Raw genomic sequence first — 227,041 nt, forward strand, 5'->3', positions numbered from 1 at the left:
CCTCCCGGGAGGGGTTAGGGGGAGCCTGATTGCTGTGGAAATGTCAGTGATGCTTGGGAGTACGATGAGGGAACCATGGTCCCTGCAAGTGAGGATCTCCCTCCCTTTCCTTGCCAGGGCTCCCATCGCCCTCAGCCTCCCGTCTGACCACTTTTTTCACAGTGTCTCCAGGCCCCTGCTTTTTGTCTGCCTGGGATGCTCCATTGCTGGGGACAGAGGACAGGAGCCATCATCCACCCATGGATGGCATTAAACTTACCATCCCCCACCCCCATCCCTCTACAGCAAGCTCCCTGAGGGCAGGAAACTGTGTCTGTTGTACTCAACCTGGTATCCTGAGTGCCTAAAACAGGCCTTTTCACATAGTAGGTACTCAACAAATATGAATGAATGAATGAATGAATGAATGAATGAATGAATGAGTGGACACCTTCTTTTCACCGTAGTTCTGACTCAGGACCTCCTAACCTTTGGTCAGTCCTCTGTGGACCTTCCCTGAGACCAGTGTTGTGCACTGACCCTCCTGTTCATTTGTTCAGCATTGACACCGAGCGTCTACTCTGTGCCAGGCACCCTGCTGAATGGTGGCAGACATAGAGACAAGGGCACTAACTCAGATTGCAAGGGTTTTTAAAAAATATTTTATTTAAAAATTTTTTTAAAGAATTTATTTATTTATTCATGAGAGACACCGAGAGAGGCAGAGACAGGCAGAGGGAGAAGCAGGCTCCCCACAGGGAGCCTGATGTGGGACTAGATCCTGGGACGCCGGGATCATGCCCTGAGCTGAAGGCAGACGCTCAACCACTGAGCCACCCAGGCGCCCCTTTGAAAAAAATATTTTAAAGATTTATTTATTTATTTTAGAGAGTGAGAGAGCACGATTGGAGGTAGGGGCAGAGGGAGTCTGCTTGTCTCCCCACTCAGCAGGGAGCCTAACACGGGGCTCCATCCCAGGACCCTCAGATCATGACCTGAACTGAAATCAAGAGCCAGGCACTCAACAGACTGAGCCACCCAGGTGCCCCAGGTTGCAGGGTTTAAATCCTGAGTCCCCTCCTGATCACCTTGAACAGACACTTAACATCTTGGGGCCTCTGTTTCCACACCTGAAAAATGGGAAGAGGAGGAGAGCCAGTTCATTTTTGTCGTGGTCATGCTTTCACTGTTGGGTGCTGATGTCAAAACCCATGGGTTGTACCCTTTGTTGATGTCTGCCACGTGTCAATCAATCTAGAATCATAGACCGAGCACTTAGCAGCGGTCCCAGCACATAGTAAATGCTCAGCAGAAATAATGACAATCACAACTTTGTCATTACTACATGTGGTACTTCACATAACCTTTTCAAGGCCCTATGGAGCAGGTGTCAGAGTATTCCCATTTTGCAGGTGAAGCTGAGGCTCAGAGAAGTGAAGACATTTTCTCAGAGTCACATAGTTAGGACACAGAGGAGCTAGGATTTGACTTTTTTTTTTTTAAGATTTTATTTATTCATTCATGAGAGACTCAGAGAGAGAGGCAGAGGGAGAAGCAGGCTCCATGCAGGGAGCCCAACGTGAGACTTGATCCCAGGACCCCAGGATCACACCCTGGGCTGAAGGCAGACACTCAACCACTGAGCCACCCAGGTGACCCTAGGATTTGACATCTTAACTCACTGGCTCTTCCCCATTTTAGAGATGGAGAAACTGAGGTTGAGAGAAGTTAAGCCGCTTGCCTAAGATCACACAGCTGGGTGCATGGCACAGCCAGGATTCAAACCCAGGTTGGCTTCAAGCTAAAACCTGATTGGGAAAAAAATAAATAAATAAATAAAACCTGATTGGATTTTGTGTTCTGCGCTTCTTGGCCTAGCTTGCCCATCACTCAGGCCCCCAGGCTCTGGAGGGAATGGGGTTCTGACCTTCTGACCTGGGCCAACCCCAAGGGCTGTCACACCCTGGACACTGGCCCCAGAAATGCAGCCCTACCGGTCTGGGCAGTGTGAGCCCTGGCAGGGCCCTGCAAGGTGGGGTGGGAGGAAGTAAGGTTGGGTGTTTAGGGGAGGACCGGAGTTTTGGGGTAGGGTTGGGCAGCCTGTCCTGCGGGGATCCCAGGCCTGGCAAGGCCTGTCTGGTCCCACCCAGCTCCACTCTCTGCCCTGACAGCGTGACCTCCTCACTGGGAGGCCCTTACGGCCTGGCTGACAGGCCCAGGGCCGGGCTTAAAATGAGGTGTCCAGAGAGAGGGAGCAGGTTGTCCTGGAAAGCTCTCCAGAGTTCACGGTGAGCCCCGGATCTGCCAGATGGACTGATTGGCTAGTAGCCGGGTCAGAGTGGGTAAGGTCAGAGTGGGTAAGGTCTAAGAGGCCCCCTGCAGAGCTGAGGGTTAACCCCTCAGTGGTTGGGTCCTGGGGGAAGGGCCAGGGCTGCTGGGGGCACCAGGGCCTCAGAGTGGCCGCTGTTCAACCACTGTCAGGAGCCGACCGAGTATTTTGACAACAGACTCAGCTGTTGCAGGTACACGCCAGCATCTGGAGGGAGCTGGCAGGAGGGTCATCTGAGTGGCAGCTCTCCGGGAGGGCAGCAGGGTGGGGCTGCCTGGCAGGCAGTGGGGAGATGGCCAGGATGGGGCAGCCCGCCAGGGGCCCCCAGTGGGTAGGGGCCCGAGGCACATTCTTGGGGGATGACTTGGCAGGCAGAGTGAGTGACTCACCATGGACACCCCCACCCCCACCCCCGCCGCCGGGGTCCAGCCTCCTCTCTGGCCCCAGGGGTGATGTGGGGAGCTCACCAGGCCCCCAGCCCAGGACTGTGTGTGAGTCAGCCCATCTGGGCTGGAGAGCCAGCATGATTTTTCCATCCCTTGCATTGTTCTGCAAGAAAAGTAAATACGTGTTACAAAACACAGGGTGAAGCTGGGCCAGTCCCCTCCTGTCCCCTTGAGGAGTGGGGAGGAGAGGGGCCTCCATCCAGGTGCTGGGCACATATTGTGGCACCCTGGGTCTTCCCCATCTTACGGATGGGGAAACCAAGATCCCAAAAGGCTAAGCCACGCCCTCAAGGGCACACAGGTGGGTTTGTGGCAGAGCCAGGATTCAAAGCCAGGTTGGCTTCAAGCTACAGCCTGTGGGCTCTTTCCAGGTGGGCTTAGACCAGGGCCCGAGCATGTGCTTCATCTGTCTTTTCTCAGCGGGGCTCCTCAGGGTGGCTTCAGCAATGTGGCCGGGGGTGGGGGGACAGCAGGTGTTTGTGATCGTGCAGATTCCTGGGCCCTTCTCCACCCACCCAACCAGGGGACTCTAGAATCTGCATTTTTAAGTGCTCCTCGGGCGGGGTATGAGGTCCACAGTTGGAGACAGGAGATGGCTGTCCACAGGATGGGAGGAGGAGGCGCCGTGGTAGGGAGCAGGCCGCTGGTCCCACACACCCCTCTCTCTGGGGCTAGGGGAATGCTGCCCTTCTTGTTTCAAACTGGTTCACAGGAACACCCCAAGCCAGTGAGTGAGTGAGTGAGCACCTCTCCAGCTGCTTGTGGAAACAATGACAGCAAACAAGGAGGGTGTGGGTGACCCTTCAGAAGGTGGTGGCCTCCCGGGACTCAGCAGCCGGGCCCAGGCTGCAGAGGGGACAGCGTTCAGGGACTGCGGGTGGCCTGGTTGCCAGGGAACTGGGTGGCCCTGCAGGTGCCATCTCTGTGGGTTTAACCATCAAGCAAACCCCAGGAAAGCAAACACCCTCCCCCGAAACCCCACCCCCAGTCGGCAGGAGGATGAGTCACTTGGCATAAGAGGGCTCCACGGAACCAAACAAATCCCATCTGCCCAGAAGAGGATGCACAGGGCCAGGACACAGCTCCCACCCCATCCGGCCTGCCCACAGACGAGTGTTGTGCACACGTGTGTACACATGTGCTCGCACACAGAGCCGCACCAGCTTCAAGTTCAGCTTTTAGAGAATGGAGGGGGAAGGGATGGTGAAGCACAGCCCAGATTCCTCCCTGAATCTGCTAATTCTCCCCAGCTGAGTCAGCAGGAGGCGGGGAGGGTGGAGGTGGGTGGGGGTCCAAGCGCAGTGCTGGAGCAGGCTAACCCAGGAACCAGCCCCACTGGGCACTGGGCCACTCAGGGCCTCAGTGCCCTGCCCTGGAATATGAGATGAGAGAGCTTTGCCCCAGGTGGGGAGGGCTGGCCTGCTTCACGCAGTGGGGGTCCTTGGGGAGAACCAATCAGCTGAGGCATGTTCGGCACATGCCATATTGCCTGGCACAGAGCCTGTCCTCAATAAACGAGAAGTGGCATTAATATCATCAGTGTCATGACTTGTTATCAACAGCCAAGCTGCAAGCAGGCTAACCTGGAGGTTCCTAGCCTGGTCTTCCCAAAGCCAATCATCACTCTTTTTTCTTTTCTCTTTTCTTTTCTTTTCTTTTCTTTTCTTTTCTTTTCTTTTCTTTTCTTTTCTTTTCTTTTCTTTTCTTTTCTTTTTTTTCTTTTCTTTTCTTTCTTTTCTTTTCTTCTTTTCTTTTCTTTCTTTTCTTTTCTTTTCCTTTCTTTCTTTCTCTCTTTTTTTTTTTAGATTTTATGTATTTATTCATGAGAGACACAGAGAGAGAGGCAGAGACACAGGCAGAGGGAGAAGCAGGCTCCCTGTGGGGAGCCAAATGGGGAACTCGATCCCAGGACCCAGGATCAGGCCCTGGGCTGAAGGCAGACACTCAACCACTGAACCACCCAGGTGCCCCTTTTTTCTTTTTATTTAGTTATTGATTTGAGAGAGAGAGAGGGAGAGAGAGAGAGAGAGAACAGGGGAGGGGCAGAGGAAGAAGGAGAGAATTCCAAGCAGACTCCACACTGAATGCAGAGCCTTCCATGGGGCTCGATCCTGTGACCCATGAGATCACGACCTGAGCCGAAACCGAGAGCCAGATGCTCAACTGACTGAGCCATCAGGCACCCCCAACCATCACCTTTCTAAGAGGCATGGGGAAAGCAGATTTGGAAATAGTGAGACGTCTACAGTTTTGACACAATTTGGAGTTCCTGTGACTGTTTGCACCCCTCAGCCCCACAAGCATCAAGCCCCCAGCTACAAATGTACCCCCTCCCATTTATTGAGTCCTCACTAACGGCTGGGGGCATGCTAAGCACTTAACACATGGGGGGCTCACCCTCCAAGGTTGATGCTATGGTTGTGTGCCCATTTCACAGATGAGGACAACTGAGGCTGAGAGAGGCAAGATGACTTCCCACGATCACACAGGGAGGAGGGACCAAGCGAGGATTCCAACCCGGGTCTCTCAGGCTGCTCCTCCCCATCTTTGGAGCCCTGATAAGGTTCTTCTTCCCAGAGTCATCCAGGTGTGCTTTGTAGTTGTAACTCTGTCTCAGTTCTTAGACCATCAGTAGAGCAGCTTCCTGCTTCGGCATAGGTTCTTCTATGCCCTGCCCAAGCTTTGAGTCTTTCATAAACTTTACCCACCAGTATTTCCCAGTCCAGTAAGAAGGTCTGACCTTCTGAGATATGGGCATAAAGCCCGGATTGGGGGGAGCAGAGGAGAGAGGGCAGCAGGGGAAGCTCTGGAAAGAGGGAAGGCCAGACTTGGGTCATTTAAAGATTTTATTTATTTATTTGAGAGAGGAGAGAGAGAGAGCACAAGCAGGGGAAGCAGCAGCAGGAGAGGGAGGCAGGCTCCCTGCTGAGCAGGGACCCCCCTCCCCCCCGACACGGGGCTCCATCCCAGGACCCTGAGATCATGACCTGAGCAGAAAGAAGACACTTAACTGACTGAGCCACCCAGCTGCCCCAAACGTGGGTCATTTTTAAACAAGTTTTAAAAAAAGCAACTGAACAGGCAATTCAACCACATATAAAAAAATCAAGAGATTTTTAAAAATAAAAATATAAAAAATAAAATACAAGTACTGTAAAAGGGTATACAACGAGAATTCATATTTCTCTCTTGTCCCTGCTGAGGGGCCTCATAGCTAACAGGTTCTTGTGGATCCTCCCAGAAGCTTTCTGTGCATTATACACGTGTATATTCTCTCCCTTGCACTTTGCTTTTGGTGTCTGACCACGTGTGTCCACATCTGCCCCTCATTCTCTTCCAGCTGCATGGTCTCCTGGTGTGGACCCACCACGGGTTATTTAACTACTCTCTCCCCATGGCCATCAGGGGGTCTCCAGGGCTGTCTCCATAGCAACCATCCTGTCACCAACATCCCCTAAAGCATCCCATCCCCCCTTAGCTCCCATGTGAGAGCCCCCCTGAAGCGATAGGTAATAGAGGGGAATCAGGAAAGGGTTTCCAGGCAGAGTTGCCACATGCCCAGGAGGGATCAACAGGGTCTCCTCCTGAGCCCCTGGCTATGACCCGCTTGGGCTGCGGGGAGGGGGGTGTGGGTGGGTAAGCTCTGTGCTGCGTTCAGGTTCTGCAGGCCCCGGGTTCCCTCCCCCGCTCCCACTGGAAAACCTGACACCTGTTCACCAGTGCCAGCTGGCTGGATCTGAGTCCTTTGGTGCCTTCCAGGTCCCATCCCTTGAGAAAAAAGCAACTTTGCTGAATTTATTTTTCCTCCTTTTCTTATAATTGTAGCGGAACCAGGCAGCCAAAGCTGGGAGAATGTTAGTGTCTGATGATCCAGTGGATGAAGGAACCCACTGGAAGCAACAGGCCCTCCCCAAGAAAGATGCACATATGGACACACACATTTTGAAAGAAGCTATGAGGGCAGCCGGGTGGCTCAGCGGTTTAGTGCCGCCTTCAGCCCAGGGCCTGGTCCTGGAGACCTGGGATCAAGTCCCATGTCTGGCTTCCTGCATGGAGCCTGCTTCTCCCTCTGCCTGCTTCTCCTCTCTGCCTTTCTCTCTGTGTCTCTCACGAATAAATAAATAAAATCTTAAAAAAAAAAAAAAAAAAGAAAGAAATAAGCTATGAAGAGTCACAAACCCCCATAAGCCCGCCCGTTGACACCTCATTAAGGTTGTCCTAGAGTCTCTGTAACACTGATACTGAAGTCCTTTGGTGGCAGAGACCAGGGATAGTGTAAAGGGCACTGTTTCTCAGATGCTCTGGGGTCTAGGGGCAGTAAAAGCCTTTGGGAATCAACTTCCATGCCAATGTCCTTATTTTATAAATAAAAACATCTCGGGCAGGAACTGGCCTGAGGACTAGGATCCCCTGCCTGCCTCCCCGGCAGACCTCATTGCTCCTCCTTTCCAGCTGGGCTCACACCCCAGCCCCACGGCCCTCTCAGGTAGCACCGAGCCTTGCCAGCGGCCAGGCCCCCTCGGGCTCACTGCCAGACTCCGTTCACTGTCCCTTTTCAACTGGCACGCAGCTAGCCCGGGTGCACGGCGGCACACAATTTAACCTGGGCATTTGCTAGCAGTATTCTGTAACGTCGTTAATTTTGAACCAGAATCCAGCCACTTTTATGACCAGCCATGAAGTATTTCTATCCTGCGGGGGCCTGGAGTTATCAAAGGGTTTTTTTGTCTACCCCAGATGGCCGCACTTCCTGCACATTCGAGCCAGGCGCTTGTGTGTGAATTCTCAACCCTCAGAGGGCAGCCCCGGTGGCTCAGCGGTTTAGCGCTGCCTTGGGCTCAAGGCCTGATCCTGGAGACCCGGGATCCAGTCCCACGTCGGGCTCCCTGCCTGGAGCCTGCTTCTCCCTCTGCCTCTCTCTGTCTCTCTGTGTCTCTCATGAATAAATAAATATCTTTAAAAAGGGTTAGGGGGATGCCTGGGTGGCTTAGTGGTTAAGCCCCTGCTTTCGGCCCAGGGTGTGCCCACATGGGGCTCCCTGCATGGAGCCTGCGTCTCCCTCTGCCTGTGTCTCTGCTTCTCTCTCCCTCTCTGTGTCTCTCATGAATAAATAAATATTTTTTAAAAAGGATTAGAACTCCTTTCTAATCCTTTGGGCTGTGGGCAGTTGTTATCAGTGTTTGCCAAGTAAGGAAACCGAGGCAGGGGGCGGTAAGAAGTCTTGCCAGGTGTCGGCTGACCCTCTGTGGTGGCGGAGGTGGGGGGATCCGAATCAGGCAGGCGGGCTGCGCGGTCTCTTTGCTGGATTGCGACCCCCGTGGAGTTCAGGCTGCCCCCCCCCCGTGCCCCCCCCCACCAGTCTCCGCCACACGTGCACGGGTCCCGCGCGGGAGGGAGACGCGGGGGGCGGCGGCGAGCTGGACGGGGTTCCTCCTGCAGGGGGCGCGCGGGGCCCGGGGCCAGGTGTGCCGAGGGGCCTCGGCGGTGCGGGCCCGCGAGGTGGGCGGCGTCCCCTGGGCCCCGGCTGGGCGCTCCCCCGCTGCGCCCCAGGGGCCTGGAAGCCCCGCCCGGCCGGTGGCCCCGCCCCGAGAAGGTAAGCGCCACCTTCTCCGGAGCCGCCCCGGGAGCTGCGGACCTCGGGCGCCCCGCCCCCCGCGAGTAGGCACCGCGCCGCGGCCGCGGCTCCGCACTAGGGGCCCGCGCGCCGCCCGCTCACCTGCGCCGCCCCCGGTGCCCCGGTGCTCCCGGCGCCGCTCCCGCCAGCGCCACCATGAACTCGCTCTTCAGGAAGAGAAACAAAGGCAAATACAGCCCCACGGTGCAGACGCGGAGGTGAGGGGCGCGGGCGGGGGGACCCGAGCCCCGGCTGGGTCCCCTGCACGGCGCACGACCGAGCTGCAAGGAGGGGACCTCCGCTTCCCGGGGCCGCCCGGCGCCGGGGCTCTCCTGGGCCGGAGCCCGCCGGGGCGGGGGCAGCGGGCGCGGGAGGACGACCCCCGAGGCAGGGGCGCCCGGCCCGGGGGCTCAGGGCGGGAGGGAAGCGGGGCGGAGCGCGCGCAGGTGCTCCCGGCTCGCTGGGGCCGCGCCGCGCGGGGGTCCCCGTGCCACCTGCGGCCCCCGGTAGCTGCCGCACTGCCTTCCGGAGCTCCGCCAGGAACAACCCGCGGGTGTGTGGGGTCGGGGGGGGGCGCCCCTGTTCCCGCGCCGGGGTTTGCGCGGGGCCCGGGCGTCCTCGGAGCTCCGCGCTGCAGGACTTGCCAGGGCTGCGCCCCACCCCCGGCCCGGCCCGGCAGCTGGCCGCGTCTCCGCCGCAGGTTCCCAGGCGGCCTGGGAAGGCGATGACATGTCTCGATGTGTTTGCGTTCACTCGGCGGCGGCCCACGTCCTTTTGATAAGCCTAATGTATTCACTTAATAACCGGTTCAGGGAAGCCTCCTGCAGATGCTGAGATTGAGGGAAGGGGCCGGACTTTGAGTCTCGCAGATATGAGGTGGGGGCTCCTGGCTAGGGAGGGTGCACTTTACCAAGCTTCATTCAGGTGGGAGACTCAGCAAACTGCACTGCCCACCTGCTTGGGAGCATCCACCCTAACGTGGCCTCACGGTGGTCCTCACTCCTGTCCAGGCGCAGAAGAAGGTGAGAAGACCCTGGCCAGGGCTTCCAGCATTCTCCTGTGGTCCAGCCCAGGGAGACCTCTCAGACAGGTGCAGGCAGGCCTGGGCACTCCATTACTGTGAGTTCCAGCTTTTTCCAGAAACTGCACCACCCTGTGGTTTCAGGGTCCCCATCTCCCCTTTGGGCTGTTCGAAGCTCAGAGGCATTTATTTTCCCCCTCTAGAGTCCCCCACTCCCCCAGCCTCCCCAGGCTTTCACAACCCCAGAGATTGGGCAGGGCCCTGCATGCTGCTCCTCTGTGGCTGAGTCCAGCTGGCTCTCAAACCTAGCTGGGGTCCCGTCCAGTCCCGGAGCTGTTCCCTGGAGCATTGCACAATCACACACTCTGTGCCAGCCACGGAGGGCTGTTCTGTTCTCTCCCCACCAAGACTCGGGCCCCTCCAGTCCTTTACACATGCACACACCCACACACCAGGAGATGGGCCAGGCCTCACCCTGCCCTCTGCCTCCCCCATCCCTCCAGACCCCAATCCCTCCAGCTCTCTGTCCTGTCCCTCTAATAGAAGGTTGGATCTAACAAGGTGGTGATGAGCTCATATGAGCTGGGAGGATCTTAGCTTTCCCAGTAGAGGATAGGAAGGAAGGAATTCCCATCCTTTACAGCTGTGTGGACTCCAAGGGCCCGGGCGGCAAAGGAGTCAGGGTCCTCCGCTTCTCTCTCCCCCTTCCCCCTCCCTGCACAGTTCTGGCCCAAAGCAGCCACCCTCTGTCCTTGGCTGACAGCCATTGATTCCAGATATCAGCTTTGAGGTTTCTTTCTCCAGGAAGACTTCCCAATTCTCTCCCCGGGATGGGATGAGATGCTCTTCCCTTGGGCTCCATGGCCTGGCACAGGCACAGCCCTGAATAGGGCCTAGGTGCTTCCCTACCTGATCTCCCCAGACCAGTGTGTCCCTCCACGTCTGCCCCTCAGTGGGGACAAGTTCATAGCCTGGGTTGTGGGCTGGGGGACAGCTTCTTGCTCCATTCTCCCAGCAAGAACCTTTTGAGTGTTACCTGGTGCCTAGCACTGTCCTTCTAGCTCTACGATGTGGTCACTGGTCATGGAGACACTGACCCTTGAGAGTTGCTTTTTCATCCTGAGTTTCTTGGGGGCCTCCTTTGTCTAAGGGAGGGTGGGGTTGCCAAGCAAGACACAGCATGGCAAGGTGGGTGGGAGCTCCGGCCCGGAGAGCAGAATGTTTCCCTTCTGATCCTAGCTTTGCCACTGCTGCTGTAGGCAAGTCAGGGGCCTCTCCCAGGTCAGCTCCCTCATCTGCAAAGTAGGGACGGTGCAAATCTATCTTCTCCATGGGGTCTTGGTGGGGAGCAAATAAATGTGACAGTGGACAGAATGCCCTTAGCATGCAGAAAGTACCCAGATGGAGGGGCAGCATCACTGCCTTCAGCTGAGGGGCCCCAGGACCCAGAAGCCAGGCAGCCACAGAAGAGCCCTCTGTGGAGAAAACTGCCCCTCCCTGTTTGTCAACCTTTTAGCATCTGAAACTGAGGAGGGCCAGGACCTGGTGAACCCCGCTGCTCCTGTCACCCTGGTTCCTAATAACAGGTGTGGGAGCTGATGTTCACACCTGAGCTAATGACAGGGTCAGGCTGATGGTGCAGGTCACTGCAGCTGAGGTTGGGCATCCAGCTCAGCAGGGAAGGTCTGTCCTGAACCACCGCTGAGACTGCAGCCCCTACCAGTTGCCCCTTCCTGATTATGCAGCCTGGGGCGAGCTGCTTGGCCTCTGAGCTGGTGTTTTCGCCTGCGTAGAAAGGGCATAAGCATAGTTCCTGCCGGATGATATTGTTGGCATGAAAATTGAAATAACACAGGGAAAGAGTTCAGAGTTCTAGGAGGCCTCGATCTACGGTGGCTGCAGTGGTTAGAACTATTGAAGAAATGCAGAGAAGTCACTCACCACGCACCTGGGATTGGATTGGATGCCGATGGACAGGCTGTGCACTGTATACCTCCAGGGCTGCCATTCCCGGGGGAGGGGGTGGAGGAGACATTGACTACCTCCTTGTACTTGATGGATTTATGCTTAATTACTAGTGGTTACAGGACTGTGTCCTGGCTGTAGGACATAGAGCTGGATGGACGAGGTCTCTAGCCCGATGGCTCAGGTGCCATTGTCAGGGGACTGGTCTGCAGTAAGAGCTGTCAGGGTTACGGTGGAGACCTAGGAGGTCAGGCTGGACTTCCTGGGGAAGTATCCGACCTGTCCTGGGGAGGAGTGGAATGGTTAAAATCCAGCTCTGGGGTTGGACTGAATCCTGCCTCCGTTTGATTTTGGCAAAGAAATCTGACCTCACTGAGCCTCAGCTTCCTTATCTGTAAAATGGGACTAATTTTGCCTTTCCACCCAGACCTGGGTCCCAGTAAGCACCCAGCAGCCTGGCCTCACCTCTCAACCTCACCTCGATTGCATCCTGCAAGAATCACCTCGCCTTAACAGCACCTCCCTGTGTGAGTGGCAGGGTCCCAAGGCTTTAAGAGCTGGGGAAGGGCTGCGTGGCCTCCTGGAAGCAAGCTGGGGTACCCTGAGCCTCTTGGTGGTTAAGAGCCCAGAGTCTGGTGTCAGCCAGGTGTGAGTTCAAGCCCTCGCTTTGCCCCTCCGGACTGTGTGACCTTGGGCAGGTCACTTAACATCTCTGAGTCTTAGATTCTTCATCTGTGAAGTGGGAGTGATGAGAGCACCTGTGAGGTTGCTGGGTGTGCAGCCCCAGACCTGGTTCACAGTGAGTGCTCGGTAAACCATAGCAGCCAGGACGAGTAGTCACACACTAGTAAGGGTAAGGCGAGTGCTAAGCCCCAAGCCGACCAGATAGCTGGTCTCCTCTTCCCTCGGTGGGCCAGGAGGCCAGCTGACTCTCATCCATCACCTCGGCATCCAGGTGGCCCTCCCACAAGCAGACCCAGGGAGACGCACCTGCACCCAGGGATCGGTCGGTGACAGCTGGAAAGCCTGAACAGTCTAGGAAGGCCTCTGTCTGCAAGGCCCACCTCCAGCCATATGGGTGACTTGTACTGGAGTCGTCCCCGAGGTCGTTTCTCCAGCACCTACTGTGTGCCCGGCATGGCCATAGGTGCTAGAGTGTCTCATCCTGACGCAGTGCCAAACCTGGCCTTGGTGTCTCATTTCACAGACGGTAACACTAAGGCCGAGAGTAAAGGCATTCACCTCAGGCTCATAGCTCACAGGTGGTCGATCCTGGGGGCCCAGGAGCCCCTGGGAAGGGCAACTAGGTCTTCCCACCCACACCTGGGTCTCCTCTCCAGGGACTGCCCCAGGCCAGATGGTGGAGTCACTGGCTTTTGTATTCCCTGACTCCGCCCCAGCAACCCTGTCTGCTTCCCCTCTCTCTGGCTTTGCCCTCACTTGCCCAGCCCTTCTCTTGGCAGAGGGAAGGAGACCTGATAAATTAGATTCAGAACAGAACAGCACAGAACCTTTAGAATGGCTCCTAATGGTGGCGTTTCGAGCATTGTCAGGGGCAAGCATCTGGGGACAGGAAGTTTTGGGGGAGAGGCTTAGTCCAATTCATACCATTTAGCCAATGCCCTAAGGAGGGTAAGGGGCACCCAGAGGGCCCTGGCCACCGAGGCGGGGGATGGGGGTGGGGGTGGGGGTGGGGAGCTGCCTTTAAGAGCATTTCCAAGGCTCCTTGTCAAGAGGGGAGGACCTGTGCTTCCCAGCTCCCTTCTGCTCCAGCCTGCCAGTTCCAGCCTGTCTCTGGAGGGGGAAGAGGGAAATGGCCTCTGGTCTTTGTTCTCCTGCTTTAGGTGGCCCTTCTGTGTTTAAAACCCTTTGGAGGATCCCTGGGTGGCTCAGCAGTTTAGTGCCTGACTTCAGCCCAGGGCATGGTCCTGGGGTCCCCGGATGGAGTCCCACATCAGGCTCCCTGCATGGAGCCTGCTTCTCCCTCTGCCTGTGTCTCTGCCTCTCCCTGTCTCTCATGAATGAATAAACAAAATCTTAAAAAAAAAAAAAGAATAAACCCCCTTGGGCCTAGGGTGGGAGGCCTCTGGTGCCCCAGGTGGAGCCAGCCCTGCGTTTCCCTCCACTTAGCCCTGCCTGCTGAGCTGGCTGCCCAGGCCCTCTTGCCTGCATACTTGCAGTAGCCTCTTCACAGTTCTTGCTTCCACCCCGACACCTTAGTCCCTTCTCCCTTTACAGCCAGGGAGCTCTTTGTAAAATGCAGATCTGCTCCTGTCCCTGCTGCTTAACCCTGTGCCAGGGTTGCCTCTGCTCTCAGGCCCTGGTTGCTGCAGCCCTGCACACAGGAATGTGTGCCCCCTACCCTGTCCTTTCCACACTGCATCCAGGCACATGGCCTTCGTCCACACTCTTTCTCCTGCCTGGAATGCTCTTCCCATCCCTCTTGGCTCATTTCTCCTCCTCTTTCTTGGTTGGTCTCTGTTCCTTAGGGAAGCCCTCCCTAACCTCTCGTCTTGTCCATCTCCTTGGTCCTTAGCTCAGCAGCCATTTGACTCTGGCCCATTGGCCAAGTGGGAATGGATGTCTGTCTCCCCCCTAGAGACTGGCTGGTGTAGCTCACGTGCTGAACAAATGAATGAATGAGTGAGGGTGATCCGTGGGGGCCTGCTAGGATTCTCTCCCTCCTTAAACCTCTCACAGAGCACACACGGGTGTGTGCACACGCACGCATTCCGCATTCCGACCAAGAAGGTGGGGGTGGGACAGAATGTGAGCACCTGAACAGAGAGTGCCGATGACCCCTGACCCCACCCAGCCACCTTCTTCTGTGTGCTCAGTAAACAGGCGGTGATAATGCAGGGTGATGAGTGCTGAGACAGTGGAGGCAGAGGGGCCCTGACTCAGCCCGAGGGCTTCTGGAGGACCAGCAGGAGGTGGGTGGATCAAGGGAGCACCGAGGGGGATGAGGCGGAGTAGGTGTGCAGCCATGTGCATAACATAAGCCTGAAAAGTCATCAGCGAACAAAGCCAATGAAGGATACGTAGAGTATGTTTATGCACATTTTAAAAAACATTCATTCAAAGCAACATAATGTTTCAGGATGCAGACATAGGTATGTAGTGAAAACATGAAACAGGCTTGGGAGGAAACCAGCAGCTCCAAAATTACCCTGCCCCAGAGGAGGGGGCTGCGGGGATAATGAGTGATAACGTTATATTTCTTTGTAAACAAAAATTAAAGCAAATATAGCAACATGGGAACATCAGCTAAGTCTTGGTGATAGGATTCTTTTCTGTACTTTTCTGCGTGCTTGAGCTAGATCATGAGTTTTCAGGTCTTTTAAAGTGAGGAGTGGGGTGGACAAGGAGAGCGGACAGCAGGAACAGTGTGGGCTGGAGCCTGGAAGGGAGCCTGGAGTCCTCTGTGTCTCAGAGTCCAGTCAGTAGTGGGAGAAAGAGGAGGTGAGCCCGGGAGGACCGGTCCTGAGGCCAGAGGAACAAGAATGGAAGACAAGCAGGATGGTGCTGGATTGGGAGACACAATTGGGAAGTCTCAGGAAGGTGGCAGGGGTACTGGGAAGGGTATAAATGTGTGAGAGGCTCAAGGCTGAGTCCTGGCGTGGGGCAGCTGCCAATGATTATGTTGTATTTCTTAGATAACACTACCCTGACCTCTCTTCCAGGTGAGGCTCAGAGTTTTGGTAGCCTGCCCGAGACTCGGAGCTGCCCTAACATGGGCATTCTGAGCTACGAGCAGGCAGGCTGGCCACCAAGTGTCCCAGCTGGCCACCTGGCCCACCTGCCCTGGGTAGAGTGTTTCTCAGGTCTTACAAATGAGCTGCACACCCAGCTGCTCCCTGGCTCGCTGCTCAGCCTGCTGCCTGCTGACCCCGAAAGGCTGCATGGCTGCAGAGAAACAGTCATGTGTGGAATTTCTTGCTGCTCCAGTGGCCTGGGCTCGGATTTCAGACTCATAGCTTTTATAGTTTTCACTTCTCCGTCCTGGGCATGGGGACATATTGGTTCCAACTGAAAGTTGGGGGAAGGTTCTAGGTTTGTGCCAGGAACTGAGAGGGCTCAGTCCTGCTGCTCCAGATAAGGAGCTTGACTCTTCCCAAGTATAAAATGGGCAACCCAAGCTCTCATGTCACTGAGGGGGACACCGAGGCCCAGGGGCAGGTTCTGCGGGCATGGTGGGTAGAGTAGAAAGAGCCTGAATTTGGGAGCCGCAGACTTGCCCTTCAGGCCCAGCTGTGCTGCGTGTGAGCTATGCCCCTGTCCCCTGTGCTGCCGGCCACATTCCCGCCCCTCTCTCGGCTTGATGAAGGCAGGGACTTTGCATGTCGTGCAGTCACTCCATTCCCCCAAGAACGGTGCCAACCACATAGGAACGCTCAGTAAACAGTGGTGGAAGGTCTGTTTTGAATCTGTGGAACAGGAGGAGTGGAAGCTTGTGGAGGTCTGGAGACAATGTGTATAAAACACCAGGCACGTATGGAGATTGTGCTTAATAAATGGAGACTGGCACTCCTGGTCTTGAAGCCAGGATGACGTCTTGACCCTTAAGGGCACCAAGACTGGCTGCAGCCCTATTTAAACCTTACAAAAATCTTCAGGACTAGCACTGATGTTACCCAAGGCAGCTTGAACTTCTGTGTGGGGGGTAATGAGAGCCGGAAAGCACACGCCTGACACGGGCCTGGAGGTAGGGTGGCTTTGCTGGGCGGAAACAGATTAGGCCGGGAAACGGAGCTGTAGTTACTAAGCCAGCAATCTTCTCTGTTTAGGATATACTTCCTCAGGATTAATAGCTGGGTGTGGAGGATTTTACTGTCTAATTACCATGGAAGTTTCTAGTAAGGAGAGTATCAGTCAATTGACCAATCAATCTGGTATTTACTGGATGCTTCCTGTATACTGCTTTCTTATAAGACTTTCTTCCTGTAGAGATCTGGAGATTCTTCCTCAGTCTGCTCCCTGTAATCCTGTGATGCATTACTGTGGTTCGTTTCTGGATTCCCAACCCTGGCTACACATTAGAATCATCTGGGGAGCTTTAAAAGAAATGTCCAGGCTCTGTCGCAGGCTGATTAAGTCAGAATATCTGGGGTGTGGCCCACACTTCAGTCTTTGGATGTGTACCCAGAAGTGTGAACCCCACGTTCACACTGATTACTTTGATCTGTCTTGTTCTTGAGGTACGTGCAGCTTGCTTTCCCTTTTCAATAGCAGCTGCCTGGTCTGTTGTGCTATATTCACTTATTCTCAACTTTCCTGTATCATTCTGTTTCAGGTATGTGTCTTATAAAATGGCACAGAGCTGGCTTTTGTTTTGTATTTGTATTCTCAGCTGAGAGTCTTAGCTTTCAACAGGAGAGTTGAACTCATTTACGTTTATTGTAATGACTGATGTGTTTGGACCTACCCCTGCCATGGTAATTTGTAATTCCTATTTATCATGTTTCCTTTGACTTTTTTCCTGCATTTTATTGGATCAAGCTATATTTTTACAGTTAGGTTAGGATATAAAGTCTAAATAGGACACAGTGGATGAAAATATACTGACCCAGGCAATCTGGATCTTTGCAGTTATAGTCTTCAGGGTGTTTTTCTTCATCCCGCTTATTAGGTTGTAAGCCCTTGGACTTATCTGTCTTGGGGGGGGCGGGTATGTGTGTGTGGTGTGGGCAGTGCCCTTAATTCCAGGCCTTGCATAGGTTTGGAGTTCAACATGTGAACTCCGATTTCAGAGGTAGGTAATGAAGAAGGGCCTGTCCCCAAGGCCTGTAAGAGGGGCAGAGAGATGATAAGGAATTGGGGGCGGGGGTGAAAGTTTATTTGGCAGTGATTGACTATCTAGAAAACTGGCTAGGGTGACAGCAGTCACCAGTCTGGATGCTTACTAGTCCAATGGCCCCAGGCAAGTTGCCCTTCTTCCCTAGGCTCAGTCTGTTCACTGGGAGCAATAATAGTACCAACCTCGAGGGGTTGTTATGAGGATCAAAGTGGAAACATGTGTCAGGTACTGGGGCAGGGTAGAGCCCCGGGAGATGTTCCCTCTGTGCTGATTCTTTCTCCCAAAAGGCCTCCTCAGAGGGACAGATTGGGATCCCCTCATGATGGCATCTTAGGAGAATATCTGAGTCAGTCACCACCACTATGACTCAACCACTGGGATTAATTGTACCAAGTCGGATGCCAATGAGATGTAAATCACTGGGCCTCCCCTGAGTGGTGAACGCCTTGCTGCTTCGTCCTGTCTCCCTGATGTCTCCCTGTCATTTCATGGATTGGTACTGGTCACCCTTGTTCTGAGAAGGTGGCTCTGGAGCCTGTTCAAATCCTGGCACCACCACTTCCCAGCTGTGTGACCTTGGGTGGGTTTCTCATCCCTTCCAAGCTGCAGTTATCTTCATCTGGAAAATGGGGGGATAGGAATTGTGGCCATCCTATCAAATGTCTGCTCAGTTCCATAGCTATTTGTTGAGCCCCAAGCCTATGCAAGGCCTGGAATTAAGGACAATGAAGGGCTCCCTAAAAGATGACTGTCCTGGGGCGCCTGGGTGGCTCAGTCCGTTGAACGTCCAACTCTTGGTTTCGGCTCAGGTCATGATCTTGTGGTCGTGAGATCGATGAGATTGATGAGATCAAGCCCCGTGTCGGGCTGTATCCTCAGTGCAGAGTCTACTTCAGATTTTCTCTCCCTCTCCCTCTTGTTTACTCTTTCTCTCTCTTTCAAATTAATGAATAAAATCTGAAAAGAAAAAGATGAGTACATCCTTACTTGTCCAAAAGTTTATGGCCTAACAGGCAGGATTAAGAAAAGTCCCCAGTGGGGGCACCTGGCTGGCTCATTCGGTGGAGTACAAGACTCTTGATCTTGGGGTTGTGAGTTCGAGCCCCACGATGGGTGTAGAGATTACTTGAAAATAAAATCTTTAAAAAAGAGAAGGGCCTAGGGACACCTGGGTGACTCAGCGGCTGAGCATCTGCCTTCAGCTCAGGGCATGATCCTGGGGTCTGGGATCGAGTCCTACATCAGGCTCCTTACAGGGAGCCTGCTTCTCCGTCTGCCTATGTCTCTGCCTCTCTCTCTCTCTGTGTGTGTCTCTCATGAATAAATAAATAAGATCTTAAAAAAAAAAAAAAAAAGAGACAGAGAGAGAGAATTGCCAATGACTGTAAGGGTGCCTTTCTCCCAGGACGCCAAGATTTCAGTGGGTCTTGTGAAGGGACCAAGTGGGTGATTGGCACCTAGCAGGTGCTTCGTGTTTAGCCATCATTTTCTGAGTGCCTACTATGTGTGCCTTCGCGTCAGAGGCAGGACAGATGTCTGGGAGGGACAAAATGGGGGCCAAGGGACAACTAGCATCAGAGATAAGCCTCTGGATTATCTGGATGTCTGGATGTCTCCAAGGAGCTGCTTATGCCCTGGCTGGCCCTAGAGGCAGGCAGGACCCAGAAGGGGATGACCCTGGCCAGCAGGCAGCTGGGCCTCTGCTGTGGGCTCTGGGAAGGGTGAGGCTGGTTCTGGGGAGAGGTGAGCACTCCTATGCATTCCAGACATTCCAAAAATGATGGCTCCTGCCCACCCTTCCCCTGCTCCTGTGCACACCCACTGAAACAGAATTAACCCCAAAAGGGAGGGACAGTAGACGTGACCAAGAGGGAACATGGGGACTGACTCAGGCCTGGAAGGCAAGGTGGTCCTGGCTGAGGAGGGAAGGCGGTTCCTACTAGACGTGCCCTGTGCCCGCCGCTTCCTGTCTCTACACACAGAGAAAGCTGAGTTGTGATGGATGGGGGACAGAGCGGTTCTGGGAAGACTTATGGCAGGGCTGCAGCACCCCTCTGGGGTGTGATCTCTTCCCCAGAGTGGCAGGTCACGAAAGAGGCCAGGGCAGGAAAGAGGCTGTTCTCCTCGCCTAAGGGGAGGGATGGCTGGGAGCAAGCCAGATGCCCCTGGCTCTGCCCTGTGGCCTGTGGGCAAGGATGCTCCAGCTCCAGGGGCATGGGAAGGGGCCCCGGGTGTGGTTTACCTGGCACTCTATCCCCAGGCTCCATACTCTGCTGGGTGCAGCTGGGAGCTCTGGATTGTTTTGAAGTCAAGGAGCCAGGAATCTGTAGACCTGACCTGGCCTTGGGGCAGGTGTCTGGACAACCTGTGTAGGTCTGGTAAGAGGGTGACAGAGAGCACAGGGATGATCATTTACTGAGTGTCCCTACGTACCAGGCTCTGAGCAGCACCCCTAGGTGCTCTGTGCATCTATGGCAGAACTGATGGGCTGAGAGCAAAGTGGCCAGAAGCCACAGAATCACCTAGAACTGCACCGTAATACTTGGGAGCCACTAGCCACATGAGCTGAGATGGGCTTCGAGTGAAAACTACATGCCAGGCTTTGGAAGGCATAAGATGAACAAGGAATGCAAAATAGCGCATTAATAATGTTCTGTCGACTACCTGTCAGAATAATTTCTTAGATATATTAAGTCAAACCACAAATTGTATAAAAATTAAGTTCACCTGTTTCTTTGGACTTTTCTTTAAAAAAATTTTAAAAAAATTTTTTTAAAGATTTATTTATTTATTCATGAGCGACAGAGTCACGCCTGGAAAAGGATGTTACAGGGCCCGTCATCCCACAAAACTGGCTTAGCACCCTCTTTTTTTTTTTTAAGATTTTATTTACTTATTCATGAGAGACACAAAGAGAGAGAGAGGGAGGCAGAGACACAGGCAGAGGGAGAAGCAGGCTCCATGCAGAGAGCCCGATGCGGGACTCGATCCCGGGCCCCCAGGATCACGCCCTGGGCCAAAGGCAGGCGCTAAACTGCTGAGCCACCCAGGAGTCCCCTCTTGACTTTTCTCATGCTGGAAAAATTTAACTACAAACATGGCTGTCGCAGCCTCTTTCTATTGGGCAGCGGTGACCTTAAACGCAAAGTAGGACAGTAGGAACCTGGGGACGTTTGCCGCTTGTTAGATGTGTCTTTCTGTTTGCCGCTCCGCAGTAGACACCATAACCCTATTTATGGCTGAGGAAATTAAGGTAGGCAGGAGAAATAGCACGTTTGGTTACACCAGACATGGGCGCAGCTCACTGCCTTGTTGCTGGGATGAGGATTGTGCTGGGCGCTGTGGACGTGGCAGTGAACCAGATAGACCAAGGCCCAGCAGTCCTGAGCCTCTGTGACGTGACTGCCACATCCAAGGTACTTTATAAGGATTATCTCCTTGAATTGTGTCAGCTCTCTGGGGTGGGGCAGATTCTTATCTCCGTTTCACACACGAGAAAATAGGCAGGGAAAGGCTAAGGAGCCCACCCAGGGCAGAGCAACACCAGAGTCTATGTCTTTCTCTGTGCCAGGATGACTCAGTTTCCTTCCCTGCACGCAGGATAGAGAGGAAAATGGGTCAACTCGTTCCGCATGACTTGGGCACGGAGAGCTGAAGGCAGCAAGGGAGGCTCTCACTGCCAGGTGGAGGGTTGGCCATTCATGGAGTCCTTGGAGGGCCTAGGTCTCTCCTGGAGGTAGGAGGCCGGGAAGCCGGCCCTTCTGGTGGCTGCTGAGCTTGGGACAGAGATAGACAAACTGAGTGGATCAGTTGGGCATGTGGTCAGTAAACCAAGTCTTAGCCAGGGTGGTCCTAGAGGTGATCTACAAACAGAGACACCGCCCCACCTCACCCCAACCCAGAAGTCACAGCCAGTGCAAAGGCCCTGAGGCAGAAAGGGCTGGGCACAGGGTTGAGATCTGGAGGTCCTGTGGGCCATGGGCAGGAGTATGAGCTCTCTTCTCAGAGCATTGGGGAGCTCTGGCAAGTTCCAGGCTGGACAGTGATAAGATCAGGTGCACTGTTGAAATGTGCTGCAGCTGGCCTGGGCAGCAAGGGTCTGGGCCCAGGCAGATGGTTGGGGGTGGCTGTTGCATTGGTCCAGGTGAGACGTAGCAACCCCGAGCAGGCTGAGACCACAGGGCAAAGGAGGGTAGAGCCAACAGGTCTGTTCCCAGTGGAACGAGGGAAGGGAAAGGCCGGGATCTGGGCGGTTCTGGGTTCTGCTTGAACAACCAGGTAGACGGGCCCTCCCTGCCCTCCCCTTCCGTGGTTTCCCTCCCACAGACAGGAGACGGTGCTCAGGGCGCCAGAACGCCTGTGCTGGAAGCCTTACCCTTCGAATCCCACAGCTGATTCTAAGCTCAAACCCAAGGCGGTGCAGTGGGACCGAGCCTGGGATCCGCATCTTCCCAGTGGCCTCACTGCCCAGGTGTGCACCCAGCCTCTCCCTGCAGGGATCGGAGGAGACCTTTCCAAATACTGAAGTTACCTGGGAATTTCCCATGCCCGGGCGAGGCGATGTCCGAAAGGAGGAGCCACAGCATGTCTTGGCTCCCATGAGGATTAGTGTGAATGGCACGGTGGCCTGGGGTCTTTAATTTTTAATTTTTTCATTTTTTTTTTTAGCTCCCCGGTGCCAGTGCAATCTGCCTTCGGGCTTTTGTCACCCCCTGGACAGAGACCCCATGTGGCAGCAGAGAGCCTAGGCTCTCCATGTGGCAGTGCCCTCTCATTCAACCCTGGCAGAGCCCCGTGGCATGCATAACGGGATGCACCCCCCCCCCCCCCCCCGTGATGGACAGGGAAACTGAGGCTCAGAGAGGCTGAGCAATTCACAGCTTGGGAAGGACTGAGTCAGGATTCCCCTCCAGGCCAGCTGCCTTCCGTCTGGGTGCTTGAGCACCGGGTCATACCGCCCCTCCAGCCGCGAGGAAGAGCAAGAAGCACCTGCACAAAATAAAGCAGGAAGGACTGGGCAGCAGGATGGGGGGGTGAGGGTCCCCTGAGATGCCTCTGTTCTTTTCCTGCCCATCTATTCCCTCCGTGGTCTAGATGACCCGGGTTCCACCTCCGTCCCCACTTCTCTGGACAGCGCCCGCGTTGCTGCTGAGCTCCTGGGTTTGAGCGGCCACCAGCAGAGCAGGTTGGGCTATGGTTATTGAGTTTCCACCTCCTGGTGACAGAACCGGGTACCTGATGCCGTTTAGAGCTCTCAGGCTCCCTCCCTGCAGTGTCCGTGCTCTGACTACATCCTGGGGACACAATGAGGCGCCTGTTCCAGGCTGGTGCCTGCAGGCTCAAACCCAAAAGGCCTTGTTTGTCCCTCAGGGTGTCCTCACACCCAACCCAGGGCTCTGCGGAGATGCCAGGCAGCCCTCTGGCCGGGCTGCACCCCATTTTCCCCAACTAGCGCCAGGAAGTCTCATGTCAACGGGGCTCTTCATCCTACTGAGGACAGGGACCCTGGCCCTCCTGGGTCCGTGCCAGACCTCGGCTTCCTCAGCCCAGGAGAAGAAAATGAGGGCTGGTTCTCTGGAGAAATGGGCCCAAATCTGCCTGGGACCCCCCCCCCCCATCTGGCTTGTGCACCCTGCACAGCAGCAGCCCGGCTGGGTGGGGTGGGGCCGAGGGAGCCGTGGTGGGGACAGGTGAGTCCTGCATCCCACCAGCTTCTACTAGGTGGGGTCTTAGGTCACGGCACCCCACCTCCTCTTGCCTGTCCACAGCTAGGTGTCCTGGATGCCATTCCCATCACCAAGACGTCCCGTAGGGGGTTGCTGGAAAGCCCAGACAACTGGAAGGAAACTTTTCTTTAAAAACTAAACTATAGGGGCACATGAGTGGCTCAGTGGTTGAGCATCTACTTTTGGCTTAGGTTGTGATCCCTGAGGATCGAGTCCTGCATCGGGCTCCCTGACGGAGCCTGCTTCTCCCTCTGCCTGTGTCTCTCTGTGTGTCTGTATGTCTCATGAATGAATAAATAAAATCTTTAAACAAAAATTAAACTATAAATTTGTTTCCAATTCTTCAGTCTCCCCCTAATGTCCTTTCTCTGTCCCACAACCCCATGTCGCACTCCGTGGTCACATCTTCTTAGACTCCTCCAGGCTGACAGTTCCTCAGTCTTGTCTTTCATGATCTTGACACTTTTTTATTTTTATTTTTAGATTTTATTTATTTATTCATGAGACACAGAGAGAGACACAGACAGAGGGAGAAGCAGGCTCCCTGCTGGGGAGCCCAACGCGGGACTTGATCCCAGGAACCCGGGATCATGCCCTGAGCCGACAGCAGGCGCTTCACCCACTAAGCCACCCAGGGGTCCCAGACCTTGACACCTTCGAAGAGGGCTGGTCAGGTGTTCTGTAGGCCGTCCCTCGGTTTGGGCTTGTCTGCTGGCTGCCAGCCCTGAGATGGAGGTCATACATTGAGAAGGGCTCCTTGGAGGCAATCAGGTGTCCCCCCCTGGTACCGGGTGTCAGGTGTCCCACTGTGTTGATGTGTCTTCCCCCTGGGGATGTTAACCTTCTGTCCTCTCCATCAAGAACTTACTGATTTTCAGGAGAAACCTATTTTACAGAACCAAATGCAAGCCGGAGTCCACAGGCAGAGCCCATGCACAGCGGAGCAACGTAAGGGCTCAGGTGCCTTGTGACTGGCACGCCTGTGGGGGCGGGGGGTGTAAAAGTGCCATAAATACGTGTTGTGTGCATGAGTGCTCATCCTCACCATCTGTGCTGAGTGATTCGAGGTCCCTCGCTGAACGGTACTTCTTGACTGTCTCCTGTCTCCTGTCAGGCACTGGTTTTCTGCCCTGAACCTCCAGCTCAGTCCCTGAACCCCAGGGTGGTCTCTGAAACTCAATTCAAATGTTTCCAGGAGGGCCTGACTTTCCTTCCACCCCCCTCACTTAACTACATGGGATGGACAATTCCCATTTTATAGATGGTAAAAGGGAGGTTCAGAAACAAGAGGCTCACACCGATGGCAGGTGCGGTCAGGATTTGAACCCCGTCTGACTGCAGGCACCAGCTGCCTCCTCTGTGACCTTGGGTGGATGCCTTTGCTTCTGAGGGCCTCAGTTGGCTCATCCGTGTAATGAGCAGGTGGGGCTGGATGACTTCCAAGCCACCCTCTGGAACCAAAGGCCACTGCCCAGAGAACCTGTGTCTGTGTTAAACTTGAGTAAGTAGAGGAGGGCTGGGTGTGTCTCTCTACCAGCATGTCGCTCAGCCCTGCCTCCCTCTCCAGGGTGGGGGCACCTTGGCTTTCCCGGCTCTGCTGGTGATCGTTGCCTCCGGGGTGGACAGGACTGGACGGGGGTGGTGGGGAAAGGTGGTATCTTGGTCTCCATCAGTCGGGTTCATGCCCTGTCTGGCTGCCCCAGTGGGTCTTATTAGTGAGATGAAAAGCTGGACTGGCCAGGCCAGTTCCCAGCCGTTTTGGGATCTGCGCCCCCTCCCTCAGGTTCCTGACTTGCCCACATTCCTGCACTCCTGCACACCTGGCCAGAATGCAGGGTCCTGTGGGACGCCTCATTCGGGACCCCAAACCCAAAAGGAAAAAAAGTGTGCTAGGACTGTGGCCCGGAGGCCTGGATTAGAACCCCAGTTGTTGTTTTCTGGCAGTGGGAATTGTGGTCAACTCATTAAATCACTCAGTGCCTCAGTTTCCCCATCTGTAAAACTGGAAAACAGTGCAACTTCAGCAGTTGTAGGATTAAAGGAGTTAATCTTTTTTTTTTTTTTAATGTATTTATTCATGAGAGGCACAGAAAGAGAGGCAGAGACACAGGCAGAGGGAGAAGCAGGCTCCATGCAGGGAGCCCGATGTGGGACTCGATCCCGGGTCCCCAGGATCACGCCCTGAATCAAAGGCAGATGCTCAACCACTGAGCCACCCAGGCGCCCCTAAAGATGCTAATCTATATGTATGTGACTTGCTTAGCACTGGTGGGCACATGCTCAACTCTGTGCGTGTTAACTAGTATCTTCTAGGCAGCTGGGCGCCTGGAGCTGGTCTAGCCTCCTGGAAAATAGATACAAGGCAGGAAGAAGGCTCAAGGGGGTGGGGGAGGAAGAGACAAGCCCCATCACCTAGAAATGGCTCTTGCCAATTTTGAGGATATCAGCTTTTTTTTTTTTTTAATATTTTATTTATTTATTCATGAGAGACACACAGAGAGAGGCAGAGACACAGGCAGAGGGAGAAGCAGGCTCCATGGAGGGAGCCTGATGTGGGACTCGATGCCGGGACTCCAGGATTACGCCCTGGGCCGAAGGCAGGCTCTAAATCGCTGAGCCACCCAGGGATCCCCTATATTTACCTTTTCGAGGAGCTTCCAGACGGTTTTTACAGTTCCCACCAGCTAGCTAGGAGTGAAGGTTCTGATTTCTCCATAGCCTTGTCACCAAATCGTTATGGCCTGTCTTTTTGATTATCACCATCCTAGTGGGTGAGACGTGGCATCCCATTGTGGTCTAGGGCACTTGGCAGTCCATGCCTAGGATGTGCTGGGAGCCCTGCAGGATCGTCAACATGGGGTTGTTAGTGGCATGGACTTGAGGGCCTACCTCGGTTGGAATTCTGGCTCTAACATTTAATTGTTGTGTGACTTTGGGCAAGTTACTGAAGCTCTCTGGTCCTCGATTTCCACATCTGTAAAGTGGGGGCAATAGCATGATTACCCACTGGGCCGACACCTACCTCACAGGCTTGTAATGAAGATTAAGAAATGAGTGGAAAGGTTGGCATGTGGAAAGTAAATACAAGCTCATACTATTCTGGTGATGGTGCTTGTTGCTGTATGTTTGCTTGTGATTTTTCCAGCACCCCTGTGAGCAGCTGTGAGCCTAGTATTTGATGAAGTGGCCTCTAGAACAAGACTGCGTGAGCAGAGTCCTGGCGCCCCATCCACACGGTGTATGACACAGGGTGAACACCATGACATCTCTGAGCCCTGGTTTCCTATAAATTATCTGTTAAGGGGCACACAGACCTCCCCCAGGGCTTAGGAAGAGGATGCTTCTATGGCAGGGCCTATAAAACATATCTGATGTCTGATGAAGCATGTGCAGGAAACGTCAATATTTCCATGATACCTCGGTGGTCATCCTTGTCAACAAATGGAGAAACTGAGGCACCTCGAGGCTAAGGTGCTTGCCTGAGATGGTCCAAGCAGGAAATGGCTCAGCTGGACTTGGAACCCATGTGTCTCTGGCCAGAAGAGTTCTCTCTCATGGAACCCTCCTTTGTTCTCTGCCAGGAGCTCCAGGTTCCCGGACTGGCTGTCTCCCCTGCTCCTTGGTCCCCTTTCTGGTGCTGGCCTTTGGCTGGAATAATGGGCCAGCCAAGGTGGGGACCAGAAGACGCTTTCCTCACTGCTCCAGCCAGTGAAGGGGGGCTGGTTTGGGCCCCGCATCATAGGGTGGGCCTGGGCTGAGCTGGGGGCCCCCACCTCAGCTACACTGCAGGCTCCCGATGATGCTCCAGCAGTCATGGGTTAAATATCTGGTTTGAGACTCGCCGCATCTGCGTGCAGCAGGCCAGGCTGAGCGGCAGTGGTTTGGTGGAGGGGAGGGGCCGGGAAGGAAGCGCTCCCATTCTCCATGTGGTCTGACCTGCCGGGGGTGGGGGGAGTGGGGGGTGGGGGCCGTGGGCTGTGGGCGCAGTCCATGCCCTGGCAGCCCAGCCTTCACCCTTCCTTCCTCGGATCCTCCACACACAATCCCTTCCTCTGAGCCTTCCCTGCGTCTCTCCAGCTTTCTGCACTGCAGGACTGCTCAGAGCCTCTACTGGCTCATGGACTTCTCGAGAGTCCAGGTGTTCCGAGCTGCCTTGACCGGCAAAGCCTTCATTCTGGGAGTGACTTACAGGACTGGGGTTCCTGGGACCCCACTTTGGGAAAAGCTGTCTCCTTGACTGACTGGGCAGAGAGTATAGTTTGGGTCTTGTTCCTTTCCCCCGCCCCCACCCCCCCACCCCCCCAGCTTCTGCACAGCCAGGCCTGGCACAGAGCAGGCTCTCAGGGTTTGAGATGTGGATGGCCAGACTCACGGGTTCTGTTTGCCGTGCTGTTTCTGCCCCCAGCTCCCCCCACCCCCATACCAGCAGGACCTGCTGTGCTGGACCTCAAACTCTGCAGGGTATCAGGGTCCCCTTGGAGAACCTGTAATAACAACAGCAATACCTTTTTTTTTTTTTTAAGATTTTATTTATTTATTCATGAGAGAGAGAGAGAGAGAGGCAGAGGGAGAAGCAGGCTCCCTGCAGGGAGCCCAATGTAGGACTCGATCCCAGGACCCCGGGATCATGTCCGGGCCGAAGGTAGACACTCAACCGCTGGGCCACCCAGGCGCCCCGTCAACAGCAATCCTAATACGGCTTCCTGGGCCCGGCTCTGGAGATGCGGATTCAGAGGGTCTGGGTTAGTGCCTGGGAATCTGAATGTTTTGTGCCACATTAGGTGCATCCCAGGCCTTGATTTGAGGAATTTCACTCTGAAGAAGTGGCGGCCCCCCTCTGCCTGAGGGTCAAGAGCTCTGCCCTGGCCCACCCCAATGGACAGGCCCAGGACCCGCCTTTTTTGTGGCCTCTCCTCACTGAAGCCTTCTGCCCATGAACCCCAAACTCTTTCTCATTCTTCAGGGCCTAGCCACCACCACCTCCTGCAGGGAGCATTCAGTGACCAGTCCCAACCCCTCCCAGCCAGGCAGGAGGCTCCCCTGGGCATCCCCTCGCCACCATGCCTGTCTCCATCTGTGACTATTTCTGTAAATGCTCATTTCCTCCCCATCTAGGGGATGACCTGTCGGTGGGTGAGGCTTTCTCTGTGTGCCGTGCTGGGCCTGGCATATAGTAGGTGCTTAATGAGTGTAGGTAGAATAAAACTTTTTTTTTTTTAATTTTTATTTATTTATGATAGTCACAGAGAGAGAGAGAGATGGGCAGAGACACAGGCAGAGGGAGAAGCAGGCTCCATGCAGGGAGCCCGACATGGGATTCGATCCTGGGTCTAAGGCAGGCGCCAAACCGCTGCGCCACCCAGGGATCCCTTTTTTTTTTTTTCTTTAATTTTTATTTATTTATGATAGTCACAGAGAGAGAGAGAGGCAGAGACATAGACAGAGGGAGAAGCAGGCTCCATGCACCGGGAGCCTGATGTGGGATTCGATCTTGGGTCTCCAAGATCGCGCCCTGGGCCAAAGGCAGGCGCCAAACCGCTGCGCCACCCAGGGATCCCTAGAATAAAACTTCTGAGTGCTTGGCTGCTCGGGCTCTGCCTTGGAGTCAGTACAGAAGGGTTTTCAATGGAGTTTGGGGAATTAGGTGCCAATCTTGACCATTACTGGCCGGCTGGGTGACATTGGCCAAGTTGCACTCCCTCTCTGGTCTTTGTTTCTTCCTCTGTTGAAAGACAGCAACAACAGAGGTAGGGCTGGACACCCCTCAGCATGACCCTGTGAATACGCTAAAACCCACTGAATTATAGGCTTTAAAATGGTGAACTTGATGGTATGTGTATTATAGCCCAATAAAACATATGGAAAAAAAAAAAAAAAACCTCAGTAAAGGCACTGCAAGCTGCCTCGTTTCTGTGGCTTTGGTGGTGTCACCCAGGGTTGGGGCAGGCGATGGGGTGGGCAGCCAGGCCCCCCTCTGAGGCTGCTGGGGTCTTGGCCACCCCGCTGGCTCTGGCCCACCCCCTGTCTTCTGCCCGCAGCATCTCTAACAAGGAGCTGTCGGAGCTGATCGAGCAGCTGCAGAAGAATGCCGACCAGGTGGAGAAGAACATCGTGGACACGGAGGCCAAGATGCAGAGCGTGAGTGTCCCCCCCACCCCCCACCTCTGCACCCAGTGGTTCTTCCCCGGGAGGGGTTGGATTCTGTTCCTGGGGAACATGTGGCCGCATCTGGAGACGTTTGTGGCCGTCGCAGTGGGGGTTGTGGGGTGGACGGGCATCTGGTGGGTGCTGGCGATGCTGACCAACCCCCACAGGGCCTAGGACACCCCCACCCCCAGAGTGGTCCAGCCCCAAATGTCAGCAGCGTGTAGCTGGGGAGACGGCGTTACTGCTGATAGTGTCAGCCCCCCACCCCGGGGGCTAAGCTCCTGCAGCTTATGGAGCCCCGTCTGGAGGAGAACCTTGGTCTCAGGAACCAGGTCCTGCTTAGCACCCCGGCTTTGCCACTTACTGTGTGACCTTGGGCAGGTCACCTTACCTATCTATGCTTGTGATTCCCTCCAACAAGGTAAAAGTGATCATTCCCATCGGCTGGGCCACTGTAAAGATTCAGTGAGATCATTCAGGTGTATCGAAGGGCTCGGTATTATCATCGATGTCCTCGTCCTTGCACTTCCCCTGCCGTTCAGACGCATGTGCTCCAACTCTTTTCAGAGAAGAGAGAGGAAGGAGCTGGGCAAATCATGTTCCCTGTATCTCCTTTTCCTCTTCTTTTTTTTTTTTTTAAGATTTTATTTATTTATTCATGAGAGACACACAGAGAGCGAGAGGCAGAGACACAGGCAGGGAGAAGCAGGCTCCAGGCAGGGAGCCCGACGTGAGACTCGATCCCGGGTTTCCAGGATCAGGCCCTAAACCACTGAGCCACCCGGGCTGCCCTCCCTTTCCTCTTCTGTGACAAGCAGCTCAGAGCCGCAGGGTCTCCTGAGGAGTCTCTACAATGAGGGATGCTGAGCTCCACTCACACCTGTGAGCTGCCAGGATGGTCATCCCTTTGAACCCTCCCCAGGCCAGTGCGGTTGAGCTTAAACCCATTTTGTAGCTGGAGACACTGAGGTTCAGGGAGAGCGAGGTGACTCATCAGTGGCAGAACCAGCCCCCGAAGCATCCCGGAGGTGGGGTTGCCAGATTCAGCAAATAAGAAGACAGGATATCCTGTTAAATTTGACTTTCAGAACACACATAATTTTGTGTCCTAGAGGGATAGCCCATGTAGTGTTTGGGATATACTTATGCTATGAATTATCCTGAAATTTGAGCGTGACTGGATGGTCTCTATTTCATCTGCATCCCTGCCCAGGAGGTGACCGCGAGGCAGGTCCAGAGGAGTGGGGGACAGAAGGGGGACAGGTCGTGAAGGGAGCTCAAGGCCTGGCCCAGCCATGGCTGCCCACCCCCCCTGACCACACAGGTGTCCACCCACCCGAGGAGGGATGGGCAAGGGGGTGGCACAGCCGGGAGTGAGAAAGGAGGTGTGGGGAAGTGGGCAGGAAAGGTGGGTGGAGCCCTCTGTTCCGGCCAGGGGCCCTCCCCCAGCTCCTTTCCAGCCCTCCCCTGGCTCCTGCCACCATCACCTGCCCGGTGCCCCGCTGCCCCGCTGCCCGCTCAGTCCAGGGCCCAGCTCCTCCGCACAGTCCTCGCTCCCCTCCTCTCATGGCGTCGTGCAATTTTCTTTCCTAAGTGAAAACAGCTTTTTGGGTGTGTCCGTTCTTGTCCTAATAAAAGTAATATGGGTTTGTTGCAAATATTTCAGAGCTGATAAACAAGTATAACAAAAGCAAGTTGGAATCGTGTGATTCCACCGCCCGAGAGATTGCTCAGCTATTAACATCTCGGCATATCTGTTTGACCCTTCTCTGGGCACACGTGTGTGCGTGCGTGTGTGTGTGTGTGTGCGTGTGTGTGACTGGGGTCTAGGGCTCTCATTTTTATTTGCTTAGAGTAGTGACTCACAGTAACAAGGATGTACTTGGGGAATAATTTTAAACTGTTTTTTAAATTTAGATGAACCAACCTGAAAATAGAAACTGTGCTTTGACGACCATATGGACTCCTCTTTTACTTTCTTTTTCTTTCCTCCCACCCTTTATCTTCTCAGAAGATGTCTCTATTCATTACCCAAAAGTTCTCTTGAGTTTTCCTGTTTTCTTAACATTCAAGTGAGATTCACATAACATAACATTCACCACTTACAGCGTGCAAGTCAGTGGCCTGTACTACATTCGCAGTGCGGGGCACCCACCACCTCCTTCTAGATCCAAGGCATTTCTGTTCCCCCAAAGGGAACCTCGTACCCACCCCCCCTCCCCGTTGCCCCCTGTTCTGCTTTCTGTGTCTATGGATTTAGTTCTGCATGTTTCATACAAACAGAATTATACAATATATAACCTTCTTTGTCTACCCAGATTTTAAAATATTTTATTTATTTATTTGATGGAGAGAGAGGACAAGTGGGGGGAGCAGCAGGTGGAGGGAGAAGGAGAAGCAGGCTCCTTGCTGAGGGATCCCTGGGATCATCACTTGAGCCAAAGGCAGATGCTTAACCGACTGAGTCACCCAAGCACCCTTCTATCCAAATTTTTTTATTAATTTTTATTAGTTTTTAAAGATTTTATTTATTCATGAGAGATACACAAAGAGAGTCAGAGGCAGAGGGAGAAGCATTCTCCTTGCGGGGAGCCAAGTGTGGGACTCGATCCCAGGACCTTGGGATCATGACCTGAGCCCAAGGCAGATGCTCAACTGCTGAGCCACCCAGACGTCCCCCTCAATCCAAATTTTTTTAATCTTATTTATTTATTCATGAGAGACACAGACTGAAAGAGACAGGCAGAGACACAGGCAGAGCGAGAAGCAGGCTCCCCGCAGGGAGCCCTATGTAGGACCCGATCCCAGATCCCGGCTTCAGACCCGAGCTGAAGGCAGGCACCCAACCACTGAGTCACTCAGGCGTCCCCCAAATTTTTGAACATGCAGAAAAGTTGAAGGAATTTCACAGAGAATATCCATATCCCTACCCGCCCGATTCCACAAGTAACATCTGTTGGATTAGCTTTATCACTCATCCACCCACCAGCGTGTGTGTAATTATTAGATACATCAGCCCCTAAGCGTTATATTTACTCATAAAACCTTTTACTTGAGGTGTAAATTCTGTAAAGTATATAGAAAGTGGCCACATTTAGGGGCATCTGGGTGGCTCAGACTTTGGCTCGGGTGGTGATCCCGAGGTCCTGGGATCGAGTCCCACGCCAGGATCCCCATGGAGAGCCTGCTTCTCCCTCTGCCTGTGTCTCTGCCTCTCTCTGTGTGTCTCTCATGAATAGATAAATAAAACATTAAAAAAAAAAAAAGAAAGCGTCCACATTTGAAGGGCCTTTGCGTCCATAGTTACCCACGTAACCGCTGCTCAGGTCAAGCCAGAGAGCATTTCCCAGAAAGCTGGCCCGTGACCTTCCGATCGATACTCCCCAGAGGTACCGCCGTGCCGACCTCTCGCCATCCATCGAGTTGCCCCTGTGAGCTCTTGAACACCTACGTGGCGTCCCTCGGCTCGATGTTCTTTCTGGTTTTGGCTAGCGGGTTTCGAGAGGGCTTGCGTTCCCACACAGCGTTTGCGTGAATGAGGTAATGATTACTTTGCTTCCCCTCCTGCAGAATTAGTCTCTGACACTGTAACTGCCCGAGAGCTGCAGATCAGCTGGAAATGATGGAGTGGCTGATGTTCCATCCAGGCCAAGAACCCTGAGGCTTTATTGTATTTTTTTTTCTTCCACTGGCCAGCCCCACCCCGGGGTGGAGAGAGCGCCCAGCCCCACTCCGGGCCTCCCCTCCAAGCCTCTCGGGGCGCCAGGCCCCACCTGCCCCCCAGCCTCCCTGGAGCTGGCCGGGGAACGGATGGGCTGAGCGCCTTCTCTTCTCCCAACAGAGGGGTCTGGTCCTTATTCTGGATCAGGAAGCACATCACCTCATTCGCTTCTTTTTGCTTTTTTTTTTTTTTTTTTTAAGATTTTATTTATTTATTTATGAGAGACACACAGAGACAGAGGCCAAGACACAGGCAGAGGGAGAAGTAGGCTCCTATGGGGAGCCCGAGGTGGGTCTCGATCCCAGGACCCCGGGATCCCCCCTGGGCCGAAGGCAGATGCTCAACTGCTGAGCTCCCCAGGTGCCCCTTCTTTTTGCTTTTGCAGCAGGTTTATTAGGTGTATCTGACGTATAAGACTCTTGCTGCCCTGCTTGCCCTTTCGTTGTCTTTCCCTAAACAAGCAGAGGGGGATCCCTGGGTGACTCAGCAGTTTAGCGCCTGCCATTGGCCCAGGATGTGATCCTGGGGACCCGGGATCGAGTCCCACATGGGGCTCCCTGCATGGAGCCTGCGTCTCCCTCTGCCTGTGTCTCTGCCTCTCTCTCTCTCTCTCTCTCTCTGTCTCCCATGAATGAACAAGCAGAGACCCTGTCCCTTCAGCAACACAGACCGTGCCTCCCAAATATCCACCCGCTCTGTCTACTCTCACCATTTCTGCAGCTGCCGCCCCCGACCAGCCACCGTGAGCTCCCACCCGGCCTTGTCACACCGCTGGCCGCCCTCCTGGCTGTGCTCTTGCCCTGTTAGAGCCCTGAGGCATTGCCATTAAGGATAGATGGGGCCTCGTTGCTTTGCACGTCTCCCACCTCCCTCCCCAGCCTGCCTTCCTGCCCCAGGACCTTTGCACAGACTGTTTCCTCTGCCTACAACACTCTTTCCTTTCATCCTTGGTTCTTAGCTTATGTCACCGCCTCCGAGGAGGCTCACTCATCCCCGGATATAAAGCAGGTCCTGCTGTTGCACCTCCGGTGTGTTTCCTTGATAAACACCGACTTGTATGGACTTGTATTTACCTCCGTGAGGTTTCTGTGTTTATCTGACCGGGCTGGGCGGAGCCTTGCCTGTTCATTCAGAGCCCCCACAAGTGGGTACGTGGGCTGTTTGTTGAAGAAAGGGGGGCCCGGGGAGCCCCTTGCTGGCCCTCTCCCCCCGCCCCTCCCACCCCGACAGTGCCCACCGGGTCCCCATCCACTGTCCCCCTTCCTGTCTTGACTCTCTCAGGACCTGGCCCGGCTGCAGGAGGGCCGACAGCCCGAGCACCGGGACGTGACCCTGCAGAAGGTGTCGGACTCAGAGAAGCTGCTGTATGTGCTAGAGGCGGACGCAGCCATTGCCAAGCACATGAAGCATCCCCAAGGAGACATGATTGCCGAGGAGTAGGTCCCCCCGCGCCAGGCCCCTGGGACAGGGCAGGAAGGCTGTAGGCCGCTCAGTGTTCCGGAGCCCAACGCGGGGTTCACCAAGGGGCATGTGCCCAACGGTGTGGTTATCCTCCCTCCTCAGGGAGACTGAGGCTCAGCACTGACGTCCTCTGTTCTGGTCCCAGTGTGACCACAGCTCCCTGACCAGCACGCTGTCCCGCCTCCCAGCTCCTGAGCACGCTCTCCCGCTCCCAGCTTCCCGTGTTCACCGCACCCCCCTCAGCTCAGCTGTGGATAAACTGGCACCCAAAATGCCTCCCAGCTCCTTCTGCACTCCCCACCCTGGCAAGGGCAAGGGCCTCTCTGCGCCATCCCTGTCCTGGCCCAGGCCACCCCTGTGGTTCCTGCTCCATGGTGGGCTCCGGGGAGCAGTGGACCTGCTTGTTTCTTCCAGAACCTTCTATGGTTCTGGGCACACAGTAGGCCCTGGGAATACATTGATAGGAGAAGAAAGGGCGAGGGAGGATGTCAGTGATTGGATGACAAGGCCTGGGTCGCCGTGTCCTTCCAGGCCACTGAGCAGAAAGCCCCGGGGCCAGGGTCTGGGGTGGGAGGCCCCTCCCGGGGGAAGGGGGTGGGCAGTGGGGCTGCCAACCAGCCCTGCCAACCAGGATGGCCACTCTCCCCACTCAGCATCCGTCAGCTGAAGGAGCGCGTGATCAGCCTCCGGGGGAAACACAAGCAGATCTACAACCTGGTGGTGAAGGAGGTGGACCCACAGGTCAACTGGGCAGCGCTGGTGGATGAGAAGCTGGTACGGCCCAGGCTGCAGCTGTGGGCAGGGGGTACCCCGCCATCCAACGGCTTCCACGGTCCCGCCTCACAGAGGGTCACACTCCTGATGGTGCCCGACGTCGGCACCAGTGAGAAGAGCACGGCTCAGAGGTGTAGCGCCTGGCCCAGTGTCCCTCAGCCGAAGTGGTGGAGACTGGGCACCTCCGGGAATGCTCTCCAGCTCTGGTTGTCGGGGCCCAGGCAGGCTAGCCCGTCTCCGGGTTGTGTGTCCCCCGACCAGGCCTCTGTTTCCCCATCTGTGAAATGGAAATGACAACCGTGGGGGCCTCTGAGGTTACAGTGAGATTCAGTGAGATGACACGTGTAGGGCACGGTGGCAAAGGTGACAGTCTCCCCTCCACCCCGCCTCTCTCCCGGGGCCCCTTGGCTCCCTCCTTGGTTCTTGGGGTGGCTGGGCTGCGAGTTCGGGGCCCTCGCCCACCCTCTGTCATGGTCTCTCCGCCCGCCCTCCCAGGACAAGCTGAGCGGCCAGGGCTTTGGGACGGACCTGCCACTGGTGGATCACCAGGTGGAGCAGCACAATATCTTCCACAACGAGGTCAAGGCCATCGGGCCGCACCTGGCCAAGGACGGCGGCAAGGTGCGTGCGGTGGTGGCCTGGGCCTGGGCCTGGGCCCCGGGGAGGAGGGGTCACGCCTGCGGCCTCCCTGTGACCCGCAGCCCGGCTCTATCCGCAGGAGAACAGCGAACTCCAGGCCAAGTACCAGAAACTGCTGGTGAGAACTCGGCCCCCGGGGAATGGGAGGGGAGAGGGTGGGATGTGGGGGGATTGGGGGGACAGGAAGCGTGTGCAGTAAACATTTCTAACAGAATGAAAGGGGTTTGCGTGTGAAGGAGATTGTACCCTGAGCCCCCACCTGAGAGGTGCTGTGGTTTGCTAGTGGAAAAAACCCTAACAGGTCCCCTGGATACAGCCCATCCTACAGTCCACTTCTTATTTCCTCACTAGGCACCATCTGTGTGCCAAGTATGATGCCCTGCGCTTTATAAGCAAAAGTTTTCGATTTCCCTTTTTTTTTCTTTAAAGATTTTACCTATTCATTCATGATAGACACAGAGAGAGAGAGGCAGGGACACAGGCAGAGGGAGAAGCAGGCTCTACGCAGGGAGCCCAATGCGGGACTCGATCCCAGCACCCTGGGATCATGTCCTGAGCCCCTGAGCCGAAGGCAGCCGCTCCACCGCTGAGCGGCCCAGCGGCCCAGGAACGGGTTCCTTGTAAGAGTGCGCGCGGTGATGCGTAAACGCTTCCTGCCACAGCTGGTTCAGACGCCTCGGGGGACGGGACGCAGGGCTCTGGAGCCAGGCGCTTCCATCCCTCGGTGGGGAGACCTCGAGGGAGCCACTTGCCCCTCAGACCCTCGGTTTCCTGATCAGTGTGATGGAGCCCTTGGAGTCCTTGTCGCCCGGGCTGGGCTCGGCTGCAGTGGGAGGAGGGCCCCGCAGGGTCCTGGTCCATGTAGGCCTCAGCTGCCCTCCCGCCCCCCCACCCCAGCTCCTCCCTGCCCCGCACCCTGCACCCCTCCCGCGGGAGGTGGTAGCATTTGCTCCTGCGCCCCGGCCTCTGCACGTGATGGAGATGGAAGTGGAAGCTGTGGCTGCTCACACATACCGAGCACCGTGGGACAGCCTCGGTGTCCCGTGAGATCGCCGCTGCTGTCACCCCCACTTTGTGCCTGGGGAAACGCACGTCTCCACAGAAGAGTTCCGTGCTCAGAGCCCGGAGCGAAGCCCGGCACTTAGGGCACTGGGGACGGCTACTGAATGAATGAATGAATGAATGAATGCACTTTGGACGGTCAGGTGACTCGTCCGGGGGGTCTGGCGGGAAGTGTGGAGCTGGGCCTGCCCTCGCGGCCAGAGGCCCAGGGGAGGGGTGCACGGAGGCTTCAGCCTGCCCCCCCACCCCCACCCCCACCCCCACAGGCGGCGTCGCAGGCCCGGCAGCAGCACCTGAGCTCGCTGCAGGATTACATGCAGCGCTGCACCAACGAGCTGTACTGGCTGGACCAGCAGGCCAAGGGCCGCGTGCAGTATGACTGGAGCGACCGCAACCTCGACTACCCCAGCCGCCGGCGCCAGTACGAGGTGGGCCTGGGGGGCCTCAGGGCGCGGGGCGGGGGGCGGGGGCCCGGGCCGCCTGCTGGGCACTGAGCACCCCCCATCCCCGCGGCCCCCATGCAGAATTTCATCAACCGGAACCTTGAGGCCAAAGAGGAGAGAATTAACAAGCTGCACAGTGAGGGTGACCAGCTGCTGGCCGCCGAGCACCCCGGGAGGAACTCCATTGAGGTGCGTGTGCCCTGGGGGGGCGCCTCCTCCAGGGGGGCCTCAGGGCGGCCTCTGCTGTGGGCCGCCTGGACCCAGGCAGCCAGCCCCCGCGGGGGGGGGGGGGGGTCCTGCATCCTGCATCTGTATGCCTGTCCCTCATGCTGTCTTCCCTTCCTCCGTCTGACCCCATCTCCTCTCACGATCCCATCCTTTGCCACGTCCTGCCATCGCCCCTGGACCTCTGAGCCCAGGCGGTACCAGTAGTTTCCCGGGGCTGGTGTCACAAACGACCACAGCCTCGGTGGCCTGAGACAGCAGGAACGTCCTCTCTCACAGCCCGAAGGCCAGGGGTTCGAAATCACGGTGTTGGCAGGCTTGTTCCCTCCCCAGGTTCTAGGACACGCTCGTTCCTTGCTTCTGGGGGTTGGCTGCCGGCAGTCCGTGGTGGCGTTCCTTGGCCTGGGGCTGCGTCCCTCGTATCTCTGCCTCTGTCTTCACGTAGCCTCCTCCCCTGTGTGGCTCTGTGTGTCACCTCCTTTTCTTAGGAGGACACCAGTCAGCAGACCTCAGAGCCCACCCTAAATCCAGGATGATTTCACCTTGAGATCCTTATTCAGTTACAGCTGCAAAGACCCTATTTCCAAATAAAGTCACATTCTGCGTTCTGGGTGGACATGGATTTGGGGAGGGGAGGGATACCATCCAACCCTCTACAGTGCCTTTGTGAACATTTTATTTTATTATTTATTTATTTATTTTAAAGATTTTATTTATTTATTCATGAGAAGCAGAGAGAGAGAGGCAGAGACACAGGCAGAGGGAGAAGCAGGCTCCATGCAGGGAGCCCGATGTGGGACTGGATCCCGGGACCCCGGGGTCACGCCCCAAGCCAAAGGCAGATGCTCAACCACTGAGCCCCCAGGCATCCCTGTGAACATTTTCTTTTTCTTTTTTTTTTTTTTTTCCTGTGAACATTTTCAAAAGCACTACTTTGTCTGGGGAGATGCAGCCCCTACTTGTCCCTTGTGCAGTGCACAACCCAAGTACCCGTACATGGCATCCCTGCTTGGCTCCTCACCGTGTCTCCTCCCATGCCCAGAAGGAAGCTGGCTGCCTCGGTGGGAGCCACAATCAGGGAGATGCCAGGTGCCCCGTCCCCCACCATTCAGGTCCAGAATCCTGCCATTCATCCCTTGGCATCCCAGGCACCTGCCACACAGTAACCTGCCCCCACCCCCTTCTCTGGGCAGGCGCACATGGAGGCCGTGCACGCAGATTGGAAGGAGTACCTGAACCTCCTCATCTGTGAGGAGAGTCACCTGAAGTACATGGAGGACTACCACCAGGTACCCGCAGCCCCAGAGCATGACTGGGAGCGCTCGGTGCCCGCCCGCCTACCTCGTGGCCTCGGCACCGAGCCTCCAGGAGCCTCACGGGGCTGCCTTCCCAAGCCTGCCCGTGCCCTTGCTTTTGAGGGCGTACGTGGCTGTGCCCCCGAGCTTGCCAGGCCCAGAGAATCGGACTCACCTGTGGGGCCCAGGAAGGAGCGTGGGGTTTTCCTTTTGGTAAAATACATGTAATAGGAAATTTGCCATTTTTGCTGTTTTTAAGTACACAATCCTCTGTCATTTACGACGTTCATGGTGTCATGCAGCCTTCACCTTGGGAAGGTTTATAGGACTTTTCTGTCCCCCCACACACAGGAGTTCTGTGCCCATGAAACGGTCACTCCCTTCTCTGTCCCTCCCCCAGCCCCTGGTGGCCTCTAACCTATCTTTCTGTCTCTGTGAATATTTTCCTACTCTACGTTTTGTGGAGTGGACTCGTGTGTTATGTGGCCTTTGGTGTCTGGCTTCTTTCACGTGACCCTGATCTGTTTGAGCTTCATCGATGTCATGGCATGAATCAGAACTTCATTCCCTTTTATGGCTGAATCACATGCCATTGTGTGGACAGACCAAATTGTCTTTCTCTCCATTCTTCGCTGGTGGATGCCAGCTGGTTTCCGTGGGAATGTGTATTTTTATTTTTTTATTATTTTTTAAATTTTTTTTGGAATGTGTATTTTTAACAAGAGCTGGTCACCTGATTCTTGGGACTGGGGACTCTTGAGCCCAGGTGGCACTCTAATGTAACCCCTGGTTCAGTGTCTGGACCCCGCTGGGCTACGAGCTTCACAGGGATCTCAAAGTCCTGTTCATTGTTACAGCCCAGGGGACAGCTGAGTGATTTCTGAGTTGATGGACAAAAGAACGGGCAAGAGAATGTTCTAGAACAAAGTGGGGAGGCTTGTGTTCCGTTTACCGGGACTTTGAAAGGTGCAGCGTGACGTCAGGGTGTCCCTAGCTCAAAGAGAGCAATGGAATGGAAAAGAGCTTAAAGCTTTAACAGCACCTATGTATGGACACTTACTCTGTCCTAGAGATGGCATCGTGTGGACGGGTGGGAAGGACCTGGCCCAAGAGGTCCCCAGCCGGGGAGGGTTGGGGGTTGTGTCTCTGAGCGGTGGAGCCTGTAGATTCAGGGCGAGTCGGGGTGGGGATGGGGGGCAGCCCTGCCTAGGGGTGGGCGTGAAGCCACCGCAGGATTAGCCCTTGGTGTCCCAGTGGTGTTCTGTCTGTAATAGGGTCATCTGGTCTCCCCTAGTTCCACAGAGATATGAAGGACGCTCAGGAGCTGTTGCACAAGGTGGACTTGGACCTGAACCAGAAATATGGCCCCGACTTCAAGGACAAGTACCAGATTGAGCTGCTGCTGCGGGAGCTGGACGTGAGTGGTGGGCACACCAAGGGCCTCTCCGCACCCCTCCCTGCGGCTCCCACCTGGGGATGGGGGGGCGGTGTGTGGTCTCACCTGGGCCCTCCCCCCACTGCATACAGGACCAGGAGAAGGCTCTGGACAAGTATGAGCACGTGGTGCGGGGCCTGGAGAAGCGAGGGCAGCAGGTTGTACCCCTCAAGTACCGCCGGGAGACGCCACTCAAGCCCATCCCTGTGGAGGCACTCTGTGACTTTGAGGGTGACCAGGTGAGCTGCTGCCCGGGGGCCCAGGGTGGGCCCAGATCTGCCCCTTCCAGGTCACTGAAAAGTCTCGGGAGTGACAAGGCTGGATGCAGGGCCTCATACGTCTTTAGGGAACCTCTGTCCGTCTCTGCAGTTGGGGGTCACTCTCTGCCGACCCCCCGGGCCCCCTGCCCAGGGTCCCACCCGCTGCCCTGACCTTCTGCTCTACCAGCTTAGTTCTGTGTCCTGCCTAAACCAGTCACTGTGGTTGGCACATGCCATTCTCGTTGGCCAGGCCCGCGTCACATGCCCACCCTGAGTAGTGGGGGGCAGTTCTCCAAAGGGAAATCCAGATGGGTGTTGAGACATCAGATCTTACGTGTCTCTTCACGGCTGGACGGTCCCTACTCCCTCCCGTGCAGTGTGCTGGGGAGGGCCAGAGACACGGGCTAGGATTGGGGGGTGGGCTGAGACGGCGACTGGGCCCTGGGTCGCTGGCCAGGGCAGGTCTCTCTGTGCCCTCTGACCGGCCTGCCCCTGCCAGGGCCTGATCTCCCGGGGCTACAGCTACACCCTGCAGAGCAACAACGGGGACAGCTGGGACCTCACAGACAGCTCCGGGAACAAGCTGACTGCCCCTGCCGTCTGCTTCGTGATCCCCCCGACGGACCCCGAGGCCCTGGCTCTGGTGGACAGGTACGGGGCACGCAGGGAGCCAGCAGGGGCCGGCCCCACCCGCTGGGCCCCTCGGGCCCCATGCACAGCCCTGGGCATCCTGACTCAGCCTCAGGAAGCAACTGACACCCCACACCTGCACCCCCTTGGGGGCTCAGGTGGGACGGGGAGCAGACCCTGTTGGCCAGGCTGACTCGCTGAGTGTCTGTCAGGCTGTGGTTGTGGTCAGTGAGCAGTTTCTCTCAACGTGTCTCTGGGCCTTTGCCTGTGCTGTTCCCCTACCTGGACACCCACTAGAGGCCCGGCTGGTTGCGTGGTCACCTCTTCTGTGAAGCCTCCCCTGACTGTCCACTCGCCCTCCACCCTGGCTCAAGCACCCTCTCCCACTGCACATACTGCCCTTCATTAGAACGTTCTGGGTGTCAGTCTGGGAGGTAGGTGGGCTCCTTGAGATTTACTGTCTCCAGGGCCTGGTTCGGTCCCTGGTGCAAAGTAAGTACCCAAGAACTCTGTTAAATGAGTGATTCAAGGAATGCCTTCATTTATTCATTCAGCAAGTATTTATTGAGCACCTACTGTGTACTGCTACCTCAGGAGTAACGTCTTGGTGGGGAAGACAAAGGCATAAACAAGATAACTTTAGGAGGGAAAACCCGGTGTGAAGGAGAGGAGAGACAAGGAAGGGAGGGTCCATCCGAACCCAGAGCAAAGAGCGAGCAGCATTATCACAAACTTGCCACGTGTGCCGGTTTTTAACATTTGATGGGCCTGTGACTGCTCTGGGCCATCTGCCCAGCCACAGTCCAGAGTCCCATGGTGTGGTTTTGGGGGGCGGCGGGCTGCCCCGGGACCCCAGCACATTTCTGCACTCACAGCTTGGGCAGCCAGTACCGGAGCGTGCGGCAGAAGGCAGCCAGGAGCAAGAGTGCGCTCCAGCAGCGGCATGAGGTGCTGAAGGCAGAGAACCCTGGAGGTGGGTGCTGGGGCCACCGTCCAGGGCTCTGGGTGGACAGGGGGGAGGGCACGGCAGGAGGCAGGCAGGGCAGTGGTGGGGGAGGCCAGGCCAGCCCCAGAAGTCCCAGCTGACCTCCTAGGCCCTGCCCTCTCCCTGTGCGTCGTGTCCCCCACTCCGGCTCCCCACTACCACCTGACTCTGCGATTTTCTTCTGGCAGACCCCTCTGACCTTCAGGGGCGGCATCTGCTGGCTGGCTTGGACAAGGTGGCCAGAGACCTGGAGCGGCAGGAGAAGGCTGTCACGGGGATCCTCCGGCCACCGCTGGAGCAGGGCCGAGCTGTGCAGGACAGCGCGGAGCGGGCCAAGGACCTCAAGGTACCACCAGACTGGTCTCATCCCCATGGGGGCCTCCATCCCGAACAGGGACCACCTGCCCCATGTAACCAGAGGGCCTGAGTGACGGCAGTGAGGGGGCCGTTCTGGGCTGATGACCGAGGAGGGGCCTGGGCCCTCATGCCCCAAACACGGCCCTAGGAGAATGGGCAAGCGAGGCTCATGCTGCTTCCACATGGCTTGTCACCTGCGGCCCCGTGGCAGTATTGAGGACACCAGGGACTGGTCGAGCACCTCACCACCCTGCCAAGTGGGTGTTAGAGTTGCTTGCTGGCTGCTTGACCACAGACCTCCAAGTGTTCAGAAACGAGGCTGGGACCGGAGGAGGATGGGCACAGGGGAGGGGGCATGGCTAGGCCCCATTATCCCTGCCGGAGCTGCTTGCAAAGGTCACCTGCGAACGGGGTTTGGGTGGGGGGAGGGAGTACCCACCTACTGGGGTGGCCCCCAGAGATGAAAATCATCCACATGATGTGCACGGAACAGTAGATGCTTGATAATCACCTGTTAACTTCCACCATTCTTGTGGGTCACAGCCCACCAACCCACCATACCAGGATTCGGGGGATGCTCATTATGGGCTGGCTCCCTCGGGGAGGGGGTGCCCAGGCTTCCCTGACAGTTTCCTCTGTCCCATGAAGCCCCTGGAAGGGAGGAGGCTGCCGGACCGTGGCCAACTCCAGGGCTCTGGTCCCCACAGAACATCACCAACGAGCTGCGGCGGATCGAGCCTGAGAAAGCGCGCAGCACGGCTGAGTGCGAGGAATTTGTGCAGGCGCTCCCGGGCAGCAGCAGCACGTCTTTGCTGAAGACCCGGGTCGAAGACACTAACCGCAAATACGAGCGCCTGGTGCAGTTGCTGGACTTGGCCCAGGAGAAGTGGGTGACAGGCGGGCAGCGGGGAGGTTGGGCGGGATCACAGAGCCAGGCGGGCACCCCTCACGCCTGACCCATGTCCTCAGGGTGGATATGGCCAACCGCCTGGAGCAGAGCCTGCAGCGGGGCTGGGAAGCACTGGCCACGTACGAGAACCAGCTGACCCAGGACGACACGGTACCTGAGAGTGGCCATGCCCTGGACAGCAAGAGGCAGGAGCTGGAGGTAAGTCTGGGGCCTCAGGACCCCAGGAGCCTTTTTCTCCAGGTGCTCCCTACCCACCACCTCTGAACAGACGGGAACTGGGCCCCGAGTACCAGGGAGAGTCTCCGGGTTCTGAAAGGCCACAGTGCGCCATGTCAGAAGTGGCAAATGGAGGCCCAAGGCACAAATCCCAGCTGCTCATGGGCTTGTGGAAATGAGGTGCCTGATTTTAAAATGAAGTATCTACACCAACTGCCCAGATGTCCAGTATCTTAAGACGAGCAGATCTGGCCCCCTGGGCCGCCAGGCTCTAGGATCAGGTCAGCAGGAGTGGAGCAGCGATGCCTCCAGCCCCAGCATCTGCTTTCTGGGCACAGTTGCCACCGGGCTGCTTTGTGCATCCACCTGCCTGACTGTGGGGGGCGTTCGAGTCTGTGAGTGCTCGGGAGGCCCCTTACTCACACAGCAGCTCACAGAATCCTTGCTCTGTGCGGAGATCCTCACCTCAGAGCTGTGGCCTTGCCCCCGGACAGCAGCGGGTCCTTCTGGTCCTGGGCACGATGTAGCAGGGCACATGCTGCCTACTGCTGGGTTTTCACATTAGTTTTCCTGGGCTGTGGTCATTGTGATGAAACAGAACGTTGCAGAAATGACCACCAGGTTTAAGGGGAAATGCAGAGGCAAAGCCCTAGTCCCTTCCTTCGCCCAGGCTTAACACTCCCCCCACCCCCCACCCCCACCAAGGCAGGAGGCCCCAAGCAGTTCGGGCGGGAGCTCCGGCCACAGCGCCCTGCCTCTCCGCCCGGGCAGGTCCTGGCCTCCAAGCTGCAGACGCAGAAGTCCCTCCTTGCTGAGGTGGAGCAGAACCTGCAGGCGGCCAAGCAGTGCTCCAGCTCACTGGCCAGCCGCTTCCAGGAGCACTGCCCCGACCTGGAGCGCCAGGAGGTGGAGGTGCACAAGCTGGGCCAGCGTTCTGACAATGTCTGTCAGCAGGTCGAGCTCAGGTGAGGGGCCACGGGTGGACAGCAGCCTCCACCTAGCTGGTCTGCTGCGAGGCTGCCGAAGGCTGTTTATTGTCTAATTTTTTTTTTTTTAAAGCAATACATTGCAAAGTAAAAAAACTCAAGGTGGGGCGCCAGGGTGGGGCTCAGTGGGTTAGACATCTGCCTTCGGCTCAGGTCATGATCCCGGGGTTCTGGGGTCGAGCCCCTTATCGGGCTCCCTGCTCAGTGGGGGATCACTTCTCCTTCTCCCTCTGCCACTCCTCCTGGTCATGCTCTCTCGCACTCTCTCAAATAGTCTTTAAAAAAAAAAAACAACCCGAAACCCTTAGTGATTGTAATGACCAGCCCCTTTCTCCCATGGTAAGTCTGGCTTCCAGTCTGTGTGCCCTCCCTAGATACTGAGGAACCGGCGTAGGTAGGTAACACGAATGACGACACACCACCTCCACCGGTCGTGCTGTTTCCTGTCCTACACTTTGTTGGGGTCAGGCGCCCGTGTGCCCTCCTCTTCTCTGTTCCGGAAGAGCTCCTATTGAATAGATCCTCTTCCTTAAATGCTTGGTAGTGGAGAAGCCACGCAGGCCTACAAGCCATTTGTTTTTGGTGTGTGAGATTTTAACTACAAATTCAACCGTTCTGGGTCATCTAATTCTTGGAGCAGGTCCAGTAGCTCGTGTCTTTGAAACAGTGTGTCCATCTCAAGTGGATGGGTTTATGGACAACACATTGCTCATGATACTCTTATCCTTTCATGGTTTCCACATGAGGGGATGCCCCCTCCCTCATTCCTGACGTTCTATCTTTTCTCACTTTATTCTCTTTTTCCTTCCGGACTGTTGTGAGGTTCAGTCCACTGACCATTTCAAAGAACTGGCTTTGGTTTCAGCCCTTTCTCTCTTGTTCTGTCTCCTCTTTCACTGGCATCTGTTCCTTACAATTTCTTGCTGCTGCTGCTGTTAGCTTTATTTTTTCCTGATTATTACTTTGAGAGCTTCCTCCTTTTCCAATAAAAGCACTAAATACTGCAAGTTTCCCCCCAAGCACCACTTTTGCTGTGTACCTCAAATGTTAATGTTTTTATTTTCAGTGACATCAGGTTTCCTAGCGTTTCCTGTGGTTTTTCCTTGGACTTGTGGTAAATTGAGGTCCTGTAATACCCAGCGGGCATCTCTGCCAGTCACTACGCATGGACCTATCTGTCCACAGAGTATTCCAACCTTCCATTCCGTAATTTTGTTAACCACCCTCTTTTGGGGAAGTAATTAGATTATCTTGTTAGATTACAGTTGATCCCTTTTAAATGAGTGGAGATAATGTCTTTAAAAGGGTATAGGAGGCAGCTGCTGACTGTGGCAGAGGCCTGATGGGCTTTGCCTCCATAGGGCCCAGAGCCTGCAGAGCGCCAGGGCCGCATATGAGGACTACCGCAGCGGCTACGACCACATGCTCCAGTTCTTGTCCCATATCCCCAGCTACGAACCCCAGGAGACAGACAGTCTCAGCCAGATGGAGACCAAGCTGAAGAACCAGAAGGTAGGGTGGCTGCCTCTGTGCTCAAGGCCTGCAGCTGCACGGGGGGCGTGGGGAACATGGGAGGTCGGCAGGCCCACCCATGGAGGGGAGCAGGGCAGTGGCTGCCACCTGCCCTGGTGGAAGAAGGGGAAAGGCCTGGCAGAGCTGTGTCTTCAAGGGGCCAGGCCCAGCCTGCCCAGCAGCATGTAATTCTAAGAGTGGTCTCGCTCCTTCCTCGGTGCCCAGCACGAGGCTTAGCCCCCCATGGACCATCCATGAAGGCTGGCTGAATGAATAAATGGTTGCAGCAACACAGGAGGAGCCCTCATGGTGAAAGGTCCCATGTCCAGAGTTCAGAGTCCTGGTTCCTTGGAAGGCAGCAGTGTCTTGTAGGGACAAGGATGCTGGATCCCAACAGCTTAGGTTCAACCCCTAATAGCCGTGTCCCCATGGGCAAGTCACTGAACCTCGCTGTGCCTCGGTGTCATAAACTGGAGACAATGATGGTACTTACCTCACAGGGCAGCTGGAAGATTAAATGAGTTGATCTAAGTAAGATATGGGAACAGTGCCTGACATCTCGAAGCACCCGGTAAACATTTGTTTCCCGGCAAAGACGATCCTCCTCCTGACCCTTCTTCACAGGGCTGGAGAACTGCCTTCTGCGACAAACAACTGTACACAAGGAAGCCATTCATTAGACTTTGTATTACAGAAGAATAATTTCAGATTCTAAGGAAGCCAGCTACTCTATCAATTTTTTTTTTTAAGATTTCATTTATTTATTCATGAGAACACACAGAGAGGAGAGAGAGAGGCAGAGACACAGGCAGAGGGAGAAGCAGGCTCCATGCAGGGAGCCCGATGTGGGACTCAATCCCGGGTCCCTAGGATCACACCCTGGGCTGCAGGCGGTGCTAAACCACTGAGCCACCAGGGCTGCCCTCTATCAATTTTTTTAAATTTGATTTTTAAAGTCTCTATTGTTTTACAGAACCTGCTGGATGAGATAGCCAGAAGGGAAGAGGAAGTCCACCAAGTCTGCACCCACTCCCAGCAGTACCAGCAAGCTGTCAAGGTGAGCCGCGAGACCCCTGCCTGGAGTGCAAAACAGCAGAGCCTCTTCCCTCCCTGCGAGCTGGACAGAGAAGCCCTGGGCCCGGCAGGCTGTCCTGAGGCACTGCTGGATCCTGTAAAAGGGCATGACCCTTAGGAAAACAGTATGGTACCAGACACTGAATACCAGAAAGGGGATTTCTGCTCGAGGCAGTTAACTGGGAGAATTTATCCTCAAGGAAAAAAAATAGAAAAAAACAATAGAGGATAAATAATCGTTGTAGCAGCATTATTTACAATAGCAAAAGAGAAAAACTAGAATTCACCTACGTGGCCAATAGCAGAGAATTGGCGAGGTATCATTCACCCACTGGATGGATTACAAAGTCGTCAAACTGACAGAGAAGGGGGCATCATCAAGGTGAGATACAGCTTACAGTGCGGCGTTTAATGAGGGAAGCAGAGGGCCACACTCTGGGCCTGGAGGGAGCACTGTTTAGGGCACAATGGGCAAGTGCTGGCATACTGTGTGTTGTGTCCTATGTTCAGGGACACAGCTCTGTACTGCTGACGCACTGACGGTTCTCAAAACCTGCTGGCAGTTGATGCAGCTGCGTAGACCTCTGCAGTCAGCCTCAAGGGGTAGAACATTTCTGACTCAACTGCCTCTGTCTGCTCTCAACCATGTCTCTCTCTCTCACCCAGGACTATGAATTAGAAGCAGAGAAGCTAAGGTCCCTTCTTGATTTGGAGAATGGAAGGAGCAGTCACGTGAGCAAGAGAGCCAGGCTCCAGTCCCCTGCCGCCAAAGTGAGGGAAGAGGTGAGCTCTGTGGGCTGGGCCTTCTTGGAGCTGCCAGGGCCTCTAGGGAGCACAGCATGCAGGCCTCCAAGATGTACACCCAACAGGGAAACTTGGCTGAGAGCCCTCCTGGGTGCAAACAGGTTCAGTAAGAAAAGAGAACTGTTCTCGGGCAGCAGTGCGGATACACCTAGAAAGACAGGCTGCCGGAGGTTTCTGGGCCAGAGCTGTGGATTTGGAAGGCTCTCCACCCCCTCCTCCTAAGTACACATGGAAGACTGATGTTACTAGGTCCTTCTACACATGAGAACATTAAACCACAGAGATGGGGACTTAGTCTTCTTCTACATCCAGTTTTTCCAACAGTTTAGACTGCAGTCCAACTCCAGGTAGCAAGAGGCCAGAGGCCACCCACTGTCCCCAAATGCCAGACTATCAAATACTGTCCAGCTCACTCTTCCTTAGTCTTTTGACTCCTGTTTGTTGACTGCTCTCCTGTAGGAAGCAGCTCTTGTTGCCAAGTTCACAGAAGTCAATGCCATCAACAGACAGAGGCTGCAGAATCTGGAGTTTGCTCTGAGTCTCCTGAGACAGGTAATGGATCTCAATAAGACCTTTTTATTTAAGATTTTATTTATTTTAGACGAGAGAGACGGGGAGGGGGGGTTGCGGCGCAGAGAGGGAGAGAGAGAATCCCAAACAGACTCCACGCTGAGCTTGGAGCCCGATCCCACGACCCTGAGATTACTACCTAAACCGAATGTTTTTTTTTTTTTTTTTTTACCTAAACCAATATTAAGAGTCAGATGTTTAACTGACTGAGCCACCCAGGCGCCCCTTTTAGTAAGACATTTTACTCGAAACTATTCCAGCAGGTGAAAAGTAAGGCTCATTCTGCTTTAAAGAAACAGTCTGTAAGCTAGTGGCACGGCCCCTTGCTAACATGGCTGGGCAGCACAGTCCAGGCACTGGCCCACATCAGTGCTTCTGTTGACATGAATGTGACATGTATGCCATCCAACAAACATTTGCTGAGCGCCCAGGAGCAGGTAACTTATTTTCAGAAACCTACATCTGTCTGTCCACACCGTGGAAAATGAAGTAGCACCACAGTGAATGCTCTCTCTGTACTAAGCGCAACGTGTGGCGAGCAGAATAGGGGACAACCATTTGTGCAGTAGAAATGCACATGTCTCAAAGATGACTGCTAGCCTCTAGGAGGAACAGGATCAAAGGCAGGAGACTGTGGTTTCACTTCACACTCTTCTGTGGTTTTAAGATACGTTAAGTTTTTTAAATGGTAAACTACTCATGAACTCAGCACTGAGGGAGCCTTTGGGATCATAGGACCGCCAGTCTGACCTGCTCATAGGTGACCGAGGTGCACCCAGACCAGCTGGGAACAGGCCACAGAGCGTGCAGCTTTAACCATGCATTGTCTCCTCCTTCCCAGCAGCCGGAGGTGGGAGCGAGCCATGAGACACTGCAAGGGAGCACACCAGGCTCCACAGTGGAGGAGACATGGAAGGTCCAGAAGGAACTGGATGAGGAGACTGAGCGCAGACAGCAGCTGGAGAAGGAGGTCCAGAGTGCCCAGGAGGAAATCCGGACTCTGCAACATCGGAGCCCCCAGGAAGCAGTGATAAAGAAGGAAGTGTTGAAGAAAGTACCAGACCCTGTGCTCGAGGAGAGCTTCCAGCAGATGCAACGGACACTGGTGGAGGAGCAGCATAAGAACCAGCTGCTACAGGAGGAGCTAGAGGCGCTTAGGCTGCGGCTGCACACCCTGGAGCAGGAGACCAGGGACGGGGGGCAGGAGTACGTGGTCAAGGAGGTGCTGCGCATCGAGCCAGACAGAGCCCAGGCAGATGAGGTCCTGAAGCTGAGGGAGGAGCTGGAGGAGCTGAGGCGGCAGAAGGGCACCCGGGAAGCAGAGGCAGCCCTCCTGCAGCAGCGCATTGCAGCCCTGGCTGAGGAGAAGAACCAGGCACAGGAGAAGGTCACCAAGAAGGAGGTGGTGAAGCTGCAGAATGACCCCCAGCTGGAGGCAGAGTACCGGCGGCTGCAGGAGGACCAGCAGCGGGAGGGCAAGCTCAGGGAGGAGCACGAGGAGGAAGTGAGTTTCCTCCAGGACAAGCTCAAGAGGCTGGAGAAGGAGCGGGCCATGGCGGAGGGGAAGATCACAGTGAAGGAGGTGCTCAAGCTGGAAAAGGATGTGGCAACTGAGAGGGAGGTCGGCGACCTCAAACGCCAGTATGAGGATGAGGAAGCCAAGGCTCGTGCCAACCAGAGAGAGAAGACTGAGCTGCTCCGCAAGATCTGGGCCTTGGAGGAGGAGAATGCCCGAGTGCTGGTGCAGGAGAAAGTGCGGGAAATCGTCCGGCCAGACCCTGAGGCAGAGAGGGAAGTGGCCAATCTCCGCCTGGAGCTTGTGGAGCAGGAGCGCAAGTACCGGGGGGCCGAGGAGCAGCTGAAGAGCTACCAGAGTGAGCTGGAGGCACTCAGGAGGCGGGGCCCCCAGGTAGAGGTCAAAGAAGTGACTAAGGAAGTCATCAAGTACAAAACTGACCCTGAGATGGAGAAAGAGCTTCAGAGGCTCAGGGAGGAGATTGTGGACAAGACAAGACTCATTGAAAGGTGTGATGTAGAAATTTACCAGCTGAAGCAAGAGATCCAGTCCCTGAAAGACACCAAACCGCAGGTGCAGACCAAGGAGGTGGTCCAGGAGATTCTCCAGTTCCAGGAAGACCCCCAAACCAAAGAGGAAGTACAGTCTTTAAGGGCCAGGCTATCGGAGGAGCAGAAGAAACAAGTGGATCTGGAAAGGGAGAGGGCCTCCCAGGAGGAGAAGATCAAGCAGAAGGAGGAGGAGCTGTCCCACGTGAAGGAAAAGGTGGTCCAGCAGGAAGTGGTCAGGTACGAGGAGGAGCCTGGCCTGCGGGCTGAGGTGAACGCCTTCACTGAGAGCATAGATGCGGAGCTGCGGCAGATCGATACCCTCCGTGGGGAGCTGCGGCGGCTGCAGCGCAGGCGTGCGGAGCTAGAACGCCAGCTGGAGGAGCTGGAGCGTGAGAGGCAGGCGCGCAGGGAAGCCGAGCTGGAGGTGCAGCGCCTGAAGCAGCGGCTGGCAGAGCTGGAGGAGGAGGGGGAGGCCCGGGAGAAGGTGACTCTCAAGCAGAAGGTCGTGCTGCAGCAGGACCCCCAGCAGGCCCGGGAACACGCTCTGCTCAAAGTCCAGCTGGAGGAAGAAAGGCACCGGCGGCAGGTGCTGGAGAGTGAGCTCGAGACCCTGAGAAAGAAGCTTGTCAACCTGGAGAAGATGGAGGTCAAGGAGAAGGTGGTCTTCTCTGAAAGTGTCCAGGTGGAGAAGGGCGACACTGAACAAGAGATTCAGAAGCTGAAGAGCAGCCTGGAGGAGGAGAGCCGGAGCAAGAGAGAACTGGATGCAGAAGTGAGTCGGCTAGAAGCCAAGCTGTCAGAGCTAGAGTTCTGTAACTCCAAGTCCTCCAAAGAGCTGGACTTCCTAAGGGAAGAAAACCACAGGCTACAGCTGGAGCGACAGAGCCTGCAGCTTGAGACCCGGAGGCTCCAGTCAGAAATTGAAATGGCAGCAACAGAAACACGAGACCTGAGAAATGTGACCGCGGTGGACTCTGGGACAAACCTGAACTCCAGACTGTGGTCCCTGGAGAGAGAATTGGATGACCTCAAGAGGCTCTCCAAAGACAAAGACCTGGAAATCGATGAGCTGCAGAAGCGCCTGGGCTCCGTGGCCGTCAAGAGGGAGCAGAGGGAGAACCACCTGCGGCGCTCCATTGTGGTCATCGACCCTGACACGGGCCGGGAGCTGTCCCCAGAGGAAGCCCATCGGGTCGGTCTCATCGACTGGAACATGTTTGTCAAACTCAGGAGCCAGGAGTGTGACTGGGAGGAAATATCGGTGAAGGGTCCTAGTGGGGAGTCCTCTGTGATCCACGACAGGAAGTCTGGCAGGAAGTTCTCCATTGAAGAGGCCCTGCAGAAAGGCAGGCTGACCCCGGCTCAGTACGACCGCTATGTCAACAAGGATATGTCCATCCAGGAGCTGGCCGTCCTGGTGTCTGGGCAAAAGTAAGCACAGCTCAGCCCTCCATCTTCTTGGAAGCCAGTGGCTGGCTGTCCCCTACCCAGTAGCACCATGTCTTCTCCTCCTTGGCCCTGTGCAGGCTCCTGACCTGCGCCCTCGCTGTCATTCAACCTGGGTGAGGGACCTGCTTCATCCTCTAATCATTGGACAACCGTGATATCCCTCTTCTGTCCCTTCTCCTACACACTTCCATCAATAGACTCTCTTTGTGACATCTGGAAGCAACCCTAAAAACTAAAGCACATGACACAGGACAACTGAAGCAGACAAGCCCACTCTGCGCACTGGCCTTCACACCCCAGGTGGGGGGATTCTAGGGCAGAAAGGCCTCCCTTCCACACACCTTTCTGTACATCAAAGGACTGGGCCCCTCAAGGCTGCTGACCTACATTCACATTCCCCCAGGGTTCTGGCTGAGAGCAGACTTTCTGTCAGAGGCCTCCTGGTGAGATAGATCTGGGCTCTAGGCCAGAAAAGGTGCAAAGAAACCAGAACAGTGTTTGGCCTTCGGTGCTAGAGTGAAGGCTGTCAGCCAGACTGTCCCAGGGGAATGCACCATCAGAGAATGCGTTGTGGTTCTGAAATTATTTTCATAAAGGACTCTGTTGCTGTTAGCCTTAGCTTCAGTGCCTTACAAGTCTTACTAGCTCATTGGTATTTAGGTATACTACACACTTGATTTTCACCAAATGAATTTTAGGTTCTCTGTTATCTCATATATTATGTAACAAAATGGGACTAGGGAACTCTATTTATAGTGCAAAAATAAACACCTGGTGGCTTGATTCTAATTTCAGTGTTTCTTCTTTTGCATGTGAGGCTTATTATTTCCCCTGTTCCCTTTTGGCTTTTGGCCAAAATGGATATTCCACATATACCAGCTCCTGGGGGAAGAAGAATTAGTTGCAAAAAAAAAAAAAAAAAAAGTAGAGAATGAGAAACAATGTTTTGGAAACCTTGAAACAATTTATTGAGTTGCTTTATACAAGATTAACAATTTCCATACCACCCCCCAACACCAACATAGTCGCGCCGCACAAAAGCCACAGCCCCTCTCACACCTCAGGAGCGGCTGCACCAGGGACAGCCCCGCAGCCCTGCAGCCCCAGGCCCCGCTCTGCCTGCCGGCCCGCCCGGCCATGGCTGTGGAAGTCATTCACTCTTTCGTTACCACAAATAAAGCATAAACAAGAAAAAGAAATCTCATAAACTCCCCATCAAAGAAACGTTTCCCTGAGGCAAGAGGCATCACTAGATTCCTAAAAATGAGGGTATTCTGCTCCAGCTGCACACTCAGTGGTACATGGGGAGGAGGGAGCGCTGCAGGGAAGGGACCTTGGGTGTCCTCGGGTGGAGAAGCCTGGAGAGTTCCCACTGCTCCGTGTTCACGGACGGCCTCTGCGGCTCTGAGCTCAGCAATACAAATCTCTTCTTTGGCTCTTTTGCTACTACCTAAGACTATTCTGTAAACAAACTGGAAACCCAAGTTGCAAAAAATAGATATAATGAAGGGATAAGGAATCCACTCTAGCCCGATGTGAAACACATGTTGGTTCTTAACATTTAAAAAAAAAGGAAAGAAAGGAAAACAAAAAAGAAAAGAAAAAAAGAGCAGAGGCCTAGCCGGACAGCTGACAGAGGTCTAGCTCCGCTGGAAACCAGGCAAACCTCTGCATGACTGTGAGTTACTGAGCGCTGTACCCTGGAAGGCAGGAAGCAAGAGAGCTGCCTGTGTCCACACAGGTGTACATTCTGAGGAGGCTGATTACTCGTAACATATTTGCAACCACTTAGCCAAAGCAGTCAGTTCAGACACACCAGGTGGTACACACTTCACAGGACAGGCCAGGGCTTTGACCATCCTTGTGAAGCAGCCACTGGCTGAGTGTGCTCTGGGATAGCTGTCCTAGTCTGTCTCTGACGCACTTTCCGAGCTCATTGGCGCACCACCCTTAAGTCAATGCACAGCCCTGCTGCCTGGAGAGCTCCAGGATGGCAAGGCTTATTTCTACATGGCAGATGCTTCACAGAGGCCTGTTCCTGCAGCTCTGCCTGAGAATGGTTTCTAAAGAAAACAAACTGGAATGTCTGTGACTTGGAACCCCTCATATCCTTGGCCCTCAAAAAGGTGGAGGGCTTTGGGGCTCTGCAGTCCACCTGTATGAACTCTGAAAAAAACCAAAATGGGGGCTCTGGCTGTTGGAACCTGGGATTTGGGGGTCCAGATGACCTTCAAGTCAGGACAGCACAGATCATGATGTGCAACTGTAAAAAACTCAAATTGGCTATGTCTTAAATACAGACATATCTTTTAAAAAAGTCTTCATCTGAGATCCACTCAGAAGGCTGAATGGACGTGTGTCTAATTCTGCTCCACCATAAAGGCACTGGAATTATGTCTTACTATAATATGACATGCGAAAAGCAGTCCCATTCTATCCAATGCATTAATGGTAATGATGAAATCTGGACCAAAATAAGTGTCTTTAAAAATCCTGTCACAACTATTGAATCTACAAAGGTCTTTTTTTCTGAAAGAGCTTCATTGTCATGTTCAGCAGAGAAGCTGGCCCCCACCACAACGAGCAAACATTAGGTGTTCTGAGTACTTTTCAAAAAAAAAAAAAAAAAAAAAGTCTCCCAGCTGTGTGTTAGCCTGGATTTTTGTCCTGTTGAGCACACAGCCTGAGGATGGGACGGACACCATGACCATCCAGGGATCCTGCTGTGGCCAGAAGGAGTCCCTGACCAGTAGGGCACCATGAGGTACTGTGACCAAATGCCAGGGGTCAGGTGGATTTAGAGCACGTGTGCCAACTGCTCCACCCTGACACCAGAGCTTCGTACATGACCCAGCGCGCACCCCAGCCCAGAGTTGCCCCTCCAACGATTGTCCATGACAGAGCCGCGGAGCCTGGAGCACCAGGCCAGTCAGTGCCTCTGGAGAAGCCCAGGGCTGCTCCCCTAACAGAAGGCACATCACAGTGCCAAGAGACGCTCCACTTAGCACTCACACCTTCTCCAGAAGAGAACCAATCGGCAGAAAGAGCATAGTGATTATCCAGTTTCTGAGACCTACTTGTTCAGCTTCTGCCCAGACCTAAGTTAGTCGGGCCTTTCCTCTGAAGAGGTCACAATTTCCGTGGTACACCAGGCCCTTTTCCATGAAGTTGAGAAGCATCTGTAAAAGAATAAGCAAAAACAAAACAAAACAAAAAAAAAACAAAAAACAAAACAAAAAAAAACACAAGTCTTTCAGGATCTCGGATTCCCTTAAGGTAGCAGTAACAAAACCTCAAGGGAATCACTTAAATAGCAAAAGCCCCTGAACGCTGAGTGTTCTAGGGCTCCAATGAGCCCAAAAACCCTTGACAGAGAATGAGTGCATTGCTACTTGCAGCAGCTTGTAGTGTGCATGGCTTTCTGAGCACTGTGAAGGCAGCTGCTTGCTGCATGCCATGCGACCAGAGCGGCTTCTGTTCTCAGCTGCCACCACCATCCCCTGGAACACTGGACTCAACATTGAGGCCTAGAGACCATGCTGCACTCAAGCAGCAATGAGCACTCTCTCAGCATCAAAACCCTCAGGTCCTACAAAGACAAGTTCAAAGGCACTAGCATTCTGAGTCTGCAGGGGAAAGAAAGCAAAGCAGACACAGTCACACAGCTGAAGTAAGCATGCAGCATTTTGTTTACAACCACTCTATATAATCCTCCAACCTGAAGAAGCTTTAAAAGAGACAGAAATGGCACAAAGAAGTTTTTCTTTTCTTTTTCTGAAAATACCACAGGCCAACACCCATGTTTCCAATGGCTTTTCAATTATTTCCTGTTTCAAAGTGTGACATTCCCCAAAGCAAGCAGAGGCAATGCCATCTTTCAAACCACAAACTCTCACCTACGTGGCTCTATAACCCCCCACATTATCCTCTTGCTACAGCAGCAGCCACTAGTTTGCAGAGTAAGTCCACTGCAATTACTGCTTCTCTAGAGGAAAATGGGAGTCACTGTTGGTATAGGCTTAGCCCTTTGCTTCCTTTCTCTAAAGCAGCAAAATTTCCAGTTTGGAAATTTTCAATCCATTCTTATACCCATATGGCCTCTGGCATTCACTAGGAACACATCAACCTCAGGACATGGGGGCCAGAGACCCACAGCAAATCTGGAGGCAGACATAGATTGGGAGGCATCAGGCCACAGGTATGCCCTGCCAGGCAAGCTCCCTGTCTTCCTTCCACCCCACTACCTGTGCACCAGGGCTACCCCAGGCTCAGCTTCCTGAAGAATGGCTCTGCCATGACTGATGTAGCCTTCCTGGTCCTCTCTGGAGCAGGTCTATCATAGTAAGAATAGTAGGCCAAAACCAAAATCCCATGAAGCTTCCTGCCAGTGTTCCATTAGGTACACTTGAGAAGCAGGTTCCATTCCAGTACAGGGTGAGACCAATCACTTACTATGTACTATGAAGGTTACCAGCTGGGGCATCTGTGCTGCATACCACACCCTTTTTCTGAAATCCACTGATCTACGGAGATGAAAAGCAGGAAAAGAAATGGAATACTGCCCCAGGTCTTGCTGTGCTCCTGAACATCTGCCTTCACCCCCGAACTTAACTGAAAGTTGCTCCTGTCTGGCACACATGCTGGCATCACAGGTAAAGGTCCCTCCTAAAACATTGCCACTGTGACCTCACTGCTGTTTGGGGTCTCCCTTTCACTTAAAGTTTTGAGAGGCTTCTGTTAGCTGGCAGCACCTGGAAGGTGTAGCAGCTTAAATGCAAACGCTTTTCAGTGCCCCAATTAGCCCTTGGATATTAGCACCAATGTAAGCACCAAGTTTAGCTCAGGGACTTCCCCTGCCTTGAACACAGGCCACTACCTCCTCCCCCGTGATCACACAGGGTGAGGTTGACCCAGTGGCAGTTCCAAGTGGGGAACGAGGGGAAATTTCAAAGTGGAAGCCTGTGTCAGTTTCTGAGTACCCAAAGAGCCAGAGCCTTGAAGGACAAAGCAGGACAACACAGTAACAACGAGGTGAAGACACTGAACTTCCTGGCAGCAGACAAGGCATCTAGTGGGTGGGGAGCAGAATAGCACATTGTGTGCGTGGCACTCTGATCACCTGGCAATTACCTGGCAGACTTTGCGGGATGTGGGTGGACACGGCAGCGTGTGGGAGAGGCGCTGCACGGGGTGGGCTGGAGTGCAAGCCAGCCAGGAGACCTGAGAAAAAACAGGAGGGGAGAAAAGAACAAAACACACACATTGAAGACAGGAACAAAAAAGCTGCTTTGGTGGTTGAGATCCCAGACAACCTACTGGACAGGTTCCAGGTGAGAACCCCACGGGGAGGGGGCTCAGCATGGTTCCCAGGAACTCTGCCCATGGTCACACACCAAACAAACACAGGAACCCAGCACATGACAACAGAACTCATCAATCATAGCACAGGCACTGGGGAACCTTCTGTCCCTCCAGCATGATGAGAGGAAAGCAACACTTACTATGGTTGAGGCCGTGATGGAATGTCCCAGGAGCAGGACCCGTGACAATAGCATCCTTGGAAACCCCTGCTTTGGCAGAGGATTCGGCGCTGAAGGAGAGCACATGGAGAGGAAACTGGGAGATGATCCCCAAGGAGTTGGAATTCATGGCTCCGGGCAGTTTCGGGCTGCCGGACTTGTACGATGCAGACAGCAGATTTAAGGGCGAGGAGCTGGCCAGCAGCACAGCCCCACTCGTTCCTTTCTAGGAAAGGAAACACAGCATGGTCAGAACGCCAGTCCTGCCCGCAGCTCACTCACAGACCAGAGCTGGTAATGGATGTGCAGGGTGGGGACCCACTGGTAACCACCCCTTAAGAAGGTGAAGGTGCCCCCTGCTCTGTCGCTCCAAAGGAAGGAAGAGGAGTCTCTGACCCAGCATGGAATGGCTCCCAGGACAGTGTTCATTTAAAAAGCCGGGTATAAAATATGCCTTTGTGCGAGAAAGGAAGAGTATCTCATGTAGACAGCAAAACAGATGTAGGCATATACAAAAAAAAAAAAAAAAAAAAAAAAAAAAAATGCTTATGTGTCCATCTTTATATACATAAAACACAAAGTTGTATGTGTTGATCTTTGTTCTTAGATAGAAGCAGGAAAAACCTGAAACTAAGGAATATAGTTACCTTGCAGGGGTGGTAGGACCAGGACACAGGCAGATGAGACCTTGCTGAACATACCTTTCTATAGTTTTGTCTTTCTAACTACATAGTCTTTTTTTTTTCATAGTCTTTTTTAATATGTTGGAAATATGAAAACAACTGCTCTCTCCCATGTTCCCAACCTGCATCTAAACTTCTGTAATTACCCACAGGCAAGCCTCATGAACCACTGTACTCTGTCAAATTGCCTTATCTGACCTACAGAGTCCTTTAAAACCCAACCAAAACCTATCCAAGATACTCATATTCCTGGGGCATGAACATCTCCACAAAACTGATGATCTGAGAGGTAACGCCATTTTCATTTACTTGTTTGGACAGAAGGACAAGTAGGAGGCTATGAAATATGAAAGTAGTTTAACGGCTCGTTCTATGCCACCCAGGATCCCTGCAAACCAGTCCTTTCCTTCTGCTCATCCACAGGAGAAGTTTCAGGATCTCCTGGGATTCCTACCACCAGAAAAGTAAAGACCTGAAAACAGGAAGCCCAGTCCTCCTTCCAATTTCTGGGCTCACTGTTCCTACCTGACCTTCAGTGTCAGATCTCATTCTCCGACCAGGGCAAGGCAAGCGGCCCTGTCCACAAGACCCATGAGGGGTGGGCTGCTGTGCCAGGACACTCACTGGCAAGGAGGTAGACGATGTCACGCTGCTAACCGCGCTGGACTTCAGGGAGGAGGTCAGTAGCTTTGCCACTCCCTGGGTCCCACCGCTGGAGTCTCCATTTGGACCACCTGGAGGGGCCACCAGGGTCAGCTTCTGGGAAACAGGTGGTTTTTTCACTGCAGAGCCTGGGACAGGTCTGCTGGCAGACTGTCCTGTGGAGGGAGGCTGTACACCGGGGAGCAGGTTCCCGGAAGTAGAGCTCTGGACTGGTGTTCCTCCAGAGGAAGAGCTGCCAGAAGAAACCCCATGTTTAGAGACAGAGCTGGCAAAGGGACTATTCTTATAAGATGGCCCTGAAGAGCCGGCTGAGTGCTGTTTTGCTGGATGGCTCAGGGCGGTAGAGGACGAGGCTGGGGTCTTATGCGAGTTGCTGCTGGAGGCTGGTGTGCCTCCTGAAGAGGCCGGCGTGGAGGGATGGAAGCTCTGGCCTTTGGTTGCTGTCTTCACAAGCTGGAGGAGGGAACGATGGCACTGTGGGGAGGAAGGCTTTGGGCCCTGGAGCTTATTGACAAAAGGAGCTGGAGGGGTGAAACCCTTTTGCTGTTGAGTGCCTGCATGAAAAACTTTGACTTGGGGGCCAGGCACAGGAGCTGCTGCCTGGGGTGCGTGAGACGTCCGTGGCAAGCCATGGTGCTTTGCTTTGGACTGGTGCACTTCTGACAGGCCCTTGCTGAGCATGGCCTGACAGGATAGCTCTTTGTAGCCAGAGCTCTCTGGTTTTTTCTCCTGAGAGGACTGCCCCAGTGCCAAAGCCTGTTCAGCCAGAAAATTGAGGGGAGACTGCAGAGAACTAGAGGTTGGCGGGGCAGAAGGGCTGGGCTTTGGAAAGTTCCTCTTCTCTTCTGAGCACCCGACACCCACCATCTTCTCTGCAGGTGCCTTTGAGGGTGCCGGCAGTGGGAACTCAGAGCCCCCACCTGCTCTGCTGTTCAGTACAGCCAGTTCCTTAGACACCACCTCCAAAGAGGAGGCTGAATTACGGATCAAGTCCCCATCCAACGAGTCCTCCAGGTTGATAGGAGCAGGATTAGCAAGGCTGCCAGACGCCTGGGTTGAGAGCTCCCTGTTTGCAGCCCCAGTGCTCAGGCCTCCTCCTGGGTGTTCTGAAGGCAAAGGCAGGGGGCCACCAATCTGGCCTGATGGGACGGAAACCTTTTTATCAGGCTTAGTGGATGATTCCTAAAGGAAAATAGAAATTCTGATGTTTAGAAATGTCCAACAATGCCAACCCTGGCCTTGCAGTGAGGATGCAAATGTGAGAACACCATGAGGCCCAAAGATCCAGGTTTTCTTGTACAATCACAAAACAAGAGAGGAACAGAGCAGTTGCCGTGCCTGCTTCAACTTGAAAGTGCTAAACTCCTTCACCCTCTCTGGTTCCTAGTTGGCTGGCTTGGCTTACCAAGCATACTTTCTTGCTATGTACATACCCACCCGCAAAGAAACCTTCTCTCTCTCTTTTTTTTTTTAATATTTTATTTATTTATTCATGAGAGAGAGAGAGAGAGACAGAGGGAGAAGCAGGCTCCATGCAAGGAGCCTGATGTGGGACTAGATCCCGGGTCTCCAGGATCACATCCTGGACTGAAGGTGGCGCTAAACCGCTGAGCCACCGGGGCTGCCCAAACTTTCTGTTTCTGAAAAAGTAAAAGGCTCAAGCAAAGAGATGGCCTCACACTGTGTCAGAGTATTCCCAGTTGGAATCAGAAAACGAGGCATGGCATGAGAATTGTCTTAAGTTAGCTTTCTTTTCCTCCTTGGTCTTCTTTAGCATCTATCTCCTCAGCTCGTGCAAAGGAAAAGTCCTGTCATAGGAGCGGAAACAGGACCTACCCCATCACTCCCACATCCCAAGTGCTTAATGCAGTTTGTCTTAGACACTGTAGGAGCTTCACAGATACTTAAGAATATAGAATTGACACAGCTTATTCTCACGGACTGTTTATATATGATCAAGGGCACTATAAAGCCTCATGAGCTATTAAAAATTTTGGTAAAACAGCAATTCTTACTACACTGAAAAGTTTCTGCAAGGTCTAACATGGTTTTCAGTCTCTGTTCTCTAGCCACTGTATTACCTTCCATCTCTGCCAGGTAAATACAACAAAGCCACCTGCCCTTTCCAGTGCAGCTCCAGGCTAACCTACACCTGGCTAGCACTGTTCTGCCGTGAGGAGTATCCTCACGCTAGAAGACTTTCACATCTGCAGGGGCTCTTCACTCCTCAGAGAGCAGTCAGGAAGACTTCATTTGAATCCCACAAACACCACCAACAACCCAGAAATGGTCTCCTAGAACTAAGGCTGGAAGGCACTAAAGTAGCCCAGCTCAGGTCTCTGCCCTGCCAACCGCAGGCCCCTGCAATGGGCCAGGCTGCCTCTTTGTATAGCCTGAAGAGTACCATCCTGAAGAGCTGTCACTCAGTCCAGCACGGCTCAAGGAGCTGCTCTGGTCACCTGAGAGGTTTCATATGTATGGCTGAAGAGAGAGGAGAATTCATGACCCTGAGCAGGCTGACTCACCTTCATCTTGATTTTGGAAGAGGCCATGACTTTCTTCTTGGCCCTGTTCAAAGGAATGAACACAGAAAAGGGTTAGAGGAGATCCACAAAGGAGGTGAAAATAACAGTTCTTGAGAAAGTACTGGGACACTCACAGGATTGACGTCAGATGCCCATGGCCTCGTCTGCTCTCCTTAAACAGAGTCCTGAAACAGAAAGAACACTAAGCAGTCTGCATAGACCCCCCCTGAAGGCAAGCACTCTGCTTCTAGAGCTTTCCTAGCATCCTTGGTACTCAGTGACTATTATGCCTTAAATGTCAGTGGCCTGGTGAGCTTAATTCCTAGTGAGAGAGTCTTAAGTGGCTGCACTGGCGACTCAAAAGCAAACAGTCTAGAGTGACCCCAAAAAACTATGGTTCTGTCCCAAAATTTCTCATAGTGATTTCTCTCCTAAAGGCAGAAGTGATTTCCTTGTTGCTGATTCTCATTCCTTCTAAGAGTCAAATGTGTAATGACCACAGTTTCTCTTTTTCTAGGGAAACACAACAAAATTTTCTTTATGCACCTCCCCATACACTTTCAGAAGTTCAATCTGTAAAGAAAAGAGCAAGTCCACCTAAAGAAGGGATACAAAGAAAGGCTCCATGACTTGATTCTAGGAAGATGGTACAGTAGGAAGCACCAGGAACTGTCAACCCACCTGGACAACAACTACACTAATAGAATCTAAAATAATTATTTTAGGCGTACCTGGGTGTGGCTCAGTCAGTTAAGCATCCAACTCTTGATCTCAGCTTAGGTCCTGATCTCAAAGTTGTGAGACCAACCTCCGCATTGGGCTATATACACTCAGCGTGGAGTCTGCCTGAGATTCTCTCTCTCCTTCTCCCTCTGCCCCTCTCCCTGTTCACACATTTGCACTTTCTCTAAAAAAAAAATAAATCTTAAAATAACTATTTTGGAATTCTAGAGTATGTTGAAGGCTTACAGCTTTCAGGGGAGGACCTAAAGAGTAAACTGCTGTCAATTCTAGCACAGTTGCAGCCTCCTGTCCCCAGCCCCACGTCAGGCAGCTGCACACGTGTCCCCAGAACAGTTTGCCCACAACTTGCAGGAACTTGGGAGGTCCTCCAAGTACTGGGAACCTCTGCTCTGATTGCTGCTTTTCATCACAGAGGTACAGACAGAGATGGGCAGCCACTGCTGTCTCTCCCCACCCCATGGCAAGCCCCTGCCCCTTTGGCTGAGGTGACTTCCAGTGGATTTGAAAAACTGTTGTCCTTTTCCCTCCTTCAATGTTCACGTTCTCACTTTTAGGAGACAGATATTTAAAAACAGAACATTCAAAACAACTGCATATATGGGGGAAAGTGAGAGAGCGACTACCCGTGCCCAAGCAAGGACTCAGATAAGACCCAGGAAGACATTAAGTTTACACCACAGGCTGATCTCAGGCAGAGAGACCACCCACAACATTCACAAAAACAAAAATATACAGAATGGGGATAATAGGTAACAATACTGTATTGTATATTTGGGTTTTTGGGTTTTTTTTTTTTTTTTTTTTGTATTGTGTATTTGAAAGTTGCTGGGAGAATCCATCTTTTTTTTTTTTTTCTTTTAAAGTAGGCTCCAAAAATAAAATAAAATAAATAAAATAAAAAATAAAGTAGGCTCCAATGTGGCGCTTGAACTCATGATCCAGAGATCAAGACCTGAGCTGAGATCAAGAGTCTGACACTTAACCAACTGAGCCACCTAGGCACCCGGAAGATAAAAAGTTCTCATCAAAGAAAAGAAAAATTGTAACTATGTGAGGTAAATGATGATCCCTAGATTTACTGTGGTAGGCATTTCACAAATATCAAATGTAAAACCATTATGTTTTACACCTGAAACTAATTCTACGTTGTATGTCAATTATATCTCAAAAAAAAAAAGATAAAAATAATAACAAGAAAAAGTAAACCTGGGGGAAGTGAGAGAATCTGATTTCTGGAGTTACCACATTCAATTCAAATCTAGTGTTCCACACACATGCACAGAAAAAACAAAACATAAGGCAAACAAACAAATAGGAAAGTACAGGCTGTTCAAGGGAAAAAAAATACCCAGAAACTCTCTCCAAAAAAGATCTAATGGCAAATATATTAGACAAAGATGTTAAAGCAATGGTCTTACAGATGCTCAAAGAACTACAAGTAGATGTGGAGAAAGTCAAGAAAGATTGTTGTGAACAAAACGGAAATAACAATAAAGAGACAGAAAACCTAAACAGAAACTAAGAAGAAATTCCGGAACTTAATAAAAGTATAATAACAAAAATGAAAAATTTCCTGGAGATGCTCAAATACAGATGTGTGCAAAGAGAAGATAATGGAAATTACCATTTCCATTACAGAACAGAAAGAAAAAAAGGAACAGAAAGAAAAAAAGACTGAAAAAAAGTTATGAACAGAACAGACCTCAGGGACATGCAGGGCACCATCTCTTGGACCACATGCACACCACATGCTGTAGAAGTCCCAGAAGGAGAAGACAGGGCAGAAAGGGCAGAGAGAACAGTGGAAGAAATATTGGCTAAAGACCCCTCAAATCTGATGAAAAAGATGAATATAAACATCCAAGATGCTCAGTGAACTCCAAGATGAACCCCACAGAGAAACACTGTAATCAAACTTTTAAAACAAAAAGAATCTTGAAAGCCCAAAGAGAGAAGTACATCATCACTTAAAATTATCAGCAGATTTCTCATCAGAAATGTTGGGAGGCCAGAAGATAGTGGGCAAATATACTCAAAGTGCTGAAAGAAAAGGGCCAACAAGAATCCTATATCCAGCAAAACTGTCCTTCAGAAGTGGGGGATCTATGAAGACACTTTGAGACAGACAAATGTTGAAGGACATTGTGACCATTGGACTGCTCTGCGGGAAATGCTCAAGGGCGCCCTTTGCAAATAAAATGACATCAGACAGTACTTTAAAGCCATGTGAAGAAATAAGGATCTCGAAAAAGTAAATATAAGGGCAATTATAAAAGCTAGTTTTCTAAGGTTTCCAGGGTCTCAGTTAAGTGTCTGACACTTGATTTCAGCTCAGGTCATGATTCCACAGTTGTGAGATGGAGCCTCCCAGAAGGCTCCACACTCAGCAGAGTCTGCTTGAGATTCTCTCTCTCCCTCTGCCCTTCCTTCCTATTTGCATGGACACGCGTTTTTTTTCTCTCAAATAAATCTTTAAAAAAACAAGCTAGTAATCTCCTAACAGTGGTTTGTAACTGAACTTTTTACTTTCTACATGATTTAAGAGACTAATATAAAGAAAAAATAGCAATTATTAACATAAAAGCTAATATTACTGTAACTTTGGTTTGTAACTCCAAATCTTGTTTTCTACATAATCTAAGACAGTAAGGCATTTAAAAAAATTATTAGCTTATGTTCTGGGGCTCACAATGTATAAAAATGTAATTTTGTGCTATCAGCAACCAAAGCGGGGACAGAACTGTACGGGAGCAGCGTTTTTATAGGTCATTGAATTTACAGAAGCAATCCCTTCTTTATCAGTAATTACTTTAAATATGAATGGATTAAATTTTCCAATCAAAACAAAGATTGACAGAATGGATAAACACACATGATCTAACTCAATTCTGTCTAAAGGAACTGACTTGAGACCCAAAAACAAAAACAGGTTGAAGGCAAAAGGATGGAAGAAGATACTCCACACACACAATAATCAGAGAGAGAGCAGGGAGGAAGCTATGCTGGTATCAAACAAAACAGACTTTAAATCAAGAAAGATTACAAGACAGGGCACTGGGTGGCTCAGTGGTTGAGCATCTGCCTTTGGCTCAGGGCATGATCCTGGGGTCTGAGATTGAGTCCCACATCGGGCTCCTCATAGGGACCCTGCTATGTCTCTCCTTCTATCTCTCATGAATAAATATATCTTAAAAAAAGATTATAAGACAAAGAACATATGTATTAATAAAAACTTCAAAACAGCAAGAAGACGCAATAATTATAAACATTCCTATACTGGAAGCAAAAACTGACAGAAATGAAGGGAGAAATAGGCAATTCTACAACAGGAGTTGGAGAATTCAGTACCCATTCACAATAATGAGTAGAACACCAAATAGAAGACAAATAAAACAGCAGAAAAGTTAACATAGTAAACCAACTAGATCCAACAACATATACAGTACACTACCCAACAACAAATCATTCTTCTCAAGTGTACATGGGTCATTTCCCAGGACAGACCATATATTAGGTCACAAAGTAAGTCTCAAGAAATTTAGACTGAGGCACTTGGGTGGCTCAGTCTGTTAAGCATCTGCCTTTGGCTCAGGTCATGACCCTGGGGGTCCTGGGATGGAGCCCTGAGTCAGTGGGCTCCCTGCTCAGCAAGGAGTTTTGTTTGTCCCTCTCTCTCTGGACCCCCATCACCACCACTGTGCTCTCTTTTGTTGTCTCAAATACATAAAATATTTTAAAAAAATATTTAAAAAGATAGATATCATGCAAACTGTCTTCCCTTACCTCAAGAGAATGTAGTTACAAATCAGTAACATAAGAAAAACTGAAAAAATTCACAAAATTGTGGAAATTAAACAACACACTTTAAAATTTTTTATTCATTTATGTATTCATGATAGACACACACAGAGAGAGAGGCAGAGACGTAGGCAACGGAGAAGCAGGCTCCCTGCAGGGAGCGCCCAATGTGAGACTCCTCCCAGGACCCCTGGGATCACAATGGAGCCAAAGACAGATGCTCAACCTGCTGAGCCACCCAAGTGCCCCAACAATACCCCTTTTAAACAATCAATGGATCAAAGAAAAAAAGTCACAAAGGAAACAAGAAAATACTTAAAAGATGAATGAAAAGGAAAACACAAATATACCAAAACTTACAGCTCAAAGGATGCCAAGGGGGTACTATAGCTATAAACATTTACGTTTAAAAACAAGAAAAATCTCAAATCAACAACCTGACTTTACAACTTAAGAAACTACAAAAAGAACAAATTAAACCGATAGCAAGTACAGGGAAGGAAATACAGAAGATCAGAGCATAGGTAATGAAGCAGAGAATAAACAGAGAAAAATCAGTAAGAGCAAAAGTTGGTTCTTCGAAAACATCAAGACAATTGGCAAACCCTTAGCTAGATGGACTAAGAAATGTTCAAGAGGATACTCAAATTACCAAAATCAGGAAAGTGGGGACATTACTACTGATTCTAGAAAGAAAAAAGGATTCTAAGAGAGTACTATGAACAATTGCACACCAACAAATGGGATTACATAGCTGAAATGGACAAATTCCTACAAACACAAAACCTACCAAGACTAAATCCCTAAGAATTACAAAATCTAACTATACTTGTAACTAGCAAGAGGACTGAATCAGTTATGAAAAACCTTCTGACAAAGAAAAGGCCTGGAAATGATGGCTTCAGGGTGGATTCTACCAAATATGTAAAGTACTACTACCAATCCTCAAACTTAAAAAAAAAAAAAACTAAAGAGGGAATACTTACAAATTCATTCTATGAAGTTGACATTACCCTGATACCAAAGCCAGGCAAAGATAGCACAAGAAAATTACAGAGCAATATCCTGTAAATAACACTGATGAAAAACTTCCCAACAAAATACTAGCAAACAGGATTCAGGAGCATATTAAAAACATTATACATCACAGACCAAGTGAAATTTATGCCTGGAATGCAAGGGTGATTCAACATACAAAAACTGATCAGTGTAATATACCACGTGAACAGAATGAAGTAAAAAACCCCACATGATCATTTCAACTGATGCAGAAAAGGCACAGGACAAAATTCAACACCCTATCATGATAAAAACACTCAACAAGCTTGTAATACGATTACTTCTACATAATAAAAGCCAAATATGAAACCCCCCAGTGAACATCATAATGGTAAAAAGCTGAAAGTGTTTCTTCTAAGATCAGGATAAAGGTAAGAATGACAACTTTCACAACTTCTATTCAACACAGTACTGGGAGTTCTAGCCAGAGCAGTTAGGCCAGAAAAAGAAACAAAAGGCATCGAAATTTAGAAGGAATAAGGTGGGCTCCGTTTGCAAAGATTATCTTTTATGTAGAAAACTCTGAAGATTCCAGAAAGTTTTAGAATAAATGAATTTTGCAAAGTCTCAAGATGCAAAATCAACACACACAAAAATCAGTTGTATTTCTGTACATGAAAAGGAAATTACAAAAATAATTCTATTCACAACAGCATCAAAAGAAAAAAACAAACAGAAAAACTTAGGAATTAACTTCACCAAGGAGGTAAGAGACTTATACAATGAAAACGACAAAACACTGCTGAAAGAAATTAAAGACATAAATAAATGGAAACACATCCCGGGGGCACCTGGGTGGCTCGGTCGGTCAACCGGTTAAGTGTTTGCCTCGGCTCAGGTCAGTCAACCGGTTAAGTGTCTGCCTCGGCTCAGGTCCTGATTCCAGGGTCCTGGGATAGAGCCCTGCATTGGACTCCCTGCTCAGCAGGGAGCCTGCTTCTCCTTCCCTCTCCTTCTACTCATGTGCACACCAGTGTGCTCTAATAAATACAATCCTTTAAAAAAAAAAAAAAAAAAGATTTCTTTATCTATTCATGAGGACAGAGAGAAGCAGAAACATAGGCAGAGGGAGAAGCAGGCTCCCTGTGGGAAGCCTGATGCAAGACTCGATCCTAGGATCACAATCTGAGCCAAAGGCAGATGCTCAACCACTGAGCCACCCAGGCGCCCCAAATAAATGAAGGAAAGAAAAGAAAAGAAAAATAAGGAAAAGAAAAGAAACACATCCTATCACAGACTGGACAACTTAATATTACTGAGTTGTAATCTCAATATTAGCTAAAGCAATCTATAGATTCAATGTAATCCCCCAAAAATCCTAATGACTTTTTTGCAGAAAAAGAAAAACCCATTAAAATTCATATGGAATTTCAAGAGATTCTAAAAGCCAAAAATAATCTTGAAAAAGAATAAAGCTGGAGAATCACACTTTCTGATTTCAAAATTTACAAAGCTAGATTACTGGATTACTATCCAGCGTGTTATTGGCATAAAGACAGATACACAGATCAATGGAAGAGGACAGACAGCCCAGAAGTAAAACCCTCACATATGTGGTCAAATGATTTTCAACAAAGGTGTGAAGACCAATGAAGGAAGGACAGTCTTTTCAACTGATGCTGTGAAAACTGGATATCCACATGCAAAAAAAAATGAAGGTGCACCCTTTATGTAATGTCATATACAAAAATTAACTTAGCTTCATGACACTGGAGCTGACAATTGCTATCTTAGATATGACACCAAAGGGACAAGCAACAAAATGTAGACAAATTGGACTTCACTAAATTTAAAAATTTTGTACACCAAAGATACCATCCACAGAGTAAAAAAGTAACTCACAAGATGGGAGAAAATATTTGGAAATCACATCTGTCAAGGGATTAATATCCAGAATACAGAAAGAACTCCGAAAGCTCAACAACAAAATATTTCCAATTGAAAAATGGGCAAAAGACTTGAATAGACATTTTAAGAAGGTATATAAATGGCCCATAAGTAAATGAAAAGATGTTCAATGTCACTAATCACTAGGAAAATTCAAATCAAATCTATCGGGAGATACCACCTCAGGTCCATTACGACAGTAGCTACCATCAAAACCCCAGAAAATGTCAAGTACTGGAGAGGAGGCAAACAAGCCCTTGTGCACTGATGGTGGAAATGCAAAATGATATAGCCACTATGGAAAACACTGGGGATCCCTGGGTGGCGCAGCGGTTTAGCGCCTGCCTTTGGCCCAGGGCGCAATCCTGGAGACCCGGGATCGAATCCCACATCGGGCTCCCGGTGCGTGGAGCCTGCTTCTCCCTCTGCCTGTGTCTCTGCCTCTCTCTCTCTCTCACTGTGTGCCTATCATAAATAAAATAATAAATAAATAAATAAATAATAAAATAAAATAAATAAAATAAAATAAAATAAAATAAAATAAAATAGAAAACACTGGTGGTTCCTCAAAAAATTAAACATATAATTATCACATGATCCAGCTATTCCATTTCTAGGCATAAACACAAAAGAACTGAAAGCAGGGTGTTGAAGAGGTATTTGTACACCCAATTTCATAACAGTATTATTCACAATAGCTAAGAGATGGAAGCAACCTAAGCATCAATTGATGCATGGATAACCAAAATGTGGCTTACACATACAATGGAATGTTATTCTGTGCCTTAAAAAGGAAGGCAATTCGGTAATGTGTAATAAAGACAAATCCTTGAGGATATTATACTGAGTGAAATGAGCCAGTTCCACAAAGATAAATTCTGTATGATTCCACTTTTTTTTTGTTTTAATTTTTATTTATTTATGATAGGCACACAGTGAGAGAGAGAGAGGCAGAGACACAGGCAGAGGGAGAAGCAGGCTCCATGCACTGGGAGCCCGACGTGGGATTCGATCCCGGGTCTCCAGGATTGCGCCCTGGGCCAAAGGCAGGCGCTAAACTGCTGCGCCACCCAAGGATCCCAATTCCACTTCTATGAAGTACTCGGATGAGTCAAAATCATAGAAAGTAGAACAATGATCACAGAATCTAGGGTGGGAGGATGTGAAGTTATTGTTTAATAGGTAAAAAACTTCCGTTTTAGAAGATGAAAGGAGTTAAAGGGATGGATGGTTATGGTTGCACAACAATGTAAAGGTATTTAAGATTTTCTTTTTTTAATTTATGTATTCATGAGAGACACACATAGAGAAGCAGAGATATAGGCAGAGGGAGAAGCAGGCTCCCCAAGGGGAGCCCAATGCGGGACTCGATCCTGGAACCCCAGGATCACGCCCTGAGCCAAAGGCAGACCCTCAACCACTGAGTCACCCAGGTATCCCTGTAAATGTATTTAAAACCACTGGACAGGGCAGCCCGGGTGGCTCAGCGGTTTAGCACCTGCCTTCATCCCAGGGCGTGACCCTGGAGACCCCGGATCGAGTCCCACGTTGGGCTCCCTGCATGGAGCCTGCTTTTCCCTCTGCCTGTGCCTCTGCCTCTCTCTCTCTGTCTCCTGTGTATTCTCATGAATAAATAATAAAATTAAAAATAAGTAAATAAATAAAACCACTGGACAGGGCAGCCCGGGTGGCTCAGAGGTTTAGCGCCACCTTTAGCCAAGGGCCTGATCCTGGAGACCCAGGATCAAGTCCCACGTCAGGCTCCCTGCATGGAACCTGCTTCTCCCTCTGCCTGTGTCTCTGTCTCTCTCTCTCTCTCTCTCTCATGAATAAATAAATAAAATCTTTAAAAAAAATGATGGTAAAATTTTAAAAATTAAAAATAAATAAAACCACTGGATGGTGCACCTAAGAATGATTCAGATGGTAAAGTTTCATGTAAAGTGTATTTTCCCACAGTGGGGGAAAGGGGAGAGCACAAGCTCCAGCCAGCTTTCCTATCTGTGGACGGCAGTCATAGTTCCTTCACACGGAAAGCTACACATCACAGAAGTTCAGCCCTTAACTCCAATAAGCAGTCAGCCTGATCCTCGCCAAGTAAGACTTCTGTTCAGAACAGGAAGATATTTCCAAGATGAATCTACCTCTCAACTTCAATGGGGAGCCATTATCTCAAAACAGGTAAGGGCAGACTGAGGTGAGATGTGCATACCCCAATTCAGAGCTGAAGTGGGACAAAGCATGACAAAGACAAAACCCCACAGATAACTTCCTTCGTCAAGGGAAGAATAAGAGCCATTCACAGCAACCAGTACACCCCTAACCACTCCAGTAAGGCTGGAGTTGACTCAGCTAGACGGTGACTCCTGAGTTAAGGGACCCTGTTGGCCTGGCAGAACAGAAGCATTCAAATATTTCTGTACTGCAAGAACGCTCCACCTCATCACCACACTGACCATACTGGCTGCTCACGGCCCTCACCTGGCCTGCATCCAGCCTTTGGGCCACAGAGGTTTGACCTCAGCATCCAGAAAGGCCTTCACATAGTCCTCCCAAGACTGGGTCTTATTGTTCCTCTCCAGATCGTAGCTCTCCAGTTTTATCTTCACCACGTGGCAAAGCAGCTCCCTGAGGGGTAGACAGAAGTCAGAAACTTCAAACTATGCCAAATGCTTCTTTTAAGGTTTCAATCATGTGCTTTCAGCAGCCCTGATTAAAGTAAATGATTCTAACCTTCATTAGAAACACAGGAACATGCTCAGACACTGGCCCCACAAACCCTCCAATGAGGCAAGGTCCCAGTTTGGGCACACCTGATTTCATCATTCCACTGGAACTTCTTCCGGGGTCCCATTATCCTCCTGCCCCCCTTTTCCTCATCTTCTTCCTCATCAGAGCACATCCGTTCCCTCTGCTCCTTGTCCTTCTCCTCTTCCAGCATCCTATAGTGTGAATAGGACCAATGGGACCCTAAGGTCACTACCACAGAAGAACTACTTCCTCCCACATCCACTGCCTCCCCCCTGCCCCAGGCTTCTAAGAGAAGGTGAAAATGCTGCAGAAGAGCAAAAAGTCTCATTTACAAATGTAATAATGGGGGAAAAAAAAAAAGAAAGAATAAAGAGAAGAGGCAGAAGGATGTCATGTGAGAGTGATGGAACACACTTACTTAGCGACCTTGGCTTGTGTGTGTGCCTGACATTCATCCTGGTACTTGGCCATCTGCTCTGGCATTGCCCTTCCAATGGCTTCCTTAAGCTTCTGGAGAGGCTCCTTCAGACGCCCCCCCTGCAGAGAGTAGGACGTATCATAAGATTGGTTCATGCATCACTTCTTTTTTTTTTTTTTTTCATGCATCACTTCTTAACTGAGGATACACTACTAGTAATCACACGAAGGCAGGACAACAGCAGATGTGCATCTGTGAAGACTCAGTCACCCTCTCCTAAAGCCAAGGGACTGCACTCCACAGTCACCCACCTGTTCGTAGAGGTGAAGTTTCCGAGCACGTTTGACCAGGGTGTCCTTGCTGCAGGGCAGGAATGAAGCAAGATAGGCATAGACCCCAGAACGGATTTGGCTACTCAGCTCTCGAGTTTGCACCTCTATGCTGAAAAAGAGAAGAGAGTCATCAAGAGCCCGCAGCTCACTGGAGCTTCTCTCATCATGAGGTCACCCTACCGCAGAGAGGAAAACTAAGAGCCAACAACAGATCAAACCTTATGCTGTCGGTCACGCAATGTAACTAAGTGACCAGTGCAACAGATCCCCAGCAGTCACCAAATCAGAACTCCCACACCTGATAAACTTGGCTAGGTACAGAGAGTCAAGGCCCTCAGGTCAAAGACAAGACCAACTCAAAGGTAGTCAGGAAAACAGAACCTAGGAGAACAAGCTCTGAAGTACTAAATTTCACCAATAAAAAGAACGTAAGAGCTTTCAAAATGGAAAGTGATTGAGTTTCTTTGTGTAGACAGGAAATACTTCCAACAGTGTTTCCTTTTTTCCCCAGTTCTATCCCTAATAAGGAGGTGAGGGAAATCCTCACCCCTCCAGGGTCCCCATCTAGATGAGCAGAAAAATATTTGTCTTCAATCCCTTGATCTATTTGGCAAGCTCCAGTAGGCTACTGTTGGCACAAATCTCTCCTGTGTGCTGACCCTCAGGTGCTCTCTATAGTCCAGGCTTCCTGACCCAGGAGGCCAATCCCCCATCCTGGTCATTTGCTAGAATATCCTCAAGCCTTGACAACTGTTCTTACATGTGCAAAATCCTCAGTTGTTGAGCAACAAGCTTCCTCTGCTAAACAATGCAAGAGAGAAAGAAGCTGGTGAAAAGCTCGAAGGACAGATATCAAGAACCTGGTTTGGATTTATATGTGCAGTTTTTTTGCTTTTTAATCTCATACATACAGAGTAACATCTCAGAGGTTCAGGTATCTGGGAGATGTGCCACAGGATATTTATACACCCTAGCCTTGGGAGCAGAAGTGAGAGCGAGAGGAGAATGATCCCAGGAGAGTAGGCTCCTGTGGCTCTACCAAGTTAGCTCTTATTTTTCTGGATTCTCAAAGACAGGCAAGCAATACTTTTTCTCTCTCTAATCTCCTACTTGCCAAGAAATCCTCTTCCAAATGGCCATGATTATTATATGCAGCGTTCTAATAACACCCGTTTCCTAAAGTTAGTAAGGTCTGTCATTTCCTGGAGACAAGTATTTGTTGTACCCAACCCCCCTTTAAAAAAAAAAGCATAAACAATAAAAACCATTTCTTCCTCTCATAGGTGGCCATTGTTAAGTAGTTCAAGCAGCGCTCATTTCCCCTAGCCTGCTCCAGCCAGGCACGGTAACAGCAGATCCAGAGAAACCAAAGATACTCACTCTAAGAGGGTGCCATTAACATCCTGGGTGAAGAACTTCTGTTTGCTCTCTCCTTCAGCAGCTCTGGCGGCCTGGTTCACAGCAGACAGTAACATCCGTTAGTGCGCTCTCCCCACAGGACTGCACACTCACCCACAGGCACCAGACCAGTCAGTCCCTACAGAACACCTGTCAACCTGATAAAATCCTCGCTGTGCCTTTCCCTATTCAGCCCTAATCCCAGATTAAGTTCACCTATGATCACTATGCGCTCCCCAACTGGTATATCCAGCTTTCTCAAATGCTGCTAAAGCATCTATGGACTGTCCATTCCTCCCGGGACTGGAGACAACAGTCACAGGAAAGACAATCATACAGAGTCAAGGCAATCAGGATGTATTTGATTCAACCAGCTAGTTAACTCCTGTTAACTGTAAGTCAGAATTTCCATACGTCCACAGTACAGAAACAATTAAGAACTTCAACAAAATTACAAAATTCAAAGGCCCTTATCCCTCTAACCCCTAAAAAATAATAAAGTGCTGCTTTAAGCATTTAAGGACATTGTAACTCTTGGGAAATCCAGAATCTACTTACAGTGTATCACAAACTCTGTTACCCAGACCATCTGAACTACTAACACACCTTTCTACTACTGACACAAGTAGCACAACAGGCTACTATATCGCCTTCTGCTTCCCATGAGAACGCAGCAGCACGCTGGATGGCAGCCAGGGCAGGCAGCCAGGAGACGGAGTACGTAAGTCAGGAAAGCAATCATGGCAAAAGTCTGAACCATGGGTTCTCATATTTGGCTTCATGTTGGAATTACCTGGCAGCTTTCCCCACTCTAGAGCAATCGTATCCGAATCTCTGGGAATGAGGCCCAGGAATCTGTTTCTTTAAAAGGAACCCTGGTAACTCTAATGTACAGAGGGGATTGAGAACCGCTGATCTAAACCCAAGAGTTGCTGGTCCAAAGGCTTGAGGCAAAATAAAATATCTAAAATCAGGCTTGATATAGAATAATGACCTCAAACAAAAGCAATACAGTGATTGTCTAAAACAAATGATCAACTTCTCTGAGACTGCAGAGACTGAGAACCACCTTCCAACCTTCCCATCACCCTATTTGCCTTCCTTCATCGTACCCTCTGGGTCCTCTTCCTACCTCAGCTCCCTCCCTGTCTTCTCCATTAACTCCTTACCAGAGATAGAGCTCAAAGTTCTATCTAAAACTATCTTCACCCAATACCTTTTCCTTCACAGCTTCAAAATAACACATAATGCACATAGATCTCTAAAATCTAAACGTCTTGCCCTATACCCTTTTTTCTAAGCTCTGGATTAGACTTTCCAGTTACTTCTGTGAATGGATGATTCTCTGGTATGGATACTCAACTTACCCAAAACCAAACCCACTAGCTTCTGCTCCTCTTTCTGTATTTCCCACTTCTAATAACTACACTCTATTCTCCTGAAATCCTTCCACTTCCTTCTTTAAGCCTTTAGGCAGCTCTCTCCAAGCCCAGAATCAAACTGAAACTCCTTTATGTGGCATTTATGATTCTGCAGGATCTGGCCCCAGCAAGCCACTCCAGCTCTGGTCCACCATGCTCCAGCAGGTACCAGCCCTCCAACAACTCTTTGTCCATCCTCAGCTCTGTGTTCTGGCTTCCTATAAAGGCCATCTCTCTACTGAGCCTGGCCAAATCTGTTCCCTCCAGTCTGATTCCTATGTACCCCAAGAAGCTTCTCTCTTCAAAGCTGGCTGTCCACCTGACAATTTGCTTGGCCACCCAAACATCACAGAGCTTACCTCATTCTACTCTGTCCTACAGCCAGGTGTTTACATGTCTACTTGTCCATTTATAGCACAAGCCCATGGAGAACAAGAAACAAATCTTATTTGTCAATTTATTTCCCACAGCTGCCTGTCATGTAATAGTTAGTAAATGTCACCTGAGTGAATTAATGAAGGAACAAACAGGTATTACTGAAAGAATGCAACCAGAGGAAGAAAGTTGGAACAGAACTTGCAGAGGATATGCAAAACTCAAGCTTCTGCTGACCCCTGGAAGTAGGGAGAGAGGGAAGTGCAAAAGTCCAGGATGAAAGGGGATGAAATGGATGGATGGGTGGAAATGAATAAGGGGCTTTGAATCCATTCATCTGCCAATTTCTTACATTTTCAGGATTCAGAATTCGGCACTTCAAATGATTTTAGCTTGAGAGAAAATAAAACTGAGTCATTCTTTTGCTTAAGCTTACACACTGCTACTTATAAGATCCAGAAGTACTTCCACATTAATTCAATCTAATTACTTTGATATGTATTTCAAATGCCCACTATTTGTCAGGCCTATCAACAAGCTTAGGGTTTCTTTCAAATTTTATTTTTAGATGTCAGCTGGTTTTCCAATGTGTCAGAGGCTTTCTAGCAACATACTTTTTAAGAAGATTTTTTCTGATTGATCCTTTTGAATTGTGTAGGCCATATCCCTGAGGGTCTGGTTTTATCCTGAAGATAATTAGTCAAGTGCTATATTTTTATTTTTTTAATATTTTATTTGAGAAAGACACACAGAGAGAAAGAGACAGAAAGCTCACAAGCAGGGAGAGGGGTAGAGGGAGAGGAAGAGAAGCAGACTCCCAGGTGAGTGTGGAGCCCAATTATGGGGGCTCAATGTCACAACCTTAAGATCATGACCTGAGCCAAAACCAAGAATCGGACACTTAACTGACTAAGCCACCCAGGCGCCCCTCAAGTGCTGTATTTTTAAATAAACTTAATTAAAAGAACAATTGGATTTATATGATAGTCTTCCAGAAATAAGTGAGGTTCCTCAACCCTAAGAAGAGACAACCTTGCCTAAGGAGTTGTATAAATTGATCCTAGATTAATTAGGAAATAAAGTTAAACCAAACAGCTCAATCATGCTGATATATAATAGTTCCAATAGTCCTTTAATGGGGTGTTTCAATTATAATAAAAGCCACTTGCAGCCTCTCAGCACCTAGATCAGAACCTTATATACTGTGCCTGTTTTTGCTGGTATAATTCTCTTTTTTGAAAAGATCAAACAGGTTAGGTTTGGTTTTTTTTCTACATTTCTGTCCTTGGATCCAGGTCTCCCTGGATTTGTGATGCAGGAATTCTAAGTCTATAGGAAGGTAAGCTGTGAACAGGTAGAGTAGAAGACCGGGTTACATGGGTCTCTGTCTCTTTTCTCAGTATCATTCCCATTTTATGCTTTAGTCAACAGACCTGGGTCATCTGTATGGACCAGGCTGAACAGTTGCTAAACTACATCAAGAGAAGTAACCTGAAGGTGGCAACACATCTGAACTTTTCAACAACCAAGAAAAAGGCACAATTTAAGGCATATTAAGTGAAGGCAGGGTAAGGCTATCAAATCAAATCACTGGATACCTTGGAGCCCATAAAAATGTGCAGTACAAGGGAACAGGAAATGAAACACGAACTAACATAAGAAAAAAACAGTGACCTTTGTTTAGACATCTACCAGGGCAGCCTTCTTGGTGTACCTCTCTAACATACGTAAGTTTTCAAATAGATTTTTTCAAAGTTTTAAGCATCACATCTAGTTAGAAGGTAAATCTGCTTTTGCTTCCCACAGCAAAGATTGTTCTCAAAGGGACAGATACATACCAGATTAGAATCTGTTTACGGGACTGCAATAGACAGCAAACAGGACCTCAGATCCCTTCCCTCCCAGTACATGCATTGTGCCACAGGGAGGTGGCCTCTAATTTCCCAACCCTCAAACCTGGTTTGCTCCTGTGATTTGCTTTACCAATAGAGTGGGAGAAGCGATGTCAATGCACAACTTCTACGGCTAGATCTTATGGGCCTTGCAGCTTCTACCTTCAGTCTCTTGAAATGTTGCCCTGAAACTGCCATACCCTGAAGAAACCCAGGATGAAAGATCAGAGGAGGGAGAGGCCAGATGTCCTGGCCATCTCAGCCATCCCTGTGGTCCAGCACCCAGCCAACTTGCCAGCTGAACATAGCCCCAAGAGTGAGCTAGGCAGGACCAGAAGAGGAACTGCCCAGCTACCCAGAGTCAGGAGAAATGAACTGCTCTTTGAAGCCTTAAGTTTTGGGCACTTTTTCAGATAATAGTAGAAACTGATCCATGTATCATCTAGGGCCAAACTTTTAAATGTAAACAATCTTATAAAAATAAAGAGGAAAAAAGGATAGTTAGAGGAATGAAATATAACATATAACACTACTAATGTTACAGTTATGTACATCAAATTTAATTTAAATTTTAAAAACCAACGTCCAGTTCAAGATTGAGGACAGGATTCCTTATTAAGGATCTAAATATCCATGAGTGGCTTCTGGAATTGTATGCAAGTTTTGTGCATGTGTGCATTTTTCTCCTGGGAAGAATAGCTTTCCCAGGAGATTCTCAGTGAGGTCTGGGTTTAGAGCACTTGTGCACACATGTGGGGAGGCTCCAAGTGCCCAAGCACAGGCCCTGGTGGGAATGGAGCACCTGGGGATCCTTTGGAATGGCATTAAGTAACTTTCCAAAAATAAGCCTTCTTTTCCATGCAACCATCAAAAGTGATGAGGGGTTTATAATAATATTTATTAAATGAAGAAAGCAGGAAACAATTATTGACAACTATAATTACAACTCCATAAAAACATACACAGAAGCTAAAAAAGAATAAGCAAATTGAAAATAGTTTTCAGATTGGCAGAATGATGGGTAATCCCCACTTTCTACACCATTTCCCAGAGTTTCTTAACACTTTTGTAGTAGAAAGTCCAGGTGATGACTAAAGTATTGATTTCACATATGAACACTGTATTTTCAGTATGTCAATTTGTCCTGGCTACCACTTCCCACCAAAACCCAAGCTACCTTATCTATGGGATCCAGAACCCTGTCTCCATTGTCCCAAGAGATAACTTGGCAAACACCGAGGAAGCACAGCTTGCTCAGAGTCCATCCAAATGGACTCCAGAAAGCAAGGCTTTCTTGAATCACAACCCAATGCTGTTTCATGTTAAGCCACTTTGTTTCCACTGAATTTGTCCATATTTCCCAAGAAATTGAAATAATGAGTCTAAGTTATCAGACTAAAACACTGCCTATGGTGGGGGTAAGGGACACATCCAAGAATGGTTTTGACATTTCTCTAAAGAAACGACTGGCTACTGCCACATATATCTAACTCAACTTACTTAACAAGACTTTCAGGTGCTAAAAAACATTTGATTACAAACTGGAAGATTGAGAAGAACAAGGAGTAATTTTTTAAAACATAAATTCTAAGAGCAAACACAGAACAGTACGCTCAAACATGCCAAGTTCAGATTCAACTACTTCCACCTTAATGTCCTATTAAGGTATACTCTGAACCCCTGACATGGCACAATTCATTTAAATCATCACATTCAAAGAGAATACTGCACATGGGCTAACGAGGAAGAACTAAAAATCCAAGTAAGACATTTGCTTTACTTTGTAAGTTGTGCTTAAATATTTTTTGGAAACAAGAAAATCATTTGTAGCAGTGGTTAACATTTCATCCTGCCCTAAAACACAAGAGATATTACACACCTAACAGTGATTCTGAAATCCTAGGAGAATCACTGGCTTAATACTTAAGCTACACAGTATAAATGCCACCAGAGTTGCACCATAAGTCATGATGCCCAAGGTAAAGCGTTTTTTTAACTAAAAGTCATCATAACTAACGACCCATGCTTGGTTTATGGTCAGCAATACATTACTGAATTGACAGTTCTTGGCCCTCTAGAAATCAATTCCCAAACACCAACGGCTGCTATCACTCAAAGACTATTGCTGTTTTTTTAATGGTTCACGGGCAATATTAAGGTTCACTCCTTTTCATTTATCACACCTTAGGCATTCCTGTACTTACTACCTAACACTGATGATTGGCAAGTCCAAGCAGCAACTGAAATGCAGTGGCAATTAAGCACACACACTCTACGTGTAATATTCATCTGCAAGCTTGTGTGAGTTTTCCAAACCTTCAAAAGATTGCTAAAATGACGGATCTGTGCCTCAGCTGCCTGCCACCAACATTAATATCAGTCTATTGCGGGATCCCTGGGTGGCGCAGCGGTTTAGCGCCTGCCTTTGGCCCAGGGCACGATCCTGGAGACCCGGGATCGAATCCCACGTCGGGCTCCCGGTGCATGGAGCCTGCTTCTCCCTCTGCCTGTGTCTCTGCCTCTCTCTCCCTCTCTCTGTGTGACTATCATAAATAAATAAAAATTAAAAAAAAAAAATCAGTCTATTGCACCAAAGGAAAAATATTTGTGGGGAAGGAACCGATAGGCAGGAAATGGAAAGAGAGAAACTCTCCCTAGAAGATTTTTCCAGGAATGAAAGAACCACAAAAGGTCTAAAAGTGATGCCTGATGCGCAGAGCGTACAGTTTCCTCACTTGGGAGGAGAAAAGAGCTTGGAAAAGCTAACACTGAAACTGCCAATTCACTAAGGGTTGCTCTGGGCAGCGAGCTTCATGTGGTGCAGAACCAGCGTCAATCTGCCCAAACCGCTTCCAGGAAAGCCCGGCCACTCTGTGTCACCATACCTGAGCCAGCTCCTTAACGCGCTTCTCCAGGGGTGCAGGCAGGCCTTCAGGGAGGGAAGAGGGCTGCCTGAATTCCTGGTCCAGTCCCACCCCAAGGGAATCGCTCTCATCATCCATATCACGGAAAGGGCTTCCTTCTGGAGACTCACTGAGCAGCTGCTCCAAGTCCAAATCAGTCAGCGAGTCCATGGCAGTGGCCGCCTGGAGCAAGTCGTTGTCAGAAGTGGAGCCAAAGAGCGAGAGCAAGGGGTCAGAGGTGCCCTCCAATTCTCGCAGGCCCTGAGTTTCCACCGACGAGACGGCTACAGGTTTATGGTCTTCGTCCCTCTTTCTCTGAGCCTCTTTCTCCTTCTGAAATTTCTTTAGCATCTCTTTAACACTCAAAGCCCCAGAATATTTCTTTTTCTTCTTCTCCTTACTGGCATTGAGGGCTGTGAAGCTGCAAGCAAGGAGGAAACTGGTTAGGAGGGCTGCAGTACACCTCAAAAGGGAAATTCACGAGAGACTGCCCCTGCTCCCAGCGCAACTGTCTCCAGGAACCTAGTCACAAGGCCACCCTGTTACTCCTCCTCCCTCCTCTTGGCATATGGAGCTCCTTCTTGCCGGGACCAAAGCTTGAGATTTAATACAGGTTAGCAAAACAGTGTCACAGAACGCTAAATATCCGATGTGTTTTTAAAAACCACTGCCAGGCTGAAATAAAAGGTTGCGAAAAAGGGGAGGGGGGCAAGAGAAATATTTAAAGGGAAAAAGCAGGAGCAGCAGAGAGCAGCAGCAACTTGAAGGGCAGCTGGGGTGAGACGAAGAAAGCAGGACCACAGAAGACAAAGGGACATGGCAGAGACGGAAGGAGAAGTGGGGCAGAGGAGGGGTGCCCAAGAGAACAAGGAACATCAGCAGTCACACAGTGACAGAAATAGCTGCCAAAGCTGACAGAGGGACAGAGAGAACTCCAATGTCTGACACACAGAGATGTGAGAGCACTGACTGCCCACAAGGGCACCGTGCGAGGCGTGAGGGGGAACGGAAGGCCAGGCCCTGCTGCCTCTTCTGAAGCTGTGAGGAGGAGGGCGCGTCAGCTCCCAGGTGTCCTGCCCTAACAGTTCAGATTTATCCTAGCAAAGCAGCTGCTGCCTCTCACCCGGCTTTGGAAAACTTGGACTTTTTCGATTTCTTCTCCTTGTCATAAGTGTCATCTTTTTTCTTCTTCTTTATCTTCTCACCACCTTCCTTCAACTTCCGCTTCTGAGAATTAAAGACAAGGCACAATTACACGGCTCCCTAACTCAGGGAGCAAGTGCACTACACAGCACTGGCCTTGCTCCGCCCATGGTACATCCTGAGAGCTGTCTTACTTCCTTCAAGAGCAACAGCTTCCAGATTGGTCCCGGACCACAGACCTGCAGCAGGTCAACACAGTGTTCCCACTGACAGTGTCTCCTGGAAGCACCCAGGCCTGAGGCAAGAGGCCATTCTGTAGCCTGAAACTTTTCTCGTTCAAGTAAGCTGTACGTGGGCCCTACCTCTTGTTTTAAACACACAGGCAGTGGTAGGCTGATTTCAAAATAAACTTAAGGCTAACTTGTTTTTGTTGGGGTGACAGCCCTGGGAACTGAAGTCCTCTACATGTCCACAGAAGAGACACAGCAAGGTTGGTGCAAACTCCCCTCACTCCACAACCTTCACTGCCCCAGTCCCCACCCTGAGACCACCTCGAGAAACAAATCCCTGCTGCGCCTGCTGGGACACAGGCGTGGACTCCTCCAGGTTCACAGCATCTCCCCACAGTACAGGCATGAGAAGTGACCTGTCAGTCTCAACACGGGTCATGCCTTTCCACCAAGCTCCTGAGCCATCCTAAACCAGGAGACATTCTGGCAAGTCACCTAATGATCTTATAAAGTCATATAAGAAAGCACTTCTGAAATCCAAAAACAAGTATTATTCTAACCTTTGGAGATTTTTTCTTCTTTTCTTTAATGAAGTCATCCTCAGATTCTGATGCTTGTCTAAATTGCAGGGTTCCCGAATTAATGTAAAATCCTCCATACTTTGTAGTCAAAGAAGCAGGAACAAGCTCGTCATACTGAAGGGGAAAAAACAAACAGTCAGCTCCAAGTTCTGGTACAACAGTCCAAAGGTGCAGAGTGGGTCTTGAAAGAGCAGATGTGACTGTGTTCTTCTGTCACTTCTCAGACAGCATACTAAGACCTGCTTCTGGTCAACCACGAATGTCCTAGCTCAAATCTATATGGACAGATTTGGTCATCATTTTCGGTGAGGGAACCATGGCCTGATCAAGAATGTCACTTCCCCTCTCTCTCACCAGGACAGCTTTCTCTTCACACTGAGGGCATGCCCACGCTGACTCGACTCCACCTCCAGGCCAACATTATTAGTAGGAGCTAGGGTGGGGTAGTTTCAGTAGCATTTTCAGTAAGGACTTACCGCCTCAGAATTATCGATGAAAGAGTCAGATTCATCGTAACCGTACCCCATGTCAATTAGGTCCTGTATCCGATCTTTTCTACGTTTCTTTCCACCCTAAAATTTAAAATAGGTTATGCGTTTTTTCCATGTGTAACTGTGGTAAGAACATACAGCATGAGGCCTACCCTCTTAATAAATGTTTAAGTCTAAGGTCAACATGTTTTGCCACACGGAATTAATTGTTGCCTTGAACTCCAACTAGTGACTAAAGGTTGTAAATCAGTGGGACACTCTCTCACACACAACCATACACCCACCCTAAACCCCATTCCCTGAAGATCTTTTAAATAGAACAGATTTGTATCTGCATAAAATGGCCTAAGACTTCTAGAAGAAGGAATGAAATGGCTTTGTATGCTTTGTTTCAAAACATTTATTTTAAGCATAAATTCTAGGAGTAAAAGGCACTTCTTGCTCATTCATCCATTTAGCTTCACACGCTAGAGCCTGCCACATGTATTTTCTATACCATAATGCATTTATCTAATAATTGCATTTTGTTCTTGCCAACCTCTGTACTTGTTTAGATGATAATCCACTAAAGGAACATAAAAATGTCTGAACCTCTCCCACTCAACGAGGCTGTTTTGTTGCCCAAGAGAGGAATCTTACATATTTTTCTTCAAATTTCCGGGCAAGGGCCTCCACTTTATGCCTTTCTTTTTCTTCATCATTGAAAGGATCTGAGAGATCTTTCTTCTGTATAAAGAGACCATTCCACAAAAATAGGAGTCACAAAAAAATTCCCACAATTCCATTCATAATACCTGCAATGACTACTCAACACCCATAAACTGCATAATAAAAACAACTCTTTCAAAAAAGACAAGGTAAAATACACACTACCATCCCAACAGTATTTACTTCAGTTGCTTAAGAAAAAAAGTTTCCATTCATGTAATTCAACAAAACTTAATTAAATGTCTACAATTACCCACCATAGCACTAGGTCTTAGACCACTCCAAATATGGCGAAGGGCTTTTAGTCAGGGAGAGACACAGAGAGAGAGAGGCAGAGACACAGGCAGAGGGAGAAGCAGGCTCCACGCAGGGAGCCCGACGTGGGACTCGATCCCGGGACCCCAGGATCACGCCCTGGGCCGAAGGCAGGCGCTCAACTGCTGAGCCACCCAGGTGTCAGTCAGGGATGCTCAACCTGTATAGAACTGTGTTTCAATATAATTTCCTTCATAACCCTAAAAATTATTTTATGTATTTAAAAACATTATTCTAGGAAGGCCCACAGGCTTCACCAGACTTCTAAAGCAGTCAATGAAAGAAAAATAAAAATAAAAAATAAAGCAGTCAATGGTTCAAGGAAGGTTAAGAACCTGCTGAAAGTAGTCCAAGTCCTTGAGAGCTATTCTGTCGTATTGGTTAGAAGAGTGATATGAACCTGCACTTCCTTCACTGCCACCAAAGAAATCAAAACCAGGTTCACAGCATTCCCTTTCCTTGGAAGCTTATTTTGATGGATCAGTAATTTCGTCTTTCCTCCCAATGTCAATACTCGCTCCAAATATTTTCATGTGGTTTTCCAAAGTTTATTTCTATTCTGTAAACTTACTGTTGCGTTTTTCTCAACAAGTACATTTTCCAGAGTTGGACTTTAAGCTTTTTTGACAAGGAAACTTAATTTTAATAAAAGACTCCCATCCGAATACATTTAAGACTTCAGAATAGACCAAAATCATTAAAGATCGGATGCCTGTCTTAAGACAAAACTCTATGACCCCACCCTCCTCTCCCTGCCCACTGGAATCCCATCCATTCATGGAAGACAAGTTAAATGAGATATTGTGGAACGTATATATAAGGGTCACAAGTGAGTGGTCTTTAAAACATGCATTCATCTGTACCTTCTAAGTTTTCTATAATGATCACATATAACTCAAGTGATTAAAATCATTCTAAGAAATTCCACCAATCTAAAGCAGTACTGGATACAATGTGCATTCTCTCACGTCTGGACAAACAGTAGTTGTCCAAAAAGTACTACTTCCTGCACACATGATGGTCCAACTCTGTCCAAACAAAACATCTGGGATGTAAGCTTTCTGCTGTCCAAGCCCTACAGGGCTTGTATCAGACTTAAACAATTGCCACATTGTAACTCCTGTTACCTGTGTTGGCATAATTCTAAAGTACCAACAAGACTGAAAGTCCCTTTGAGGTTGGGATAGTAGTGGCTTTTCCACCTTTATATTGTCCTCGGCATCTAGCACAGCGCCTTTACATTATAAGAAATTCATGCTAAATGAATTAATACACGAATCTGTCAGATTACATATTACTTTGAAAACCACAGAGTAGATGCAAAGATTCTGGAGTTCTGAATCTGAAGACCAGGAATCCCCTGAAATTGAATCCAAAGTTCTCTGTGTATGCTCCATACATTTTTCTGCAATAGAGGACATTTGGATCCCCCAAAAAAGGTGAAATCAGAGCACTAGAGTTCTAATTTCAGTTGACCTACTGATTTGGCTTGAACCTACAAAATAAAGACTTCAACCAATCCCTGCTACTGTCTCTTCCTCTCAAGGAATGAGATCCCATTTCTACTTTGAAAAAGGAATCTTGAATGGATTTGAAATTATTTTTTCTTATCTTATCCAACTGCCCTCATACGCAAGGTTGATCCTTGGCACAAATTTATTGGCTTTCATTCAGCTAATCAGATTTTAATCAAGGAAACACATTTTTATCTGAGCAAAGAAAGCAGATGATCCTCCTAACCAAAGGCACTCACCCTCAACAGCACAATGGTGAATTTGAATGAACAACTGGCCACTTAGTTATGTGGCTAAAAACTGTACCTATGTGATCTGATTCTACCCTCAAACACCCTGTGAGCCAGGTATTAAGCTGATCCTCATTTTACTAAGAGCCACTCTAGAGATCAAAATACTCCAAGTGTGGAATCCTTTGCCTCAGAGCCTAGCATAGTGCACCATTGTAGAGGCTTGTGCTCTTCACCTATTTCCTACTCATGCTGTAGAATTCCATTTAGGTAAAATACAAAAATGTGCAAAACTGAACTAAGCTTTTGAAAATTAGGGCAGTGGACCTGGGTAGTATTTTGGAAGGGCAGGAGGAGGGTTTCTGGTGTCCTGGAAAATATTACATTTCATAATCCAGGCACAGGTTGCAAGGATGTGCTGAGTTTATGAAAATGCATCAAGCTGTGAATTTGTCATATACGCACTTTTTCTAACATATTTAATTCAACAAATAGTTTTCAAAAAAAATTACAATGAAAACATCAGTGATAGCTGAAGCTGGTGATGGGTACATAGGGGCTCATTATATTATTCTCCCACTCTGCATGTTTAAGAAGTTCCATACTAAAGAGCAAAGCAAATCTGTCAGGAAAATAGATAATTTTTAAAAATATTTAAGAAATCAAACTGATTCTCAAAAGATCTGAAGACTACAACCCAATTTTGGCAAACTAACTACAAAACAAAAAAACGAAAAACAAAACCTCCCACAAAAATAGGTTTCTATCCAACCAGGGAAAGAAACTATCCAGAATCTCACTGTTCAGAAGAGATGAGAAGTCAATGTCTTAAACACCCACCATTTGCTTCGATGTGGATGGAACTGGAGGGTATTATGCTGAGTGAAATAAGTCAATCAGAGAAGAACAAACATTATGTAGTCTCATTCATTTGGGGAATAAAACAATAGTGAAAGGGAATTAAGGGGAGAGAAAATGAGTGGGAAATATCAGAGAGGGAGACAGAACATGAGAGACTCCTAACTCTGGAAAACGAACAAGGGGTGGTGGAAAGGGAGGTGGGTGGGGGTGACTGGGTGACGGGCACTGAGGGGGGCACTTGATGGGATGAGCACTAGGTGCTATGCTATATGTTGGCAAATTGAACTCCAATAAAAAATAAATAAATAAAATTTTAAAAAAGAAAAAAAAAAAAAGAAAAGTCAATGTCTTTTCTTGTCTGCCTTACAGTAGGCAGAGTAAGATTCTACTGGAAAAGAAAAACGTCCAGCACAAAATTCCAGTGCTGGAACAGCCAGAGACTGGTCACATTGACACACATATATAATTTTGGCATGAAAAAGCTTATTGTTGGGATCCCTGGGTGGCGCAGCAGTTTAGCGCCTGCCTTTGGCCCAGGGCGCAATCCTGGAGACCCGGGATCGAATCCCATGTCAGGCTCCCGGTGCATGGAGCCTGCTTCTCCCTCTGCCTATGTCTCTGCCTCTTTCTCTCTCTGTGTGTGACTATCATAAATAAATAAATAAATAAATAAATAAATAAATAAATAAATAAATAAATAAATAAATAAATAGCTTATTGTTAATTATTAGTCATAATTCATATTAGCCTTGGATGCACAGTGTTTTCTCTAGCATAAATCAGGACAATGGTTTGAGAAAGAATTCTATCCGTTCCTGCTCAGAGGCAAAATCAGCACACCTGTGACTGCTTTGGGCTGAGCACCGTGATCTTGGATAGCCAGAGCCTTTCTAGTCTTGCTTCCACCCTCCAGAAGTCCCATTTCCACAGGATGTTCCATGTGTTTTATCTGCAGACCCAGTCTGGGGCTGCTGGGGTGTACCTTGTCTGCGGGTTGAAGGCCTTTCACCTTCCCTCGTATGTTCTTCACCAGCTCTGGGTAGAAGAACTCTGGGCAGCGCTTGTGATCTGGCTCAAAGAGGGTGAGTGTAATCCGAACAGCTGCTGCAGCCGGCTCAGAGTCCTGATGCTGTTCTGTTCCCCCAACCTCCTCTTTCCGGGATTTCTTCAAAAATGCAGGATTCAGAGAACCTGGGAGAGAGGTGAACTGGACCCTGTGGGGCTCCGACATGGCTACCGACAAGTCTTAGCAGGTGTCACTGCATGGCTTCTGTTAACATTAAAAGAAGGACTAGGTCAAACCAAGATGATAAAAATGATTTTTCCTGTTGAGCTATTCAGATTTAAGCTTAAAGAAATTCAAGAAGAATCCACTGTTAAATTGATCTTAATCACCACTTACTCTTTTTTTCTTCAATACTATTTGCTTTAAATATATCATTTAAAAATGTGTAAATCACCCCAAATACTATCATTCAGAAATAACCAGAATTCAGCATACTTCCAGTCTTTTTTTTTCTCTATGCCTAGTCAATAGTTCCTTGATGTTAGAAAATCCATGCTGATGGAGCCTTAAAGAATCCTCAAAATTGCAAAGACCACTAGAGAATAATGTTTTTCATTTAATTTAACCTTTTCCTTTCTGGCTGAGAATAATCTCTTTCTTAAGATCTCTGTATTTCCATCACGAGCAGTACACTTACATTTAGGGCCAATCCTTACAATGAGAAAAGTTTTCAATAGCTCACAGAAGGTACTGCCTCCTCTGGGTTAAGTAAAAAACCAGTGTCTCAGGAGAGTGTGACTCTCGACTCATTTCCTAAGACACCAACCTTTCTCCACCTAAAACTGGCCCTTAGCAAAGTGAAAAATTATGACATGCCAAAGACCTTCAAAGTTGCTCGGAAATGGTCAAAACAGATTGCAAAGCCCAGAATACCAAAAGGTTTACATAATACAAATATCCAAATACACACACACTATACATATACATTGTGTGTGTGCACACACACACTTCAGGTATAATCTTACATCCTACTCACGCTCTAGTATGAACTTTCTACCATTATAGTAAATAAAAATATTCACTGCATCCTTATTTATAGAGGAAAAATAATAAAAACCACCTCAATTTCCAGCATTAAGGGAATGGTTGAAAACAACTGCAGCTTTTAAAAATTGATTTCTTACAAATCTATAAATTTTGATATATTACAGATATATAATGCTGTCATACAACTACTTTTTCCTACTTTGTTACTGTTTAATTTTGATTACAGTGAGATATAAAAGAAATGTTTCACACTGGGCAGTCCCAGTGGCGCAGCGGTTTAGCACCGCCTGCAGTCCAGGGTGTGATCCTGGATACCCGGGATCGAGTCCCACGTCGGGCTCCTTGCATGGAACCTGCTTCTCCCTCTGCCTGTGTCTCTGCCTCTCTCTCTCTCTCTCTGTGTGTTTCTCATGAATAAATAAAAACAAAAAAAATTTTTTAAAGTCTTTTAAAAAAAAAAATGTTTCACACTGAATTCTCTAACTTGGCTTCTTCTCAGCATCAATCACTAACCTTTCTTTCCACTGCTGACTTGGCATATATTATATAGTAATGTATTAGGCATTTTAAGATCTCTTACTGAAATCCAACCTGTTAATCTAGTATATCCAGACATTCTTTTACCAATACTATACTGTTTTGAAAAAAATTTATGGTATTTTAATATCTTCAATCAAAAGTTCATCTTTATTGTTCTTCTTTTAAAAGTAGTAGTTATTCCAGCCTGTTTATTATTTCAGATCAATTTTAGAATCATGTTGACAAGTTCCCCCCAAAAAGCTCACTGTATTTTGACAGTAATGAATGATTAGCAACTAATTCAGGAAGATTTATACTATCACATATATCCACTTACAAGAATCTCTACTTGTATATACATAACATTCATTTCTTCTACCATGACCAAAAATTGTGATTGCTAAGATCAGGGAGTAATATATCTAAAAATGAAGAGTTAGAATAATTCTAAATAGGCAGCAAAGTGATTAGCAGCAAAACAGGTTGGTAGTGCAAAAAACCATCGTGCACTAAAATGCTGGAAAGAAATTCTCCTAAAAGAAGCTTTCAAGGCCCTCAGGACATTCATGATGCACTGGGTTGAGAAAATAAATTACAGCTGCATTTACAGCTGAAAGAGGAGGTTTAAAGGTCCCCCACTGACACAAGCAGGCAATTTCTCACCAAACAAAGGGAACCTCAAAGTTAACAGGATGTAGGAAGTTCACCCTGGAAGGGACAAACAGGTCTCTGTCCCAGCAGTAATTTTTTTTTTTTTAAGATTTTATTCATTTAAGAGAGAGAGAGAGACCAAAAGCATAAACAGGGGGAGCGTCAGGCAGAGGGAGAGGGAGAAGCAAGTTCCCCGCTGAGCAGGGAGCCCAATGCAGGGCTCAATCCCAGGACCCTGAGATCATGACCGGAGTCAAAGGCAGACACTTAACTGATTGTGCTACCCAGGTGCCCCTCAGCGGTAATTTTTATAATGTAACCTTACCATGGTCCAAATTTTAGACATTGTTACTTTGTTCACCTAGATGGTATAACTGCTTCTCTCAGTTGTGTGACTTTAGAAAGAGAACTGGAGAATAAACGTAAATCAAACCTATAACATAACAACACTTGGTAGGTTTTGCATTAAATTTTATAATCATGAGATTTCCTTGCTACTTGTTACTAAGTTATTTGAAAAGTTTAAGAAAATCGGACTGACCTATGAGACTTATATTTTTAATTTGAAATGCTTAAGAAAATCTAAGCTTGAAAGTGTTCATTTAAATCTCATTTCTCCATCTAGCAGACTTAACAAGAGTTACGTCTTTAGAAAGATTTTACCATTAGGCTTATAAATTCACCATTTTAGAATTTTGAAGTATTTAAGAGAACAAGCATATAAAAATTTAAATGCATGGGTGGCTCAGTCACTTAAACCTCTGACTCTCCATCTTAGCTCAGGTCTTGATCTCAGAGTCTTGAATTCAAGCCTCACATTGGGCTCCACGCTGGGCATGGAGCCCACTTAAAAAAGCAAAAACAAAAAACTTCAAATGCAGTTTAAAACATTTAAGGGGGGCAGCCCTGGTGCCACAGCGGTTTAGTGCTGCCTGCAGCCCAGGGCCTGATCCTGGAGACCCAGGATCCAGTCCCATGTCAAGCTCTCGGCATGGAGCCTGCTTCTCCCTCTGCCTGTGTCTCTGCCTCTCTCTCTCTAAGAATAAAAATAATAATAATAAATAAATAAATAAACAAACAAACAAACATTTAAGGGTACGTAACGCTGCAAAAAGAGTTCATTGTTTAGGGGAATGTAATCTTTTAAGCTGGTACCTTAACTGAAGCTTTGTCAAGGGTCAAGTATTTTTATTTTTAAAGAACTATTCTTACATTTGTAAGTAAAACAAGATTTGGGAGTAAAACCTTAAAAGCGTAAGAAAAAAATAAGTATTTAAATACTCATTTTTAACAAGTCGAACATCACGCTACATAAAAGCACAGTTATTGTACACACAAAAACATCCCTCCTAAAACCCTCAACTGGTGTTATCCAAGAAACAGTAGCCTTCTTTTGCACCTTGGTTTACTCTCAGGAATTAAAGTTTTTGTTGTTGTTATATGTTCTCTGAACTACTATATTTTCAAACTAATTATCAGTGAAACCAAAAAAGTTAATTTTGTAGGCTGATTTTGTAATTATTAATCTCCTTGCTGAACTCATTCAATAGCTTTCCCTTAACTTTTACCCCCCCCCCCCCACAGGCTGTCCTGTCATTCCCAGAAATGAGAATTTTGCCTTCTTTCTGAAACATCTCTTATTTTTGTTTCATGTCTTATTGCATTGGCTAGAAGTTCCGGGACAACACTAAACCTACATTCTTCGCCACGTTTGGACTCCCATGAGAATGCCCCGAGGTCCAATGTGATGTCGACTTAAAAATTCATATATTCTATCAGACCGCTGAACGTCTCTTTCAATTCCTCAAACATTTAAGAGTCTGTAAAATTAGGAACAGCGTGTGTGTGTGTGTGTGTGTCGAATTTTACGAAGTCATTTCCTGGAATCTCAAAGGTGCTTCCAATTCCTGGCTTGTCCGGAGGACAATACAAAACAGTATAAATGACAGCTCCTGAAACTAACGGGCCGGTACGGTTAGGGAAACTGAATTCCAGGAAAAAGCAGGCTGCGGACAAGCCAAATGGCACCACCACCACCACACCACCAAAACAAAACAAAACGTGCTCACAACCAAAGTCTACAACAAAAACACCTACAGGGAGACGCGTTAAGGATCCGCCACCTTCTCAAGCAGAGACCGACTCTTGAGAAACTCTAAGGTCGACAACACCGAGGCTACTGGGGGCCTGCGACTGGGACTGGAGCTTTCCAAAAAATTGCTGTTTTGTACCCGGGGAGCGGGGGGAAGGGGGGGTTTGAGCTCCGCGCTGGGCTGCTGTAAACAGTTCCCCATTCAACGCCCTGGGCTTCACGGACTCCCAACTACGCGAGCATCTGCCTTCCTGTTGTCACAACAGCCAGCTCCCAACTTCTCTAAAAGTGTCAAACTACAACGAGGCGGACGGGAGAGCCCGGTCCCGACAAAGACACGCACCTTTGTCCCCGGCGCGACGCAGGCTACGGCCCCAGGGGCCGCACTCGTCCCCCCGCGGCCGTCCTCATGCCGGCCCGGGCGCCCGGGCTGCGGCGCCGCTAGCGGCCGGCCCCCGAGCCATGCCTCCCGGCGGGCGGCCGGCCCGCGCCGCGGCCCATGGCTGGGTCCCCGCGCGCCCGGGGCAGCCTCGCCGGCCGTGCCGCCGCCGCGCCGGCCCCGGAGGAAGCGCAGAGACGCCGGGTCCACGTCGGTCGAGCAGCTCGCGACCTCGGGCGGGCGGCCCCGGCGCCCCGGGAGAACTTGAGGCGGCGGGCGCGGGCTCCGAGCCGCTCCCCGGGCGCCGGCCGTTAGAAAGCGCGCACCGAAGGACCCGTCAGACCCCCGGGCGAGGCCGCGCAGAGCCCGCCGCGCGCGGGCCGAGGCTGGCTTCCAGGCCGCGCCGAGGTCCGTCAGGGCAGCCCCGGTGTGGGGACGCGGCCGGCCCCGGCGCGGGGCTAACGGCCGCAACGGAAGCGCGGACGGGAGGGGGCAGGAGGCCAGAGCCCAGAGGCGGGGCGGGCCGCAGGGCCGGCTCCCTCGCGCGCTCGGCCGGCCGCGCCGTCACCGCCGCCTCCGCCGCCTCGGACCGCGGGCGCTTCGTTGTCACGAGCCGGAGGGAGGGGGAAGGAGCCGGGAGTCTCCGGGCTCCGGCGCGCAGAGACCGCGGCGCCTGCGTCACGTGCCGCTGGGCCGGCCAATGAATTGCGGCGGGCGCGGTGACGTCAAGGCAGCGGCGTGGCCGGTGACAGCCGGCCCCTCGTCACGTGGCCGCGCGCACTCCAATGGGCGGCGCCGGGGCGACTTGGTGTTCCCGGCGGCCCGTGCGTCGGCGGTGGTTGGGTGGTAAGATGGCGGCTGTGAGTCTGCGGCTCGGCGATCTGGTGTGGTGAGTCCGGGCGGCCAGGGCTAAGCGAGGTGCGCCGGGAAGCTCCTCCACTGGGCGCGGGGTTCGCGGCCGGCCCCGGAGCTGCCTTTCTAAGCGCTCCAGGCTGCGGAGAGAGGGCGAGACGAGGTGCCGGCGCCGGGAGCGACGCCGGGCGGAAGGGGCAGCCCGGCCCCGGGGGACTGAGGCCGAGAGTGGCCGCGGCGGGCCGGGCTCTGAGCCCCGAGGCCGCCCGGGGGAGGGCTGCGCTCCGCACCTGCACGCCGGCGGCCGCCGCGAAGGGAGTCTCCGGCGCCGCATGCCTCCCCGCGGACGCCGGGTCGTTGGGGTCTTGCTGAGGCTCCCCCCCGGGAAGCGGGCGAGCCGGGGAGCCCGCGGGGCCACCTCGCCTGGGCAAGCCCGTCAAAACTCGCGTTGCGATGGAGCCGACCTGTGCGGGCGACTTGGCCCGGGGTGTCGAAACCGGACTGCTGGCGCTGCCCCGTGAAGAAATGGAAGGGGGACTTCTCCTTTACAGCCGAAGGCTTGGCAGTGACCGCTGCCTTCTTGGGTGCCTCTCGTGGTCTGCTTCCGTGTCCCAGACAACCGCCCGAACCAAGACTGACCGTCGCCGCTTCCCTGGAGCGACGTAGCTCACTTCTCGACCCAGAGGAAGGTTTCCATTAGCATTGTGTCAAAGCCGGGCTGGTCTCGCGGTGAATTAAACCAGACTTTGTAAGGGGAAGTCTGTGTTTACAGAGCAAACTACGCTCCCCCCCCCCCCCGCCCCAAGCCCCCAGTCCTGGGGAGGCTCTAGACCAGTGACTCCTGATTGGTTTCGTTTGTTCTGTATTCCTTGTCGCCGCAAGAATGCACATACCTTATTGCACTTACGCATTTCGTTTCTGAAGAGTTCGGGCTTCTTGGGTCCAGCTGCGGAAGCCAAATTAAGAACTGCTGTTTGCCAGCTTTTGTTTTGGCACTTGAGGGTGCAGGTGGAGAGTTAGGAAAATACATTTCATGTTGAGTGGGTTGAAGGAGATGGACTGGCTTTTCCAGGGCAAATGCTGACTGTGTGTTTTCTCTAGGGGGAAACTCGGCCGGTATCCTCCTTGGCCAGGAAAGGTGAGTGTCTTGATACTAACGGAAGACGTCTGAAGTTGGGTTTGAGAAGGTGAAGAACGTTAAGATTCATTCCTCTCTGTTTCCGGCATTTAGTTAAACTGGACTTAAGTAACACAATTTTTTTCTCTCTACTCTTCAGTTTGTTTAGAAAAGACAGTGCAGTATAAACCAGGTCATTTAATCTGCAGTAAATGCTTATCTCTTGAACCAGAGATGGTTTTGGTGAAGTTTCTTAATCCTGGAAATCAATTCTAATTTGAATTTTAGCCTTGTACTTAAATGTAACAAAAGGAGAAGAAAATAAATTCTCCAGGAAGAGCGGAATCTAAATGTAGGTTAGTGAAAAGTCAAAGTATTTTTGTCCCAACTAAGTTTAAATCTTCTTTCCATGTTACCATATGTGCTGCTCCAGTGCATCTTTGCAGAAGTTGGCATTCCAGATTTTGCATGAGGCGATCCGTCATAGCTTTCCAAATGTTCTGTTTTTAAATTCTTGCTAGGAGCCCAGGATATGTCTTTAGACTGTCTCTTTGCAATATGGCATTTTCATTGCCTCTGTTGTTCTTCATTATTATTATTACCTGTCTCAACTTTTCCTGCACAGTTGTTTTGTTTGTTTATTAAAGCATAATTAACATACAGTGTTGTAGTTTCAGGTGTACAGCATATTCATTCAGTAGTTCTGTACATTACCCAGTGCTTACCAGTAAGCATAGTCACCACCTTATTACTTCACTGAAATATTTTTAAGAGTGTTCTGTGCATTTTTTCAGTGATCACAGGGTCACATGGTTGAAGGGGATTGATATTGATCTTAGTTTTAACTGCTATTAAAACAGGGCCATTGCAGTAGAAGGGGTATTCTACTTACTGAACACTGCTACATGGTACATGTAGGGAACTAGAATATTTGCACATTTCCACACATCTCAGTAGAAACGTGCCAGATTTGGACAGGTACTAGATCCTGGGTTCATTTTAAACATATTCCTTTTGTTTTATTTCATTTTTTTCCTACCAACTTAGAGGTGTGAAAAACCTTTTTCCGCCTTTTACTCCCCAGATTGTTAATCCACCCAAAGACTTGAAGAAACCTCGTGGCAAGAAATGCTTCTTTGTGAAGTTTTTTGGAACAGAAGATCAGTGAGTAGTGCTGTTTGGGAGTTTCACTTTCCCTTTGTTTGGGCGTTGCCCTGGATCTGAGCTGCTTATGAGAATATTCTAGGGACCCTAGTTCATTTTTACTGTAGTCTGTGAGAATGGCATATTGTTCTGGCTTTATACCTAAATATATTCTTAGCTCATAGGAATTGTTCTGTGGCCAATAACAATGTCAGTCAGGTGAGAAATAGGATTCTTTTAAATATGATAATCACAGTAATGTCATTTCTCACATCTCTTTATCCAATCCCATAGTAGTTCCTTTTATTAAAAATTTTTTTTTTAATTTAGTAGTTCCTTTTATAAAGACCACGTTCAGCTCTCTTTTAATGGCTGTTTATCATTGTGGTTCATGTGTGAGATACACAGTGAAATCAGGACCATTCCCTTGAGATTCTCTGATAGGCCATATAAGTCACAGTAAGGAGGAGAATACATATTTACCTGAGTTTCCAGTGATTTGTTCAGCTCTCTTGTTATTACATGGTTTTGGTTACCTGGGTGTAGCTAGGTGGTTTAAGTAGCTGTACTTAGGATTCTTAGATTAAAATGTCTGTGAGTTTCCTGAAGAATCTAATGCTAATGGTTAAAATAGATATTTCTAGAAAGTGATATATTCTATAGCAAAATCTGTTATAAGCAGTGTTCTTCACTCATTCAGGAGTTTATATGCCAGAGTGCTTAGCCTGAGTTAGAGTTTAAATGGTGTGTCTACCTTCACCATGCAGGTGTGCCAATATACCCAGTTCTCTGTCATAAAATAATTTAGCAGCCTTTTGATGACAGTATTCAAGGGAATCACTGACCCACAGCTGTGACAGCCACAGACACTCTGGAAGCAGGAATGTTCTGGTAATGCCACTGACATTACAAGAAAGATTGTCCCTGTGTATACATGTGCTAATTGTACAGCACACTTTGTTTTGTTTTTTTTTTTTTTTTTAAATTTTTATTTATTTATGATAGTCACACAGAGAGAGAGAGAGAGAGGCAGAGACATAGGCAGAGGGAGAAGCAGGCTCCATGCACCGGGAGCCTGACGTGGGATTCGATCCCGGGTCTCCAGGATCACGCCCTGGGCCAAAGGCAGGCGCTAAACCACTGCGCCACCCAGGGATCCCTGTACAGCACACTTTGAATTGTTGACACCAAAAAGAGCTTCCTTCAAAGAAAAGCAGATGTTGTGGTCCTTGCCTTTCAGGAACTCAGGTGACAAGACATAAACATTTCAGATGGGAATAAGTGCAGAATGAGTGATACAGGTGACTGTTAAAGGATTCTAGAACAAGGAGACATCAGTGGAGAACAGGCAGGTCAAAGAAGGATGATAGAAGAGATGGGGTTAGAATCTACTCTGGAGGATGGATAGAATTTGAATAGGCAGGAAGAAAAAGGGTGTGCAGGCAGTTGGAATACCGTGAGCAACTGGGTGTTAAGTTGGATGTGTGAGCAGAGTGAGGCTTCCCACCTGGGTAAAGAACTGTTCTTGAGAATAACAGGAAATATGGTTGACCCAACTTGATTAGCTAAACAAACATATACCAGTTTACAACAAAAGTGGAAACTCATAAAGAGTGGGGGCTTGATCAGATTACAGGAGGCCTGAAAACCATTGTGTTCCCTTTTTTTTTTTTTTTTTTTTTAATTTTATTTATTTGGGATGCTTGGGTGGCTCATTGGTTGAGCGTCTGCCTTTGGCTCAAGGCATAATCCCAGGACTCCGGGATTGAGTCCCACATCAGGCTTCCTGCATGAAGCCTGCTTCTCCCTCTGCCTATGTCTCTGTCTCTCTGTCTCTCATGAAAAAAAAATATTTATTTATTCATGAGAGACACAGAGAGAGGCAGAGACACAGGCAGAGGGAGAAGCAGGGCTCAAGACAGGGAGCCTGATGCGGGACTCGATCCTGGGACTCCAGGATCATGCCCTGGGCCAAAGGCAGGTGCTAAACTGCTCAGCCACACAGGGATCCCTGTGTTCTTATAATTTAAAAAAATGCTGGAAGGATTCCTTATACTTTATGAATTTTCTTATTTTTATGCAATGAGAATATGATTTTTTAATCATTAAAAAAAAAGTAGAAAAAAATGCTGTAAGGTCAGAAGAGTAAACTGATCCCTCTGTATAAGAAATACAAGTGAGACAGAAAATTGGAGTTGAGTGAATTTCAGCACTTAACTAGGCACACAAGTGAAGCCAATGAAAAGAATGCACTTCCTGAACATAAAAGTAAGCTATTGGGGTTAGTAGTGGTAGTGATGTGATTTCTAGCTAAAGTTCTTTGTGAAGATTCATAAACAAGTGAGTTCAAGGCAACTATTAGATATATAGTATCTTTAAGCTTGTTAAACTCCTTTGGTAGAATTCCACTTAAAAAGTTATTTAAAAATTAAAAAAAAAAAAGTTATTTAAAAATTAAGTGGTCACAGGACCAACACATTATCTTCTTGTGGCTAGGCAGATGACAACAAAAGGAAACAAAGGGTAAGGATCTCCGAGCACTTCCTGAAGGGAGAAGGGTTCTCAGTACATATTATTTACTATCTTTAAATTATCTGAAGGTAAAGTGTCTAGGGAATTATTTTGGGGAAAGAGCTCTGGATTCATTACTGTCGTACTATACATTCAGATGCCAGTCGCACTGCCCTACAATTTGGGCAAGCTGTTTTCACCTTTTTAAATTTTCTATTATTTTGACAGAGGTGGGGGAGCACATGCAGGGGGAGAAGGAGGAGCAGAGAGCCCAATGCGGGTCTCTGTCCCAGGACCCTGAGATCATGACCTGAGCTGAAGGCAGACGTTTAACAGACTAAGCAACCCAGGCGTCCCTATTTTCACCTCTCTAAGCTTTTGTGTCCTTGCCCACGTGTGGGATGATTTTCCCTACCTCATAGTTAGGAGAGAAGTAGTGCCACTTGTTCATCAAACAGCAGGTGTTGAATAAAGTCCAGGTTGAGGTGGAGATACATTACAGAGAGAATAAGCTGTAAGAATCAGGTGGCTTCAAGAAAGGGAAACTCCTGAGAGAGAAGGATTTGTGTTTGAAAAGGAAAGACATCTGAGAGTCAGAAATTCCTAAGGACTTCAACTGGGTCTATTCCTTTGACCAAAAAGGCTTCCCACACCAAACAGTAAATTGTTGTACCTTCTTTTTTTAAAAAAAAAAAAAAAAAAAAAATTTCCACCTTTATGTAAAAACTGCTGTGCCTTGCCAGGAGTGCAGTGTGCAGTTGAGTCCATGCTCCCAAAGGGATCTGATGGAACTAGTCAGGATCAGAAAAGGGGACCAAGTCCCATCAAAGAGTAAGATTCTTTAATAATGACTTTAAAAAGACCACAATCCGTACTGATGAAATGATGGATGGCCCTAAAGAGGTCAACACTGATTTATTCATAAATCAGCAGACATTTCGGTAAGGGGCACTATGAGTAGAACTGGTGCTATGGTGACTATGTTTAGGGCGTGCATAAGAAGCACTATAGGAAACAAGACATTTGACAAGTGCTTTCTGTGGGAAGTACAAGTGGATTTTTAGAGATGAGAACTGCTTTGTAAAGGGCAAGGCCATAGGTGGTTCCAGAAGAAAGTGGGCTTTCCCTCACCTTTGATGCTTGATATCAGGGAGGGGAGAGGGGTTATTGGCTACAGTGTCCTGATTTTGGTGGATAGGGCCTGACCCCATGGGGCTGCTCCTGAATTCCTAAGCAATACAGGATTCAGTGAGAGACATTCCTTTTCAAAACTGTACGTTATGACAAAAACAATTTATAGATACAATTTTTTATATATATTAGCAAGAACCTTTATTAAAGATTGAAAAGGATAGGTCCTTAAGATAAAGATTTCAATTCTCTAGAAAAGTAGTTTTTCTCCTTTTCTCTGCTAAAATATCTTGACAAATTATGTTGACATCTTGTTGGGAAGAAAGAAGACCAGACCTTCCTTTTTTTTTTTTTTTTTTTAAGATTGTATTTATTTATTCATGAAAGACAGAGAGAGAGACACAGGCAGAGGGAGAAGCAGGCTTCCTGCAAGGAGCCCAATGCAGGACTTGATCCTGGATCCCAGGATCACACCCTCAGCCGAAGGCAGACACTCAACTGCTGAGCTACCCAGGTGTCCTGAGGACCGATCTTCTTAACAAGCTGCCTCTGGAAGGGGAAGAACTCAGTGAGATGGCTGGATTCAGCTCTCCGAGCCTGGATGACCACTGTGGATGAGGGCTACTTGTGGTCGTTTTCTACTTCATGGAGATATAGAGGGAAAAATAACTTTAGCATAACTTTGACTCTATCACATGACCACACCCACAGATGAAGTTTCAGGTACCTGAGGGCCTATCTTGGACAGGGAGTTGCTCATCAGGATAGAAACTGAGCTCAGGGTTTGAAATTTTCATCAGTGGCCATGGATGGCAGAATCGAGGGAGCTCATGTAGTCCCTGAGTGTTCAAAAACCCCGAGACAAACCGTTCAAGAGAGTATTGATGGCAAAAGAGGATAGATTCCAAATGACCACTTGAGAGTTTCTTTAGCAGCCTTCATACCTGATCCTACAACAGCCCTTCTGGAAAACGGATAAGACTTTTTTTTAAATTTTATTTATTTATGATAGTCACATAGAGAGAGAGAGAGAGGCAGAGACACAGGCAGAGGGAGAAGCAGGCTCCATGCACCAGGAGCCCGACATGGGATTCGATCCCGGGTCTCCAGGATCGCGCCCTGGGCCAAAGGCAGGCGCCAAACCGCTGCGCCACCCAGGGATCCCCGGATAAGACTTTTTAACAGATGTAGACACTAAGAGTCAGGAGATTTGTGGAGTTAGTGATAAGCTGTCCAGGATCCCAACCTGAAATACTTTTTATATCAAGGGAGATATAAGGTATGAAGTGAGTGAGTACTAAAGTAACTCTTGGGAAAAAAAACCTGTGGCTTGTAATTACAAGCAGATCGGAGCCATCGGAGCATCCTTCTTTCCTTTCGCCTGGCACTTGGTTGGCTCACTTTCTCTATATCCAACACTGTAGCAATTGGAGAAGAGAGCCAACTGGATGTTGAGTGCACTGCTCCAGGTATTTGGACTGAGCCAGCAGTGTCCCTCTGCCAGGGCTGGGCAGTACCTGTCCTAGAGAGCACTGAGTAGATTTTCCTCTCCCAGCACCAGTATCCATCCTACAGGTGACTCCCCTCATGGCTGAGACAGTGGACTCCAGGAGCAGGTGTCATAAACCAGAATTAAAGAATCTGGCACAAAAGAAGGGGCTAGCCATATTGGCATAGGCAGCACAGCTTGAAAGCCGTATCCAGCATTTGGGAATGTTTTCAAGTTTTGAAAACAGAGTCTTCTAAATCTATCTTATCTGCAGGTCTTTGTTGATGTCTATATGATAATCATTGCTTGAAATTAACTGACAAACTCTTATTTTCTTTGTGGCTTCTTTTTTGGGGGGGGGGGCTTGTTTTTTGATTTGTGGTTTTTTAGGTGTCGATTTCTGAACAGCTTAGACTTGGACCTGTAACGACTCCGTAATCCTTAGCCTCTTTCAGTGGTTTCAGGCAGGGCAAGCATACAAATCGTTTGCTCAGTACTATTCACCAAATTCTAGATGGAGAAGCAACGATAACTTCTCACCCCATCTTTGTTCTCACTTTTGGACTCTACTGACACATTTGTGTTCTCCCTCCCACCCCGACTCCCACCCAGGTCATTGTGTCATGAAGTCTGAGACACATATTGAGAGTTTTAGAGATTGTTTATAGACCCTTGTTTAATATGATATATATATGGTATGATTTTAATTTAAGAGCAGGTCAGAATTACGGAAATTTTTGAAAATGTAAGGTGTTTAAATTCATTTTGAGCAGAGTGTGTAATCTGAGAGTAGCTTATAGTAGAAGGTTTATATTTGCAAATGAAAAGAATTTACAGGAGATGTATTGGAATACCAGGGTAAGTTTGCTGCTCCTGGCTGTGTTACAGGTGCAGTTACACCTACCACCTGGTAGTAGCTACCCACTTGAGCAAGCTCACAAACAAAGAAGTCATGGGGGCAATCCCATGAGCAGAGCAGCCCATGTTCTATGGCAGAGGCCTTCATTGTTGATTTATTGTTGTTTTTAAAGATAATACATGTTTACGCCTGCCTCCCCCACCCCTCCAATTCAGGTATAAACTATGAAACAGTTCCATTCATCCCTGTCCCTCAGCCACCCAGTTACCAGCCCATGGGCATCCAGTTATACTAGTTTCTTATAATATGCCCCTCCAAAGATACTATGTGCAGAATCAAGAAATTACATATTCCTTTTTACTTGTTTTTACGTAAGTTGATAGCATACTACACACACTGTTCTGCACCTTGCTTTCTTCCACTTAGCCAGATATCTTTTTTTTTTTTTAAGTTTTTTGTATTTATTTATGATAGTCACACAAAGAGAGAGAGAGAGAGAGAGAGAGAGAGAGGGGCAGAGACATAGGCAGAGGAAGAAGCAGGCTCCATGCACCCGGAGCCCGACGCGGGATTCGATCCCGGGTCTCCAGGATCGAGCCCTGGGCCAAAGGCAGGCACTAAACTGCTGCGCCACCCAGGGATCCCTTAGCCAGATATCTTAAGGGACCATCCATTTTGTTCTTCATAACAACCTCACTGATTACCACTACAAACAATAGGATTAACTTCCTTGTATGTATATGTAAAAGCAAGGGCTCATAATTTACACACCACTTGACTAAGCTTAATTTTTCTGACTCCAACCCGACAGCAAATTGGGCAGAAAAGGTCCAGCTCCATCTAGGCATCAGGAGGATAATAGAAGGGAAATCACAAGTCACAGCTCATATCACAGAAAGACACAGAAGTCATTTTAAAAGGGGGGGTGGGGATCTCTGGGTGGCTCAGCGGTTTAGTGCCTGCTTTCAGCCCAGAGCGTGATCCTGGAGTCCCGGGATCGAGTCCCACATCAGGCTCCCTGCATGGAGCCTTCTTCTCCTTATGCCTGTGTCTTTGCCTGCCTCTCTCTCTCTCTCTCTCTCTCTCTCTCTCCCCCTCTCCCTCTCCTTCCCTCTCCCTCCCTCCCTCCCTCCCTCCCTCCCTCCCTCTCTCCCTCTCTCTCTTTCTATCATGAATAAATAGATAAAATCTTTAAATAAATAATAAAAATAAATTTTAAAAAAGCGGGGACACCTCGGTGTCTCAGTCAGTTAAACATCCAACTCTTGATCTTGGCTCAAGTCTTGATCTCAGGGTCGTGATAAAGCAAAAAACAAAAAATGTACAGACAACAGCAACAACCCGAAAAGGCCACCAAAGCCTTATAACATTTAACCCAGAGACCAACATTCCAGCCCTTCTGAACATGCTTGGAAGGCATCATTTACTCAGTGATTATTTATTGAGCACGAGTTGCATGCCAGACCCAGCTGATAGGCCTCAGTGTACTAGAGAATGGTGCATTATTGAAGCTGTGGCTGAGAAGTGTACTCTTTAAGGAGACGGAGTTAGCCTTTAGAGCAAAACTATTCAGATGGCTAAAGTGATTTCAATTTGGCTTGCTTTCAAGAGGTAATCCTCCTAAGGCTCTGGTGAGCTGGCTTTTTATTTACCATTTTTCTAACGGGGCACAGTGCTTCAATAATAGGCTGATTTCTTAGCTAGATTAATATTTCTTGCATTTATGTTCTTGATATTTATACTGTCCATTTGCTTAGCAAATTTGTCATTTTTAAAAAATGGTCAAAGCAGAAAATTTCGTTTTAGTATTCAAATGCCAGTCTTCAGGATGAATGGAATTTTGACTGTACCATTCTTCTGGCAGAAATTAGTAATCCACTTAAAATGCTTCGGTGAAAAAATAGGCATGAATTATTGGTGCCTCCTCCACAAATGTCCTTACCTCTCCACGTCCTCATATTCAGAGGTTCATGTGGGGAGAGGGAGGCAGAGATTAGGATGCCTTAGACTGTATTGTCCCATCTTACAGGGCTCCATAAAAACCACCCCATTGGTCTTACACCAGAACTTATGTGAGTCTCCGCTTCTAACCTGAAGTGCAGCGAAGGAAGAGGCATGTCTAGAGCATGTGGCTCTTTAAGCTTTATCACTGGTACTTGTGTCATCTCAGTAGGACAGCTTAGCCTGCTTTTCAGGGCATATCTGGCTTTGCATCTGCTCTGCTCTGGTGGTCTGTCCTTAGAAACACTAAATGGGAAGAGAAGCAGGAGGGTCCATTCAGTGGTATACCTTCCAGGCAACATGAGGTCAAAATATCATTCCATTTTTCCTCTCCGTAGAATAGACCACTTGACTCTATCAGTCAAGTTTCAGACTTTTAAGATGAGTTAATCACTAGAAGGTACCTGCTTACCTCACCTAGTTGAAGCTTTATGCGGTGAGACAGTGTCTGAGGCCTCATTCATCATTCCATTCTCTGTGATTTTGTTTACCCATAGATAAAATGCTTAGCTCTCATTTGCTGTCACATTTGCAGGCTCATAGTCCCACAGCTATTGTGTTTGTACAGATCCATTGTCACAGTTATTAGCATAACACTCAATACATAGGTGGCCATTGTTGGGTTGTTCACACTATTTTTATGTACAGAGATTAGTGCTTTTTCTTTTTTCTTCTCCTTTTTTTAATGCAGGGCTTGAACTCACAATCCTGAGTTCAGGACCTGAGTTGAGATCAAGAGTTGGACACTTAACTGATTCAGCTCCTCACATTTTTACACTATTATTAGTGAATATTCTCTAGCTTTCTCTAAAAGAAAGGGCCCTAAGTATGATAGCTCAGTTTCTCTATCCTTAACCGGACTCCTTTTCCAGAAGGTTATGCTATGAAACCTGTGAGTTAAAAAAAAAAAAAAGAAACCTGTGAGTTTTATACAATAAAAATGTCTATAAGTTAACTGATACCTCACCAAACCTGTAAAATCTTCTCCTTTGTACTGGGGAGCTGAATGTCATTTAGGAAAACTACAGGAAGTGAGCTGGGGCAAATTTGTTCAGGTTAGAATGGTAGGACAGATATTTTAGAAGTGACAACTGATGGCTTTTTTACTTGTAAAATTTTTTTTTTTTTTTTTTTTTTTTTATGATAGAGAGAGAGAGAGAGAGAGAGAGGCAGAGACACAGGCAGAGGGAGAAGCAGGCTCCATGCACCGGGAGCACGACGTGGGATTCGATCCTGGGTCTCCAGGATCGCGCCCTGGGCCAAAGGCAGGCGCTAAACCGCTGCGCCACCCAGGGATCCCACTTTTTTACTTGTATGTGTTACACATTGATGGTAGGAATTAAAAATTAAACAGGGTATGTTCCACCATTAATCACAAGCAGAATCTTGTTTCAAAATACCTCCTGTTACAACTGCTGCCCTCATTCCAAATTATTTGTCATATTTTGTCTGGTTTAGTGGCCACAGACATGGTCATTTATGAACAAATATCTGTAAGAGCAGATTTCAGATGCTGCATTTCTTTTTTCTTTTTTTAAGATTTTATTTATTTATTCATGAGAGACATAGAGAGAGTGAGGCAGAGACACAGAGGGAGATGCAGGCTCCATGCAGGGAGCCTGATGTGGGACTCGATCCCGGGACTCCAGGATCACACCCTGAACTGAAGGCAGATACTTAACCACTGAGCCACCCAGGCATCCCAGACTGCATATCTTTAGCCGTGGGAGCATCCCTGATTCTCACTTGATTGACAGGTTGTCATTCTGCTTTGGGTATTGACTGGGCAGTGATGTTGCTGTGGTCAGTAATCCTTCCTGATGCCCAGGTCCATGAGGGAGTCCTGTGATGAGAATGGAAGAACATCTCCAGGCTTCCTCAGCCCTGCAGAAGTATCAGGCAATGTGTGGTTTAGTGTGGACAGCTGGTGAACAAGAATAGACATAAATAGCCTGCAACATGTGGCGGATGGTCTTGTTTTGTTGGTGGTGGTTGTTGTGCCTGACTTGTTTCAGGAAGACATACTTTTATAACACCCCAAGAGTTTTGGGTGGTTGATAACATGTTTTGAAAACATGGCAGGCCTGTTTCAAAGTCCAGTTAAACCAGATGAATATCTGCATTCTGTTGCAATGAGGTATTTGATACTTTCTGCCCTGGGCATTGTGGATCATACTCTTTCTGTGTGTATTTTCTGCCAGTGCTTGGATCAAAGTGGAACAGCTAAAGCCATACCATGCACATAAAGAAGAAATGATAAAGATTAACAAGGGGAAAAGATTTCAGCAGGCTGTGGATGCTGTCGAAGAGTTCCTCCGGAGAGCCAAAGGGAAAGACCAGGTAAGAGACTGCTTCTTGCTTTATTCCAACATCAGACTGGTTATTTTGGCATAGTAACTAACAGATTAAATATTGCCCAAACCCAAAGCTCTTTTCTTATGAAATGCCAACGGAGAGAACACTACTTCAGTTCTAGGGTATCCGCGTTTTACTTGTCAGCTTGAGACTCCATGCATGCGGTGGTCTTTTCTAGAATAGATGCTGTTCTTAGGAAAGTCACTTGGACTCAGGAGAAGTAGCTCAGCTTTTGAGTACAACACAGGCATTTCTCCTTTTATATACTAGAGATTAGGAGCATAGCTTCTCAAGTATATCCACTGCCTGGGTGTAAATCCCACTTTTCAGCTTTGGGACTATCGGCAAGTGATTTGACTTTTTTATCTGCTTCTCCAAATATCAGTGGGAGCAATAGCAGAACCTATTTTGTAGGGTTGTTGTGTGGTTAGCGTATATAAAGTGCTTCTCCTAGGGTGTGGCTTGTGTAAATGGCAGTGGCAGCAGCAGTGGCTGCTGTGGTGGCTATCATTGTTATTATTAAACTTTCAGACATCATCCCACAATTCTGCTGATGACAAGAATCGGCGTAATTCCAGTGAGGAGAGAAGTAGGCCAAACTCAGGTGATGAGAAGCGGAAGCTTAGCCTGTCTGAAGGGAAGGTGAAGAAGAACATGGGAGAAGGAAAGAAGAGGGTGTCTTCAGGCTCTTCAGAGAGAGGTTCCAAGTCCCCTCTGAAAAGAGCCCAAGAGCAGAGTCCCCGGAAACGGGGTCGGCCCCCAAAGGATGAGAAGGTTTGTTTCACCTCTGCAGCTTCTGGGATTAGTGACTTTCTTCTGTATATGAAAGAGATGAGCTCTACAGTGTGTCTCAGCTCAGAGTGAACATAGAGACCTATGCTAAGCACTGCCCTAAAGAATCCCGCAGACCAGGGGAGGGACACAGCCTGGATGCACAGGCCTGAAATAGGAACACAAGGCAGCAAAGGATCTTGCATTCAACTAGATGGTTGAGGCAGAAGAACCGTCCACCTGAGTTAGCATGCAAGGGCTGGCATTGGAAGGGGCTTAGGAAGAAAGAGAGGAAGGCATTCCAGAGACCAAGGGCCCAGCCTACGTGGGGCTTGATGTTGCCGTGGATATTCTCATTACAGGTAGAGGACAGGGAGGAGAGCAGAGAGCTAAAAGTGGGTTGTCACTGGATTGTGGAGGGCCTCGAGATCTACTAAAGCAGTATTTATTGTCATGGAGTCAATAGGGGTCCACGATCACGTTGGAACTGGGTGTCAGGGTGACAGTGTGCTCTAATCTGTATGTTAGCAATGGCGAGGGCAGAGAAGAAAGGCTAAAGCTGGTCAGAAACCAGCCAGATTTGCATTTATAAAGAGCTATTCTGATAGCAAATACTGAAAGGAATTGCCCGAGAGGCACTGCAGAGGAAGGGCTCATAATATTTAGCAATTGGTGACAGAGGAAAGGGGGAGGGAGAGGATTTCAGATTTTTGCCTGGGAAATGGTAATGCCTTTCACAAAAGCATAAATCGGGTAGGATTGGCTTACAGAGTAAGAGAACTAATTGTATTTTGAGTGTGATGAATTTGTGATGATGATGAGACGATAGGGGGCCTTGAACTAATGTCAGGGTGGGATGTAGATGTGAGAGCAAATAAGTAGAAAGTATGTTGGAGAATATGTACAAAATCTAACTGTGTGGCCCAGTGGGATTGGTCCTGAGAGAAAGTAAGGAGGGAACAGAGTGAAGGGCAGGAGTCTGCTTTGCAGGGAGAACGTCCACAGGTCAGAGTTGGAAGAAGTCATCACAGTGAAATAAAGTGGAAATCATGTACCTTTCACCTTCCTGAAAAGATTTGGGTTAAGTCTCAAAAACCAAGGATAGAGAATTCGAGGTGGAGGAGGTAGTCTGTCCCAACACAGAAGAGGATTGTTAGAACACAGTCAAGGGGTCGGGAGCCAGATAGCTGTCAGAAACAGTTGGTGATAAGGCCATGATGAAACACTAGACCTCATCAGATTAAGGCCTGCAAATTCAGACACCAGGGAGACCAGACAGGTCATGGCAGCAAGGGGAGCTGGCAGAGGGTCCACAGCCCTGACCTACCTCTGCGCTGAGAGCATTAGGTATGGCAGCAGCTGGCACTCTGGTGAGGTCATACTCTGTCTATGGGATTCCAGTCAACTTTTGCCCGATTGGTTTTTCTCAAGAAAAGCTAGAAATACAGAGTTTTATGTGAAACGTTCCAGTCTTAAACCTTACAAGCTAATTTAAAATTTTAAAATACTTTTATGTCCAGAGGAACATCTCTGGGCTAGATTTAGTGTGTGGGCTGCCACTCTGTGACCACTGTGTTAGGGAAGGTCCTTCTCACCGTCCAATGACCTGAGACAGAGTAGAGAGAGTGACTGGTGGTCAAGACAGCCCTGGCTGACAGTAAGCACAGAGAACTGCCAGCCAGAGGTAGAGAAGGTGGAGAAAACAGCCAGCCATGATGCAGGAAGAACTTCTCAGGGGGTGTGATCTAATTAGATCAAATTAAAAAAATAATAATAATAATAATTAGATCAAATTGAATTGATTTCCTGGGGATCCAGAGGCATCTGAGCTGTTGGGTTTTATACTGCTCTCCAAATTCCTATTTTCTGTTTTCTAAAGCCATGGATCTCACCAACTCCTTTGCTGGCCCTGCAGAGAAATGACATCTTTTTGGAAAAAGTAAAGTGTACAGGAGAGATGAGGAGGAGGTCTGAGTCTGAACTGTGACTCCCTAACTTGCTGCAGCTATGTGATCTTGGCCAACTACCTTTGCCTTGGTTTCCTCATCTGATCATTGGGAATAATAGTGATACCTGTCTCTCAGGTTTGTTGTGAGAATTAAATGAGTAACAAGAGCAAAGCACCAAGAATGGTGTGCCTTGCACTACACATTTGATGAATGGCTTTACATTTGTCAGTGTCTGGCAGTAGCCTGTTGTGCAGTGAGAGCGTAGTGGTTTTAGTGTAACCTGAGGCCACCACCAGGCTTACTGCAGGGACTCTTCTCAAAGGCTCCCAGGGAAAAGCAGTTTGCCCTTGAGTCTGAATTATTAATCAGGGGATAGTAACATTTCTGCTGCTATTCTTGGAGTTAGGTCCCTAGCCAAGACCTCTACTTGCTGTTTACTTTAGCAGGGTCCTTTCTAGTCTCCTTGCTTGACCCAGTCTCTAGTGAAGGATTTGTCACCTGGAGAGGAAGGAGTGTGGCCAGTGGTACAGGGTGGACACAGCCATTTCAGCTCAAACAGTTGGTCTTTATTAAGTATATTCAGAGATGTAGGGAATCTGGGCTTGGAATTTTGTGCATCTTCTGATCTAATAGGTCCTATGGTCTAAAAAGTGTTGCTGCAGTAATTGTTGTTTGGCTGTCAAGCTTCTTTCTGAAACAGCAGTAGCCTAGGCTGATAACTGAGCAGAATCCTGGATGATTGCCATTCTGAGCCACAATCCCCTGTCCCGTGAGGATTAATGGAAAAGGCTGACCTTTTGACGCAGAGACGTTAGTTTCATGGGTACAGAGAAAGGCTGGGTTCATGGCTCAACTCCAGTGTGAGAGCTGTGCTCTCATCCTCTCTCAGGGGCTCTCATTTCCAAGTCCTGGGCTGAGAAAAACTACAGCTCTAGGCACACACCACCCTGACAGAACAGAGCCATCAGTCCTATGGCTGGTGGTACAGAGAGTGATGAGGTGAGGTGGGAGTCAAAGCCTTTTGTCAGTGCCGGATGGAAACTCAGTGCTTTCCATCTCACTCTGTTTCTGTCCTGGGGCCTTAAGCAGGTCACTAGAGCTATGCTGCCCCAGCTGCAGGGGACAGATACAAAACATGTCCATTTTGGCAGGACATTCTTTGGGACAGAACTGCACTAGGCCTCTGTTTCCCCAGAGCTCTTTATTCAGAAAATGTTGATTGAGCAGCTCCATCATAAGCCAGATGTCTAGAGATAAAGCAGCATGATAGAGAGGGCCTTCTCGTGTTCACTTATTTAGTAAATAGCGAACACCTAATAATCTGCACCAGGCATGGCTCCGAGCATGGAATATGGAATAAACAAAATTGTCAAGGGTCTTGCTTTCATAGAACTTACTTATAATAGCATCAGCATCATGTTCTAATGGGTCAGGGAAAGCACCAGATAAGGTGACATTTCTGCATATGAGCCATGCTGAAGTGAGCATGTGAACCAAGTAGGTAACTGTTGGAAGAGCATTCCCAGTAGTGCAAAGGCACTGAGGCAGGGATAGGTTTGGTGTGTTTGGGGAATGGATGGAGGGCCATGGGGGTGCTGGCAAGTTGGAGACTGGTGACAGAGGAGAAAATATAATAGGACATGAATTTGGAGATTATTGTGGAGTAGGAGTTGTAGAACTTGTAGTGCCGTGTAGGCTATAATAATAAAGCCTTTAGCCTGACTGTGTGAGACAGGAAACCAGTTTTAGGCAGAGAAGTGGCATACTTCACTCTGGCTGCTGTGTACAGTCTATAGACTGCAGGGTTCCAGAACGGAAGCAGGAGGATCCCTTTTGCTGTAGTCCAAGTGATAGCTGATGGCAGGAGCTTGGATGTTAGCAATGGGGTGGCAAGAAGGGGTTGCAGATCCCCAGTTGTAAAACCATAATCACTGTTAACAGATAAGAGGATGGTAAAATCAAGAAGGACCACAAAGATCTCAGCCCGGTAGAACTGAGCTGCTTTTCTAAGACTTCAAAGACCGTGGAAGGAGCCATTTGGGCAGGGAGATCCAGAGTTCAGTGGGGCGTGTCAGGATTCCCTTTAAATATCCAAGTAGAAATGTCTGGAGGGCCACCATGGCTGGAAGATCACACATGTGGAAAGGAAGTAAGAGGTAAACTTGGTGGAGGTGACCAGAACACAGCAAGTGTAAAGTTGAAGCAGCTCCCTGCCCAGGATGGGTGTGGACCAGGCTGTTGGTTAGGAAGCGCACCCCATTCCACTGAGTCCTGTCCTGGCATCAGCCTGGGGAGAGAAAGGGGCTCTTGGCTCCCAGCCACCCTGGGTTCGAAGTCTGGCTTTGTCACCTGGTAGCTAAAACGTTTGGCACATTTCCGCATTGGCACCATGTGGCTTTCTTAGTTTTTGTTTTGCTTTGTTTTGTTTTGTTTTTGTTTGTTTGTTTGTTTTTTTGAGATTCCCTCTGAAGCCAGTACTGTTTTCTTAATGTTCGCTTATGGCCATAAGAAATTTTTTTTTTTTTTTTTGACTAGCTGACAATGCTGCATACCATAGTTGGACTTTCCAGAGACATTGGTCCTTGCGAAACTTGGGCACAAGAAGACAATTTGTTATTTCAAGAACAGAGAAGAAAGGCTTGCTCCCTATTGATGAGAATTTGCCTGGTTTTCCCCGATGAACAGTCAGAACTGTGCCTGGGGACTGATTCTGAGACTGTGGAGTTGCTAGGGGTTTTGTTTAAGGTAGAATGTAACTGAAGGAAGCAAAGCAGTGAAGAGGTGCTCCCCGATGTGGTGCAGGAAGACATCTGCTACTGAGCTGCCCTCAGTGTCCTGACAATCTGCCTTTCCCTCTGTAGGATCTCACCATCCCTGAGTCTAGTACCGTGAAGGGGGTGATGGCTGGACCGATGGCCGCGTTTAAATGGCAGCCGACTGTGAGCGAGGTAACAAGCTCTCCCACAGGCCAGGACAAGCCCAGCCTCCAAGCTGGTTTCCTGGCCTGTGTGAGGCTTTTCCTTTCCCCATTTATAAATTGCAAGACAGTACTGAGATGTTAGGGGGAGAAGTGCAAGTCTCCACCCTCGGGTGCTCACTGTCAAGTTCAATGTAACTTCTTCCAGATGCTTTGATACATCCCCTCACCCCCACTCAACCATCATTTATGATAAAGAATTATATACCCACATGGGGTTTCTACTGTTGGGAATAGGGTTGGTTTTCACAAATGTGGGATTGACCCACACATTTTTTTCACTTAATGCTATAGAGACAGCTTTCACTGTTTACACATGTAACTCTGTACCCCACGTGATTTCATCCTTGGATCAGATACCCCCGTCCCCTGCTGGACCTAATTGTGAAAGCCCTTGAAAGTCCTGCACTCGTTGCCCTGTGTTTCTGTTTATGGCAATCCTTCATGAGACAAGACACTCAAAGGTCTGCTACCAGACACAGTAGGCTAAAATCCTAAAATTAGGAGAGTCCTGAGGATTGATTTGGCTTCATCTGCTGGTTATCCAAAGGGATTGGTAAATGCTGTATTTTTAAAATACTGTTATGCCTCTTAAATATTTTCGTGAAGTGTTAGTGGAATAATTTACATGCCCACCTGAAAGAATTGTCTCCTCTTTTCCACCTGTAAACAGCTTCTTTGTAGCTGGAGCAGGGGTTGTTTATAAAAGGCTTGCACTATTGATGGGAAAGTGCTTCCAGGCATTTGTATAGTCAAGACCAGCTGCCAGGGGTGTTTCAGCCAGAGAGTGCAGTTATCAGGCAAGGTGACCTCTGGTGGAAGATAGGTTATTTTACTGAATCATTTTCTGGTTTCAGCCTGTGAAAGATGCAGATCCTCATTTCCATCATTTCCTGCTCAGCCAAACTGAGAAGGTGAGTTGGTCTTTGACATTCTTGGTCCTTCGTCAGGGGCTGGCCTGAGGGAAGAAGGTGGCTCCATGGAACCTTAACCTACGGGTCTGAAAACTTAGGCTTTACCTCTACCACTGCCCAGAGCAACTAGATAAAAAGTCACATGGAGACCCTCTCATGAATCAGGTGTTATTAAGGTTAAAAGTGAACCAAAGAAAGTATATAAGATTCAGCAGCTGTGTAGTTGAGATATTTGTAGTTGCCTTAAGAGTCCAGGGCAGAGAAGCCAGACCTTGTGAGCTATTGGCACTTGTGAGGTAGCCCATGCTGTTTGGTGAGATATATTCTCAGGCTTGTAGTACAAACAGTATCTATAAACCATCACGGTGTGAAGGGAAAGCTTCCCAGAGTATCTACAAGGCCCTAAGTTAGGCTGAACCTTGATAGGACCTGATAGCCTGTAGCTTTGAAGTTGAACAGACCTGGGTTCCAATCCTGCTTGCACTGACTAGCTTTTTAATTCTGAGGGTATGACTTCACAGGAATCTGATCCTTAATATCATCATTGGCAAAAGAATCTTGCAGAGTTGCATAGATACTTGAGAGGTAGTGTGTGTTACATTTCTGATGTGTCATCTGGAGTTGAATAAAGTCAAATGGCAAATAGGTTTTCAATGTTAATGCCACACTTTAGGCCTGATCTCTTAGGGAAATTCTAACAGAGACTAGTTAAGTGTTCAGTTTAATAAATGGTCTTTTTTCTCCTTTATTAGCCAGCTGTCTGTTACCAGGCAATCACAAAGAAGTTGAAAATATGTGAAGAGGTACGTAGGTTCCATGCTTCCCTGTTTTTTCTTTTCCACTGGGGCCCTTGCCATGGGCAGACTGACCTGATGAGTTGTGCTTCCTTTCCCTAGGAAACTGGGTCCACCTCCATCCAGGCAGCAGACAGCACGGCCGTGAATGGCAGCATCACACCCACAGACAAAAAGTAGGACCTTTGATAAAAAGGCTTCTTGTGGCTCTAGTTCTGTTAGGGAATAGGGGCTAACCCCAAGGGGTCTCTTTAAGAGTTGTATCCCAGCCATTGCTGGGACTGAATGGAAAGAAAGAGGGAAAGTTGTAATTTTTAATGAATTGCCTGAGAGTAATTTGACCTACAGTAGACCGAGGTCCTATAAGTACCTGGTGGGGTTGCCTTCAAAGCTCATTGGTGAGTCTTTGAGCAGGAGAACACTGAGTTTGGTGGTTCTCAGGCTCTCCCTTCCCTCGAGATCACCTGGAAGGCACCGACTGCTAGGCTCCATCCCCTGGAATTTCTTAGTAGGTCTCAGGTAGAGCCTGAGAGTTTGTATCTTGAACACCTTCTTGGATGTGCTGCTGCTGCCAGTCAAGAGACCACACTTTGGGAACCACTGGCTTAGGAGAACAGTGATGAAAACCCTGAGACTGGCTGTGGTGGGAGCAGACGGCGGCGGGTGAGAGGTGAATCACCATCATCCTGCCTTCCCTGGCTCTCCCTGCTGTGGCCACCCAGTCCTGCCCACGTACCTGCCAGCAGCTCTCTGCCCAGCCCAGGCAGGTGATTGAGCCTTGACTGTGGTCCCCAAAGCTTAGCTTGTGCCCGTGCACACCCCTGCCCTTACACTGTCAGTATTTGCAGTCCTATATCTGAAAGTTTTAACAAGGAACACTCTGAGTAAGGTGGCCAGGTCTGAATTTTCTATGCGTATCTCCCGAATGGTTCTTTCTCAGAATAAGAACAGTATGTCTTTTACTTTGTTCATATTTTCTGCTGATGAAATCCCTAATCTAGTTACTTTGGGCGAATAGCCCTGGATAGAGTGGAGAAGGCAGAGGCATGTTATATGCTAATGAAAGAGGAGATGAATGTCACCCACTGATTTAAGAAAGATTGTGTTGATTTTTAACAAAGACAAGGATGCGGCTGAAGGCAGAGTCCATTTCTCTCACCTAAGACCTTTGTTACCCCGTTAGTCAAGTCCTTTTATGATACGAATGTGAAGCCAACTATAAAATGAAGCAGCTGTATGGCCTGCTTGGTATCCTGGAGCACCAAGAAAAGAGAAGAAGTAATCTGCCATGATTCGAGTCGTAGGAAAAAGTTAAACTACCCAGATAGCTGTGAGTGACAAAGCTCCTGGGTTCTGAGCTTTGGCCGGAAACTTAAGTAGATGAGGGTGCCATTTGGTGAGGAAGGTGGTGGGTTCTATTTTCATCATTGGATTCAGGCTGGGACAGAGAGCATGTGAGAGTTCATATTCCAGCAGAGAAGAGGGTGATCTTTTCAGTATGAGAGCCAGTTTGCACAGGTGGCTATGAATATGACCCCAAGAGACCAGAGAATACGAAAAGGGTAACTCAGGTGAGGTGAAGGTGGACAAGCCGCAGAGAGGATCTGGAGCTGAGAGAAACCCAAGCCGAAAACCAGGACACCACATAATAAGAAATGAAGGAAGAGGCATTGGTTAGCTATATCACATGAAAGAAGCGGAGTGCAGGAACCAAAAAAGACCTTTGGGCAAGATAAAATCATCTGTAAAAGCATATAGAAATAGCAGTAGTAGCCATCAGCCCCCAAACTCTCAGCATTGCGGGAAGAAGCAGGCTACAGGAAGTGAAGGTAAACAGAACACGTGTCCTGGACCCTGAGTTCAGAACCCTGAACTCTAGTCTCCAAAGATGAGAAGCGGCCTACAGTTAGAAGGGCATGGTGGAGAACAGCAGACAGGCCAGTGGAGAGCAGTGACAGAGGTTCAGGAGAAGGCAGGAGAAGATGACTCCAGGCTTTGAAGAGGGTCAAGGCCCATCTCTGCTGACAACAGGAAGAACACAAAGGTAGTATCAGGTGTAGAGCTGGGAAGAATGAAGACTGTAGACTGTGATCCTGATTTCTACAGCTGGAGAAGTTGGCTGGCTCTGAACACATTGCTTCAGTTACTTGTCATGGATTCTGATGTGCTTTAAAGTGGCATCTGAAAGCTTGGCATTTGGGGCAACTGATCAGGAAACTGCTGCAGGAGCCAAAGACAAATGCCTCCTCTCTTGCTGTAATGGAATTATAGGCTCAGACGCTCAATCAAAGCAATAAGGGAACAAGTTGGAAAACTTACCCTAAACCATATGCGGCACACTGCTTTCTGTAGCAGGCAAAGGTTTAGAAAAGCCCTTTAAACTGAGGGACATTTCTAACCAGTGGCATAATGAGAAAAGGCACGATGTGCACACACTGCTGCTGGCTCTGCAGTGGTACTTTCAGCTGCTGACTGGAGTTTCTGGTGGATGAGGCCCCCACCCTGAACCCATCAGTATCTCTCTTTTTCAGGATAGGATTTTTGGGCCTTGGCCTCATGGGAAGTGGCATCGTCTCCAACTTACTAAAAATGGGTCACACAGTGACTGTCTGGAACCGGACTGCAGAAAAAGTAAGCATTCATGGTGGTGCTTGTCAGGCAGGGTGGGACGGAGCCTTAACCTTGGAGTTGGAGTGACTTAAGGATAGTAATCTTCCTGTTGTTTCTGCTCAGTGTTCTGCATGCATAGACTAGGAAGCCAAGTTCTTAGTTCAGGCAGGTAAAGGTATAGGTATATAAGCTTAGGATGTTTTATGTTTCTAAGATTTTATTTACTTATTTGACAGAGCACAAGCAGGGGAAGTGGCAGAAAGGAGGGAGAAGCAGGCTCCCCTCAGAGCAGGGAGCCCGATATGGGACTCAGTCCCAGGACCCTGGGATCATGACCTAAGCTGAAGGCAAATGCTTAATCAACTGAGCCACCCAGGTGCCCCAGGATGTTTGTTTTTTGTTTTTGTATTTCAACTTTTTATTTAAATTCTAGCTTAGTTAACATAGGTGGCAAAATTGGTTTCAGATGTAGAATTTAGCGATTCATCATTTATATATATTACCCAATGCTCAACACAAGAGTCCTCCTTAATACACATCACCCATTTAGCCCAACCCCTGCCCATTTTCCTCCATCAATTCTTAGTTTGTTCTCTATAGTTAAGAGTCTCTAAGCGTAGAATGTTGTTATAAAAAAATAAACATTTAAAAACATACAAAATGAAGTGAAAATTCCTCTTTCCCTGCCATTAACTGAGATAACTTACATTGGGTGTTTTTATCCTCCTTTTTTTCCTGGTGTATGCAAGTATATGTGTGTGTATATTAGTATTTCATCAACAGTGTGTAGAGATAGATTTGCTTCTCCCTTTTTAATGGCTGCAGTGTATCCTGTCATTGAGATTGCAGTAGAGCATTCCACAGTGATGGTGATGTCCAGCATCTGCACTGTCCAGGGTGTAGCCACTAGCCACATGTGGTCCTCAGCACTTGAATCATGACTAGTATAACTGAAGAATTGACTTCTTAATTTTATTTCACTGAAATGTAAATAGTCCCCCGTGGCTACTAGCAACCAGAGTGTTCAGGACAGGCTTAGAAATTCTTTTTTCAAAAAAAAAAAAAAAAAAGAAAGAAAGAAATTCTTTTTTCTTCCTTACTTTATTTATTTATTTTTTTACTTTGAAGTTCTTAACATAATGTGGTGGTCCACCACTTCAAGGGTCTGTGCATGCCCTGAAATGGAACTCCAAGTCCTAACGTGCACCTTGTAAGGGAGAGAGGCCATGGCTCCTCCCATCAAGTTCCCATCACAGAAAAGGTGAAGCACAGCAGTCTGAGTACAAGAAACTAAAGCTCTATACTCACCAGGAGCACAGGAAGAGATTAAGGAAGGACCAGCCTGTTGGGGGGCAGGCATGGCTGAGCATGTGCTTATGAAGTGACTAGGTGAGCACCCCTTGTGCAGCTAGGTACAGCTGAAAGGAGAGTGGTTGCTGAAGGAGGTGGCAGGGCTCATGGGTTTGAATTAACAGAAATGTCTTGGCAAGATAAAAAAAAAAAAAAATTTCATCCTAGTGAAACAAAGGTCTGTTTAAGAGTAATAACAGGGAATTGGTTGATGGGGAAAGGGCACTGAAGACTATGCTAAAGGGCTTGGGCTTCAGCTCCTGAGCATTGAGTACCTAAGGCAGGAGTGAGATCTCCGGTCCCATCAGCAGGATAGGTTGTGATTCAAGGCACAGTAACCAGGAAATACAGACATGTACAGTTGCAGAAGCTGGGAGAGTCAGGTTTCCCTTATAAGTATATTCCCCTTTGATAGAAGTGCCTCTGTATCTTGATTGGAAATCCTATATGTTATATAAACATGGCCATTCTTTCCAAATTAATTTATGGGAAAGCAGAACAAAGCAATTATAAACCTGGGTTTGGAATCAGACCTAAATCCAAGTCACAGCTGTCTTGCTCACCCTCTCCAGCAAGACTGTTTACCTTCCTAAGCCTCAAGAGTTCTCATCTGTAAAATGATGACAGCAAAAACAAAGAGTTTAGAGGCATGTGGGTGGCACAGTCGGTTAAGCGGCAACTCTTGGTTTCAGTTCAGGTCATGATCTCAGAATCCTGGGATCAAGCCCCACGTCTCTGTGCTCAACATGGAGTCTGCTTAGGACACTCTCTCCCTCTCCCTCTGCCCCTACTGCTCATGCTTGTTCGCTCGCTCTCTCAAATCTTTAAAAAAAAAAAAAAAAAAAAGCAAAAGATTAAATGAGGTGATGTACTTGGCACTGTGCTTATTAGCACATTTAGTAAATGTCATCTTTAAAAAGCCATGTAATGGGTGCCTGGGTGGCTCCATCAATAAAGCATCTGTTTATTGGTTTTGGCTCAGGTCATGATCTCATGGTCATGAGATTAAGCACCACGTCAGGCTCCATGCTGAACATAGACGTTGCTTAAGATTCTCTCTCCCTCTCCCTCTGCGAACCACCCCCTTCCACTCATTCACTCTGGCACTCTCTCAAGGAAAAAAACAAACATGTAATTCTTTGACAATCCCCATGTAATTTTTTTAGAGAATCTCAGTAGAAAATTATTCCCTGGTTCTTCTGGAATAGTAAATGGGAAACCCATTTGCACTTTTTCAAAAAAAAAAAAAAAAAAAAAAAATGAGATCTCTCCCAAGCAAAGTTTAAAACCTAAAAGGCTAAGGTGCACATGGACTATGATAAAGGCTCACACCCATTGAGTAGACTGGACAACTAGGACTTCCTCTGATAGAGGTGGCTCCCTGCAAATCAGTGAGATAGGAGAAAGATCAGTAAGTTATATTTAGGACAACTGATTAGAAATTCAAGGAAGGAAGGAAATCAATTAATCAATCAATCAATCGGGGATCCCTGGGTGGCTCAGCGGTTTAGCGCCTGCCTTTAGCCCAGGGCGCGATCCTGGAGTCCCAGGATCAAGTCCCACGTCAGGCTCCCGGCATGGAGCCTGATTCTCCCTCCTCCTGTGTCTCTGCCTCTCTCTCTCTCTCTCTCTCTCTCTCTCTCTCTCTATCATAAATAAATAAATCTTTTCAAAAAAAAGAAATTCAAGGAAATACTGATCTCACTTCCTACCACCTACTAAAATAAATTCCCATAGATTGAAAGGTACAAAACTGTAAGTGCTTATGGCACATGTAATAGGGAAAGGATGATATATTGATTTTATTAAACACATTGATAATTCCAAGGTTATAAAAAAATAATAAGCAAAGGTACTACATTTAATAGATTCAGTAATCAAGAGTAATCAAAATACATCAAATAAGATGATGTTGGTTTTGGCTGGTTAAATCATCAAGTAGGACAAAATTTTTATGTTTTTTATGGGTGCTTACTTGTTTTTAAATGATATACTCAGTGCTGGTGATTTGAGGCCTTGCTGATGATGATCATTATAAATTAATGCAGCTCCATTGGAAAGCTATCTGTCTACATTTATTTAGAACTTTAAAACTAGGGATGCCTCAGTAGCTCAGTGGTTGAGCTTCTGCCTTTGGCTCAGGGTGTGATCCTGGGGTCTCAGGATCGAGTCCCTGCAGGGAGCCTGCTTCTCCTTCTGCCTATGTCTCTGCTTCTGTGTGTGTGTGTGTGTGTGTGTGTCTCATGAATAGATAAATAAAATCTTTTAAAAAAAAGAACTTTAAAACTGTTTGGAAACTGTTTTATTCTACTTTCAGAGACCTAAATTTAATACATAAAAGTACTATATGTGAAGTTATTTGTTGGAGTCATTTATAATTAAAAGCAAATAGATATCTAACTGCAAGAGAGCCATTAGGTAAATTCAGGTGTATATCAATGGAATATTATAAATATTATAAGTACTATATTAAACACAAACATTATAAACAATATTTATGAAAGACTACTGTATGGGTGAATGTAAATCACACAATACCAAAGTCAGATACAAAATAGTAGGTTCACATTATTTTAATTACTTTTTTAAACACCCTGGAAAAGGAATTATACTGAAATATTAATGTTTTGTTATGAGATGTTCTGGGTAATTTTAATTCTCGAAGAAAATTTAATGCTTTTAGACCCCCAGAACCATGCTGGTAAGGAATGCCAGCTTCCCAGCCCCAGCCCCGCTTCCCCAGCACAGTGTAGATAGCCCAGAACACTGGGCAGGTTTTGCCACAGCCAAGAGAGCACAGAGGGCTGTGAACACATACTGTTTACATCCTGTTCTTTAAACAAGAAACCTTCAGCAGACACTTGTTTTGTGTTTACTGTGAAGTAGAACATCATTCTAGGCACCAGGTATGAAAAAACACAAGACGGTCCTTAAGGAGCCCCATTCACTTCCCTCAGAAAGTCGGACCACCAGCTCTGGTGTCCTGGCTCCTAGCCTCAGCCTCTGGCCTTGAGAGGCCAGCCAGGAGGACTGTGCAGGGTATCTCTGGCCTGGCTGGTATGTTTGTTGTGCACTGCCTACAGCTCACATTAGGATCTGTGACTTTTGCAGTGTGATTTGTTCATCCAGGAGGGGGCCCGCCTAGGAAGAACCCCCGCTGAAGTCGTTTCAACTTGTGACATCACCTTTGCCTGCGTGTCAGATCCAAAGGCAGCCAAGGACGTAAGGATCCCCTCCCTCCCCTCAGTGTCTCAGATTGTGGCCGGGAAAGCTGGCTGGCCTCCCCCCTTGTCCCCTGACCATGAGTGAGTGTCTATAGCATGTTGTATTTCCCATCTGGGCCATCCCCCATTGTGAAAGGTATTTGCATGAATTAAATACAGATGTCCTTTAATTCAGAATAAAGAATGAAAACAAACCCCCTGAGATCTATGCTGACCATCCCTGTGTACTCTTACTTGGTTCATGTGTGAAGATCCTAGGTTGAGCTATGGCTATATTTGTATCTTTTAAAAGTTCAGGTACAATAGTCATCTTGTTAAACTGGCAACTGATTTGATCCAAGTAAATCTAAAGAAGCCTAAGAAAATACTGAGGTTTTAGTAAAAAGAAGCACACTTCTTTTTTTCAAAGATAAATGGGAACATGCTAGAGGTATTATTCTCTTAAGCTTATTTACTTGCTATCCCCTTTCAGCCTTTATATTTAGCTCCTAATCAAGAAATGAGCCAAGAAAGCAACAAGATTCTGACCTTAGGTCTCAGGGGCCCCTGGGTGTCTGGCTGGGAGCCTGGGCTATTGCTTCTCCCTTGTGTCCCTACAGCTGGTGCTGGGCCCCAGTGGTGTGCTGCAAGGGATCCGCCCTGGGAAGTGCTACGTGGACATGTCAACAGTGGATGCTGACACAGTCACCGAGCTGGCCCAGGTAGTGGCCTCGTTCATGCTGGTCCTCCAGCATCCTTGCTGATTATGCCTGAGTGTAGGCAACTTGGTTACTCTAGAAACAAAGCCAGAAGGGGATGAGAAACCTGTAGCCTTGGGACTAGCCTCTCTTTACTCTGCTTTCAAAGCCACAGCTAGTCTGAACAGCCTTGAGAGCTACCCGGCTGGGCTGGACATCAGTTCCTGTATCTGCCAGCCCCACAGTGAGAAGAAGTCCAGACTGCTAGCAGGGCCTTTTTGGTTTAAGCAACCATCTACAGTTGACAATATGCTTCCCCCTGAGCTGCTGGACCCAGTGAGAAGGTAGTGACTTATGGCCCCCGAGTGTTCTAAGAGTGGCTGAAGTCGGGGAAGAGCAGTCTCTGGAGGAGGTGTGGTCCACAGGCCATTGGCATGGTCATGTTTGGTCATTGAAAGAAATCCCAAGTCAGTGGGAATCCATAGGGAGACCCCGCAACTCCGTGTACTGCATGTGATTCAGACATCTGTTTGGGGCCTCGCTGTGAAAGGCCAGGTGTTCCCACTTAGAATCCCTGTGACAAGCAAGGCCTTCAGAAACTATGACTTTCCTTTCCAGGTGATTGTGTCCAGGGGGGGGCGCTTTCTGGAAGCCCCAGTCTCAGGGAATCAGCAGCTGTCTAATGATGGGATGCTGGTGATCTTAGCAGCCGGAGACAGGGGCTTGTATGAGGACTGCAGCAGCTGCTTCCAGGCAATGGGGAAGACCTCCTTCTTTCTAGGTAACATGCCTGCCCACCTCTCGGGCCACTGCAGGCCTGGAGGCTGGGTGGGCCACATCCCCTCTAGACTGCACTGATGACAGCGTCAATCCCGCACGGCCTCTCTGCCTGGGGCCCCCGTGGGAAGGTTTCCTTTGACTTTGCACAGTCAGTGCCTGGAAGGAGGAAGAGCCCGAAGGGTCAGAGCCAGTTCTGTCAGGGGCAGGTGAATGGGGCCTCCCCTGGGTGTAGAGGTGGGTCCGAGCAGGGATGAGGGTGGGCAGAAAGTCCCTGCCCTCAGAATTCTTGGGGAGTGACCATGATTCTCTACTCTGGCCAGGTGAGGTTGGCAACGCAGCCAAGATGATGCTGATCGTGAACATGGTACAGGGAAGCTTCATGGCCACCATTGCTGAAGGGTTAACCCTGGCCCAAGTGACAGGCCAGTCCCAGCAGACACTCTTGGACATCCTCAATCAGGGACAGTTGGCCAGCATTTTCCTGGACCAGAAGTGCCAAAGTGAGTTGCCTTTCGCCTCTCTTCTTGCATTTAAGTTGTGATTAGAACTGTGAAACTGGGTCAGGTAGCTGTCACAGAGCATTCTCTTCTTCAAGGGTTCACTGGGTATTCACTGGGCTAATCAGCCCATGCCCTCTGTCAGAAGGGGTCCAGAGACATGGTGGGTGGGATTTGGGGCCACTGGCTGGGAACCAGTCTCTTCAGTGTCCAGAAGGGAAGAAATGCTAGTTATTGAGCCCTGACAGTATAGCAGATAGTTTCTTAGACTTCATTTAATTCTTTTGATATGTGGCTTTCCCTCTTTAGATATCCTTCAAGGGAACTTTAAGCCTGATTTCTACCTGAAGTATATTCAGAAGGATCTCCGCTTAGCCATTGCCCTGGGAGATGCTGTCAACCATCCTACTCCTATGGCAGCTGCAGCCAATGAGGTAACTATAAGAGGCCGGGCACCATCTGGCAGCCTTCCCTTTGCTTTTACTATTCCTCCCCTCTTTGCTTTGTGTCTCACCCTTTGAGGTGGAAGCTCAGGTCATTGATTCTAGACAGAAGCATTTAAAAGCATCTATTTCCTTCTGAGCCATGCTTACTTCCCTTGTGATTTCTTTGACCTGTGGCTTAAAAGTGTGTCAGGGAATTGGAGTTGCCCTACCAATCTAATGGTTATTGATTACTAATGTATCTCTGTTGTGGTTAAAAAACATATCCTGGGAGTGCCTGGATAGCTCAGTCAGTGAAGTGTCTACCTTGGACTTGGGTCATGATCACAGGGTTCTGGGATCAAGACCTGAGTTGGGCTCCCTGCTCAGTGGGGAGCCTGCTTCTCCCTCTTCCTCTGCCTGATATTCATGCTTGCTCTCTCTAATGCACGCTCTTCTCTCTTGAGTAAATAAAATATTTTCTTCTTTAACTTTTAAAAATAAAAGTAAATAAAAAACATCCTGTGTGAGATTTTTAACTCTAAATTTATTCGGACTTTCGTTGTGGCCCAGCAGCTGGTCTGTCTTGGTGGATGTGCCATGTGCACTTTGGAAGATTCTGTTCTGCAGTTATTGGGTGCTGTGTTCTGCAGATACCAGTTAGGTCAAGATTGGTAATGTTTTCTCAGATCATCTTTACTGGCCTTTTTCTCTGGTTCTTTCAGTTGCTGAAAGAGGGATACTAAAATCTCCAGCTTTGATTATCTCATGTCTGTTTTTCCTTTTAATTCTATTATCTTTGAAACTCATATGATTGGGTCCTTAGCCATATGTGATGGTCATGTCTTCCTGATAAATTTACCCTTTTATTATTATGAAATATCCCTCCTAATCTTTGTCTTGAAGCCTATTGCCTGGTTTTACAAGAGCTGCTCCTGTTTCCATGGTATATCTTTTTCCAGTCGTTTACTTTCAACTGTGTCTTTAAATTGTGTCTTTCCTATAGTCTGTCATTGGGGTTGCATTTTTATCCATTCTGACAGTATCTGCCTATTAATTGGAGTGTTTGGTCATTATTATCGTTTGAGTGGCAACAAAATGCCTACATACACTTTTTTAAAACAGTTGGGTTTTGGTGGGGAGAAGTTAATTTGTTTTAATAAGTGTATTTAAGTAATCTGTACACATGACATGGGGCTTGAACTCATGACCCTGAGATCAAGAGTTGCATGTGTAATCTATGGACTGAGCCAGTCAGGGGCAAAACAGTTGTTTAGAAGGTCAGGTTTCTCAGCCTGATAGAAGGGTAGCCTTAAAAAAACAGAGCAACAGCGGTTGGGCGCCTGCCTTTGGCTCAGGGCGTGATCCTGGAGTCCCAGGATCGGGTCCCATGTCGGGCTCCCGGCATGGAGCCTGCTTCTCCCTCTGCCTGTGTCTCTACCTCTCTGTCTCTCTATGTCTTTCATGAATAAATAAATTTTAAAAATTTAAAAAAAAAAAAAGAGCAATACTTCTTTACTGTAGAGTTAAAATAAAAACCATACATATTTTGTGTAAAACACATATACAAAATACATAAATTCATTTATTTTAGAGGCTGTATCTTCCAACAACTGTAAGAGGATAAACATTTTCTTTTTCTTTTTTTTTTTTTTTTTTTTTTTTTTTGAGGATAAACATTTTCATTCAAGTTAAATAGAAGTCTCAAATGGCTTGTTCCAACTAAGAAGTAAAACCACAGTTCTGCTCTTTTCAGACCTGACTTTTCATGGTGTATAATCTCCTGTCCCTTCCTTGTCTGCAGAGAACTTAACTTCACTTTTTCAGATTGCAGTATAGTTTCAGGATCCTCCTGTTGGTTTTGCCATGGATTCTGTCTTAGCAGTGGACTTCTGTGTATTTTGTATATAAATTTTTTGTTTATTGTCTTTAACTGAAGTTATTTCTGAAGGGTTCTATGCATGTGACTTGTGTTGGCAGCTTTCTCTGTGAGGTGATTTCTAACTTGGCTCTGCCCTGACTCTACAGGATTTGTTGGCTTGAAAACAGACATTTTGGTTAATTTCTCAGTGGAGCGTGGTGCTTTCTGGCCATTTGGAGGATGTGAATTTAGGCTCCTCGTTGGAGTTCAGTGTTCAGGATCTTATGGTTAACTAGTCCAACAACGTTTAGTCTTTGTCTTAAAGTCTATTGATGTGTGATTGGATTTGGAGCTACTGTTTTATCATTTGATTGCTGTTTGTCCCTTCTGGCTTTTGTCTGTCCCTCTTTTTCTATTGTCTTTTGGATTATTTGAATATTTTTTAGCATTTCATTTTATCTATTGTCTTTTTAATAATGCGTTGTTTCTCTTTTACCTTTGCTCTGTGGATTGCAATGTGCAAGGATATGCAGTATCCTTAACTCACAGCTTGCTTAGAGTTAATATTATACCTCGTCACATAAAACATAGATCCATTTCCTTCTCCCAGCCTCCCTCCCCCTTTAAGGCAAGGTTTCTCAGCCTGGGCACTATTGGCATTTTGTTGTGGGAACCGTCCTATGCATTGCAGGATATTGAACAGCATCCCTTTCTCCTCTACCCGCTAGAGGCCAGCAGCACCCCCTCAGTTGAGAAGAGGACTGTATACATCGCCACATGTCCCATGGGGCAGAATAATCCCAGGTTAAGAAGCCCTCCATCGTTGGATTTTTTTTTTTTTAATTTTTTTTTTTAATTTATTTTGAGATAGAGCGCTCATGTGCACAAGTCAGGGGAGGGGAGGAGCAGAGGAGAGGGAGAAGGACAGGCAGATTCCACACTGAGCGCGGAGCCCAAATGGGGCCTGATCCCGCGACCCTGAGATCATGACCTGAGCCAAAATCAAGAGTCTAACACTCTGAGTCACTGACTGAATCAGCCAGGTGCCCCAAGAGAAAACCCTGTTTTAGGGTACAGATATCCTGTGTGTTACATCTGCCTTTGTTTCAAACCTACCAGTCAATGTTAGAATGTTTTAAATAGTCGTGTGTATTTTTTTTAATTGAGAGAAAAATTAATTTTATATTTCTCTAATTTACCATTTCCACTGTTCTCCATTCTTTTCTGAAAATTTGAATTTCTCTCTGGTATTTTTTTCCTTTCAGCTAGAAGAACATTCCCTATAATGCAGGTCTGCTGGCAACGATTAGTTTTCTTTTCTCTGAAAAGGTCTTTATTTAGCCTTCATTTTGAGTTGACAACTACACTTAAGCTGTAATGGACACTCCATTATGGAGGCTTCAACAGCTGACTGTGTGGAAGGAACCTTGTGTTCAGCTGCATTTCCTCAGTGGGCCTGGACACCACACTGCCCTTGTTGAATGGCTTTCTAATTCTCTTCACACTCATTCACAATATTCACCTAGTGGCTCTGGAGTGGCTGTCGGCTGCCAAGCACATTCTAGGCTCTGGGGACATGTGGAGGGACAACTTGTTCCCTTCCTTTTGGAGCTGACACTTTAATGGAAGGAAGCACAAGATAAGCAGATAGATATTTAAACAATCTCTGAAGGTCAGAATTATGAATAAAATAGAGTAAGAAAAGGTGACGAGGATAAAGTGGTATAGCCACTGCTTCAGATAGCTGGTCAGGGAAGGCCTGGGAGCTGACTGGGAAGGAGCCAGCCATGTGGAGGAAAAGGCATCCCCTGCAGAGGGAACAGCACGCATAACCATCTAAAGAAAAACACAGGAAGACCCTAGAGGCAGGAGGGGCATGATTATAATTACTAACAATGCTCCAAGCACTTAACCTGTTTCATTCCATTTGATCTTCCTGATAAACTTGTTACTCCATGACATCAAGGAGTAGTGGTGGAGACAGAAACTGAGGCACTTGGCTCAGGATTGGGGGGGCGCGGTGGCCAGGAGTTGCACCCAGACAGCCTGGACTCCAGAGTCTGCCTGCCTAACCACATCTAGAACTACCTCCAAGAAGCAGATTGTGTCTTTAAGTCAGCTCTGTGGCCAGAGACTGAGCCCATCATCTCCTTTTTTTCCAGGTATACAAAAGAGCCAAGGCACTGGACCAGTCTGACAACGACATGTCTGCGGTGTACCGAGCCTATATACACTAAGCCCTCAATACCCTACCCCTGCCCCCCAATCTTCCCTCTGACCCCTCCTCCTCACATGAGGTTGGGGTTCTGGGACTTAATCTGGACCAGTCCACCTGTCTCCATCTCCTTTTATACAGACTTTGAGACTTGCCATCAGCACAGCACACAGCGTCACTCCTCCCCTGGAGGTCCTGGGGAGGGGAGGGGTGTCAGCAGGATTGGCCTTTGGGAAAGCTCTTGAGCTGGGCACTGGCCCCGGACTAGGTGGCTGTGTGTTCACACACACACACACACACACACACACACACCACACCCTCTACACACCACACACTGGCTCTTGCCCCAGGATAGAAGCTGCCCAGAAACTGCTGCCTGGCTTTTTTTTTTTTTTTTTTTTTTCCTTCTGAGCTTGTCTTATCTCAGACGCTTTCCAGTCGAGGAACTAGAATCAACAGTGAGAACTGGAAGCCTTTCCACTGCTTCCTTCCCTCAGAGCAAAGAGGCTGTGGTTATGTCCACACCCCCTGCGCGAGAGAGAGGCTCTGGGCCAAGATGAGCCAGCACCGACTCCAAACAGGGTCCTCGTGGGCCCTCCAACCTCAGGTGACCAGCTGATGAGGACTGTCATGTTTAAGCTACCAGTGTGCAACCAACTCCATAAATGCCTTTGTGAACTGAAAAGAAATTGGCAAAGTTGAGAAACACAGGGCTCTGGCTCTCTGGGGAGAGCAGCAAATTGCCAGCATGTTAGGTGAGCCTCACAGAATCCTGTTCTCACCGCTGTTGAGCGCCTGTCCCAGAAGTCACCGTCACTGCAGAGCCTTGGGCTGGGATCAGACTTCCTTGCTTTGGTGGAGGTGGAGCTCACTCCTCACCAGGCTCTTTTAGTATTTGGATTTGCATTCCAGCCCTTGGGAAGGGGATCCTGAGGGCCACCAGGGAGGAGTGAAGAGGGAGGAGAGTGGGGTTCCTTCCTGTTTCCCGTTATGCTGCAGACTTCCACCTGGTTCTGAAGAGCCACTCTGACTGGATCCCTTCACAGCAGTCCCACTCTCTCCAGCCTGCTCCTGTACATGTTCCCCACCTGCCCACCTCTTCATTCTCCCTTGCTCCTCCTCTTCTCATGGAGACAGTGTTTCTTTCTGTCTGTCCTTTGGCCCAGACCCAGCCTGACCAACTGATGGCCAGCTCTTGAAACCGGAACGAGTGTCTTCACTTCAACCAGAAGCATGGTCTTCGATGCTTCCAGAGCCCCAGGGTCTTTCGGGAGGGAAGAGAACTGGGCCTGACCCAATCTGAACTATCTGACCCTAGAAGGTTGGAGCTAAGACGTCCTTGAGACCCTAACATTTCTCCTTGGATAGGGGACCAGACCGGCTTCAAATGTGGCATAAAAACAAGGAGAAGTCACTTGAAGGATGTCAACGTTTTCTCCCTCGTCCATGGGTTGCATTTTCCAAAGTCACGCTTTGCAGGTCAGCATTTCTAGTGAATATACAGAATGAGACCACACTGGTGTGGGCCTCTCCCCCTCACAACCATGGCCCTTTCCCACTGATCAGAAATCCAGGCTAGGGGGAGGGCAGGGAAGATGCCTGCAGGTTTTTGGCATAACTTCACTGGGATTTGGAATTCTTTTCTGTCTGAACACAAAGCCTGTTCTAGTCCTAGCTGGACACTGGGGGGGTGGGGGGTGGGGGAGATGCTGTAATGAAACTGGTTAGTCAATGTTGTCTTAATATTGTTGACAATTCTGTAAAGTTTCTTTTTATGAGTATTTCTGTTTAAGCTATTTCACCTTTGTTTTGAAATCCTTCCCTTTTAGGAGAAAATGTGACACTTGTGAAAACTTGTAAGAAAGCCCCTGTTCCGCGAACCTTTTTTTTTTTTCCTTTACACCTTTAAATGACAAAAATCTAGGTAATTAAGGTTGTGAATTTTTATTTTTGCTTTGTTTTTAATGAACATTTGTCTTTCAGAATAGGATTGTGTGATGTTTAAATGGCAAAAAAAAATGATTTTGTGCAATTAACAAAAAGCTACTGCAAGCAAAATAAAACGTTTCTTGGTAACACAACTGTGACTGACTACCTGGGCAGTGAGCACCGCCTGCGCCCAGACTCGAGCGCCGTGTGGGGGGGCCGCGCTGGGACTGCCGGCAGGCGCGCGGAGGGCGGGGCCGGGCGGGGACAGGCTGCCCCGCCGGCCAATCGCCAGGGGCGATGAAAGCCGGGCACCCCGCCGGCCAATCAGTGAGCGCGAGCGGAGCAGGGCGCCCTATCAGAGCCAGGGAGGGGCGGGACAAGCGGCCGCCGCCCGCGTCGGAGAGCTGAGGTGGATGCGGCGCCCCTCGCACAGCTCGGAGGCGGGTGGCGGCGACGGCCCCACGCCGCAGGCAGCTTGACCCTGGGCGGCCGCTCGGCCGGTCGGCGGCGGGGGAGGGGCTGGGCCCGGACGCCGCGGGCGCACTCACGGCCGGCGGACCCCGCCTCGGGCGGGCGGCGGGCGGCGGGGATGGCGGCGGCGATGGCAGCGACGGCGGCAGAGCGGGCGGTGCTGGTGAGGCGCGCGGGCGGGCGGCGGGGGCTCCGGGGGGCGGCGGGCGGCTGACGGCCGGGCTGTCCCCGCAGGAGGAGGAGTTCCGCTGGCTGCTGCACGACGAGGTGCACGCGGTGCTCAGGCAGCTGCAGGACATCCTCAAGGTAAGACCCCCCCCCGCCCCCCGCCCCCGAGCGCCGGCCGGGGCCGCGACGCGCAGCGGGCACAGCAGGCCCTGCCCCGGGCACCCGGCGGCCGGTCGGGCCCCGCTGCGTAGTTGCCCACCTAACCACAAGCAGCTGCGTTTGCGGTGGGAGGGGGGAGCGGAATGAGCCCCGGGCCGGGCGGTCGGGGTCGGGGTCGCGGTCGGGGTCGAGGAAGGCCTCCTTTGGAGCTGTGGTCGCAAGGTCTCCAGCATCTTACCCAATCTCTTGGGGCCTCCCTTTCGCAAGAACGAGATCACAGTACCGGCCTCACGGGGCTGTGGTGAGGATAAGCCAACTCCTAGAAATGCCCAGGTATTGCCTGTTATGGCCAGAACTTCAGGTTGCCACGACTAGCGTCGTTCCCTGACTCTGCTCCCCAGCCAGGGGGCCACCTCTGTCCTATGTCCCTGAGTTGGGCAGGAGGTGGGTGTTCAGGGAATGTGGAAGGAACAGCTATCCGCTCTGGTAGGACCTGAAACTCAGGTGGCGGGGGAGGGGCTGGGGAAACAGGGAAGGTGCCCCGGAGGCTTGGATAGGGTGTTCGGGTGAAACTAGCCCACCTTGTTCTTTCCCCTGGCCAACCCAGGAACGGGGCTTCTGGAAGGGGTGGGTGGTGAGCCGGCTTGGGTGAACTTTACCCTACTCCCCTCTGTCCCTGCAGGAGGCCTCTCTACGCTTCACTCTGCCGAGCTCTGGTACCGCCACCGAGGGGCCTGCCAAGCAGGAGAACTTCATCCTTGGCAGCTGTAGGTGAGCCAGGGCTGAGCAGAAACGAGAGGGGTGACACCTGGGATGCCCTCCAGGAGAGGCCCAACATCCAGAGGGTGCACATGTGCTGTGGGACCGGCTGGGCCATCCTGTGACAGCCAGGGGCAGCCTGCGGGGAGGGCTAGGTGGTGGCAGAAGGCGGCCACAAGCAGTGCTCTGACCCCCGCGTGTTGCAGCACAGACCAGGTGAAGGGCGTGCTGACTCTGCAAGGGGACGCGCTGAGCCAGGCGGTGAGTCCCCCAGCCCTCTTTCCCTTTCCCTGCTGCTGGAGGATCCAGGGGGGAAGAGTATGGGGGCCTCCTGCTGAGCTCTGCCACCAGTTGGCTCTGTGACCCTGGGCAGGATCTTGACTTCTCCGGGCCTCAGTTTCCTCATTTGTAAAATAACAACCCACCCCACCAAACCTCCTCATGGAATTGGCGTGTGGCTTCAATGAGAGGGACAGGAAGGAGGATGCTTTGCACACAGCCCGGCCCTGAGTCTGGGCCCAGTGAAGCGTGGGCAATGGCTGGATTAGGCTGGCCCCAATTCAAAGTGGAATCCGCCAACATCTGAGCTCCCGTCCGTGCCAGGCGCCAAGATGTGGGGGAAGGTGCCTCTCTTCCAGTCCATTGGCCTGGACCCATGGGTCCTGTCTGCCCACAGTCACACCTCCCCCCGGCTGAGGCCACCTTCCCTTTCTCTTTTCCCTTTCATTTCTTTGTGGTTTCTCTGGAGCCTGAGTTCCTGTTTCCTGACCTCCCTGTGCACACCCCAAATGGCCAGATCTCCTGCCCCCTGGAATGGCCAGGACCTGAGCACACACACCCGTCTCTGCCCCCTGCTTCAAGGCTTGGGGTGGCCGAAAGCAGGAGGGTGTCCTTCCGCTTATACACTCTTGCCCGTCAGGACGTGAACCTGAAGATCCCGCGGAACAACCAGTTGCTGCACTTTGCCTTCCGAGAGGACAAGCAGTGGAAGCTGCAGCAGGTAATTGGGCCCTTCCCCGGCCAAGGCTCAAGCCACAAGGGCAGGCAGGGGCAGGCCCGAGCAGCACAGAGGCCTCCCAGGGCAGCCCTGGGGGATTTCAGGCCGCAGCAAGCCTGGGAGGCTGTTTCCTAGCAGCAGAGCTGGGGCAGGGAGTGCTGCGGCTTGTGGGAGGTGGAAAACCTATCCTGTCTGTAGGCCCCTGGACCCCCATAGGAACCATGGGGGTCCTTGTCCCCTTCCCAGAGCCTCCTGGGGCTTCTAGTGGCTCCTGGGGGCCACATCCATGCTCCCTATCCACTCCTGTGTGGTTGAAACCTGCCCCTTCCCCCCTCGCTGGACCAGCTGGTCTTTGCCCCAGGGCCTTTGCCTTGGAGCCCTCTCTCCCTGCTTTTCTCATCACTTGGGTGAAAAGAGCCCCCACACACACACCGTCCTGCAGACTCACCCTCTTTGTGCAAGTCACTCAGTGTGGTGTTATCTTGTGCCTTTACTCTGCTGCCATCTGTTCTCTTTTAGAAGGTGAGCTGTGTAACGGCAAGCCTGTCACGGTCTGTGCTGTTATGTTTAGCACCCAGTCAGGGCCTGGCTTTTGGAGGGCCCAGAGCTGATAGCTGGTAGGGATGGGTCAGGCAGGCGGTAGCCAACCCACGCCTCCAAGGAGGATGGCCCCTCAGGTGACGGCCTGACCTCTAGAGCACCGGAGACCGTGGCTGCTCTGACGTTGGCATCTCATCTTCCTGAGGCCCCACCCGCTGACCTCTCGGTGGGCACTGTTTTCAGATCCAGGATGCCAGGAACCACGTAAGCCAGGCTATGTACCTCCTTGCCAACCGGGATGAAAGCTACCAGTTCAGGACAGGAGCAGAGGTCCTCAAGGTGAGCTGCTGGAGGGGACAGGGGGGCACACCCCACCCCCCACCCCCGGCCCTGACCCCAGACCAGGCCCCTGGAGAGCTCTGCCCCTACATCCTCAGATACAGCTGATGATCGACCTATCACCCCTCAGTGTACGCATGTCCATCCAGCCACAGTCAGATGATTCACAGCCCAGGTTCCAGACTCAGACCTGGGTTCTGATCTCAAGGCTTCCACTGTAAGCTGTGCAATTTCAGGTCACTGGCTTAGCCCAACTGTGCCTCCTCACCTATAAAAGGGGACCTTGGTGTAGTGACTATCAGATGTGACGATGCAGGTGAGGTAGCTGCTGACAAATGCTCAGTGAACAACAGCTGCTAGTAGTACTACTGGCCATAGAGAAACCCTTGTAATTAGCAAAGTGAATTCACGGGGTGTGGTGGGAAGAGCTGAGCTTATGTGCCCCAAATTCATGTTTTAGCTCTGTCCCTGACTTGCTAGGTATCTTCAGGTGACTCACCTACCCTCTTTGGACCTCTGGGTCTTCATATGAAAACTTAGAACCAGGTGGACTAAGGTCCCCCCCAGAACTGTGACCAGTTGTAGGGTGTACAACTGGGTGTAGGGAGTGCAGCCCCCACACCTCCCCTTTCCTGGTCACCCCCATCCCCATGGCAACAACTGGAATCAGTGAAAATTGGGGCTCTACGGAGTCTAAGCCAGAGCGTTGGTCCGTGGTAAAAGAAGAGTTTCAAATGGTTCCACTGTCTACTAGCCATGTGACCTTATCTCTTTGGAGCTTCACCTGTGAAAATAGGGCTAGTGTCCACCTTAAGACCTCAACTTAGCCATCCCATCGTCTTCTCCAGGAAGCCTTTCCTGGCTCCTTCTTTGCCTGCACCCTCATCCACAAAGCTCTCATGCCCTTGAGACTAACTCCAGGGATCTTCCATTCCCCATTGGACCAGCACCCAGGATCCCATGCAATAAAACCTCCTGGATGGAGGGTCAACGGTGCAGATGTCCTGCCCTGCCCCTGCAGCTGGAGCCCAAATATCTGCAACTTTAACAAGTCCCACACTGGGGAAATTCAGGCCTCAAGACTGTTATCACCAAGGGCAGGAGCTGGGAGCCACCGTGACTTTGTCACTCCCTGGTGCGGGACGTGGGGGCTGCCCTCGCAGCACCTGTGACCGGCCCCCTCCCCACAGCTGATGGATGCTGTGATGCTGCAGCTGACCAGAGCCCGCAACCGCCTCACCACCCCAGCCACCCTTACTCTGCCTGAGATCGCTGCCAGTGGCCTCACGGTGAGTACCTTAGGGCAGCCCCTGCTCCAGGAGAGGAACTTCCCACTGAGGAGCCCAGCTTGCCCCTGGGAGGGACATGGGTACGATGGGGTCCTGGAAACCCCAAACTGTTGTCAATCGGAGTTCCTAGGTCTATGCAGTTCTCTAGGATAAGGTCCTTGGCTTCCATCTTGCATCCCCCAAAGACCCTTGGTCTGGGTCAGTGGTTCCCAAGCCTGGTATAGGAAGCTACTCGGGGCACCTGGGAAGAGTCTGGAAGCTCCAGTCCAGGGGCCGGGGATGGGGTTCCCTAGGTGGTACTGGGGAAGCTGTGACTGCCTGGCCCTCATCCTGCCTTGTCCCCAGCGGATGTTTGCCCCTGCCCTGCCCTCCGACCTGCTTGTCAACGTCTACATCAACCTCAACAAGCTCTGCCTCACCGTGTACCAGCTGCACGCCCTGCAGCCCAATTCCACCAAGGTGAGGGGGACCCCACTTGCCCCCCCACCCCCAAGTGCCTTGCAGCCTCTTCGGCCTGACCCAGTCTGGTCTCTTCTGCTTAGAACTTCCGCCCAGCTGGAGGCGCCGTGCTCCACAGCCCTGGGGCCATGTTGTAAGTATGTTGCCCTGGAGAACCCCGCCCACCACAACCTTCTGCATCTTGGGGGCTGGGGGGCCAGGCTGGTCGGGCCACCCCCAGGGACCCTCCTTCTCCCCCCAGTGAATGGGGCTCCCAGCGTCTGGAGGTGAGCCACGTGCACAAGGTGGAGTGTGTGATCCCATGGCTCAACGACGCCCTAGTCTTCTTCACTGTCTCCCTGCAGCTCTGCCAGCAACTCAAGGATAAGGTGGGCCGTGGGGACTGCAGGGTCGGGGTGGGCCTCTCAGACAGGTTGGGCCAGCCAGGTAGCAGGCTACTAAGCCTTTTTGTTTCGGAGGGATTCCAAGGGCTCTTGTCATACCTCCGAAGCACCCAAAATCTTAAGGTCCATTGTGCTCTTCATGCACACCATGCCCTTTCCGTGACATAGTGCCCTTGAATGATCTTGAAGTCTCACCTGGGTTACAGGGTACAGCAGGGGCTGAGCCCCCTAGTACCGCCACTCACCATGTCCCCCCACCTCTCTCCTTCCCCCAGATCTCTGTGTTCTCCAGCTACTGGAGCTACAGGCCTTTCTGAGCAGAACACCCAAGAGCCTGACCCCCAGGGAAATGGCCCTTGTCTCCCTCCCCTGTCCCCCCAGGAATGTTGGCCAGAGCCAGAACCGGGCAGCATGGACTATTTATTTCCCTCTTTATCCCATCCTGTCCATCACATTTGCACAAATGGAAATGAACACTGGAAACGCTGAAAGACAGGGACGCTGGCTTGCTTTTCATTTTGCAGGGGTGGGAGCGGGGGGTCAGGAAGGTGGGCGGTCAGGGAGGCAGAGCCCAGAGGTGGCCCACATTCCAAACCCTGCCTTCCTTGCACAGTGGCAACCTTTGGACCCAGGGTGGGGCCAGGCCCAGGGCTCTCCTTCCCCATCCTTTTTCTGCCTTCTGAGCTGCCCCAAGATGATGAGAGGCAGCCCGTGGAGGGTGAGGAGGGGATGGTGGCCCTAAGCTGTGAGCCAGGAGGGCAGATGGAAACCGCCCACCATGAGCTGTGGCGCCCTCGCATTTATTTGCTCCGTGTCCCCGACAAGGCCTCCAGGAAATAAAGATCATCTGACTTTACCTGGAGCGTCTGTCTGTCTGTCCGTCCTTCTGAGTGAGTGGGGTCCAGGCTGGGGATCCCTGATAGTTGGCAGCTGGTGGGATACCCAATGACTGAGGCCCTGGCCTCACCGTGCCACCTTTCGAGGGGTCCTCCAGGCTGCCAAGGAGCTGAGTGGACAGGGGGATGAGGTTTCAGCCTGGGGGTTCCGGTCCCTGACTTGGATGGGGCCCAGCTTCCCCTCCTGTCAGCAGCTGCTGTGTGACCTGGAGCAGGTTACTTGGGGTCTGGGAACAGTCCTGCTGGCCGAGAGCTGTGAGGGAGCAGGTGGGCATCTGGATAAAGCAGGGAGTGCCCACACTGCCCGCCCCTGGCCGGGAAGCTCAGAACACACTGCAGACTCCGGCTCTGGGCAAACGAGGCGTTGTCACTGCTGCCCAGCAGGACCCACAGGCAGGGGGGCTGGGGGCTCGCTGTGTTAAGGCTCCAGGGCCAAGTTATCCACTCCCCTGGGGTGTACCTGCAAGAGAGGCATGCTGGTGTGTGCCCCACCAGCCCCTCTCCGCGGGAGCCCCGGCACCCTCCTCTCCCCAGTGCAGTTCCAGGCCGCCCCTGGCGCCCGCCCAGCCTGGGGGGGCCAGTGGGGCTCACTTGCTTGGAGCTCACCTTCTGGGGTCTGGAGACACGGCGGCTGCAGCAGCTATAGCAGCAACAGTGGATACAAACAAGCAGCAGAAAGAGCAACACGGTGCCTGGAGGTGGAACAGGTGTTCGGAGGTGGGACAGGTGTCCAGGTATGGCCCTCAGCCAGGTCTAGGACAGGAGGCTGACGGGGGCCAGAGGCCGAGGCCACACTCACCAAGGAAGATGAGGAAGATGATGAGGGCAGCGGTGTCCCACTTGGACTGGAACAGCGTATGGCTCCTCAGTTTTCCCAGCACTTCCTGGGCTGTGGTCTCCAGCTCCTTCCCCAGGTCTTCCGCCAAATCCATCTCAGCTCCAGGCCTCTGGACGCCACCTGCCCCGGCCCCCCAGGGGTACCTCAGAACCCTGTTCTCTAGGGCTGGGCCACATCCAGGCCTCCCGCAGGCCAGCCCCTGCCCTGCCCCTGCTCTCTCCCACACCGCCCCTCGGCCCCTACCCTGTCTCCTCCCGCTCCCCCCCAGAGGCCTCACCCCCCAGCCGCGGAGCTCCCCCAGTCAGGCAGGTCCCAGGTCCTGAGAACACCAACTACTTCCTGCTTCCTGATTCGTGATAGTTGCCACCCGAGGCCCTTGCTCCTTGGCAACCAGTCCCACCCTTCCCACGGTGGGGGGGGGGGGGGAATGGCGGACTCCAGAGGGCGGGGCCTGTGCCCTAGTAGGTGTGCTTACAACCTCCCAACACCAGCAGGTGCTGTGTGACCTAGGGAGGTAGCCACGGACCCGAAAGCCTCTTATTTGGGGATTTTTCACTTTTTTCTCAATAGACCAAACCAAGCAGCCTGGAACACAGTGTGCACTGGGGTGCTGTGGACTTCATGAGTGAAGACTGGAGGGAGGGTGGGGAGGGGTACGTGGTTTCCATTCCACCTCCCCATCCTGGCCAAGTGGGGAGATACTAGGAGTCTTTGGCATCCTTGTTTTCCATATTCTAATCCTCACCATAATCCTTAGGACAAAATGGTTATCCTCTCAAACGAGCTCTTCCTCTACCCCTACCCCCGGAACCTGGGGCCTGGGGCCCCGACCCTGACCGGAAGGGCAGTTCTCACTCTCCCCTTGACATAGATGCGTCCAGGCCCACCAGGGCCAGAGACTGCTCAGCACTTGAGGTTGGCCAGAAACTAGGTGGACACAATTTCCTGTGCTTGTGGTCTAGCCGGGGAGAACCAATCAGCTAGTGTTAGGCCCCGCACCAAACACTAGACGTGCTTTACCGGACTTGTCCTTGCAGTAACCCTCATGTGACTATTACTGTTCTTCCCACTTCCCGGTATGAAAAGTACAGCCTTCAGAAGTTTGGCAATCAACCCAAGTCACACACCTAATGTACTCCTTTCCTATTGCTGCTGCTGCAACATACTACCCCACACATAGTGACTTAATCCAAATTTATTGTCTTAGGGTCCTGGAGGTCAGAGGGTAAAACAGGTTGGTGGGGCTGTGTTCCTTCTGAAGGCTCTAGGGGACAATCCATTTCTTGCCTTTTCTAGCTTCTTGTGGCCACACACATTCCTTTATTCATTCCAGTCTCTGCTTCCATCCTCATGTCCTCTCTTAAAAGGACCCCTGTGATTACATTGGCCCACAGGATGATCTCGCCATCAGAATCCTTAGTGACATCCGCAAAGTCCTTTTGCAGCATAAGGTAACATATTTGCTCAAGGTTCCAGGGATTTGGATGAAAACATCTTTGCGGGGCCATGATGCTGCCAACTGTACCCAGAGTGGCCAGAGAAGCCGGAACTGGGACCCAGGTATTCAGATCCCAGAGCCCTTGACCACCATATTGTAGGGTCTCCTGTCCTGGGTCCCCTTCTCATACCTTACAATCCCTCCGTCCCATTCCAAGATCTCAGATCCCCGTTGCAGAGGCAGGGTAGTTTCGAAACAACTAGAGTGTTATTGCAAAAATGGGGATCCCACCACTGTGGAGAGCAGTCGGGTAGTTCCTTTAAAAGTTACATGTGGGGGGGATCCCTGGGTGGCGCAGCGGTTTAGCGCCTGCCTTTGGCCCAGGGCGCGATCCTGGAGACCCGGGATCGAATCCCACGTCGGGCTCCCGGTGCATGGAGCCTGCTTCTCCCTCTGCCTGTGTCTCTGCCTCTCTCTCTCTGTGACTATCATAAATAAATAAAAATTAAAAAAAAAAAAAAACTTTAAAAAAAAAATAAATAAAATAAAATAAAATAAAATAAAAGTTACACGTGGGGACACCTGGGTGGCTCAGTGGTTGAGCACCTGCCTTTGGCCCAAGGCGGGATACTGGAGTTCCGGGATCGAGTCCCACATCAGGCTCCCGGCATGGAGCCTGCTCCTCCCTCTGCCTGTGTCTCTGCCTCTCTCTCTCTCTCTCTCTCTCTCTGTCTCTGTGTCTCTCATGAATAAATAAAATATTTTTTAAAAAAAATAATTTAAAAAATGTTTTAAAAAGAGGGATGGGGTTCTCAACCGTGGCCCCATCCCCCACCACTTGGCCTGGCTGAGTGGGCAGGAGGCCCTCAGTCTGCTCCTCTCCCTGCTGACTCTCAGCCTTTCTGTCCAGACCCCTGGGTGCCTTGTTTCTTGTTTTTCATTCCCATTATGAAAGTAAGACTTTCCCCTGGTGGGGAGGGGGAGGCGAAACTTCATTAAAGAAAATCTGGGAAATTCCAAGCCCCTAAAACACAAAAACCACCATTAGAGCCCTCAAACCCAAGCAGAGCAATGATGGGGAGGCCATGGCCAGGCGTATTTCAGGTGGGTCAGACCCCTGAGACTCAGATCCTGCTCCCAGCCCTGAACACCCACCAGTGTGTGACCTTGGGGCACAATCCCTGACCCTCTGTGCCTCAGTATCCTCTTCTGTAAAATGGGTGTATACATAGTATGCCCCTTCTCAGGGCAGACTGAATGGAATAATTCATATAAGCACTTCCTTGGCCCAATGAGGTGTTCTAGAAACATGCACTGGCTGGCCATGTATCACTCACCCAGTTTGTGGGTAGGATTGCCTCCAGCCTTCTGTGTATACATTTGGGCTCACCTGCCATGCTTGCACTGCTTAGATCACTTTACCCTGGGCTTTTCCCAATCAACATGGGCCAAGAGCACCTTGCAGATGACCCCTGATTTCTGCAAACCTGATCATCATCCCGCTTGCAATGCTAGTGGCCACCCACTGAGGCTTGCTTTTTTTTTTTCTTTTCTTCCCCAATTGTTCAAAATCCTATCGCCACTCACATGCAATGGCCTTGGGGGCGGTGTGTGTTGGGGGGGTGTTTTCTCCTCAGAGAGGCTTATTTTTTCTTAGGGGACATTTCCAGGGGACGAATCTCCTTCAGCCTAAGGCCAGTCCACAAATCACCAATACTGTCTGGTCATCCATGCATAACGTTCCCTTTTGCTTTTTTTTTTTTTTTTTAATTTAAATTCAACTAATTAACATACCGTATATTACTGGTTTCAGAGGTAGAGCTCAGTGATTCATCAGTCTCATAACACCCAGTGCTCGTCGCATCATGTGCCTTCATTAATGCCCGTCACCCAGTTACCCTGTGTCCCTAGTCAACACATTCTCATCTGCATTGATGAGGAGCCCAGACTCCTATATCCCTCAAGAGCTGTGGACTCGTGGCTTGAGAGATTTCTTTTTGGGAATGGAAGCATGTTCCAGGGCAGCCCCACTCCCAGCTTCAAGTCTTGGAGGTAAAGTTTGAGCCTCTGTTATCAAATGTGCAGGAGCTGAGGGGGAGGAAAGCAGGGCATGGGTAGAGAGGGACAGAAGGCTAGTTCAGGGCTCAGGAGGGTGGAGGTGAGTGGGTTGGGGCGCACTTAGTGGGTTCCAGTGGGCAGAGCAGGGGCAGCAAGCCACCTTCTGCTTTGGTGAATAATTTTTACAGACACACAGCCACACCCCTTACCTGTCTGTGGCTGCTTTCCCGCTAGGACAGCAGGGCTGGACGGTAAGGGGCAATAGAGATGTTATGACCCACAAAGCTCAACATCTTTACTATCTGGGCTGTCACAGAAAATGTTTGCCAACATCTGGGACCGAGGATGGCTTCTGTGCCAGGAAACAGGTGAGGAAAGAACTAGGTAAGCAGAATGTGGAATATGAAATGTCTTGTCAGGGACACACTAGAGAGGGGTGAGGACTATGGCAAGCTGGCAAGCTCATGGCAGCTAACGAGGGCAGCTCATCAGCCATGGGCTAGGCCCAGAATTGTCAGGGCTTACGTTCTGTAAGACACACTGGAAATCTAGATGCTCCTGCGAACAAGAAAAGAAGCGTTAGAGGGTGAGCACGTGGACTCAGATCCCACCCTGCCTTTTCCTCACTAGGTGACCATGCACACCTGGCTCAGGCTCTCTCTGTAAACGGAAGGTAGTAACGGCACTGCCTTCGTAACACTGGGATGATTATTAAATAAGCTACCATCCCAGGGCCCCAAGAGCAATGTTAGGCACAGACTACGTGTGGGGTAAATATGTCCTAAATCAATCTTTTGATTTTTCAATGCTGGCGATTTAAAACTGTGGCACCAGCAATGGACGGACCAAAGACCATGCACGGATGTTCTGCTTTCCAGCTATGGGTCACAGGTTGGCTTCTCCGCACAGAGGGGTTAAGGGATATGATGAGTTTGGAAGTCAGAGGGACCGGCTAAAGCCCGCTTGGCCCAGTTAGGTGACCTTGGGCAAAGGAACTGCCCAGAGGCCCTGGGCTCTTGTCTGTAACATGCGACCAGGGTCACTGTAAGGATTTAGGCTAAGGTTCAGAGAGGACCCCCGGGGAGCTTACCTGTCCCTACCCTCAGCTCCTGCTGGAGAGGAGCCCACCCCAGCCCCCGTGAGGGGAGAGGGGTGGAGTTCAGATTCTTCAGTTAACTGTCAGCGTGTGCCTCCCCCTCACCACACGGACAGCGTCAGCCAGGACAGGGCAGCCCCCCAAAGCTCCCTCAGAGACCCAAGGCCATCAGGTGCCACACAGAAGTTGCTTCTGTCTTTCTGTCTGTCCCCGTGGGTGCAGACCCTGGGTTTTGCCAGGCTGGCCACATTCTGCGGGGGGTGCAAGGATCCTGCATGGGCCATGGGTGGCTGGGGGTGGGGAGGAACAGATGCGTGGGCTTGTGCATCTCAGGAGGGGGTTCAGGCTCCCCTGAAAGGCAGCTCCTCCAGGTACCTCACACCAAGGCCCACGAGACACTGAGCCGCGGAAGATGGGTAGATCAGAGGGTATAACCTGTGACAGTGCCCAGCAGCAGAGCTCAGGAGCCAGAGTCCAGAGATGAGAATTCAAGGGGGCCCCCTCTAGAGCTCCAGTGACCCCCTTCTCCCCACTCACCTGAATGACAGGCATTGCTGTGCCCTTGGCCCCATGGATCCCCTGAGGCAGTCCTCCCCCGGCTCATCAAGACCCTCCAGCCCCAGGACCCCACCCTGCGAGATGTTTGATTATGTGGGCATCGAAGCTGTGCTGGACCAGCTGAAGATCAAGGCCATGAAGATGGGGTTTGAGTTCAACATCATGGTGGTGGGTGAGTGAGGGGTAGGGCCTCACAGGAAGGACCAGAGGATGGAACCTTGGGGGCCTGGGCATGTCACTTCATTCTCCCCATCTGTAAAGTGGGTCTGATAACAGTCACAGTTGAAAATCTGTAAAATGCTGAGGCATTAAAAGACAAAAATCACCTGTGAAGCCCCAGCCAAACCCAGACCGAGCAATAAAAGGGGAGACTGTGGCAGGAAGTGGTGAACACCCAGACCCAGATCGTGGTCCCAGCCCTTAACACCTACCACTGCGTGACCTTGGGGCCGGGTTCCTTACCCCTCTCTGTCTCCTCTCCTCATCGGACTTAGCACAGAGCCTGGTGTTCAGGAGTTTCTCTGGAATTGCATTTTTATAGATGCAAAATTAATTTCACTTAACAAAACACTTTCTTTTCACAAAATAAACTAGATACAACAGAACATGAGATGCCAGAGTGTGTAGCACCAACAAAGAGTATTATTCTGAGGTGGTGCTGTCCAGTAGAAAAAGAACAGGAGCCATATAACGTAATTTTTAAAATTTCCGGGAGGGCAGCCCCGGTGGCTCAGTGGTTTAGTGCCGCCTGCAGCCCAGGTGTGATCCTGGGGACCCCGGATGGAGTCTCAAATCAGGCTCCTTGCATGGAGGCTGCTTCTCCCTCTGCCTGTGTCTCTGCTTCTCTCTCTTCTCTCTGTGTGTTCTCATGAATAAATAAATGAAATCTTTATTTAAAAAAATAAAATAAAATAAATAAAAATTTCCAGGAGCCACCTTTTAAAAAGTGAAGAGGAACAGGAGACATTAATTTAATTTTATTTTTTTTAAGATTTTATTTATTTATTCCTGAGAGAGGCAGACAGAGAGAGGCAGAGACACAGGCAGAGGGAAGAGAAGCAGGGTCCATGCAGGGAGCCTGATGTGGGACTTGATCCCAGGACTCCAGGATCACGCCCTGGGCCGAAGGCAGGCGCTAAACCACTGAGCCACCCGGGGATCCCCGAGACATTAATTTTAACCATTTATTGTATTTAACCCAGAATATTCCAAAATACTATTGTGACCATGACACGTCATCATCCACATAAAAAAATTGTCCATGAGAAACTTTGCTTTCTCTTTGGCACACCCAAGTGTGCAAAATCTGGTTTGTATTTTCCACTGATGGCACGCCTCAATTGAGCTTTGCCGTAGCAGCCACGGCAGGAGCCACGTGTGACCCCACTCCCACCCCGTAGTGCACAGCACAGCCCCTGATGTCAGTTTCGCACACAAAGGTGTGTCCTGCATTATGAGGCAGGCCACTCCCTCCTGCCAGGTGTGGTCCACAGAGTTTGAGAAGTTCCTACAGCAGGGAGAGTGGACCATCTACAACCACAGAGAGCCTGGGTATCTGACCACATAGTGTCACGCAAGAGAAGCCAGGCAGGAGAGAGCTCGTGCTGTGTGATTCCCTAGGATGAGGGTGAGCAGAACCACTCCTTGCTGACAGAATTCAGGAAAATGACTGTCCCTGGAGGTGGGGGCTCATAGTTACAGAGCTGGGGCATGAGTGGACTTGGGGGGACCTCTGTGTTCCATCTCTGATAGGCTGCTGTTTAATTTGTGAAATGTGGGAATCCCTGGATGGCTCAGCAGTTTAGCGCCTGCCTTTTCCCAGGGCGCAATCCTGGAGTCCCGGGATCGAGTCCCACATCAGGCTCCCGGCATGAAGCCTGCTTCTCCCTCCTCCTGTGTCTCTGCCTCTCTCTCTCTCTCTCTATGTCTATCATGAATAAATAAATAAATCTTTAAATAAATAATAATAATAATTTGTAAAATAATAATAATAATAATTTGTGAAATGTGTTTAGCTGCCCATCAGCATGAATGGATAAACACAGCATGGTCTGTTCACACAATGGAACATTCCTCAGCCATGAAGAAGAAAGAGGCACCAATGCCTGGTACAATGTGAATGAACCTTGAAAACACGCTAAGTGGAACCACCCAGACACAAAAGGACAATTTTTTTTTTACAAATTGTTTTTTAAAGATTTTATTTATTCATGAGAGACACAGAGAGAGAGGCAGAGACACAGGCAGAGGGAGAAGCAGGCTCCCTGCAGGGAGCCCGATGTAGGTCTCGATCCCAGGAGCCCGGGATCACACCCTGAGCCGAAGGCAGAGCTCAACCACTGAGCCACCCAGGCGTCCCCAGCAAAAGGACAAATATCACATGATTCCATTTATATGAAATGGCCTGAATATTTAAATCTACAGAAACACAAAACATATCTGTGGTTGCCAGGGGTGATAGAGTGACTAGGAGAGAGAATGGGAAGGGACCGCTGATGACCGTGAGGTTTCTTTTGGGGTCAACGCAAATGTTTTTGTGTGTTAAAAAACAAAATTCAGAGGCACGTGGGTGGCTCAATCAGGTGCCCAACTCTTGATCTTGGCTCAAGTCTTTTTTTTTTTTTTTTTGGCTCAAGTCTTGATCTCAGGATCATGAGTTCAAGCCCTGAATAAAAATATTTTTTTTCTAATTCAAACTAGTAAATTCGGGATCCCTGGGTGGCGCAGCGGTTTGGCGCCTGCCTTTGGCCCAGGGCGCGATCCTGGAGACCCAGGATCGAATCCCACATCAGGCTCCCGGTGCATGGAGCCTGCTTCTCCCTCTGCCTGTGTCTCTGCCTCTCTCTCTCTCTGTGACTATCATAAATAAATAAAAATTAAAAAAAAAAAAAAAAAAAAAAAAAAAAAACAAACTAGTAAATTCGAAGATCTAACTGGTTTTATTACATGATTCTTTTTTAATATTTATTTATTCATGAGAGAGAGAGAGAGAGAGGCAGAGGGAGAAGCAGGCTCCATGCAGGGAACCCGACATGGGACTCAATCCTGGGACTCCAGGACCACGCCCTGGGCTGAAGGCGGCACTAAACCGCTGAGCCACCCAGGCTGCCCTATTACATGATTCATAAATCGGGCAGCAACCCATCCAGCAAGAATAGAGGAGTCCAAGGAGTTGTGCAGCATGGAAGTTCTTTTATAAGGGGGTAGGAGGCAAGGAAGTTATTAGCAAAAGGAAAGATTGTTCCAGGCAAGGTTGCTTTCTCTTAGGAGACAAGCAGAGGGTCTTAGGTGGATTAGCTCATCTTCCTTTGAGGGATGCAGAGGCCCAGTTGACATTACCGGTGCTGACCCCAAACTTCCTGAGCTACAGTTAAGACTGTGTTTCTGGGGGAGCTGGGAACTGCAGCTGGGTAGATGCTAACTAAGCCTTTGTTTGAGGACTTGGCCTAAGTGATGCCATTTGGGGTCTGCGGTCGTCTTTATAACAGGAGCTTGACAGAGCTGGTGGGTGCACAGCACTGCGACTGTACTAAACGCCACGGAATTGTCGGCTTTATTTATTTTTTAAAGATTTTATTTATTTATTTATTTATTTATTTATTTATTTATTTATTTATTTAAGATTTTATTTATTTATCCATGAGAGACACAGAGAGAGAGACACACACACACAGGCAGAGGGAGAAGCAGGCTCCATGCAGAGAGCCTGATGTGGGACTCGATCCCGGGACTCCAGGATCACACCCTGGGCCAAAGGCAGGCGCTAAACTACTGAGCCACCAAGGGATCCCCGAATTGTTGGCTTTAAATGGTTAACGGTTAATTTTTTATCGTGTGAATTTTGCCTCAGTGAAAAGAAGGGGTAAGCCCTGAGGGGGACCCTGAAAAGTGGGGGACCCACTCTTCTGTAAGTATGTGATGCTTAGAAAACTGCTCACCTTCTAAAATGATGTAAGAGCCTGAAAAGCGCGGCCTCAGATGTCCACCCCCGTGGCTGTCCTCTGGTTACCCCCAGGGCAGAGCGGGCTGGGCAAGTCCACAATGGTGAACACCCTCTTCAAGTCCAAGGTGTGGAAGTCCAACATTCCAAACCTGGGGACGCCCACGCCGCAGACACTGAAGCTGCATTCCGTGACGCACAGTGAGTGGCTTCCACCCCCACCCACTCCTGCCCACCCCACCCCACCTCACCCTGGCCAATATCTCCCACTCTGCTTCCCCCTCACCCCCAACAGTCATCGAGGAGAAAGGCGTGAAGCTCAAGCTGACAGTGACCGACACACCTGGATTTGGAGACCAGATCAACAACGACAAGTGGTGGGTCCCCAAGGGGGTGGGGTGTCAAGCCCAAGGTTGTCCCTCTCCCTGCGCCCGCCCCCCCTGGCCTCTGGGAAACAACCTAACCCGGCTGTGGCATCTTTGAGCTTCAGTTTGTTCGTCTGTTTAATGGGTGTGTGCAACCATCCCTCCAAGATTGAGGGGAGTTAAATGTGCAAAGGTCAGCGCTTGCTGCCTGGCATGTAGTAGGTGCTCAGTAAAAGCTACGGGATAGCAGGGACTAGAAGCCCAACTCCAGAGTCAGCACCACGGGGTTCGACCACTTTCCAGCTATGTAACCTGGAAATGCTTGTGGCAGCTCTCTGTGCCTCAGTTTCCATCTTTGTAACTTGGGGATGATGGCACGCATCTTGCAGAGTTGTTCTAGGCTCTCAGTGAGAGCCAAAACCTGTGAGAGTGGTCAGTAACACACACACACACACACACACACACACACACACACACAGTCAGGACTGGCCGCATAATCTGTGGGGACCCAGTGAGACGAAAAGGTGAAGACCCTTATTCAAAAAGTATTAAGAATTGTAAAACCACCACCACAGAACATTCAACCAAGTGCGGACCCCTCTAAGCTCGGAGCCCTGTGGGACTGCTCTGCCCGTGTTCCCAGGAAGCCAACCCTGCACACAGTGCCTCACAGAGCACTTACTATGTGCGAGCTCTGTTCCAGAGCCAGGGATACAGCGATGAACAAGGCAGACGGACATCTCTGTCTACATGAAATGTACATCGTCCCGGGAGGGGGGCAATGAACACAAGAAATCTGCTATATACAGCGTGAGCCTAAACTCTATCATCCAAGCGGGACTGTTTCTGAGAGCGAAAGGGGTAGGGAGCTGTAGGGGGATCGCAGTTTTAAATGGAGAGATCAAGGAAGACCTCCCGGATAAGGAGACAGTTGGGCAGACTGCCAGGAAATGAGAGAATAAGCCATGTAGCCATGCAAGGGGAGAGTATTGAAGGCAGAGGAGAATGTGCAAAGGCCCTGAGGTGCGTTTGTTCTCAGAAGGCTGGTATGGATGGCCATGTGTGAGCGACAGGGAGAGGAAGAGGGGAGGGCAGTCAGGAAGCAGCGGGATGATGTAGGGCCTGGTAGTGCCACGTAAGGACTTCGGCTTTTCTTTAGCCACTGCCCACTGAGCAGAAAAGGGATATGCTCTGACTCCTATTTTTAAAAAGCTCTTTTGGGGTGCTGTGTTGACAATATCCCATCAGGGGAAGAAGGGACCAAGGGAGAGGACTCAGGAGATCCTTGTGGCAATGGGGCCAAGCGCCCGCAGTGCTTTGAACCAGACTGTGACAATTTCTCTTTTAATACCACACCCCTGCAAAGTAGGCACCCTTACTGATCCCATTTTAGGAAGAAGGAAGCTGAGGGTCAGCTTGAGAATGGTAGGGGCCTTTCTGATGATTCAGGGGAGTAGGAGGAGGGTGCTTGGGTAACCGAGGGCCTTAGGTTGTACAAGACTAGAAGTCCTGCATCCCAGGCCAACTGGGGTGATTAGTCTTCCCAGCAAGGGGCTGGGGCGGGGCTCCTAGGGGTGGTTCTGAGGTCGGCCGTCTGCTGCCCCAGCTGGGACCCCATCCTAGGCTACATCAATGAACAGTATGAGCGGTACCTGCAAGAGGAGATCCTCATCACGCGCCAGCGCCACATCCCCGACACCCGGGTACACTGCTGTGTGTACTTCGTGCCGCCCACTGGGCACTGGTGAGATGGCAGGGCCAGCTGGGGGAGGGCCACCTGCCTGGGCAGGGAGGAGGGGAGGAGGAGGAGGAGGCCCCAGCTCGGGCTGCGGGCTGCGGCTGGCACCCCCTCGCTCAGACACTCGCCGCCACTGCCACCACCACCTCTGCCACCCTGCCTGAGCAGCCTGCGGCCCTTGGACATTGAGTTCCTACAGCGGCTGTGCCGGGCCGTGAACGTGGTGCCTGTGATAGCCCGGGCCGACAGCCTGACCATCGAGGAGCGAGAGACCTTCAGGCAAAGGGTGATCTGGGTGCCCAGGGCGATGGGGTTGGTGGGGGCAAGAAGGAGGCACAGTGCCCAGGATGAGATGAGGTCACCCGCGTCCCCAGATCCAGCACAACCTGAGGAGTCACTGCATCGAGGTGTACCCACAGAAGTCCCTCGATGAGGACACCAATGACCGGATCCTTAACAGCAAAATCCGGGTAGGAGGCCATGGGGGGGGTGGGCAGGCTGATGGGACTGAGGTGATGTTGTTCCCACTCATCCTTTCCATCTCAAGATTCATCTAACAGCTTGGGGCGGGGTGGCGGGGAGTTCACATACTCCCAGCAGGTATAACTCTCCATATAGCCACAAACTTAAAAAGTGAGCAAGAAATAGGTCATATTGACACCCCACAGAATGGGAGAAAATGCTTGCAATGATATATCTGATGGGGACTTGTATCCTGAACATATAAAGAACTTTTACAAATCAACAACAAAGGATAACCCAATTTAGAAATGGGCAAAAAAAAAAAAAAAACAAAAACAAAACAAAAAAAAAAAAAAGAAATGGGCAAAAGTGATTGTTGTTTTTTTGTTTTGTTTTTTATTTTTTATTTTTGTTCGTTTAATGTAGGCTCCACATCCAGTGTGGAGCCCAGTTCAGGGCTTGAACTCATGACCCTGAGACCCAGAGCTGAGCTGTTGGATCACTTGTTGGATGCTTAACCAACAGAGCCACCCGGGCACCCCTGGGTAAAGGTTTTGAATGGACATTCCCTGAAAGAATTTGAACAAATGGCCAATAAGCAGGTGGAAAGATGTTGGTTCGCTATCGCCAGTCCTAAGAGAAACACAAATCCAAACCACGAGATACCATTTCATGCCCACTAGGATGGCTGTTATCAACAGGACAGGCAACCCCACGTGTTGGTGAGGACCTGGAGAAGTTGAACTTGCACAGCGCCGCTGGCGGGAGTGTCAAACAAAATACTCCCACTTTGGAAAATAATCCGGCTGTTCCTGCAAAGGTTAAACGCTAAGTTACCAGAGTACCCAGCAGAAGTTCCACTCCCCAGAGAAAGGAAAACCTATGGTTACCCAAAAACGTGTCCACAGATGTCCGTGGCAGAAATATCTGTAATAGTCAAAGAGTGGAAATGATGCACATGTCGATGTGGATGAACGTTATCTGCTATATCAGTGCAATGGAATATTCTTCAGCCTTCAAAAGGAATGAGAACGTGCTACCACCATGAATGGACGTGGAAAATATCAGGCTAAGTGAAAGAAGCCAGATGACAAAAGGATAAATATTACATGATTCTGTTCTGAAGTGTTCCGAATAGGCAAATCCTATAGATTCAGAAAGTAGGTTAGCGGTTGCCAGAAGTGGGGGGGGTGGGTGGCCCGGGGTGAGGGAGTGGGGGTGCAGGGGATGGGGAGTGACTGCTCATGAGAGTAGGGCTTCATTCCCAGGCAGAGAAAATGCTCTGGAATAAGATGGTGGTGATGGTTGCACAGTCTTGTCAACTGTGCCTTTATTTTATTTATTTTTTTAAAAGATTATTTATTCATGATAGACATAGAGAGAGAGAGAGAGAGATTGGCAGAGATACAGGAGGAGGGAGAAGCAGGCTCCATGCCGGGAGCCCGATGTGGGACTCGATCCCAGGACTCCAGGATCGCGCCCTGGGCCAAAGGCAGGCGTTAAACCACTGAGCCACCCAGGGATCCCCTCAACTATGCCTTTAAAGCCACTGTACCCTTGAGAGGGTGAGTTTTGTGGCACGTGAATTTAATCTCAACAAAGCTGTTTCAAGACAGGAGAGAGGCAAAAAATAGCTAATGTCTTCTTTTTCTCCAAATCAACTAAATTCCAACTCCAAGCCCCCACCTTGCTGTCCTTGAGGTGCGTCCACTGTCATTCTGTCTGTATCCTGCAAAGGATCCTGGTGAGGCCTGGGATTCATCATCCGTTGACCCCAGGCCTTGACTCCCTCCCCAGCAGGTAGGTCCTACTAGCCTGTGCTGCAGCCTTACCCCGCCTCATGGCCATTCGCCTTTGTGCAGTGAGCAAACCTCACATCCGGACTTGGAGGCCCAGCTTCCCTTCTGGTACCCAATGTCTCCACACATTCCCTCTTTCCTGTCCCCACTGGTGCAACAAACAGAATTTCCTGTGAAACATTCAGAGAGCCTTGACCTTCACCAACTTCTGCTTTTGGGTCCTGGGGCCTGTGAAGGCAGCCACCCGGCCGCAGCTGGAACAGAACTGGAACTACAAGGAAAACCAACCCAACACCTCAAAACCATCCAGATGCCTAACATTCATGGAGGGGTTGCTACAGGCTGATGCATAATAAGCACACAATAGATATCTGCTGTTGTTAGCATCAACTTTGTTCCTCGTTACCAATTAATTCTTAGAAACAAATACAGACCCGGGGTGGCACTTTGGGGTTTAGGAATGTGAGTCTCCAAGTCTGGCCACAAGTGAAGTGAACAACTAGAAATTGCAACAGGGCTCAGCAAACTTTTTTTTTTCTTTCAAATGGCCAGAGGATGGTAAATGTGTTAGACTCTGTGGGCCAGGCAGCCCCGCATGATCCCTGCCATCTGCTGTGGCAGCACGAAAGCAGTGTAGACAGGCTAAATGAATGGACAGGCTATGTGCCAACAGACATTCAGGAAAACGGGCGCAGGCCCGATATGGCTCATGCGCCATAGGTTGCCAAGCCCTGGGTTACAAAGTTGTGTCTCTTAACCCTCATGAAAACTGATGATGGGGATCCCTGGGTGGCGCAGTGGTTTGGCGCCTGCCTTTGGCCCAGGGCACGATCCTGGAAACCCCGGATCGAATCCCACGTCAGGCTCCCGGTGCATGGAGCCTGCTTCTCCCTCTGCCTATGTCTCTGCCTCTCTCTCTCTCTCTCTCTATGTGACTATCATAAATAAATAAAATTAAAAAAAAAATTTAAAAAAGAAAACTGATGATGGTGATAGCAGTTCCTGTTTCCCCGGTAAGAGATGGGACACCAGCAAGATGATAAGATTAATGTGATTCAGGGTAACCTTCCCAGACATTTACAAAGCCCTTGTGTATGCTATTCTGTTTTTTTTTTTTTTATTTTTTTATGATAGTCACACACAGAGAGAGAGAGGCAGAGACACAGGCAGAGGGAGAAGCAGGCTCCATGCACCGGGAGCCTGATGTGGGATTCGATCCCGGGTCTCCAGGATCGCGCCCTGGGCCAAAGGCAGGCGCTAAACCGCTGCGCCACCCAGGGATCCCTGTGTATGCTATTCTGACTCCCACTTTACAGATGAGGAAATTGAGCCATTGATCAGATTTGGTGTCTTTTGATTTTTTTTAAGATTTTACTTTTATTTTTAAAAGATTTTATTTATTCATGAGACACAGAGAGAGGAGCAGAGACACAGGCAGAGGGAGAAGCAGGCTCCATACAGGGAGCCTGATGCGGGACTCCATCCCAGGACCCCAGGATCACAACCTGAGCCAAAGGCAGATGCTCAATCACTGAGCCACCCAGGTGCCCTAAAGATATTATTTTTGAGTCATCTCTACACCCAACATGGGCTCAAACTCATGACCCCAAGATGAAGAGTCACACACTCCACCAACTGAGCCAGCCAGGCGCCCCATGTCTTTCGACTTCAGATCTCTGCTCCTACCACTTTCTCTCCCTACAAAAGACAGTGTGCCTCTCCCACCCCACCACAGCGGCTTCTCTCCCTGCCACCCAGGCAGGGCCAACCCTTCTGTTTCATATCCTCCTGCAGGACCGGATCCCCTTTGCCGTGGTTGGGGCTGACCGAGAGCACCTGGTGAATGGGAAGTGTGTCCTGGGCCGGAAGACCAAGTGGGGCATCATTGAAGGTTAGTGCAGGGACCTTGCAGGGAACGTAGGTGAGGGTGGGGTGAAAATCCAGGCACATCCTACTGCCTTTGGCGCCCTCAGAACCCATCACAGGGCCCAGAGTGGGCAAGCCCACAGTCAGGAAACAGACTTGGGATCACGTCCCTCTTTGCAGCTGGAAGGCCTCGAACAAGTTACCCAACTTTTTGCACCTGTTTCCTTGCAGTAAAATGGGCATCATGATAACAGGAATGTCATGGCCAGTCGCCTTGGTGCAGTGAATGAACCACACACATCTGCACATGGAAGTGTTTGGACAGGGCAGGCCACCACTTTGCACAATGCCCAGCACCCAGAAGATACCCCACGCACTCACCAGAATTTACTGTGGGTCTACTATGTGCCAGGCAGACTATATGTGGTTCCTGAGAGCAGGACTGACAAGGTTCTTGTCCTCATAGAGCTGATGAGACAGTGATAGGTGGGAGAAAGTGGGGTGGGAGACAGGGCCACGTGAGGGAGCTGAGGGGGAGACTGGGAAGTGAAGGAGGAGCAGCCAGGGCTCAAGCCCCCAACTTATCCATATAATTACTAAGAGAATATAAAATACACGGTGCATATGGTATATAATGTAATACAGTGATTATCAAGTGTACAATACTAAATGATTAGTGGATCATTGACTCAACTATTGGTAGGGAGCCACCTGTACCAGGCACTGGGGACAAAGCAATGAATGAATGAGTGAATGAATGAATGCGAGGTGAGATCAGAGCGGGGATTGTGGGGAAAGGGTTGTGATGGACCCTGAGGGTGCGCAGCATGCAGTGGGTGCTGACTGGGTGCTCATCAGGGGCGGGGCAGGGGGGACAGGGCCAGTGCTCTGTGTCCTGTCTTGCAGTGGAGAACATGGCACACTGTGAGTTTCCCCTCCTGAGGGACCTGCTTATCCGGTGAGGGTGCAGGGAGCCTGGGGGCGGGGCATGCAGGGACCCCAGGGGGGCTGCTGTGGCAGCAGGGGCTCAACCACTGCTCGTCATCCAGCTCTCACCTCCAAGATCTGAAGGACATCACCCACAACGTGCACTACGAGAACTACCGTGTCTGCAGGCTCAATGAGAGCCACCTGCTGCCTCAGGGGCCCGGCTGGGTGAACCTGGCCCCGACCCCCGCAGGCCGCCCGGCCACCCCCCGGTCCTTGAAGGTGTGCCAGCAGGCCCAGGACGATGCCAAGGACGAGGCGTACTGAGCATCGGGGCACCCAGGTCCTCAGGACTCCTGTGTCCTTGGCAGCCCCCAGCACACACCTGTGTACCAGAGCATGTATTAAAGTTCGACGTTGCTTTTTTTTGAAAACCTGTGCTTTGAAAACAAAAGGCATCCTATAAATGATTTCTTTGAACTATCCTCCAATAAAAGTCTGCTTCTTTTCTTCAATAACTGTGAGACCCCAGGCCTAAGGGAGTCCTGAAGACCTGGGAGCACCTGCCACGGACCACCGGCCCGTTCTGCCCCAGAACCAGAGCCAAGTTCAAATCAGGCTCTGCCCTTGCTGCCGACCTTCCTGGCACAGGGTTGGCCCTGTGTCATACACCCTTAAAAAGTCCCCATCTTCGGCTATCTTCCTCACACTCTGTGCCTCCCCTTCCTGCATTCCTCTTTGCCCTGTGCTGGCAGACCAGCACAGACCAGCACAGACCAGCACAGACCAGCACGGGGAGGAGATTGCAGTCTCTGCTCAAGCAGGCAGAGGAAATGCATCCTTCCCTCTGCCTCTCTGCTCTTTTAGAGCTCTCAACAGGTGGACGATGCCCACCCCCATTAGGGAGGGTGATCCTCTTTGCTCAGTCTGCGGAAGTAAATGCTGATCTCTTCCCGAGGCACCCTCACAGAGGCACCCAGAAATAATGTCTTATTATTGCCGGCTCCCTGGTCATCCCTTGGCCTGGTCAAGTCGACACCTAAAGCTAACCATCACGGGAGCTAAAAGGTGCCTCCTGCACGATGCCCTCCTTGACTGACATACTCACTGCCCACTCTATATGTATGACATGGTTTGTTTTCAGGCCAGTGTCCCTATCAGGCTGGGAGGTCTTTGTAAGTAAGGATAGAGTTATATCGGCCTCATACTGGACAGGACGGCTGTTAAATGCACAAACCCGAGAGCGCCTGCCTCAGAGCCAGTTATCCTACAAATTCACAAACCTGCCCACAGGCCTTGAGGAACCCCCGGGGGCGGTGGGGACCCATACCATCCACACCCAACATCTCAGAGGCATGTTGCCGCACAGGGACAGAGCACATTCCTAAAGTTAATAGTAGCCGCAGGCAATCTGGCGATGTCTGCAACACACCCTTGGGCTCAGCAATTCACGTTGCTTAGGGGGTGCCTGGGTGGCTCATTTGGTTAAGCGTCCAACTCTTGATTTTGTTTTTTGTTTTTTGTTTTTTAATTTTTATTTATTTATGATAGTCACAGAGAGAGAGAGGCAGAGACACAGGCAGAGGGAGAAGCAGGCTCCATGCACCGGGAGCCCGATGTGGGATTCGATCCCGGGTCTCCAGGATCGCGCCCTGGGCCAAAGGCAGGCGCCAAACCGCTGCGCCACCCAGGGATCCCCCCAACTCTTGATTTTGGCTCAGGTCATGATCTCAGCATCCTGCGCTCCTGGCTCGGTGGGGAGTCTGCTTCTCCCTCTCCTTCTGCCTTCCACCCCTCCCCCAACTTGCACTCTCTCTCAAACAAATTTTTTTTTTTGAATAAACAAATTTCATTTTAAATGAAGAAAAAGAATGAAGTAAAGACAAACACTGGGCAGTCTGGGTGGCTCAGCGGTTTGGTGCCGCCTTCGGCTCAGGGTGTGATCCTGGGGGCCCCGGGATCGAGTCCCACGTCGGGCTCCCTGCATGGAGCCTGCTTCTCCCTCTGCCTGTGTCTGTGCCTCTCAATCTGTGTCTCTCATGAATAAATAAATAAAATAATAAAAAAAAGACAAACACTGTATGATCTCGCGTATACGGGGAGTCTTTTTTTTAAGATTTTATTTTTTTAAAATTTTAAAGATTTTATTTATTCATGAGAGACATAGAGAGGCAGAGACACAGGCAGAGGGAGAAGCAGGCTCCATGCAGGGAGCCTGATGTGAGACTTGATCCCAGGACTCCAGGATCAAGCCCTGGGCCGAAGGCAGGTACCAAACCGCTGAGTCACCCAGACGTTCCTTATATGGGGAATCTAAAAGAACTGGATTCATAGAAATGGAGTAGACTGGTGGTTGCCAGGGGCTGGAGTGTGTGTGGGAATGGAGATACAGGTCAAAGGCTACAAACTTTCAGTCATAAGACGAATAATGTCTGGAGATCTACTATATAGCATCGTGATTATAGTTAACAAGACTGTATTGTATACTTGGAAGTCACTAAAGAACAGATCGTGGGGGCACCTGAGTGGCTCAGTAAGTGAAGCATCTGCCTTTGGCTCAGGTCATGGTCTCGGGGTCATGGGATAGAGCCCCACATCAGGCTCCTGGCCCACAAGGTGTCCGCTTCTCCCTCTGCCTCTCTTTCTGTGCTTGCTCTCTCTCCCTCTGTCAAATAAATATGTATAAAAATTTTAAAAAAATAAAAGAACAGATCTTAAATGTTCTCACCACACTCAAAAGAAGATAACTATGTGAGGTGACAGATGTGCTAATTAATCTTATTATGGTGATCATTTCACAATATATATGTGTATCGAATTATTGCGTTGTACACCTTAAACTTATACAATGTTACTTGTCAATTATATCTCAATAAAGCTGGAAGAAGAAAAAAATTGAGGCAGCACTATAATCATCCCTGTGTTAATTCTACTAGCAGATCTTTAGAGCCCAATACAGATCTAAGGGTTCAGCAGGGAACAAAAGCAAGTCACTGCCCTCAGGGGCTTGCCTGTAGGTGGGACAAGATCCTAATAAACAAAACAAATACATAATAGGGGCATATTGAAGAGTGATGGGTACTCGGGCACCAAGTAAGGCATTGAAAGGGTACAGGACAGTCCAGGGTTTACGATCGGAGGAAAGGGTTAGGGAGGCCTCACTGGGAAGAGAACATTGCGTAAAGATGTGAAGGAGTAAAGGAATAAGCCACAGAGATAACTGGCGTCCTAGCATTCCACACAGAGGGAAAAGAAGCCACTGCTAGTGCAAAGGCCCTGGGGCAGGAGTATGCTAGACACGTTCAAGAAATTGCAAGGAGGCCTCTGTGGCTGGAGCAGCATGAACCAGGAGACAGAGAGAGCATGGGAGGACACGAGGACGGGGAGGTGGCAAAGAGCAGGCCCACAGCCTGTCAAATTTGAGCCCCTGACTCTGTGCAGATACAGACTGATTGCCTGAGGACATGATGAGAGGAACACAAGGAGCAACAGTGTAGAGCAGATGGCAGCACAGGAGACATGAACAGCTCTGTGAAGATTCTGATGACCCTGGAACAAATGGTTGCTTCTGGGAAGGTCAGCTGCGCTGGAGGTCAAGAGTGGGAAGGAGATACTTAATTTTTACTCTGGTCTCCTTTTGTACTGTGTGAAATATGAGCTCTTGCCCTTCCCAGAAAGTTAGGATCTGCAGCAATCTAGGGTCACCAGTGCATGCCGGTGGAGCACTTCCTCCGACGACTTTACCTCCAACTCTGGAAGCTTTGTGCCCAAATCACGGTCAGTGCAGACGCTTAATTATGTACCCAGATACGGCCACCAGCTGGGTGAGGGCTGAGGCCTCCCTCATCTGACACCTCATGGGATTTTCCAGGCTCAGCAAGCGAGGGTCCTGCCCCTACCCCCCATTTAAACATTATTTATTTCTTTATTCATGAGAGACACAGAGAGAGGAGCAGAGACACAGGCAGAGGGAGAAGCAGGCTCCATGCAGGGAGCCCGCTGATGATATTGTTTAAAAAGCACATTCAAACACAGTTCAGGGCGTCTGAGTGGCTCATTCCGTATCTGCCTTCCGCTCAGGTCATGACCCCAGGATGGATCCCTCGATCCCAGGATCCAGCCCCACCGTCAGGTTCCCTGCTCCATGGGGAACCTGCTTCCCCCCTCTCCCATTGGCTGCCGCTCACCCTGCTTGTGCTTTCTCTCCGTTAAATAAATAAAATAAATAAATTAAATAAACAAATCAAATAGATAAATAAGTAAATAAGTAAATAAGTAAGTAAGTAAGTAAGTAAATAAATAAATAAATAAATAAATAAATAAATAAATAAATAAATAAATAAATAAAATCTTTCTTAAAAAGATCACCATGCTGGTCATGAAGATCAAGGCAGCCTCTCTTGGTGGAATTTGAATTTCATGAAAACAAGCGTCTCCTGACCGTTTCGGTAACCCCTGCGCCCGGCAGGTGGGAGGACTCAAGAGGCTTTGGAAAATATATATGAACGGTTGTGAACGCGTTACAGCCTCGAACGGCTAACGTCCCCATTCACAGATGTGGAAACTGAGGCTCACTGGTCACGAGGCACTAGCTAGGCCTCAGGAACCTGGACACTCCACCCTCCAAGGCTCTCGCTGAGCCGTCTCCCACGAAGACACCCCCCCAAGGAAAGGCAGCACCCCACAGCACCCCAGGGGCACCCAGGTTTCCGCGGGCTCGGCGCGGTGCGGGGCACTCTGGGAAATGTAGTCCGGTCCGCTTTCCGGCTCCTGCGACTTCCGCTTCCGGCAGGCACGAGCTTCGCGCGAGGCTTGGGGGAAAGACGCGTGGGGACCGCGGGAGGAGCGGCGGGGGACCCGGGGGGCGTTTGCGTGGAGGGACGCTGGGTGCCGAGCTTGCTTAGTCGGCGCCGGCTGTGTGCGGTGGGCGTCGCGGCCGCCGGGGCAGAGGCGGGACTCTAACCTGAGGCCCCTTGCTGGCCTCCCGGGGCGCGCCCCAGGCCGGTGTTCGGCCCCGGAGGACGAGGAGAGAGCGTCCGGTGTGGCCTCCGAGGCCGACTTTAGGCTGCCTGGGGTATTATTCGGGCCTTTCGCCTGGGGCTTGGGGGGCTCTGAAGTCAAAGACGCAGGTTCCAGTCCCCTATCTGTCGTCGACTTCCGCTTCCGGTCTGCGTGACCCTCGGGTTCAGTACTTCACTCTGGGGGCTTCGGGGGGTCACCTGGAGACACCACGCTGGCCCTATTGTTACTAAATTAAGAACAGAGCAAACGTACGTTTCCAGGTGCTCAGGCATCGGTGGCCGATGTCATTATGACAGAAAGAAGCCCGCGGGGCTCCCGGGTGGCACGGTGGGTCATGACCCTGGAGTCCTGGGAGGGCGCCCGGGTGGCACGGTGGGTCATGACCCTGGAGTCCCAGGAGGGAGTGGGCATAGCGCGCCCTGCTCAGCCGGGAGTCCACCTCTCCCTCTGCCCCTCACCCTACTGGTGCACGCGCTCTCTAATGAGTAAAGTCTAGAAAGAAGGAAGGGAAAAAAGAAAGAGGCAGGACAACCTTGGGGCTCTGCATTGACCTGGAAGGTGGACGGAGGCAGTCTTGGTATCCCTTGAACAGCTTCTGCCTTTAGAAGATGAGAACCCCAAAGGGCACTTCCTGCTTCTGGAAAGCAGTCTTCCTTTTTTTAATTTTAATTTAATTTAAATTTTTAAAGATTTTATTTATTCATGAGAGGCACAGAGAGAGAGAGGCAGAGACGCAGGCAGAGGGAGAAGCAGGCTCCACGTCCTCTTGTCTGTCAGAGAGTGGCATTTGCCCTGGAGGTCGTGGCAAAGATTCCTTGACCAAACTCTACTTCGGCTCCTCTGAACTCTTCTCAAGGAGGCCTTGACTTTTAGACTTCTGTATTCACTTCTGGTTTGCCCAGTTTTAATATTTTTTTTTTAATTTTTATTTATTTATGATAGTCACAGAGAGAAAGAGAGAGAGGCAGAGGGAGAAGCAGGCTCCATGCACCGGAAGCCCGATGTGGGATTCGATCCCGGGTCTCCAGGATCGCGCCCTGGGCCAAAGGCAGGCGCCTGGTATCTCTCTGTCATCACGCACACCCCCTTGTAGTGTTCCTGGCACCTATCTCTGGTTGGATAAAGCCTGCCATGCCATTGTTTGGCAAGTGGCATGAGGAACTTTCTCCTGAACAGTGGCTGAGAAAGAAGTGCATCCCCCAGCTGTACCTTTCTCACTCTCTGTGTCTGACTCTGTCTCTCTCTCACACAGGCTGCCTCTCTGCATGGTTGGCTTCAGTCCTCGGTAGGGCTAAATAGATTTTTGAAGGAAGCTGACATTCTACCTCTCTCTTCCCTTAGCTTTGGCCTCCTGCCCTTTTGGAGAAAGCCATTGAAGAGCATTGAAGCTAAGGAGATTCTGGCTTTCATTATGGCCCAGGTGAACTACTGATCTTTTTTTTTTTTTTTTTCATCTACTTTTTTTTAGAGAGAATGAGGGGAGGGGCAATGGGAAAGAATCTCAAGCAGACCCCTTGCTGAGTGTGGAGCCAGGTGTGGGGTTTGATCCCACAATCCATGAGATCATGACTCAAACCAAAATCGAGAGTCAGATGCTCAACCAACTGAGCCACCCAGACACCTATGAACTAATGGTCTTTTTGTAAATACTCTCCACCGAAAAGAACTGTATCACTCTCTCCGCTCCTCCTACTGCATGTTTCTTCATAATATTATTCACTACCTGTGTAATTTTATTTGTTTGTGGGTGCCAGACATAGCCCAGAAACGTATTGATGTATTTTTTTTTATCTCACAAGATTTACTTACTCATTTTTTTTTTAAAGATTTTATTTATTCATTCATGCAAGACACAGAGACATAGGCAGAGGGAGAAGCAGGGCTCCCGAAAGGAGCCTTTACAGGACTCGATTCTAGGACCTGGGGATCATGCCCTGATCCAAGGCAGACACTCAACCGCTAAGCGTCCCTCTCACACAGGATTTAAAACCAACTTGAGTTTACATTCAAAATTAAAGGAGTTTAAAAAAAAAAAAAATTAAAGGAGTTTTCATTTGAACATCCAGCTATCAGATGTCTTCAGTCAGACATCTGGTTAGCAGCATGGGGCTCACGTTCCCCTCTACTCCCCATGTCCCTGACCCCAGCTTCCATCAGCAACTGCCGTTGTGCCAGCATTGCTGTTTCTTGTAGTAGGGAGAAAATCTCCATACTCGCGTCACTTTCCTACATGACAGTACAAAAGATGAGGGACACTTATTTTAATAAAAATAGGAGAGAACAAGTGTCTTTGTGGATAGCATGAATATTCCAGAATGTTAGGTATGCAAACTGTTGAAAGGCCAGTCTTGCCTCCCTCCCTGGCTCTAGTCTGCAGCGGGTGATGGTCTAAGGACCAAGGAGAATCATGTGTCATTCCAAGGACTGGCAGTGTTTAGGGGTCTGGCTGTGTTCTCTGGACTGAATTGTATCTCCCCAAAATATAGGTTGAAGCCCTAACCCCAATGTGACTATATTTGGAGAGAGGGTCGGTAGGTGGTAATTAAGGTTAAATGAAATGATACGAATGGCACCCTGACCTGATAGGATTGCGGCCTTACTCAAAAGAGAAACCTTATTAAGAGGGAATCACTCTCTACCTTGTGAGGACACTGTGAGAAGGTAGCAGTCTGCAGGCTGGAAGAGAGCTCCCATGAGGAACTGAGTCCACTAATGCCTTGATCGTGGACTTCCAGCCTTCAGAACTATAAGAAATACGGGTGGTCTAAGGCTCCCAGTCTGTGGTGTGCTGTTACAGCAGCCTGAGCAGACGAAGACACTGTTCCCCAAAAGGAGTGTGTGAATCTTCACCCCATTCTGAGTGATGCCTGGGCAGACGACAAGCAGGAGAGTTTAGCAGCTGTCATCCCTAGGAGTAAGGATTTCCAAGCATGCCTGGTGGTCCTTGAATTCCCTTACATCCCCCACACTCCAGCCTCCTTTATCCTGGAGGCAGCTCTTCTCGGAGGGATGGTCATGATTTTTTGCAAGGCTGTTCTTACTTTGCCTTTCTTTTTTTTTTTTTTTTTTTTTTTAAATTTTTATTTATTTGTGATAGTCACAGAGAGAGAGAGAGGCAGAGACACAGGCAGATGGAGAAGCAGGCTCCATGCACCGGGAGCCCGACATGGGATTCGATCCCGGGTCTCCAGGATCACGCCCTGGGCCAAAGGCAGGCGCCAAACCGCTGCGCCACCCAGGGATCCCTACTTTGCCTTTCATTTAAAGGTCTGCTGGCTGTAGAGATAAGACAAAGTTTCAAATGCTGGGTGGTTGAGGGTGTAAACAATGGCTGTCTCCTGCCTCCCGGTTCATCTCCTCTGTCTCAAATTTAATAATGGAACCAAAACACAGGCCAACTCCAAGGAGAGATTTCCCAGCATTCACAGCAAGCACTCTTTGTTCATTATTCTTTGTGTTAGTGAAAATTGTAACAACACTAATGTTTACTAACTGTTCTTAGGTTTCACCCTAGAGTGAAGTGTTTTAATATACTAGATCATTTAATCCTAGTAAGAATCCTTTGGGACATAGGTACTGTCCATCTCCATTTATACCACCATTATGTTTATGAATCAAGTTTGTATAGGGCTGGGCAGTAGAGGTCAGTGTCTGAAGGACAGATTGCTCCCACCCCTTTATTCAGTCATTCAGCAAATATTTACTGAGCAACAACTATGAACCAAGCAGATCTGCCCACTGTGTTTAGAAAGTCAGAGATGGTATTATGGCCCCAAGTGGCCACCTTGAGGCAGGACCAGAGTCATTCTAGAAATATTTGAGATGTTTGTTCTAAGGCAAGGCTCTGATTACCTGGCTGGTGTTCAGGAGAGTGGTTGGGGCAGCAGGCTCTGCAATGGAACCTGCCTGCGTTTGACTTGGCTTTTCCACTTTCCTAGCTGTGTGGCCTCGGGGAGGGCTGTGTACATTTCTGAGCCTCAGTTTACTTAACGAAAACTTGGGTCATAATGATATCTATATGGGAGAGTCATTGTGAAGATGTAGGTAGCACAGCAAAAAAAAGAAAAAGAAAAATCCCATGGACTTAGGAAGTGCTTAAAAAACATTAGCTTTTATTATCAGCTCATGGAAGTCTTAGAAAAAGCATAGGGGTACCAGGGTGGCTCTTGGTTTTTGGCTCAGATCATGATCTCAGGGTCCTGGGATCAAGCCTTAGGCCTCAGGCTTGGGCTCTGTGCTCATCAGGCAGTCTGCTTCAGGATTGTCTCCCTCTCTCTCTCTCTCTCTCTCTCAAAAAAACAAAAAAACAAACAAAAAAATTTTAATAAAATACCCATTATATATCAGTTTTGGGGCATGGTAGCTCTGATGATTCTCATAGATAATTTAGTCAAATTACCTAAACTATTTGATTTGTATATTGAGCTTTTATTTTTTTCTTTATTTTATTTTTAAAAGATTTTATGTATTTATTCATGAGAATACACAGAGAGGAGAGAGAGAGAGGCAGAGACACAGGCAGAGGGAGAAGCAGGCTCCACTTAGGGAGCCCGATGTGGGACTTGATCCCAGGTCTCCAGGATCAGGCCCTGGGCTGAAGGTGGCGCTAAACCGATGAGCCACCCGGGCTGCCCTTTATTTTATTTTCTTTTTAAGATTTTATTTATTCATGAAAGACACAGAAAGAGAGGCAGAGACACAGGCAGAGGGAGGAGAAGCAGGCTCTATGCAAGGAGCCTGACGTGGGACTTGATCCCAGGAATCCGGGATCATGCCCTGAGCCAAAGGCAGATGCCCAAACACTGAGCCACCCAGGCATCCTGTATATTGAGCTTGTATTTCTCAGTCATTTGGACATTGAGAAATTGGTACCAAAGATGACAATTTTTGGAGGGCTTGATTGTACACCTTTTCCCCTATCACAAATAATAAGACCAAATGTGAGCTGAATCAACGCCTTGTATGTGGTGATAGAACTGTGTCACCATCTGAAGCCATCTTCCCCTGTCTTCAGAGAAGGGTACATGTGTGCTGCAAGCTTCTATATGAGGCTGCAAGCTTCTGTATGAGGCTGCCATTTAACTCAAACTGTTTTGTAGACTCCATAAACACCGTGAAACCAAGTTACAGTTATAAGTATAAATATAAATAGTGGTATGCATGTATGACTATAAATACTTTTCATTCAGACTGTGAACAATGCCCTGGGCCCTGGTGGACCCATGGATCTCATACAGGAACTCTGCGGCATCAGGCATCCAAGCCCCACACACTGAGACCCATGTACTGCATCTCAGGGTGGCTGCAAGTCATGAAGCTAGAGTTGATGCTTCAGGAGCATTTGTTATGCATTGGACATTGTCACAGGTGCTTTACAAACATAATCTCGGGACGCCTGCGTGGCTCAGCGGTTGAGCATCTGCCTTCGGCTCAGAGTGTGATCCTGGAGTGTGATCCGGGATCAAGTCCCTGCATCGGGCTCCCTGCATGGAGCCTGCTTCTCCCTCTGCCTCTCTGCCTCTCTCTCTCTGTGTGCCTCTCATGAATAAATGAATAAAATCTAAAAAAACAAAAACAAACCCCCCCCCCCCATAATCTCATCTAATCCTGTCCCTCAACTCTGAAGTTGGAACTATGGCAATCCCCAGTTTACAGGTGAGGAAGGTAAGGCATACCTAGTTGATAAGTGGCAGAACCAGGATTTGTATTGGTTTGGGTGTATGTGGAGGCCCAAATTGATCCTGATTTACATTTGTTAGGGACTACATGTTTGTGTACCCCCCAAAATAGAATTATAACCAAAATCATAGGGGCACCTGAGTGGCTCAATCAGTTAAGCATCCACCTTTGGCTCAGGTCACAATCCTGGGGGCCTTGGATCCAGCCCCACATCAGGCTCCCTGCTCAGTGAGGAGCCTGCTTCTCCCTCCCTCTCTGCCTCTCTTCCTGCTCATGCTTTCTATCTCTCTCTCACTCTCAAATAAATAAAATCTTTTTTTAAAAAAGACTGAAACCCTAAACAAACACAAAATCCTGAGCAAAACAGAAATTCATCCTAACTTAAATCTGTTGGTTGTAGTCACTGAAAATTGCCCAGAGAGGAGAGGGCCACAGCTATGTTAGCCAGACCTTGGTCACTACAGACTCGCTAGCTTCTGTAGATATGGTTCTAAGGAAAGATGCCCGGTCCTCACAGCTAACCAGGAGGCAGTCAGAAAGGGGAAGGTGTGGCATGGCTTTGAAAACGCCACTGTCCCCCCCCCCACACACACACACCTCTTCCGCTCCCCTAGACACAACCCAGCACATTCTGCAAGCATGATTGTCCCATTCTACAGAACCGGCTGGTTTTCCCTCAGATTCCCCACAAGCCTCTTCAACTTTACTTTTTCCCTCTCTCACTTTATTTGTCCTATCTTCTTGCTCCCCTGCTACATGCTGCCTGTGACTGGTTCCAAGTGCCCCCTGGGGACATTCTCCTCCCAAAGCAAACTGAGTGTCTGGCCTCTTGTTTTGGACTTAAGCACCAGTTCTCTGGAGAGATATACACTTCAGTGTTAGTTCATTCTACCATCCCCGTCTTCCTGTCTAGCAACCCCCTGCTGAAGGAGAAACTGAGGCATAGGTGGTCCTGCCTGTCTTCAGGCTCCACCACAAGGCTGTGGTAACCTGGGACACTCCTGAAATCTGCCCTTACAGATGCCTCCCACCCAGGGAGGGGCAGTGTCCAGAAATTAGTCATAGGCAGCCCAGTGTCTTGTTCTGCTCCATGTGTTCACAATGAACACTGATGTTGGACGTAGCGGGGGAAATGAAACATGAAAGAGAATGGAGAGTAGGATGGGAAGAATAGCTAGTGGGAAGACAGGGTAGGGTGCTAGGTCTGGGGATGCCAGAGCTGAAGGACTCAGGAATCGCCTGGTGATGATGTTAACATCAGTGATGATGTTAATGGAGCACTCAGGATGTGCTCGGCAGGTAATTAACCCTCACCATGACCCCTTACCTGCTTAGAGGGCCAGGGGCTTAGTGTCCCCCAGGCTGGAACACCAGGGACCATCTGTCTAGGCCACCGCCTGTTCACAGTGCCTGCTTGGTACAAAGCAGAGCTCAATAAATATTTTTGATTAGATTAACAAATAAAAGAAATAACCAATTAGTACCAAAAAAAAAAAAAAAATTGGCACCCAAGATGCCCTAAGCAAGTAACTTCCTGGGTCTTCATTTCCTAGTCTCTACAATTAAGGAGGTGGACCAGATGGATGCCTGGGTTCCAACCTCATCCCAGCTCTTCACTTACTGTCTATGTGTAATCTTGACCGAATGTGTGCCTCTTTTCTTCATCTACAAAATATCACTAACAGTACCTACCTCCTACGGTTGTTTTATTTATTTATTTATTTATTTATTTATTTTTATTTTATTTATTCATGATAGACACATAGAGAGAGGCAGAGACAGAAGCAGGCTCCATGCAGGGAGCCCGATGTGGGACTCGATCCCGGGACTCTAGGATCATGCCTGGACCGAAGGCAGGTGCCAAACCGCTGAGCCACCCAGGGATCCCCTCCTACGGTTGTTTGAAAGATGAACCGTTAATTATCGCAAAGTACTTAAAACAGAGCCTGGTCCATACAAAGTACCATGCAAATAGAAACGTAAATTCCACAAGCCCCCTCCCACCGTGTACTTTTCCCAGGCCAGACGGAAAAGAGGCGGGGAGAACCGCCCGAGCACCTGCGGAGCCTCGGGACCCCTAGCGTGCTCCCTGCAGGTGCAAGGACTACTTTACCCACAATGCCCCCCGTGGGCCCGCCCACGCGGTTCAAGGACTACTTTGCCCACAATGCATCGCGTGGGCCCGCCTATCCAGACTCAGTCCCACGCTCGACAGCCAGCTCCGCCAATGGCGCGAGGACTACATTTCCCACAGTGCCCCGGTGGGCCCGCCCACAGCGAGTAGAGCCCGTGGCTCGCGAGGACCCATCTCTGTGGTGCGTTGTGCGGCTCCCCGTTCCGCGCCGTGGGCCGCCTCTCCGCTGCGCCCCCGCGCCCGGGGTCCTGGTCTCCGCCTGGCCTGCCGCGCTGCCGGTGAGTGCGGGCGCGGGGCGCGGGGTCCCGGCCCGAGCTTCCATCCCGCGCCGGCCTGGACCGCCGCTCACCCTCCAGCGGGGCACGGAGCCGGGAGACGCAGCCCGGCCTCAAGTCCCGGCCCTCCCCGGACCCCCGACCCTGGAGCCTGGACCCTGGAGTTGAGCATCCCGGGGGTGCCCGGCGGGCCTTGCGGGCTTGCCGATCCAGTCCGCGTCCCCCTGGGCAGAGGGGGCTCCCATCTCCAGAGGGGCCAAGCGTGATCCTGAAAACCGCGTTCTTCGAGCTCGGGCCCCTCCCGTTCCAGGCAATGAGCAAAACCCCCTCCAGATACCCCCGTTTAGCGCCCTCAGCAGCCTGTGTGTGGGGATAGCATTCTCTCTGCTCCTTGAATGAGGAACCGAGGCCCCGGGACTTTGAGCAACTTGCCCGGGAATCAGCCGCGGGTGAGCAGCCAGGACGCTTTGAATTAGCTCAGCTCTTTTCTTTTTGTCAATGAGGGTGAGTTGGCTCTGGGGCGAGGACAGGGCCTTGTGGGTAGATGCTTATCGGGCGTCACACTGCACTCAGATCAGCTTATTGTTTCTCCGCAGAGTCCTGAACACATCATTTCCAGTGTCGCAAGTTTGGCCCTTGAGGCACAAGAAAGCAAGGCCTGCCCCCGACAATGGCGGCCACACCCGGTCTCCATCCTCCACCGCCCCTGGAGCAAGACGACATCCTGATCGTGAAGGTGGAGGAGGATTTCTGCTGGGAAGAGGAGCCCTCCCAGGAGTCGGAAGACCCCAGCCCTGAGACCTTCCGCCAGCTCTTCCGGCTCTTTTGTTACCAGGAGGTGGCCGGGCCTCGGGAGGCCCTGAGCCGCCTGTGGGAGCTCTGCTGCCGCTGGCTGCGGCCAGAGCTTCGCACCAAGGAGCAGATCCTGGAGCTGCTGGTGCTGGAGCAGTTCTTGATGGTGCTGCCCGGGGAGATCCAGGCCCGGGTGCGGGAGCAGCAGCCGGAGAGTGGTGAGGAGGCCGTGGTCCTCGTGGAAGGGCTGCAGCGGGAGCCCAGGAAACAGAGGCAGCGGGTGAGGTGGGGGGCAATTTGGCCCTGAGGTGAGGAAATGGGGCCCCAAGACCTCAGGGCCCTGTTCCTGAGGTCTGCATTTGGAGATTCCTTGGGCTCTGGAGCTACGGCCTGCCCCTGTGAATTGAAAAAGGCAACTGCAGTGTTTCTCAGCCTTGGCTAATGGGTGTAAGCCTGTTGATTGAGCACACACAGCCCCGCTAGCCCTCTCTGAGCTGTGTGATTTAGATCGTTAAATCATCCCAGCATAGCTCAGACACAGGTTTCCATGGGGGCCTGTAGGGGAAGGCTGGAGATCTTCCCAGGCAGGGCCCTGGAGGTTGAAGAGATGCCAGAATGAGGAGGAGCGCTGGGAAGAAAAAGCTGCGGCCGGTGGACGCCCTGGTCAGAACCCGCACATGTCCCCAGCCTCTCTAGAGCTGTGCCACCCATGCTGGTCGCTACCAGCCGCATGTGATTTTTGAAGTTAAAACTAAACAAAATGAGGGCAGCCTGGGTGGCTCAGCAGTTTAGCACCGCCTTCAGCCCAGGGCCTGTTCCTGGAGATCTGGGATCAAGTCCCACGTTGGGCTCCCTGCATGGAGCCTGCTTCTCCCTCTGCCTGTATCTCTGACTCTCTCTTCATGTCTCTCATGAATAAATAAATAAAATCTTTAAAATAAAACAACAACTAAACAAAACGTCAGATGTAGTTCCTAAGTCACACCGGCTGCATTCCAAGGAGTGGGAAGTCTTATAAATTCCTCTTGTTTAGATAAGATTAGTTTTTGCTGATTAAATATTTAGCAGACAGGGACAGGGACATTTCTCCCTGTGGTTGTGCCACTGGCTACTCACTGCTTTTCTTTTTGTCCCTCAGGATAGACACATCCCTCCCAGAGTTGATCACCATGTGAGTTGATTGCAGGAAGCAAACCCTGTTATGGTGGCCAGTAAGAACTCGGGATCCCTTCTCAGCCTCTCCAGCCTTGGTGTTCTTGTTTTTGTTTTTGGTTTTTTTTAATATTTATTTATTCATGAGAGACAGAGAGAGGCAGACAAACAGGCAGAGGGAAAAGCAGGCTCCATGCAGGGAGCCCGACGTGGGACTCGATCCCAGGACCCCGGGATCCCGCCCTGGGCCGAAGGTAGACGCTAAACCACTGAGCCACCCAGGGAATCCCCGGCGTTGGTGTTCTTAGCATGGCTTCACTCTGTCTCTGTGCACCTCGTAACCTCTGGGGACTGTCTCCTCTCAGAGGTGTGGAATGTCGAGCCTAGCATAGGGGTCCCTCACGCTGGTCTCACAGTTCCCTGGGGATGTCTCTTGTCCCAAGTACTGCTGCAGAGCTCAAGTTCATCCTATTCACCTTCTGTGGAATTGGGATATAGATTGTTTCAGAGCACTGGTAGGTGACTTCAAAAAACAGAGCACATAAAACACACACACACACACACACACAGCACATGTAGTAGCGCAAACTTCCGAAAGGAGACCCGATTCAGGGTGGTGCTGGCCCAGAGTTTGTTGGGAGCACCAAGGAGGGAAGGGTGAATGTGACAATGGCACCAATGTAGTGTGATGGAAAGAGACCATGGAGACTCACTCAGGGACAGAGCAAGTCTCACTTTGTCTCGCTTGGGAGCCTGAGCTCTTCCCAGCTCACATTCCTTCCCCTGCCATGTCTGGAGCAAGGACTCTGGCATGTGGAGGGCCGTGGGGGCAGCAGGGGGAGGAAGCACTGGTGGGGAGTGAGGTACAGCTGGGCGGAGCCAGGGAACAAGAGGATGGCCAGGGGTGCTTGAGACGAGAGTGTTTGGGAACACTGTGGGTTTTCTCCCAACCTTCCGGGAGCTGGTGGGCAGATTCCTCTCTGCATGCAGGGCCTGGAAGTGCTCCCTGATGATGTACGGCCCCACGGGACAGGAGAACAGTGCTTGAAACACCAAGAGGAGGCCAGGCCAGGGGACCTGTCTCTGGAGGAAGGGTCTGGATGCTCCAGCCAGCAGCCCCCAGCCCAGCGGGGCCACAGACCAAAGAGGGGCCCCCAGCTCTGGCCAAAGAGGGGTGAGTAGCTATCCCTCTAGGTGAAAGAAACGAGCTGGAGGGAGGAGGGTGTCCTAGGAGGCTGGACCTCTACATGTGGGAAGGACAGGTTCCTGCCCGGAAGCTGAGCGGAGGTGAGGAGTAGTTGCGCCTCTGGGCCTTTGCTGCTGTGTGCACAGGTGGGCCGTGCGGCCTTCTCTGGCAACTCTCTGCTCTCCCCAGGCCCAGCGGCCTCCCAGCATCAGGAGATGGCAACAGCATCGGCCACGTCCTTTGTTCCATCCTGGTCCCGGGTGAGTGGGCGTTCCCAGTCTGCAGCGTGTGTGTGTCCCGTGCTGGGTCCAGCTTTCATATAGTGGCTCCCTCTGGAATGGCCCCTTTACCCTGACTTTCTCCTCCGAAAGTCTTCTCTCGGATGCCATCTGGGTATGAGGTGTGTCCCGGAGGATTGGAGGGCTTAAGGGTGAGCTGGGGCAGTTGCTTCAAACCCAGCTGGGCACTAGACTCTTGGGACTTTAGGTAAAAATATAGATTCTTCCCCCAGCCCTGGGCTGGAATCAGACTCTCCTCTGCTTGTTTGTTTAAATAACAGCTTTATTGCGGGGCACCTGGGGGGCTCAGTCTTGATTTCAGCTCAGGGCATGATCTCAGGGTCGTGAGATCGAGCCCCACGTTAGGCTGTGCGTTCTGCAGGGAGCCTGAGATTCTCTCTCCCCCTCTGCTCCTCCACCTGCTCGTGTTCACTCTCACTCACTCTTTCTAAAACGAACATCTTTAAAAAAATAACAGCTTTATGGAGCTTTAATTCACATACCAGGCGGTTCAGCCATTTAGAGTGCATAGCATTTAGTGTATTTATAGTTCTATAACCATTGTCATAGTCCTCAAAACGTTATCCTTCCCAGGACACCCCATACCCATTGGCAGCCCCCCCCCAACCCTCTTCCCCAGTCTCTGGCAACCTTTCTGTCTCTGTGGATTTGCTTCTTCTAGACATTGTTTGCTTGGGTTTTAATATACTCTTCAGGGATCCCTGGGTGGCGCAGCGGTTTGGCGCCTGCCTTTGGCCCAGGGCGCGATCCTGGAGACCCGGGATCGAATCCCACATCGGGCTCCCGGTGCATGGAGCCTGCTTCTCCCTCTGCCTGTGTCTCTGCCTCTCTCTCTCTCTGTAACTATCATAAATAAATAAAAATTAAAAAAAAAATAAAAGATTTAAAAAAAATAATAATAATATACTCTTCAGGTCGGTCTGGTGCTAGATTTGGGAACCACTGACCTAGAGGCATCCCGAAGTTTCCAAGACACCCCACTTGGGTCCCAGGGCTGATTTGAGCTGAGGCAGGGCATGCCTGACTCGTGCCCCTGAGGAGCGTGGGCCCTGGTGGCTGAGCGCACAGCGGAACCAGCTGCTCCATACAGTGAATCTGTCCACACTGCCTTCTGGCCCAGCAGTGACAGTGTCCTCCCTCCCAGTAAGCAAGACTGAGCCATTCTGTGAGCAGAGCTTGAGGAGGAGGGATGGAGGACAGCATATGGAAGGAAGGAGTTGGGGGTGGCAGGCAGGACCTGCCATTGTGATACAGGTGGGAGGGGTGGCGAGCACACCAGGCTGGCCCACGTGAAGGGGCAGCGGCGTGGGGCTGAGTGGGTGCCATTCCAGCAGGCGCCAGTGACCTTGGAGGACATGGCAGCGTACCTGTCCCAGGAGGAGTGGCAACGCCCGGACCCGACTCCGCGGGACTGCAGCTGGGACGTGCTGCCGGAGAAGAGGGGTAATGTGCGGGAAGCCACTGGCCCCTGCTCATCCATGGCATGTCTGACGTGGACCAGTCTTGCGGTGGGGGAGGGGGTGGCTCCTTCCTAAGGTTGGCTGTGGCTGGCTCAACATTTCCCAGCAGCGGGGTGTGGGCCTCAGGGACCCAAGGCCCAATATCTTCCATGTCTCCCCACAACTGACAAAGCCAGTTCCATAGCGCTCAGACTGCAGTGGCCCAGTGGTCACGGGGAGCATCTTGAAATAGGAACTCAGCCTGTGCCCATGTTGGTTCGGGGGGGCCAGAGGCACTGCCTGGAGAGTCTGCTCAGCAGCCAGCTGAGTGTAGCCTGCAAAGCCAGGGTTGCTGGTGACCTGCCACTGACCCAGCCACAGTGGGGAGGGTATGACCGCTCACCTCCTCCCAGGCAGGTGGGAGTGGACCACACGGTTGGCCCAGTTTCACTGTAGCCTCTGTGCTGCCCAGGGCCCCATGGTTAGAGCTGCTCCGGCAAGGCCTTGGCCATCCACAGCCTCTCCTTCCCCCCACCCCCAGTTCCCCCCACCCAGCACTATTTTCTGCTCCTCTGCTCAGCTCATCTTCACACTCCAGATACCCATTCAGCCCCTGAAACGGGTTCTGAAGGAATTGAGAGGCCTTTTTTTTTTTTTTTTTTTTTTTAAGATTTTATTTATTAGAGAAAGGGCACGAGCAGGGGAATAGGGAGATGCAGACTCTGCTGAGCAGGGAGCCCAGTGTGGGGCTGGATCCCAGGCCCTGAGACCATGACCCAAACCTGAAGACAGACACTTAACCCACTGAGCACCCCCAGGCGCCCAAGATGTTTCTCTGTATCAGTTGAGTTTCTTCAGAGAAACAGAACCAATAATCGTGTAAGTTAAGATAATTTATTTTAAGGAATTGGCTCACAGGATTGTGGAGGCTGGGAAGCCTAAAAGCTGTAGAACAGGCCCACAGGCTAGAAGAAATTCGAGTGAGAGTTGCTGTTGCAGTCCTGAGTATGCTCTCTGCAGGGCAAGCCAGCTGCCTGGAGACCGGCAGGATTTCTGTGTTGCAGTCTTGGGGCAGAATTCTTCTCTGGGGGTGGCTTCCAGGTGGCTCAGTCACTTAAGCCTCCAACTCTTGATTTCAACTCATGTCATGATCTCGGGGTTGGGAGATCAAGCTCTGTATTGGGCTCTGTGCCAGGCATGAAGCCTGGTTAGGATTCTTTGTCTTCCTCTGTCCCTCTCTGGGAAATCTCAGTTCTGCTATTAAGGCTTTCAACTGATTAGACGAGGCCCACCCACAGCATGGAAGGCGATCTGCTTCATTTACAGTCAGCTGATTGTAGATGTTAAGCAGATCTATGGGTAACCTCCTCAGAGGTCCCTTACCTGGTGGTGGTGCCATTGTTTGGTTGGACGCCAAAACACTGTTGACATTGGAGCTCGTGTGATTCTGTGATGATGCCACCTTGTGAGCCTTAGGATGTTCACCAGCATTACCCTCTAGATGCCAGTTGCAACACCTCTCCCCACGTGTGATAACTAAAATGTCTTCAGACATTGCCACGTGCCCTCTGACAGCCACCATTGCCCCCAAGTGAGCAACTCTGGCCTAGAGCTTATGAGTCCACACTCCAGAGCCCGCCTGTGACTTACTAGCCAAGTGACTCTGGGTGAGCTCCTTAATGTCCTCGTGCCTCAGTTTCCCCCTCTTGTAATGGGGCAGTCACAGCACCCACCTTGCTGGTGTGAGGGCTTCACAAGCTGCTGGCCATGGTCCACGTTCATCTCCATTCAGGGCTGACTGATGCTCCCCTGCTGAGTGCTCTGAGGCTTGCTCTCATGTTTTACAATGGGGCGGCCGCACAGCCTGTGCCTTCTCTCATTAGAAGTGTCCCTCTCCCCGTGAAGGCCTCAGGCACTGTGCTTTCTCTGTCTCAGGGCTTGGGCTGCTTCCGGAGGATGGAGAGGACTCCAGGAAGCATGTGTCAATGAGCAGGGAGCGGGACCGAGAGCCAGTCAGGGGCATGACCAGGCCCGAGCAGCCTCTGGAGAGAGGAGGACCCCGAAGAGTTGAAAAGCCCTACACGTGCCCCGAGTGTGGCAAAGGCTTTAGTAAAACGTCCCACTTAACGAAGCACCAGCGCACACACACCGGGGAGCGGCCTTACAAGTGTCAGGTGTGCGGGAAGGGCTTCAGTGACCGCTCCAACTTCAGCACGCACCAGAGAGTCCACACGGGCGAGAAGCCCTACGCATGCGCCGAGTGCGGGAAGCGCTTCAGCCAGAGCTCCAGCCTGGTCATCCACCGCAGGACGCACACCGGGGAGCGGCCGTACGCGTGCGCCGAGTGTGGGAAGCGCTTCAGCAACAGCTCCCACTTCAGCGCGCACCGGAGGACACACGCGGGTGAGAAGCCCTTCGTGTGCTCAGCCTGCGGCAGGGGCTTCCGCCGGGGCACCGACCTCCACAAACACCAGAGGACGCACAGTGCGGAGCACCAGCCGGGCCAGCAGAGCCCCCCCACGGCGCGGCTCCAGGAGGCCCCTGGGCCAAGGTCCAGCCGCCACTCGTCGAGCTGTCCGCTTCCGAGGTCCCTTTTGGAATATCGAGGTCAGAGTTCATGAAGCTGCTGGAGTTACCGTCTTGGAACTAAAACCCTAATCTGAAGGCATTTCACACCTACCCCACTAGCCCCTGGTGTGGGTCCAGCCCGCAGCTGTGGGACGTTTCAGGTGCCCACGCTGAGGGAAGAATCTGGGCACTGGGTTTGGCAGTGGCGGCTAGACGTGGAGCAGGTGGCCCTGGGTCGCGCAGCCTGGGTGGCTCACCACAGGGATGATTCTCAGTTCAGGAGGCCAGAGTCCGAACTCAAGATGTGGGCCGGGCTGCTTCCCTCTGGAGGCCCTGATAGGAGAGACCATCCCATGCCTCCCTCCTGGCTTCGGGTGTTGCCCGTGTTCCTGGTTTGTGGCCGCATCACCCCCATCTCTGCCTCTTCTCTGCTCTGGTGTCCTCATCGCTTATAAGGGCACCGTCGTTCAGTTTAGGGCCCCCAGTCCAGAATGACCTCATCTTAATTACAGCTGCAAAGAGCCTATTTCCAAACAAGGGCCTATTCTGAGATTGTGGGTGGACATGAAGCTGGGGACACTTGTCCGCCCATTTCACAGAAGCCTCCAGGGCTCCGCTTCTATCTGCAGCTCCACACCCCAGGCTTCCCTGGCCTCCCACCTTCCCCTCCAGCCTTGCCACACTTTCAGTATATAGGCTGCAGGGGCTGTTTCCGTACCCCTGTGGGGGCAGTGGGGTGAGCGGGGTCACCGTGGATCCACGGCTCTTCTGAAGGGTGGATGCCTGGTGTGGGAATGCTTCCCTGATACCACATCTTCCAACCTCCCCCAGCCCATGAGGCAGCCTGTGGATTCGACTGGCCTTGCCATCTGCCCCGGGCAGGAGGCCAGGCTTGCCTTTGTTCCAGCCTCAAGTGGCCAGGACAGAGGCAGCATTGGCTGCCCCACTTTGTTGCGGACAGGCCTCTGACCTGTTCACATCCACTCTCTCCGGGGAAGCTGAGGGGAGCCGTGTAGAATCCTTGTTCCATTTCATCATTACTGGAGTCTTGGGGCAGCTGCTGAAACCACTCGGTTTTAGTATTCCGTGCAGGGAGTGTGGCAGTTTCCCATGGTGGGCTGGCCTGGGACCTTGTGCTGTGCTCCGTTCTGTTTGTCACCCAATTACTGTAGATATTTTCTACCTTCCTGCATAACCCAGGTTCCAGGATACGTGATCTGTTCTCGGTTCCCTTAATAAACTAAGTCAGTCCTCCTGCCCTGTGTGTTCTCTGGGGAAGGGGGCCACTCAATTGAAGCATGGTTCATACCTCCTAGGCCAGCTTCCAGAGCCCTTGAGCACACCTGGTGTTGCTGACCACTCACCTTCCCTACGCAGCCGGGAGTCTGCAGGTTCGCCTGTTACGTCCAGGTTGGTGCTGGAGGTGGCTGGCTGCCCGCTTCCTGGCCTGGGACCTGGGCCCATTAGTGCCTCTTCCAGAATATTCTCTCAGCCAGTCCTAGGACAGGGCTTTTGTGACTCTTACTATAAATGGGAGACTAAGGTCCTGAATGCTTCTAGCACCTTGTCCATGCGACAGAACTGGCTTTGAACTCGGATCAGAACGCCTCCCACATCATCTTGGCTTGCCCTTTTTTTTTTTTTTTTATATTATTATTTATGATAGGCACACAGTGAGAGAGAGAGAGAGGCAGAGACACAGGCAGAGGGAGAAGCAGGCTCCATGCACCGGAAGCCTGACGTGGGATTCGATCCTGGGTCTCCAGGATCGCGCCCTGGGCCAAAGGCAGGTGCTAAACCGCTGCGCCACCCAGGGATCCCCATCTTGGCTTGCCTTTAACGGTCATTTACCCACTTGAACTTGGAACAAAAAGTTTATTTTCTGTCACTGTTTTTATCCTAAATGAACTTCCTGGCATTAAAAGGAGTAAAGATGGGGAAAATGGGTTTAAAGGGAAAAAACTGGCCATTGCTCTGGACAGGCTGCATGGGGGGTGGTGGGTCCCATTTAGTCTGCCTTTGCCAAGCGCCTGAGCCCCAGCCGTGCTGCACATGCCCTAGAGCAGAGGGTGAGGGGCTTTCACAGATGGGCAAGACCGGGAACCTGGGGGACAGCCTGGCCACCTTCCCTGCAGGTAGGCCCAGCCATGTGGGAGCTGTCTTGGTGGGAGCTGTCTTGGACCTGGCCCCTCATTGTTGGGGGTGGGCGCTGGTGCTCCCATGGCCGCATCAAGTGGGGTCCGTGGCCCTGCTTTTGGCTGCCTGTGGCTGAGGCCGAGCAGAACCTGCCTTCCCCGGTGCGGAGTTTGGTGGAGAGAGACCCTTGCCCACCCTCCACTCACGCAGCAGGTGGTAATTCCAACTGAATGTGACAGGGCATGTCAGCACATTAAAGGCTTCTAGGAGCAAAGCTGTGTGATACTTCTCAACTTAAAATTTTTCTTTTTTTCTATTTGCCTAATCATGTGCCACTTTAGGAGAAAAGCTGCATTTGACCCTGACATGGATCCTGTCCTTCGGGATCCTATCCACAGGCTTTGCAGTTCCAAAAACAACAGATTCAGCATATGAGCCTGAGTGGCCCCCCTGCATCATCGGTGGGGCCTCTGCACCGTGGGGAGCGGGCCTTCCCTGAATGTGACACTGTACTTCTTACTTCACTCAGGCCTTTCATCTCAGATGCCAAGGACCTTGCCAAGCTACTGAGCCCATGTCACAGGTGGACTGTTCTTCCCATGGGGCAGGTGGGGTGGAGCAGGGTGGAGGCTGAGAAGCAGAATCTCAGAAATGAGAACAGAGGTAGCCACAGATCAGGGCTTCAGTCTGTTGGGGGTGCAGGGCTGAGAACAATAGAAAGGACTCTGAAAATGGAGGGGCGGTGGGGGATAATGCTCGCAAAGGAGCGGGAAGAAGGTCATACACCAGGTGGGTGCTGCCCTGTTCCGTGGGGACAGTTTGGGATCAGGACACTCAGTACTCTTATCTCTATGTAAAGGTTAACTCCACCCATAGTTTGGAAAGACCCTAAAACAGATGTGTGCCTTTGTATCCTGGTTAAAGAAAAAAAACAACAATCTTCACCCCTTTATCAAAGAGTCCATTTGGGGTGTGTGTGTGTGGGGGGAGCGTGCGTGGTTTCATTTCAGCCCATGAAACAGCAGGCATCCAGGGACCCAGAAGATGAGGCTCAGTTCTCCAAGATCCTTTAAACCCTGAGATTCTCTAAATATGTTTTACTTAAGTTTTAGTTTTGAAAAAGACCTTGCATGATGGCAATACCAGATGCACACGAAAGAGGAGAATGCGGACGCAGGAGAGGCAAGCGCCGGCAGCCCTGGTGTGTCAGCATAGACCACGGTCTCCGTGGGGTCTGCTTCCCGGCACTTTCAGAGGAGCTGTCGTCATGGTCTGTGCACAGCTGTGTTCTGGCCTTCTTGCTCTAAATGCACAGAATGACCTGACCCCCAGCCCGAAGGTCCCTGTGCTGCAGAAGCACCTTCTGGTGCTTCTTCCTGTGGGAACGAGGGAGAGCCAGGGGCCTGGGCATGTGGATGGAGAGTGGAGTGATCCTGCCCAGCTCCTCAGATCCCAGTCCTGGAGGCAGCTACAGTTGGCCCAGGGGAGGCACCAGGGTCTCCCTGGCTGTCCCTGGCCCAAGAGCGTCGTCCCCTAGCACCCTGGGACTGCCCCCTGGGCATGTGGCCTGGGTGCTCTGCTTCTCAGCCCACGGTGGTACATGTGGCTTCCTCTTGGTTCTGGAGGTGGCTGGATCTTCAGGTATCTGAGCCTTCTGGCTACCGGGACCCGCAGCAGTAGGCAAATTGGGCTGAGCTGTCCCCTTCCGAAATTCCCTGAGCTGTTGGAGAAGCTGACTTTTTCTGGTACAGTCCCTGTGACACAAGAGAAACCACCTCAGCCAACACCAAGTGGAGCCAGACCTCCCAACGCGAGGAGGCCAGAGCGCTTCCAGAAGTGTGTTCCCTGGTTCTCAAGACAGTAAGGGAGAGATTTAGGCCTCTCAGCTTGTGCTGAGGGCATGTCAGCATGTTGAAGGCTTCTAGGAGCAAAGTGGGGGCCTCTGCATGGTGGGGAGCGGGCCTTCTCTGAATGTGACACTGCACTTCCTACCTCACCCAGGCCTTTCATCTCTAGCCAACAACCATCACTACCCGATCCCGACATCGCTTCACTTCCAATGCTATCATTAGTAGGGAGCAAATCAATTTGGGGAACTGTTTTTCAGAAGGCAAGGACTAATCCCCTCTCAGGAGCGAACTAAGGTGTCCTTGGTGTGTTGGGAGGACAGCCATCCAGGCTGGGCCCCAGGTGGAGTACCACGGGCCACCTCCCGGACCACTCCTAGGCCCACACGTGCTGGCCCCCTGTGGGTCAGACAGAAATGAAACACAAATGTTAAATGTGTCCGGCTGAGGCCTTGCTGTGGAAAGCAGAGATGGGACGTCCCCGGGTGGTGGGAGCCCCTTGGTGCTTACCGTAACCCTCGGGAGGAAGGACACTCCCGCTCGGCTGGGCCCCGCTGGTCTCTGAGAGCTTCTGTGTCCTCTTCCTCTTCCTCGCTGTCAGAGGAACTAGAGCTGGGGCTGAGGGAAGAGGAAAGCTGGCTTCACGGGATGTTGACACAAGGCCACTGGGACTTCCTGCCAAGTGGAGGGACATACCCCAGGGCAATGTACCCAAGTCCCCACTCTGTTTGCTTAGAGTTCCACCTGGGTTCTTCCCTACCTGCAGGGAGAGCCTGCTGGAGGGACCCAGTGGGATTGTTGGCCAGGCTCAGCTCCTGGCCTAAAGTACTTCTCCACTGAGCGGTGCCCTGGGACCAGCCCACACTGGCCTTACTCCCACCTGTCCATGCCCCTGCTCCTCCTGAGGCCAAGGTGACCACTGCAAAGCAGGGCTGTCACCACTCCTAGTACCTTTCCAAGGCCCCGACGTCTGATGGCTCTGAGGGCCGCAGATCGATGAAGATGGTAGGAGGCTCTGCTGGGCTCCTTGGATGTGTGCCCTTGGCCAGTGTCAGGCCCAGCTCAGCCTGGAAGCCCGGTTCCATCGGAGCAGATCTGAGATGAGAGAGTAAGGCTTTCTGAGTCACTTCTGGGTAATTACCCGGTGTGACCTGAGCTAGGGCCTGTAGGAGCACCTGTTCTTGGGCTCTTCAGAACAGCCCTCCAGAGTACCAGCACCGTCCATCAGAACTATCTGGTGGGGATTGAAATGTTCTAGAGCTGTGCTTCCCAGGGTGGTGGCCACTAGCCACAAGCAACTATTTAAATTTACTTATAAGCTAATTAAAATTATATTTTATTTTAAAATAAATTTTAGGAATGCCTGGGTGGCTCAGCAGTTGAGCGTCCACCTTCAGCCCAGGGCATGATCCTGGTCCTGGGATGGAGTCCCACATTGGGCTCCCTGCATGGAGCCTGCTTCTCCCTCTGCCTGTGTGTGTGTGTGTGTGTCTCATGAATAAATAAGTAAAATCTTAAAAATAAAAAATAAAAATGAATTTTAGGGGCGCCTGGGTGGCTCAGTCGGTTAAGCATCTGCCTTCAGCTCAGGTCATGATCTCGGGGTCCTGGGATAGAGCCTGCATTGGGCTTCATGCTCAATGGGGGGCCTGCTTCTCCCTCTGCCTCTGCCTCTCCTCCCACTTGTGTGTGCTCTCAAATAAAGGTCTTACATTTTTTTAATAAAATAAAAATAAATTAAAAAATTCATTTCCTCAGTTGCATCAGCTATGTTTCAAGCATTCAGTAGCCATGGGTGGCCAGCCAGTGGCCATCAATTGAACAGTATGGGTCTAGATGTCGCTTTTTTTAAAGACTTATTTGAGGGAGAGACAGGGTATAAGGGGGAGTAGGGAGTGGGGCAAGGGGAGAAGGAGAGGGAGAAGGCAGCGTACTCCCAAGTGTGGAACCCAAAATCATGACCTGAGCCGAAACTAAGCGCTGGTTGCCCAACCACCTGAGCCACCCAGGCACCCTAGATATTTCTGTTGGTCACTGGGTCGGCGGGAACAGAAGCCCATTCATTGGCTCTCAGATTCCTAGAAACGAGTGGAACAACCAAAGTGTGGGAAACTAGGTTTTAAGGGATCCCAGTGCCCTGTGCCCACCTCTGCTCCTCCAGCCTGTCTTTCTCACTACAGCTGGGGCCTTTCTTGCCTTCCACTCCCTTCCAGAGGTGGGGAGATTGGAAATTCTCAGAGAAAGGCTCTGATTGGCTGGCTCGGGCCAGACAGCAGGGTTGGCCTCATTAACAGCCACCAGGGGGGCAGGGCCCTGCTCCAGGACGCCAGTAGATGGAAAAGGAAGGGTCCCCATGGGGTGTGCAAAGAGCAGGTGCTTTGGGGCTTGAGTCCCAGCTCTGCCGTGTAAGGCCTGGGTAAGTCTACCTGAGCCTCAGTTTCCCCATCTATACAATGGAGAGAATAGCAGCAGCCGCCCAATCAGAGTCTTGAGGTGAAATGAGAAACAGACATCGAGCGCCCCACCCAGAGCGGACCTGAGCCTAGCGGCCCCGACCAGTTCCACAGAGAGGACAGGAGTCTCACCTGCTGCCGGCCTCCTGCGGCTTGGTGTCCTGGGGCGCATCAGCGGGCACCTTCCAGGCAGAAGCGCCTCTGGACTGTGCGGCACACAGAAGGGTGAGCTGGTCCATGAGTCTGTCCTGGGTGTTGGGCTGGATGCGGTCTGATGGGAGAGATGGCGGGGAGGCTGCTTAGTGGGGACACCCGCTGTTTGCTTACAGCGGTCTGAGCCTTAGGGCCCCTCAGGCTCCCTCGTGTGGCTATAGCTCGCCGTGCGCCCCCTGCCACTCACAGCCCTCCCGCTCCTTTTTTTTTTTTTTTTAAAGAAATGTGTTTACACAAATCACTTTTTTTAAAGATTTATTTTTATTTATGAGAGAGAGAGAGAGAGAGAGAGAGGCAGAGACACAAGAGGAGGGAGAAGCAGGCTCCATGCCAGGAGCCCAACACGGGACTCCATCCTGGGACTCCAGGATTGCGCCCTGGGCCAAAGGCAGGCGCTGAACCACTGAGCCACCCAGGGATCCCCGTTCTCGCTCCTTTACCTCACTTCCTCACCCCAAGTCCCACGCGGCGGAGGGAACCACAATGAACAGTTCTGCGCTGCCTTCAGCCCAGGGCCTGATCCTGGGGACCTGGGATCGAGTCCCAGGTCAGGCTCCCTGCATGGAGGCTGCTTCTCCCTCTGCCTGTGTCTCTGCCTCCCACCCCCTCTCTCTGTGTCTCATGAATAAATAAATAAGAATAAAAAGTTGTGTGTTCACTTAAAGAAAAAAAAAGCAGCAAGATTATCCTCTATAGATTTTTTTTTTCACTGAACAGATTGTCTTTCTGTGTCAATACACATAGATTCACTTCACTGAGCTTGAGAGCCTTCTGTGGTGTAGCCGACTGAGCCTGACTCCTGTTGAATATTGAATCTGGGTCATTCCCAAATCTCCCCAATCGTAAACCGTGCCATAAGGAACGTCCTGGAGTACCCAGCTTTATCCACTGGGGTAAGTAAGCTAAGCAGGTAGGGCAGGCCCTGCCTGGAGGAGGGATGGTTTCTCCACACGCTGTAAGGCGTTAGAGTACAAACCCCTGCTGAAACAGCACCAGGGCCGGTCAGCCAGGCGGCGGGAGGGGGGGGGGTGCGCTCTGGAATTGGAGGCTGGAACCCCAAACGCTGCTCTTTGCATCAGGCCAGCCTCCACTTACCTTTGTGGCTGGAGAGGGGAGGAGGAGCTTTCCTTTTATTTACAGAACTGCCCAGAGCAAGGTCAGAATGCAGCCAGTAATCCCAGCCTTGGCTTTCTTTTAAATGGGGAGGGGGTAGAAGCGGCTGTGCTTCGGGCTGGCTGAAGGAGCACCAGTCACAGAGGAAGGCCCAAGGAGGTGGGCAGGAGGGAAAGGTGTCACTCAAAGGTCGGGACCTGCCTGAAGGTCCCTCTCATATCCCCAGAGCCTCAGAGCCTTGTCCACTTCCTCGTAGGGGGTCATATATATAATGAGCGAATGAGTGAATGAATGAATGAATGGATGGATGGAAGTTTCCGCAGACTGGCACTGGTGTGTTCGGGGGCGTGAGGGCTGAGCAGCAGAGAGGATGTGGTGGGCTCCAGGGCTGTCCTTATTTTATTGAGAGGGCCTAGAAGGAGCTGCTTGTGGGGATGCACTTGGGGCCTGGCGTTCAAGGTCAGACCTCGGCCCAGGCGGTCAGCTGCCCACCACGTGGCTCCGGGTGCGCGATCTCCCCTGTCGCCTTCTCGCCCTGCCAGACTCTGAAGGATGTGATCCAAATCCCACTCTTCAAGTTCCTGAAATAATTAAAGCAGTGATTACGAGGCAGCCGCAGGGCCTGGCGGTGGGAGTGCCCGATTCCACAGCTGCCGCGACCAATGGAGGCCATCGTGGGTTGTCACGGGTTAGAAGTCAGGGACTGGGTGCCTGCCCACCTGGGCACTCTCTCCCACACCTCCGTCACAGTGGGGGAGAGGGGCACAGCACCTCCTGCCGTCTCCTTCCTATGCCTTTTTTGAGCAATACTTTTGTTTTTGGCACAAATGCTGTTTGGCCTGGAAACCCGGTGTTTTCTTAAAGCTCTCTAGGCCCATACAGGTTTAAAGTCGTGGGAAGCTTCAACGTGTTGCTCTCTTAAGGAACTGATTGTTCTGGGCCGGCCCCTATCACTGGCCCTATCACCCTATCATGGGAGGACTTGTAAGAGAGCGCTGGAGGCGCCTGGGTGTGATGAGAGGAGGGAGGAAGTGAATTAGGAGCTTGTGGACTCTCCTGCAGCTCCTTGCAGCCCTAGAGGTGAGTGAAAACAAGTGCCTCAGGCCAAACAGGATAGAATGTCTTATTTAAGCAGCAATTGGTAAGAATGAAATTGGGGAAAATGACCTTCACGCACAACGTGATGCCAGTTTTCTCTAAGTTGTTAAGAAAATCATCAAAATTTGCAAATAAGGCAAAAAAGAATTGTACAAAGTTTAGATGTCATGCTGGAGCTTTTCTGATGAGCCCACCTCCCTGGGGTGGGGAGCGGTAATTTGGTTTCTAGGGTTGGCCAGGGTCCACCCATGGTAGGACTTTGTAAAACTGAGAACACGTGCGGTGGTTTTCTCTGTCCCGTAGAGATAACTCCAGAGGTAACAAATGGCTTTGTTGACTTGCAGGATGTGGACCAATTGTGTACTTAATGTGCAATTTTATCTCAACATCCCTTTCTTTCTCCCCAGTGTTTTACAAAATCCCAGTTTTCCATAGTCTCTTTGAACTGGCTTTATCATCCTGCTGGTTCCCTCATTAATGAGCTAAACAGTGTTAACGGGTGCTCACACTATCTGTTTTAACAAAATTTGTTCTAGATCTTATATGTGGTCGTCTGTCTTTATAAGCATGCTTCAGATTAGTGTTCTTTACTTTTCTTTCTTTCTTTCTTTTTTTTTTTAAAGAAGTCTGGAGTCTCTTTGCTCTTCCTTGTTCTTGTTACCTTTACCTGAGGATGGTCTGTCTGCTGGGACCACACCCACCCTGGGACAGGCAGACAGGCATGACCAGCCGCTGGGGGACCTGGAACCTAGGGGCCTAGGTCATTGCTATAGACTGTGTCCCTCCAAAACTCACAGTGTAATGGTGTTTTGGAAGTGGGGCCGCCGTGAGGTGATCAGTAGGTCAGGAAGGTGGAGCTCTTATCAGAGACCCAGAGCCTTCCACCGAGGCCACGGCCAAAGATGCTGTCTATGAACCTGGAGAGAGGCTCTCACTGGACATCGAATGTGCTGGGCGTTGTGGTCTTGGGACTCCCCCAGTCTCTAGAACCGTGAGAGATGATTTCTGGGGTTTAAGCGCCCCTAGTCTATGAGAGTTTGGCACAGCAGCCCATAGACTGGGACAGGTGTAGAGGGTGGGCCTCAGGTTGGCCTGTGGAGGATGAGCTAATGGCCACTTCCTCCAGCTTCCTGGAGGAAGCTCAGGCCAGGGAGGATGCCTACCTTGAGGGAGAGCACTGGAGGTCCTTCCCGAGACCCCTCTGGGGGCGTTTCTGGTCTCAGACCTGCTGCTGGTGCGGTACAGGATGCCCCCTCCACTTGACTTTGGCCACTGCAGGCTGAGTCCCGGGCATCCCGGGTAACTTTATAGAGTATGTCCTTCTCAATCATCTTCCTTCTCTCCTTACGGAGGGCTCTACGGCCTATGGAGTCTGCACCCCAACAGGCCCGTGAGGCAGCGCTGGGGGGCTCTGTTTTCAGGTTGCCTTCCCAGGGAGAGAAGGTGGCTTCTTCCTGGGGCCCCCAGGGATGACTCTGGGCCCCCTGGTTGCCTTCCCGCCACATGGGGGTGTCCTCAGGCATTCGAAGAAGGGAACTGGCCTCCTCACAGCTCTCCACAGGCCCTCCAGGATCCCCGCCTTGTAGGGACGCAGAAGCCTTTGTCCTTGTGCCCCACTGCCTCTGGGGTTCTGGAGTGAATCCCGCGGGTACCACGCCTGGCTGTGGGAAAACAGGTGTCTTCAGCATCCTCCAAACCTTACTTTAGGGAATTTTTATGTGTGTGGTAAAATATGTAACATAAAACTTGCTATTTTTGCCCCTTGTAAATCCTACAGTGGCACTAAGTGCATTCCTAATGTGTAACCATCACCCTTCTATTTTCAAAGCTTTTTTATCACCCCAAAGAGACTGTACCTTCCCACGCCCCAGCCCTTAGTAACCACTGTCTACTTTGTCTCTATGGATTTGCCTATTCTAGATCTTCCATGAGTGGAATCCTACACTGTCTGTCCTTTTGTGTCCTTATTAGCTTCGTGTTCCTAAGGTCCACTGAGGTTGTAACATGTGTCAGTACTTGATTCCCTTTCATGGACTGCATGGTGTTCCAATGTATGGATAGAGCACATTTTGTTGGTCCATTTTGTGTGTTGTGGACATTTGGGTTGTTTCTACATTTTGGCCATTGCGAATAGGCCACATGGCTATTGAGGGGTGACAAGAAGAAAGCCAGGACCTTTGACTCCAGAGCAAGCCCACAGTCTCTGCCCTCATGAGTTGGTGCAGGCTTTCCTGTCCCAGACGGGGGGAAAAAAATCCTCCAGAAGAGTTGCTGAGGTAATTGTAGAAATGAAGAAAACACAAGATGAAGTTGTGTGGACATCGCTGCTCCCAAACTAACCAGAGCTCTCGGCAGCCCTTGGAATTTCTGTTTGGGGTTATACTTTAGGATGGCTGAGTGAGCAGGTGATGTCTGTCATGGTGATGGGTGGGAGGCATGCCCTGACTGGTTCTGTAAGACGACTCTGCATCCATGCTTCCACTGAGAAGTGCAGGCTGCTTGGCACATAACCACTCTGTCCAAACCAGCACTAAGAGACTGGACCAGACTCTACAAAGGCCTCCAGCAGCAGGCGGCTAGGAGGACCCCAGCCCCCACTGAAATGCCTGCCCGATCAGGGAAGCGCAATGCTGCAGGAGAATTTAGGGTCTCTTCCAGCCAACACCTGACCTCCCTTTCTTAGAGCATTTACAGAAAAGGGTTTATTATTGTAAGCATGTGTCTTACAGCCCAGAAGCATCTGTGGGGGGCCTGGGAGCCATTCCTTTGGAATGTTCCCATCAGGAAGCACCCAGCCTCTGTCTCCCTTCTCCTGACTTCCATACCTGCGGGTGGACACACCTGGCCCAGTCCCACCCACGCTGACCGGCTCTTTGTGATCTTCACGATTCTGACTCTAGTGCGCCCTGCTCTCCCCCTCCCTCCTCCTCCCTGTAAAACCCCAGTCAGCTCTGCACAAACCGGAGCTCAGCTCTGTCCCCTGCTGTCAGCTGTTAGGGAATAAAGTCTGCTTTCACTGCTTTGTCTGGCTGGCTTGGTCTTTGACATGCGCCATTCCCCTGGTTAATGAGTGACCCTAGTTAGTCATAAGAGTCACAAAGGAGCCAAGCTAGTCTCCTGGAGCTTTTAAGAAGAGCCCAACAGGCCTAACCAGATGGGACCTGCCCAGTGATGAAAGCCTATTAATGGGTTCTATTTATAAAAGCAGCAATTAATTTTAAGCATCAAACTATTAATTTTAGATAGAATTTTTGGTCTCTGGGAAATGCGAATAGAAGAAGATGGAAAATTTGCCCTGATGGTTGGCAAAAACTAACTAGACTATGATGCTTAGTTACAGAATGCGCTGTGGTGTTTTCTAATTGTTTCTTGTGTTCACCTCATCTCTTAAGCTAGGAGTACCTTCTTACCTCTGAATCCCCACTGTCACCCTTATTAAATCAATAAAATTTTAGGGAATTCTGGGCTTTTAACCTCTTTGCCCCCCACTGCGGTTAGGGTCCAGTGAGCATAGACACCCATACCCATACCCCAGTCTGCCCAGAGTCCCCAGAGCCTGCTCCCTACAGACCTCAGGAGACCCATCGACCGCAGCAAGCCAGGCCCTGGCAGGGTCCTCAGTCAGCTCCTCTGACAAGTCTGGGATCAGGGCAGTTTGATCTCGCTGGAAGATGAACAGCTCCTCTGTCCCGCAGTCTGACTGTGGACAAACAAGAGGACTTTGGGATTACAGGGCAGCAGGCAGAGCCAAGGGCTTCAGGATCCACCTGCCCTTGCCCTGTGGCTCTGGAGTCATCTGGGGAGATCAGCTTTCTCCCAGGGGCCTTCACCCTGGCTGGTTCCTGCCACTGATTTAGGAAAGGACTCGGCCCTACAGCCTTGTGAAGGGGAGATCCAGGGCTCCCAGTTCTGCGTACACCCGCCGCCCCTGAAGACTTTGCATACACCAGGTGTTCAGTTAATGCCCGGCATTGAATGAACAGGGCAGCGAGGAGGTAGCTGAAAGAAGAGCCCAGCTTTCGCTTCACCCTACAACTTTTAGCCAACGCGTAAATGACACAGAAACTTGGTATCTCTAAGGGGAGAGGGGACACTTGGAGTCCTCAGCTCACCACGAGGATATCTGGAGGTGAGAGCAAATGGAGACATGACAGGGTGTTAGGGTCACGTTATCCACTCTGTTAGCCTTGCCGAGCACTGGAAGATACCCGAGGCCCAGGCACCTGTGCTGTGTTGATCTTTGCAGGTATCCCAGGTAGCACCCAAATCCAACAGGCTTCCGTCTATCCCCCTTGCGCTTTGCTTAAATGCCTGGTTGCAACCTGTGTTGTGTGGCACCTGCTACTAAGGAGCTCCTGCCTGTGCCTTGTTTACCTTTCACCATCAGTAGGGGCGCAGTGAAGTCCCCAGCATCCACCATGTGGAGACCCTGCTGCACGCATTAAAGGCTGAATTCAGAGTCACTTTTGTCACCCAGTATCCTCCGTTGGGTGTTCAATGTTAGAAACTAGAAACACAATTACCATCATAGTGAGGTGGGGACTCCCAGGTCTGTAACGTTACAAAGGGCTTCTTGTTCTTGAAGAAGCAAAGTAGGTTCCTTAAATGTTTGTTCAATGAATGCACGCTACCATTTCGATGCATCATGATAAGCTCTTAGAGGAATTCTCTAGTCATGGTTTGGGGTCACTGAAATGGTCTGTGAGGATGCTGAGTACCAGTAAATGTATTCAGAGAACAAAGACTGAGATTATGACCAACACAGAAGCTGACAAGCTCCAAAACTGTTCTTGGGTCAGCATCATGTTGCTATGGGAAGAAAGGGCAGTCGGGGCCCAGGAAGACATAGGAAGAAGGTGCTTGCTTACCAAGGAGGAATCTGAGTCCAGAGATGGGAGCTGCTCCCTGACGGCCTCGAGGATGGCATCCCAAGGCCCTATCTGGGAGGCCCAGGGAGGTGAGGACTCCGTATCTTTGTCCTGGGATGCCATGGGGGCCCAGGCTCTGGGGATGCTTCTCAGCATGCCATCATCCAGGCAGCCCTGCAGGGGATACAGGGCGAAATGAGAGGGCCCAGGGGTCAAGGGTCAAGAGCTCTGCTGGGTAGGGGGAGAGGGCTGCCTTTTCGAAGCACCTACCACATCATGGGGGGTGAAAACAGACTGTGCAGTGCAGGCAGAGCCCACAGCTACACAGCTGACCCTTGAACAACACAGGTTTGAACTGCACCGGTCCACTTGTGTGCACATTTTTTTTTCGACAAATACAGTTCAGTACTGTAAATGTATTTTTTCTCATGATTTTCTTTTCTCTAGCTAACTTTATGTGGGAATACAATATAGAATACACTTACAAAATATGTGCTAATCGACTAATTATGTTACTGATCAGGCTTTTGGTCAATAGTAGCCTATGAGCTAATGTTTTGGGGGGAGTCAAAAGTTGTATGTAGAGGGGTGCTGGCTTGTTCAGTTGGTAGAGCATGTGACTCTTGATCTCAGGGTTGTAAATTTGAGCCCCATATAGAGATTATAGAGATTACTTAAAAATCTTAAAAATAAGATCTTAAAAGAAGTTCTATGTGGATTTTTGACAGTGTGGGGGGTTGGCAATCCTAACCCCTGTGTTGTTCAATGGTCAACTATATGTAGATATATAGAGTGATATATAATAATACATATACATATGTAGGTATATGTATATGATAAATAGAATATGTATATATGATATGTAGATTATGTTAATTTTATATCCCACAGAACATAGATACTATTATCTATATTTTACAGACTCAGAGAAGTTATATTGTTGGTAAAAGACAAAGATAGAATTTGTATCAAAGTAAGAGGAGATTTCAAACCTGACTACACTTTACTGCCCCCTTACAAAGGAACAGACATGTTGGAGTCCCCAGGAGATATTTTTGGGGTCACCACTTGAATTAATCCCTAATGCCCGGGGCGCTTAATCAGATCCCTCTCTCTTTTGTGTCCCAGAGTCTAACAGGAGAAGGCCTGGTCCCTGAGGGGTCAAGACAGGGGTAAGAAGGTGGGAGGATGGTACTTGAGAGCCAGTGTCTGGACATCCCTTGCAGCGCCAGAGGCTGCTGTGCCCCTGGCCTGTCTTTATTTATTTATTTATTTATTTATTTATTTATTTATTTATTTATTATTTTTTTCCTGGCCTGTCTTTAAATCGAGGTCAGGGCCCCCATCGGGGTGGCAGCCACAGATGTGAGTGGTGGGGTCCTTGCATCTTCTGCACTCTTGGAAGCCGGAGCTGGAGCTTGGTGAACCCTGAACTGTGAACAGCAGGGTGGGGAGGCACCTCACACACACATCAGGGGAGGTTTTTTTTGGAAACGGGGAAACCTAGGTGGCTCAGTGGCTGAGCATCTGGGGGGGATACGTGGGTGGCTCAGCGGTTGAGCGTCTGCCTTTAGCTCTCAGGTTGTGATCCCAGGGTCCTGGGATCGAGTTCCACGACCGGCTCCCTACAGGGAGCCTGCTTCTCCTTCTGTCTCTCCTCCTGCCTCTCTCCCTGTGTCTCTCATGAATAAATAGATAGGGACGCCCAGGTGGCTCAGCGGTTGAGCATCTGCCTTTGGCTCAGGGTGTGATCCCGAGGTCCTGTGATCGAGTCCCACATCAGGCTCCCTGCATGGAGTCTGCTTCTCCCTCTGCCTGTGACTCTGCCTCTCTCTGTGTCTCTAATGAATAAATAAATAAAATCTTAAAAAAAAATGAATGAATGAATGAATGAATAAGATTTTTAAAAAGAAAGAAACGGGACTCTGAGGGACAGATTGTGGGACAACAGAAGCACCAGGTACTACCAGAAAGACTCTAGGTTCTTTGGGCAGACAGAGCAACTAGGGAGGGAAAGGCACTGGGGGCAGCAGGAAGAACACATATAGTGGCTCAGAGGCTGAAAACTGCCCAGCTTGTTGGCGGAAGGAGGTATCCGTTGCTGGAATAAGCGGTGAAAACTGGCCAGATCGCGCAGGGTCATCCAGCAGCCCGGGGGTTCACGCCTAGAGCTAAGCCCAAGAGCGGGTCCAGCCTCCTCCGAATCCTGGTGCCGCCTCCACATCCGTTTCTTGGCTGCAGCCCGTTGGCCCCGCCCCGGCCCCGCCCCCGGGCGGGCGCCCCGTCGTTATGACAACGAGACGCCAAAGGCCTCCCGCGTCAGGGTTTTACATTTTATTTTATTTTATTTATTTATTTTTTAAATTTTATTTATGATAGTCACACACACACACACACACACACACACAGGCAGAGACACAGGCAGAGGGAGAAGCAGGCTCCATGCACCGGGAGCCCGACGTGGGATTCGATCCCGGGTCTCCAGGATCGCGCCCTGGGCCAAAGGCAGGCGCCAAACCGCTGCGCCACCCAGGGATCCCGGGTTTTACATTTTAAAGCTGGGAAACAGAACACGTCGCGCGTCTTCCCACCCACTCCCACTCCCCGTTTCCCGCCGTCCTGCCCAAATCCCGACCTGTACCTTCGCAGCCGCGGCAGGCCCGAGGCCGCTCACCTCGGGTCCCCGCCTCCCCTCTCTGCGCGGTCCTGACAGGGCTATAAACAGTTCCCAGTGCGTCCCTCCGGTCGCGTCCGCCCCTCGTGCCGCAGCCCAACTACTGAGGCTGCGGTCGCCTTTGGAATACCCGCCCTCGGCAGAGTTCGATTCCTGGGCTGCCAACCGCACTTCCCCCCCTCCCCCCGCTCCTCTTTCGCGACTTGGCGCGTCCTGCCTCTCCTGGGACCGGATTGGTTCCCCCGGCCAGCGGAGGGGCAGGGTAGGGCGAACTCGCCCTGTTCATTGGCTGCCGCGGGCGTCACACTGCGAGCCCGGCGACCTGACCGGAAGGCTCGGGTGCGGGACGGAAGAATTCCACGGCGCCGGGAGCTGCCCCGCGGACCGGCGAGCGTCCGGCGAGCGTCCCGGCGTGCTCCGCGCCTCCCGCAACCACTTCCGGGGCGGAAGCGGGGCCGCGGGGTCCGGGTGCTGCGGCGGCAGCCGGCGCGGAAGGAGCCCGGGCGTGCGTGGCGGCGAGCGGGCGCTCCCGAGGGAGTGCGAAGGCGGCGGCGGCGCGGCGGCGGCGGCGCCCCGGGGCCCAGCGGAGGTAGCTCGGGGGCGGCCGGGCCCCCTCCGCCCACCTGGTGCCGCCCCCTGCCGCGCGCCTGCGGGGCCCGGCCGCTTGCTCGCCGCGGGGGCTTCTGGCCGCACTTCCGCTTCCGCAGCCGCGCGGCGGGGACGGCGAAGCCACGTGCGGTGCGGGGTTACCGGAAGGGGGCGGCCGGCGACGTGGGTGCAGCAGTAGGGGCTCGGGCTGGGTCCCCGGGTCGCCGCAACGAGAGACCTCTTCCCCGTGCTTGTCTGGGTTGAAGGAACCCGGCCCCCTGCGTGGGGATCCGGCCCTACGGATGAGCATAAGCCTTCTCCGCAGAGCAGCTACCCGGTCGTTGAGGGTGCGGCGTGGGGCGCGCTGATGGGGGAGGTGGCATGCGGGTTCGCCCTGCCCGTGCTCCTCGGGCCGGTCTGGTCGTGATCGCCACCCTGCAGGCTGTCAGCCGCCTGGGCCTCGGATAACGGGAGCGACCTCGTGGGCTCCACCCCGGAGGACGGACACGCCCATAGGAGGCTTGGAGGGTGTATCGAAAGGGTCCCTGAAGCGCCCAGGCTCTTTGGGCTCTTACCCTGTATCTCCTGACCAGGACTCCTGAGGTTGGAGTTTCTCACCTGTAGAATGAGCAAGCTGGTTGATCTCCGGCTCCGTGCGTGTCGGCAGGTGGTGGTACCAGAAAGCAGAACTTTGCTCTGAGCTTGGTTTCCTACAGGCCCACCTCAGCTGTGTGACCTGGGGCTTGGAAGCGTTCTTTTAGTAGAGACTGAGATCCTAGTGGCACGTGTGAACTGCTGGGGCACCTTTGGGCCGTGGGAATGGATGTGACCTTCATTTTCCCCATTTCTCTCTTTTCTACTCTTGCTTCCTTGTTCTTTTCCACCCATAGTACAGTAGGAGACACATGTTGCTCATGGACCAAATATTCTAATAGACTAATGGCTTGGCATGAATTTGGTTCGATTTCCCAGGATAAGGGGCTGTCATGATTGTTGCATCTCTGGGAAAGTTCCATCATCGCACGAATTTACCAGTCTATCCCCCCCCCCCATCCCTGCCCGCTTTCCTACTTTAATTTATATATATTAAATTATATATATAATATTATAATATTTATATATTAGTATATATATATTTTTTATTTATTTATTCATGAGAGACACAGAGAGAGGCAGAGACACAGGCAGAGAGGGAGAAGCAGGCCCCTCACCAGGAGCCCATATGAGACTCACGCCCTGACCCGAAGGCAGACGCTCAACCACTGAGTCCACTTTCAAGGAATGTGTAGGTGGATTCCTACTTTGCTGAATACCAATCACATCCTAGTTTCCGTGCTGGGACCTCTTTTCTTTTTTTTTTTCTTTTCTTTTTTCTTTCTTCTTTCTTTTCTTCTTTCTTTCTTTCTTTCTTTCTTTCTTTCTTTCTTTCTTTCTTTCTTCTTTCTTTCTTTCTTTCTTTCTTCTTTCTATTTCATTTATTTATTCATGAGAGACACAGAGCGAGAGCGAGGCAGAGACACAGGCAGAGGGAGAAGCAGACTCCATGCAGGGAGCCTGATATGGGACTCGATCCCGGGTCTCCAGGATCACACCCTGGGCCGAAGGCAGGCGCCAAACCGCTGAGCCACCCGGGCTGCCCATGGGACTTTCTTTTCAAGATTTATTTGTTTCGAATTTTTATACAGTAAAATTCACTCATTTGGTGTTTGGGTTTATGAGTTTTAATTAACATACAAAGTCAACATACCCCACCAGTCAAGAATCAGAACAAGTATATTACCCCCAAATTCCCTTTTGCTGTCCCTTTGTGGTTTCCCCATTCCTAACCCCTGATACCACCCATCTGTCCTCCTGCCCTTCACTTTTTTTTTTTTTTCCGGGAATGTCACATAAATGGAATCATACAGTGGGTAGCCTTTGAGTCTGGCTTCTGTTTAGCACATTGTGTTTGAGGTTCTTTTTTTTTAAAGATTTCATTTATTCATGAGACAGAGAGAGAGAGGCAGAGACAGAGGCAGAGGTAGAAGCAGGCTCCCTGCAAGGACCCCGATGTGGGACTCGATCCTGGGACTCCAGGATCATGCCCTGGGCCGAAGGCAGGCACTAAACCATTGAGCCACCCAGGGATCCCTGTGCAGAGCTAAATTTTGATAGAACTCCAAGTCCAGGGTTCTTTCCCACCACACCCAAGAAGTGATTTGGTCCAGTGACCCAATTAGCATTTCTTGACTGCCCATCCAAGAGGTTGTCGGCCTTCCTGAGTTGTGGAGAATTCCCTTTGCAGGACTGGGGCCTGAGGAGTAATGGAGGCAAGTACACAGCGCAGTGTGTGACTCACCATATGTACTCCTCTTTTTCTGTCTGCTGACAGTCTCATTAGTATCAGCAAGATGGAACTGCCTAAACCTGTACTTATATCATGAAAATTTTCTTTTTTTTCCTCTCTTTCTTTTTCTTTCACTTTTTAAAAAATTTTTTCTTTAAATTTTTATTTATTGGGAAGCCCCGGTGGCTTAGCGGTTTAGTGCTGCCTTCAGCCCAGGGCGTGATCCTGGAGACCTGGGGTCAAGTCCCACATCAGGCTCCCTGCATGGAGCCTACTTCTCCCTCTGCCTGTCTCTGTGTGTGTGTGTGTGTCTCTCTAATAAATAAATAAATAATATTTAAAAAAATAAATTTTTATTTATTTATTATAGTCACACAGAGAGAGAGAGAAGCAGAGACATAGGCAGAGGGAGAAGCAGGCTCCATGCACCGGGAGCCCGACGTGGGATTCGATCCCGGGTCTCCAGGATCACGCCCCGGGCCAAAGGCAGGCGCTAAACCGCTGCGCCACCCAGGGATCCCTCTTTCACTTTTTTAAAGATTTTATTTGAGACTAAAGAGCGTGCACAAGTGGGAAGGAAGGTCAGAGGGAGAGGGAGAAACAAGACTCTGTGCTGAGCAGCGAGCTCGATGAGGGGCTTGATCCCAGGACCCTAAAATCATGACCTGAGCTGAAGGCAGATGCTTTACTGACTGAGCCACCCAGGTTCCCCAGTGAAATTTTTCTAAGTCTGTCCCAGGAGTTGATTGCATTGACAGTTTGCTAGGATAGTGACATAGCTGCCTCCTGCAGGTAGGAGTGTGACCATCCTGTTTCACTCCCTGAAGCCACCAGGAAGGAAAGACCTAACCCCTGGGTCTCCCTCCACAGTGATGTCGGAGCTCAGCGATGAAGCCAGTGAGCCAGAACTCCTGAACCGCAGCTTGTCCATGTGGCATGGGCTGGGTGCTCAGGTCAGCCGGGAGGAGCTGGCCGTCCCCTTGGATCTTCACACAGCTGCTTCCATCGGCCAGTATGAAGTGGTGAAGGAATGTGTGCAGCGGTAAGAGATCTTAGGAAATGTTCCTTCTGCTTAGATTTTGAGTGCCGTCTCTGTGGTTTCAGATCTCAAGTAGAGCTGTCAGTAAGCTAATGGGGCCTCACACACAGTCGTAGACATTTCATACGCATCAGTCAATCCCCGTGTCTCAGTTGTCAGTAATGATTTATGCAGGACATAATAGGTCAGTTTTTATTCCTCCGAAGAGATGATTTAAATTTTTTTTCATGGGCTTCTGAAACATTTCAGGCTTTCTTTAGAGTCATTTTATGGTTTTTACGAATTGCAGAAATGTTCAAACAAAACTAAAATAAAGTTAGAAAGTGAGGTCCTGTGGCCTTCTTTCCCTATGGTTTTTACGAATTGCAGAAATGTTCAAACAAAACTAAAATAAAGTTAGAAAGTGAGGTCCTGTGGCCTTCTTTCCCAAGAAGGGTCGTTTTTATCTCTCATGCCTTCCTCTCCCTTCTAGCTTCTACCATAGAGGAGGAGGAGGAGGTGGGGGGGGTTTCATCTTCCTCTGGGGATTGCCACCTGCAGTCTTATACATATGCTAATGTAGTTTTGGGAAAAGGACCAATCTCTTCACCTCCACCCCCCTTACACCTACCTATCTCCTTGTTTCAGTGTTTCATTGATAACTTGGAGAAGCCATCTGTGTCCATACCTTTTTCAGTTCCTAGGGAGCCAAACCAAAGCTTTGTTTAAGCCTCGTGTTTCTGGTTCCCACGTCTTAGCCATCACTTATAAATATCTGGCCAATTGAGTACAAGTGCAACTCCGTAGTAAGGAATAATCTGTCATACTCCTGTATCAGGGGCCTTAGGAATGTGTAGCTGGGTACACAGGCAGCACATTCCCAGTTACAACTCTATTCCTCTGACATTGTTGGGCGTTTTAAACCTTTGGGTGTGCCTTTTTTTTTTTTAATTTTTATTTATTTATGATAGTCACACAGAGAGAGAAAGAGAGAGAGAGAGGCAGAGACACAGGCAGAGGGAGAAGCAGGCTCCATGCACCGAGAGCCCGACGTGGGATTCGATCCCAGGTCTCCAGGATCGTGCCCTGGGCCAAAGGCAGGCGCTAAACCACTGCGCCACCCAGGGATCCCTGGGTGTGCCTTTTAAATCCACAGTCCAGAATGGCTCCCCAGGGCAGAGGGGAAGTATTTGTGCCCTGGTTGGGATTGTGGCCCTAGCTGGCACCAAGGCTTGCCCACAGTAAGCATAGACCGGGGATTTGAGGGGAGAGGAGGCATCGGAAGGAGGATTGGGCCCAATTGGATATGTCAGAGCCTCAGAGATGCTCTACCAGGGACTTGGCCCTTCTCCAAGTGGAATGAGCACTCCATCAGTGGACCTCATGTGGCCAGAATGAACGGGCCTCTGTGCACTCTCCCAACCAGTGGCTGCCACTCTTTCCTGGGATAAGGACCTTCTGGAATGGCTGCATGGTCATCCCAAAGTCAATAGAAGTTGTCAGTGGATGAAAAATAATTGTCTGGTGGGTGTAGCTTCCTGTGTGCATACCTTTGAGAGGCACAGACTGTGATCGATGGCCACTTGTTGCCTCTACTGGAGGCAGGGATTGTGCCTGAGGAAAGGCTGTGGGACATGACCACCTGGAAGTGGATGTTCTTTCCATACCCCAACCCCAAACCCCAGACTCTAGGCTGGGAAACCCACGTTTGTTTGTTTTTCCTGTGGGAAACGCTTTTCCAGAATTTTGATGGAAATCAATGAGAAAGATAGGATCCTCTGGTCAATGATTTTCCAGGAATGTTTCTGTAGGATGAGGTGACAAGGGAGAAGTATTGTCCATTCTCTGAATCCCTTCCCCTTTCCGTTCAGCCCCAGAAAAGCAGATTCTGGTCTGTTGGTAGAAGACAGTCAAGGCTCCAGGTCACTTACTTGACTCTGGCACTCCTGACAGTCTGAGCCAGATCCTTCTCTTTTGGGGACCTGTGTGTGTAGGCTGGTTAGCCACATCCCTGGCCTCCACCCCCAAATGCCAGTAGGTTTTCCTTCCCCAGTTGTGACAACCTGTAATGTCTCTACACTGTGCCAAATGTCTCCTGGGGGGCAAAAACCACCCCTGGTTGAGGAGCATCTGTGTAGCTGGGGGTAGGAAAGAATTGCTGGCCTAGGGGTAGGAGGAGGGGCCGATGATAATGGGCAATTGGGGGAAGATGACAGCTCTGAGGACTTTTCAGAGGCAGCTGTACAGCAAACAACGGTTTTCCCACCTGCCTCCCCTCCCCTGTGACGTCCAGGGTGTCAGGTAACTTCTGCTTCTGGCTGTATTTCCCACTTTTTCTCTTGGTTCAGCCTCACTGCTGGCTTTGGTAAACCTCACATGTGAGATGGTTGGACACATCTAGCATATCTTGCGTTTGTTTAGGAGAGAGTTAGATTTGAATAAGAAGAATGGTGGTGGCTGGACCCCACTGATGTATGCCTCCTACATTGGACATGATACCATTGTGCACCTGCTGCTTGAGGCGGGGGTGAGCGTGAATGTGCCGACCCCAGAAGGACAGACTCCGCTGATGCTGGCTTCCAGCTGTGGCAATGAGAGCATCGCCTACTTTCTCCTCCAGGTGAGCTATGAGGGGACTTAGGCCCAGAAACGTGAGGGGCTCCTGGCTGCTCTGGTGGAGCTGTGAACCATTGTAACCATAGTGTGTGTATGGATGCATGCTTGAGTAATCATTTTGGTTCTTGCAGTGTGACAGCCTGGAGGGCACCTGCCCCACACACGGGAGCTGAGGCTGTAACGAGCATTCTGTGTTTTCTTGAAGCAAGGTGCTGAGCTGGAAATGAAGGACATTCAAGGCTGGACTGCCCTCTTCCACTGCACCAGCGCTGGGCACCAGCAGATGGTCAAGTTCCTGTTGGACAGTGGAGCAAATGCCAACGTGAGGTGATTACCAGGTCTTTAGTGGTCTCTCTGACTCTGAGGAGGGCAGCTGGGGAGGCAGCCATGGGCCAGAGTGCAGGGTAGCCCCTGCCTCGGGCAGAGGGAACAGGTCTGCCCGGGTCAGGTGTGGTAAGCTTGGGGATAGTCCCAGCTTTTTCCTGCATCTGTCAGGGGACACTAGATGCAGCACTTTCAGTGCCCTGAGCCACATATTCTTTATCTGAAAACTGGGGATAGCAATACGTATGTCATGGAATTGTTAGGGAATTACACGTTCTGTCATATATCACAGCCTGGCATAGTGAATGGCATTTGATTGACGTGCATTAAATGCTAATTCCTTTTTCCTTATGGCCTTTTGTCTATATCGAATGAGGTGATGCTTTGAAAGCAGTCATGAGTTTTATAAGCTGGAAGGGGTGTTGTCTAAAGTGTGTCACGACAATAATCCCCATTCAACACAGCGAGTACCAACCCAGTATCCAGCTGGCACAGTGCACACCCTGGGGGGAAATCATCCCTTGTAAGATGCACCGGAGTTTCACATGCCACTGAGAAAGAAATGTCACTGATTAAAATGCCACTTGCCAGGGATCCCTGGTTGGCTTAGCAGTTTAGCACCACCTTCAGCCCAGGGCGTGATCCTGGAGCCCCGGGCTCGAGTCCCACATCGGGATCCCTGCATGGAGCCTGCTTCTCCCTCTGCCTGTGTCTGCCTTTCTCTCTCTCTCTTTCTATCTATCTCTGTATCTCTCTGTGTGTCTCATGAATAAATACAATCTTTAAAAAAATAAAAATAAAAAAAATAAAATGCCACTTGCCTATGGATTTTAAGATAATTTCTGACTTCAGAGAGGTGAAAATGTGAAAATGGTGTGTCTTAGCCTGGATGCAGCCCAGGATTTAGCCTGGTTCCTGTTTTTTAGACCAGCGTGAGAGAAGTGAGGGTCAGGAGGCATCTGCAGACAGCGCTGAGTGAATCGGAACCAAGCACAAAAATAAGTATTGGGTACTAGGCAAAGTAAGGACAAGGTAGATGGTTATTCTTGGAGCTTTTGGGAGGATTCCTGGAAGATACTGAACTCAAAAGATTGGATCTGGATAGGTGGACAGGAGACACTGGCTTTCAGTGCTCAGTGAAAGGCAACAGCTGCTTTTTTGCTTGTAATTAAAATGGAGATTTAAGAGATGGCAGGTGGAAGAAGCTTAGAAGGAGTGAAGATCAAGAGACAGATTGTCGGGATCCCTGGGTGGCGCAGCGGTTTAGCGCCTGCCTTTGGCCCAGGGCGCGATCCTGGAGACCTGGGATCGAATCCCACATCGGGCTCCCGGTGCATGGAACCTGCTTCTCCCTCTGCCTGTGTCTCTGCCTCTCTCTCTCTCTCTCTCTCTTTGTGTGTGTGACTATCATAAATAAATAAAAATTAAAAAAAAAAAAGAGACAGATTGTCTTTAGGAAAAGACTAGAGCTGATGGTAGAATCAGAAGAATTTATGAAGCTGATGTGTTGATGTGAACATTTCTTCCTGTTTCTGGCAAGAGGGAGACCTCGACGCTTAGGGATAGGTGACAGGCCAGCTTGGTTTTGGTCTGCAGCAGGAAAGCTCTCTTCTCCACTAATAGTCTGGCCTGGCCTCTCTCTTGCAGGGAGCCGGTGTATGGATTTACTCCTTTGATGGAAGCAGCTGCTGCTGGCCATGAAATAATTGTGCAGTATTTCCTTAATCATGTAAGTGACCATGTTTATTACCTTAAAATTTAGTCACAGCAGGTGAGGAATCCTGTCCCTGAAGTATGAGCTAAAACAGAATTTTCTACTGCATAGAAATAGCTGCTCTTCATTTATTCAGCATATTTTCATTGTATCTACTGATGCCAAGTGTTGAGTGGCGCTCAGGGATACAGTGGTGAGTAAAAATAGACACCTTTCCTGTCATAATTTTGAAGATGCTATTATTTGAAAAATATGGAAAATATATTTTAAAAAGTAAATAACACTTATGATCCATGACTTAAAAACATGATGTAGAGTAAGAATGCTGAGATTTTCCTTCCTTTTCAACCACCCCCTGTTCCTCCCCAAGATGTCCATGTGGTTTGATAAAGAGACAGCCCAGGACTTCTCTGCATAGGAAGGTCTATCTAGACAGGTGCAAACATGAGTGGGATTCTACTGTGTATTTATTTTCTCCAGCTTTTGGAAAATTGCTTAATATGCCATGGGTTTTTTTTTCCTTATAGGGTATCCTATGTATAGTCCGAGCCATAATTTAGTCAGTTCCTTATTCGAAATTTAGGTTTCTGACATTATACAGTTATAAACAGTGCTCCAGGGACTTGTCTCTGTAGGGGCAGCTTCAGCATGCATGCTGGTATACCGTATCTCTATAGGAGGGATTGCTAGTGTTCACTTGTTACATTTAACAGGCCCTAATAAAAAGACAATTAAAAAATGGTGGGGATCCCTGGGTGGCTCAGCGGTTTACCGCCTGCCTTGGGCCCAGGGCGTGATCCTGGAGACCCGGGATTGAGTCCCATGTCGGGCTCACTGCAGAGAGCCTGCTTCTCCCTCTGCCTGTGTCTCTGCCTCTCTCTCTCTCTCTCTCTCCCCCCATGTCTCTCGTGAATAAATAAATCTTAAAAAAAAAAAAAAAAAGGAAAAAGGATCTGAGTAGACATTTCTTCAGAGATAATTTTTAGATGGCCAATAAGCACATGAAGAAATGCTTGACATCATTAGTCATGTGGGAAATGCAAATCAAAACTACTAGGGGCGTCTGTAATATGAAAGGATAGTAATAAGAGTGGGTGAGGAGGTGGAGAGGTTGAAACCCTCACACACTGCTGGTGGGAGTGTAAAATGATGGAGCCTCTTTGGAAGACAGTCTGACAGTTTCTCAAATAGTTAAACATAAAGCTACTATATAACCCAGCCATTCTCCTAGGTATATACCTGAGAGAACTGAAAATAGGTCCACACAAAACCTTACAAATATCCACAACAGTGTTATTCGCAGTAGCCAAGAGATGGAAACCCACATGTCCAATAACTGACAGATGGATAGGTGAAATGTGGTCTCTCCACGCAATGGAATATTATTCAGCCATAAAAAGGAATGGAGTTCCAACACCTACAATATGGAAGAATCTTGAAAATATGATGCTCAGTGGTAGAAGCTAGACACAAAGGACCCCATATGATATGGTTCTCTTTATACAAAGTGTCCTGAATAAGCAAATCTGTAGAGATAGAAAGCAGATTAATGGTGGCCTAGGGCTGGCAGCAGAGGATGGGGTGGGAAGGGATGATGAGAGTTGGAAATATTGGGGAGAGGGTGGTGGTTAAGAGGTACAGGATTTCTTTTTAGAGTGAGGAAAGTGTTCTGAAGTTGACTGTGGTGATGGTTGCATGCCATCGAATTATACACTGTGAGTCTGAATTGCATGGTATGTGAATTATATCTTAAAGACATTAAAAAGTTCAATGGGAGAAATAGTAAGTCCTAACAAATTCCCACTGGAAAAGTTGTCTCTTGCCTTCCCTCCACCCAGTAATATGCCCACTTTTTCATGTTTTACCAAGCTCTGGAAGTTAGTTGTCTTAAGTCTTTGCCAGTGTGATGGGAGAAAAGTGGCATCTCATTTTGGTTTGTACTTATTAGTGAGGTTGAACATTTAAACTACGAATACATTATTGGCCATTTATGCTTATATTATGATCTGTCTGTATTTTGGGGAGTCAGTTTATTGGATAGTTAAGCATAATAAAATGTTAACATGCTATCTTTCTTTGAAAAAAGAATTTGGAGGGCTCCTGGGCGGCTCAGTCAGTTAAGTGTCTGACTTGGTTTCCACTCAGGTCATGATCTCAGGGTGGTGAGATTGAACCCCGCACCAGGCTCCGTGAGCCCGCTTGATACTTTCTTTCCCCCCTCCCCATCCCACCCCATGTGTGTGCGCGCTCTCTCTCTCTCTCTAAGTAGATACATAAATGAAGCAATATGCCTGGTCATAGACTCTAAGAGAAAGAAAAAGAGAAAGAATTTGGGAATGGTACCCTCACATGGTAAAACTAGGCTCAAGACTGAAGGGGCACAGGGCCTGCCTGCCCGCTTTGCCTTGATCTCCCGATCTCACCCCACAGCTACTCCCCAGCTCGCTTTTACTTTCTTTCTTTTTTTTTTTAACTGTCTGTTGGGGAGATTGTTCTATATTAGTGTATGTTAATCTCTTTTCTCTCTCTTTTTCGTGGCTGCACAGCACTTCCATGTAGGGACGAATCAGAGATTTAACAGTGGTCTGCAGATGGAAATAAGTCATTGTCAGCCACTGGCTGTCACACACAGTGCTGCGGAGACTTTCTGCATATACATCTCTGCACACGGGTGTGACCACCTCTGTCCACTTCAGTACTGAAGGTAGAATTTTGTGTGGAGTGTAAGTGCAGTCTTAACATAGGGTTACCCACTTGCCATCTGAAGAGCAAATTGTACCAACTTATGCTTTCCACAGCAGCAAGAATTATGAATTTTAAATTTGAAGTACTTTCAATGTATAGAAGATAATACTAATGCAACCCACACGATCCCAAAGTGACCCCTAAACAGATGTTGATCTGCAGCTTTCCTGGCCCTGATTATATGCTTTCATCACATACTGTGTGTCCTTAAGGAATGCACAGGTTTTATATATTTTAAAGATTTTATTTATTCATGAGAGACACAGAAAGAGAGGCAGAGGGGCAGGCAGAGGGAGAAGCAGGCTCCATGCAAGCAGCCCAATGTGGGACTCGATCTCGGGAATCCGGGATCCAGGCCCTGAGCCAAAGTCAGGCACTCAACTGCTAAGCCACCCAGGCGTCCCTATTTTAAAGATTTATGTAAATAACGTGTCAGACTGTATGTGTCACTCAGCACAGTGCTGATGCATGGGGCATAGTTCACTCATTTTGACAGCACTCTGTGCATTGAATGTTTGAGTCTTTTATATTTATCCATTCCTCTTTTAGTGTATCAAGTTGTATCCACTTTGCTATTCCTGACAGGGCTGCGGTTCCCATTTTAACTTGTCTTCTCAAGTGTGTGTGAAGGAATTTAAAAGAAATCAGGATGTATTCTGAATCAAAGCAGAAATTTTGGTGTGTAGGGTGGGTGAGTCTTAGCTTACTTTCCTCCATAGTCATCCTGATTTATATACTGATAGCTCTCTTCTCCCACACTCTCAATAACACTTGGTACCTGGTATCAGATGAGCTGTCTCCTATTGATTTTTGCCTTTGCCTGATTTCTGGTGAGGTTGAGCATCATTTCATTTACTTAGTCATTTGTTCTCCTTTGGTGCAAATAATTATTCTTTGAAGTAATTCTACTTACTTGGACCAAGCACCCCTAAGACCTCACATAGGGTCGAGAATAGATAGGTAAGAGCTCAACTCTGTTAAAAGCATAACCTCTGCTTCTGAGTTTAGAATTTTATTTATTTATTTATTTATGATTTATTTATTTGAGAGCATGGGTGGGAGGGAGAGAAAGAATCTTTTTTTTTTTTTTTTTTTTTTTTTGAGAGAAAGAATCTTAAGCAGACTCCACTTAGTGTACTCAGTCTCTTGACCCTGGAATCATTACCTGAGCCAAAATCAAGACATTGGATACTTAACTGACTGAGCCACCCATGTGCCCCTAGAATTTTAATTTATTTTTTTAAGATTGTATTTATTTATTCATGAGAGACAGAGAGAGAGAGAAAGGGAGAGAGGGAGGGAGGCAGAGACACAGAGACACAGGTAGAGGGAGAAGCAGGCTCCATGCAGGGAGCCTGACTTGGGCCTCAATCCTGGGTCTCCAGGATCAGGCCCTGGGCTGAAGGCGGCACTAAACCGCTGAGCCACCGGGGCTGCCTTATATTGGATTTCTTTTGGAAAATTTTTAAAATTTTGGAATAATTTCAGACTTAAAGAAATATCAAAATAATACCAACAATTTGCATACTTTTGCTCAACTCCCCGAATATTATCATTTCATCTCATTTTCTTCTGTCTTTATTTGGATAGTAAGTTGCCTACATAATGCCCTCTTCCTCCCTAAATACTTTTAGTGTGTATTTCCCAAAAACAATTTTCCCTTTTGTGATGACATACAGTGATCAAATTCAGGAAACCAACTCTGAGATCTCCCTGCAGCACTAATCAGGAATCGAAGGTGTTGGACAGTTTGCTATGATTGCTTCGGGGTGGGCGTTGGGGGGAGTGGGTGGCAGGTGTGGCTGGGAGTGTGTGGATGATGGGCCACGTCCGTCCACTGCTGGGGAGGCCGTGTGGCTAGCTGTGCATGGATGCTCCTCTGCTCCTCATTTCCTGCAGATTTCCTCCTGCTCAGTCAGGGCTAGACCTTAGGGGGCCAGAGGGCTGGATCCACTGGTCTTCCGAGCCTGGTGCCATTCCCAGAGACAGAGAGCTGCAGGAGGCTGGGCACCCTGTGCTCTGCAAGGGCAGGAGAGGGCTGTAGCTGCCTCCCTTGCACCCCATTCTCTTCTTCCTGGTGGGGCCAAGCTCTGGCAGTTCCATGGAGGCAGGATGATCTGGGCATGATTAGGTCTCTTAGGGGAGAGCTGAGCTGATGGTCTGGCCTCCATGTGATGAGTGTGTCTGTCATCCCCTTGGGCCACGGTCTCCAAAGCTTTGATCAAGCTCTCCTGTCGGAATGAGTTTTATGTTATGTACATTATAAAATAGGAAGGAAAAAAAATGTGAAGAATGAATGAACAGAAATTCTAGTATTTTCTTCCCTCACCTCAGGGACCTTGTTCTTGGTTCTGTTTGCTTCCTCATTGACTCACTAAGAAATGGTATTACTGCCCCCCCCCCCCCGCCTTTAATAATTATTTATTTTAGAGAGAGAAAGAAGCACATGTGGGTAGGGGCAGAGGGAGAGAGAGAGAGAATCTCAAGCAGACTCACTGCTGAGTGCAGAGCTCAACATGGGGCTTGATCTCATGACACGAGAGATCACGACCTGAGCTGAAATCAGAAGTTGGATGCTCAACCGAGCCACCCAGGTGCCCCTGCTTTTTTCCCCCTTTAACTATAAGGTTGAGTCTTCTGAACTTAACAGATGACAGTAAAAGATGGTGGTGTTTGCTCTGCTTGAAACCTTTAGGTTCTTTCTCCCAAACTGAAACTAGAAATTCCTCCCTCCCCCACCATCCAGTTTTCTCGAGATATAACTGACAGACATCTCTGTACATTGAGAGTGCAGCGAACTGATTTCACTTACATGTGTTGTGTAGTGATTATCACACATCCGGTGCGTGTCCGTCACAGACACAGATGTAGATTGTTTCCTTGTGAGGAGAATTCAGGATTTACTCTCTGAACCACTTCTGTATTTATCACATGGCAATGTTTACTGCGGTCATCATGTTGTATCTTACAACTGGAAATTTATGCCTTTTTTTTTTTAAAGATTTTATTTATTCATAGAGACAGAGAGAGAGAGAGAGAGAGAGACAGAGACACAGGCAGAGGGAGAAGCAGGCACCGTACAGAGAGCTTGACATGGGACTCGATCCCGGGTCTCCAGGATCATGCCCTCAGCTGCAGGTGGCGCTAAATTGCTGTGTCACCCAGGCTGCCCAAATTTATGCCTTTTGACTGCCTTCATTCAGTCTCCCCTTTCAGACCCCTCTAGAAATGATCTTTGAAGGCTGAAGGCTTCAGAGCTGATTTCTAACCAGAGCTCTTGAAAGTGGGGTATTATAGAAAGTAAAACTCCGTTAAGATCTTGTAAAAATGCAGTTTTTTCCCTTTCAGAGGGATGTGTGATAATCACCTTCTGCACAGGCTTAACCAAAATTGTCAGTTGATCATAGGTTTTCTAAATAGGGGAAAAGAGTGCATAAGTAAATATTTATTATACAGTGATATATCTCTGCTATAAAAGAATTAGAAAGTACAATGAAGCAAAAAGAAAGCCACAAACTATTCATAATCCCACCACCCAGAGATAGCACATGTTAACACCTTGTCTGGTATCCTCCTGGTTTTTTAACAGATTTTTTTTTTTTTTAAGATTTTATTTATTTATTCATGATAGCCACACAGAGAGAGACAGAGAGGCAGAGACCCAGGCAGAGGGAGAAGCAGGCTCCATGCAGGGAGCCCGACGTGGGATTCGATCCCGGGTCTCCAGGATCGTGCCCCGGGCCAAAGGCAGGTGCCAAACCGCTGTGCCACCCAGGGATCCCTTTTAACAGATATTTTAAATCAAAGTGGAATCCTGTTATACAAAATGTTTTGTAATATGCTTTTTTTTTTTTTTCTCATCGATGTCCTGTGTACCCCCATCCATGTTAATACATACACTTGGGGGGGGCTCATATGGTTAAGCGTCTGCCTTTGGCTCAGGTCATGTTCCCAGGGTCCTGGGATCAAGTCCCTCATCGGGCTCTCAGCTCAGTGCCTGTTTCTCCCTCTCTGCCTGCCACTCCCCCTGCTTGTGCACTGGTGTGTGCTCTCTCTCTCTCTCTCTCTCTGTCAAATAAATTAATTAAATCTTAAAAAAAACAAATAAACATACACTTGGGCCTGTCATATAAATGGGGGGATACAATTCCACTTTAGAAATGCGTTCTCTCTTATTTCATTAATTCCTGATTTTAGGTTCTTGGCTCCCATGATACTAACTGCTGATGGGAAGATACTAAATGTCAGTGTATGTCTTTATTATTTCTGAAGGTTAAATCCCTAAAAGTGGAATTGCTGAGTCAAAGGGTATGTGTAATGTTTGCCGGTTTGCCCTCCGGAGCACTGAGACCCGGTGGTCCCTATCAAACCCCAGACTGCTTGGTTGAAGCTTTTAAAATAGAAAGATTATTGTCTTTTCTACCTTCAAAGTAAGCATGCTCATGGTAGAAAGTTTAGAGACTATAGAAGATTAAGAAGATGGGAAAATCCCCCTTTCTTACTGCTTAGATATTATATTAACAGTGTGGGCACATTTGCTTCCAGTGTTGTATACATTTTTGTTTTGTCATGTTTTGCTGCTGCTGTAATATAGGTACAGTTTTGTATCATGGTCCTTTTTTTTTAATCTTTTAAAAATATTTTTTCTAGGCTTTTTTTTTTTTTAAGATGTTATTTACTTATTTATGAGAGACACAGAGAGAGAGAGAGAGGCAGACATAGGCAGAGGCAGAAGCAGGCTCCATGCAGGGAGCCTGATGTGGGACTTGATCCCAGGACTTCAGGATCACGCCCTGGGCCTAAGGCGGCGCTAAAACACTGAGCCACCCAGGGATCCCCTTTTCTAGGCTTCTTGAATACAGTTGACATATATCATTGTATAAGTTTAAGGTACACAACATAATGATTTGCATTTTCCTTACATTGTGTAAAGAATACCACAGTAAGTCTAGTCAACATCTGTCACCTCTCATAGTTACAAATTTTTTCCTTTTTATAGAGCTTTTTAAACAGTGATTTAATAAATTCATTGCGCCTTTCCATGAATCTGTAAAAGTGTATACAAGTAAGTTCTGAAGAATATTTTAAAATATAAGTTATCTTAAATCCTTAATAATGGTGATATTGTGGGGAAGTCCTATAACTTTTGAATGTGGACAGGCACCCCTCATTTTATGGTGCTTCACTTTATTGCATTTCACAGATACTGCGCTTTTTACAGGTGGAAGGTTTGTGGAGACCCTGCGTCGAGCAAGTCTGCGGGTACCATTTTTCCAACAGCATTCACTCACTCTGCATCTCTGTGTCTCATTTTGGTAATTCTTGCCATAGTTCAAACCTTTTCATTATTGTCATATTTTTTTAAAGAATTTATTTATTTGAGGGATCCCTGGGTGGCGCAGCGGTTTGGTGCCTGCCTTTGGCCCAGGGCGCGATCCTGGAGACCCGGGATCGAATCCCACGTCGGGCTCCCTGGTGCATGGAGCCTGCTTCTCCCTCTGCCTGTGTCTCTGCCTCTCTCTCTCTCTCTCTGTGACTATCATAAATAAATAAAAAAATTTTTAAAAAATCTTAAAAAAAAAAACAAAAAACAAATTTATTTATTTGAGAGAGAGAGCAAAGAGAGCATATGAGCGGGGGGAGGGACAGAGGAAGAAACAGACTCCCCACCGAGCAGGGAGCCCAGACTGGGGCTTGATCCTAGGACCCTGGAATCATGGCCTGAGCCAATCATGGCCTAACCCACCTGAGCCACCCAGGTGGTGATCTGTGATTGTGACTTGCTTAAATGTCAGATGATAGCATTTTTTAGCAATAAAGTTAATTTTTTTTAAGCTGTATGCTGAACATGGGGCTTGAACTCGACCCTGAGTTCATGCTTTACTGACAGCCAGGCAGGCGCCCCAATAAAGTATTTTATTTCTTTAAGGTATAGGTATTGTTTTTTTTAGACATAATGCTGCTGTACACTTAATAGACTGCAGTAGAGTATAAATATAACTTCTATACACTGGGAAACCAAAAACATTCATTTGTCCTGTTTTATTGCAGTATTCACTTTATTGTGGGGTCTGGAACTGAACCTGCAGTGTCTCTGAGGTGTACTTGTACAGTGTAAATATTTTCATGAAAAAACATATTTAAAAAAACCCTATGAAAGTAATATAACCTACAGGCTTAAAAAAAGCCAAACAATAAAATTTAGATGCTAATCAACCAAAAATTTAGAAATAAGCATTAAAAAACTTCTAAGTGGGGATCCCTGGGTAGCGCAGTGGTTTGGTGCCTGCCTTTGGCCCAGGGCGCGATCCTGGAGACCTGGGATTGAATTCCACGTCGGGCTCCCGGTGCATGGAGCCTGCTTCTCCCTCTGCCTGTGTCTCTGCCTCTCTCTCTCTCTCTGTGTGACTATCATAAATAAATAAAAATTAAAAAAAAAAAAAAAACTTCTAAGTTTTCTTATACTGCCTCTCTTCCCCCAGTATTAACAACTATGAGTAGTTTTCTACAGAAATGGAATCCTGCTACATAAATGGGTTACATCTACTTCTGCAGTGTGCCTTTTTTTTTTAAGATTATTTATTTATTTATTTATTTATTCATGAGACATAGAGAGAGAGAGAGAGAGAGAGGCAGAGGCAGAGGGAGAAGCAGGCTCCATGCAGGGAGCCCGACATGGGACTCGATCCCAGGACTCTAGGATCACGTCCTGAGTCTAAGGCAGGCGCCAGACTGCTGAGCCACCCAGGCATCCCGCCCGCCTTTTAAAAAATATTTTATTTATATCTTCATGAGACACATACAGAGAGAGAGAATGAGGCAGAGACACAGACAGAGGGAGAAGCAGGCTCCATGCAGGGAGCCCGATGTGGGACTCAATCCCGGGACTCCAGGATCACTCCCCAGGCCGAAGACAGGTGCTAAACCGTTAAGCCACCCAGGGATCCCTGTAGTGTGTCTTTAAATGTTAGCAAAACATCACAGGCATTGCCACATCAGTACAAAGAAACCTGCCTCATTCTTTCTGATCCAGTCCTTTATAGTAATGATATGCCTTAGTTTATGTAGCCATTCACACGTCAGTGGGTACATTAGTTTCCCGCTACTTTTAACAATTAACCATAAAGTTGGGCTTAAAACACAGAAATTTATTTTCTCACAGTTGTGGATGCCAGAAGTCTAGAACCAAGGTTATCAGTGGGGCCACACTCCGTCCAGAGGCTTTGAACTGTTGGCTCCTGGTGGTTCTTGCCTTGTGGATGCGTCACTCCAGTCTCCACCTGTCTTCGCATGCTTCACATACTGTTTCCCCCATATATCCGCGTCGTCTTCTCTTCCTCATAAGGACACCTTATACCTTACATGTCATAAAGACACATATTACGGTCCTTTTAGGAACTTGGTTATACCAGTTATCTGTAAACACCAGCATTTATGGCAGTAGCCTGGCTGGCTCCAGCCCCATTGACACGGTCTCCAGGTTTTCGTTATTGTAGATATGTTCTACTAAACACCTGTGTCATAAAAGCTTTCTCTGTTATTTGGGGTTATTTCCTTAGGAGAGAGTCACAGAAATGGAATGTTTGTGCTGAATACTATAAGTACATTTTAGGGCTTTGGATAAAAATTACCGGACTCTTCTTCAAAAGGATGGTGCTCTCCTCATGGTTATGAGTTTTAAAGGTGGCTTCTCTAGTGAATCTTTTGTCTTCAGTGTTCTTTGTGTGGAGAGAAATGGAGCGAGGCGGGCCTGCAAGGGGTGAAGGCTGGGCTCTGGCCCTGGCGGCCTGCAGTGTGCCTGCCTCTCCCTTAGCTAGCTGCCGGCCTGGCGCCGAGGCTGGGGAGCTGCCCACAAGCCCCTCCCCAGTGCCCCCCACCTCGTCCTTAAGGAGACGAGGCTTTTGCCTCTTTCTCACGCAGATGTGAGGTTTCCTGGGCCGTGAGGAGCCCCCTCCCTGCACTTCTTAGCTGGGGTCCAGAGTCCGCGTCCAGGGAATGAGAGTTCCCAGCTCTTGAACTTTCATGACATTTCACAGGGAGTCCGAGTGGACACAAGAGACCACAGTGGGGCCACAGCCCGGATGCTGGCCAAGCAGTATGGACACATGAAGATCGTCGGGTTGATAGATGCTCACTCACCTTCTCTGCCCAAGAACCTCTATCGGAGCCCAGGTACCTGCTTCTGCGCCGCTGTGCCTTCTGCTGCTGGGAGAGGAGGACGCCCCTGCGGGCTTTAGAGGTGGCCTCCCCGCAGCCTCGCCAGCAGACCTCTGCCTCCCCCGTGACTCCACTGCACAGTCAGGGTTGAGGCTCACTGGTCCCCTAGGAGAGAGACACGTTAGGACGTAGAGTGTGCCTTCCAGGCTGAAGGTGTGCACAGGTGGCACCCATGGGGAGGTGGGATGTCCACCTCCCAAAGGGGATTGCTCAGGGTGGTGGTTATTTGACTTTGCTTGCTGTACTTATTGCCATACAAAATATTTTAATTTTTTATAGTCAAATTCATCAGTCTTTTATTGCCTTTAGATTTGGGGTCACTGATCTTTCCCCATGCCCTAGTTATACAAGAATTTGCCCATTTTCTTCTGGTGCTTCCATGGTTTCATTTTTTTACATTTAAATCTCTGATCCCTTTGTACTTTAGTTTCACGTGTGGTGTGAGGGGTTGTTTTCAGATGGCTTCTCTATTGTCCTGGCTTCATTAAATTATTTACCAGTCCATCTTTGACCTAGTGATCTGAGAGGCTGTCTTTGTCATGTAGTCTGAATTTCCCTCTGTGCCCAAGTCCGTTTCTGGCCTTGCTCTTCTCTTCCCCAGGTCTTTCTTCCCCAGTCCACTCACCGGACCCACTCTGTGCTCAGTTTGCAGAGCCTTTTTGTGGCACGTTGGACTGTCTGGTGAGGCCAGTCCCCCTGCATCTGTCCCTTTTCGGTGTTAGCTAGTACTGCTGGTGAACGTCGACATCACCCGGTCTAGCTGCTTAGAAACTGTTCTGGAGACTGGCAGATTTATAAATCAGCTACCCCTTTATGCTGTGGACTCGTCCTCTGTGGCCACAAGGGATGTCTTGTTCAAGTGTACTTTTGTGTCTGCTGGAAGGTTTAAAAATTTTCCTCTAGACGTTGTGCCTATAACTTGTTTTTTTCTTCCTAAGCGTCTTTCTTTGTGGCTGTTGTACACTTGATCTTAGCCAAAAGGCCGAGAAGCGATTTTGTGGCTGTTGTAAATGCGGTTCCGCTGCCTTCACATCCTCTGCCTGCCTGTTGTCTGTGACGTGAAGGCTACTGGCGTCAGCTTGCCACTTTCATATTCTGCTCTACTGCATTCTTTCATGGCGTTTACTGATTCTCCAGGGTTTTCCAGATAGGCTACCATACAGTCTGCCCATAGACATAGATTTACTGCTTCTTTCTTTTCCTACCTCTGATTTCTTTCCTTTAGTTGCACTGGCTAATACTTCTCCTAAGGTGCCGAGCATGTTGGGGACGGGGCATTCACGTGACCCTGGCAGAGATGCTGTCTTAGCTGGGACGCTGGCGCTAAGGGTGAGGTGTGCATGTGTTCCGTCATTAAGAAGGTATCTGGCATTTTCTGTATTTCAGAGTGTTTTTTACAGGAATACGTGTAGAATTTTGTCAAAGGCTTTATCTGCATCTATGGAGATGGTTGTTAATTTTCTCCTTAGCTCTATCAACAGAGTACATTAGTGCATTAGTGGATTTTCTCTTTTTTTTTTTTAATTTTTATTTATTTATGATAGTCACAGAGAGAGAGAGAGAGGCAGAGACACAGGCAGAGGGAGAAGCAGGCTCCATGCACCGGGAGCCCGATGTGGGATTCGATCCCGGGTCTCCAGGATCGCGCCCTGGGCCAAAGACAGGTGCTAAACCGCTGCGCCACCCAGGGATCCCCATTAGTGGATTTTCTAATAACGCAACTTTACATTCCTGATATAAATCCCACGTGGTGTATCGTTTTCTTAGTGTGGTGTTGGATTCTATTTGCCAGTATTTTACTTAGTGTTCCCGTATGGCTATTGCTGACTCGTCAGGTGTGAGAGGATGTGCTGGGAGGTTCTGATTTGTGGAGTTGCCTTTGCCTTGGTTACCTGCCCCCCCCCCCCCTTGTCCTTTTATTCTTGACAACTCCTCCATCTTCTGCCTGGGCAGGACCACAGTCTCCTCCCAGTAGATCCCTGAGCACATGGGAGCAAGCTGAGTAGGGAATAGAGAGGATAGGTGGCCCAGGGTCACTGGTGGCATTTGGACCCTGGGTCAGTCACTCCCTCGCTCTCAGGCAGTCACTGACCTGAACTGTCGGTTCCTGCCAGTGAGCTGCTCCCCCTCCATAGCCTGACACCTTCCTGGCCTCGGGATTATTTGTGATGGACTCAGCTCACAAGGGGGCGGTGGGAGGAGAGGCACCTTCAGAGTCTGAGCCACAGTGTACCAGCAGGAGAACAAGGCCTCATCAGATGGGAGCCTTATACAAATATATTCACAAATTTTGTCTTCCAGGTATGATGAAATAAGGAAAACTGTGAAAAGCTATAAGATGGTAACAGCTGTGAGCGCACTGTAAGCTCTTAGGCTATGACAGGTGGCGATGTAAAGTGCTTCCCCAGGCCCGGCCCACAGCTGGCATATGCCCCTTGTTTCCCAGGAAGTGTAGGTGGAGAACACACAGTTGTTAAGAAGCTGTGACTGATGTTGCCATATGTCTATGAGGAGACAGATCTTACTTACCATCTCAACTTAGAACAAAATTTATTTCTTTTTTTAAATATACATACTAGTTATGAAAAGTTCTGGAAGCCAGGCAAAGAGAAGAATAAGAATTAAGACTCTCCACTCATGACAACCTTTTTCAATTGAGACTCATGCTTAGTAAGCTTGCTTTCTCCCCAGATCTCCCCGTGGCCCATCTGAGCAGTGGACTGGCTCCTTATGGCATTTCTTTCTAGTGAGGTCCTGGGAAACATATTTTTTTTCTTCTTAATATGAGAAAGACAATTATGATGATTTCATTCCCATGTACTATGAGGATTAGTAAATTAGTCCATCACTGAACAAAATATCTTAATTCTGGTGTTTGGCCTGCAGAAAAATTTGAAGATCTAAGCTCTTCGGATGAATCCTGCCCTGTTCCCCAGAGACAGAAGCTCTATCGGAAAAAGGGCCTCAGCATCCATGAGGGGCCCCGAGCCTTGGCCAGGATCACAGCTATCGGACTTGGAGGCAAGATCCAGCAGCCTTGCTGTGGTGAGTGCTCCCACGTCCTGCTGGCTCTTCGGCAGTGCTCCCTGAGATGTGGCCTTGATGGGGACTGAACAGTCCTCGGCTTCTTTTTTTTTTTTTTTTTTTTTAAATTTTTTTTTTAATTTTTTACTTATTTATGATAGGCACACAGTGAGAGAGAGAGAGGCAGAGACACAGGCAGAGGGAGAAGCAGGCTCCATGCACCGGAAGCCCGACGTGGGATTCGATCCCGGGTCTCCAGGATCGCGCCCTGGGCCAAAGGCAGGCGCCAAACCGCTGCGCCACCCAGGGATCCCCAGTCCTCGGCTTCTGAAATGTGGGCTACTGGGTGGGGGCTGCAGCTCACGGATTAAGAATTGATTATGGGGTGGGGGGCACCTGGGTGGCTCAGTGGTTGGGCATCTGCCTTTGGCTCAGGTCGTGATCCAGGGTCCTGGGATCGAGTTCCACTTCAAGTTTCCCACAGGGAGCCTGCTTCTCCCTCTGCCTGTGTCTCTGCCTCTGTGTGTGTGTGTGTCTCTCATGAATAAATAAATAAATCTTAAAAAAAAGAATTGATTACAGAGATTGAAAGACAATCACTGGCTAGCTTCTGGTTCATCCTTTGGTTTTCCTTTCCACGGGTCATGTTGCAAATAGAACTTTTCCTCTAGCAGTGGAAATATATCAAAGCTGCAATTTCATTCATCATGTGGTAGGTCAGCTAGTGCAGGGAAAATGTTGAGGTCTGGTCTCTGTCCCCATCTCCAGCTGGAGTTGGATGTGTCTCGGGCAGTTGTTGCTCTCTTTTCTCAACATGCTGGACTTGAGAATTGTCGGATGGTACACTTGGTGGTGGGCTAGAAGTGAGTTTGTTCTCCTATTGTCAGCACTTCACATTGAGTGCAGTGCGCTTGGGGAGTGCAGGGGGTGCCAACACTCTTACCCTGGCCTGACCAAATGATCAGTGTTAGGTATGTTACATTGTCTTTGACATCTGTCACTCATTAGTGGCTGGGTCAATCCTGCCGTCTAGCAAGCCGGGTGGATGGGCCCATCTCGTGAGCAAGTACCCCTGGGCTTAGAAACTGACTTTCCCAGGGGCCTCTTGGTGGCTCAGTCAGTTGAGTGTTTACCTTTGGCTCAGGTCATGATCCTTGGGGTCCTAGAATCAAGCCCCATCTTGGGCTCCCTACTCAGCAGAGTCTTCTCCTCCCTCTGCCCCTCCACCTGCTGGTACACTTTCTCGCTGTCATAATTAAGTAAAACCTAAAAAAAGAAAAGAAAAGCAAAAGAAACCAATTTTCCCAGTTAGAGGAGACCGTGCTTTATTCAAGAGTATACAAGTAACTTGATTCCTTCCCATGACCCTTGGAAGGAATCTTAGCTGGGTTGGGAGCTCCAGGCCTACCTTTTCCCATCAGCCACAGAGGGGTGGGCTCCCTGGGCCACTGGGGAAGCTGCCCCCCAGCTGTGGGCAGGCTGCTGCAGGGTGAGAGCATGGTTGTAAGCACGTAGCTCTGGGGCACTCGGCCGGGTGGCTCTATTTTGAGTGGCAGATCTGTCTCTTGTGAGGAGTCCATGCTGCTTGTCCCACCTGAGGCATGGCGGGGGCGAAGGAAGGACAGGTCTACCCAGGGTGAGGGGGGTCATTCACTTGCGTTGCTGTACAACAGCTGCTTTTAAAAATGGAGTTCATTCAAGTTACCAAAATAATCTGGTCAAAGCCCATTTATACACGTCTTTTTATGCCCCCACAGCGGCAGAAAAAACATTCACCAAAGAATCATGCTAATTGTCCCTTAGTTGCGCCATTTCATATTTTTGGTTTTCCTCTTATACCTTGTGATATTTAAATTCTCTATATACGCATATGTTCTCTTTGCCAGCAACGAAAAAAATTTTTGAATGATAAATAGCATATGCTGATCGTAAATCTTGATAACTTCAGAAAGGTATAAAGAAGAAAATAAGTTCCACGTGAGGCCACCAGCCAGTCTCTTTTATGCAAATAAATGTACTTTCTGTGGGGGAGGCAGGGACAAAGCTGGAATTAAACCCCCCGGTGTGTCTTTTCTCCCTTTCTCTTGCAGGCAGATAAGTTCGGAGGTTATGTCACTTGGTGTTACTGCTGTTCATTTTAGCCCAGGGCCACCCACCTCCCTCTGCCCAGCCAGGTCTCTCTGGCTGGGGTTGACTGACCCGAGGAGCAGCGCCCCTCGAAGTCTCTGTGAGAAGTCACAGGGAGCACGGGGGCTGGTGTGTGAGATGTTGCCAGCTACAAGGAACACTTAGTGGTCTGGTTTTCCTTGGGCTCAGGAATCTGCCAATCCAGCTAACCGTTTCCTGCTTTGTCCACTTGGAAAAGCAACAGCATGGTGTGATGTGGGGGCGCCGGGTCAGACTGGGTGCTAGTCCTGACCCCTGGGCCCTTGCTGTGGGACACAGACTGGTCTCCACGCCCCTCAGAGTCCTTTTCCTCACCTGCAGACCGTGTGCGTGTGCTCAGGTTGCTGTGCGAGCAGATGGGGTGACGGCCAGTTAGATCCGATGCCTAAGTCCCAGCCTTCCCTCCTGCCAAAATTCCTCTGGGGCAGTTGAATTTGGAAGGAGGAATCGGCTGCCCCTCTTGTGCTCATGTGGGTTTATGTCCCCCACTCTGTCCACAGAGCAGGTGCCTCCACAGGGCTATGTCACCTTCCACAGCAGCGATGAGAACCCACTGGATGTGGGGGGCCTCTGCTACAGGGATGTCACATCCCCCATCAACGACCGGGATGGGGATAGCAGCAGCAGCAGCAGCCGGGGTATGTGTGTCCTGCCCGCCCATGCCCCAGCCCTTTACCCCCACAGCAGGAGCCCGGGTCTTGGGAGCCCCCCCCCCCTACCGCTGGAGAACAGGGGCTGGGGGGCAGGCTCCAGAGGGACCTGGATTGGAGACTGCTGAGGTGCAGCTTCTGGCCCACGGCGCATGGGTGCAGGATGTGGGGGAGTCGTTCCAAACAAGGTTGGCTCCTGGACCGGTAAGCCCTCAGGGAAATGTCTGTTGTGTTACATGTATCATTTATTCACTAGCTGTTTACTGAGTGCCCGGTGTGCCAGGCACTGCTGTAGATCAGTGAAGAAAACAGGCAGAACTCCCGTCCCGTGTTGGGGCAGGAGGGCCCGCAACAGAAGAGTGCAGTGAGCTGTTGAATATTGACGAATGCAGTAGGTGCAGGCTCTGGGGAGTCCTCGCCACTGAGACCTGGGGTCAGGTGCGCTTGTCTTCCCCTTGGCAGAAGAGCACGCCTTCTGTGCCAACCTGGGGGCCGTGAGGCGCAGCAGCAGCAGTGAGGGCCTGACGAGAGCCCCAGGAATCAGCAGTGAGGCCTCTCTGGAGAGCAATGAGGTGAAGCTTCTCTTTTCTTGATCTCCCACCTCCCTCCCCTTTCTGGGTGTTGTGCCCCTCTTCGAGAGGGCAAGTTTGGTGACAGGTACCTCGTGCATGTCACACACAGTCCTTGGCCACCCTCCGTGAGCGGTGCTTGGATCGGGGCCACATAGACCACAGTGCAAGTCACCAGGGAAGCCTCTGTGTGGCTGGTGGGGCAGTTTCACAGCAACAGTTTTGTGGCAGAGAATAGAGTGGATGCAGCTACTTTAGCTCTGGGCCCCTTAGTGTTAACTTCAGACATCTTTCTCACCACAGGATTCAGATCATGCCTGTAAAAGTTCAGTTCGCAAGCAAACTAAAAGTTATATGAAGACCAAGAATCGTTACAGCAACAGTGACAACCAGTGGCCTACCAGCACTGGGACTTCTGGGGCAGCCTGTTCCCCAGGATGCATTCCTCAGACAGAGAGGTCTCCCTATTCAGGACCCCAGGTAAGGCCGTCTGTGAAACTGGCAGTTACCCAGTGAGAAAGAGGACACTCTTCATGCTTCACGAGGCCTTTACTGTATACTTCTGGTGGGTCAGCAGGATTCAGAGAAAGCTGTGGTCATGGTTTTTCCCCAATGATCTATGATCTATGGAAGCTACTTGGGCTGAGAGGATTCCTAAAGGCTAGAAGTGCCAGTTGCAGGCTTTCTGTTTCATCGCTTTCCATAGGAGGGACCTATCTCTCCCCTTGGTTTCCATACTTGACTCAGCGTCCCTGAGCCTGGGGAGGAGAAAAACAGAACCAGTCTTACAGAGCTGCTTTCAGAAGTCAGTGACAAGATGCATCTGAAGCAGAGATAAAGTGGCATGTAATGGAAATTGCCATGTCTGCCTTCTTCATTTTGGGTCGCTCTGGCTAACCAGCTTCTCGGGGATTGCAGGTGCGGCATGGCAGCTCAACTGTTTATTGAGTTCTCCTGCCCTCTGTGGGCATAAGTGGTACAAAGATGAAAGAAGTAATTTTTTACCATTTATTTGTTAAAGTCACAGCTCTGCTGTTCACTAAGCCCCTCCACTTTTGCTGGCTTCTTGGCTTCTCCTTGTGGCCCCTCCAGGGAGCTCTGTCCACTGCCTATGTTCCCGGCTCAGTGAACAGCTACACCTTTCATTTCCTTAAACACATGTTGATGGGAGAGTGGGTGGTGGTGGTGGGATCTTAAGGCTGTTTCAGAAAGTAGGTTAAGGAAAATGGCAGAGTCAGAACCTTTGAAAATTTGCCCCTTTATTAAAGGCAATAAAAAACCTGGCAGAAATGGTCAGAATAATTTTTTGAAAACTCTGAATAAACCAAAGGCTTGGAGCAAGCTGGAAATGTTTAAGAGAAGTGGCTGAATCAGTAAGAACTGTAAACCTTATAGTTAACTTGCCTTAGTCCCATCCTCACTCCAGTGCCAGGGAAGCTGTGACAGCCGCTGGAGGAGCAGAATGGAGCTGGGTTCTTTCACTGTTTCATTCTCAAAGAATTGGCATTATTGGATGCATCTGAGGTTTTCCTAGGAGACCATGCTTACAAAACTGTATTTGATTTGACTGAGAGCCTGTCTACCCAGTATAACAAAAGCCCTCTCCTTGGAATCTGTGTGTTGAAAATAATTATAGGCACGTGTTTTAACTTTGCAGCTGCCTGAGGTGTTGGATCATAGTTGGGGCAAATAAGATTAACCACAAAGCTTAAAAGGAAGAAGTAGGGAGTGAGATGTCCATAGGAGCTTTGTAAAGCTCTGACATAATCCTAGGAACCTGGGAGGCCACACACTTGCTCAAGGCTGTGTTCTGTGTATGGTCAAGAAAGAGTTGAAAATACATCTGTGTGAACCCTGAGACTCTAGCAAGCAGCAAGTAAAGGCTAAGGGAAGGACTGTCATCTATCTGGCTGAGTGTTAAAGATGTGCCCCCTGAAGCCTACAGAGTTACTCGGCAGAGAAGGGAGACTGACTAGTCTCAGGTGTTTAAGGAAATCTGTCCAGTCCTTAGCTGACCACTAAGCTAGCCAAGGAGAGACTTCTGTGGCCACACGTGAGGGAGAACACAGACTTATAGAAAAGGCACTAAATAAATAACTTCTTTAACAAGCAGCAGCAACAGACTGTGGAGGAGGAGAATTGTTTTGGGGGTGCCTGGCTGGCTCATTTGGTGGAACATGTGACTCTTGAACTTGAGCTTGTAAGTTCAAGCCCCCTTTTAGATGTAGAGATTACTTAAAAATCTTTAAAATGTCCAATTTTCAACGAAATGACAAGATGTACAAAGAAACAAGGAGGTATGGCTGTCGACTGTAAAAAGTCAAATAACAGAAGCAGTGCCCGAGGAAGGCCAGCTGTGGGACTTCCTGGACACAGACTAGACCGGCTTTTTCAAATATGTTCAGTGAGCCCAAGGAAACCCTGTCTGGATAGAGAATATCAATAAAGTGATAGAAATAAAAACAAACCAAACAGATTCTATAGATGAAAAGTACAATGACTGAAACGATCGTGGCACGAGAGGGCCCAAAAGCAGCTGGAGGATGCAGAAGGACCCACAAACTTGATGTCAGTCAGTTGAGATTATCCCATCTGAGAAGAATGAACAGAAACCCGTGAGACACCATCAAGCAGCTAGCATATGCATAATGTTGTCCAGAGGGAGAGGTGTAGAGAAGGGCAAAAAAATGTTTCAGAAATAGACCTTCCCAGATTTGATAAAAAACATGAATCTGGGGATCCCTGGGTGGCTCAGGGATCGAGTTTAGCGCCTGCCTTTGGCACAAGCTGTGATCCTGGAGTCCCGGGATCGAGTCCCACGTCGGGCTCCCGGCATGGAGCCTGCTTCTCCCTCCTCCTGTGTCTCTGCCTCTCTCTCTCTATCATTCATAAATAAATAAATAAATCTTTAAAAAAAAAAAAAAACATGAATCTGCAGCAGCTGTATGAACCCTAAGTAGGTTAAATGCAGATCCACACCTAGACCTAAAGAAATCAAACTGTCCAGAAACAAAAGGAGAATTGAACGGAGTGAGACGAAAGGAGTCTTTACACACCAGGAACCCCAGTAAGATTGACAGCTAATTCCCCATCAGAAACCACTGGACCGGGATCCCTGGGTGGCGCAGCGGTTTGGCGCCTGCCTTTGGCCCAGGGCGCGATCCTGGAGACCCCGGATCGAATCCCACATCGGGCTCCCGGTGCATGGAGCCTGCTTCTCCCTCTGCCTGTGTCTCTGCCTCTCCCTCTCTCTATGTGACTATCATAAATAAATAAAATTAAAAAAAAAAAAAAAAAAAAAGAAACCACTGGACCAGGCAGCCCGGGTGGCTCAGTGGTTTAGCACCGCCTTCAGCCCAGGGCCTGATCCTGGAGACTGGGGATCGAGTCCTGCATCGGGCTCCCTGCAGGGATCCTGCTTCTCCCTTGGCCTGTGTCGGTGCCCCCCACCCCCCATGAATAAATAAAATCTTTAAAGGGGAAAAAAAAAAAACACGGGACCTAGAGGACATCTGATGACCTAGTCAAAGGAATGAGAAAAACCCTCCAGAATGCTGTATCCAAGTAAGAACTATCCTTCAGAAGTAAAGGAGAAACTAAGATGTCACACTGTCGCAGGCTAACAAAGCCAAGAGAGTTTGTGGCCACCGGACTCGCCCTCCAAGAAACTGAACGCTGTCCAAGCTGAAGTGAAGACACAGGCTCAGAGAGCCTCCGGGCTACCCATGCCGCCTGAGGGCACAGAGAGGGGGTGGCCGGGGCTCTGGGGGCCGCCAGCACTGTCCCACTGTGGAGCTTGGGGGCTGGCCGGGTTCACCCGGACGGGGCCACCCGTCCTCTGACCTGTCCCCGCTCCTGTACCCTCCAGGACCTCGCCACGCTGCTGGAGCAGATTGGGTGTCTGAAGTACCTGCAGCTGTTTGAGGAGCAGGACGTGGACCTCCGCATCTTCCTGACCCTCACTGAGAGCGACCTGAAGGAGATTGGCATCACGTGAGTGCAGAGGGGCCCTTCGTGGCCGCACCCCCGTCTCTGGCGTGAAGCTGAGCCCGCAGCTTCCCCTCATGTGGGTGGAACTAGCTGCCCTGTCTTGTCTGAGGTTCCACTTGCTTCCTATAGCAGCGTCCGCTCCAGCCCTCCAGCTGCCCCTGGCTTAGGTGCTGGAGGGCTGGGTCCTGTGGCTCCCTCAGGCTCCCCAAGCCTGGCCTGAGCCCCCTGTTCAGTGAGAACAGCAGCTGGGCAGGGGAGGCCAGCCCTAGCTGGGGTCACTTCTTAGAACCATTTGTCTTCTGCCCTAGGATCCTGGGGGCCACTCTCCCCCTTCCAAGCTGGGCCCTTTCTTAAGGGACCGTCTTGGTGTAAGGACAGTCCGTGGCATCTCTACGCACACAGCAGACGTATATACTTCTCTCTATCCTCCTCGCAGGTTATTTGGGCCTAAGAGGAAGATGACCTCTGCCATTGCCCGCTGGCACAGCAGTGCCCGTCCCCCCAGCGATGCCCTGGAGTTGGCCTATGCTGACCGGCTCGAAGCTGAGATGCAGGAGCTTGCCATCCAGCTGCACAAAGTATGAGGGGGCGTGCAAGAGAGGGGTGTGGAGACGCCTGCAGTAAAGGACAGCATAGGGGGTGAGCAGGGAGGACAGATCTGCAGGGTCAGCAGGGAGAAGCAGCCAGGACAGTTAAGGGCAGAGAGCATTATTGCTGTGCAGGAGGGGAGACACATGGGCGTCTGCCTGGGAAGAAGGCTCAGGAAGGGATGGGGACTCGGGGCAGGAGCTTACATGGACACAGAAGATCAAGGGGGAGGGCAGAGAACAAGCAGCAGGCTTGGATGCCACAGGGCTTGAGGGAAGGGGCCCAAAGCAGAGGCGGCTCTGTCTGGAGACACGCGTCCCCTTCCTCCGGCCCAGTAGAGTGGGAGTTGAGAGCCGGTGGGGATGGCAGAGCCGACTGGGGCTGGCAGGACCCAACCGAGGTGGCCCTGGCCTTGAATCCCCCTGGCTCACTCACCCGCCCCATCTCCTCTCAGCGCTGTGAGGAGGTGGAGGCCATGCGAGGCCAGGTGTCGCAGGAGCAGGAGCTGCGGGCGGTGGTGGAGAGCTGCCTCCTGGAGCAGGACGGTGCCCGTGAGGACGTGCGTGCCCAGCTGCAGGAGACGTGGGCCCTGGCCCAGGACGCTGCTCTCATCTTGGACCAGCTGCGGTGAGTGGGCACCTGAGCTGCCCTGGGCCCGACCCTGAGCCACCACTGCCTCCAGATGCTTCAGCCAAGGGTTGGTTTTAGGGCCTTCTGGGGCCACTCGCTGCCATCCTCCGTTTCATTCTGGCTTTTCCTTTCTGCAGGGCAGACCCAGGCAGCAGATAGGGCCCCGCGCATCTGCATGCTGGTCCCCAAAGGCGCCTGGTGTGCTTGCCCTGAAGGCAGGGCCCCCCTGACACTCAGGGAGATGGGGTATCTGTGTCCCGCTGGGGCCGTGGGAGGCACTATTGCCCAGCCTCTCCCCTCACCAGCGCTTGGCCTTGTGTCTGGCAGAGCCTGTCAAGCCGAACTGTCAGCCAGAGTGAAGCAGGAGGTGTCCACCCGAGGGCTCCCCCTGGCCGCTGCCCTCCCCACAGCTGGTAAGAACCGTGTTCTTGCCCCGGATCACGTAGGTGCTGTCCTAGGCCTCCGGTTCCAGCTCCAGCTCTTTCCTCCACACAATCGCAGGTCCCAGAGCGAGGGTGCCCTCTCTCACCCATGTCCTCCCCGTGGTGGGGGGCAAAAGCCCTTGGGCCCTGGCTGACGCTGCTGTCCACGATCTCAAGTGATTTCTGCAGCCTATAGTTGGGGCCGCCCCAGGACAAAGCCTCCCTGTAGGCCAGGCCCCCCCCCCCTTCCACTCCCGGGGCTACTGGCAGCCAGTGCTTTGGAAAAACAGCTGGGAGGACACACTTTGGTGTAGCAAGGTCATGCAGGAAGCAACAGCTAGGTGGGTCCCCTGGTCACGGCAGCTCAGGACAGAGGGGCAGGACCTATGGTGACCACATGCATTCCAGGCCCACCTGGCTTTATGTCCCACAGACTGGCAGGCCTCCCTGCAGGCTCTGAGCCTCCCTGAGCTGTCAGGAGCACTGGAGGATCGAGTCCAGGAAATGGGTGAGTGTCCAGGAGGGCAGCCAGAGGTCTCCCACCCACTGGGGGCCACAAGGGGGGAACAGGAGGAGCCCTGCTTGGTCAGCTCCGACCCTGGGGTGGCTCCTGCCGTGTAGCCCGCTTCCCCTCACTGCCAGGCATCCCTAGGACCTTCCCTTCTCACGCTGGCAAAGCAGGAACTAACTGCTCCCATCCTCAGGGCGAGTGCTATGCTCAGTGACCCAGAGCTTGGAGAAGCTGCAGGTGCTGAACGGGAAGGAGAACTGGCGGGAGCCTTAGCTGGGAGGGACGGTGAGTGTCCCCCAGGCCCCAGGCCGGGAGAGCAGGGCACCCTGGGCAGCGGTGAGCGCCCCCTTCAGGCTTCTCTTTCCCTTCTCAGACTCTGACGTTGGGTGACTGATCCACCCTGAAGCTGTGTGCCTGGAAGACAGGAGGGCAGAGTGTGGGCGCTGCCGCAGGCCGGGCCCCACTGGGCCGGAGGATCAGGCCCCAGGAGCAGCCGGCAGAAGCAGGACAGGGCTGGGGCCAGGGCAGCAAGGCCCACACGGAGGCAGGACGAGGGCCTCCAGCCCAGAATCTGGGGGTGAGGCCCAGAGTGGGCAGGGCCCTGGGGAGAGAGGATCCCCATACACCGCAGGTGCCCCACAGAAAGGACTGGGCACCTGGGCAGCATATGTCATTTGCTGGAAAATAAAATGTGAGATTTGCTGGTCAGGGGCTCAGTTCTGGTCCCGCGACACAGTACTAACTGACAGACCAAGGGGCAAGCCATGCCGCGACTCCCCACTTAAGGAACCTGGAACCTAGGCCCCTCCGTCAGGACAGAGACCACCGTGCTCAGAGCAGGGCCGACAGAGTGACCCCCTCCTGGCCCGGTCTGGCCCCGCAGCTAGGGCTGCTTCTGCTCCGATTCTACAAAAGCAACTGAAGAGTGGTGCACACCGCAGCCCCAAGGAAGGAAGAGAGGAACAAGGTACAGCTGTTTTATTTACAGAATGAAGCGCCTTTGCCCGCACGTGCTGGCCACTTCATCGAGGCTCTAAGGTGGAACAGACGCTCAGGCAGGGCCAGAGCACAGCTTTCCTTACCAGGCCAAGCAGGTATTGTGGAAACTCTGTTAGCTTCACAGAGGAGTCTTTCCAGACATATAGGGCCACAGGAGAGAGACTGCCAGTGCTGACCTTCCTGTCCGTGGCGGCTCTGCTGATGTCATTCTCCACACTCGGCCAGTGCTTCCCATGTCCTGGAGCTGCCTGCAGACTGTGCTGGAAATGGAGAAAGGGAGGCTTTCAAAGCCAAGGAAAGCAGTGAGCTGGGCTCAGCCCAGGTGCAGCCAGAAGCCCCAGAGAGAGGCCTGTGCCGGCGGCACCACAGCCACCCCAGGGAAGTGATGGCACGTCCACCTGGGCTGGGAGGCCTGTGTCCACTCCATGCCGAAAGGAGCTCTTGGGCCTGGCTCCCGCCCTTAAGGCCCCGGGGTGGGAGGGTGGGGAGAAGAGGACCCCCTGCCCCCATACACCCAGCCCCAGGCCTGTGACCAGGACCAGAGATCCACACGGAGCAGCCAAGAAGGGCCTTTCCTGTCCTCTTTCAACAACTCCAGCTACAGCTGGGCCTTATGGCCCCAACTAACCCTGGAGACTAAGTCCCAGTGAGGTGAAGGGGCCTTGAAACCTCACACTCAGGTCACACACCATAGAAAAAATTTACCAAGTAAGGCTAACAACCACCAATATTAACAGTAGGACATCCTGAGCCGAGCCAGCTTCTCGGCCGCGGGGCTGGCTGGTGACAGGACTCCGGGCAGCTCCACAAGAATAAACCGACTTTTCAGTGGTCTGTGTCCATCTACCCACCCCGATAAATGGGTGATACATCCACCAACCCAACTCCTGTGGAGGAGAGTTTGAGCCTTAGGGTAGGAGAGGATGTCCTGAGCCACAACTGACCAGGGTGGCTTCCCCGTAATCTGGCTGCCACCCTGTGGCTGCTCCGGGCAGGGGAGGACGAGATGCCCCCTTGCCCGGTGCAGCCAGGATACGGTGTAAGTGCACGCACGGGAGACACTCTCCCAGGAGTTTAGGGCAAGAGACACTCCACATAGACCCAACCTCAGGAGGAAGATGGGAGGAGCTTCTCCAGGGCTTTCTTCTGCTTCTCGGTGGCAGCAGCCAAGGCCTCAGCCAGCTTCTCCTCAGGCATCATGTTGAGCACCTTGAGAGCGAAGAGCAGCTGGTACTTGGCGGTGCTGGTAAAGGCGTTGCTCAGGAAGTTGGGAAAGCCACCGACTCGGTCCTTCTGGGTGTAAAGGGGGACTCGCACAAGCCCCAGCACCTGCACGGAGAGGAGACGGGAGTGGGCCCGGGACCCCCACCCATGGTTCGGCCCTAGCAGAGGGGCAGCCAGATTGCAGAGGCTGTAATGAGAGGCCCCGCAGGGTCTGGTGAGGCGGCAGCGAGCGGGGCCCTGGGAGCGGTGCGGCCCCTCTGCCCCAGGCGAGTGTCAGAGCCGACCCCATGCACCTTCCGCCCTCTGCTGCACTCCAGTCCCAGCCCCCGTCCGCTGGCAGGAGGTCCCCGGCTCACACCCCATGCTCCCCCTTCACAGGTGCCTCCCGGCCCCCCGGAACCATAACAACCATGAGATCCCGGCCCGTCCCCCCGCCCCCCGCAGGCACCACCCCAGCCCATCCCCCCACCGATCCCACTCCCCACTCCCAGGATTGGCAATGGCAGGCAGCAAGGCAGATGGAACACAGCCCCGAGGGAACCCCAGCCCCGGCCCCCCGTCCCTCTGCCCGCCCCAAGGCTGCACAGCGACACCCCGCCCAGCCCGGCCAGGGGACCCTCCGGGGGACGTGTTACCCATCGGTGCCTTCCGCGGGGCCAGAGCCAAACCCCGGGGCGGGGGGCGGGGCCCGGGCGGCGGCCCCACCTCCAGGCCGTGGTCGCGCGAGTGCACCGCGCTGATCTCCACGGCGTGCAGCTGCTCCAGCGTCAGCTGCCGTGCGTACAGGTGCGCCACGACGCGGTGCGGGCCCTCGGTCAGGTGGGAGCTCAGGTAGTCGGCCTCGGTGAGGCGCAGGCAGCCCAGGCCCAGGCCCAGCACCCGGTTCAGACCGTCCTCCAGAGACCAGAAGCGCCGGTCCACGAAGCCCCCGGGAAGCCCAGCAGCCCGTCGAAGCGCATCTGCATCTGCAAGGAGCGCGGGTCACGGGCGCGGGGGGAGCGGCGCCCCGTCCCCGTCCCCGTCCCCGCCGCCCGCCTGCCCGCCCGCCGCCCGCCCGCGTCCTCACCAGCACCGAGAAGCGCATGGGGATGCGGCCGAACAGCTGCCCGGGGTTGGCGGCGTACAGCATGGCGTGGCACGAGTGGCTCCAGCCCGGCCCCAGGCGCATGGCCTCCACCCGGCTGATCTGCTTCAGCTCCGGCACCGCCGCCGACATCTTGACACGACCCCGCCGCGGCCGGAGCGCCGCCGCTTAAGTGCATGCGCGGCCCCGCCCCTGCCGCGCCCGGCCAATCCGCGGGCCGCCGCGCCCCCGGCCCCGCCCCCCCCGCCGCGCCGGCGCGTCCTTGCGGCGCCGAAGGGGCGTGTGCAAAGGGCGGGGCCGCGCTCGCCCCGGGCCCCGGGACCGCGGCGCCCGAGCTCCGCCCAGGCCAGCCGGGCCCGTGCATCCTCCCAGTCGGACCAAGTGCGGTGCAGGTGTCAGGGCGCCCCGCGCCGGGGCAGGACCGGGGCGGGGCCGGGGCGCCAGCCCGCAGCCCCGTCCCGGCGTGCACAGCAGGAAGCCCCGCGGGCGCCGCCCGGGTCGGGGGGTGGCAGCGTCCCCGAGGGGGCCCGCTCAGGGCCCGCCCAGACCTCTGCTTCCTCTCGGGGCGGGCGCGGAGCCGCGGGCCGGAGGGGCCACACCCGCACCCCGGGGTGGGCGCCCAGGGCCGGGCAGGGACCGGGCGACCGCTGCGGGGACCCACGGGCCCCGCGGTCAGGCCTCCCACGGGCGGCCGCGGCTGGCAGGGGCAGGAGGCAGAGGGGAGGCTCTGCACGCCCCAGCCCCACGCGGCTCTGGCCCGTTGGCGGGAGCGCAGAGGGCTGAGCGCCTGCCTTGGGCTCTTGGGCTCCGGGCTCGGTCCCGGGGTCCCGGGGTCCCGGATCAAGTCCCGCATCGGGCTCCTTGCGGGAGCGGCCTTCCCCCTCCTCCTGTCTCTTCCTGTGTCTTTCCTGAATAATATATACAATCTTAGGGAAAGAAATGCCGAGGGAGCCGCTGCGATGCAGGGCGGAGGATGGCAGCCTGCTTCGGGGCATCATGGACCAGCTGGCAGAGGACAGCGGTGTCCCCACTGAGGTCCCGAGTCGGGGGGACAGTGCGGCCCGGGCCTCGGGCACCAGCTACTTTCCCTCCTGGGGGCCGCTCGCTGGGCCGGGGCCTCTAATCCATTCCGCACGACAGCCGGAGAGAGCCGGACAAAAACCGCTGACTGTACCCAGAATAAAACTCCGTCCCCACGAGGCCCTGCGGCACCTGCACTCCCCACCCCTCTATTCTGATACTCCAGCGACCAGAGCCACCAGGGCTCAGCGGTCACACAGGCTCACTCTGGCCCCAGGGCCTCTTTTTGCACTTGCTGTGCCGGCTGCCCAGGCACCCTCCAGGGCTCAGACGAAACGCCTCCTTGGAGAAGCCCTCCTCCACCACCTGGGAAGCACCCCATGTAGCTCCAGCATGTCACCAGCTGACTTCCCCAGTCACCAAGCCTGGGGCGGCTCTGATTACCTGCTCAGTGTCACTGCCTAGGACACAGACTCGCAGCGGCCTGCACCTTGCCTGGGTGGGCCCTCCCGCACCCCAGCACAGGGGTGCCCAGTAAGGATCTGCGGGAGGGATCAGTGACCAAGACAAGGAGCCCATTGCTCAGAGGGCAGGCCGCGTCCCCAGAGTGCGCTTCGCCCCGACCCAGAGTCGGCACAATGACCACAGTTGTGATAAGCAGCAGCTCGCGTGCCTCACATACCATGTCATGCACGCTCGCCCTCTTCAAGTCACGTGTCACTGACCTCACACCCAGAAGTGGGGGCCACAGCCACACGTCAGAGCTGCCGTGAGCCACTCGCTGTCCCGCCTCCAGACCAAGGAACTGCGGATGTCCCTTGGTGCAATGCGCAGAGGAAGGAGCGGACCAGATATTGCTGCAGGATTTTATTACTATAAATATACAGTAAAAACGAACAAAAACTAGCCAATCAGAGTACGTCAAATGATAGCACATGTAGTCCAAGGCCAGTCTGCATCCCGGCCTTCAAACAGATTACTGGCACCAATACCAATGGCAAGAGGCCAGGGTTGGCGGGGGGGGGGGGGGGGGGGGGGGGGGGGGGGCGGGCGGGCGCGGCCAGCCCACGCATGGGCCTGCACTTGGGGCGTGCACTCGGGCGTGTGCCCCCAATGTGTACGCAGGCGGGGAGGCGGGGTACGAGTGGTGGGGAAAGAGCTGGCCTGAGCCCGGAGAGCTGCGGGTAGGCAGCGCTCTGCTCCCAGGCTCCCCTGGAGAGAAGACGAGTCCTCTCCTGCTGGTTTCTCCCTGGCACCCAGCCGGACGAGCCACAGGGAGGGTGCTGGGGTGGGGCACAGGACCCCACGGACTGCTGGCTGCCCCAGACCTGTCCTTCCCAGGGTGGCTCCTGAGGAAGTGGCCCTCTGCACCCCCGCCCCAGGGAGCTGTGCAGCCCCCTTCACCTGTCTGTTGCCTAAGAAGTTTTGCTTTAAAAACAAAAGCAAGGTCACCTCAGATGGGATGTGCCATGTGCCTCCCCCAGGCAGGTCCACCACGGGGACCCCAGACAGGCTAGGTCAAAGAGAAACCAAGTGACATTCCAGGGGTAAAGAGGGAGTGGGGACTGCTCAGATCCCTCCCTGGGGCACTAGCCCAGCAGAGGGACCTGCCACATGGGCACTGCCGCTTCAGAGAAGGTGCGGGAAAGAGAGGGCCGGGC

At 50.3% G+C, this 227,041-nt stretch overlaps 10 protein-coding genes and 1 long non-coding RNA gene across 46 annotated transcripts; 6 read left to right on the forward strand and 5 right to left on the reverse strand.

The window, feature by feature from the left end:
• The first annotated feature begins 8,433 nt into the window (after nucleotides 1-8,433).
• On the forward strand, nucleotides 8,434-52,688 carry PPL (periplakin). 2 transcript variants are annotated; one of them, XM_038540474.1, is made up of 22 exons: nucleotides 8,434-8,586; nucleotides 28,916-29,015; nucleotides 34,027-34,181; nucleotides 34,860-34,980; nucleotides 35,476-35,601; nucleotides 35,699-35,737; nucleotides 36,948-37,109; nucleotides 37,206-37,313; nucleotides 38,543-38,638; nucleotides 39,939-40,061; nucleotides 40,172-40,318; nucleotides 40,839-40,990; nucleotides 41,845-41,942; nucleotides 42,143-42,300; nucleotides 43,019-43,197; nucleotides 43,281-43,419; nucleotides 44,209-44,402; nucleotides 45,785-45,935; nucleotides 46,909-46,992; nucleotides 47,676-47,792; nucleotides 48,273-48,365; nucleotides 49,225-52,688. In XM_038540474.1, exons 1-22 carry the CDS (start codon nucleotides 8,525-8,527, stop codon nucleotides 51,883-51,885), a joined length of 5,265 nt encoding a protein of 1,754 aa, XP_038396402.1. In that variant the 5' UTR covers nucleotides 8,434-8,524; the 3' UTR covers nucleotides 51,886-52,688. The 2 variants fall into 2 exon arrangements, with proteins under 2 accessions (XP_038396402.1, XP_038396403.1); XM_038540475.1 differs by having other exon boundaries at nucleotides 49,228-52,688.
• Nucleotides 41,515-46,653, reverse strand: LOC111096307. Of its 3 annotated transcripts, XR_005360926.1 has the most exons (3): nucleotides 46,429-46,653; nucleotides 43,903-44,012; nucleotides 41,515-43,392 (listed from the first exon to the last, which is right to left on the reverse strand). It is a non-coding gene; the product is annotated as an uncharacterized LOC111096307 (long non-coding RNA). The 3 variants fall into 3 exon arrangements; XR_005360925.1 differs by lacking the exon at nucleotides 46,429-46,653 and having other exon boundaries at nucleotides 43,903-44,553; XR_005360927.1 differs by lacking the exon at nucleotides 46,429-46,653 and having other exon boundaries at nucleotides 43,861-44,553.
• Nucleotides 52,689-52,848: 160 nt separating the features above from the next.
• UBN1 (ubinuclein 1) lies at nucleotides 52,849-92,130 on the reverse strand. 5 transcript variants are annotated; one of them, XM_038540478.1, is made up of 19 exons: nucleotides 91,999-92,130; nucleotides 87,323-87,610; nucleotides 83,352-83,438; nucleotides 82,698-82,793; nucleotides 82,201-82,335; nucleotides 81,391-81,494; nucleotides 80,250-80,688; nucleotides 73,659-73,729; nucleotides 72,258-72,387; nucleotides 71,947-72,065; nucleotides 71,591-71,719; nucleotides 71,259-71,405; nucleotides 61,424-61,474; nucleotides 61,290-61,332; nucleotides 58,726-59,946; nucleotides 57,401-57,644; nucleotides 57,030-57,119; nucleotides 56,352-56,422; nucleotides 52,849-55,078 (listed from the first exon to the last, which is right to left on the reverse strand). In XM_038540478.1, the coding sequence occupies exons 2-18, from the start codon at nucleotides 87,569-87,571 to the stop codon at nucleotides 56,367-56,369; spliced, it is 3,411 nt and encodes a 1,136-aa protein (XP_038396406.1). In that variant the 5' UTR covers nucleotides 87,572-87,610; nucleotides 91,999-92,130; the 3' UTR covers nucleotides 52,849-55,078; nucleotides 56,352-56,366. The 5 variants fall into 5 exon arrangements, with proteins under 5 accessions (XP_038396406.1, XP_038396404.1, XP_038396409.1 ...); XM_038540476.1 differs by having other exon boundaries at nucleotides 58,627-59,946; XM_038540481.1 differs by lacking the exon at nucleotides 71,591-71,719 and having other exon boundaries at nucleotides 58,627-59,946.
• A 670-nt stretch (nucleotides 92,131-92,800) lies between these two features.
• On the forward strand, nucleotides 92,801-128,614 carry GLYR1 (glyoxylate reductase 1 homolog). 6 transcript variants are annotated; one of them, XM_038540482.1, is made up of 16 exons: nucleotides 92,801-92,923; nucleotides 93,988-94,024; nucleotides 95,088-95,167; nucleotides 105,339-105,477; nucleotides 106,024-106,266; nucleotides 111,074-111,160; nucleotides 112,047-112,103; nucleotides 112,856-112,906; nucleotides 113,000-113,073; nucleotides 115,429-115,528; nucleotides 119,969-120,079; nucleotides 120,681-120,782; nucleotides 121,377-121,539; nucleotides 121,859-122,038; nucleotides 122,345-122,469; nucleotides 126,481-128,614. In XM_038540482.1, exons 1-16 carry the CDS (start codon nucleotides 92,820-92,822, stop codon nucleotides 126,553-126,555), a joined length of 1,728 nt encoding a protein of 575 aa, XP_038396410.1. In that variant the 5' UTR covers nucleotides 92,801-92,819; the 3' UTR covers nucleotides 126,556-128,614. The 6 variants fall into 6 exon arrangements, with proteins under 6 accessions (XP_038396410.1, XP_038396411.1, XP_038396412.1 ...); XM_038540483.1 differs by having other exon boundaries at nucleotides 120,684-120,782; XM_038540484.1 differs by having other exon boundaries at nucleotides 119,987-120,079.
• A 246-nt stretch (nucleotides 128,615-128,860) lies between these two features.
• ROGDI (rogdi atypical leucine zipper) lies at nucleotides 128,861-134,882 on the forward strand. 3 transcript variants are annotated; one of them, XM_038540492.1, is made up of 11 exons: nucleotides 128,861-128,902; nucleotides 129,168-129,239; nucleotides 129,943-130,031; nucleotides 130,226-130,280; nucleotides 130,939-131,019; nucleotides 131,800-131,895; nucleotides 133,086-133,184; nucleotides 133,530-133,643; nucleotides 133,727-133,776; nucleotides 133,885-134,011; nucleotides 134,302-134,882. In XM_038540492.1, exons 1-11 carry the CDS (start codon nucleotides 128,876-128,878, stop codon nucleotides 134,341-134,343), a joined length of 852 nt encoding a protein of 283 aa, XP_038396420.1. In that variant the 5' UTR covers nucleotides 128,861-128,875; the 3' UTR covers nucleotides 134,344-134,882. The 3 variants fall into 3 exon arrangements, with proteins under 3 accessions (XP_038396420.1, XP_038396419.1, XP_038396421.1); XM_038540491.1 differs by lacking the exon at nucleotides 128,861-128,902 and adding an exon at nucleotides 129,019-129,096; XM_038540493.1 differs by lacking the exons at nucleotides 128,861-128,902; nucleotides 129,168-129,239 and adding an exon at nucleotides 129,438-129,593 and having other exon boundaries at nucleotides 130,231-130,280.
• Nucleotides 134,429-140,575, reverse strand: SMIM22 (small integral membrane protein 22). Of its 3 annotated transcripts, XM_038540495.1 has the most exons (5): nucleotides 140,347-140,575; nucleotides 139,466-139,814; nucleotides 135,722-135,880; nucleotides 135,529-135,614; nucleotides 134,430-135,032 (listed from the first exon to the last, which is right to left on the reverse strand). In XM_038540495.1, exons 3-5 carry the CDS (start codon nucleotides 135,852-135,854, stop codon nucleotides 134,880-134,882), a joined length of 372 nt encoding a protein of 123 aa, XP_038396423.1. In that variant the 5' UTR covers nucleotides 135,855-135,880; nucleotides 139,466-139,814; nucleotides 140,347-140,575; the 3' UTR covers nucleotides 134,430-134,879. The 3 variants fall into 3 exon arrangements, with proteins under 3 accessions (XP_038396422.1, XP_038396423.1, XP_038396424.1); XM_038540494.1 differs by lacking the exons at nucleotides 139,466-139,814; nucleotides 140,347-140,575 and adding an exon at nucleotides 136,038-136,197 and having other exon boundaries at nucleotides 134,429-135,032; XM_038540496.1 differs by lacking the exons at nucleotides 139,466-139,814; nucleotides 140,347-140,575 and adding an exon at nucleotides 136,038-136,197 and having other exon boundaries at nucleotides 134,889-135,382.
• On the forward strand, nucleotides 140,365-152,492 carry SEPTIN12 (septin 12). Of its 2 annotated transcripts, XM_038540489.1 has the most exons (10): nucleotides 140,365-140,524; nucleotides 140,901-141,082; nucleotides 144,926-145,051; nucleotides 145,146-145,227; nucleotides 146,822-146,959; nucleotides 147,122-147,239; nucleotides 147,328-147,423; nucleotides 151,009-151,105; nucleotides 151,987-152,038; nucleotides 152,130-152,492. In XM_038540489.1, exons 2-10 carry the CDS (start codon nucleotides 140,923-140,925, stop codon nucleotides 152,332-152,334), a joined length of 1,074 nt encoding a protein of 357 aa, XP_038396417.1. In that variant the 5' UTR covers nucleotides 140,365-140,524; nucleotides 140,901-140,922; the 3' UTR covers nucleotides 152,335-152,492. The 2 variants fall into 2 exon arrangements, with proteins under 2 accessions (XP_038396417.1, XP_038396418.1); XM_038540490.1 differs by lacking the exon at nucleotides 144,926-145,051.
• A 4,357-nt stretch (nucleotides 152,493-156,849) lies between these two features.
• Nucleotides 156,850-173,809, forward strand: ZNF500 (zinc finger protein 500). 9 transcript variants are annotated; one of them, XM_038540502.1, is made up of 8 exons: nucleotides 156,850-157,356; nucleotides 158,371-158,449; nucleotides 165,714-166,189; nucleotides 167,048-167,080; nucleotides 168,052-168,235; nucleotides 168,437-168,507; nucleotides 169,878-169,989; nucleotides 171,921-173,809. In XM_038540502.1, the coding sequence occupies exons 3-8, from the start codon at nucleotides 165,788-165,790 to the stop codon at nucleotides 172,604-172,606; spliced, it is 1,488 nt and encodes a 495-aa protein (XP_038396430.1). In that variant the 5' UTR covers nucleotides 156,850-157,356; nucleotides 158,371-158,449; nucleotides 165,714-165,787; the 3' UTR covers nucleotides 172,607-173,809. The 9 variants fall into 9 exon arrangements, with proteins under 9 accessions (XP_038396430.1, XP_038396432.1, XP_038396428.1 ...); XM_038540504.1 differs by having other exon boundaries at nucleotides 156,850-157,277; XM_038540500.1 differs by lacking the exons at nucleotides 156,850-157,356; nucleotides 158,371-158,449 and adding an exon at nucleotides 164,966-165,120.
• Nucleotides 173,810-175,754: 1,945 nt separating this feature from the next.
• On the reverse strand, nucleotides 175,755-189,229 carry C6H16orf71 (chromosome 6 C16orf71 homolog). 3 transcript variants are annotated; one of them, XM_038540499.1, is made up of 9 exons: nucleotides 188,923-189,229; nucleotides 186,282-186,455; nucleotides 184,985-185,113; nucleotides 182,577-183,074; nucleotides 180,782-180,896; nucleotides 179,122-179,260; nucleotides 177,488-177,631; nucleotides 177,047-177,154; nucleotides 175,755-176,443 (listed from the first exon to the last, which is right to left on the reverse strand). In XM_038540499.1, exons 2-9 carry the CDS (start codon nucleotides 186,435-186,437, stop codon nucleotides 176,158-176,160), a joined length of 1,575 nt encoding a protein of 524 aa, XP_038396427.1. In that variant the 5' UTR covers nucleotides 186,438-186,455; nucleotides 188,923-189,229; the 3' UTR covers nucleotides 175,755-176,157. The 3 variants fall into 3 exon arrangements, with proteins under 3 accessions (XP_038396427.1, XP_038396426.1, XP_038396425.1); XM_038540498.1 differs by having other exon boundaries at nucleotides 188,956-189,121; XM_038540497.1 differs by lacking the exon at nucleotides 188,923-189,229 and adding an exon at nucleotides 188,249-188,494.
• A 260-nt stretch (nucleotides 189,230-189,489) lies between these two features.
• Nucleotides 189,490-221,761, forward strand: ANKS3 (ankyrin repeat and sterile alpha motif domain containing 3). 9 transcript variants are annotated; one of them, XM_038540512.1, is made up of 17 exons: nucleotides 189,490-189,544; nucleotides 192,740-192,911; nucleotides 195,309-195,507; nucleotides 195,709-195,830; nucleotides 197,475-197,556; nucleotides 208,323-208,458; nucleotides 211,390-211,548; nucleotides 214,194-214,331; nucleotides 214,806-214,915; nucleotides 215,216-215,392; nucleotides 218,781-218,905; nucleotides 219,339-219,480; nucleotides 219,945-220,117; nucleotides 220,448-220,533; nucleotides 220,976-221,050; nucleotides 221,247-221,338; nucleotides 221,407-221,761. In XM_038540512.1, exons 2-16 carry the CDS (start codon nucleotides 192,742-192,744, stop codon nucleotides 221,324-221,326), a joined length of 1,974 nt encoding a protein of 657 aa, XP_038396440.1. In that variant the 5' UTR covers nucleotides 189,490-189,544; nucleotides 192,740-192,741; the 3' UTR covers nucleotides 221,327-221,338; nucleotides 221,407-221,761. The 9 variants fall into 9 exon arrangements, with proteins under 9 accessions (XP_038396440.1, XP_038396439.1, XP_038396441.1 ...); XM_038540511.1 differs by lacking the exon at nucleotides 189,490-189,544 and adding an exon at nucleotides 189,683-189,890; XM_038540509.1 differs by lacking the exon at nucleotides 189,490-189,544 and adding an exon at nucleotides 190,684-190,828.
• Nucleotides 221,762-222,016: 255 nt separating this feature from the next.
• NUDT16L1 (nudix hydrolase 16 like 1) lies at nucleotides 222,017-224,535 on the reverse strand. The gene is given in 5 exon segments (XM_038540518.1): nucleotides 222,017-222,312; nucleotides 223,159-223,381; nucleotides 223,982-224,211; nucleotides 224,214-224,241; nucleotides 224,343-224,535. Coding segments are annotated over 4 exon segments (630 nt in total). The 5' UTR covers nucleotides 224,493-224,535; the 3' UTR covers nucleotides 222,017-222,312; nucleotide 223,159.
• Between the last annotated feature and the right edge of the window lie 2,506 nt (nucleotides 224,536-227,041).

The sequence above is a fragment of the Canis lupus genome, chromosome 6 (genome assembly GCF_011100685.1).
Source record: "Canis lupus familiaris isolate Mischka breed German Shepherd chromosome 6, alternate assembly UU_Cfam_GSD_1.0, whole genome shotgun sequence".
Taxonomy (NCBI): Eukaryota; Metazoa; Chordata; class Mammalia; order Carnivora; family Canidae; genus Canis; species Canis lupus.

What these genes read in the sequence shown, in the direction of transcription:
- PPL (XM_038540474.1), top strand. Translation starts at nt 8,525, where the DNA reads ATGAACTCGCTCTTCAGGAAGAGAAACAAAGGCAAATACAGCCCCACG. An exon ending in CCGCCAAAGTGAGGGAAGAG is followed by an intron (nt 47,793 to 48,272) that starts GTGAGCTCTGTG and finishes GCTCTCCTGTAG; the next exon opens with GAAGCAGCTCTTGTTGCCAA. An exon ending in CTCTGAGTCTCCTGAGACAG is followed by an intron (nt 48,366 to 49,224) that starts GTAATGGATCTC and finishes CCTCCTTCCCAG; the next exon opens with CAGCCGGAGGTGGGAGCGAG.
- UBN1 (XM_038540476.1), bottom strand. Translation starts at nt 87,571, where the DNA reads ATGTCGGAGCCCCACAGGGTCCAGTTCACCTCTCTCCCAGGTTCTCTG. An exon ending in AACTTCACCTCTACGAACAG is followed by an intron (nt 72,066 to 72,257) that starts GTGGGTGACTGT and finishes TACTCTCTGCAG; the next exon opens with GGGGGGCGTCTGAAGGAGCC. An exon ending in GATCTGACACTGAAGGTCAG is followed by an intron (nt 57,645 to 58,626) that starts GTAGGAACAGTG and finishes TTCCTTTCCTAG; the next exon opens with AAAGGAACGAGTGGGGCTGT.
- GLYR1 (XM_038540482.1), top strand. Translation starts at nt 92,820, where the DNA reads ATGGGCGGCGCCGGGGCGACTTGGTGTTCCCGGCGGCCCGTGCGTCGG. An exon ending in GGAACCGGACTGCAGAAAAA is followed by an intron (nt 115,529 to 119,968) that starts GTAAGCATTCAT and finishes TGACTTTTGCAG; the next exon opens with TGTGATTTGTTCATCCAGGA. An exon ending in GAAGACCTCCTTCTTTCTAG is followed by an intron (nt 121,540 to 121,858) that starts GTAACATGCCTG and finishes TACTCTGGCCAG; the next exon opens with GTGAGGTTGGCAACGCAGCC.
- ROGDI (XM_038540491.1), top strand. Translation starts at nt 129,052, where the DNA reads ATGGCGGCGGCGATGGCAGCGACGGCGGCAGAGCGGGCGGTGCTG. An exon ending in AGCAGTGGAAGCTGCAGCAG is followed by an intron (nt 131,020 to 131,799) that starts GTAATTGGGCCC and finishes CACTGTTTTCAG; the next exon opens with ATCCAGGATGCCAGGAACCA. An exon ending in CACAGCCCTGGGGCCATGTT is followed by an intron (nt 133,777 to 133,884) that starts GTAAGTATGTTG and finishes TTCTCCCCCCAG; the next exon opens with TGAATGGGGCTCCCAGCGTC.
- SMIM22 (XM_038540494.1), bottom strand. Translation starts at nt 135,854, where the DNA reads ATGGATTTGGCGGAAGACCTGGGGAAGGAGCTGGAGACCACAGCCCAG. An exon ending in CATCTTCCTCATCTTCCTTG is followed by an intron (nt 135,615 to 135,721) that starts GTGAGTGTGGCC and finishes TTCCACCTCCAG; the next exon opens with GCACCGTGTTGCTCTTTCTG. An exon ending in GTGTCTCCAGACCCCAGAAG is followed by an intron (nt 135,033 to 135,528) that starts GTGAGCTCCAAG and finishes CTGTCCACTCAG; the next exon opens with CTCCTTGGCAGCCTGGAGGA.
- SEPTIN12 (XM_038540489.1), top strand. Translation starts at nt 140,923, where the DNA reads ATGGATCCCCTGAGGCAGTCCTCCCCCGGCTCATCAAGACCCTCCAGC. An exon ending in TCCTTAACAGCAAAATCCGG is followed by an intron (nt 147,424 to 151,008) that starts GTAGGAGGCCAT and finishes ATCCTCCTGCAG; the next exon opens with GACCGGATCCCCTTTGCCGT. An exon ending in CAAGTGGGGCATCATTGAAG is followed by an intron (nt 151,106 to 151,986) that starts GTTAGTGCAGGG and finishes CCTGTCTTGCAG; the next exon opens with TGGAGAACATGGCACACTGT.
- ZNF500 (XM_038540502.1), top strand. Translation starts at nt 165,788, where the DNA reads ATGGCGGCCACACCCGGTCTCCATCCTCCACCGCCCCTGGAGCAAGAC. An exon ending in CCAGGAAACAGAGGCAGCGG is followed by an intron (nt 166,190 to 167,047) that starts GTGAGGTGGGGG and finishes TTTGTCCCTCAG; the next exon opens with GATAGACACATCCCTCCCAG. An exon ending in CCAGCTCTGGCCAAAGAGGG is followed by an intron (nt 168,236 to 168,436) that starts GTGAGTAGCTAT and finishes TGCTCTCCCCAG; the next exon opens with GCCCAGCGGCCTCCCAGCAT.
- C6H16orf71 (XM_038540499.1), bottom strand. Translation starts at nt 186,437, where the DNA reads ATGCTGAGAAGCATCCCCAGAGCCTGGGCCCCCATGGCATCCCAGGAC. An exon ending in CCGCAGGAGGCCGGCAGCAG is followed by an intron (nt 177,632 to 179,121) that starts GTGAGACTCCTG and finishes CTCTCATCTCAG; the next exon opens with ATCTGCTCCGATGGAACCGG. An exon ending in GACGTCGGGGCCTTGGAAAG is followed by an intron (nt 177,155 to 177,487) that starts GTACTAGGAGTG and finishes CTCTTCCCTCAG; the next exon opens with CCCCAGCTCTAGTTCCTCTG.
- ANKS3 (XM_038540509.1), top strand. An exon ending in TCGCCTACTTTCTCCTCCAG is followed by an intron (nt 195,508 to 195,708) that starts GTGAGCTATGAG and finishes GTTTTCTTGAAG; the next exon opens with CAAGGTGCTGAGCTGGAAAT. An exon ending in CTCCCTATTCAGGACCCCAG is followed by an intron (nt 215,393 to 218,780) that starts GTAAGGCCGTCT and finishes TGTACCCTCCAG; the next exon opens with GACCTCGCCACGCTGCTGGA.